The sequence below is a fragment of the Lepidochelys kempii genome, chromosome 10 (assembly GCF_965140265.1).
Source record: "Lepidochelys kempii isolate rLepKem1 chromosome 10, rLepKem1.hap2, whole genome shotgun sequence".
NCBI lineage: Eukaryota > Metazoa > Chordata > Testudines > Cheloniidae > Lepidochelys > Lepidochelys kempii.
In genome coordinates this window covers 81,817,020-82,105,377 of record NC_133265.1, presented here as the reverse complement: position 1 = coordinate 82,105,377, position 288,358 = coordinate 81,817,020, and the positions used below count along the sequence as shown (strand labels likewise).

The following is a 288,358-nucleotide window of genomic DNA, read 5'->3' as shown; positions in this document are numbered from 1 at the left end:
ATAAAAACAACTTGAGAAACATATCAAATGCCGAAAAATTAACAAGTGTCTAAATTTGAGGCCATCTTTGAGCTTGAGGCCCAGGCCAAATGGTCCTCCTGCCCCCCCCGATTGGCTCTGGATGTGGTTATACTGACCTAATGGGCCCAGTTAAATCCTACACGCAGATTAGCCTTAATTTTGAATTTCCTTGCTTTTGCAGGCCTTTAAGAAAGGCTTGTTATTTGCACAGTTATCAGTCATCTACTTTGAAAACGTATAGAATATAAATGTTTCAAAGAAACCCTGACTGTACCATTGGTGCATTTCCAGCAGTGTAGAACACACACCACGTCGGCACTCTGCATCCCCGTCACGGGAAGTCCTAGCGTAGTGGTTCTCCACCAGGGGTACGCGTCCCCTGAGGGTACACAGAGGTCTTGCAGGGCGTACATCAACTCATCTAGATATCTGGCTAAATAAAAAGCACTAGTGAAGTCAGTACAAACTAACATTTCATGCAGACAAAATGAGAAAGTCAGCAATTTTTCAGTAACAGTGTGGCTGTGACCCCTTTGTATTTTCATATCTGATTTTGTAAGCAAGTAGTTTTTAAGTGTGGTGAAACTTGGGGGTACATAAGACAAATGAGACTGCCAAGGGGTACAGTAGTCTGGAAAGGTTGAGAGCCACTGACCTAGTGCACAGCTGAGAGCTGCCAGTAAATTAAGCACAGAGCTGTGGCATGAGAGATCTATAGGGAATCGCACAGCAAATCTCAGTAGGCTCCATTTTGTGTGTTTGTGTTAGATGGGTAATTTTCTTAAAGAAAAAGGTGCAGAAAGGATCCATTTGTGCTTCCTTTTCCAAACGATCTCACAGAAAGATGGGCCAGAATGTCACTAGTTCCCAGTGCCTTTTATAATACAACCCTGGGCTTCCCCCAGCCCCCTAACAAACTTTAAGGACCCAGTCCTGCAGCTTACTGAGCAACTCCTGCAGATGCCATGTGCCCTCACCTCCCAGAAAATTGAGCCCCGGTTGAGGAGCAACTCTGCACGGAGAGCCTTTAGGTTTGCTTTAAGTCAGTGCTACGTCGCCATCTGCTGCACACACGTTTTATTGTTGCACAGAAAATTCTTTGCCGAAAACATGAGCTTTCCAACAGCCAGTTCACGGAGGGCTTGTCTACATGAAGGGCTTTGGCTCCAGTTTGAGCTAGCAGTCAAGTGCAAGTGCAGTCCACCTCCAGCAACCCTGGGGCAAAACCCCCATCATGCAGGCAAGCTCAAGAGTTCATGGGTGGTCATTTCTCGCTACTAAATCCTGAAGCCAGGCTGAGATGTTTATTTTCAAGGTAGGAAACATGGCTCTCATGACAGGATTCTGTCCAAAGAACTTTCTGCTACTATTCCGTCTGACCAGATGCAAGGGTGAGGACAGCTGTTGCAGAAAGTCCACCAGTCATTGTAAAGATGCAAGTCCTTCTGCACCACCTACCTCTGATTTAGAGCAAGGCAAAAGAGGAGACAAACCCACAGAAGTTAGCAAACATTTTCAAAACCTAAGGACTCCAGAAGGGCTAGTTAACCTAGAAACAGAATAGGATACAAGAGTAACTAACTAATCCTCTATTTGCTAACATTTTGTCTGATAAAGGTTGTAGCTGTTTGAGCCAACAAGGAACTGGTCAGAAGCTTCCCATGATCCACTGCTGTAAGGATTCATTTATTTCATTTCTCTGGTTTTACCTCCAGAACACTTTCCCCCTTTTCAACAATAAAGAACAAAAAATAGACTTCACATTTATGCACTGGATTCCACTGTTGATGGAATCCAGTGACAAATTTCATCTTTAATAATCCAGCCATATCATCATCCAGAAACTTGCAAAAATCGTAAGAGTAGGTCTTTATTCCTATATGAGAATTGTATTTTAGGTCTTTCTTCAATAAAAAAAAAAAAAAAAGACGGTAAGAGAACTTGATATTTTATAAATAAATCCAAGTGCCTAAAGATAGAGAATAATTAAATATGATTTGAACAGAAAAAGAGCGGGGGAGAGGGGCGTGCAACTAGACATCTAAAACTCAGCAAACTGAAAAAAATTATTGTTCGCTAATTAAAATGTTTGCATCTGAATTGCAGATTAAATATTTGTTCAACTCCAGCACTTTCAGCAAAGCAGACATGGGGAATTAAATGGAACTCCTCTGCGGGGAAATAACGGTATAAGTAACCGTCTTCTCCCGTGAACTAATTCACAGCAAATCAGCTATGAGGAAGCCATACCTGCTTTCTCCCTGGCTGGAGAGGAGATTCCAGAGCAACTGGCAAAATCAGGAGGGGAAAAGTAATTTTTCCAGGAAAAAAAAGTGTTTTTTATTTGTTTGTTATTTTTTTAAGCAGCATCTTCTCTGTCAAAGCGAATGTAGCCGCAGGCAGTGTAATTTTAGCATGTGATTGGATTATTTTTAACAGCATAGTAATTGAATATCAATCATGACAAAGACGAGATGAATTGTATTTACGGGAAATGCACAGTGTGACTTGGGGGGAAAGGATAAGCTACTTACCTGTAATTTGGCATCTGGGACTGGATCATCAGTACAGACTCGCACTCAGTACTTGGCTTTTGTGGTCTGTGCAGGCCCAGCCCAGGAGCGGAGTTCTGGGCTGACAGCACTTGGAGGAGGAAGGCAGGCTTCATGCTGTACGTTGGCACATAAAAATGTGACTCGCTTATAACAATGGGCAAAATCCTGCCCCTTGGCTGCTGAAGCAATGCAGCAATAGTAAGAGCTAGTCATTTTAGAAATTATTTTTCCCCATAAGAGGACTTCTGACATGAGTTATGCAGTCCTAGGTGGTGGTGAACATCTGGCGCTAGAGAAGAGGACCAGTGTTTGAAGATGAAGTGGTATCAACACACATCTATTAATCCAGGTGCTGACGTGTGTCAGGGGTCACCTATTTTTATAATTTAAAACAAGCTACAGTTTCTCTTGTGCCCCATTATTACTGCTAAGAATATTCATGCTGTGCAGGCAAACAAGCCAACGGGCTTCCCCCCAGGAGCTGATCATTTATATCCTGATCCTGCAAACTCTGTGAATCAGCAGGCAAGAGCTATGCTCCTGCAATGCCAGAACACGAGTACCAGAAGGGATGTAAGACTCCGCTCCAGCTCCCCAGAACAGGGCCGCAAGGGCTTCCTAGAGCAGTGAAGCAAGACTCCAGCACTAGTGAATGGTGTTCTTAGCACATGACAGAGACATCATGGACGAGGGGAAGGGGGGAAGGCACAGGTATAAAACAGATCCTGACAGAGAACTGTGCTGTAGCAGATTAGATGCAGTGCTCTAATCCCAGCATTGACACCATGGCGTCAGCAAGTTATTTCAGTCAACGTTTTCAGAAAGGGTCCCTTTCTGAGTTTGGGTGCCTCACTTTCGGGGTGCTCAGCTGACCTCTTTAAAGACCTCTTTAATCACAACAATCCTGAGCTGGGCTGTGGCACTTTTCATCCATAGATCTTGAAGTGCAGTACAAAGAAGAGTCGCATTGTCCCCATTTTACAGTTGGGGAGACTGAGGCAGAGAGAGGATGTTACTTGCCCAAGGTCTCACAGCAGGGCTGTGACAAAATGAGGAATGTGAAGCAGGTCTCCTTAGCCCCTGCCTAGTACTTGATCCACTTTGCCTCCCCATAACCTGGCTCAGGGCAAAGATGACATGATGGGTAAAAACACTGACCTCTGCTCCATGCTGTCATCCCCCCTGCTGCCAGCAGGTTGGAGCTACACTCACCACGAAGCAACAGTGGGAGATCTGCCAGTTCTCAGGGCAGAGAAAGCTAGAGAGCAGACATGTCACCCTGGCTGGGATGTTCCATGTCAAGGGGTAGGTGACAAGCTGACCTCCCCCCGCAGGAGACCTGGGTTAGCTCTGAAACAACAGTCAGTTTTCTGGCTACATCCTACACCCCATTTCTGCAGATCGCAAAATCCACTTGCAGTTTGGCAAGACGCAGCAAGACTGGGGGCCTGCACTTGGCAGAGGTCACGCTCAGAACAGCTGCAGTAGATCAGCAGAGCCAGGGGAAGCATGCCCAGAGCCAGCCTGGATCAAAGGCAGGTTCCACGTTAGCGCAGTCTTTCTCCTGCCCCAGTTCTCAGGAGCAGACAGCTCCAGTGCGCTAGGGCGGAGTGCAGCTGGAACGGCTTTACCAGAAGCAAAGCTTTTGGGAAATAGGATGTGCACAAGTCTAACTCTGCTCCCAACAAACTCAATGGTAAAACTCCCATCGACTTCCATCAGCGTCGTTAGGCCAATGCTGAACACTTCTGAATATCCCCGCTGTGTGTCGAGCTGGGGCACCCCCGTCGGCCCCCTGGCGGGGGCAGGCAGTATTACTTAGCAACAATCAGGCTGCAGCCCCTCGGCGGGGCAAGGCAAGCAACAGTCAAGAGCCCTGCAGCCTCCTGGCTAGGGCAAGCAGCAGTACTTGGGGAACGTTCCCCCTGGGCAGGGTGAAGGCCTTACTTCCCCCTGGGCTGGGACGTAGAGCAGGCAGCAGCCTCCTCAGCGGGCGGCAGTTTGGCTTCCCCGGCAGTCTCTGCAACCAGCCAGTCGTCTGACACATAGTCCGGGTCTTTGGACTCTACCGCCAGGAGGCTCGCAGGCACCTCCACAGGAACCAGCCATGCACGTCCTTCCTCCTCCATCGCCCACCCCAACTGAGCTGGGCGGCCTCCTTTTATCCGGCTTCTCCACCTACAGCATACGCAGCAGGGGAAAGGGGGCGTGGCCTCCTGGGCCCACACTGATTGGTCCACTCCCAGCAGCCCAGTGCGGGGTTGGTACACCCCAGTCACATCACCCTTGAGGTCTAACTTTTACCTCTCAGTTCAATAGGAGATCTCAACTTGACTGCAATGGAAGCAGGACCGGGCCAATAAACTCAACGTTCTATATCATGTTGGAAGGCAGAGGTGAGCAAACTATGGCCCTGTCCTGCTGGTAAGGGGGCAGGAAGCGGGGAGTCCCAGGGGGCAGGAAGCGTTTGGATGGGGAGGAGGTTCTGGGGCAGGTGATCAGGGAATGGGGGGGGCTGGATAGGCGTGGGAGTCCTGGGGGGGGCCTGTTAGCGGGCAGAGGGGGTGGATAGGGGTCGGGGCAGTCAGGAGACAGGGGGGGGGTTGGATGGGGGTGGTGTCCCTGGGGGCAGTCAGGGGAGGGGGCCCTGGGAGGGGGCAGTCAGGAGACAAGGAGCAGGAGGGGTTAGATGGGTCAGGAGTTCTGAGGGGGGCAGTCAGGCTGTTTGGGGAGACACAGCCTTCCCTACTCAGCACTCCATATAGTTTTGCAACCCCGATGTGGCCCTCAAGCCAAAAAGTTTGCCCACCCCTGTTGTAAGGATTGCAGGATTGAAAAAGCCTGTTTGATAACAGCTCCCCTCCCACTCATTGCCAATTGCTAGGTTTTAAAGACTAGTTATGAATCATCTGCTTTTTATTACCCAGGGCAGGCAACAGCCAGTCTAACAGTGCCAAGAACACCCAGCCAACATTGCATAAGCAGTTGCCCTATAACATCCGACTCAGAGGTTTTTTGGAGTTTAAAAAATTGAAGAGGAGAACAGACAGCAAAAACTTTGGAAGAACCCTCCCTGGGTCACAACTGAATACCAAATTCAGGACAAACTGCTGAGAAATAAGGCAGACACACCCCAAAACTGGTGGGTATTCTACCATAAGATATACCATACCGGCAACAAAAAGTAAACTTCTGTTTCACCACACTGGCTAACACGAAGTCAGAAAAGCAGTCTCCTTAGGCATTCCAGTCCTTGTATCAGCAGCAAAAACACTAAACTGAATGTTGAGTGGTTATTTAAAACCAATTTCATCAAACAAAAGGGTTCTTCTGATCCCAAAAGGGCCAGCCACACACCCAGGTCAATATATAACTCAGATCTTACCCAATAATCACACTGTTGCCAATCCTTTAGTATCTAAAAATTTAAAGGTTTATTTATAAAAAGAAAGGGGAGTTAAAATTGGTTAAAGCAATCAAATACATACAATAATTGAAAAGTTCTTAGATCAGGCTTAATAGCAGTGATGCAATAAACTGCTGGCTTAAGTCAAGTCTCTGGCTACTTCCAAATCATTGGAAGATCTTCAGTCCCTTGGTTAGAATGCTCCTATTAGCATAAGTTCATAGTCCAGAGGTTTGAGCAGGAAAGAGGCCAAATGGAGATGTTTCCAGGGCCTTTTATAGCTTCTGCCAAGTGAAGGGAATCCCATTGTTCTCACTGTGGAAAATTACAGAGAACAAGATGGTGTTTGGAGTCACATGGGCAAGTCACATGTCCACGCATGCTTTCGCTTAGTCATAGCAGAAGCCATGACCTAGACTCCAGATATAATGTTCACAGAAAGCCCATTAAGTGGAGATAGCCGTCTTCCATTGTGAGTTAAGTGCCCTTTGATGTGCCATTTAACTTGAATAGTTCCTTCACGACGTGCTGGCTAAACACCATCGTGGTGTTTTCACGGGAGCCAACATTTAAAATACAGGTACAGAGCCAATACTCATAACTTCAAATACAAAAATGATACATGCATACAAATAGCAGAATCATAACCATAACCTTTCCATAGACACCTTACTTGACATACTTTGTACAAGATTTGTTGCAATTATATAACAGTGGTAGCAACAATGATCGACATGGTTATATTTTAATCAGATAATGTCACACCAAGTATGTGTAGTAACTAACTTTGACCTTAGTTTACTAGGGTATAAATTATTTCAAAGGAAAAGACATGGACATGGTTTGCTTGAGAGTTTTCACATCTGCTGTCAGAGATAATCTAAGGAAACTGAAAATAAACTCCTTCTTGGTTACAAAATTTCTCCAGACATTAGGCCATATCTAGAGAGGTGTTGAGCACCTGCCACTCCCCTTTCAAGCAGTTCACTGATTGTTTTGCGGGTGGGGGGAGAGATGAGTGGAAAGTTGCACTTGAACATCCCAGTGCCCAAACTCTGCCAGCGCTTCTGCTTGCATTGGCTGGGAGCCACTCTGGGGCTAAGAGTACACAGAGGAAGTAAAAACTAATAGACAACATGGCCTTGCAGCAAAGCAGCATGAGGAACGGTCAGAGGCAGAGATGGAGTCTAAACAGCATCACCCCTCCCCCACAACTCTGTGGAAGCCTCTTCTGTATATTTTTACCCTACAGTGGGGGAGGGGAAGTTGGTGGATGCGGAGGGGATGGAATTGAAGGTGGAAGAGGTCCTTGTGCTCCACAGCATCCATCCACATGAAACCAGCAAGGACTTTCCTCCTTAGGATTATACTAATCTTGTTTTCCGTCATACAACTGAGCATTCCTCATCCAGAGTTTGAGACCCCTTCCATCCACATGTGTTCTACGCACAGATGTCTCTGGGAGTGGGGAGGAGGGCAAGCAACATGGAGGATGGGTGTCTCCACACAAGTATTCTTGTTGTCTACAGCTATGGTGACAACCTTGGGCTCGGAGAGCCATTTGCTCCTGTCCAGTCTCTGGGGGCAAATCATCAGCCATATGACTCCACTAAGACTTCATGAGACCTGGTGGAGATTCCTGACCTTCCCTCAAGTTTTTCTCCCCCACACTGGGGATGGCGTGGCCCTATAAAGTGTTACATTAAAGTGCTAATAGCAGTTTGTCCCTTGATTTCAGCAATAAGGGTAGGTGTATATACACAACCACATACAACTGAAGAGGAAAGAACCTTTAGGGGATCGGTCAAGAATGTTTAAAAATTTCCTTCAATGCGGATATTCTTTTCCACATATATTTACAACTCACTGATGGAATGTAACCCTGACTAAACCCAAGAAGAAGGCCTCCATTCAGATATCTTTCACTGGAGAGCATTGGTACATGCAGCTGTCCTACTGCGGACTGCTGTTTGTTTTAACATTTCCCACTGAGACTAAAGAATGATAAGTAAACAGAGATACCCACAATAAATGCCAAGTCTTGTTTGCAAAGTAAATTGTGTGCTTAGACTTAGAGGAATCTTTGCAGGGTAAACACTGCCAGTGATGTGCACTAGAGCAAGTGAAGAAAAAAGAGCAGACATGAATGGTGACTTCACTGGAATGGGATTTCACTGACAGGAGGGGGACAATGGGTGGTTAAAACGGTGGGAGGAAAAACAAGGGACACAGGATCCACACACTGGAGTCTGATTTTTTTCGGCATTTTTCACAAATGAAGAAATCCAACCTCTGCCCTCTCCCGTGAATTAGCTAATGACTTGACTAGTCGTTTCCGAAATAATTTGATTTCTCTTCCAAGTTTTTCCTTCAGTCTTTTTGTGTTTAGAAAGAAACATTCTAACAAAGAGCCATTTGTTCTCATCCGTCATCAGGTTTCATTCTTTAATTTTCCATTCCCTCCCTTCCCTCAACTTGAAGAGAATAGCAACAATTAAAGGGAGGGGCTCCCATGTTCTGGAGGTTTGGGTTTCAGTGGCTGCATAGAAGCAGAAATGCAAATGTCAAGTCCTCTGTCCTCACCCTGAGACAGTCATCTAGAATTACACAGCCAGGCCTAACATGGCCCTTCCCGGACAGTAATGTACAAAACCCCCTATCTTCCTTGAAGATTGCCAACACACTCTGCTCAGCAGAGACCCAATGCAGCACACAGGTAACACGGAGAAAGATTCCATCCCTACAAACTGCTTCTATGGGGCCGCACTGGGCCAACTAACAAGTTGCTCTTCACAGACCCATGTATCCAGGACCTGGTCATCTGATGACAGATTGTTGTTGCCACATCGCCCGTTCCCTGCCCCCCTCCCTTACAATCCAATGATGTACAGACACATCCTTCTCCTTAGTAGTAAGGTCTTAAGTCTGCCAGACATTTAAACACCACCCGACTATGTTTTTTCCATTGATGATGCAGTTCTCAGCGTCTCACACCATTCTCACTGGAATTTGTCAGGTCTTCAATTTCAAAAACAAAGAATTTTTTCCCCATAAGGAATGAGGCTGGAAGAAGTTTTGCAACATTTAAGGCTGAGTGTCCATGTGTTCAAGAGTTATGCATCCCTTCCCACCAATGGTTAAAGAGCATATAGAAAGCTTTACGGCCAGGCACTAGACAGGTTAACAGCAACCAGAATGAAGAATACTAAGAGTCACACTCACTCCACAGCTAAATAGTCTTTCCTACAAAGATACTTTGTATCTACAATAAGAAATGCCATACCAATCTGTCTCACCCAGTATCCTGTCTTTAGGCAGTGGCTGGTGCCAGGTGCCCCAGAGGAAACGAACAAAACAGATCCATCCCCTGCCCTCTAGTCTCAGCTTCTGGCAGTCAGAGGCTTAGGAACACCCAGACCATGGAGTTGCTCATACAGAAGTAGTTTCCCATCATATTTTTCTGCTGTTGCTGATGTGTTTAGGTGGCATATGGCCTGAATACTGCTTGTTAAACAGTGACACACTTAGCACAGTGATTAACACTGAAAGATTAATTGGGATTGGGGTAGAGACTTATTTCATCCTAATCTAAGGGGTTTTCTTCAAAACAAATAATCATTGGTGGCTGCAGCCCCATTTGACTGTTTTGTTGCTAATTCCACTAGCTCAGCTCCCCAGCCCCGTCAATCACTGTGAAGCATCCAAACTAATGCAATTAAACTCAAATTCCTCTGAGACAGCTCAGCACTTAAGTCTGTATTAGTAAGCTATTTTGTTCAATTGGTACTGGTCAAGATCTTAGCCTTTCAGCAGAGGTACCAAGCAACAGGTTTCAAATCACAGCCTGGGTTACACTACACAGAATCTGTGTCCCAGACCTGAACCCTCAGACACAAGGGTCTGCCTCTCCAATGTACACCTTGCACCAAAAAAAAAAAACACCTTGACTGGCTGTGACCAGAAAGTGCCAGATCCTGGCCCAGAGAAAAAGCCAAGTGTGCAATAGCAAAACGTATCCAGACACAATTCAACAAAATCCCCTAATTGCTCCAAGTACAGACCACATTTCCCCAGCTGCTCTCAGCCCTGGAAAGAAAGGAACCGTCAATAACCTGAGCAACGGTCACTTGGTACAAGGAGAGGGTGCTGGCCCGGGGGCTGGTTACAAGGTTTCTAAAGCCAGCGATGCCGGTGGGAGGAGGCACTTCCCACAAGTGGGAACAGACAGAGGCTACCTCGGAAGGGTTAAGTTGTGGGGTGGGAAGAACCTAAGGTCACATACTGTTTCCTAACACAAGCACCGCTGCTACTGTACCCCACCTAGTGGCACTAGTTCAAGATGCCCAATATAATGTATTGCCTTTTTAATATAAGTAGCGGTCATCTCGACGCTAGGCTATTGATACAACAGCTCATTCCCTTCCGTCTCTCCCTTCGTAGAGGTTTAAGTGACGGAAATGGATGTACTTCTTCCACAAGGCTTCCTGATTGGTTATTTGAAGCCCGGCTTTCCGTTTTCCTCTTCTAGTATTTAGCAGGAAGTTACAGAAAGGCATGGGGACCTGCAGCAAGGCCTGTGCCCCACTCCTGAATGGGTCATGGGAGAAGTAATGACACAAACAGTGGTGCTGCACATTTGCCCATGACCTCTGTAAGAGCCAAGTGTTTCAGCGTGCCTCAGCCCATTCTGAATGTGTCCAGTCCCACGCCAGGGCAGGCAGCCGCATCATATAATCCTGTCCATAAATGTCTCAACCCGGGGAAGAGCAGACACGCTAGATGCCCTGGACTGCCTGCTTTGTATGTGGGACAATCACTCACGCCCTTGTTGCCTGGGAAATCCTGCGACTGCTGGTTAACTTTTCCCATTGTGGAGCTGCAGACGCACGGGTGTGGGCGGTGGCAGCAAATCAGTGCAGCCCAGAGTGCAAGGACTGGGACTAAGTAGGGCAGTTTGCCCTCTGAAGCCTGCAAATGCTGTCTCACAAGCAGAGCAACTTTTGCTCTTCACCAGTCAGTGCTTTGGGGCTGCTCCACCATTGTGAGGTAGAAACTGGGTTAGCGGTGTTACACGGGCAGACCCAGAGATGTTGAAGGCCTCATTTTTGGTTTTCCCAGCCTAAGATGGAAGGGCTTTGAAATGTGACCTGCTCTGCTGTCTGCTCAAGGCTACAGGTAACAGCAACAAACATCTGATTGTTAACAGAAAGGGAGGACTTGTGGCACCTTAGAGACTAACCAATTTATTTGAGCATAAGCTTTCGTGAGCTACAGCTCACTTCATCCGATGCATAAAGTGGAAAATACAGTGAGGAGATTTATATACACACAGACCATGAAAAAAAATACACTTTGTAAGGAGAGTGATCACTTAAGGTAATAAGATAATGGTAATAGCTCATCTTAAGTGATCACTCTCCTTACAATGTGTATTTTTTTTCATGGTCTGTGTGTATATAAATCTCCTCACTGTATTTTCCACTTTATGCATCGGATGAAGTGAGCTGTAGCTCACGAAAGCTTATGCTCAAATAAATTGGTTAGTCTCTAAGGTGCCACAAGTACTCCTCTTCTTTTTGCAAATACAGACTAACACGGCTGCTACTCTGAAACCAGATTGTTAACGTCTATCATTTTGCTCAGGGAGATGTTTATTATTAGGAAGGCTCGCGAAGAATCGGAGTTGTAATATTAGCCTGGGAGGGGGGTGAGGGGTTACCAGAGTTGGGTATCTCACTATCTGTAGCCCATGAGTCCCCACTATCTGTAGCCCTGCTTTTTGGTTTTACGCACTACACTTTTGATTCAGACTCTAAGGCCTAGTGTAGACTAGGAAATGAGGTATGTTTAGCAAGTGTGTTAGCTAACACAAATATGCATATTTTTAAACACTATTTAGCAGCCAGTGTAAACAAATGCTGTTAAAACCATGCTTACTAGGTGTGGGCAAAACCCATTTTTAAAAGCCATATTTTTGACAGTTATTTAAACGTGTTAGCCAACATACTCTCTAAAGAGACCGGGTTCCTATTCCTAGTCCAAAGCAAGACAACCCTTTCATCAAAAGATAAGCCGAGAGACTGAAGAAGTGGAAAGGCAGCCTATATAAAATCCCAAAGGTCTTTTCTGACGCTTTTAACGTATTGGAATTCACTGTAATCCCTTAGTCAAAGTTTCAAAGTGTGCCAGACTCCCACTTCAAAGATCCATTACTGCAGGATATTTTTGGCATGGGAGTTATTAAAGACCAGACAGTGCAAGATGCTATTGAAATTCTGGCCTCACATCTCCACTGAGAGGAAGCCCAGATTACATACACTAAACGTAAAACACTATCCCAAGTTAACAAGTCTACACTGAGTAAGAGCCATTGAATAAAAGTATTTATTTTAACACATTTGCAGATCCATGCTTAATACAATTGTCACCTAACAAGTGAGCATATTACCTTCACCCTACATCTGCTGATGTAATCAGCATCATATAACAGTTACTCATTGCACAGAACTGAATAGGTATGACACCAATTCACTGTTATGCACTGTCTCAGGATTTCTGCTTTTTGTCATTATGCCGGCTCAAAGACTGAAATGACTTTCAGAAGACGATTTGTATATGTACAGAACACTGTCAGTCCAACAATTAAGTCCCATCTCTTATTGGATAGTTGTTCTGATGGGTAGTTCATATTAATAATTCTTGCTAAGTATAATAAAAACCTGAATGGGCATAGAAATATTTCTAAAGTGCATTACTGCAGCTAAATAAATAGCAGCAATTGTGTATTTAAAAAACAAACGAACAACCACCATACAAAGGATTGTGACCAAACTTGAAAAAGTTTTACACTACAGAAAGAAAACCTTGCAAAAACACAAGGCAAAGGCCTTGCATGATTCAGTCTACAGGAGATATAGACTATCAAGAGGTTCACACACACACAGAACAGAAGGCTCTCTTCAAAGTTATCCATAATACACAGCCGGGCAAAAAACAAATGCATTGGATACATACATTTCCTCAGAATTGTGAAAAAAAGGTTTCCCTTAGCTGCCTGCTGTCCAGCATAAGCAGTTATAAAATGCAAGTCTGCAGTTTAGCATAGCAGTAAATTTACCAAGACTTCACTGGCAGCAAATTCTGAAGAACTGATTAAAATCCCCATTTTGCGAACAGTATTCCAGTACAATAGTGAATTCCAGCTCATGGTTTTCTGCGCCTGAAATAAAAAGCACACAATACTCTCAGCTCAAAGTTTTGATTCTCACAGCACAACTTTCTATACTCATGGTCAAGAATGTTACTTAGATTTACATAAAACCTGTATTCATACAACAGACTAAGAGTATATAGTGATGAAAAGAATCAATTGGTTCAGTGATACAGCTATGCTATAGATTTTATTCAACGCATTAGATCAGGGAGCAACAACTGTTAAGTTCACAATCTGCTTTTGCATAGAGTTCAACCTACACACACAGGACAACAGCAAGACTGACCCAACAGGCAAAGCAAAGACTTGATCCTGCTCCTCTAAAAGGCAGTGACAAAGCTCCCACTCACTTTGATTAGGCCCCAAGATTACAGGGAAGGGGGCTTTGAAAAAAAGTTTATACCATAGCAGGATTACAAGGGAAAAGTTTGTAAACAGATCTAAAAATCACAAGTTCTCTGACCAGATGTTCCCAAAAGTGCCAGATTTCAAATGTATTCCACCACTGCTATTGGACTTGTACAGACAAGTTTTCCCACTTGGAGCAGTGTACACCATAGACTGAAGTCTAATGCATTAGCTTTTTACAGTTGTTTAGCCTCTCTATTTCGACCTGAAATTTTTGAAGGTTGTTTGGTCGTTATGGGGTCACCGTCTGTTTCTACCCACCCCGCAACCCCCTTTTTGCTTCATGAAAAGCCCTTTTACCTCTGAAGCCCTCTCTCCTGCCTGTAAACATCGTGTAAAACTGCAAGCTTTCTTCCCCTGAGCTGAATGGATCACTGCCACAGCGCTGCCAGCACCTATCTGCAAAAGGCCAAATCTGCAAGTGAACTCTGTTCTCCAGCAGCTAGGCTACCAGACTGCCTAATAAGCACGTATTCTGTCAGCAAGCGTTTGAGACCCAGTCTTGCCACTTACGAAGTTTCACGTTGAAACTCTAGCATTTGTTTGGACTCTGGTGTTAGAAATTGGGACTTCTACACGACATCAGGTGAGTTTTCTATTTGTATAGCAAGATGGGAGCTTTAGATTCACAAACTCTCCAGGGTGAGACTGAGCTTCCCCAAGAAGCCTTAGGCTGTCATCTGTGAATTCAGTATGTGGTACTCCAGACTCTGAACAGAAGCAGGGCTTCTCTGCCACAGCTAAGGCCTGTGCTTCTCTGTTAGAAGCTTTACGTACCCAATCTGGCAAGTGGTAGTTGGAATTTAATATGAACTACATCAACTTTGCCATCAGATTGTTGAACACCATCCCCCTCTCCAAGGTACCTTAAACAGTTTTTGTACACTAATAAAATGTACTTAAACTATCCTTCCTTCCAGGCATCAAGCAGAGATCGCAGATATGCTCATTTGCACTACAGCGTGTTACTAACATTGACAGGCACAGAGATTACTTTAATCCTTTGCAACCTTAGATGTATAATGGACAATGAAATCAGGGTAGAATATTATCATTTCTCTTCACTTCTGTCCCAGATACACTGCTCCACCTCTGAGCTGTTAGGGCAGCCAGTGTTCCAGCACAGGTTTGTGGGTCCACTCAAACTGCCGCTGAAGACATACGGTATCGATGTCAGATGTTACTATCACACCTCAGGCCACGTGTGACCAGTGATTTTGAGGGCCCAGCTTGAGATGTCTTACAAGGGACTGATGTTCAGAAAGTTGGCCCAACTCTGAACATCAGGCTCCTTTCAGGCTTATCAAGTTGGGCACCCAAAAAAGTCACTTGTCATGCTAAATTTGGCTTCAATTTTAGGTCACTTTGTCATTCCAATTGCCATGGCACTTAGCTGTCTCCAGTTGTCCCTTTGGTGACATATCACTGCTCCTTGATAGTCTGAGTCAGCAAGAGAACCCATTCACACCAGCAAAGGAGAAAGAGTAAATGGCTGGAACCACAAAGGCAAAGTGGCAACACCGCCAGGTTTGACATTTCAGGAATCAATCCTTACCTTAAAGCTGGTTAAGACTTGAGGGGAATAACATTTTCCCAGCCAAGGAGCATTTAGAGCAAGAAAGCCAGAAGCTCCAGTTATGATAAGTTAGTGTGACACCTACTTGGGCTGAGCATGATGCTGATATCCAGGTCCCAGACTGGATCCTGCCCTCATTTCCACAGCTACTGAACACTGGAAAGACACATGCATTAGTCACAGCTGCTGCATAAAGCCAGCGAAAAGACGAAAATTACTGGCGTTACTCCAGATTCACACCAATGTAAGAATCTGGCCGCCTACTTGTAACTTACTCTGGTTTCTACATCTGTCCATTCAGATTCTGCAGCATCTTCTGGTGGAGCAGGACTTGAAGTTGATGATCTTCGCTTTCGACTGAGGGAGGCAGAGAGAAGAGTTAGTCCTGAAAGACTGCTGTGTATAGTTCAATAGACTGTCCAATGAGTGACTGCACAAGCCATTATCTAGAGACGGTTCACTCATATGGAGATGATGAATAGCTTCTGGTACCCCAAAACTCCAGCAGTGCGCCAGCAATACCTGTAGCTGCAGGCTTTACAAGAAAACCTTACCTCAGTTTTACGTATATTAAGCCAGTCTTACCTTAAAGCTGGTAAGTTCAAAATCTCAGCAACTTCATTCTTCTGAAGTTTCTCACCAAACCATTGATAGAATTAGAGCTGTGTGCACATTCTGGGGATACTAGGTTCTTGACATTATTGCAATTATAAAATTATATGTGACTGACCCGGTTGGTGATTCTTGTTTTAGAGTCTCTATATCCGTGAACTGGACTGCCTGTCCACCACCTCTGGTTCTGTAAACATCACCCTGAGGAAAAGAAACAAGTTACTTACAAATTAATATAATTCCTTGGATATTATGTTTGCACAGAAACTTGAATTGTGGCCAACTAGTACGTGACCTCAGTGTTTGCAATAACTACCATTTCTTTCAAGGAAGCTCATCGATCAACCCAAAGAGCACAAACACTTGAGCATGCACTAGAGTGAACCATCAGCACATGATGTACCCAGAGGTTGTCAGCTGCCCCCCCCAAAATGGTGCAAGAAATTCCTAAGACAGCAGATTAAAAACACAACTGAGTAAGGCCCAGTTTCAATGCTTTCATTTGGCAGTCTAGACAGGACTGTAACTGTGTTGGCAGATGGGATAAACCCTGGGATAAGTGGGGTCAACAAGCCCTTGGGGTAGCATGGAGGAATTTTATTTTAAAAAGTGAACATGCCCTAGTAGTCAGAGCTAAAGGAAAACTGCAGCTGTTTTATCCAGTTTAAAGTTCACCACAAGAAGTACTTATCAACACTGTTTCTTTGGGAGGGGGTTTAAGTGACAACAAGTGGCATTTCCAAACAAACGTGCTGAAAGCGGCCATCTGGCGGAATTGACAACTTGTGTGAAACTAGCAGAGCCCCCTGGAACTCAAAGCCTACGCTGCATCCCAACTTGCTTTAAGTGTTTGCCAGACTAATACTTGGAAGCTACATTCTGAAAGTGTTAGATTTCATATTGCTTTGTTGTTGCAGCAAGATGGGAACTGGTTCACGCTGCTAGAGGAACGAAGCGACATCACTTCAACAAGATGGTCAAGCCTCCGTAAGTAGGCTTCAGAAAACCAGTGGCAGCCACAGGCTTGACACATCCACTGATTATGGATGGTGTCTTACATAATGGGACAAACTATCATTTTATTACGGTAGGTGCAATTTTTTTTTAAATCAAAACTGATGCAGATGAAACTTGGCATGCAAATAGCTAGAAGAACACATTCAAGTACTGTAAGCTTACTAGAAATGTTTTCTAGGAACTGAAGCGTCTCCTACCCCAACCTGCAACTTCCAAAACCACAATCAACAAAAGCACTTTAAGTCAAACACATCCTTATGCAAGCTAAAATCAGAAACTCTGAATCAGTTAAGTACGATTTGACAACACAAAGGTATTTGCTTTACCTTAATCAGTTTAGTTTCAATCTCCCCATCAGAAGCTAGTTCCTGGTGAGTCAGCATGTACTTGTCACACTTAGCTAGTGCCTTTTCGTTTGCAGCTGCTACTGTGATGGCATGGGGGACATGTGGTTGCATGACTGTTTCAGTTGGCACATTAGAAGGTGGCTTATGATCTACCCATCTCTCCCCCGCTGAGTGTGATCGTCTGTGTCTGAGACGAACTGGAGGCGCAGTCTGATCAGAGCAGAAAAGAACCAGAAGAAATAAGCATAATCAGTAGTTAAAGTGCAGCTTTTCAGGCCTGGTTAAAATGTATTTGGATGAAGACCAAAATTTCATCTCTAAACGTTTAATCAGAATTGATCTTGCAGGGAACCATTACTGACACACTTACACAACATTGCTATTAGAATTACACTTGGGCCAATTCATTCTTTGCAGTTTTAATTAAGTTCTACATAGTTGGATGGATTCCTTAACCAGAACTTCAGACTAAAGAATCTGAACTTTTTTGCAGCAGCTCTCAAATGTCCAGCCAAACTATGAATTCTACACACATTAAACAGGCCTGAAAAAGCAGTTACATAAGATAGTTTCCATGGACACATTCCTGGGTCAGATGGTCTGTTTCTCAGGTAATCAAGGGAACAAATTCATGGCACAGGTTTTAGGAGCTGTTACTTCAGCGGAGTCACTCAAAGATGGGAGGCCTCAAGTGTATTTCTGGGTAAATACTGTGGAGAAGGAAGAAGCTTGACATTAGCCCCTCTTTCCAGAGTGAGACTGGTTTGGCACTCAGTTGCTGGAATGCATCAGAAGTTACTGATGTGTTGATACCTCTACCCGTATACCACCCACCCTCTGCTGGGCAGAACTAGAAGTCTGTTTTAAACTGCAACAGGAGGTCTGTTAAATATGGACCCTCTTATGAGATCACAGGTGAAAATGTTACAAGAGGTAGTATTATTTATGCAAGAAAATAAGCTTTATGCAGAGGATCTTCTCTGAAAGTTAAGCAGAAGGATGGTTGAAGTCTCAGGAGGGGCAACGTAATCCTCCTCTTAAGAAAGAATTTGAGGGACCTCTGACACAAGGCCGTGATTTATGTTCATCAAACTGAAATCACTCTTGACCAAGACATGACTTTAACAAGGTGCATATTTTAAATGCTGCTCTTGATGTGGAGCTGAAGACCAACCATGGAGGGGCCAATCTGAACACCAGACTCAAGGGATGAAGTTATAATGGTACTTTCCACTACCTTCTTTTGAACTCCATAACTGGGTGACTATGTACCAACCCTTATTCTACAGACAGCGAGATTCAGGGTCAGAGTCTAGAAGTAAAATCCCAGCCACAAAGAACAATTGTATACAGTGTTGTCCCCCTGCCAAATAAACTCTACAGCAGAGGTCACTTCCAAAGAGGTGCAGGGAAGAAGAGGGAAAAAGGGCCTCTTTTTGACCCATCCAAAGTACACAAGATCTCCATTCAGTCACACAGTTCACTGTCCCCATCAAATTCAGCCTTTTCCGCCTATCATGCGAGAGTTTACATTGCTCAGTTTTAAGAGAAATAAGATGAAACTAGCAAGACCACGCATATGGGTAAGTGTTCCTCTATCAGGCTCTGGGAACTAACAGCTGTAAATAATAAGGGGAGATTTTACACTTCTGTCTCACATATACACCCAATGAAAATCCATTTCATTAGTGACATGTGGCAAGATCACCTAACTCAGATCCATGGATACTAACCCCATCCACTGCACTTCCAAGACTTGAGCATTGATTACATTGTATTTTAGCAACAGGTATAAGGCTTACAGTGCACCCTCTTGATAGGTCTCTTCTCAGAAGCCCCAAACACTGTTTACAAGCATCTATGATATCAAAAACTACATGCTGCCAGGATGTAGAACGCAACATTAAGATTTGGGCAAATAGAAGTTTTCAAGGCTCACCTACAGTAACCCTTTTCTTTTGGCTGGGTGAGTGAAGTATTCATTTTTCCATTGGTAATTTTTTGAGACAGTTCTGAAAAGCTGCCTTAGTAGTTTAGATCCTTAAAAAAGGGTGCACTGTATTTGACAGTGGACAATGTTCCTGAACTTGCTACCAACAGGGGTTAAGGTAAAGTTTAATTTGAATGGCATTAGTATGAAAGCATGACTTGCATCAAAAAGTCTGTTACAGGAACTTTGTTTGTAATACCATTAAGGGAGTCCAAGATATGGATTCACAATGTAACAGATTTTGCTCCTGTTTAGAACGTCTCTCAAAATAGTCTGGTATTTGTCTATTAGTTTTACCTGAACCCCTGTAGCAAGAATGTGATGATAAAGCGTGTAGTGTTAAGACAAGCATCTCCTTGATACGAACTGGTACACAGAAGAATCATTTAGACCAATTAAAACTGAATGAAAACTGCAAGTAAAACCACCAGTTTTATTACAAATATTCAAATTTAGTAAGAACATTTTAACGGTTGTATGAATCCCAGACTCAGCTCATTACAAGCGAGACTGCTTGTCCAAACATTTTCCAGCTGATAAATGAAATTTCCACAAACAGCTCATGAGCTCTTTAATCCGCCCAAAAATGATTCTGGCAATTGCAGACTGCCAAATAAGTTTAAGAGACAGACAAATGGAGACAAGGAGGTTTATAGTCAGAAAAATTAAATTGTTGTTCCTGGAGAGAACTATACACACGCTGACGAGACACAGACAGACATACTCCTTTAAGGGCTTTTATATACTGACTTTAGAAACCAAATTAGATTGTGTTTTGCAAGTGCCATGACACATAACTTGGAGGCAGCAGTCAAACATGGAGAAAATTTGTAAAATTGGGTCCAATTCCATTTCAGGGGTGAGCTCACATATGGCAGCACACACTAAGCTTAGCAATTGTTTGAGAATGGTAATCTTCTGAGCCACAGCAACCAAGCACTGCTTCATGTAACCATTGCTAGGAGTAGCACTAACCCTGCAGCATTGGTCCTCTTCTATTTCTATCTCATCTCTACGGCTGGGGACCTCAATGACTCCAGTCCAGTGCATCCCTCGCCTTCTGTCTGACACATTACAGTTTCTATTTTGCTCTGGTTCCTGTTGTCTACTCCTTGCCTTAGGTGGGCCAATGGTGTGCTTGTTGTATGGAGGAATTTTCTGCTCCCACTCCGAAATACAGGATGCCACACAAATGCTGCTACAAGAGTTAGAGCGTCTATGCAGCTGTGGCTGGCTCATGAGAGGTTGGCTGTTAGGGACTTGAGTAACATAGTTACTAGAAAACTGAAGAAAATGGGAGAGAAGTTAGTGAACACATACAATTTTGAACTGGTAAAGTATAACACTTCTCAGAAATCATCCTGTATGGCTGACTTGCGTATATGCAGAGAGTAATCAACGCAAGTACTTCACATAAGTAGGTGTTTCATTGTCAGCTTTAAAAAGCCAGGGCACTCTTTCAATTAGTCAAGTGTAAGGTAAAAGAGCATGCAGAGACAACACACTAGAGGGGGAAAAAAAAATAAAAAAAAAACACTTAAGGAATTTAGTAGAGCCCAAAACATACTCATTCTCGTGTCCCATTCCCAACAACTAGAGAGAAAAATAATCAGCTACATTTAGCTTTATAAAAACCTGTTTGTCTCTGCACTGACATACAAAGATTCACATATAACATACTGGTGCTGGCGGGGGAGACACAGATCTCTGAAAAGTTTTCTCCCGGTCCTTCTCCCGTGAAGGCCTCTCTGGTTTTTCATTCTTTGGTTCAGTAACAATAGCTTTCAGTTGCTTCAGTTTCTCATCTTTGACCCAGAGCTTGTTCTGCATCTCCAGCTGTTTTGCCGCCACACGGCGCTCCTGCAGGTGAGAACCGGGTGGAGGACATTGTTGTAAATAAAGACCAAATTAGACAAGCATATGTTATTGTGATGACAACTGAATTGAGGAGAGCTGTGTATTTCAAATGGAAGAAGATTTTCCAGCCAAGATGTAGACTTGTCAAAGTAGTCCCTATGTACGCTAGGCCTGGCCAACTTTGAAAGCTATCTAGCATCTTCAATATCCTAACTGAAGAACAAAGGGATTACATTCATTTAGTAGCACACATCGCTCATATTGTAGTGGCTAAGTCTCTAGCTCAGGTAATGGATCACTATAGCAGGTTGGTTCCTCAAAAGCTATTTCCCCACACACACACGCGCGCGCGCGCAATTGGCAGAAAATTTGCTGTTGCTAATATACCACGGGAAGAGCAGAACCCTTGTGGCTAGGTCAATGACGACAACTGACAAAGAAAATCTGATTTCAGAAGGCAAAAAAGTTATGAACCAGAAGGAAACAATGCTAAACTGTTTAAAAAAGCAAATTTTTGTAAAATAATTTTTAACAAAGTTTACCGAGTTTACATCAATACCCTTCTAGAAAAATTCTACTTCAGCATAAGATCACACTTGTCAAATTTCAAGATGAGAGTGGATAGTCTGGTCTGTCTCTCAAAACTGGATACACAAAGAAAAATTAATTTCAGCCTTAGCTTGGTACAACGAACATTGCTCCATTAAGCATTTCTAACAGATATGCTAGTGTACTTACACATTCTTTCTCCCACTTCATTGTTGTCTCTGTCACCATGCCTTGCAATCGTGCTTCCAATCTACGCTTATCAGAAGCCTGCCGCTGCAATTTCTGACTCTTGCTTTCTAGCTCTTGCTGCAAATTACGTTTGTCTTCTTCATAAATTGTAGTAGTTTTCTCTAAAATCTCAATCTGGAGGAAAGACCATAGCATTTTTTCTTTTAAGTTTCACATTTAATTGCTCACAAAGCATTTTCTTGAAGAGGTGCACAAGAGAGCAAAGGAGCTAATCATATTTTAACATGCTTTAGACCACAATCAGCCATTTTAGTACAGACATAAACCAACACTCCAGTAAGTTCCCTTGAAATTTCAAAGACAATTTCAGAAGTTTGTAGCACATACCGTATATACTCATTCATTAGCCAGTTTGTTTATAAGCCGAGACCCCCAAGATGGATAGGTAAAAATAGTAAAAACTGTATGACCCTTTCATAAGCCAACCCAATATTTCAAGGGTTGGCAAACTTTGGCTCCCAGCCGGTCAGGATAAGCTGCTGGTGGGTCGGGACATTTTGTTTACCTGGAGCGTTCTCAGGCACAGAGCCCCTCAGCTCCCTGTGGCCGCAGTTCGCCGTTCCCAGCCAATGGGAGCTGCAGACTGCGGCCACAGGGAACTGAGGGGCTCCGTGCCTGCAGATGCTCTGGGTAAACAAAACGACAATGTATTAGATATTCAATTCAATGATTTCACAGAGTTTAAAAATCATCAAATTTTGGTGTAGACCCATTTATAAGCCGACCCCCTGCTCTCTGACAGTCACTTTTTTACCAAAAATATTCAGCTTATGAACAAGTATATATGGTAGTTTAGCGATTTCTGGTTTTCTTGAAAGAAACTTAACCTTACTCATGCTAAAGCCAAAACAAGTAAGACATTTTGATTAATATCCCCACCAAATAAGAGAAAAAACAATTAACTAAAGTATTTTGAGAAAACCTTATGTGGAAAAAACTTCTGTTTTTGAATTAAAAATTTGACATTTGCCAAGTAAGGTATAAGTTTTGTGCCTAAGAACTGAGTAATTTCAGATTATGCAAGAACAAACCTTGTACTCTAATGTTTTAGTTTTCTTTTCCAGTCGTTCAATCTCCATTTTCTGTCCTGCTATCATTTTCTCCTTTTCAGTGAGTTTTCCTTGAGCGTAGTTTTCCTTGGATACAATGCTGCTATCAAATTCCTGCAGCATAGTTTTAAATGCGAGTACTGGAACAGATTCAGACATTGTAATCCATATAAATTCACTTAGGGAGAATCTTTGCACTCCCTCCCCAGAACATTAAACTAGATCAACTTTTGCCTCTTCCCTACTAGCTTAAAATATGAAGATTGCCTTATTTTGCTTGCTGATACAACCCTGCCAAATGTCTGAGTATTTATATCAAACCACAGTGAAGTTTTTGAAGCATCATTCACGAATTTAGGCAAACCAGATATGTTCCGCCATGTGCCCACTGGGATAGAAGATATAGCTATTTTACTCCAGCTGCTTTGCACAACTGCCTTTCATGTATTGATTAGCAGAGGAATGGTTTCATATGGAGAATCAATGCTCACCATTTTTGGTGAACTCTTCTGACAGCATCTGCCGCATTCTGTGGCGTTTCTCAAGGACTTCAATCAGCCTAGGAAGTGTTTGGTCATCATTCACGTCCAGTAGTTCACATGATGGTAACGGAGGGAAGTTCTGCAGAAGCATTTCAGTCACAGATTGTTCTGTTTCTGTAAGGATTTAAAGCAGACAATCCATGACAGCAAGCTAATCTAAACCTACTTCAGCATTGCAGCACACAGACTGAAGCCACGCATTCACTCGCTCTCACCCCAAAGCATTTTGGAAATATAAAAGCCTGGACATTTTAACAAGGAAGAGTTTCCATCACCTAGATGGTAGCTGATCAGGCACAACTGTACCAAAAGAAGGGTTTGAATGGGACATTGCTGCATATAATAAGTGTTTCGATTAGAGAAGTTATAAATAAAAGATAGGTGTAGAGGGAAGCTTGGAAATTTAAGAGAGATTAGAAGCCCTGTGAGCATATAATTTTTTAATCCAGTTTAAAAATTATTTCTTTGTCCAAATATTGCTGTATTTCTAGATCCACGACCTCCCTCAAGGGAGGGGGTAAGGGAAAGTTCACCTACGTCTGTTATCACCATATTTAAAATGTATCTTGGAACTAGTAACGTGTGTACTAACACTGACTGTGTTCATTATAATTTATAACCCTGCAGCATAAACCCAAGGTAACAAATACCCTTATGACTTTATTCTCTCGGTTAAATTATAGATTATGTAGGAGTTTTTGTTTTATTTTAATGTCTTTTCTATTAGTCAGAAGTGCTGGATTGACTAATAAGTCTGTGCTATGAAACCATGTAACATCATTCCAGTTTTTACCTCCGCCGATTGGGCCACCTCGAATCTCAAGTCTTCGTGAGAGTTCATCCTTAAAGGCCTGGTTTCTCAATCGGCGTCCCGGGGTTAAGCCACACAGTGGTTTATCAACAGGTCTTGCAACTTCAACTTCTTGGGTCATTTCTGCAAATCGCATGACTTGCTATGATAGAATAATATGCAGTTTTAGATACTCCATATTTAGTTACCACAATCTTTAGCCACAGTGTGAACTCGCAAGTATCTAGATACATACTAAAAAGGGACATTATCAAGTTGAGATGCCAAGTTTAAAAGCCAAGTTACAGGTAGTTTCAACTACTACAGCTCCTGCCCAGTTTCCCTGGTGGTTTTACAGGGGTGTGTGTCGCCCCCTCCCCACCCTCTCCCTGATGCTGCCAACAAAGGAAACAGTGAAAGTGACTGTACAGAGTGTTGGCAAACAGTTAAGGCCTAGGAGAAACGTGGCTTCTTTCTGTTATAGTATTCTTCAATGCCATTTCTAGGAATAAGGAGTGTGATTGTTAGGTTGTGGGTTTCCCTTTAAAGTTTCAGTTTTGTTCCTTGTGAGATGAAGTGAGAGATTCCCTCCCCTTTATATTTTCTATCTCTTCATATTCGTTTCATCAGTTTGGTGGGGATGGAATGGGGGGGTGGGAGGGGGCGGAAGAAGAGAAGAATCACATGCAAGTTACCAAGCTTTCCTCATAGTCCTCGGCCTTGGGGTTAACGCACACGACCATACGCACTTTTCCTTCTCCGTCAAAGTAGTTCTTGAACAGGTGGGTTAATTTAGAGTCTCGATAAGGGACCATCTAAAAAGAACGAAAAAAACCCAACAACAACAGTCTCAAGCAAAAGTCTTGACAGGTTAAAAGACAGTAAAAAGGTGGGTTGTCATATACCTTGTTGGTTCCATACATTTGGTTCTCCCGTAGAACTTCAATACATGTTCTTAATGTCATAAGTGACTGGTTAATATTACCTGAAAGAAACAGAGCTAGTGTTAAGCACTCAGATGGATATTGCCCCTCAGTTACAATATTCCAAAGTTAGTGGCCAATTTATGCCTAAAATTGCACTGTTTGGGGGGGATAAACTATTCTGATTAGCTTAGGAATACCTCAAGCCTTTTCTAGTTACATTAAGACAATGGGTAGTGTCCAGCTTTCCAGACAAGGGGATTTAAGAGTCATTTGACTTAATAGAACAAAAGGACACCCCACCAGGATATTTATCTTGAGCCAGGAGGCACTACCATATGACCAGCTTTCTAGTCCACAAACCAATAGTTGCATATGAGCATATAAGCAACAGACCATCCAAGCCAACTATGTACCTGCTTCACGTAGTCTGTTTCCTTCAGCTTTTGTCCTATTCGTTCTTTCGCTTCCAGCTAAATCAACCAAGGACAGCTGGCTTAAAGTTATTTGTTCTCTCTCCTGTTCAAGAAAAAAAATAAAATGTTTAATGCCATTTGCAACATGTCCCCAATATAGGGGAAGAAATAAAATTATATGAGACTTTTAAGCCTTACATAACTGTTGTAAGTTAACACTTAATAAAGGTTAGGGAGAGAATTGAAGCTCTCTCTTATAATTATGTGAGAGACTATGAGCTACTAATGGTTTAGTGCCCTAGCATTCCAGGTTCTGGAATCTAGGATTCATATTCTATTTCAGGCAGTCTCAAACTACAAATGCCTCTCCCAAAACCTCTCCCAATTTCTATATGCTTAGTTTTTGCGTAACAGTAGCCAAGACAAAGAGCAAGGGAACAACAAACTTCGCTTATTTCATTAATGCTCACCTTGACAGAGAGAGCTTTGACTTATGAGGCATTTAAAAAGTGCAACTAGTAATTAGAACATCCCAGAGAGGAGCCATTGTCTAGGTCATCACCTCCCTTCCCACACACGCATTGTGCTCTTTAAAATAATTAGCCTCTGAATTTCACCTGCAGGACATTATCTCCATCTGCATCCAGCGGCGCCTGAGCCAACTTAATCATAAACACGCTGTGAGAACGACTAGATTCGCGATTCAGCTGAGTGTTAGCAATGCGCCTTTTCTTTTGACCTGTTAAACGAGAGAGCCCTTTAATCTGAGTGGCAGATCGGTAGAGGCCATGCAGGTCTTCATCCCACAGGGATATACAGGACTAAAGTGACCACTACTCCTGAACATTTCTTACCTCTCCAAAAAACTTCAAAAGCTTCTTCAGTAGATTTTACCTCAACTTCGGTGCATCCTATAACATACATGTTGTGATTCTGGTCCTCACGGAGTACTTTGGATTGTGGAGGTCTGCAAAGAGCATGGTTTAGATCAAGCTGACAGGCAGCAAGGCTTTTAAAGCAAGCACCATGCATATCCTTATGTTTAAAGATCAGATTCAACCCGAACACAGATGTCAAACGTTATCCCACACTAACAGAACGGAGAGCCAATACAAATGCATGGGGAAATATTTAGGCAGGACTAGATACAGTTCAGTTATTGCTTTGCTTTTACACATTTAATTGCAATGCATAGTAGGCACTATGAGGCTGGAGGACTACTGCTACTCTCCTACATGCATAAGCTCATACAGAAGCATATAATAGACTTCAACAGCATTATTCTGAATTTGCTAGAGAAGCAGAGAAAGAGATGGGGTCTGAATTTATTTACAGCAACACCATATAATAAATTCAGCTTCTCCATTTTTAATGGAAGAGACAATATGCTGGGCACATACATAAAATCACCATTCCGCACAGGAGTGTTGCAACTGTTCCACCTATCAAGGGAATAGGGTAAAATATTACAGCACCCATAGCAACCACCTAACATTTTAATCATTGTAGTTTGCACAACAAGAAATAATGTAAAAGTTAAGACCAAGTTCTGGAAACATTTAACAAGATGGTGATCCTCTAGTGAGAGCTTAACAAGTGGTTAAACAAAATAATTGCAATTCTCCTCCTAAAGCCTCATGACATAGCCAATATGTTCTATTGGTTTGTGGACCCTATTCAGAGAAGGAATCCAAAAAGATTAGATCCAAAGACCTCAAGCCAGAGCCATGACAAATCTGTGTGCATTAATTGTTCTGCCATAAGTGTGTCAAGTTTCACAAAGATATTTGTACACCAGTAGCTATTTGTGAGAACCTTAATTTTAGATCCATTTAAACACAAGCACAAAGCAGAGAGTTAACGTGGAGACAAGACAAAAGTTTAGAGGTGCGCTTGTGTTGTCCCTAAAGGGCACTGTTTTCCCAAAAGTTCCCAAACACTGTAATGGTGGGAGGGAGCTCACCCAGAGGCTGCCTCCAAAAGCCAGAGTTTCAAACTGACACCCAAGATTTCTGTTCCTATTTCAATGAAGCGTGAAGCTGATTAACAGTGAGTCACGGTCACCAAGCCCAGGATCAGTTTCTTTGGAAACAGGAGTAGGAATGGCAGCTAAGAATTGTATAGATTGCAAGTTGTAGTCATCAGTTGAGAGTGCTGTTTGTAAGACAGCATGAACAGATTTGGGAGTCCCACAGGTTCCAAGAGCCTGCACCAATGTAACAAACTTAAGTTCCTCTGTAACACACTCTAAAGGGAATGTGAAAAATTTAGCACCAGCAATAAGACACCTGTTCTGCAGTTTTAGACCCTGCTGTAGAAACTTAAACAAGCCAACTCCACACTACATCACAGCAAGTCCCCATTTTTCAGATGAGCTTGAGGCAGACTTGTAAAGGCTATGGAGGGTGTCAGTGGCAAAGTCAGATTCAACTGTCTGGTTCACAGTCTTGTCTCCACACCACTGTACCCAATATTCCTTTCTTGAGTAATCTCGTTTGGACTCAAGACAAAGAGGTGGGGATTGTGAGCATGTCTCAAGGTAACCCAATATTAATTACAACCTGGACAAGTGATAATCACTCAAAGAGGCATATTAAAAAAAGACACTTACTTTGGTTTTATTGGATCGAAGGGAACTTCCTCCAACAGGTCATATATGTAGTTATTGTAGATTTCAATATACGAGACAAACACACTATAGACATTGTCTTCTTCAACCTCTTCCACTTTGTAATGATCTCGTACACTGATCATATCAGCAAATTCTGGATCTATTTGTCGTCTGTTAAAACCATGCATGACATTATTACAATACAGCATCCATGACAAGTGGATAATTCATCACATATACTCTAGAATTAGAAGCTATATTGAAAGCAGCACAGTCTAAGGGTATGTCTATACTGCAATTAAAACCTGTGGGTGGACTAGGCCAGCTGACTTTGGCTCAGGCTAAGGCACCATTTAAATGCAGAGTAGATGTTTTTAGGTTCAGGCTGGATCCCAGGCTCTAGTATCTTGTGGGGGGTCCCTGAGCTCAGAATGCAGCCTGAGCCCAAATGTCTACACTGCAATTAAACAGCCCCTTAGCCAGAGTCAGCTGGCATTGGCCAGCCACGGGTATATAACTGCAGTCCCAAAAATGCCCATGTTGAACATTGATGCCATGTATTCAGTTCTCCTCCAAAAAGAAAGAGCTAGAGCACTTGTGAAAGCAGTAAAAAGCTTAAATATAGTCATGTTTATTACTATATATTGTGATATAAAATTTTCAGATGTAGTTGTGTTACCTAGTCAATTACCAAGCAATTACAGTTAGTCAGCCCTATGCAGAGCTCATTAATACTTTGCACTTATAGCATCTTCCATTCATTGGACTCAAACACTTTTTAAATTTAACATACCTTTTACTAACAGGAAAGGCTAAATCACAGACAGTTTAAGTGACTTAACCAAGGTAATGCTACGAATCATATTGCAAAGAAAAGAACCTAGGTTGCCTGTCTCCAAGTACTCAGCTTTAAATGTTGATTAGACTACGCTTTATCTCACCAGAAGAAAAAGGTAGAGTGATATATTAACGCTTCCTGAAAGTGGCAAGAAGCATTCATGAAGGGCATCCAAGTCATCAAAACTCAAGTTTTGGAATGACATGTATCAGAGAAAAAGTAGGTGAGGTGATCTCTTTTATAGACAAATTTACAAGATTACACAGAGCTCTTCTTCAGGTCTGGGAAATGTACTTTGAGTGTCACAACTAAATAAACTCTCAGAAAATGAGAAGCCAAAAACACCATATCACCTGTGGGTGAACACTTTTCACCTCTCTATATCGGACCTTTCAGTCCTCATCCTCAAAGGAAACCTGTACAATACCATCAAAAGTAGCCTGGGAGCTTAAATGCATAGCTTTTCTAGATACTAAAAATCATGGACTGAACAGAGACACTGGATTTATGGGTTATTACAACAGTCTATAACCTGCCTCCCCCACCAGTTCTTGCCCCCCTATGCCTGGAGAGGTGTTAAAGGGCCACTTTACCTTGAATGGCTTGAGTATCTTTCCCAGACCTGAAGAGCAGAGCTGTACAGCTCGAAAGCTTGTCTCTCTCCCCAACAGAGGTTGGTTCAATAAAAGATACTGCCTTACCCACCTTGTCTCTCTCATATCCTGGGACTGACACAGCTACAACATTTCATATATATGTATTAATACACCATTTCATTCTACTTACTTGCCAGATGGAGTCTTTGGAATTGGCATGGCATCTCTTTTCTGACGCTCTAACAAAGCGTCAACTTCACACTGCACATCCACACCGTTCTTGTCATCAAGTTTAAAAACCTGAGGGCAGCAAATGGGGTTAGCAGTCATGTGACGAACTTAAACACTGGAAATGGTCGTTTGAGGCGAGGGTTAATTGTGATAAAAATGTCAGCACGATAAAAGTGAAAATATGACTAATGATCTCTGAAATAGTCAGACCGAACTACTTCATTGACGTGCCATCCTGCAGTCATTCTCCATTTTTGACCAGGCTCTGCTTCTGATGCAGATGTTTTGTTTGATTATTTTGATTAAAGGACTGTAAGGTTTTTCTTACAATTTAACAATTTAGAACAGAGAATAACTGACTGTGTTTTAGGCTGTTACTGGGAAAGTTTCTCTTAAGACTTAAAACAAAGCAACTCACAAATCGCTTGGCCTGAAATGGTCCTATGCTGTTGAAGATCATGTCTAAGCACCGGGGAAGAAGTCCTCCATCACCAGGAGAACCTGTCATTGTGTGTGTTTTCCCACTACCTGTCACACCATAGGTGAAAAGGAGACCTAGGAGTAAAACAGTTACAGTTAAATGTTCCTAATTGGACCTTATTAACTAGAAAACCTTCAACTTGAACTGTCACTTGATCCTATCCAATAAAGATGGGGGTGGGGGGAGAAGACTTCCTCATTTGGAACGGTCAGCACGAATACTCAAGACATGTTGGTACCATCCCAGGAGTGAGAAAGGAAAGAGTTAGTCCAAAGGAGGAAAGACCACAGCTGCATGTTGTCAGTGCAGCGACTGCCCAGAGAGCAGGACTGGGCCAGCTAGTGTAAAGCCATTCCCCCAGCATACTGTAATGCTGCTCAGGACAAGGCTAGCTGGCACTAGCAGGCAGACCTCAGGGAAGTACTAGAAGTGAACAGTTTTTAATAAACTCTAGCTGCTCAAAGTTCCCCTTTCTGGTTAAGTACATTTAGAAATGAGAGTGAAGGCAGCCATTTTGACCGTCGCTTAAAACCTGACTGCGGGAAGCTTGTTTGTTTTTATTCTGCTCTGAAGAGCTTCAGATACAGCAGCCAGATGGACCTGAAGAACCTGGCCTCATGGTATCAGACATTTTTTGATAGTTCACATGAGCCAATCACCAAATTACCACCACCATCTAGCTCTTCAATCATACTTTTCATCCAGAGATCTCAAAGCTCTTTTCAAAGAAAGTCGGCATCATTATCCCTATTTTACAGCCTACGAAACTGAGGCATGGAGTAGGAGAGTGACTTCCCAAGGTCACCCAGCGGGCCGTGGCTGAACCCAAAGTAGAACATAGAGCGAGCGCTGGACTGGGATTCAGGAGACCTACTAGGCCAAATTGCTTGCCAATCAAGACTCTAGTCTATTTACAAAATTATACAATGTCATGGTTTTGTAGACAAAAGCCTCTACAGTTGATTGGTATGCAAGAAAATTAAGCCTCAATATAAATATCTTGCATGCATCTGAAACAGGAGTAATTTAGAATGGGGGGCGGGGGGGTTTCTTTCCACTTTGTTACAAGGAAGTTGTTCCTATTTTCATGAAAGGATAGGACTATTTGAAAACTTGTTTTCAGAAGACAAATTGAGAAACCTTGACAATTTGTGGAAGTGCCAGAATAAGCAAAGTAAACCTGAAGAAAATAAGTATCCTTAAGTTTTGAACAGGCTTAACAGTGGTTAAAAAAAGATTCCAGGAGAAAGGCAACCAAACAAGAGTAAAAAATAAATGGTTTTAGCTATGCAGTGCCGCTACAGCATGTTAAATACAAAACAGGGGCATACCATTCTTTCCACGAACGAGATCTTCTACTAGAGGTCTAGCCACAACATCAAAGAGTGCTTTCTGAGTGACAAGAGTTCCAAATACTTCCTTAAACGTATACTGCGTCTGGAGAAAAGAAAAAACACTAGCACATTCCAGACAGAAGAAAAAGCCACCCTCCTTCCCGCAAGATAATAAGAGGTTAGAACTGTATTTGAGTAGGAGGATGAGGAACTGGATGTGTGCACAGTGTGTGGTCCCGTGATGGAACTGAAGGGGAGTGTGTTGTGGAGCTGCAGAGCTGAAGCCTGTTTCAACATGCGTTGAAGTCAGAGGGATTCTTTCCACTGACTTCAATGAGCATTAGATCAGGCCCTTGATAGTATGTTAACATATTATGCTTGGGAATTAAAGGCATGCGAGTTGAGGTTATTGTGGATGTTAAGTGGTTAGTTCCCTGATTTTCAGCGATTGAGTTTAAGCCATTTAACTCTTAAATTAAGAGCTTAGTGTGAGAATAAATACATAGTTTAATCAAACATTTTACAAAAAAGTGAATTTTAGAAGCCAGCCCTCTGTAGATTGATATATGAACTGTATGGCACGCCTATGATAAACAGATTAGGTCCAAAGTTTGCTGGACAAAGTCAGCATGAGCATTAGCTATCAACTTGCCCATTTTAAATTTGTTTCTACTGCTAGTCTTAAAAAGTACTATACCTCCCTGTATTCCCCATTCCGGAATATTCTGTATCCATCAGGAGGATGAATCTGAACTGTTGTTTCACTGATCACTTCTATGCAACACTCCTGATCCTGAACACTTAAGGGACGCACTCTGCAGTACACCTGATGGAACAGAAGTCGGTTTTTTTAGCATAAAAAGTAGTAATAATAAATAATAATAAAAAGGCAGTCTACTTTGGTTCCGTTTTTTTGACACAGCAAGGTGAAATTAACATTTTGATGTTTGCCACTACAGTTTACATGCACCTTCGAAAGTTAAAAATATTTATACATAAAGTTTATTTTAATACCCCAAGACATTTGGTCAATTGAATCTACATTAGCCAACCGTTCCCACCTAGTGATATTTGTGCAGTGTATTTCATGCTGCAGAATGCTTAATTTGTTCTACTTTAAAGTCACCAAAGAAATCGTTTTCATCTCAGCATCTTATAATTATGTACCAGATCATATGTACTTGAAAATACACATGATTTACAAAAACAAAAAAAACACAACGACCAACATGAAGAAATTCCCTGGCTGCTTCTCTTCAGAGAAATTCCTACTATGGCAGTGACAGGACAATTTTAAGACCTCCCCCGCAAAATTTGTCCAGTGCCAAAAGATTAACAAAGTCACTCTTTTAACAGATTTGTGTCTACTTCTGTCACTTGCCACTGCATACTGACAGTGCTGTCCTTGAAAATCTTTCTACTCAAAATTACCACACAAGAGTCCCAGATTTAGATTCTGGAGCACACACTGCCCTTGTGGGTAAAGGACTGTCTGTCAAGTGCCTCCCATCAACCCAGGAGTGCCACTGACAGATTCTTATGATCCCATACAATCCTTGTTGGCAAGAAGTAAAGTTATAACTCAGGACCTTGAGCCACAGAATCAGGGAAAGATGAGAGGGGAGTAAAACTCTGCTGGGGATGGGGAAGAAGAGAGAAATTGAGGGAATATTCTCTGCCACTACATGGCTTTCCTCCCCCTTCATTCCTCAGAACCACAGATGGGATTCACCAGAAAGCAAGCAGAAAAACATTGAAGAAATGGATTAGAAATGCATAAGCCTGATCACAACAAGTGGATTCCAAAAAGACTTAAGCACAGGTATAAATAAGCCTGTACAACAGAAGGAGAGGAGGGGCTGCTTTCAGCTCATCAGCATTATGTCAGGCACACACAAACCAAGGAGACCACAGTGCTAGTAGAAAGTTAATCATAGAAATTAGACTCACTGGGCTGCCAGTCAGCTGTTTTGTAGAAACATTCTCAGCCATTAACACTATGGCACCATTTCTGAAATGTTATTAAGATTTACCCCAAACAGCCTCTCAAAGCTACAGTAGGTTTGCTTTCCAGTTGACCTGGAAGAGCAAGACGGGAAAGCAAGACACCTTACCCCAACTGGATCTTTCAGATTTGTGTTGGATGACTTCTTTAGCACTGGTTTTCTAGGAGTTTTAGTTCTACTGAAAATAAAGAACTGAAAGTTAGACTCGTCATCTAGTCACACGATACATACATTGATTAGCATAGTTCTACCTAAAGAACATTAACTTGCCTCTCCCCAACAATCTTTTAGACTAACATTCCAACAGCAGTGATCTACCTACATCTCTTTAGGAAAACACGGGCCACTTATGGAAACAGGACACCATTGCTCCAAAGTGGCAAGTCATAGGCTCCTAAGACCTTGTATTCACTGCTGAAGGCTTTTGTTTTTGATTCTTGTCTCGGGGTAAAAAACATGAGAGCTATCCAGAGATACAGACTCAGTGAAGACAAAGCATTTTACTTTTACCTAAGGTAAAATAGGAGATGTCAGGATTGTACTGTAATACTTACTTAAACAGGGATTTATTGCAACTAAACTTGGACAGATTAGATTTTGTAATCGATAAGTGTCAATAAACATCAATTTAATCATAAACACACAAACTAAAAAAATACTTCCATCGATAATCATCAAAATGTATAGATAGTTTTCAGGCAACATTTTTTTCTTTGCCTGTTTGATTTAAGACTATTTACTATGTATATTTTGACATGTGATGTTGACAATGCGTTTTAACAGTATAAAGCTTTAATTTTTTGAATCAATAAATAATTATTGTCTGACCAGCTCCCAAAAATTGGGGATTGGTCCTGCTTTGAGCAGGGGGTTGGACTAGATGACCTGAGGTCCCTTCCAACCCTGATATTCTATGATTCTATATCAAATTCTGCCAAGCCTAATAACAGAGAAAGTAATAATTAATAAATAATAAAAATATTTTCAGAACCCTCTCTTCCGGTCTTCAAACCCCCAACCTCATCATCACAAGCAAGTTACCCACAGACCAAGACTCACCAACTCAAAGCGGTAACAGAACCTGTCGCAAAGACAGATGCAAAACCTGCAGACATATCCCCACTGTTACAAAGATCAATAACCCCACAACAGACCTTTCAAGATCCATGGGTCCTACAAATGCCCATCACATCATGTGATGTACCTGATCCAGTGCACTAAATGTCCCCAATAAAAATAATGTGGGTGAAAACAGACAATCACTAAGCTCTCAAATGACATACCAAAAAAAGACAAAAGACAAACACACCATATCACCCAAGGGCAAACATTTTTCACAATACAATTACTCCAGTTCTGATCTCTCAGTCGTCATCTGCAAAGGAAACCTGCACAACGCCTTCTAACACAAGTCTGGGAGTTTAAATTCATAACTTTGCTAGACACTAAAAATCACAGTCTAAAGAATACTGGATTTCTGGCTTATTACTGCAATCTGTAACCCACTAACCCCCCTTTTTTGTCTTATGACTCCAGTGGTGTTAACAGCCATTTCACCTTGAATGGTCCCTTACAATGTGCAACTGCTTATGATAAACAATCTGTTCCACCATGTATTTAGTTGTGACACTCTGAGTACTTTTCCCAGACCAGATGAAGAGCTCTGTGTAGCTGGAAAGCTTGTCTCTCTCACCAGTAGAAGCTGGTCCAGTAAAAGATAATATCTTGCCCACCTTGTTACTTTAAGGCTTGGTCTACACTAGAGTTAGGTCAACATAAGGGAGCTTATGTTGACCTAATTATGTCAGCGTACACACTCCAGCCTTGCTCCCACTGATGTAAGCGCCCTACTACACTGCCATTATAACTCCACCTCCACGAGAGGTGCAGGGCTTATGTCGGTGTAGCCAGGGCGACGCAGTGTGTGTGGGTAGACACTGTGTAACTTACATCCGCTGTTGGCTGTCATTCAAGCAGGAGCCATGAAACTGACAAGAGAGCTGGGCTCCTGGCAGGGAGGAGCTGTGTGTGGAGCTGACAGCCCAGGCTCTCAGCTCCCCACGCTGCCCCTGTTAAGTCAGTAGAAACACTCCTCATGGGGATGGCGCACCACAGACAAAAGGAGGGTAACGGGGACACGAGCCACTGCACTAATCACTGTGATGGTTGTAAGTCGACCTAACACAGGCCAACTTAGCCCTGGTCTACACTAGGACTTTAGGTCGACTTTAGCAGCATTAAATCGATGTAAACCTGCACCCGTCCACATGATGAAGCCTTTTATTTCAACTTAAAGGGCTCTTAAAATCGATTTCCTTACTCCAACCCTGACAAGTGGATTAGCGCTTAAATCGGCCTTGCCAGGTTGAATTTGGGGTACTGTGGACACAATTCGATGGAACTGACCTCCGGGAGCTATCCCAGAGTGCTCTGTTGTGACTGCTCTGGACAGCACTCTCAACTCACATGCACAATTGTTTGCCGTTGCTCTGACGCAGGGAGGGGTGACTGACAACACAGCTTACATAGGGTTGGCTTACAGGGAGTTAAAATCAACAAAGGGGGTGGCTTTACATCAAGGAGTATTTCAGGCAGGACTTCACAGAGGGTTCCAATAAGAAATGGTGCACCTATGTTATTGTTCTTATTGGAACAAGGAGGTTAGCCTGGCCTCTGATTGATACATGGCTAGATTTACCTCGCTGCACCTTCTCTGTGAGTGACTGCAGTGTGACCTAGAGGAATGAGTCCCCAAGACAGGGGGCAGGGGGGTGGTTTGCAAATGAGTACAAAACAAATCTGGTCTATTTCTTGTTTTGATACACTTCATCTATCTTTTACATCTTTGGCTGGCAGCAGACGGTGCAGAAGGACTGCATGCCATCCACATCTCATGGCTGCTCGGCAGAAGATGGTACAATAGGACTGATAGCCATGCTCATCTCTTGCCTGCCCGGCAGAAGATGATGCAATAGGACTTTATACACTTTATGCACTATAAGGTGGGTAGAAAGCTGGCTAGATTGTCGGGCTCAACGGGTGGTGATCAATGGCTCCATGTCTAGTTGGCAGCCGGTTTCAAGTGGAGTGCCCCAGGGGTCGGTCCTGGGGCCGGTTTTGTTCAATATCTTCATTAATGATCTGGAGGATGGTGTGGATTGCACTCTCAGCAAATTTGCAGATGATACTAAACTGGGAGGAGTGGTAGATACGCTGGAGGGGAGGGATAGGATACAGAGGGACCTAGACAAATTGGAGGATTGGGCCAAAAGAAATCTGATGAGGTTCAATAAGGATAAGTGCAGGGTCCTGCGCTTAGGACGGAAGAATCCAATGCACAGCTACAGACTAGGGGCCGAATGGCTAGGCAGCAGTTCTGCGGAAAAGGACCGAGGGGTGACAGTGGATGAGAAGCTGGATATGAGTCAGCAGTGTGCCCTTGTTGCCAAGAAGGCCAATGGCATTTTGGGATGTATAAGTAGGGGCATAGCGAGCAGATCGAGGGACGTGATCGTTCCCCTCTATTCGACATTGGTGAGGCCTCATCTGGAGTACTGTGTCCAGTTTTGGGCCCCACACTACAAGAAGGATGTGGATAAATTGGAGAGAGTCCAGCGAAGGGCAACAAAAATGATTAGGGGTCTAGAACACATGACTTATGAGGAGAGGCTGAGGGAGCTGGGATTGTTTAGTCTGCAGAAGAGAAGACTGAGGGGGGATTTGATAGCTGCTTTCAACTACCTGAAAGGGGGTTCCAAAGAGGATGGCTCTAGACTGTTCTCAATGGTAGCAGATGACAGAACGAGGAGTAATGGTCTCAAGTTGCAGTGGGGAAGGTTTAGATTGGATATTAGGAAAAACTTTTTCACTATGAGGGTGGTGAAACACTGGAATGTGTTACCTAGGGAGGTGGTAGAATCTCCTTCCTTAGAGGTTTTTACGGTCAGGCTTGACAAAGTCCTGGCTGGGATGATTTAACTGGGAATTGGTCCTGCTTTGAGCAGGGGGTTGGACTAGATGACCTTCAGGGGTCCCTTCCAACCCTGATATTCTATGATTCTTTGACTGCTAGCAATCCGTATCACCTGCCTCCTCACCATAAGATGGTTCAATAGGACTGACTGCAGGACTAAAGAGAATGACCTAATCAAGTCACTCCAAATTTAGTCCCTGTGCCCATGTCTGCCCAGGCGCTCCTGATCGACCTCACACAGGCGACCAGGAGCACCGCGGACATGACGATGACGGCTACCAGTCCTATTGCACCGTCTGCTGCCACAAGGCAATGGGTTGCTGCTGCTGTGTAGCAATGAAGTCACCCAGGAGACATAGGGTGACGGTTACCTGAGCGGGCTCCATGCTTGCCGTGGTATGGAGTCTGCACAGGTAACTCAGGAAAAAAGGCGCGAAACGATTGTCTGCCCTTCCTTTCACGGAGGGAGGGAGGGAGGGAACGGGGTCCTGACGATATGTACCCAGAACCACCCGCGACAATGTTTTAGCCCCGTCAGGCATTGGGATCTCAACCCAGAATTCCAATGGGCAGCGGAGACTGCGGGAACTGTGCGATAGCCACCCACAGTGCAACGCTCCGGAAGCCGACGCTTGCCTCGGTCCTGTGGAAGCGCTCCGCCGAGTGAATGCACTTCATGCACTTAGAGCATTTTCTGTGGGGACACGCGCACACTCGAATATATCAAACCGATTTCTAAAAAACCGACTTCTATAAATTCGACCTTATTCCGTAGGGAATATGTTTTACTGGACCAGCTTCTGTTGGTGAAGGAGAGGGGCTTTCCAGCCTACAGAGCGATGTGCCTCTCGCTACCAGCCCGGGACAAACAGGGCTACGCCGCCGCTGCAAAGCCTAAGAACACACCAGACGCGGGCCTGACACGAAGCTGAGGCGCCAACACCCTCCGCTGGCAGGGGGCTGACCGCCACAGTACCCACATGGGGCTGACCTCACCGCGCAACGGCACGGCCGGCTTTCCCGGGCCTGGCCGCTACTGGGTCAACTTCGCCGGGTCTTTAGCACAAGCGGGGGGTTTCTCAGGCCCGCCGCTCGGCCCGCTCCGCCCCGCCCCGCCCCGCTGGCGGCGGCCGGCCCCCGTCACGCCGCTTGTTGCGCACGCGGGATCCTTGCCGGGTGCGGGGGGGGGTGACTTTCGCCCGCCAAGGCCCCGGCCCCCACCACACACACACACACACACACACGCTTCCCCCTCACCGCGCTCGGCGGGGCGGCTCAGCCAGCCGGGGCCTTCCTACCCGCCGCCGGCCTCGAGTGGGGCAAGAGCTGGGCGGGCCGGGGGAGGGCGGCGACCTGAGGCCCCCGGCAGTAGAGCCGGGCCGGGGGGTTCCCGCGCGGGGGGGGGGGGGGGGTCTGCCCCATACTCACGCCGCCTTCATGGTGCCGGGGCCGCTCTCTCGGGTCCCGGGACGGTGGCCGGGCGGGCCGGGGACGGGGGCCGGGCGGGGCCGCTCTGCCGAGGCCTGCGCGGGGCCGGCAGGAGGGTCGGGGGGTCTCTCTCACTTAGGGATGATTCGATTTGAACTGTCCCTCCGCTCCCATCGGGCCGCGCGCTGCTGCGATTCAAATCCGGCCAATCAGAGGGCGCCGTGCGGCTGAGCGTCGCCACGCAACGCGTGTGGCGTGCCGGAGCGTCACGGACCGTCGTCGTCCCCATGGAGACGCCGACAGGGACGCCCAGGCTCGAGGTGCGGGGACGAGGCCTGGGGCAGCCGGGCAGGCCCGGGGCGGGGCCGGGGCGGGGCCGGGCCTCGCTGCGAGCCGGGGACCGCGGGCGGTGTAGGGCGGCGAGCCCCGGGTGGCGCTCGGGGCAGGCCCAGAGGGGAGAGAGCCCCCCCCCCCCCGCGCGTGCTCCGGGGACCCGCTGCCTAGGACGTTCCCCTGGGCGGGTTTCCCGTTTCTTTCCCTCCCCTGCTGGCTGCAGGGTAGCTGGGGCCGGTGTGGTGCAGGATACCCGGGGTAGTAACGAGACGGCGGCGGGGGGGGAGCTTTTGTTTACTGATAGCGGAGTACCAGAGAGCATGTAAAAGTGTTCCCTCCCCCAGCTTGTCTCGCGGCTTCCCTGCGAGCCCGGGCAGGAGAGAAGGTGCCCATCGCCCCCGCAGCCTGAGCCTCGGGGCATGAGCCTTCCCGGGGCTTAAATTTCTACGCCCTGAAGTTACTGAGGACAGCAGGAAACTGTTAATTTTCTGTCAGCAAGGGACTGCCCCCTAGGAAAGTATCCTGAGTGCTGAAACCGAAAGTGTGGTCATTGGGACATGTGACAACAGCCAGAACGCTAACAAACAAGCCCAATGAGGGACCCAAAGTGGGTAGATTAACGGGCCAAATGCCCTAGCTTCATGTTATTATTTACTATAGTAGTTATCCATCCTTTAGATTTATACAAACGACAAGAAGAATAATCCATCCACTGCTCTGGGCACCCTTGATATAAATATATCTATTTAACTACGCAAAAATAAGCAGATGTATCAGTTTCCCTAGATCAGCTTAATTACACAGCAGCAATATGACTATAGTGGAAATGAATCAATCCCCCGAGTCCCACCCTCTGCCCTACTTGTTTCCTCTGGACCTCAGGAGAAAAGGTGGTGCCTCTAATGGGCCCTGAAGGCTGAGGAAGTTGGGCTGTTTCAGACCTGGAGAGGAAGCAAGTTCCAAAGGCCCAGGGCCCTAACAGAGAATATCCTGCCTGCTAGCCAGTTTCCAAATAGATTTAATATGGAGAGCATACTACAGTGTCTAATCTCAAGGAGACAAAGGCATGGGTGATGGTTGCAAGGCCTGCATCCAAAAAAAAAAAGGGGGGGGGGGGACAGGGTGTATTACCTCCTAGCTCTCCATAGATGGGAAAAAGGCTAACTTGGCAATAGCAGCTACCTGATCTTCTAGCAACAGCCATGATCTGATTGCTCTGAAGATTGCAAATCCCAGCCACCAAAGGCAGGACCACATCTCAGTCAGTGGGCAGAAATAATCCACTCATCTCTTCTGGTTGCTTTTGTCAATCAACCAACATCACCTCAGTCTTATGTGAACTGAATCTCAGCCAGTTAGCCCTCATCCATGCCCCAGTTTTTCCGTGACATTAAGTAATACATTCAGCAGCTCCTGGTAATCAGTGGGGTGGAGATGAAGAACATTGGACCTAAGAGGTGGACTAATGTAATTCTCAGACTAAGGATGGGATATGGACTAGGCATAATATTATGGGAAGAGAGTTAGTGTGGGGAGCCTGGGGTAAAATAAAGACTAGGGTTAAAAAGGAAGAGGTTAAATTCAATCGGCATCATACTATGTAGCATCCTGGCTGATGTTCCCTTTAGTTTTTTTACATCCATGTGCAGAATGAATTTTGTTATATGCACCAATATGGAGGTGATGTGTGGCTGGGGTGGGGCCAAGGAGTTCAGAGTGTGGGAGGGGGCTCAGGGCTGGGGCAGAGGGTTGGGATGCAGGGTAGTGAGGGCTCTGGCTGGGGGTGTGGGCTCTGGGGTTGGGCTGGGAATGAGGCACTTAGGGTGCAGGGTGCCCCATGGCTGCAGCAGGGAGAGAGGATTCCCCCCAGCTCTCTCTTGCCTACAGCAGCCCAGGGGTGGGGAGAGCACCTCTCCCTGGTGGCAGCTTCAGGTGGGGGCAGGGCCAAGGCACCTCTCCCCCTGCGTGGCTGCACAGTTTAGAGGGAACTTAGAGCCTGGCACTGGATCAGGAATGGATAGAAATGACAGACATATCCAAAGGTGAAAGTAAGTTAGAGGACTTACCAGTACACAGGAGTCCTGAGTAGGGGGCGTGGCCTCAATCAGAAGAGGCAGGGCCTTAAAGCCCCGGGCCCTTTAAATCACTGAGGAGCCCTGGGGGCTCCCAGCTGCCACCGCTACCCCGGGGCTCTGGCAGAGCTTTAAAGGGCCTGGGGCTCTGCTAGGGTAGCAGCTGCTGGAGCCCCGAGCCCTTTAAATCCCCACCTGAGCCCTGCTGCCCAAGCCCTGGGGCAGGAGCGGCAGGGCTCTGGCGGGGATTTAAAGGGCTCCAGCAGCCGCTACCGCCCCAGCCCTTTAAATCCCTTCCAGCCCTGCCCTCGCTACCCCAGAGCTTCAGCAGCAGGGCTCCGGTGGGGATTTAAAGGCCCGGGTCGGTAGCGGCAGCTGGAGCTCTGGGGCCCTTTAAATACCCGCCAGAGCCCTGCCGCCGCTACCCCAGGGCTATGGCAACAGGGCTCAGGCGGAGATTTAAAGGGCCCCAGAGCTCCAGCAGTCGCTACTGCCCTTTAAATCCCCTCCAGAGCCTCACCGCCGCTACTCCAGGGCTTCGGCAGCAGGGCTCCAGTGGGGATTTAAAGGGCTGGGGCAGTAGCAGCGGCTGGAGCTCTGGGGCCCTTTAAATCTCCGCTGGAGCCCCGCTGCCACTACCCCAGGGCTTTAAATTGCTGTCTGGGAAAGCCAGTCCCGGTACGGCGCACCGGCTCTTACGGGTACACCATACCAGTGCATACCGGCTTACTTTCACCTCTGGACATATCTCAAACAGTGTAACTTTATCCTGGACAGATACCTGCCATCTCTGTCTCTTTTTTTACACTTTGGCCACACTTATATAGCTTGCCACACCAATAAAGTACCACTGAATTGAAATATATAACTGAAATAATGTTCTGGATTTATTTGGTCTTAAACTTGAAGGGCTTTGCCTATTTCTCGGTTGGGAGTCTGATGTACAGGATGGAAATTAAGGTCAGTGTTTGGGACAGGATAGGTCAAAGATTGGTCTTCAGTTTGCAGGACTCTGTGTTTGGAATACAGACATAGTAGAGAGGCTGAAGGAAACAAACAGTTATTCTGGCATTCTTCACATGTAATAATATGACAAGACCAATTCTTCATAAATAGACTTTATTTTTTTACATCTGTATAGCTTAATTTATTGTATAGTTTTGAATGTGTATCTCACACATTATAATGAATCTGGCTTCTCTTTCCATATGCTGTTCCAAGATCAGAAAATGTTGCAATGACACACATTTTAATAAAGCAAATTAGTTAAGTGTCAGACCAGATCCCCCTGTGACACTACTGTAGGGTCTAGAAGGATGAAGGAGCAGCTACCATGTCCAACAGAAACCTGTTGTTTTACAGGTAGTTCTCCTATGAACCGCTGCATCTTTGAAGTTATCTAATTGTGGCTGTGTAGTAGTCACAGAAAATAGGACTTATTGAATCTGAAAAGTTAGACTACCAACTGAGAAAGAAGTTGTACCGGTTAATTAATTAATTAATGCTGTTGAATCTTAAATCATTTCTTGCAAACAAAACCAGACTCTTTCCCAGTTATACTAAAAGACAAGATAGATAAACAGTACATATTAGCACTTTTCTTGTCATGGTTATGATTTTTTAATTAAATAAAATGTTGGATAAGATCGTTATGTTCCAGTGCCAATAAATGTTAATAGCAATCTTGATCAGCTCTCAGAAGAAAGTAAGATCATTTCCAAGTTGTGTTTTTCCCAGAATATATTTAAAGATTTTGTTGTACTGTCAACCCAAAGTGCATCTATTACACCTCGATGGAGGCTACTATTTACAAAACATATAATAAACCAACACAATTATCAGGAAGCTTGATAATCTCATTGTAATTTTCTGCATTACATGTTTATGTACCTAATAAAAATATTATATTCCAAGGTATTAGATAATCCAATATGCAATCAAGTCACAGATAACCTCAAAGCCTGAGACATAAGAGTACCACTCCTATGTATAAAAAACAGTTGTGAAAATACTCTAACAGACATTACAACCTAGCCTAGTACCTCTCTGGTCACCAGCTGAGTGCAAGTCGGTCCTATCGCAGGATGCCACCTGCTTCCAAGCCAAAATTTATGACCCCAGATTGCAATTTTGATGGCTTCTCAGTGATAGTTTTTCAATGAGGTGTCTGCTACAGCAGGTGCATACTTGGGGGAGGTTTAATTAGGAGCAGTGGAGGCTTGATTCTCCTCTCATTCACATTACTGTAAATCAGGAGTAACATGGAAGTCAGTGGAACTACCCCAATATAAGACTGATGTCAGGGCCTGAATTACACCTCATTGTACTCAATGGAAAACACCCACTGACTGACCAGGCCCTAAACAAGTGCAGAATCAGGCCAAGGAAATTTAGACTGAATATCAGAAAAACATACAGTGAACTCAGACTGGAATAATCTCCATAGGGAAGAACTGAAAGGCCCAATCCTAGGGACATTTCAACTAGGATTCTACAGTGAAATCCTTGCTCTTATTGAAGTCTGTTGCAAAAAAGTGCCATTTACTTCAGTAGGCTCAAGATGTTACCCTACTTATTAAATATATAAAATATAGACACTTATGCCTATGAACTGACATAAGCACAATGTACCATCATGTTATAATCAAAATAATCAAGTTTCCTGGTTCCTCCCTAAAGCAGTCGAAAGCAACACAGATAAATGGCCGTTGGACTTAGAAGATGGTATCACACTGAGTTTTATCATTTGGATTAAATCTGCCCTTCAAATACTGGCTTGCAAAATATGACACTTCTCCCTTTTACAGTGTTTTAATTTTTTTCTAAATAATTTCATGCTAAAATATCAACTTGTCCCAATTTAAAACCATTTCACAATCTGGTCTCCAACTTTAAAGTCATAGTACAAAAAGCAGTGCAATATAAAATGGTTCACTCTTGAAAACCCCTTGAGTGAGTGTCTTTCCCAAGAAAAACATTCATTAAAAAATCTCATCACCTTCACTGATCCAGTGCTAATGTTACTTGGTATTTCTCATTTGCAGCAATGTAACTAAAAATCAATCTCTACTTAAAGTTTAATGCTTATGTAGTTATTCTTTCCTAGAGGACATTGGTGTTGAATAGAGAGCCAGTGAGAAAACCCTAATGATAGTTAGACTAATGATAATGGAGATGCCAACTGAACCAACTATTTGAGAACGAGAGAGAAGTGGTGAGGAAGCTAAGAGCCAGTCACGGCGAGCGTTCATGTCTATAAAGATGGCCTCCATTTGGAAGTGTGTGCCAATGATCCCACATATATGGAAAAGCTGGTGGCTGTGCCCTGCAACAGAGTCAAAAATATTTAACAAGAAATTTCTCTGGGTTTCATTAAAATACACCTATGACAGTTTAGCAAGTCTTATGTGCAAAAATTCTATTTATTTATTTTACTAATTTATATAGCTCTTATTGTGATGCTACTAAACTAAGACAATTGTCCATTTGGAAACTCACTGAATCCCTGCCTACCATAAATCAAAGTTCTGGGTATATTGTTTTGTGCTGTGATTCTGCCAGAGACTACAAGCTAAGTAGGACTAGACTGGAGCTCTGCTTGGATGGGAGATCACCAAGAAACACCTGTGTGCTGCAAGAACTGGTACTAGTGAGTCAGTCTTTCTTCCAACTCAGTACTGTATAGCATGGCACTATGGTGTAGATTTTTGGATGGCAAAGGACCACTTTGTGGTCATTAAAGATTCTATGATACTTCCTGAAACAGCAGGTCATTGGAGATGGCTTCTTGCACAACTATGCATGGTTATTCTAATCATGAGCATGAAACAGTGAATGCATTTTCCTGATATGAACCATTTACTCTGCTCCAGATATATTACATCCCTCATGAGATGCCCAAGCTTCTGTACTCTTAAATGCTGGAAATAAAGAATAGTAAAGACAAGAATCACAGTGTTCTGCACTCACCAATATAGTCAAAGCATCCCGGTGCAAGTCTCTCGGGCAGATGCGCAGCAAAAATGAAACAAGTGAGGAAGGCAAACACACCGTGCCTGTAGTGGACTGGGATTACGCTTTCCATGCAGCTCTCCCCAGTACACAGATATAGCTGAGATATCAAAAGGAAAAATTACACATGGGGGTACCAAGAAAAGGAAAGTTTAGAGAACTACTGAAGAATACCTCTTGATTGGGGCCAGATTTGCTGCTCTGCTAAAGGTCACCTGGCCTCATAAAATGGCTGGAGGTGGCTGGTGGAGTAGTTACCCCACACACCAGAACTTTCCACTAGCAGAAAGCTTGCACAGGCAGTTCCCCTGCCTCCTGTGCTAGCCACTTCTTCACTTCCAGTGTAAGCAGAGAGTGGGGCTAGGGCAGGGGCATTCATACATTGGGGCATGAGTGGGATGGACAATGAAGTGGGTGAGGCTATATCTGAGTCTTATTCGCCACTGGTGTAAGGTCCCTAAGGGTCCTTATGCCAGTGTTGTAAATTAAAGCCTTTTTCCTGGAGCTTCAGTTTAGACTGTGGCCGGGAATCAGATCAGCTCCTCAGTCAGCTCCTGTGTCCTCCCTGCTAGGTCACAGTGGAGAATCAAGTCCAGGTTGTCTATATTTAATGGCTTTCTTGTCTGTTGCATGTTTCCAAAGAACTTACCACCTATCCCTGTAGCCCTGTATACCAAGATGATGAGGCTTTGCCATCTTAGTCTCAGGACTAAGAATGGCCACTTGGTCAGGCTGGATTATTGTATGCTGGGATCTGGAACACGGTGGGCAGAGCCCAGTAGTAGATATAAGAGCAGATGCAATCATCTCCATTTTATGCAAATTATGGTGCAAATACTGATGACCTGACTCAGATTTTGCTCAGGCAGAACTCCCACTAACATCCAAGAATTGGGCCTAGGGGCAGCTTTTGGGCTCATTGTAAATTGCCAGTATGTTTGAGTGCCCCTGTACTGAGCACAAAATAATCTGTACATCAACAGGTATTTGCTAAAAATAGCCAAACACCATTTTCTAACCCGTATAGTTTTCCTTTAAAAAAAATAGTCTGTATATTTTCCTGAATATGTGCAGTCTCATGTTAATAGGCGATAGTTACTTCACTGCAGGAAGCTAATGTATTTTATGGCATCTTAATAAAGGTTGAATGTTCAGCGCATACCCTGTAGAAGAGAGGGGTGCTGTCGAACAGGTACGGATATGCAAAAGCCAGTGTGCGAAGAGTTTTGCTGAGCGTGGGCAGCTGTATCTCAGGGAACCTACATAAAAAAGCATTTCAAATTACAAAATCAAGGCAAATAAAGATTGTGCAACTGCCAGGCATATTTTCGAAGGAACTGTGGCTTGCAGAACGTGCTTTTTGTGGAAGTTTTTTGCACAAGCCATATTTTCATAGCTGTTGTAATCTATACTAGCATACAAAAAGCTGTCTTTAAGTCCAGAAGTGGGGCTGGAGAAATGGAAGTCAAATTACAGCCATCCTCAATTTGTTTATGCAACTAATTGTTGTAAAACATGTGGTAGACAACCAAGCCACATAAATGTCCATGTTTGTTCGAACAATGGCCTTGTTTATAATGTATCAACCAATCTTTGCATAATTCAGCTGATTAAAATTGTGGGCCTGGCCCAACCCTTCTAAAGGCAATGGAAAGACTCCATTGCCTTTACCATGCATGGATCAGGCCTTTTGAGACAGGGCACCCACAGTCATTCCACACTGATCATTCCCCATCGATTCCCCACCTCCTCGGCTCTCATGTTGTAGATAAGACAATTAAATTGAAAATAGCTGAATCGTGCACTAATACAGGAGCATAGCAGGCCAGTCATCGTTAATAATAAGGAATGACGAATGGAGCAGAGGGATATCTTGATTCTACAGTTCAGCAAACTGTTCCATGTTGGGCCTCCAGCCTGATTGCTAGTATTGTGGTGTGATGCTGTGTCATTGAGGTGACAGAGTCAGCATAAACAGACACTAGGAGCAGTGTTGGAATTGCTGGTTCCTTGTGTGGTTTACTATAAAAATCTTCCCAATTGTTTTCTGCAGACCACAGTGGAATTAGCAGCATATTGAGGAGCCTGTAGCCATTTCCATGATGGCTGAATCACACAAATTTATTTCCCAGATTACAAGATTCTTACCATTGTGTAAAATCACACAACAGAAAACAAATCAGACAATTTTCTAAGCTCTGATTGGCTAAAATTATGTCTCTTCTAGATGTAGATTAGCATGCACCAGGCTCTTCAACACAGACTCTGAGCAGTTTTGAAAGCATGAAATCTTTTTACATCATCTTGGCACACATTTCAAAGCAGTATTAATGGCCTAAGGCAAAACACTGAGAAAGTGCTTCCTTTAAAAATTTAGCAACATATATCATATGGAAAAAACAGAGTTTACTTCTTTAAATAGTTGCCAAAGTTATAGTTATTTTGACCTGAGTTTTTGTACTGCTTAATCACAGGAGCTAGATATTGAACTCAGTGTTGTCATAAAGAGAGATCTATTTATATTGGATTACAAGGCCTTGGTCACTGCTGTTGATTCATTAAGTTGAATCACAGTTTGTTTATAATGTGTGACATATCTCAGAATACTTATATTTTACATCCAGCCAAGATTTTGTAAATGCAATGTTTCAGGGAATCCAAACATATCAGCTAAAATCCAAAATAAATCTGGCCCTTATTACCTTTCTAGGATATCACGGTTATAATGGAGGTATGGCGCACCAAGCCTGTTGGTTACAATCATATGGTAAATGGGAAGGAAAGGGTATGTTTGGGTGGAGAAATATATGCTGGAATTCGTTAGCACGACAAAGAAAATTGTGGAGATGCACTTTATACTTAATTGGTGCAAAGTCTAAACATAATTTAACAGTCCTCAGCAAATGTGCAAAGAGCTGAAAGAAGTGGTAATTGTGCCAAAAAGGAGAGTTAGAAAGAACACCTCGCCTTTATGCAGAAAGAAACATGTTCACAGGTGACTTTCATTTACTCCGATGAAGAGCCTGAGATTCCAAACCAAGACAGAACTAGGAAGACACACATTATTGCTCAGTGGTTCACATACTAAGTTCATAGTAAATGCAATGTATCACAATTCTATCCAGATCAGAAATCCAGTTGGAATATCAGTGATCGCAGACACTTCACTTATCCCTTAGAGTCAGATTCCTCTTTATGTCTGATATGGCAGCCACTCCACGCACAGGACTCCCAGAGCAATGAGCCCAATTCATCTGGTGTCATTTATAAAGTGGGTGTAAAATGACACCATACTAATTTGGTAACGTCAAGCACCCAGTTTGCATTGGTGAATGAAGATGCCAGTTGCAGGGCACCTCTCCATGTGATTTTTCTCATGGATTGAGCAGAAAAGGCCCAATGTTTACAAAGATATTCAACCTCACAGGCAAGGCCAGTGGGAAGTTATAGGCCCACATCTTCAGTAGTCTGTGTTTTCACTTGATTTGAATTATGAAAGATCTGCTCCCTCACCATTAAGAATTTTCCATACGAAAGAGCTCTACTACCGATGTAACCTCAAATGTACGCTGGAAGGAAGCGAAAAGAGTTCAGATAGGTTGTGAGTGGCCCTGCCCTAATGGGTCCAGTCCTGTTCCCCTGACCTCAGTAGGAATTTTGCCACCAAGTTCAGCGCAAGTAGCCACTCATTTGTAAACTTCATGTGCATTTGCATGACAATTAGTGCAGTGCACAGCCCATAGCCCTGATCTGATACTCACTAATCAAGGAATGAACACAGTGTCCATTGGTTTTGTATTTGCATTTTATTTATTTTAAAACTAAAACCAAAAAAACCAACCAAAGATGAGGAGTGGACGGTACAGATGGGGATGAAACCAGATAATTTCCAACCCCAAAATTCCTGGAAGAGAAAAATGGAAGCCTCAGTTAAAACTATTATTTGCAACTCTTGTGGTACTCTGGGATATTTAGTTGTGTGAAAGTGGTTTCTCATGGCAGACTCAACTGTGTTTTTCTACCTTTCATTTCTTTTAGCATCCTAAAAAGAGGAGAGACCGGCCTTGATCCTGTAAATCCTTGAGCGGTATAGCACAAGTGGAGGCTACATGTGAGGGCAAGGAAAGTTAAGCATGGGGTGTAGTATGGTGAAAGTAAGCATCAGATCTCCTTCATGCCTGCTCCCAGTGTGGTTACATACAGTGCATTGAATGGGTGTGTCTTGATGCTAATTTGGGTGGTCTTAACTCTGCACTTCTTTCTTACGTCTTATTCTTGCGATCAAGGAGAACTAACTTAGTAGCCACACAGCAGCTGTTCCATTGCTGCAAGGTCAAATTCCTCACTGCTCCTTGCACCTTCTCCATGCAGCACTCTGTGCTCAGGTCATCTAAAGTGCCAACTTCTCAGCTCGTTTAACGCCCCCTCCCTGCAAAACTATTCTTTGTAACTATCTGGACTTTCTGAGCAATGAACTAGAGCAGTGTCTATCAAACTTTTGTACTTGTAACCCCTTTCACACAGCAAACCTATGAGTGCGATCCCCCCCTTATAAATTAAACACACTTTTTTTTTTTTGTATTTAACACTATTATAAATCCTGGAGGCAAACTGGGCTTTGGGGGTGGAGGCTGACAGCTCACAGCCCCCCATGTAATAACCTGGTGACCCCCTGAGGGTCACAACCCCCAGTTTGAGAACCCCTGAACTAGATACTTACTAGTGCTCTTCAGATCAGATGTGTAGCTGGCAAGCTGGCCCCCAACAAAGCTCTGACACAATTGGACTTCTGTGAAAGCCTGTTGTAGCTCTGCAGACTTTGGGTATGAAAAACGATGATGGTGAAGAAGATCCTATTGACTTTCTTTTTACCCTCCTTGTAGGGTGCTGAGCTTCAGGTGCAACTGTAGCTTCCATACCGTCCTGCATGTCATCATGCCATCCATTCAAATACTGCTACTATTTGCCCCACATTTTGCTGCTACTTTTTAGCAATGTACAAATCTACATTTACTTCCATTTCTGAAACATAACACCAATTCTTCAGCCCAGGTGCACAATAATCCATGGGATTTTATGTTCTGCAAAAAAGTTTAAGTGAGATGCAACAAATCCCAGAAATACTTCTGTTTTCTTTCATATGTCCAGTCTTTATTCTAGATCCATGTGGGAATCTGAAGGGAGATTTCCAAGTATGCAAGAGATATTGAGATGTGACTGCTGCACAGATGTTGATTCAGTGGGTGAAAAGGATATGGGAAGAAGTAGGAAGTTCTCAGTGAGAGAGCAATGGAGACATCCTGCTTCCCCTAAAAGTCAAAAATGTGTTTGTTTTAAGCCATTTTTATACACTTTTACATTTGACAAGTCAGTATTCGTAAAGTACATAAAAGGAAAAAATGCTTTATTTCTGACTCACCAACCAACTATCCAGTATTGAAAGAAATTCCTGAGAAGCTGGTACGGTAGGTTTATAGAAACCCATTAACTTTTTTCTGATGACCATGATTAAGTTCCTGCCTTCATCAAGAAGTTCCATCTTCATGCTGATACACTGATTCATATTCCTGTTGATCTTCATGAGGAACAGTATGAAGTGGTTAAGATGGATGGATACATAGAATCATAGAAATGTAGGTCTGGAAGGGATCTTGAGAGGTCATCTAGTCTAATCCCCTGTGCTGAGGCAGGACCAAGTAAACCTTATTCTGCTGCTCTCGCTTTCCTTTCCTTAGAATCATGAAATCTATCCTTTCATGGTCACTTTCACCCAAATTGCCTTCCACCTTCAGATTTGCTACGAATTCCTGCCGGTTGGTCAGAATCCAGTCTAAAATAGCTCTTGCCCTGGTTATTTCCTCCCCTTTCTGAAATAAAAAGTTGTCCAAAATACATTCCAAGATCTTATTGGACATTTTGTACTTTGCTGCATTATTTTTCTAACAGTTGTCTGGATAGTTAAAATGCCCCATTACTACCAGGTCTTGTTTTTTGGATATTTCTATTATTTGTTCTAGAAGTGTCTCATCCACTTCTTCTTCCTGATCTCATGATCTATAGTAGCCCCCTACCATGATATCACCCCTATTTTTTTTCCCTTTTATCTTTCCCCAGGGATTTTCAACTGATATGCTTCTCACCTCCTTCTAGACCTCAAAACAAGTGTATATATTCTTGATATATAATGCAACATCTCCTGCCTTTTTCCATGCTGGTCCTTCCTACACAATATTCCAGTCATGAGATTTATCCCACCAAGTCTCTGTGATGCCAATTAAGTCATAATTTAGCTTGTGTACTAATATTTGCAGTCCCTCCTGTTTATTCCCCATACTTCTTACATTTATGTATAGGCCTGCTTGTTGTTAAAGGCTCCAAGTACCCTGAGGAATCCTACCAGGACCCAAGAATCTTTCTCCATTTTTAGTTATTGTAGAGCAAGTGAAAATAGTTGCCAACTGCTTGATATCCCATCTGGACAGGTTAATATTGAGCTGGCTGTAATCTGGAGCTGCAGGTTGTTTGAAGGTAATGGCTACAGACTTTGTTTTGTTGGGATTAATAACCAGACCGATGCAAGCTACTTTGCTGTTTACAACCAGCTCAATATTAACCTGTCCGAATGGGACATGGAGCAGCTGCCAGCTGTCAAATACTTGAGTAGCGTCAAAGACAATGCTGAACGATGCTTGAAAAATGTGGATGCTTGTATAGCAGCATCCATGGTTCAGGCCCTTCAGCGGCCTCTGTGGGTACCTCATGACATCAAGCTTTCTACGAACCTGCAGGTCTATAGAATGACAGTTACGCCAACTTTGTTGCACGGAAATGAAACGTGGGCGCATTGGAGGGCTGAAGATCACTGGACTGATGGTTCTAATTTTCATTGTCTCAGTCAGCTGCTCCATATAAAGTGCCAAGGCAAGATCAGAAATGAAGATATTCAAAGCCAAATCCAACAATCATCTCCATCAGGACTGGAACGGTTCCAGCAGCTTTGTTGGTATGGATAGATTATAAAAATGGAAGACCAATTAGTTCCAATGCATGCATGCCAATGAATGCTGCTACCCCTCCGGTGACCAGGTGGGTGCTAAACGCTTCGGTGGCATGACAAGGTTGCCAGTGATGGACAGAAACCTCAATATACAACCAGACAACCTTAAGCACCTTGCCAAAGATCTGTCCGGATGGTGATTGCCTTACAAGAAGGCCACATCCCTTTGGGATTTGCCAAGATGATGATGAAGTGCAAATGGCCTCAGTATTAATCAACCTGAAATCATTATACCGTATTGTTGCAATGACATCTTTTATTCACTAAAATAATCTACATGCCTATGATAGTTAGTGCCCACTACTTTTGGAGGTGTAGAAATATACCTGCTTATTGGTAGATGTGGTTGTGACAGGATCCCACAGGGTACAGCTTGAGATTGTGGGATCACTGTGCTCCGTTAACTCTCTCCATCCTGGGCTGTCTCTCACAATGCCTTGATAGTGACCAGCAGCAAACCCCTCCAGGCGCTGTGATCACTCAGCACAACTGTATGTGGAGCCCCACGCCCAGCTAGATTGCATGAATGCTCCAATAGCCATTCACGAATCACACAGAGAAAGGCACCAGAACCAGATCCCCCCACCTCCCAGCACTGTACCCCAGGAATACACCGTCTTGCACTTCTCAAGACGAGCAAAACAGATTTATTAATTGGTTCACCACTTCATCAATTGGAAAGTGGACATACACCTGAGCAGATTTGCCACACACATCATACAAACTCACTGGTAAAGATAAACAGTAAAACAAATGTATTGATTATCACAGATAGATTTTAAATGATAGGCAAAAAGTCAGAATTAGTTACCAAAAGAAATAAAATATGACTATGCAGCCTAAACTCTCAATCCTATTAGACTGGGCAACAACTAGATTAAGCAGTTTTTCTCACCCCACTGGATATTGCAGTCCTTAGTATACAGATTTCCCCCTTGAAATCTGTGCCAATCTCCTCTGTTGGAGTCTTGTCGTCTTCTCAGTGTGTTAGTTGCTTGCAGCGTAGGTGGGGGAAGGAGAAAAGCCAAGCATATGGCCACTCTGTCGATTTTATACCCTCAGTCCATGTGCTTGGAAAACACAAGTCCTGGCATGTCTGGGTGGGCCTTGCTGAGTCTCTAGGCAAGGCTGAGCAATTCCCCTGGTGTGGCCTCATGCAGGTGAATCATTGCATCCTAGCTCCCTTGCTGGACAACGGTTGTTGATGGCGCCACCTGGGCATTGGTCACTTTCCTTGCTGTTGCCTCTGGGGAGCTAAAACCTGGTTGATTCCCCAACTTACAGCATGTTTTAGTGACCACCATACTACACAATTCTCAGAACTTCACATGCATTAATGATACACATGTGGACAGAGAAATGACTTTCAGGGGGTCATAGCCTTTCCCCTGATACCTTACAAGGCCTGCTTTATATAAATGAGGAATATGGGGGTTCCAGGACACTCCCCCAAGGTAGAGAATGTCAGTGTTTTTTCTGTGAAAGGTCATAAAAGCTATGATAGATGTGGACGGCCCAAGATTGCATTGGCCTACTACTAAGAGTGGTTTTTTTTAAAAGACAAGAGAGAGATTCATGGGTGGCTGCACTTCTAAACATGTTAGACTGCACTGCTTCCAACACTGTCCATTCTGCAGTTTGGACCAAATTTTGCTCTGTTATAACTCACATTGATTTTGAGGAAGAGTTGCACTGGCGTAACTCAGCAGAATCGGATCCTTTCGCTATAGCAATTAAGATTATGGAAGGATTCTGTGTTGTATGCAAGCAAATGAGATTTACTGTGGTCACTGAGCACTAAATTTCCTGCATGGTGCTAAATGTCTTAAACTCCCAGGGACTCAGTCAGGCCCTTAAATTCTCTCCCATTTTCTCTCCAATGTTTTCCTGTTGGAGCAGGCTCTCTGCCCCTCGCGTGGCTCATGCACCCTTTGGGGATGCAATCGTGAGTTAGCCACTTACATAAACAAGGAAGAGGACTTTGGTGAAGAGACATTCACAAAACTATGGATTTTACAGAACTGTGCACTCCTAGTGTATTTCACTGAACATCAAGCCCCTTGGGGAAAGTGATTCCATGCCACAGGGTGGCATTGCTCTTTCTCTGCAGCTGTGGGCCTGAGCCTGAAAGAGAAAAAGAAAGGAGAGAGACAGACAAAAAAAAAGAAGAGATGGAGAATCTGGTAGCTAACAAATTCATTGCTGGCACAGTATAAGCTGAAGCTCCATGCTACTGCAGTTCATTTGACAGGGAAGCTCTATTTTGCGTGAATGAAGTTCGGGAAATATATAAAAGTTTCCTGTAAGAGTTCAACATCAACTGCACAGAGAGATTCTGATTTTATTATATGTTTATTATGAATAATAGAGAAGTTACCTACTCACAGGGGACAACATTGCACTGCTGATTGTGAAGCAACGGGATGGTTTGGTAGGAAGAGGAAGATGTCTCTAGAATTCAAGAATGATAACTAGGGCAAGAACTATTATCCCATCAGAGATGGCCATTAGAAATCAGTGGGCCCGATTCTCCACTCAGAGTGGTATAAATCAGGAATATTATTTGAGTCAATGTAATCATCCTGGTGTAAAGTTAGAGCAGAATCAGGCCCAACAGCCACAATGTCTGCTTATTTGGGAACTTCTTTTTAATTTGTTAAAAAGGTGACATTTGATGGTGGCACCACAGATACAATTGACATTGCTGAGACAATAATGTTACACTGTCTTATCCGATCTAGTTAGTGCTGTACAAATTTGTACATGACCATCTCTACAATTCTGCAATTGGGTGATACTGGCATTTCAATTTGTAAATTAGAAAGAATTTAAAATAGGTTAAAAAGCTACACTTGGACTGGTCAAATTCATTGACATTTCATAACTGTGTTAGTATGGTAATATTTGAAATTGTAAAAGCTAGAGTTAACCCATTGTCACCTGTCTTCATTTGTCTAACCAGAGAACAGAAATCAAAAGTCAACCAACACAAAGGAGGAGGGAAAACAAAAGAAGAAGAAAAACAGAAAAAAAGGAAAAAGGAGTGGGGGGGGGGAGGCAAGACAAGTGGAGTGGTCTAAAATATCAGTTCCTAATTCTGCAGTTCACATAATACTTGGTACTAAAATTAAAATGATGGAGGCAAACCTGCAACCCTGACTTTAGTGAGTAGTCCTCTGCAAGTACCCTACTGAACTCAGTAGAGCTACTTCTGTGAGTAAGTGGCTGGATCAGGACGCATCTGGGACACCCAAGCTTTGCAGCATGATTTTTGGTAGACCCAGGTACTGCTACGCTATCAATTTGTTCCCCCCTGGAATTGCTTCTTTTCTCTGCTACAGCAGAATCACCTCTGCTACTGTTCCATTTTGTTTTGGTGCTTTACCTTCAGGAATTCAGCTCTCCCTGTTCTGTGGCAACAGCATTTCAAACATATTTACATGCCAGCAAAGACCCCAGGTTAGAAGTGTACTTAGAGCCACTAAAGCTGATAGGGAAGCACCCCTCAATCAGCAGAAGCTATTGTGGGTGCTTTGTGTGTTTCCTGTAATGGACACACATGCCAATAGGAAAAACTGGGATCACTACACTCCAATGAAAGGACAATTGACTAATTACGCTGAACTATTCATGCAGCTGCAAAACCAAAAAATCAATCATCAGTTGCAGAGGCGAACTGTGTCATCCTAATCGTAGATATTAACCTTCTACAAAGAAGACTTTAAAGAGGATTTCCATTATGAAGATTAAAAAGATTCTTTTTGAGATTTGGTAGGTAATTCATAACCAGAAGCTAGCTGAGTACTATGGAAATTTTTAGAAATGTTGCTCAAATCCCAATTCCATGCCAGGATACTTTCAGTTTAAAAGTCAGTCAGATTGTCAGGGAGGTTAGATTTTAATGATTTTCTCATGGTAAGCATACAGTACACGTCATGTTTATTACCCTTTACAAAGGAGACAATTGGATGTGAGGCCCCAATCCTGCAAACCCTTATGCATGTTCCTAACTTTATGCCCAGGTGCAGACTTCAACGGGACTATCTCTGTGCTTAAAATTAAACTCATGCTTAAGTGTTTGCAGCACAGGGGCCCAAATTTCTTTACCCCATATATCAGGCACATTGTAGTTAAAGAAAAAAAAGTTACTTTAGGCAGACATATTGAACATAGTAAGATATCAAGCTAGCTTTCAGCAACTCTAAAAATAAAGCTTCCCCGATAAGTTATTTCACATGCTTTCTTGTGAAGCTGCTCTAGCTTCAGTATATGACATGGTTCTAAAATTAAACGTCCTTTCCCCTTCCCTTTCCTCAGTTCACACAGGGTAACATATTCCAAAGCTACATTTGTAAATAAACCTGCTTTAGCAGTCACAGTGGGATAATCAGGAGGTAACTGTACCTGGAGTAGCAGGAAAGACCAGTGCTAATGACAGTATTAAGCACAGCAATGGGTACATAATAGTGATGGAAAGTGCTATTGATCCATTCTTCTGGGAAAACATAGGTTGAATAAGCAATCGCAGAACCTGAAAATAAAATCAGTGCCCAGGTTAGTTTTGAATGTTATTAGTGCCCTTCAGTAATCTCCCGGGTAATTTGGTGATCTTGCAGGTTTCAAACAAGCAAACCTGTGTTATCCTGTGTTTCTTGTAGGCAGATCCTAAATATATTTCAGAGGTGATGAGCACTTGTAGATCCCTCTGCAATTAAAGAAAGCTGCAAGGAAGGACAGGATTTCAGCACCTTGGAAAATGAAACCATTGATTTTTAAATAAGCCTCCAGATTCAGGGGCAAGACTATCAGAAAAAAGTCCATTGTTGTTTGAAGCTGACTGATACTGGATACGTAGTGTTGTTGCAGCTGTGCTGGTCTAGAGACAAGGTGGTTGAGGTGATATTTTATTGGACCAACTTCAGTTGCTGAGAGAGAGGCCTGTCTCTTTCACCAACAGAAGTTGGTCCAGTAAGAGACATTATCTCATCTATCTTTGTCTCTCTGATAGTGGATAGTCTGCCATTGACTTGATCAGAGGTGTCTGCGAGTGGACTAGGGACCTTAATTTAACACGTGAAAGACAAAATAAGGAAAAAAGTTTCATCATTTCAGATACTAGGTTAAACACTTCATTAATTAGAGCTTTGAAACTGGTCTGTATCACACAGGAGAGAAACAAATCGACTTAGGACAATAGCATTCCCTGATTTATTGGCAGCCCAGACAGAGAACATTCTATTCTAGCTATGTTTATACATCTTTTTCTGTTAGAAAAAATTAAGGCAAATTATGTGGCTCTGGGATGATTCTGTTCTCACTCACATTGGGTTTTATGCCTGTGCAATGCCATTGACTTCAGTGGAGTCCCTCTTGATTGACTCCAGTGTAAGCGAGAGAAGAATCTGGCCCAGAACCTGTTGTTTTTTCCTGTTGTAAAGTGATAGAATTCTAGTTTGCTTCAGCTGCTCCTTTCAGGTATTTTACAAAAAACAAAGAGCCCAACCCTGCAGCCAGTCCTAACTCAGGCATTCCTCCCCCCAGTGACTAGTAGGGCTAAGTCAGTACTGCAAGATCAGACCATTCAATGGATTTTTTAAAAATTGCAGTGGAGATGTTCTTATGTCTCCATTGTGCTTATGTGGTTGCCAGTTATATGCTTTCTTTAGTGTCATTCATATTTATGCTTGAATTATTTCATTAAGTGCTGAAGATAACTTTATTGTTCCAGTTGCTGTCACCAGGACTTCCTTGTAACAGAGATGATGCATCCCACAGGGCCCATTCCTTTACAAATATAATAAATAAACCCAAAGGCAGTAACTTCATGTCAGGATCTCTCTGATTTATAAGCAAGACAGCCAGGTCCTTCTGGATCCTTATGTAGATGCAGTTAGACACATCACAGAGGGGAAACTCTGACTCAGAGCAGGGTACTTTCAGCATCCCCTTGTATGACTGTGGACTGATAAGAATTACCAGCAACTTCAAAGGAGGCTGGACATGTCCCATGATAATAGATAAAGCATGCTATGTTGGCACTGCACAAATGCAGAACATCTGAACCAGCAGGTTAGGGCTAATTTACCTTACTTCATTTGGGGGGGGGGGGCAGCTATGGGGATGTGGAGCTATTTGGATCCTGCGATTTCATCCTTTTACTCCTGGCATTAGCAAAATAGCAAAATCTAAAAACACTGGTGACACACGTTTTACAAGCCACGGGCCACTCCAAACCGAAACAGCCAGTGAAACCCACTGTAAACAAAAGCATGGGATTAATTCACAAATGGTTAGATGGCCTGCATCTCCCTTGATGGTATCTCTAAAAAAAAAAAAAAAAAAAAAACAGAGCTATTCTCACACAGCTTGCATGTACTCAGCATTCTTTCTATAGAGCCATAACAGTGTCAAGCCACCGCTTTGGTCCCCTCTTCCTCCGAGATTAACCATTAACACACAGCACAGGTTCATGATAGAAAAAAGTCACAGTTTTACTTCAGTGCTCCCAGACAGAGTGACTTTACCAAATGTTAACATGCAGGACTATACTTCAACATTCTGTGGACGGTAATACAAGTATCTAGCAAGCCATCTCTTTGACTTCGGCAGGTATCAGAGTTGGATTAAGTGTGCGTGTGTCTCTCTGTCTGTCTCAAGCCCTGGGTGTGTCTTCAACACAGTCACGTTGCAATAGTTAAGGACAAGAGGTCCTTCAATCTCCCCTTGCTAATCGGTGGAGCAGGATTTCATGGTGGCATGTGAAGGAAGCACTAGTGAGCTGGACCCAACAGCTCCAGAGAGATGTCATCCGCCAGGCAGGCAGTGGGATAAGTCCTCTAGCTGGCTGGCGGCAGCATGCACCAGCCAGGGCAAATGTCATGTCTTTCCAAAAGAACGACTGTCCCACTGTGTCTCCCATAGTCACCCCAGAGAACCCAGCCCTGAGAGTCAGGATTCAAGCAGCAGAGCATGAACCATCAGAGCCCTCTCAGTTCCAGCCCAAGGAGCATTTCATCCCTAATCTTGCTGTGGTTGCATAAAGGGAAAGGACCCCAATTTTGGGGTTGATGCAGGACTTGACTGGGGGGACCAAAGGTAGCTTTAAGCCACTTTTCATATGTCAATCTCTTGGTTCCTGGCATAAATATCAGCAGCCTCAGGACTTCCTGGGTTACTTCAGACAAGGCATTTAAACTCTCTGTTCTTTAGTTTCTGTAACATAGGTATGACCATACTTCCATACCTCATGAAGGTGCTGTGAGCCTTACTTCATTAATGTTCATTGATTAGAGATCCTTGAATGGAAGGTGCAATTTAAGTGCAAAGCATGAATTATTATTAACTGAAAAACACCTACAGCAATCCCAAAATACTTAAGGCATTAAAGACGAATGAGAAAAAAAATTAGACATTGGGCAACTTTTTCAAAAGTGCCTAAATGACTTAAAAGCCTAAGTCCTATTTTCAAAAGTGAATTAGGAGCCATGTTCCATTGACTTTTAATTAGATTTAGGCTCCTAAATGCCAAAGTCACTTTTGAAAATGGGGCTTAGGCCCAGATCTTTAAAGGTATTTAGGTACATAATTCTTACTGATATCAATGGGAGCTAGAGGCCTAAATACCTTTGAGGATCTGGGCCCTAAGTCACTTAGATGCTTCTGAAGATGTTGCCAATTATTTGGTTACATATTTAACAAGACAATGTTTGGAGACTCTTACCTAAGCTGTACATACTAAGGGCACCATAATCAAAGAAATAACAAATGTGTCTTGCTTGGGTGGACATCGCACTGAACGTGTGGGCACAGCTGGATGTGAACGGATAAATACAGCACGTGAGCATGTAGGCAAGAAAGGGCCAGGCATACATGTCATTCCAGATATCCAGCGAATAGGCCAAGACAAACAACTTCCATAGGAAGTACCTGAAATACAGAGTACTGAGTTAGTACCTTGTGCGTTACTAGTGAAATCCCGCCCCATTGAAATCAGTGGCAACACTCCCACTCCTGAGGATTTCACCCTCACTGATTATTGTATTTTTGTCAGAATTACAATGAATGCATTGATTATTTAAGTTCTCAGTTATATTTTCCTTGTCCCTCCATTAGAATACAGTACATTTCCCACCCAGGTCCCAAAATCACCCCCCCTCCCCCCAATCACAAAGAGCCATCTACTTAGGGTGATTTTAAACATTTGAAAATACAGCAGTTAATAAAAACCAGCTCAAGTACCAGGCAGGCAAGAAATGTGTCCATATATTTAGTGTTTCATTTGTCATCTGGAAGACACTGAGGAGACAGTCTGCTGCGGAGCTTCTTGGATGGCGATACCCAAACAGGATGCCCTGCTCTCGAAACACCTGCCAGGGGATGATTAGAAGCGCATCGTTTAGATGGACTGTACAGTCTGTATATTTCACACTGTGTCACAGGAATTGGAGCATGAGCATAAAATGCCCAGTCCTGCAGCAAAACTCCCACTAAACATCTCCCTGCAAAAGGAGAACTTTATCAAGCTGCAGTGCAAAAATTGGTAACTGTATTTAATTCAGAAAGCATGCTACAAAGGAAGGAGAACACATGTTAATGGTGCAGAAAAATGGGTTCATGATCTCATCTAGGAGATGGGCTCGTGGGGCGAGGAACAATCGAGGTAATAGCTGCTAAACAGGGTCATAAGAACATAAGAGCAGCCATACTGGGTCAGACCAAAGGTCCATTTAGCCCAATGTCCTGTCTTCCGACAGTGGCCAATGCCAGGTGCCCCAGAGGGAATTAACAGAACAGGCAATCATCAAGTGATCCATCCCCTGTCACCCAGTCCCAGCTTCTGGCAGAAGACTGAGGATCCTGGGGAAATTCTCAATTAGGACCTTGAGCTCAAGTCACAGGACATCTACATATAGGAGCTGACGCTCTACCTGCAAGCCTGCCTCAGAATTGTTGGCAATGGCTGGTCCCCCAGCTGCTGACTGCTCCCAGCCTCTGTTCCCTCAGTGGCATATGGAAGCTAGGCTACCGCTCAGCTCCAGCCCAGCCCATTTCTGCAAAATTAGGTCATTCCAAAAACGGCCACTGATTTGCAGTGCCTCCATTTGGGAGCCACATTTGAGACACTTGGGGCCTGATTTTCAGAGTTGTTGAAGAAAATAGCAGCTGCTGGGTCCTCGGCAATTCTGAAAACGAGCCCACGTAGTTAGGTGCCCACATCTGGACGAAGGGATGTCTACACTGCGTCTGGGAGGGAGCCTCCCAGCCTGGGTCCACAAGCCAGCACATTGTAAATAGCAGTAGGGCTGTTGCGGCTCTGGCTGGCGCTGGCTCTCAAACCAAATAAAATACTTTTATTTGAACTAAAAATATTTTAATCCAATAAATGGCCTTCTTGTGAAAACGAAATTTTATGCAACAAAACTCAACGTTTTTCCTTTTTCACAATAAAGATCTTGTTTTTAGTGTGAGAGTGAACACGCTTACAGGTATTTAAGTGAATTAAAATTATTATTGAAAATGATCATCAAAATATTTGATCAAAAACCTGGTTTTTGGTGAATGTAAGTTTTATAACCATTTTATAATGTTTTCAATTAAAAAAATTAAAAATATGCTGAAAAATATTCTCTGGGCTGTTTTTTCAATGCCTCTCTTTCAAACTCTTCATAAACAAAAACTTTACACAAAACAAATTCACCATTTCAAAAATTTTCCACAGAAATAAGCTCTTTCCCCAGCTAGGTCGAGGGCCACTCATTTGGACATAGGGTTTGGCCAACATGCTTTAATCAAGAGGTTCATGTGTAGAGCATTAGAAGAAAGTTATCATTAAAAAGAGAAGGGGTCGCTGAGGTTTTATTAGGCTACTGAGCCCACAGATTAGCAGCCAAATCGGAGATACATTTAACCAAACCTTACTTACTTTAGGCACTTGGTTAATACTGAGTTGCCTGCGCAACTTCCAGCCCAGCATGGTGCTTTGGGCTCGGTGGTGATGATTTTGGCTCAGAATGCTTGTTAAATCTTCACCTCCTTCGAGACAGACTCCTGCGTAGTCTTCATCTATGGCCTCAGGCCAAACTCATCCTTATTTACACCTTCCTGTCTCCTCGCCCAGCTCTTGTTGCCAAGGCCCTCCAAGTGCTTTGGTGCTAGGGAGCACAAGAGAACAAAACAAGGCGGATTGCTATAGCAAGAGTAACAAACAGGGAAAGGGCCCCGGGCCAGGTAACTGGATTCAAACCGTCATTGGCAGCTCTAGCCTGTGTCACATCCCTACCAGCTGCTCTCTTTTTTGTTTCTATACCCAGTTAGGGTGCCAGTTTGGGATTCTTGGGTTTAGTGAAGGCAGGTGTGATGTAGAAGGCAAGACAGTGACATTCACCCCTGTGCGAGGTCTATGCACAGCTTACGTCACACGTAGGCCATCAAAATGGGCTGACATGAAACCTATGCTTTGAGATGACCTTTTGCATGAGGGAATGTCACCCTAAAGCAGTGGTTCTTAACCTTTACTTCAGCCTGCACCCCTTTGGTTCTCAAAATATGTTCTCGCACCCCTTATCAAAAATCGTTGAAGTAGGTCAGTTCTCCAAACCTGTTTGTATATTACAGTAATCGTTAAAAAATGTGTAATTTTAATAAATACATAGGTTTGATTAAACAAAGTAGTTGTACTTAACGTGCCTGTGCTTAATTTGTGTTTTCGATAATTTACCTTCTAAAAAAATCTGGCATGTCTCGCACCCCCAGGGGGTGCATGCACCCCAGCTTAAGAACGACTGCCCTAAAGGAATGAGTAGGTAGAGAGACTCGGAACTCGGCGCCAGACGCTGCAGGCCTTACTCAGAGCTTGATCGGTCCCACTGCTTTTGAGAGCAGAGGGTACCCAGAGCGTACCCAGAGCTGGAAGACACAGCTTCGAGGCACAGAAAGGAGAATGGTGTCTCCATGGCAATGCCCTTCCTCCTAATCCCAGGAAAGCCCCTTCATGGGATGAGGTACTTCAGGGCTACGCCCAGCATGGACTTTGTGAGACCCCAGCCCTCTGGAAACTAGCAGGGGCTCTCCAAGTAGGAAAGCAGGATGTTGTGTAACACAGATCCCCTGCAAGCGAGTGAAATCCCTGCAGTATGGGCCAGTCGGCAAGCCTCTACAGCACTGGCACTGGAAAACAGGGTAGAGGTATTGGATCTCTGCATGGGTGACCCTTGAATACTGCGTGCAGATGTGGTCATCCCAGATATATTGGAATTGGAAAAGGTACACAAGGGCAACACAAATGATTAGGGGTATGGAACAGCTTCCATATGAGGAGAGATTACTAAAACTGGGACTTTTCAGCTTGGGAAAAGGACGACTAAGGTGGCATATGATAAAATCATGGTCTATAAAATCATGACTGGTGTGGAGAAAGTAAACAAGGAAGTGTTATTTATTCCTTCTCACAACACATAACATAAGAACTAGGGGTCACCAAAAGAAATTAACAGGCAGCAGGTTTAAAACAAACAAAAGGAAGTATTTCTTCACACAACGCACAGTCAACCTGTGGAACCCATCGCCAGAGGATGTTGTGAAGGCCAAGACCATAACAGGGTTCAAAAAAGAACTAGATAAATTGATGGAGGATAGGTCCATCAATGGCTATTATCCAGGAAGGGCAGAGATGGTGTCCCCTAGCCTTTATTTGCCAGAAGCTGGGAATGAGCAACAGGGAACGGATCTGTTCTGCTCATTCCCTCTGGGGCACCTGGCATTGGCCACTGTTGGAAGACAGGACACTGGGCTAGATGGACCTTTGCTCTGTCCAAGTATGACTGTTCTTATACCTATGTGGACCTTGGGAGACCTGTAAGTTTGGGCTAGAGCTGAGCGAATAACCAGTATTTCAGTTTGGTGGCTGAGCTGAAAAAAAAAAAAAAACAGGGGAAAACGTGTTATGGATCACACCAAAATGAATACATTTCTGATTTCCTGGCAAAATTAAAAAATTGAAATAATTTCATTTTGTTTCATTCTGATGGGTTTTAAAACATAATTTAGGAAAATTCAAAACTGGAACATCTCGCCAAAACAAAAAATCAAAACGTTTCATTCTGGAACATTTCTGAAACTTTTTGCCCTTTTTTTTGGACTGAGACTATTTGCCAAAATCTAGCCAAATTCACGGATTGTTTTGGTCACCTCACAACTGCATTTTATTGTGGAAAAAAACTAGTCATGAAAAACTTTACCAAAGTCTAGTTTGGGCCCTGCCTATTCAGTCATTGGGTCCAAACTCCCCACCGTTGATGGAAGTATTGAGAGGAAGCTCAGACACCCACTTGTCTTGACATTCTGAGGCCTCATGCTGCCAATTAATCCACACTGAAAGCTCCCATTGGCATTGACATGTGCTCCATTCAAGGCAGGACTGGCCCCTTTGCAGAATGTCATTTATTTCCCATATTCTTCTGCAGGTGGTTCCCGTTACGAGTGAGTGTCATGGGGAATAAGCCACGTGAGTAGCATTTCCTTAACACTCCATCTAGCGGTGTCTGAGATTTCATTTATCATCAGACACCAAAAAAAAAATCACTCAGGAGAGAACTGTTGAAATGGCAAGAGGACCAGCCTTCCATGTGCAGTACCGTGCTACCATGCAGATGGTCTCTGCTGCTCAGTGATGTCCTTGGACATCAATAGACTGGGGAGGTGAGCTCTCCTTAAAGGAGTGGGGAGATGGGGGTGGAATCCAGGCAATGCTGCCAAACCTGCAGCTATTTGGAATAATCTCAGTCATGGGAGTCCCTCCTCGTTCCAGCTGGTATCAGCCAAAATGCTAGTTTAAGTGCTTATTGCTCCCGGTCCAATGCCACAAGGTGTGGAGTACAAACTCCTCCATGCCCAGTGACAGCTCAGTGTTGTTAATAACATGCAGCCCCTGGGAAATCAGTATGTCTCCCCCTTTATCTCAATCCCTATTGGCAACTTTCCCTAACAGTAAAACTCCATCTGTCTGGCCCTCTGGCCCCAGCTGGCATTGCTGAGGAAGTTGGGAGGTGGGTGTGGGAGACTGTCAGATGCTGAATCATGGGCATTGGCAACTAAGGGTTAGCTTGAATGCCCTGGCAGGGAGGCCCAGATGTGTTGGAATAGCACAGTCCTGGGGGAAGAGGTACAAGCTGCTGGCTTCTACAGCAACCGAAAGGGGCCACGCTGCACTCCTGATGTTGGAAAATGCAAACGGATAAAGGGTGGGCGTTGCAACAGTCTGCAGTTGTTGGAGGCGCAAACTCAGGACTCCTGGGTTCTGATCCCAAGTTTGCCACTGACTCAGTTTGTGAGCTTGGACAAGTCCCTTCGCCACGCTGAGCCTTAGCGCCTCAGCTGTAAAAAGAGGGTAACAAAACCTGCCTCACCAGGGTGCTGTGATGCTGGAAGAGCTAATGTATTTAAACCTGGAAGGACTCTGTCTGGGACAGAGGCAGGGGTGGGGAGGGGGATAGCCCTTTTCCATTGTTTCATCAAACTGCCAGCCTCTAACACGTGCAGTGATGGTCAGAAGTGCTCCGTAGCCTTTCAGAATTAAGCAGCACTGCTGTCAGCTTCACGTTAAACTACAACATAAGCAGAGCACTGACAGTGAACGCCTAGGGAAAGGTGTTTGTAGCGCCATCTACAGGAAACCACAGGGCACAGAAAAGGCTTCCCGTACTGTCCCGTAACTTGCTAACTCACAGATCCATGAAGTGAGTTCATTAAAACAAACGTTCTGCTGAAACCGTTTCTAACATCACTCGGTTTAGGTTTCAAACCTTCTCCTTTTTCAATTTGTTGGCTCACAGTTGGCATGTCGCTGTTACTCCTGGCATGGGAATGGTTTTCTGACAACATTTACAATCGCGTGCATTTATTCCCAAGCACCTATTTCAAGCCTACCTGCCCAGTGCTAGTTTGGCAGACTAATTCCTGAGGTTTCCTCTGAGGGGGTGTGTTAGGGGCTTGTTCCTTCACCCACTTCCTTCCCTGGTCCTTCTCGCATGAACAGAGAGCAACAATACCCCAAGTCCAAAGGTGCAAACAATTGGATGTTTATTGGGGGTGAACTTCCAGCAAGCAATGATTCCAGTTTCCTTCCTTAGTGTCCCCCTTCCTAGCTCTGACACCACAGAGCCTTACTCCTGTGTCCCTGTTCCCATTCCTGTCCTTAGCCAAACAGGATTCCAATTTCCCCCACCCACACACTTCCTGATTGACTGCAGACTATATAGTAAAACTTGAGTTCTGCTTAGCTATACCTTAACCTATCATTTTCCTGAAATTTAACTAACCAATCCTAACATATTGTAACACGATTATGTAACCAATTATATCCCACCACCTTAATTAGTTTACACCCAGCAAAATTAATTATACAGCAGACAGAAACAATCACAGAACCAGACAGAGATTTTACAGACAAACAACAGCAAAGTGGGAACTATAATGGCAAAACAACATAGAAATGAGGATTTCCCATCCCAGCTATGTATAAGTGAGTTCTTGCCAGACAGGATGCTATCAAACTAAGTTTCCTTTTACATTTTCTAGGCACTTCCCTTTCTCTGGAGGTGATAGGCATTATCAGGACAGGATTGTATTCTAACAGCCCCATAGCACCTTCTTTCAATGTGACTAGTTTGGAACATGAGGAGGTGACCGGTCGCTTCCCAGCTTATGGCTGTCTCTGCTGCTTAGCCAAAGGCCTCAGCCTAAGAACAGGGCCTCAGACTGTCTCAGTGAGAAAAGGCCTTAGACAGTCAGACAGTGATTTGGATTCTCTCTTTTATAGCCAAGTGATAAGAATACACCTAAATTCTTAGAGTATAGGCCTTTACAGACAGGCCTGAATATCTATATCCTAACAGAGGGTGGTCATGCCGGGAATGCATCCAGGGCCCGGGGATGCCCCTCTTTGGAGTGGCAGGTGAACGGTGAAATATCTGTGCACTGCTCACAGTCCCCCAGAGCTTTTTTTTGTCTCTGTTTCTGCAAAACCTTTTCAAACGTCTAACTCAGGCAAAAAGAAAATGAGTACTTGTGGCACCTTAGAGACTAACCAATTTATTTGAGCATAAGCTTTCGTGAGCTACAGCTCACTTCAGTATGCATCCGATGAAGTGAGCTGTAGCTCATGAAAGCTCATGCTCACATAAATCGGTTAGTCTCTAAGGTGCCACAAGTCCTCCTTTTCTTTTTTCTCATAGCATGCCACTGCAGAGCCCTATTTCCATGATCTGTGCTAACCTGTTGCAGGCTGCTGGAGTTTAATTGGCAGGCTCTCTAGCTCCAGGTCCCCAGACTTCTTACAGCCTGAACATCTGTCCGACTGCGTAGTCAAAGATTGTGGAGAAGGGTCATTTAAGGGTGAGTATCCAAACGCATATTTTATCAGCTTGCCTCGCCTTTCAGTAGGCCTGTAGCCAAGTGTTACGAACAGTCACATACCAATCGCAGTGCCTGGACAATATTTAAAACAGTGTTATCCAAGTGACAGACAAACTGGCATCACAAATTTAGATTTGAAAATGGCAGTTTCATTATTTTCTGTATCAGTACACACTTCTTGTGACGGACAGCCCAATTATTCCGTCTTCCCCTTTTCTCTTGTGCAGAACATGCCAGTCACAACTTCACTAAGAGCTGAGGGGCATTAGCCCAGTACAGGATCAGACTGTAAGCGCGGGACTGACTCCGCATAGACACGCAGCCCCAGCGGTAGAGAAACTCCATCTCAAGCAAAGCCTTTGATAGCCTTTTCCGCCCTACAATTATTCTCCATCCGGAGAATTAAACACATTCCCCTTTTATTTTCCTGCAAATGCCCCACACCTTGTAATTAGAGTTTGCCTCACTCTCTCAGATCCAACCTTCCAACACTATTAAACAAAGTTTGTGGCTGTGCAACTCCCGAGCTGCACTGCATAATGGGAGAAGTGTTGTAGTCCACCATGCAAAGCTACTTCCCAGGAAGAAAGGGTTCGACGTTCGCTCATCTGTTTTAAAAGAAGAAAACGAATACAGCCCAGCAATTTAATGCGTGACATAAAAACAATCAGAAATGCTTTCGAAGTTAACACTTCATGTCTGATTTTTTTCCATGATCTGTAATTACTTTACTTCTTTCAGATTTACAACAAGGGTCCTACAGGCTCAGAGTTTTGTCTGGTTTCATGCAGAGTATGGTCTGTTAAGGTCTCCTTTTTAGTTACTCATTTTCTCACTGCAGTACAAGCAATGGGCCGAATCCTGTGGGGGAATGCTCCAGATCCCCATTGAAAGCATTCCACACCGTGCAGAATTGGGCCCTCCAGTGCTCACCTGGATTCTCAAGATCTGGAACAAGCTCTCTCTGTTGCTATCCTTTGCCAGAACACCTTTGCTATGAACACAGCTGAAGGGAGCCATGGGACAGAAAAAATACAAACTCTTGTTATTTTAGTGAAACTGGAAAAGACGGGAGCTGCTCAACACATTTGTTACACAGTGCCGTGGTTTACATGTTGGATCATTGATCAGCACATGACCCGTATTTTTAGTCTCAGACAAAGCCGAGTACCTGATATGCTGGGTTACCAGATTGCAAACCAGCTAACTGGGCATACATCTGACTAGCCACTGACTCTCCGTCTATGTATTTAGGTTCTTGTACTGGCATCCATCAGTGTAGCATCTAAGAGCAGCTGATAGCACATTTCAGAAATGTGTCCTGGAGGAGCAATATGCCCTCGCTAGTGAGTTACTGTGTTGTGTATCAATATAAACAAATTTACATAGGATTAGAAGGGACCTCCCGGGTCACCATGTCCAGGCCTGTACTTTTCCAGGCAGCCCCATCATATAATCCCATTCTGAAATGTATCAAGCTCCATCTTCAAACTAGTTCGGTTGTTTGCCTGTATTAGGGCTAATGGGAGACTGTTCCAAAACGTCACTCCTCCGATAGTTGGGAACCTTCTCGTTTCCGGCTTTGATTTCGTCATGGCAAACCGTTTTCCCTCGTGAACAACTAGCTTGCCTGTTCGCCCTCCAAGCTGGCACTCACTGCTGACCGGAGAGAGTCAAAGTACCCAGAAAGCTATGTTGATATGAATACATCTAATTACATGCTACTGAAACAGTGAAAATGTCTTCTGGTCTCACTGTCCAAGTGTCAGAAATATAGTCCCCTCTCTAAAGCTCAGAGTAAACTATGCACAACTCTAGAACCGATGAAAAGACTAGCAGGGACAGACAACCAACCCTACGGTCCCATTTCCCTCTGCTCCCACAGCAAGACTCCTGTGGCCTCTGGGACGATACCAGTGGTGCTAGTAGAAGTCATTTTTTGCTGGTACTGCACTCATGGGAGGGACATAAGGAGAGGTAGGTGACTTCCCATATGACCCTCCATGTGACTGCTTCCCATCCCGCCTCCAGCTCAGGGCCCTCCCCTTTGTATATATAATCATCAACATACTTAACTACTCACTCCTTCCCCCCCCCCCCCGTATGCACTATTCAGTCTGTTTATATGGAATAGGGGAGTTGGGTGAGGAGCCATTTCAGCATATGTATGACTTATTAAAAGACATTTTAAATAGAACTGTATCCTAAACTGCTCTACAGTGTTGTACCCAAACACTGCATTTCAATGCGGGATTCAACGTCCTTTACAGGAACAGACTCCTGAAACACTTACCAGTCCTCAAAAGTGGCCCATAGTCATGCAAATAGTCCCATTGTCTTCCATGGGACCGATCAAATGATTAAGGGTTTACAGTGTTCGGTTCCAAGTTTGTAAATTGTTCTGGATGAAGCTGACAAGGCCTGAGCTGTCAGATCAGAAGGAGCGTCCTTCGACTAAAGGTGGGCAGACGTGTGATACGTCTTCGCTCCGTTGCTAAGGTGAGGAACATCTTTTCGGCAAAGTTCTTGGCAGATTCCTGAGGCAGCTGGTTTAAGGCCGTCAGTGTCCCGCATTATAATCTTCACTTATAGTTCTCTCACCCACAAAGCTGGAACACGAGGCATTTGTTTTGCTGCTCCAGTTCCCGTTCACAAAATGCATGGAAGGGTATGTCTACACAGCCGATGTTAAAGTGCTGCCAGGGCAGCGCTTTAATGTGGCTGGGGAGTCGCGGCCCAGCACTGGGGGAGAGCTCTCCCAGCGCTGTAAAACCACCACCTCCCTGAGGGGAGCAGCTCCCAGCGCTGGTGCACTGTCTACACGGGCGCTTGACAGCGCTGAAACTTGCATCGCTGGAGGGGGGGAGGTGTTTTTTCACCCCCCTGAGTGAGGAAAGTTTCAGAGCTGTAAGTGGCAGCGTAGACAAGCCGCTAGACTAGTTTGGCTGCGAAGAAGAATTCTAGGTACGCTGGGGACCACACCTGATTCCTGTCAGGCTGCAGAACTGGGCTGACATCAGAATCCAAACATCCTCTGGTCAGTGCAAGCAGAGGCATTCCTCTACTGATCTGGATTTGATGTGATGCAGTAGGAACGTGGATAATTCAGACCAATGGGGAGAAACAGAATCAAAACCACTGTTGAAACACCTTCCGTCCCGCCCACCCCTCCCCTTTTGAGGGCTCCTGACCAACACAACAGCACAATACATATGCTAACAAACTTAAAGCCTTCGTTTGTGTTTGTTAGCATATGTATTGTGCTGTTAAAGCCATATAAAGAATGAATGTCCTCCCCAGCTGTGTTCTGTTCCTTTAAGGAGCAGAGTGCAGCCCCTCCCCCCTTGGGGGGAGGGGGGCTAGCCCCAAGTCTTTCCCCGTACCCGCTAAAAATCTCTTGCCAGTACTGTGCACTGCAGGGTACCCCCTACCTGCACACCTGGAAGCTGCACAAATTTGAATAAGGGAAACATTAACAAGCAGCCAGAAAGTGGCGTATGAAGGGTGGTAAGGTGCACACACAAGTGAGCTCTGCATGCAGTTGCGAGGATAGAGAGAGTTCTTTGTAAAAGTTACAACCTCCCTCCCCAAAGACAGAGACACAAACTTTCTCACAGTTTGTCCAGTTCCCTTTAACACAACTTCCCCTTGTGCAAGCCTCATGTTACTCTCCATTGAGTTCCATGGGAGCAACATGCACCAAAAGGCTTCAAGGTCCTGGTCCAAATTTGGCTTTGAAGCTTGAATAGAGAGAAGCCTCTCCCTGCTTATCTTGCAAACTCAGCAAAGCATCTGTCCACACATGCCAAGTAGATATTTTTACAAAATATACTACACACAGTGCACGCCCATATCTCCAAGGGCAGGAGCCAGCCATTCTTCTGCTGTTAAGTTTACACAGGAATATTTCAGCCTGACTATTTAATTTCCAGTTTTTGCAGATGAGGAGCCCTGACAGTCCCCTACAGAATCACCTCTCTTCTACAAGGGCATGCTTCTATTCAGGAAGATATGGGCCTAGGGTGAACAGGTCTGACTGAAGCACAACCTTCCATTGTAGGGTTTCTAGAGTTACATTTATTAGCACTGGCTGCACGGCAGACACAATCAGAGTGAAAATACAACAGGGCACGCAGGAGGATTTAAATTCAAGAAAAATGGTTTAGCTGTTAATTATTAACTTTTATGATTTACTCTGTACAGCACCAGAGAGAATTATTAAACTATGAAACCAGTGACTGAGCCATCCTGCATAATCACCACTAAAGGTAACATAAGAAATGCCAAGCCCTTGTAGGCAGAACGGTGAGGAATTCATAACAGGTTTATTATTAATCATTTATTACTTGTTTAGGGCCCAACACAGCAAAGCATTTAAACACATAAAGAAAAAGTTTTAAGTGTTTGCTTAAGTCCCACTGAAGTCACTTTCAGGCAGACATAAGCATGGGCTAAGGTGCTTTGTTGAATCCAGGGTGATCAGATTTCTACTGCACCCCAGAAATGGCTGCATTTCAGTGGTGTATCTGTCTGCTTGTAAAGTGCTTTGGAATGACAGCGCAAATGCTATTATACACTTAAGATATTATTGTTACAGTATGAATGCAAGAAGAAAACTTCTTAAAATAAACGAATTGTTCTGATGACATAAAATACATATTAATTTTCCATAGTTTTGTGTCCCTTTCTCTCTCAATATATATACGAGTGGGCATGAGAAAGCTCAAACTTTTGCTTGCAGATTGCATATAGTTGGGCTTGGCAGAATTATTTTTAAAAAAGTCAAAATTTGACCCATAATATTGAGGTTTATTTTTAAAGTTATTTATTGGTTTAAATTTTCACAGTTGTGCAAAACTATGGGGTTTAAGCATTTTTTTTTATTTATTTACATTTTTCACAGTTGTGTGAAATTATGGGGTGGTCAGACAAGGGGGGGTTAGACAATAATTGTTTAATGATAAATGTGGAGATTCAAAAAGTTAAAGCTTTGTATTTTAACGATTATAAATTCCCAATATCACATGTCAAAATACACAAAGTAAATATCCTTACACTAAACTCAAATAAGTACTCATGTAGCATTTTTCTTACTTTGTCTAGCTGTTAATTTTGATTATTTTCAGTGGAAATATTTTTTCGTTGGTTTCTGTGTGTTCGGTGAAATCGACATTTACCAATAAAAATCTAATCCTTCCATGCCTAGTTACAGTCCAAGTGCTGTTTGCATTTCTTATATAAAGATTCAGTATATTTCACTACAAGCAACACAAAAAAGACCATCAAAAATGCTGCATAAAAACCAGACGCGCTGCTGGGAAGCAAATATGCACTGTACTTACATCTCTGCCTCGGGAGCCGGGAAGCACTCACTGGTGCCCTAATAACCAGAGGAGCTAGCAGCCCCCTCAGCACCAGGATGTCAGTACTATTCTTCTTTGTACAATGGAAAATGCACAGATCAGCCCTGTGCTAGAAATGTGGTAAGTAGCAGAATTGTTTGGGGCTGAGCTGGCATGTACACAGCAGCTCAGTGAGAGTAAGTGGGCTGACAGGTTTGCAAAAGAAACAAAACCAACCTGTTGACCTCCTAAGGGTAGGGCAACAGACGCAGAGAAGCTCTGCACAAGATATGCTTGCAGCAGCCACTTGGCCAGGCAGTACATACACATTAACGAGCTGTGGTGTGGCATGCAGCATGCTGGCTCAGGGTAAGGAAAGGCGGTTAAGCATGCATGCTGCTCTCTGGGATTAGGAGCAAATTAATTCTGACTCATGTTTTATTGGAAATTACTGAGTCCAAAATAATAGCAGATTATGTTCTGGATTAAGTTTACTAAGACCTACAGGAAGCAGAACACAGGTACACAGTGTATAAATCCACAGGCCTCTTTAGTGTCCCAAGTCCAACCTTTCTGTGCCTCAGTTTCCCCACCGCTGAAATGGAGATAAAAACACATGCCTGCTTACCTTCAGTGGTCTGGAAATCTTACATCATTCATATCAAAGAGCTTTAAGAGATCAAATACTATAGAAACCGATGGTTATATTGGGCCTGCCACATCTACACACGAATCATACCATACTTCTCACATAGTACCACAGACTTCTGCGGAGCTAGTTGTGGACTAAGGGACTATTCAGCGCGAGTAAGAGGGACAGAATCTGTCCCACTGTGATCATAACTCAAACAGAGAGAACAGGGGAAAGAGCCCGGCATACCTCAAAAACTGGTCAAACAAACGGAAATCGTCCATTTTGAATTAAACTGTGCTTACGACAAACTCAGCTGCTGGGATCAACCAGAGCCTAAATTGTCCCTTTGCACGGAGGACAACATTTCCCAAGAACAGCAGGGAGGGGAACACGCAGCAGCACACGGTCACAGTTCCCTTCTGTAACATCCAAAGAGGTTACAAAACTGGGATTGCTTAAAAGTGTAATTATGGGCATGAAAGTGACTATGTGAAAATGGCACCTTCTTGCTCCACAGACCGGCTCCCTGAGCTTTTGAGTCACAACAGCTTGCTCTATATCCCAGTCAGCCACGGAAGAGTGAGCTGGATCCTGTTCTAGGGCTGCCAACTCTGTATTCCAGTATCATCATCACCATGATTAATAATAATAAGCAGGAGTCACCTGCATTGGCCTGGGGTATTTCTTGCTGCTATTCGCACAGCTCAGCAACTCCCGATTTTGTTGTACAGAGAAGAAAAAAAAAGGGACATCCCTTGTAATAAGGGACTGTTGGCAGCCCTAATTCTGACTCACGCACCATCCACAGAATTGTTAACTATGCACCAGCCTCAACATCCTTATCTGACAAATAGCAACAGCACACGAGCCAGAGAACCCAGCTTGCGTCTCAGAGCCTACGTGGAGTCTGCAGAGCCAGCAGTTAGGGGACTAGGGGGGGAAATAATCCAAAACATCATTTTGGGTGGAAACTACGCCTACTTGTGCTTGAGCCTCTGAGCCACAATCGATAGGAGGTCTCCAATCACGGTTCCTCACAGTAAAACCACACATTCCAGCCTCGATTCTGCTCCCATGGAAGTAAATGGCAAAACTTCCTGTGACTTTAATGGGACAGGATCAGGCCCTTAAAAAAATAAACAAAATGCCAGAAAAGAGATGGATGGGGCAAAAAAAGGGTGGGCAGGGTCATAGCCTCCCTCCCCACTGACCGGGGGACGGAGATAGCACACCAGAGGGGAGGAGAGTAATCAGTGCCATCGGATCAGATCATATGCCCAACGTGCCCAGGGAAACTATGGAAGAGCGGTACCTGCTTGCAAAGCAAGGTCCCTGGTACTTCTGCAGGGACTGTGCAGTTCTGCCCCATCTAGCCCTCCATGCTCACAGCGTTGCTGGTTCCAGTTCTTTTGACTAGTCAAAGTCACTGTATGCAAAACCAAACATATTCTTCTTCTTCTCTTTGATAAGGCCCCTATATTTACTTTAGCCCTCGCAGCCATGAGTAACATATTTCACAATATTTGACTATAACAGACTAAGAGCCTTGAATCACTGAAGTGTGATACAAGGGCATTACTCTAGTATTATTAAGTAGTTAAAAAGCTATATCGAGGCACAATGCATTATTCACAGATCACGAAGAGCAGAAATAATGGTCATTTTAAATCAGGCCTCATGAATATGCAACAATGTCCCAGGTTTTAATCACGGGGGGGGAAAGAATCTTGACCTAAAATTTAAAATCTGGGCATGTTAACCCTCCCTTTTCCAGCTCCAGAATTTTAATCATGGCTTTTCCTTGGATGAGAATTACCTAGTGCTCTTATTGCTGCTTTTAAAACCTCTCTTTAACCTCAGACTGAAATATATAAGCCTGCATCGCATCTGTTCTGCGATCTCTTTTCAGTGTCATTTCCTTCAGTGGGACTATAAAATTATCCCCACAAGGCAGCAATTTCAAATACAATGCCAACAAAGTGCTAAGGACAGTGCAATAGACATTATTGGTATCAGCATGTACAATGCAAAAACAAAAAGCAATGTTCTTTATGGTCTTGCTGGCTCTGAATTTGTACAAGAAATCACACTGAAGATTAGCTAGCAAAGTATTCCAGACCTCTTGCTAAACACAACCTCTGTCCTATTTATAAAAAGAAAAGGAGTACTTGTGGCACCTTAGAGACTAACCAATTTATTTGAGCATAAGCTTTCATCCGGATGCATCCGATGAAGTGAGCTGTAGCTCACGAAAGCTTATGCTCAAATAAATTGGTTAGTCTCTAAGGTGCCACAAGTCCTCCTGTTCTTTTTGCAGATACAGACTAACACGGCTGCTACTCTGAAACCGGTCATATTTATGACCTAGATCTAGTAAAATAATGATAAAACAGATCTATGCATACAACAAACAGTTCACATTCGGTTTCGTACTGGTTGTGGGGTCATGCTGGTCAGTATTTCTGAACATTCAGGCGACCACTGGAGCTTTCAGAAAACTTTTCCCGAACCCTGGAGGTCTCGCACATTCATGCCAGAAGCACGTTTTTTGGCATTTGATGTTGTCCTGCTAAAAAGTTAGTCACCCACTCAGGGAGCAGAACCAAATGTCACGTGACCAGCTGCACACGACAAATAGTCCAGATGCACAATTCACAACCAACCAGCCATTGTTACAGGTATTCATAGAAACCATTTTGTGCTAATACTTACACCTCGGCCCGGACTAGCTCCAACAACTGCTGACTGTACGCACAGCTACCGGGACTGGCTCCCACATGACTCAACACTCATATCAGAAAAGGCAAAACCCTCTGATTTCCAGCTGCGTGTCTACAACACGGCCAGCTTTGGTATCACGGAGTTTAGCATTGGGGAAGTACATGCAGGGCGGCAGATCTGTACCCAGGAAAGGCAACTGGAGCGGGTGTGGGGAAAGAACGCAGAATCCGGCCCATTACGTGGTTAACGTTGCCCACGCACCCTGTGCCAAAGCCACAGAAAAGCCCGACTGCTAAGAAATCAGTGCAGGTAGTTCCACTACATGGAAAAAGCAAGCATGCAAAAGCAGATGCCAGGCTGTAAATATGGCCCTGCAAGCAACAGTGGGCCTCGTGACACAACCTGTCAGGATCCTTGCCAAGTTACACAGTCACGTAAAGCAGTTTTTTCAAAACCCTAGGAAATGAATTTTCCAACTGGAGGTGAGTCACTGGTCCCATTAGACAGACAGATGTCCCTGGATAAAGGTCAGGCGTGGGCCTCCTTTTGGTACAATCTGTAAACAGCTGATTTATTTGGATTAACAAACTCAATTAATCCCCCATGACACACACACCAACATTACACCACAACATCCTCTGGTTCTGGAACACGGTCCTGGAGAACAACAAAATGCCCTTCGGCTGCACAAAGTGGATGCATTTTTTTCCCCCATTGGCCAGCAAATTGGCATAAAATACTGATTTACTAGGAAGCAAACTGATGGGTAAACACGTCATTAGTGAACTGGACATTTGGCCCACGTCTACTCCCAGAAAAGCCAGTGGGAACGCTGCCATTAACTTCACTCAGTGGGAGCAGGATTGGGGCCCAGCTTCGTAAACACTTTATATTCTTGAGCCCCAAGTTATATCGCTGAACAATGCGGAGAGCAAAGGAAAGCTGCTGGCTTTCTGCCCACTCCTTGCGGTCAGTGGGGACTGTATATTGCAAACCCATTTCCTGTACTTCTGTCTATGTTCGGCCATGCTCTCTTCTGACCATTTCCTGACCATTCATCAGGCCTCCGGGTCTTGAAACTGGGGGCGCCCCATGCCTTACAAGGAAGGGCGCAATGTCCCGGAAGCCATCATCTGTGCAATCACATTTTAATATCAGCAGACTGGACTCTCCCAGACATGGCTAAGAGAGCCCCCTAGGTAAAACATGCTCCAAGTCCTCTTCCATCTCATGCAGGTACGGGATAAATTGCATTGCACAGTTACGCCGAATCTAGTCTGTGCCCTGGGATCTGATCAACATACGCACCATATTTCTGAACCGGATGATAACTACACTGAAAGGGACACGGAACAGCTGTTATCCATTCATTATTGTGGGGCAGTTCTCTGACCTGTGTCGTACAGGAGGTCAGACTAGATGATCACAACTGTCCCTTCTGGCCTTGAAATCTGTGGGTCCATCTGCACTGCAATAAAGAAACCCCGGCACCAAGTCTCAGAGTCAACTGACTCAGGCTTCCGGGGCTCAGACTGCAGGGCTGAAAACAGCAGGGCAGACGGTAACGCTCAGGCTGCGGCCCGGCCCCTAAGACCCTCTCTCCTTGGGGCGTCTCAGAGCCCTGGCTCCAAACCAAGCGCCTACACTATTGTTAGCCTTGCAGCCTGAGCCCAAGCGAATTGGCCCAAAGTGGTGCCGCGGGGTTTTGGGGTTTTTTTTTGCTGTGTAGACAGACCCTATGAATCGATTAATCTGCTCAAGTTGTAGGTAGCTTTCTGATGCTACTTTTCCCCTATCTGAAAATTTAGGTGTAGAGTTATGCAACCTACTTCCATCTACTCTACCACGGCCAATCAAACAAGCTGGAAAGAATAAAACCAGCTGCTGTATCATGATAAACTAACTAAACACTTGCAAATGACTCCTGGCTTTTTTATTTATTTATTTTAAACACAATAGTTGACACAAACCCACCCAATAATTCAGGGCAGCGATTCCCAGTTACTAAAGCTGGCTCACTAATGGAGCAGCAGCAGGTTTTCCTGCTGCACTGCCAAGAATTAATAGATTTATAACAGACTGCTCGATCCAGCTCAGCTGGTAACAGAAAGAGTCCCCACTGGCTTCAGTGGGAGTTCTAGATCTAGGTGCCTGTATAGCCCTTACCACTGTAGTAGCTGAGTAACTCAGTCATGAATGGATAGTTTTCTTTACACGTTCTTGTAAGGCAGGGAAGAATTATCCTCCTTTTCCAAAGGGGAAACTGAGGCACAAAGAAAATTAAGTGACATGCCCAACATCACACAAACTGTATGGGTAAGCTGAGAAGGGAACGCTGGTCTTCTGAGTCCCAGTCCAGTGCATTATCCACTAGACCCTCTTTTCTACCCTGGGATCTACTGAGCCCTTTTAAAGATCCCATACCTAGGGTCTAGTCATGTGCCTGACAGTTCATATTTCCAAATCAACTGTACACACACACACACGCATGCGCGTGTGGGGAGAGAGCGAGGTAGTATCTCGTGTAACCAGAAGAGGCTGTGAAGGGCATCAAAGGCATGCCTTGTGCACTAGAAACTGGTATAACAAGTTTCGATCCAGTGGAAATTTACCAGTTAAACATCGTTTTCAGATGTCGATAAAAAACTTTTGGCACAACCTTAGCGACAGTTTTTGCAAAAGCAATGCTGTAGTCAAGTTAAGACTCAAAAGAAAACCGTGTTAGCAGGAAGTTCTAGATACTTGTAAAATAGGAACAAAAGCAAAAGAAATGGGAGTTTAGGCTCTTTCCTCGGGTCATTAGCCGTTTCCTCTGGGGAAACTGCAAAACTGTCCCAGGATTGCCACAGTTTAAAAACCTCCCACTGCTATGACCTTCAGGTTACAGCCCTCTGCAGAGACAATACAAATTCAGTGGCTGTGGGGAAATATAGCTTTCAACCCATGTTCTGGGGCATCTGGGATGGCTTATTGATGCTGGAATGAAACGGTATCTGTACGTCATAATTACTCAGATAGCGTCACAGCATTATCTGGGCAATCTTTCATTATGCTTAGATCTACTATGTCAACTTGAGAGAGCGAGAGGGAGAGCGCACGAGCCCTTTTATTCCATGAATCCGTTCACATTAACTCTGCACCTTTAAGTTTAAAGGCTCTTTGATGTGGTGCAGCTTCTTTTGTGCCCCATTGCTGGCAAAATCTGCCCCTAAAAAGGCAACTGAACCTGCCCTGGAGGGATCGTCTCCGGTGCCGAGATGACCCTCCAGTACTGTAGATCTGGCCGAGGGTCCCTTATGCTATTCCTCCCCCCTCAGGCCTGCAGAACAGGGTCCGGGCAGAGGGGGCAGGGGCAGCAGCCACATGGCGAGGGCTGGGGCTGTGCAGCCCGGGAGCTGCCGACAGGGGTGCTCTGGGGTACCTGGCGCTGCGCAAGGGCGGGGGCAGCAGCCAGGTGTGTGTTGCAGTGGGGGTAGAGTTGCCAACCCTCCAGGATTGTCCTGGAGTCTCCAGGAATTAAAGATGAATCTTTAATTAAAGATTATGTCATGTGATGAAATCAACAGGAATTTGTCCAACCAAAGCTGGCAATCCTAGCTGGCAGAGCGGCAGGCACTGGCTGTCACAGGCACCGCTCACGCCCAGCTGCGGGCCGGGAGGGAAGGGGGCTGGGAGACAAAGGGGGAAGCGCAGACACAGGGGCAAACAGCCACAGACAGACAGACAACGGGGGAACCAGACAGGCAGACACAGGGAAAGAGACAGACGGAGACAGACGAGCTGGGCTGAGACAGGCAAGGACACAAACACGGCCCCCGCCCCCAGAGACTTGGGAAGAAGAAGAATTAATGATAAAAACATTCCAAAATCCCAGGGGCTGATTTCAGGGGTGCCTCCCCACCCAGAGCTGCCAGGGACTCGGCTGGGATGGTTTGCGGGGAGAAGGCAGTCTCCAGCATGAACAAGGGGGCCAGAACCTGGCCTGAAAGGCCTTTTTGGAGCATCTGCCCAGCTTCCAGAAAATAAAGCCTGGCTGGATGGTATCATTATAGTTTGGAGTTTTTTAATGGAAAAGGAGGGAAGGAAGGAGGGGTGTGGCTTTTTTGGGGTGGAGGCTCTGAAGAACATAGAAATTACCAGATTGTCAACTCAAGGGTCCTTTTCATCCAGAATCTAGCCGCTGCCAATGGCCAGCACCAGATGCTTCAGAGAAAGGTACAAGTTTTTGGGCAAGCTGCCCCCAAGGAAAGTTGCATCTAACCCACAACACAGTAGCATTTTTAAGTGCAAACATGCAGCCTCCCAACACCGAGTGGCACGTAGAACATTCGCTGTGATTTTTATAGACCCATCTGTGATCGCGTGACCTGTGCCTGACTGTTCCAACAGCATCGAAGCTCTTTCGGTCTGCTCATGCTGCTGTGGGAGCTGGGTCTCGCTTTACATTTGCGGGCATCAGGCTGTAAGTCGTATTTAAAAGAGCGCAGACAAATTATGCAGCAGCGCCGAATACACGTGCACTTGCATGAAGTGGCTGCAAACAAGAGGCGTCCGCTGGGGCACGTCGGACATAAGGGCATTGCCATAGCTGCTACTGCGTGAGCAGAGGAAAACACAGGCCAGAGCAACAGATCTCCAGCCACACTGGGGGATACGGGGCTGGACGGCGCTCAGATACCAGGGCCGTGAGTGCGGGGTCAGAGCCGACACAGAACAGGATAGAAGGCAGCAACCAGAGCGAAAACCAGAACTGTAGCTACGAGTCGTCAGTGCAAGAAATCCCAAGGCACAGAGCCGTAGGGAGGGAAGCCTCAATGGACGTCATTGACAAAAGGGGATTTATTTTTCTGAGATGGAGCCAAACAAAAAGCAGCGCAGCTTGTGCTCCCATCTCTCCGGGCGATGATGCACTTGAAAGTCGGAGACCTGGGATCCCCATGGTCTTAACAGACAGCTGAAGCACTTGGGAACACAGTGAGTTCTCCCCGTCCCCCACAGTTTATCCACCCAGGACTCACCTGTTAGGGATAGTCTGTGTTTAATACGTCTCCAGGCCGTGTTTTACTTACAGCCAGCTAGCAAGAGGCAGGGGCAGTTGGTCCTGTAGACAGTCTCCAAGAAAAGGGAAACTTTTACCATGGACAAACTTCTGCCCTCAGAATGACTCTACTGGGTGCTGCAAGGAAGTACGTTGAGGACACACGTGGGCCTGTGTATAAATTCATATCAGCAGACACTTGGGTTACAACCATTTGAGGTTGCTGAAGTACCAAACCCATCCACGCAGACTCGTAAAGCATGGAAATAGCAGGTGGAGACTGACTACTTACCAGCGCTTAGCACCCTCACATCCTGGTAACCACAGACATTGACAGATTCCAAACCTCCGCAAGGCTGTGCCTTCCATCTCCAACCTATAAACACACACAGCAAATTCCTACAGCTCCCACCGACACAAAGCCATCCTAAAGTATAGCAATATACATGTAACAGACAGATGTGCTTCAGGTGTTCGTTGCAGAGGTAAGGTTTCATATGCATTTTCGGTTGCTTAACTTCAGGCTGAAATTTTCCATGTTTGGTCTCTGCTTCTGGTTGGATCTTTGGGAAAAATTTGGGCCAAAACTCTTCAGCTGATTTTGAGAATGAGAGTAATGAAATATATAAAAAGAACAGGAGGACTTGTGGCACCTTAGAGATGAACCAATTTATTTGAGCATGAGCTTTTGTGAGCTACAGCTGCATCGGATGAAGTGAGCTGTAGCTCACGAAAGCTCATGCTCAAATAAATTGGTTCGTCTCTAAGGTGCCACAAGTACTCCTTTTCTTTTTGCGAATACAGACTAACACGGCTGCTAAGCTGAAACTTAACTATAGATGTCACTGTTGCTCCTTCTATGCGTGTGTGGACTACAGGTTTTATTTGCAAAAGCGCCTAACAGACTCAGGACCACAAGACCTAGTGAAAGTCAGTCGGACATGTGCTCCCAACCCCCTTTGGCACTTTTGACAATCTCCCTTTAGATACTCGATAAACACACAAAATCTTCATTTAGTGACAGCTAGGGACACACCACACCAACGCAGACTCTGAACAGGGAAAAGTCCCCAGAATTCCTTGCTGCTTTCACATTGCCTGTAACAACCCTGTGGATCAAACCCTTCAGGGTACTTTCATGTCCACCTCCGACATAGCAATGGGTACTCCAGCTTCAGCGAACTCTGTCTCGTGCAAAACCCTAACAGCAGCCGCAGACCCTCTTGTACCAGCAGATCAGCACAGCTGCCCCTCATTCCATGCAGCATCGTTCCATGCAGTAACACTGCTGAGGTCACCGTGGCGTGAGTTTGATGAAGGTGGTTGTGACCATCAGGGTCCAGAGGCCCCAAGGGGAGAACAGAAGGTTTAAACTTGGAAAAGCAAGCTGTTAAACTAACTGATTGCATCCGATGTTATTTGACTGTAAGGACATATTGAGTAAGATCTTTTATAAAAGCTTGTAATGCACCAAACTTAAAAATCATTACGGGGGCCATATACACCTGATAGTTATGAAGGGCAGGGGCTGTACACGAGGAAATTTGTAACTGCGATGCAACTTCAGCATCACCCCACAAGAGGACACAGAAGCAATCAGGCAGGGAGGGGCTACACCCCCAACCACAGGAGACTGGCTTCAAACACCATTGTCCAGCCAGAGGAACCATGGAAGGAAACGGAAACCAAGAAAGGAGGGAGTTTTCCCCACTTTGACTATCTGGAGTGAATGAAGAAAAAACAAACAAACTGCAAAACCCTTTTAAATGGGAGGGGTTTGAACTGAAGCCCAGACCGAATTTGCGGGCTAGTCCCAGGGCAGGAGGCTGTCCGTGGGCACTGGATCTCTCCTATCACTAGGGGTTACACGGGGAAGCTATTTTAAGGCAACAGGTAACTGATTGGAAAAGAGATTTTATCTAATATGGAAATGTAACGCCTGAGGTTGTGTCTTTACGTTCATTGTCTGTGTAACTTGTGTTTTGGTTGCTCTCCCCAGGCTATTCAGTCTTTAAATCTGTGGTTTTACCATATGTTTAGTTTTATTGCCAGCAGGTCCCTGGTGTGCAAACGGTGTGGAGTGGGTGTGCCAAAGTGAGCTGGTAACTGGAGGGGGGGGCTGGTTTCACACCTTCAGGAGTACTAAATCACAGGGGACTGGTCTGAGTGTCTGGTCATTAAGAATTTGGGGAGGACGGATTAGGGAAGACCCGGGCCTGGAAGGGATGTTGGTATCAGCCTGTTTAAGCTGGTGAGAGCCAGGGTGAGACTGGTGGTCTGGCTGCTGGTGTCGAGGACCTGAACCACAGCCGCACAGCACACAGGCCCCCCCAAGTTGCAGGGCAGGCAACAGGCCCCCTTACTGCTCTGGGTGAATCCCAAAATGTCACAGTGGTAAAAACCCTTGTCATCTAACCCTGCGTGGATCCGGTCTAGACAACATGGCGGTGCAAATACCACAGGCTGCTGGCACTTTGTCCATCAGGAAGCTTCCACTGACTTCAGTGGAAGATGGATCAGGCCAATTACTATTTCTTGTAACAGAGCTCAGAGCCCCATTGAGCAAGGCACAATACCAACACGTAATATGAAACAGATCCTGCCCTGCAGGCTCTCAGTATAAATAGACAAGGCAGACAAAGTAGGAGAAAGGGATTATGATCATCCTCCATTTTATAGCTGGATAACAGGGCACAGTAAAATTAAGTGAGATATAGAAGTATTTCATGTTTGTTTTAATTGAATCACCACACTCCATAAACCCTCCCTTGCATACACTACATGAGTACAGTAGATTTCTCCCGGGCTATTAATAGTAATTCAGTGTGTTGCTATGTATTTCTCTAATTCAACTAGTTTTTTTAAATATTGCAAATGGATTTTAATGTATTTGACTCGGCCTGTATCTAACTTCTGTCAATTTCTCCTTATTACCACTTACTTAACTGACCAGCTACTTCAAAAATGTTTTTTGCCACAGAGTATCCATTCAGGTTAACCAGTTTGCTAATTTAATCCAGTAAATAACATCTGAATGGAGCTTCCAATAGAATTCAATTAGGTATAACCTCAGTGCACATCAGTTTTGATCAATTTGCCTCAATTCATGGCAACCAATTACAGTAAAGAGAGGTGAAATAAAACAACAACAACTAACTTGTTCCCCTGTTTACCAATTGATCCCTTCTCGCTGAAAAGCCCAAGAGCCTTGCGTGACTACACCACGCATTAGCGGTTATCACTGCTGGTACTTTGACTTTGTAAGAGATTTCTTCTTCGTAGACCTCCCAGCACTTTACAAGGTGGGGAGTGTTATCTCCGGCATCCAGAGGGGGAACACGGCGGTGCAGAGGGGAAGAAACTTGCCTGCAGTTGCGCAGTGACTCAGCGACTGACTGCAGCCAGGCTGGAGATGTAATTCCAGCTCAGACACGTGTCCCCAGGCGGGCCTGGATCGACTCGGCACGCTGACATTAGCGATGCAGCCGCTAGCTGCCCCGAGCGCAATCCCACCCAGCGCGCCAACCGTGCACTGCGCTCAGCCAGCCGCCATGGCAAGTCTTCAGCGTCAGCAGGCTAGCTCGAAGCTGGAAGAGACACCTCCAGTGTAGACCTAGCCAGAGTCAGCAACAGAACCTCTGCCTCCTGACGCCCCGTCCCCCTCGAGGTCGCATGGCCACATTAAGTGGACGCCGTGGGCCTTCTGAAATGCAGAGCTACTCAGAGAACAACTCTCCTCTGGGAAGGGCCCGATTCCACCAGCCCTCCGGCTCCCTGCTGCATGCAGGACTCCAGCAAAGCCCCTGGGAGTTCAGGGCACTCAGGGTTTGCAGGAGCAGCCTCAAAGTGAGGAGAAACAATGAGGCGTCCTTGTGGCACCTTAGAGACTAACAAGTTACTGTCATGCCACCAGCACAGCTTCCTCCATCAGAGTTGTCTCCTGCTCCAGCTCAGCTCGCTGGACTGCCACGTGCTGGATCCAAAGCCCACTGAAGTTAGGAGTCTGTCCATTGACGTCAGTGGGTTTTGGATCAGAACCTCTGCCAGCTACGTTTTAACCCCCACCTAAATGAACACAATTACTGTATTGTTTCCCCATCCTTCGCTCTTCCTTCCTGTCCGTAAGTGCTAATTGCTTGGAGCCCTCACATGCCTGGCATGCTGGGTTCTGGCTTAGGGTTTATGCAGAGATGGGGTAATTTTCAATGGGAGTGACCATGCCTTCTTCCTCATTTTATTCCAGGAGATTCTAGGCATAAGGCATTAATGCAGAGAGTGGATTAAGCAGCCAACATCTATGCAAACACATGCATATGTAAGTAAATTTATGCACATCTGTATTGGGTTTTTTATTGGCAAGTATAGATGGGTATGGATTCTGCCCTCAACCAAGCACGGGCATGCACCATCGTAGTCTTCTTGATGAACGTAGAAAATATAAGCTCTTTGGAGCAGGGATTGTATTCATAGATTTTAGTACATCAACCAGCACAATGGGGCCCTGCCTCCTGATTGGAATCCTTTGAATGCTACCATAATACCAATCCGTTCAAAAATCCTGATAACATCATAACCGCTATGCTTCTTTCTCCTCCCCCAGGCTAAGTTCAGCTGTTTTGGAGAGTTAACTAGCTGGATCATTCAGCTGATAACGACAATCCATTCTCATGTTCACAGACCAGTAATAAGTGTTGCACAGCCTCGGTCCCTGTTTGAGTTCACCAGAAATGCCTGTTTTGTACAGACGAATATCACCACAGCATGGGCAACTTTTTGTAAACTATCCAGTTCTCGTTCAAAAACCATCCTCAAACCCACCCTGAATAAGACAAAACAAGGAGGGCAGGAAGAACATGCAATTGAGCGTGGACATGGGTTACTTGAAAAGGAGACGTTGTCAAGAAAATGGAGGTTTAGATTTCACTGCTCCCATTCGCTCCTCTGAGGACTTGTTGGTGGCAACTCAAACATCCTACCAGCCACAAATCAGACAAGCTCCCGAGTTATAAATTGTGTATGAAAATGCTCTTCAGAGCCTCTTCTAAATATTCTAGCGTCATAGGGGAGTCACTAAAGGAGAAGTGAAAGGATGACTAGGTTAATATTTAATTTAGCCATAAGCCAGTACCTTTAATAAGAACGGCCATACTGGGTCAGACAAAAGATCCATCCAGCCCAGTATCCAGTCTACCGACAGTGGCCAATGCCAGGTGCCCCAGAGGGAGGGAACTTAACAGGTAATGATCTAGTGATCTCTCTCCTGCCATCCATCTCCACCCTCTGACAAACAGAGACTAGTGACACCATTCCTTACCCATCCTGGCTAATAGCCATAAGTGGACTTAACCTCCATGAATTTATCCAGTTCTCTTTTAAACCCTGTTATAGTCCTAGCCTTCACAACCTCCTCAGGCAAGGAGTTCCACAGGTTGATTGTGCGCTGAGTGAAGAACTTCCTTTTATTTGTTTAAACCTGCTACCCGTTAATTTCATTTGGTGGCCCCTAGTTCTTATATTATGGGAACAAGTAAATAACTTTTCCTTGTTCACTTTCTCCACACCACTCATGATTTTATATACCTCTATCATTTCCGCCCCCCCACCCCCGGCCCTTAGACTCCTCTTTTCCAAGCTGAAAAGTCCTAGCCTCTTTAATCTCTCCTCATATGGGACCCGTTCCAAACCCCTAATCATTTTAGTTGCCCTTTTCTGAACCTTTTCTAATGCCAGTATATCTTTTTTGAGATGAGGGGACCACATCAATACGCAGTATTCAAGATGTGGGCATACCATGGATTTATATAAGGGCAATAAGATATTCTCAGTCTTATTCTCTATCCCTTTTTTAATGATTCCTAACATCCCATTTGCTTTTTTGACCGCCGTTGCACACTGCGTGGACATCTTTAGAGAACTATCCACGATGACTCCAACATCTTTCTCCTGATTAGTTTTAGCTAAATTAGCCCCCCATCATATTGAATGTATAGTTAGGGTTATTTTTTCCAATGTGCATTACTTTACATTTATCCACATTAAATTTCATTTGCCATTTTGTTGCCCAATCACTTAGTTTTGTGAGATCTTTTTGAAGTTCTTCACAGCCTGCTTTGGTCTTAACTATCTTGAGCAGTTTAGTATCGTCTGCAAACTTTGCTACCTGACTGTTTCCCCCTTTCTCCAGATCATTTATGAATAGGTTGAATAGGATTGGTCCTACGACTGACCCTGGGGGAACACCCCTAGTTACCCCCTCTCCATTCTGAAAATTTACTATTTATTCCTACCCTTTGTTCCCTGTCTTTTAACCAGTTCTCAATCCATGAAAGGATCTTCCCTCTTATCCCATGACAATTTAATTTACGTAAGAGCCTGTGGTGAGGGACCTTGTCAAAGGCTTTCTGGAAATCTAAGTACACTGTGTCCACTGGATCCCCCTTGTCCACATGTTTGTTGACCCCCGCAAAGAACTCTAATAGATTAGTAAGACCTGATCTCCCTTTACAGAAATCATGTTGACTTTTGCACAACAATTTATGTTCTTCTATGTGTCTGACAATTTTATTCTTTACTATCATTTCAACTAATTTGCCCGGTACAGACGTTAGACTTACTGGTCTGTAATTGCCAGGATCACCTCTAGAGCCCTTCTTAAATACTAGCGTTACATTAGCTATCTTCCAGTCATTGGGTACAGTAGCTGATTTAAAGGACAGGTTACAAACCATATTTAATAGTTCCGCAATCTCACATTTGAGTTCTTTCAGAACTCTTGGGTGAATGCCATTTGGTCCCGGTGACTTGTTCCTGTTCAGTTTCTCAATTAATTCCAAAACCTCCTCTAGTGACACTTCAATCTGTGACAATTCCTCAGATCTGTCACCTACAAAATAAATAATGTACATTTAATTCTTTACCTTATTATTCAGAGTCTAACCTGACCTACTGGGCTTCATAGAATCATGGAAATGTCAGGCTGGAAGGGACCTGGAAGAGTTAACAAGTCCAGCTGCCTGAGCTGAGGCAGGACCAAGTTAACCTTGACCATCCCTGGGGAGGTGTTTGTCCAGCCTGTTCTTAAAAACCTCCAATAATGGGGATTCCACAACCCCCCTTGTAAGCCTATTCCAGAGCTTAATTACTCTTATAGTTGGAAAGTTTTTCCTAATATCTAACAAATCGTTCTTGTTGCATATTAAGCCCACTACTTCTTGTCTTACCTTTGGTGCACATGGAGAACAATTTGTCACTGTCCTCTTTCTAACAGCCCTTAACGTACGTGCCGGCTGTTCTCAGGTCCCCCTCAGTCTTCTTTTCTGAAGACTAAACATGCAGAGGGTTTTTTTAAGCCTTTCCTCACATATCAGATTTTCTAAACCTTGATCATTTTGGTTGCTCTCCTCTGGACTCTCTCCAGTTTATCCACATCCTTCCCAAAGTGTGAGACCTAGAACCAGACACAGCGCTCCAGCTGAGGCCTCACCAGTGCTGAGTAGAGCAGGACAATCACCTCCCCTCTCTAACATACCACACTGCTGTTAATACCTCCCTAGAATAATATTAGCCTTTTCTGAAGCTGCATCAGAGGGTTCACTAATATTCAGTTTGTGATCCACCATAATATCATATGATCCTTTCCGGGAGTACCCACCACCTAGCCAGTTATTCCCCATTCTGCAGCTGTGCACCATAAGCTCAACTTAGGGTTTGATCCAGCACCCATTAAGGTCAATGGAAAGACTCTTATTGACTTCAGTGGTGCAGGATCAATCCCTTTCGCCCCAGTCCTGAAAAGACTCATGAATGTGCTTAACTTTAATCAGAACACTTAAAGGGCTTAAACTTAACGGGGGCTATTCTCAATGCATAAAATTAAGCACGTGCATAGGTCTTTGCAGGACTGGGGCCTTGCACTGCAAACTCTACGGAGACTATAAGCTCTTTTGGACAGGGACGGACTTCGTTATGAGCATGTGCAGCCCCTAGGCCCATGGAGACCTGACCCTTGAAATGAGACTTGTAGGTGCTATCACAATACAAGTATCCAATAGGAACAATGTAGAGGATTGAGACTGTGGAATATGAAAGCAACTTTTTATTGTAAGAAGTTGTTCCCGCCCCATAAAAGGGAGTCAGCTACTAGCCAGTTAGTTGTCGTGACCCAGAACTGTTGTAAACAAAGGTAGTCACTTGTACCATAACCTGTTTTCATGTAAAAGAACCACACAAAACATTAGCAAGTCTTCTAGTTCACTATGAATCGAACACGCAGAACTGGAAAATGTCAACAGGTAACAAAAGGCCAAGCGGTTTCTTGCTTTAGGTATTGAAATGCTGACCAGACCCCAGTAGAGCAAAACATGTGGGCAGGTACTTTACTTCAGTAGGACTTACAGTTATAAACTTAACAGCTTTCCTGCCCCTAGACCCATGTTCTGTTTATTCTGGACATGATGCCACTCTTGGGTTGGCATAGTCCAGGGAGCACGGATAGCGTCATTGGAGTGTAATATAGCTCCCTTGAAATCAGTGACGTACCCTCACCATTGTCCAATGCTTGAAGAAAGTCATTCTGTAAGGAGGCAGAATGGGCAAGTCAACAGGGCACAGGACCGAGAGCCAGGAGATTGGAGCTCTATTAGCAGCTCTTCCAATGACCGGCTTTGTGACCCTGAGCAAATCATTTCCAAACTTTCTGGACCGCAGCTCCTCCCGAGTGTAGAACGGAGAAAATGCTACTTAGCAGTGGTTTCCCCAGGAATTGAAATTGGGGAGGGGGGTGTTCGAATTTACAGGAGGGGGTGTCAGGGCCTTTGAGGGGTGAGACTGTGAGGGTGAAGGCGGGCTGTACGGCATCATAGTAAAAACTGAAAAATGTTTCATGACCATTTTATTAGATTTAACTCATGTTTTTAAAATCATCACACAAATTAAAGTTGGCTACTCAAGCCTTCTATGAAGTACTACGTCTACATCCTTCTTGGTTTCTTGTTATAATTTTGCACAACTCTGTTAATGAACTTCTTGAATGCAATGCATACATCTTTGGTGGCTTCTTGTGTGTCCAGTACTTCCATTCCTTCAACTGATATGCTCATTAGTTCATTCACATGATCAGGCAGAAGGCGACTTCTTTCAGAACACAAAATTTGATTCAATGATGAAAAAGAACGCTCAACTGTAGCTGTTGTGACTGGGAGTAGCGAGAGATGAATTCCTATTTCTTTCATCTCAGGAAACAGAACACAAAGATCGGGTCGAGCCACTAGTGAGGATAAAAAAAGTTGAAGTCAAATCTTCATTCATTCGTCGTGTGATATTCCACGCTGTGTTCAAATTCTCTATTCTGTCCTGAGCACACGGCAGCCCCATTGCTGGGAGTGCCTCACTCCACTGAAGTGTTGGTGTTTTATAGGACAGGCATCTGTAAAAGCTACGTAGAGGTTGAGTAGAATCTAGAAGTCACTGTTGTAGATTAAGAATCAAGTCTGTGTACTTTTTCAGTTGTCTTAAACACTTCTGGTCTTCTTCACTTAAGGATTCAATATAAATGCCTTCATTAGTCAGCTTCTGGACTGAAGTCTTTGCTTCTTCCAGTACTTTTTCAATGGATAGCTCTCTGATTGATCCAAATGTAGCCTCTCTTTCTGGACAAAGATCTACTACTGTTGTAGCAGATGCCTGGATGGCATTGTTTCATGACCCAAGTGGTGTCAACAGTAGACTTACGAGAGAGAGAGTGGCGATAGTCTTCTCTGAACATAGTAGCAAAAGTAATCCACCAGCCTTACTACTTAGATCCATCCCATCTTGGTAGATACTTTCCAAAGCCAGTAATAACGGCTGGAGTAATTTTAAGACAACAGCCAAGGATCGCTCATGAGAAAGCCAGCGGGTTTTCCCAGGTTGGACCAATTTGAACTTCAGTCCCAGTGTATCTTCTATATTTTCCAAGATATTCAGTCTTTTTGGACTCTTGCTGAAAAAAGAATAGAAGGAAGACATTCCATTTATAGCTTTTTTAATGGCTTTTGAAGAGTCTGCAGCTCGTGCTAGTTGGAGTAGATGGCCTCTGCAGTGTGTATAGGAGAGATTAGGGTTACACTTTTCTCTGAGCAAAGCTTGTGCTCCACCAGGTCTTCCAGAGAAGTTTGCAGCTCCATCAAATGCATAAGCAGCCATCTGTTTGGGGTCCAATTGACAAGCATTTAACTCTTCTAAGGTGTGGGTTGTCACAGATGCAGCCGATGTGTCTTCTATAACTTGAACATCTAGAAATGTATCTACTGGCCTACCCCTGACATCAAGATAACGTACACAATGACTTAATACTTGATGTCCATTTGCATCAGTGCATTCATCAGCCATGTGGTGAGAAAGTTCTTCATTTTTTTCAACTGTTGAGTCTTTCACTGTTGCACTGCATGCTTCTAGCCAGTCAGTTGAGTTTCTTGCAGAAAGATAGTGAGCATTTGCTGGTCTTGTTCAGAACCAGCGTTCAACTTCAGGATGAACAAGTGACACTGCACTTAACATTGGCCTCCAGTTTGCAGTGTGTGGTATCTCTTGCTTAAATAGAAAGTAGGATGCCACAGCCATATTTGTTTGCATGAATTGTGTTGTGTCTCTAGCATTCTTAACAGCCTCATTAAGTACTTCAACAACAACTGCCTGGAAAGTGATTCAAGATCCTCGGAGGAAAGGTGCTATCAAAGTTCCAAGTATTGCTATAAATCATTGTTATTAACTACTTCTAAATCAAGACTGGAGGTATCTCTGAAAGATCTGCTCTAGTTCAAACGGGAATTAATTCAGGGAAGTCCTATGACCGGTGTTATATGGGAGGTCAAATGAGATGATCCCCAGTGGTCTTGGACTCTAGGAAATCAAAATGTATATTTAAATGTGTTCATTTAAACAAAGTCTCCACTGCAGTGAATGGGTTCAAACACACAAAGAAGCAGAGTGGCCTAGTGCACATGACTGGAACTTAGGAGACAAAGGATCCATCTGCCACTGACCTGCTTTGGGGTCATGGTCAAGTCACACCTCTCCGCTGTCCTCCACACACCCCACTGTTTGCCTGTCTTGTCTCTTTAGCTTGTAAGCTCGTCAGGGCAAGGGGACAGGCTCTGACTGTGTTGGGGGGCTGCCATCTTGGTTTGGCTCTCCAGGAGCTCCATACTCTAATTAATCGCTAAGAGCTGCTGTATAGGATGCGGCTGTAGTTGGACGCCATCTACTGGCACTTTATGAACTATTTCCTTTTATACATAGAGCTCTGTGGTAACAGCAATAAGTGGCCCACACTCATGCCCATTGACACCAAAGAGTTTTCACCTGGATTTTAATGGGAGTAGGAGCAGACCTTTTATCCACATTGTTTTGTCTTTTCTTGGCTGTCAACAAAAGGCAGCTGAGTTCTTCTTGTTTACGAGTGTCTAAGCACCTTCTGATCCATCTGGTATGTCCCTAGCCCTGCTGTGTTGATACATGGATGCTGCTAAGCCAAGTCAGGTGCAAAGTAATTACTGTGTAGATGCTAGGTGAGTAACAAAATGTATTGTCAGGAACATAGCAATCCTGGCTCAAATTCTGTGTAACGAGCTACTGACAGCCCGCAAGCAGAGCTAGGCATGCGGACTAGATAAAGCCAGCACAGCCAGAATGAATGACGTGCATATGGGGCCACATTTTCCTAAGTCATCTTACATATTGCAAACTGTGCTTGCTCCCTTTGCAGAACGTGTGCAAAAGGTGCTTCCCAGTAAATGGTCAGGTACTTGCAGATGGCAGCGTTTTTGCTCAGTTACAGGGAGGGACTCAGTGAAAAAAATTTCCCAGACAAAAAACACTTTCAGTTAGTCGGACACAAAGATCACAGACTGATGGGAAAGTCAGATCAGCCAGCCCAACTCCCTGTCAATACAGCACTGTCCCTGCAGGACACGGGCCAATGTTTGGGTTCAGTCTATTTTAAAAGTCCCAAGTGATGGACTGAGAGTGCTGTCTTCCTCCCACCTGGGTCAACCACACTCTCTAGGTTTGGTGTTGCTGGAGTCTCCATTGAAACATCCTCTTACACCTGTCTTTCCTGTGGTGTAACATTGTCCTCTTCCCACAACTCGGGCTCGGGATTCTCCTGCTGTAGAACCCTAAGTGGTGTGTTGTCCATAATGTCCTTGGAGGTTTCTTGAAAACTTTCCTGAGCTCCTACGATTTCACCTCACTATCTGTCCATTGGCACTTGAGATGATCTTAATTGGTTTCCTGGTTGCACCAGTGTAGCTATGTGCCAGAACTTACCCTGTTGGTTAATGGTTGTAGCTGCACTTTGTCACCCAGCTCCAGATCTGGCAGATCTCTCACAGATCTGTTGTAGTAAAATACTTGTCATTTTGGTTGGTTTCTCCATAGTTCGCCAAGTGAAGCACCTTATTATTCAGGCTCTGACAATCTTCCGCTTGTCATCAAGAGTGTCCACATCCTCTGGGCCGGACTAGAATTTAGGCCTTATGAGGGAATATTCCTGTGATCTAATAGTGCTACGTATGGGTCAGCCTCTGCAGTTTTCCCTTTTTTCAACATCCCAGTCCTTGCGGAACTTCCAGAACTCTCCTGAAAATAAACAGTGGTCTGTTATCGGACCACGCACTGCAAAAAATGTGCTTTATCTTCCGTATGACCATTCTCAATGCTGTGTCTGGTCAACAGTCTATGGCCCAGAAATTGGAAAAATAGTCTACCATGATCATGTATCCTTTGTCTCCAAAGGTAAAGAAATCCACTCCCACCTTTGCCCATGGGCTTTCTGGACCTTCATGTTGTCACAGGGTCTTTCGGTTGACCGTCTTCCCAGGATCTGTATACATCACACACTTCCATAAAAGTCCATAATTAATTGCTCATTCATTCCTGGCCACTATATAGTCTCTCTGGCTTGCCTTAAGCAACCTTCCATTCCCAGATATGACGAATGAACTTTGTGCATATTCTCATTCCTAAGAGCTGCAGGAATAACTCTTGTTTCTCTCCAAAATAGAATACCATTCTACACACACAAATAATCTCTTATCTGAAAGAACGTTGTTCTCTTTTTAGGTCTTTTGTCACTGGCCAGCCTTGTAGGATCATTAGTTTTGTCATGCTCTGTACCTTTCAGCATCTCTCGCCTTCTGAAACAGATATGTACTGTACCATATTTATTGTCTCCACCTCAGCCTCTATGGATCCCTCCTTGCTGGATTCTGTCAGGTACGCACAGCTCAAGATGTGCATCAACACCAACTCTCCGCCTGGGCAATCCTTGATCTGTATGTTGACTGTATCTCTGCAGTCTTATCTTCTGTAAGCGCTTTGGTGCACTGAGTAATGGCTTTCTCCAGACGCTTTTGAGAGGTTTATGGTCAGATGGTCTGTCCATGGTGCAACTCTAAGTGCATTAATGAAATTTTTGCTAGTATCGCTAGCAACTCTTTTTCAATTTGAGCATAGTCCTTTTCTGTCACGGACAATGCTCTGCTTGCAAACACAACAGGTTGTCCCCCTTGCAGCATAGTAGCTGTCAAGCTGTCTGGACTGGCTCACAACCATGAGTTCCAGCCTCAGGGCAGACTGTTAGGAAGCATGGCAGAAACCCCAAACTGGTTCTGAGATCTACACTTAGATTTCACCAGCCAAGTGTCAAGTCTGAGCTCCTCAGACACTACAACAGCTTTAACATGGAGTCGCAGACAATCCCCTTGAGTTCTGCTGTCTTTTACGCCCAGACAAGTTTGCCTTTGTGATAGATGGTCCCTTACACCAAAAATCACAGCCATATTCAAGTTACTCCCAGTCCCAAAGGGCGAGTCACTTACCCCAGGTCAGTTGTACCTGAGATTTCTCACCAAAGACAAACGCTTGTAGCCAATCCTGTAATAAACTAACTAAAGATTTATTAATTAAGGAAAAGAAAAGAGCTGTTTACAAGGTTAAAGCAGGTAAAAATACACACAAATGAGTTATAGTCTTAAGTTCCAAAAGACGATAGAAGCTGTTGTAAGACCCAAGCTCCGTGTCCTTTAGGGCTAACCCAAACTGAACAGCCAGGGATCCCTTACTTATGCCTAGAAGTCTTGCTTTCTCCCTGAAGTCCAGGCAGCACAGGGATAACAATTGCTCCTTGACAGGGATTTTACTCCCTTCCCCTAGAGCCAAACTGATGGGATGAGTGTTCTTCATGGGAGTGTGGGGGAAGCAATCAGCAAGGTCTTTTGTCCACTGATGTTCCACAAAGGCCTATGGGTCTTCTTTTGTTGGGCAAGAGAGGACAGCTTTTGTGGTAAACTAGCATTTCACACTTCCTCTCACACTTCCTTTCACACTTGGTAAAGCTTCTCACCTGACCGGGGTGGGGGTGTGTGAAGGGGGGCGTGTTACAATTTCAGAGCAAACATTTTTATGGTTAGGGACCAAACACTTAAATATTACCTTATAACATGGGATACAGATATTGTAAGTGTGATTACTGAATGCAGCAACTCTCAAGTGTTTCATAAAGTCTAAACACTAAACACATTTTTTATAGTCTAATGCCTATTTTAACAATGCTAACCCACAGGCGAGTCAGACTAGTTTCTAGCTATGCATTTGTCAGTGTTCAACAGAGTCCGAGAGGCCTTGGCATGAGCTAGCACCTAGTCTGCCACCATCAGAGTAGCCCTTAGATCTGACTTGGATGCATCACATTGCAGCATTGTAATATTTCACAATGGGAGCCTCCCCAATCATCTCTTTTCCTTTTTGGGAAAAGCTTGCTCGTTGGTCCATCCACTCCCATAAGGTGTCGTGATGTGTCAGCTGTTTCAGGATTTCACAGCTCTCAGACGGGTGTAAAACTTTGCTAAATAATTGATCATTCCCAGGAATCTACAGACTCCTTTAATATTGTGGGGTCTTGGCATTTTTCTAATTGCCCTCACTGTCTCTGGGTCTACTTTCAGGCCTTTGGAGATCAACAAATGTCCAAAGTATGGCACCTCTGTTACTTGTCTAAGTTCAATTTACTATTCTCTGTGGATTTCTGTAAAAACTCTCTTTGTGCTTGTTCTAGATCACCATTCTTTCCCTCTAGCAGCACATTGTCCAGATTCCTGTCAAGCCCTCCAATGCTTGGGACAATCTGCTCTGGAATACCTCCAGTATCGTACTGATTCCCATTGGCATCCTTAATCCAAATAAAGTTGCAAAGGTTGTCAAGTAACAATTTTTCATCCAGTTCGATGAGCCAGAATCTATTATTTACATCACCTATTGAAAATAGTCTGGGTTTAGGCAGATCTGGTCATTTGTCCTCAATTGTAGGCAGAGGGAAATGGTTCCATTTCAAAACATTATTTAAAGGCTTTGGGTTTGTGCATATTCTTAGGTTTCCGGATGGCTTTCTTACCACCACAAGACTGCTTATCCAGTCTGCTCTACTCTACAGGCTGTAGAAATCAACAATTCTGTGGGCTTTGTGGTTTGTCTCGCAGGGGCTGTAATAATGCAATGGGTACTTTTCTTTTGGGGCATTTAACTGGCTTCACACTCTCTAAAGAGAGTGTCAATCTCTATTTTATAAACACCGTCTAGTTGTCTGTCTCCTTGAAATATCATCTCCTGGTCCCAGGTAAATCATCCACGGTATCTTCAATCACTTCGCCATTCCCTTTCGTTATGTTCTGGAACTGTACTTTTCTCAGGTTCATTGCTTGGACAGCCTTGCTGCTGACTCATCTATGACCAAAAACTCCAGGCTCTATTTCTTTTTGTTCCTTTGATGTCTTAATTTAATTTTATATTTCCCAGTGGGCTTTAATGTGGTATGGTTGTACACTGTTAACAGCCAGTTAACCTCTTCCAGCTGTATGTCTGGGTTCACTAGACTGGTCGGCATAACGTTACCACTTGTGCCACAATCTAATTGAAATCATATCACTTTCTTCCCAAGTAACACGGCTGCATACATCTGTTTCTGGTGCTTACTAGGGTCTTCTTGCACTATGTTTACCAGCTGTTTGGTCACTCACATTATGGCCTCATACTCACTGCTGCTCTCTTCAGTTACTGTGCATACCTTGAATTTGTTTCTCTTCTCCTGGGACAAACTCTTGGCTGAAAATGATTAAATTTGTCACAGATATGGCACTTTCCCCAAAAAGCTGGACACTTTTCTTTCTGATCTATGTTTTCTTCCACAGTATTTGCATGTGTCTGTACTGTTGTCCTCTACTGATTATGTATCTGGTTTCCATTTCTCTTTCTTATGTATTGTATGGACAGGTTCTGCCAACTGCCCTACCAGGTTCTAATCCTCTCTTTGGACAGCCCTGTATAGTGCCAAGCTTTTCCCACAGTTAAGTCAGGTTCTCTCAGCAACCGCTCTTGTATTTGCATATCTCATGCCCCACACACTATCCAGGCTCTTATTAATGAATCTTTAACAGTTCCAAAATTGCAACTTTCTGCCAGCACTTTTCCACTAGCACTGTACTCAGCAATAGCCTCCCCAGCTGCTTGATCCCAGGAAAAGAAATTCTATCTTTCCACACTTTCATTCTTCCTGGGGTTACAGCAAGCATCAGAACAGCCCATTATTGCTTCCAAGGTGCATTGAGCTTGGGGAATTTCTGCACAGAGAGTCTGACTTAGCTCTCTCCCCTTTTCTCCAGTCTGGTAACAAACCAAGTTTATTTTCATAGCATCCTCTTTATGGGCCATAGCAATGCCTACACAGAGGTTAAATTCCTCTTTCCAGCTCTTCCATACTTGAGCTAAATTCTTAGTTGGAGATTTAATGACCCCAGAGAATTCCGCCCCTCCATATCCTGTTATCAGCCTGGTCTTGTCAAACAAACTGCGCACTCAGACGTATTCTGCTCTCTGCAGTGCAGCTCTGAAAGGTCTTGGGCTCGATTATCACTGCCACCATGTTATATGCTTCATTGTTTCTGGATCATCAGCCTTATAAGAGCTCACTCTGGCACATGGTTAATTAACCCACTCCACCCGCATGGCTTCACAGACCCTTCCAAACAGTCCCCTCCAGGAAACAGTCTGCTGCCTGAATGCGTCTGCTAGCGCTTCCATATTCTTACATGCAAGAGGGCATGCAGCCCCCCCACATAGCAACAAGCACCACGGATGTCCAAAACACAAGTGCGAATTCCCTTACTTTCTCTAGGCAGCAAGGAGACAGTGACCCCAAATATTGGCTTTTGCTGCACAGTGCAAGAGCAAGGCCAGCACCACCCACTGTTCTCAGACGAGGCTCCTGCCCTCACTCATATCACTGGGATGGGGCGGGTTGATGAAGCTGGCTTAGGGTGTTCCCCCCTTGCCCCCACCCTGGGAGTGGTTCCCCTAGACCGGGAGTGGTTCAGGGTGCGTGTGTGTGTGGGTCCATCCATCCTGCAATGAGTCATCAGTGCTAAAGAAGCCCTGTGCCAAAAATGGACTTGTTCGAATGCACCCACCCGGAATTTGAATCTGGAGTGTGGTGCTGGGTGTTCGTGCTTACTCATGCCAGCAGGTAACTGCTCAGAGGAGTGTGTGTGCAGCCCCGCTTTGTCTGCCCTCTTTCATTGGGGCAGGTTTTTAGTCCATTTGATTATATTGTTCATTCCTTTTAGCAGCTGGTGTCTGTATTTCCCATTCAGGACTTAGCTTTACATTGGTTTCCTTTGGTGCCTAACTCGAGGTGGCACTGTTGTTCAGATCATGCTATTCCACAGGCTACACGGGGCTAACACTCAATCAAGTTGTTTTGTTCGCTGGCCATTGCACCCGTTTCAGCATCACACTGCTGCTCCTGGGGGCTGGAAGGGTAGGCAAGAGAATATCGTTTTATTGTCCCCGGGCAACTTTCCTTATGGTGACAGGCAGGGACTTTTCTTCCCCATCAACCCTTCTGTTCACATGCTGCACTAGTAGATCTCATCACGTGCACCAGGGGGGCCAGGGACTGGTGTTAGCACAGTGGCTGTGCTACCCTGGGGGGAGTACGGACCGGGGAGAACAGCTTGGTAAATGACTGTTGAGTGGATCACACTGGAAACTACTGACCTCGGCTAGTCACTTTCCTTCGGGTGGGGAAGCATTTGATTAGCACCTGTATTGTGCGTGCCAGTGAAGTGGGAACACCGTAACTCAAATGACTTTCTTCAGGCACATACCTGAGAGCTTCCTGGCTCACCGTTTGCTGTACAAATAACTCCATTCTACTGGCACCATTCCCGCGTCCTGTTTCAACGTGCACCGAGCTCACCGACTCTTCTGCTTTGGAGCTGGGCACAGTCTCCTCTTTGCTCAGGAACACCAGGGGTTGGCCCCAGGACCTGACAGAGAGCACTGGAAGATTTTCCTGAAAATAACTCTGGTGAAGGGGGCAAAATGGTGTGGGGAAAGGGAAAGTCTCTGGCTGCAAGAAAAGAGACAGTAACAGAAGACGGTTGATTATTGTATTAACTGGGGCTTGGGCTGGGATCCTAGGAGAGAGGAGAATCACTATTTGACATTTACCAGTTAATCAGGGATTGAGATGAGATTCTGCACCTTCTCTCTCTAGCATACATCTCTCTGGTTGGTGTAATGTTTGAGAAATCACATGGATTTTACAATGAATAACACTTCATCCTGATCCATGAGTGGCAGCCGTCCAATGGCATGAGTGGCAGTGAGGTGGGCTGATAAACCTGCAGCTTGGCAGATAGAAATGAAAAGGGGCCAGCAGCACGGGCCCAATGGCTCTTCCCAGGCCATAGACAGAGATTTCTCCAGCCTCGCCACATCCCGTAAGTTTACCTGACTTTGCTCCTTGCAGAGGAAGTTAAGCCAACTGCCAGCTCCAGCCTACGGTCTAGATCTGTCTTAATTAGCATTTTTAATTACAAAACTACTGTGCTGACAAGATTGGCGTAGGGGCCTGTCAGCCTGCCAAACCTGTCAGTGCAGCCGCTTGAATTCAAGGCCTGCGTGTACTACAAACAAGAACCCCTCCTAACGATGGGTGGCGGGTTACACTCACCACTGCTTGTTCCTGGCGTTCTTTTTAGCTGTTTGCTTGGGTAGAGGAGGCTGTTGGGACAGATGGACAGTGAGGTGGGGGAGGGAGGGGGACAAAAAATAGGGGTAGGAGTGAGGAATCCGCACTGTGTGACACTAGGATGCAGCGGTGCTGACTGATATTAGGGTCCCCCGTCCCAGGTGCATCAGAACAGTCCTGACCCCAGCTAGCTAAGACAAGACAAGGCAAAAGCATGAAAGGGGACCCAGAGGCTCATGCTGCTGCCCAGGGGAAAGGGGAACATTGGGCCGGGGAGGAGGAGGGGGAAGAGAAGAGGGCGACAACACTAGGACAATGTAAAGGAATGTAAAGGCCGGGGGCTCAGTGAGCACGTGAAGGGGGAAGGGAGGGACAGGGGCTCTGGCAGAGGAGGATGAAGGGAGAATAATAACCAGGCTGCGAGAGGAGAGGGAACACAGGACCGGCCGGCTTCTGAGTCAGAGTTTAAGGGTGAAGGGTCATCTCGTCTGACCTCCTGCACCTTTCAGCGTCATGGGATCTGCATTTTTGCCAAAAATTGGAGGAAGCCACGCCGGTGTTTTCTAAACTCCGTTACATCGGTTGTATTTAAAGCGGCCCTGCGTGCGTTACATCCTCCCACGTAGTATAGGGCGCTGACTCAGCCAGCTGGGCTCACTAAGAGGGTGCCTCTTTCCCCCTTTTAGGTTTTTTTTTAAAAAAGCCCTTTGTATTTGGGATTCAAAAGCCCATGCAAAGCGTTTGCAGATGTAGAAGAGAGCTAGAATGCTGCAGCAGCTCCTGCCACGGGAGGAGACAGCTCATTGACACCAAACATCTCCGTTTTTTTCCCCGGGAAGGTGGCCGGGGCTGCTGGCGTTTCTCTGGCAGCGTCCTCGTTGAAATGCACTCGCAGCGGGATTCACAGCTTCCTTTCAGCGCCCCTTTTCCCTCTGATTTTCTTCCAGTCCCTCGGTTGCTTGCTCAGGGCTGCTACGCAGCTCCCTGTCCCCCAGCCAGGAGGGCAGCCTGCTCCAGCCACTAAGACACAGGTGTCCCAGAGCTGATTGAATCCCAGACACTCAAAAAATTCGAGCCCCGACTTGCTCTCCCAGCCCTAGGGTCCATGCCTGCCTCCATTTTCCTTAGCCTCCTGGGCCTGCCATACAATCAGTGCTTTCCTGTGCCAATAACCCCGTGCCAAACCAGACCCTTTCGTAAACCCTCCTGGTGCTTCTCTCTCAAACTCCTGTCAGTGCCCAGACGGGCTGCAGGCAAGCGAGGAGGAAACTCATCCCGCTAAAGCGGTCTCCAGGCCTGCTCTGGACAGAGTCCAGAAGACGACATTGCCAAACCCTTGACATCAGTGCCAGCTGGGCCAGCTGAGAGGCCTCGAGCAAGGGACACAAACTAGCGGCGCTGAGGACCAGACCCCGGGGAGATTCCTGGGACCTTGCTGCCGGAGGAAGCCTCTGTAATGAGACGGTTTTCCTCCCTGCGTGGCACGGCTGTTGGGGTGGGGAGGAATGTGACAGAGGCGGCAGGAGACCTGGGAGCCCCAGGTAGGAAGGCTGGCGCTCGCCAAGGGAAATGGCAGCCGAGTAGACAGGGTGGCTCACGGCTACGCGCAGGAAATGCTGCCCCTGTACTGCTCCTCTTGTGCTTTTAGGGCTCGTCTACACTAGACACGCTACAGCGGCCTGACCGCAGCTTCACCATTGGCTACAAGACACAAGGGGTTTCCGTGTCCGCCCCTGGAGAGGCGGCCGTGGGAGCTATAGCAGGGCTGCGGGCGGCGTAACGCTGTCTCTCCAGGCTGGCTGACGTAGCCAGGACAGCCCAGGCTTTGGGTGTAGACGTCTCAGGCAGCCGGGGGTTGGCAGCAGCACGCGGCCCCTGCCTCGTGGATTCCTGCATTCTTGTCTGTGGCACTTCTGCCCTGGGGCGTTCGACAGACGGGAACCGGGCCCCCAGGAGCTTCCCCTCCAAGTTAGTCTGGTAGCAAATACTGACCCTAGAGCCCCGTGGGCAGGAGAGGAACGAAGGCAGCACCGTAAAGAACAAGTCCAGAGGAGCTCCTTGCACAAGCCGGCCTGGTTTCCAGGCACTTCTGGCTCATTACAGCGCCCTTCTTAAGGGGCTTTTAAAATGTGAATTTAGTGTCCCACGGGTTTAACAGGGCCTGGGTTTTAAAACGCGCTGGAGACTAGTGGAAGGACTGCAAGGAAAGGGGGAGGGATAGCTCAGTGGTTCGAGCATTGGCCTGCTAAACCCAGGGTTGAGAGTTCGATCCTTGAGGGAGCCATTTAGGGATCTGGGGCTAAAATTGGGGATTGGTCCTGCTTTGAGCAGGGGGTTGGACTAGATGACCTCCTGAGGTCCCTTCCAACCGGATATTCTATGAAGGCAGAGCTGCTGGGGCCCTAGGGCACAGGGAGAAGGGAAACCAGACTGCTATGCTGTGAGGACCACCACAGGGCAGGCTCCCAAGAGCAGGAGAGAGGTTTCCCATCAATTACCGAGGACAAGAAGCTGAGATTGCAATGGCACCAGCCTTGGCAAAGTTAGACACCAAACCCGGGGAGCAGGTAATGTCATGCCGGTGTTCAGCGTGCACGTCGATGGGGCACAGGGCAGGAACCTGAGTGGAACAGCAGCTGTCCTGCTCGGAGGAGTTTCCTCAGTGGAACAGGGGCCGTTCTCAGACAGGGAGAGGAGAGAAGTCCTAGGAAAAGGACGATTCCCCTTTGGCTCAGGAAGGCTGCTCTTTCCATGCAGCCCATACAATGGGTTCAGTTACATAGGCAGATGGCTCAGGCCCAGGGAGGGCAACCATCATTTCTGGCAGCTGTGCGCAGGCCCAGGGCGACTGTGCGTGTTTTTAAACTTGCCTCCTTTTACAGGTTTATTTTTTCCCCCCTTAAACAATCCCCAAACTGCGGCCCCACTGAGATTCAGTGTCACTTTCCCCGGAGATCCAGGAGTCACACAGAGGAGCCTGCTTCTGGGGCAGTAGCTTTAGCCTGAGCCTCCAAGCAGGGGCATGTTCAGCAGGCAGGAGGGCGGGCACAGTTTGAGATGATCCCCGATCCTCTCTGCCTCTCGTTGGCTTTGAAATCCAGCTGCCCATGCAGCGAGCTCGTGCAGCCAGACACACTGGTTTCAGAACACGGACTCCCTGGAAGGCTAAGGTGGGATTGCTGACTGCATGGGACTTGGGCCTTCGCTGCTTTCCTGCCCCATTCCCAGCACGCCTGCACCGCGAGCTGGACACGCAGTTCTCATCTGCAGGAGACATTCCTGCACCAGCTTGCTCAGAGCGGCCATGCTAACCGCAGCACGTAGCAGCAGGAGGGCTAGGTGCCTGAGCCCGCTAAGCACACGCTCGGGGCGGCTGGCCCCTCCTGCTGCCGCGGCCATGCGTGTTTGAGCGTGCTAACTCGACGACTGCCACGGCGGGGCTGGCTCCTGGGGCCGGGAAGCACACGCCAAGCTCAAAGTCCGGACATACCTTTGGGTGGAGTGGAGGCCTTTGAGACATGACTTGGCTGGTCTAAGGAAGCAGTTTCCGGGGCTTAGACAGTTGAGCTGGCAAACGTTAGCACTTGAAGCGACAGTCATAAGGAAGCCCTGGACACATCGGTTGCTATGTGATCGTGCGTGGCCTTTGGGCTCACTGGAGACAGCTAACTAGGGTGCCAGCCAGCATCCAATGGGATATTTTCCTCCTCGTGGGACTCTGACTGGTACTAACGCACGTCTCTCCTACAGCACTGAGCAGCAAAGAAAGCCTTTGGCCCAGGGGCTGGTCTGGCACTCCTGGGCTGTCGGGGCACGCATGCCAGTGACAAGCTGTGCCGTTGGGGTGCATTCACAGCTGGGCGTGGAAGCCGGCCCTTTGCACTGGCTGGCCCAGCTGCCTGAGGGTGGATGCCAGGCCCATGAATTACAACCTTTGCTCTTTTAAGGAACTTCCATTTTAAACTCTGACATCAACGCCACCGGCGGATTCACCACGGCATGCGACAGCTGCCCACATTAACTGGGGGCACCTTGGCTGACTCAGCTAATCCAGCACTAAAAGGAGCAGCCACAGCCAGCAAATAGGGTGAAAACCCACCGACGCCAGGAGGCTACGTTGCTTTTCCAAGGTTTCCCAACAGCCTCCATCCAGAGCTCTCAGCCACAAGGAAACCAGGGCAAGGCAAGGAGAGCCTAATGGTTCTCACCCTCTCCGCTGTACCACGGGGGGCTCTGCAGAGACACTGCACAGAATGAGCCACAGATGAAGGGGTGGAGATCGGCTGCCTAGTGGGTTTTTTCTTTTCTTTTACGATGTCATCTGCAGATGGAAAAAGCTGGAGCAGCCGGGCCAGAGCCATTAACAACACAGAGCGTCTCCTAATTCCTGCACCTCGCACATCTTACAACCCCTGAGGATCTCGTCCCTGTCCGTCCCCACCAACCCGACATCACAGCCAATGCCCCGTCATTATGTTACATTGCTGAGGCCCCGCCTTGAGGAACTGACATTTGGAAAGTCCTGATTACACTGTTGCTCTCTTCATAGCACAGGCCTATGAAAGTCATCTGTTCACACACACACAGAGCCCCAGCTTCAGTGTGTGTGAGGCGTACAAAGGCTGGGAATACACTAATCCCAGAAAGGAGTCGAATCGCAGCTGGTTAGTGTTCTGAACTACATAAATAAGGTTTAGTGCATTAAAAGGCCAGTACACAGTATTAATATTTAATTCACTCTAAGCAGCTCATCTCCCGATTAAGCACACAGCAGCCGAAGCTGCACTCCCTAAACGCCGACGGAAAAGGCAGTTTACCACCAGCTGCTTCCGCTGACATTTGATTGTTCAAACAAGCCACAGTAAAAACAACACTGCAACAGTGGAATATGAGTATTTAATAAGATTCGACCTACCCAGGCTAGTACTTGGGATAAAGAAGGGATTTTAATAAGGCCTCTTTATGACCCAATTAACGGAGTCACATTCCCCACCTAAGCGGTGCCATTTGAACATTGGCAGTAATGAGCTTTGCGGAAGCAAATCCTTTTAGATGCTTCATGCACATTGGGCCCAAATGGCTGAAAATGCCTCCCTTAATGCCCCGAAGGTCCTGACTAATTTTGTACATTACAGGGCACCATGTAAATGTCATTTTAATTTCTGAGGCAGGAGGCAGCGAAAGGCATTTCAGCAGTCAGAGACGATGCTGCCGAGTGTGAACATCTCGCTGACAGCATTCCCTTCAGCACAGTGGGGAACTTTTGGACACAGAATCCTACAGTCTCAAAATTAGACACCACAAACTATTCATCACTGATCCTTAGTAGGCAAGAGGGGGCACCGTTGAGCTGCCCCTGGTGGTATGTTCCTGCAGAAGGGCTCAGTGCACGGCCTTTGCACTAGCCCCAGGGACTCGGAAGCAGCAGGTGAATGTCCATACAAGCGTGGGCCGGATCCACAGTGAGTGGCTATCAGCACATTCCTACTGACTTCAATGGAGATACTCCAGGGGACAGCAACTGAGGATCCTGTCTGCACAAGTCCAAGTTCAGGGGAGTGGATGGCTCAAGGAGCCAGCCATGGGATTAGGAGACTACCCTCTCTAGATCACTGGTTCCATCCCAGAGCTCCCCAGTACCTGCCCAAGGCCTTCAACACCATCCTGCCTCCTTTTACAGCAGGCGACAGCATCATTTTGGCGTTGCAGTGACCAGCCTGTCATGGGTTCAGGTCAAGCCTCCAGCTCAGGCCTGGACTATGTGACGTAGAGGGGGAGCATGCATTGTCACCGCCCATTCGGGGTTTATCGCATCACCGCAGGGCAGTCCACAACCTCTGAGACTGACTAGGTTAGAGCATGTCCCGTTCCCACAAGGCCTGCAAAGTCAAGTGGTGTTTGGAGAAAGAGCAGCAGTTCTGTTTTAAATTTACTGGAAACAAAAGCACTTACTGCTCTGGCTGGTTTCCATCCACGCTAATCCTCTACAGTTGGGTGGCTCTGTCGCTTGGAAACAATGGCCCCAGGCTTACCGTGGTACCAACTCCTGATGTTCCGGCTGCTTCTCTGGGACAGCTTGGCGCTCGCTCTCGGGCCCCCTACGGCGCACAAAATGTTCATTTTTTACATTATTTTTTCCAAGTGCCTGTAATTGCCTTTGATGTTTAGAACCATGAATTCCAGACCAGATGGAAGAACACAATAGGAACGAGCCACCCCTGGACAGAGCACAGTCCTGGGCTATCACACACAGTAGCCCTCTCCCATCCACTCTGCCGTGCTTCCCGTTAGAGCAGAGAAATTCTTCCGCCTTGTTATTTAATTTTGTAAGATTACAGAAGTTGCCTCAAAAGGAGCAAAGCCCAGATACCAGCCAAAGGTGGGTTTTCTCCCTCCGTGTGTTGATTACTGTGCTGTGTAGGCAAGGTTAACAGTCAGGCGACCACCACGGCAGCTGTACATCTCCAGGAAGTTCCTACAGTTCTTTCATCCTACTCCCTGGTACCTGGCTGTTCTCACAGTCGGGGTGTGTGTGTGGGGGTAACTCCAGAACTACGACGGGAGTCCTTAGTGGATGAAAGAGATGAAAGACGTTACTCACCAATGGTATATGTTAATGAATATCTTTCGGCTGTTCTGGCTGCAGAACAATATGGGCTGGTAAGCATCATGAGTACATCGCTCACTGCAATGGAAACAAACTCCTATAACTGTCCCATAATCTCTGACTGCTAGAAGCCGGGACTGGATGACGGTGCATCACTCAGTAAAATTGCCCTGTTCTGTTCACTCCCTCTGAAATGTCTGATACTGGTCACTATCAGAAGACAGGATACTGGGCGCTGAATGGATCCTGTGAGGTCATTGTTATGTTCTTGTTAACTGACCAGACACAGCTCCTGAGACCCCAGTGAGTGAAAGCAAGCAGGAAAACATCCTGTTGACATTCTCTTTTGTCCAGTAATTAGTTGGTCTACAACCTATTCCAAAACACTTTTTACAGGCTAGACTATGGAAGCCTGAGCTAAGTCATAGGTATGCCCCATACCTGCTTTGCCAGGAAAACCCAAGCAACTGCTGATCCTGTCATGGTTTCATAATGTCACCTAACACACTGCTCTCCAGATACAGCCCCCTTTTCAGGAACTGTTTCAGGGAGAGTCATGGGAATTTTAAGGCCAGAAAGAGCCGTTAGATCATTTAGTCTGACCTCCTGTATAGCCCAGGTTATTACATTTTACCCACTTACCCCTGTACTGAGCTCAGTACCTTCCCTTATCAATCTTCTACACTTCTTAACTTGTAATTTATACTGATTACTACATCCCCTTTGCCACACACACACACAGTTTTTTTTATTTCACTTTGCCACTGCACCAGAATAGGCTTTTAGAGGAAGTTGTTCTTTGATTGTGGAATCGTGGCTTTTTGACCAACAAACTTATTTTTTAAAAAATATTTCCTTCCAGTCAATTTCACTCAGTTTTCCCTGGCTTTGACAAATTGGCTCTTTTGTGGATAAGAATGAGGGTGAAGGTAGGAGCTTCAACCCTAGAGGGCCTTACTATCTTCTCCCAGGGATCAGAAATCCCCCACCACTCTTGATTGAGCAGATCCTTTGTCCCATTTAGCTGGCAATGCTCTGTAGCTCCTGTGTCTGGTGGGAAGCCCTGGCTGTCTACCCTACAACGCCTATGTCAGCATAGCTCCCTAGCATAGATGCAACCTACAGGGACAGGAGTTTTTCTGCTGGTGTAAAAACAGCACCTCCCCGAACAATGTTAGTTATGCCAGCAAAAGTCCTCTTGTGTTGGCACAGCTGCATCTTCACAGCATAGCGTGTCAGTCAAGAGTGGGGTTTTTCCACACCCCTGACTGACAAAACTTACACTGGCATAGCTGTAAGTGTAGACCAAGCCTGTATCTTATATGGTCTTCTAAGTTTCCCAGCCGCCTCTTGTCTATAACTAGTCCGTTTGGTTGGGGGTGATGGTTGTTGGTTTGAGAGGCTGCCAGGTTTGCTTTGTGCACACATCTTTGTTTTGTTAGGCTCTGGGCTGTTTGTTGTTTTATACTTCCTTTTTTATACTTACGTGACTCATGAGAAGCGCCTTATAACTGGGTTAGCTACAGCTCTTTCCTCCAGAAGCTGCCCAGACTTGTCCGATTTGTTGGGCATACCTAGGCCCAAGAATTTCTTGGGTTTCCTTAGAAGGGGGGGAGAGAGAGCAAAAAAAAATCATCAAGCTCAAAGTGAGTCTTGTCTAGGACTCCTCAGATTTCTGTTTTCCCAGCTGTCCAAGGGAAGGGACTAGACGGTATAGAACAAGATGCAGGCACTCAGGGAACAAAAGGCTTTGAGGCTGGTTTGAGCACCAGTGCCAAGGTCCCCAGGTGTTGCTTTCCAGTAGATGGTGCTTGGCTACAAGCCCTGATTGAACCCATCTCCACCAGGCTCCTACCTTTTTCTCCAGAAGTGGTGATTTCCTGAATTACTGGAAGGGGATAAACAAAGAAACCACTTAGAAGACAGACGACTGAGCAGACACCAGCTTCCATTGTCTTCTTGTTCAGGGGAATAGAAATAGTCCACATTGGTGGGAGGTTTCTCTCTAGCTTTCTGAAGAGATGTTGTTTACTCGTTAAATGTCACTTGAGTTCATTGGGTTACGTACATGATCCCTGAAAGAACAGAAACCCCAACTTCATGTCAGATGGAGCTGCACGGGTTGCCATTTACAGATACTAGAGAAGGTACATCCATGATAATTTTCGTTAAAGGATCATTCCTATCAAAGGCCCAGTGGTGAGGAGCAGAAGATCTGGGTTCTACTGCCAACTCCAACAGTGATTTGCTATAAGAGTGTAGGCAAGTCACAGCTATGTGCCTGGATTTAACCATCTAATGGGAGAATATTTCTGCACAAGCATGAAGCACTGAAAAAATCCTTGGGCAAAAGGTGCTATACACGGGCAAAATACTAGTTCGAAGAGAAGCAGTTTCACCACATGATTAACAAAAACAAAGCTTATTGTGACAATCAATAAGGCAAAGCATGGAGAAGGAATTAGCTCAACAGTAACAAAAAACTCTAGGTCAGGAGTGGGCAAACTACAGCTCGTGGGCTGCATTCAGCCCATCAGACCTTTTAATCTGGCCCTGGAGCTCCAGCTGGGGAGCAGGTTCGGGGCTTGCCTGGCTCCACGCGGTTCCCGGAAGCAGCGCCATGTCCCTCCTCCGGCTCCTACACACAAGAGCAGCCAGGGGGCTCCACACACTGCCCCTGCCCCAAGCACCAGCTCTGCAGCTCCCATTGGCCAGGAACCGTGGCCACTGGGAGCTGCAGGGACAGCGCCTGCAGATAGGGTAGCATGCAAAGACACCTGGCTGGTGCCACGCCTCCGCATAGGAGCCGGAGGGAGGACATGCCGCTGCTTCCAGGAGCTGCTTGAAGTAAGCGCCGCTCAGAGCCTGAACCCCTGACCACTTCCTGTGCCCCAACCTCTTGCCTCAGCCCTGATCCCCCTCCTGCCCTCTGAACCCCTCGGTCCCAACCCGCAGCACAGTCCCACACCCCAAACCCCTCATCCCTGGCCCCACCCTAGAGCTAGCACCTCCAGCCAGAGCCCTCACCCTCTCCCGCATCCCAACCCTCTGCCCCAGCCCAGAGCCCCCTCCCACACCCTGAACTCATTTCTTGTCCCACCCCAGAACCCGCACCCCCTCCCCCAATTTCATGAGCATTCATGGCCCGCCATACAATTTTCATACCCAGATGTGGCCCTCAGGCCAAAAAGTTTGCCCACCCCTGCTCTAGATCAACCTGTGTCACCACCATCCTGCCTTCCTGCTAGTACACATTTTTAAAGCAAGACTGTAGCATGACAAAAGAAAGACTGTGGTCTTCACATTGCTAAACCTCTGGTGACGGTTATGTGAGTTACTTACTGACAACTCCTCTATAGGGTTATAGAATCCTAGAAAACGCAGGGCTGGAAGGCACCTTGAGAAGTCAAGTCCAGCCCCCCGAGCTGAGGCAGGACCAAGTTAACCTAGACCAGCCCTGACAGATGTTTGTTCAGCCTGTTCTTAAACTCCAATGATGGGAATTCCATAACCTCCCTTAGTAGTATATTCCAGAGCTTAACTATCCTTATAGATAGAAAGGGTTTCTTAATATCAAACCTAAATCTCCCTGGCTGCAGATTAAATATTAAAGAATGCTATATTTAAAGAGCACTGTACTGTCCTAAAGACTCATTTGTAGCACCATTCGCACTTCACCATAGCAAAAACAAACCTTGTTTAACACACTAAAATGCTGAGCACTTGTGTCATTTAAATAGCTCCTTCCATTTTTGGAAGAGGATTAGTAAGTTATAGAAGAGAACTATTTAACATTCAGGAAATGTAATGCACACGTGCAAGTTATCAATCATTGTAGGCAGATGGTAAATGTATCTCCTTTCACCACAAATTGAGCAGCAAACATTCAAATTCATCACCAAGACAACATATTTAAATTCACTTCTATTTTCAGTTCAGACATTCTCAACAAATTGCTAAGTAATGAAAATCAATACTTTTGTCCAAATAGTTGAGCAAAGATGCTGGAAAATCTGCATCATTGTAGCAGAGGCATGTTCTAGCTATTTGAATTGTATAAAGTTGTTAAAAACACACATTAACTCGCGGTTTACATACTTATGTAGGTCAGAATGTTCTTTGAAGCTAAAAATCTGACTTTTCACCTCCAAGCTAATAGTGACCGAGGCCACAGCAGCGACTAGCAAGGTATTTCTAAATTTGCTGTCCCTGTGTGTTAAAGCAGGAGGTTTCACTTCAGTCATGGAACAGTAAAAGCTTTGCAGAATAAAATTCAAGGGGCCCCCAATTCCTTTTTTGTTGCAATTTCAATTGAAGTTAAACTTTAGTAGCCTTAACAAAAAAAACAGGTTTAACTTTTATACCTACAGGTAAGGCAGACATTTACGTAAGACGTATTTAGCTAAAGCTATAGGTAAAGATGAGACTGGTAACACTCTTGTATAGATTACGGTAAATGCAGACCATCCATTTGCTTCATTAGTTTATTGTTCAATGATCAAACAGTATGAGAATATATTTAGGTTCTGGGGCCCTTTAGTGGAAATAACTGACAGTATCAAGCTTATTTGGGAGGCTGGGGATCAGAGGTATGAGTGGAAGTCACCTCAAAGATGAAAAGAAGCCACAACAAGCAAGCTAGGAAGAGGCAGAAAGAGCCTGCTCCACCTTCACTGTAGAGCAGGGGTGGGCAAACTAAGGCTCATGGGCCGCATTCGGCCCTTCAGACCTTTTAATCCGGCTCTCGAGCTCCAGCCGGGGAGCGGCGTCAGGGGCTTGCCTGGCTCCACAAGGCTCCCAGAAGCAGTGGCATGTCCCCCCTCCGGCTCCTACATGTAGGGGCAGCCAGGGGGCTCCACACACTGCCCCTACCCCAAGCACCGGCTCTGCAGCTCCCACTGGCCAGGAACCGTGGCCAATGGGAGCTGCAGGGGCAGCACCTGCAGACAGGGCAGCACGCAGAGCTGGTGCCATGCCTCTGCATAGGAGCCGGAGAAGGGACAAGCTACTGCTTCTGGGAGCTGCTTGAGGTAAGCGCTCCCCGGAGCCTGAACCCCTGACCTTGTCCTGTGCCCCAATCCCCTGCCCCGATCCCCCTCCCACACCCTGAACTCCTTATTTCTTGCCCCATCCTAGAGCCCGCACCCATAGCCGGAGCCTGCACCCCAACCCCCAATTTCATGTCAGACAATTTTCATACCCAGATGTGGCCCTTAGGCCAAAAAGTTTGCCCAGTCCTGCCATAGAGGGTCATTGCTTCGAGGATACGGTATCCCGAAAGGGGACATTTATCAAACCATTAGGAAGACTGTTAACCACATAATGGGTTTGTTTTTACTTATGTGCAATCAAGCAATTACATTTTCTCATGCAGGTGATTGATTGATATATATATATGCCAATTAAAATGTAACACCCAAAACCATGTCTTAAGATAAAAATTTTTATTTTACAATTTTATAAAGCAGCTTTACATTAAGCACAAATGTTGATCCATTTACTTGGTATATAAACATAATAGGACCTCTTTCCCTCTGCAAAAAATCCTGTCCTGCTGTATATAAAACTAACATGTGCACATTGTGCTTAACCTGCAAAGTCTATACAGCTTTACAAAGGACTACCCTTTAGAAGGGCACCCTGTAAACAATTTATTGCATATTTAACACATGGTGTGTACCCCCCATGTAAAATGTAGAAAAGAATAAAGTACAATTACAAAGTGAGTGACAAGAGCAGCTTTCAGTGAGTGTCTCACACAATGGCCGAGAAAAACGCTTGTACAGTTGTGCTTGTGTCTCTGGTTTGCACATACCCACATGCACTGTGTTTCTCTAATGAAACCGACACGTACAGTAATCCTAGCGAATGGGTTAAACAGATCTTAGCATCGGAGACCTTCTGTCAGTTTAAAAACAGAGGTACAAAAGGGATTATTATACAGTGAAGTCAAATAAATGAAATTACCGGCACTGGTGTCTATTAATGCTCTCCCACAGCGCACTTCTTTTTTAAAAACGAAGAGGAATCCATGCGTTAGGTTCCATAAGCACTCCTGGTTGATTGCTTAATTTACATGCATATGCACTCAAACAACAAAAATGCAATGGAGACTGCGTTAAAAATAGAATGGTACAACATCAGTTTCTCAGCTGAAATGACTAACCTATGTTTCTTAACAAATCTATTTGTCTGCTGCCGGATGGACTCCAATGTGAGGTATGAAACATGGAAAGACCAATGCCACTATTTGTTTTTAACACTCTTTTCCTAATTCAGTTGGAAAAGGTGTTCACATTGTTAAGGCACTGATATTTGTCACAGAAGCAGTACCCAAACCTTCTCATTTGATTCTCCAAACCTAAAATGGGTATAATGTTGAGGAAACACACCAGAAAGATCTCTCTTTCACTCTCAGATAGTGATCAGCCATCGCAGAAGTAGTTTTTTTCCCCCTTTTTTGTAATCTGAGGAAAATCTCCTCTCTGAACACTTTGGTATTGATAAAGATTTTAGGGTTCAAAATAGTTCTGCTGTGACATCTACTTTTTGTAGGAATCAATACGATCATGTGTGTTTGCAAAGATCAAAAGAGCTACAAACCTGTTTCATACATTGGTGAGCAAAACAGAAAAGGCTTTAAAGTCTTACTGTGATCTGCCACATCTCTCCTTTCAGTGGTTTGAATTTATTTTGTCCCCGATACAAACATCTCTCCCCACTCAAACTCTCCTTGGTATTTTTTTTTTTTAAAATCACACAAGAAATAAGTAACATACAACAGGACCAAGCGGAAAAAAAAATAAAAATCTGTTACTAGTGCGTATAACTTTACCATACTGGAATGTGTCTACAACTTAAAGATCTGGGATTCATAATCTGTACTGACCAAAATATTAGCAGATATTAGTGATGCACACTACCCTAAAAACAGTATTGGTCCAATGACATGAGTTGGTTTGTTTACTCTCTCCGAACTACAAAGAGGCAAAACACATGTTTAGAGGCCTACCAAATGCATGGATCATTTTAGTCAATTCCACTTTCATAGGATTTTAAAAATAGTAAATTTCACACTTTCATATGATTCCATCTGAAATTTTACAGTTTGTTGTAACTGTGGGGGACCTGACCCAAAACGGGGCAGCGGGATTACCACCCTCACTTCCGCGCTGCTGCTGGCAGAACTGGGCAGCTGGAGAGCAGCGGCTGCTGACTGGATGCCAAGCTCTAAAGCCAGCACCGCGGCCACCAGCAGCGCAGAAGCAAATGTTGCAAGGTATGGGGAGGTGGGTTACCATGTGTCCAGGCTTTCCTGCAGCCTCTCCACCAGGATCGGGGGCTGACAGCTAGGGCTGCAGCCTCTCTGCCTAAGTCGGGGGGCTATCGCAGCAAGCAGCTGCAGTGCTTCCTGCAGCCGCGAGAGGTTCCCGGAGGTGGGTCTGACCCAGCTCTAGGAGCAGCCTCTGCTGTGGAAGAAGTAGTCCCATCCCTCTCCAGCCTGGGCTGGGACTAGCAGCTGGAGCCCGGCCCATGGTAGGAGGCCCTGTGGCTGGGACACCCCCAGCCCTGCCCCTCCCTTACAATAGCCAGATTTCATGGGGGAGATCAGATTTCATGGTCCACGATGGGTTTTTCACGGCCGTGAATCTGATCGGGCACTACACATGTTGACATGAAAGACTGTAATGGCTACTGAAAAGACTTTATAAATATAAAAGGAAATTTCAGGTTAATTCTGAACAATAATGTATGTCACTGAATGCATGGATTCGACACATTCAGTTATTGCACAAGTACTCAGTTGTCAGAGCAACTGAGAATCAATATAAAAAATTAAGCCAATATTGTGGGTATAACTAAGTGTAGAGACCTAGATTGTAATTAACATTTAAAATGCTTGATCCACTTTTTAAAAACAGTTTAAAAATTAAATTGCTAGAAAAAATATTGATACAGAAACCTCTCAAGTGTGGGTGAAAATACAGTACAAAACATCAGATTCCACAACAAGAGATTCCAACTACATGGGGGGGAAATGTTGATTAGCAAGCCTCAAATACGACTGTAAATTCAAATTTAAATGGCATGCTTGCAGTTTTTGTGCAGTCAACTAATCCCACTTTGAGTTGTGCTTACATAATTTAAGAAGCCTGAATGCTGGCTGTGTGTGTTTTCCATTTACACATCTTTAAAGAAACCGTATGTTCAACATATTCCTCAATATATAGAATTTAAAACAAATTTTGTGTATTTTTCTCCCCCCAAGAAAAGAATTTGTATTAAAGAAACACTTTTAAAAAGACACACTGTCGACTACCCAGGTTACAAGTAAATACACATTTACTGCATTACATCACACGATCTGTAATTCTGTTTCCAACATATATACAGATAATTCCATTTTAAAAGAGGCCACATACTAACTTTTCAGGCAAGTGCTGGACTTTAGAGACCTGTATGGCTTCTGTAAATCATCTTTTTCCTACAAAAAGGAAAAATAAAAAACTTCCCCCACAAACCCAGGAGTACAAATGGATTTTGTCCAGTGCGAATAATTTCGCTATGGAACACTATATGGGCAGGTAAACACGTTAAAGTACCAGCTTTTATTCCATCCTTTGACTGGACCCCTGCCTCAGATTCTACCACCCAGATAGAAGTATTCTCACGCTGGAATGCAATTACTTTCTGAAGATCAGTTTTGAGGACCACTTTGAAATAGTCCACAAAAAACTTAGTATGCAACCTTTTAAAATGTACCTTTGTTTAGCTTTAATGAGTCCAATAATTCCCGTCAACAGCAGATAGCTGAAACGGGGTTTTGGTTGTGAGCTCTAGTTGTGCTTTGCCCTGCCACCTTTAAGGTAGCTCTTCCATCTCTTGACGAATTCTTTGAAAATTGGGGACTCGTCGATCGTGCTTAATAGCTGGAGTTGGTTTATGTGGGTGGTGTGATAGTCCCACCGGGCCAAGTTGGGAGCAGAGCTGAGCATGAAATGACGGAGGTCATAGATCGTTCCTGAGCCTGTATCATAGAGTGGAAGCATGGCTTTCAGGGACTCCATGCCTCGATCATAGAGAGACTTTGCCTCTTTCCCTAGCTTCTCACCTGCAGTTTCTTTTAAGTCATACAGTCCAATCAGAGAGTACATGAAACCGTTTAAAACAAATGAGCTAGGAGAGGTTGGGTACTCTTCATACCAGTCATGTTTGTTCATAAAGACAGCTCTCACTCCATGCTGCTCTGACGGGAGCTTGTAAGGTGCTGTTGCCTGTAAAGCTGAGTTGAGGAATGTGTGGTCTTTTGTTAACAGATAAGCCCTGACTAACGTTGAAATGGCCTGCCCTTGTGCCATAGCAGAGTACCAGCCAGGGTCTAAAGATTTAAACCCTTCCCCTAACTTCCGTGTCACCATAATTGGCCAGCCACCTTTTTCATCCTGGTTCCTCACTAGCCAATCGCTCGCAGCAAAAAAAGCTGCCATGTGGGCAGTTGTCGATATAGTGACGTTATCAATAAAGCCTTTTCCCTTCGTGATCAACCTAATCACTTTTTTAGGCATTATTTTTGTCTGCTTCACAGCTTTTGTGTTGGAGAGACCCACTCCTTTCCTTAAGTCAGTTACCAGATCTCTTGTGACTGTGCTCCAAATGGTCCTAGGTCCAATGCCATAGTAAATATCTCGGTCTTTAAAAGCAATCAGCTGAGTGTTCGAGACATAGTGTATGGTGAAGAGCTGGTTCTTCTCAGTTGTTTCTAGAACCACAGATATGCTCCCATTTGTGATGAATTTGAGGTCAAAAGAAATAATAAAATCTCTTGAGTTCCCAAGCTGCAGAGACGCCCCTTCGGTATTTTCTGGAAAAAACACAAAACACAAATGAAAGTGGTTAGGGGTAAAAAATGATCCGCCAGGATGTATATTAATAGAACATTTAGAAGGAAGTTACACCATGCAATTAGGTTTGCCAGATAAAAATCTGAAATAATTCAAGGGCACTTAACCTAAAATCTGTGTTTCCATTGTGTGTGTCAGTTCATTATTGCTTATTACTAAATTAAGAACACAGCATCAATTAATGGGTCAAGGATGACTTCCCGTACCATAAGGGAAAATTTCCCTCCTCTATTCTACATTAGTGCATTGCTGCATTCGGTCTAGGAGCAGTGCCAAGGTATTGGCCAAATGGCTTCTTCAGGATCCTATGCTAGCTGGTCAATACCCCGGATGTAACGCAGATGCCAAAATAGACTCTTCAGGCAAAGGACAGCTGGCATAAGAGGAGACAGAGAGAGGGTGAGATGAAAAGAGGTAGATGGACTGCATCACTGAGAACCTGAAATATGTTTGGTAGTATTAAGCTATCCATAGTAGACCGCAATATGAACTAACCAACCAACACAATTCAAAAAACATAAACCCCTCTAGCTACAATAAATCTTACCCTAATCAGGTCTGGCATTCTAGTAACACAGTGTGGGCAATTTGTTCCAGCCGGTTATGATTCAAAGAAAGAAAAGCAGAAGAAAGAGTCACTTTACATTGTAAGTCATCTTTCAATAAAAATCCGATTTTGTGTGTGCAGATTGGGTGTCTGACACTAATTTGGCATTACATATTCTGGAACTTGTCACATAAAGCAGTTGACATGATTTGTGCCAACAGATTATTATTAACTGCCCACTTCTCTTCAGTTCCCCAGTCAGAAAACTGTATACATAGTTGCTGAAACTAGGGGTACTGTCACACCCCCTGGCTTGAAGTGGTTTCCATCCTATACAGGGTTTACAGTTTGATTCAATGCTTCTCAGCACCCCCACTATCCAAACTGTTCCAGTACCCCTGCTTGTATAGCTAAAATAAAAGGTAAAACTCCCCACGGCAGATTCTACTGTCATCAGCTTAGATGTTTACCAAGTTCCACCGCAGGGCCCACCAGCTAACTGTGCAAATCTACTGAAGGCAATGGGTGTTGCACAAGCATAATTGAGGACCTAATTGGGCCTGCAGTACATCTGTTACTGGTGATGCACCAGAAGGAAAGAACCCAACTTGATTTACACAGATTTTACTGAGCTTATTAGAAAAGAACTCTTTCTAGTTGCAAACTGAAAATATTTGAAACGGAAATTGAGGGGGAAAAAACATGGAGCCCCAGCTTTGCCATTTTTAGTCACACTTCAGACTAGAGCCACATTAAGCAAAACAGCTTGGAGAAAACTGAGAAAGAAACAGGTAGTTAGAGATCCATTGGGACCAAAATTAAAATCCATTAGCTGAGGTTTTGCCTGCTTGACAGTTGCAAGAGCAGGGAACTGATTAATTAAGTGGAAAAATGAACACAAAGCAAGTTTACATTTTAATTTATTAACCTCTACAAGGGCAAAACTCAACTGTCTGGTTTTACTTTTTTTTTTTTTAAAACGTATGTCAACAATTAAATAAGGTTCCAAAGCAACACACCATAAAGAAAGCCTGTTTCCTCACACATTAGCTTTTAAGTATAAAACCAAATCCCCCCAAAACTGTAGTAGATGATCAATCAGCTAATTAGTTTGTAAGACTGTACAGATCTTGTAGTTTTGAAAGCACAGAGGTATGATAAACATTTAAAGACAGTCATTTAAATTAACGTTTTTAATGGAATAAAATTCTCATGTGTGAAAGGTGATTGTTTCTGTGCTTGTGCTCCTTGATGTGTGAAATACCCCATAAATAATTCTAGGAACAACAACTGAGTTATGACCCACATTCCCTCAAGAATACAAGGCTTTCCCCATCTACCAAACTAATCCATTATGCTTTGCATCAAGACTGTAGTTTCATATGCTGCACTGTACAATGTCAGTTCTATCGTATCGCCTTTATGACGGAATTTTATGTTTTTTAAAATAAAGCTTTATTTCCTTTAAGCTCTGAAGTTCAGCGTCTGCCTTTGGAGTAGAGAAATAGCAGTGCTTTGTTACACTAGTGTTCTTTTCTGTGAATGACTAACACACACCACCAACAAAATTATGTAAAATTAATTCTTTATAAAAAATGTTAAAAAGTTGACTGTCCCCATCTATCATTTCTACTTATTCCTTTTGCTTTCTACCATACAAAACACTATGGGAAGAGGGGCAAAAAGTTCAGAACCAAATAAAAAAACAAAAAACCCCTAAAGGTTGCCCATTACTTGTACTGCATTAAGCACCTATAAATCCATTACTTAAGGCCATCTAAGATGAGTGGATTCGTACTGTGGCCTTCAAGGTCTGAAGATTACTCTGCCATCAATAAAGGATGAGGGGAGAATACATAAGAGATCTTATAACCTTTCCTCTTCCTTATATTTATGTACTACAAAGACACAAGAGTGTTCTAACAACTTTTTCCTTAGAGACCCAGGCCTAAGGTGCTGACTAAAATTACTTCATTGTCTTTTTAAGTAATGGACTCATTAATTCTAATGGGTATTGATTAGGGAGAAAAATACATTCAGTCCTTACTAATGAGGCTTAGTACAAGGGGAAAATGTTGCATAAAATAATGCACTCTGTTGTATTGATGATTTGTTTTGTTATGTATGAAACAGTATATGACAACTCAGAGGAAGTAAAAGTATATTTTAGAACACTGAGTGGAGAAAGGAGCCATAGGCACATAGTGTCTTAACAGGTATATACATACAGACTGGGAAAACTCAGAGGGGCTCAGTAAGAACAAAGGCTCAAACATTGACTACAACTGCCAAGCAGACAGTGCAGCTGGGAAGGTAACCTTTCGCTCCCCACCTAGGCTAGTTGTAGCTGGGTGTCACTTAGAGCAGCCTGAAGGCTATTTGACATTACCTCAGACACCCCCAAGGGACTTACATGGTAGCTGGGACTCAGCAGGGCACAGGGAAGCCCTCGTTATAGCTTTTTCCCAGCCATACTCCCTTACACTGGCAGCAGGAAGCCACTACACCACTGGAAGATCCTCCTATGCTGAGATGACCCTCCAATCATCAGCTACTTTGGAGTTTTAGGGTCAGATTCTACCAGCAAAGGTGCATAAAGCAATTGTGCTAGATCCCTTAAGAATACCTGAACACCTTGGGCCCGATTCCAGAGCCATCCTGTGCATGAAAGCTCATGCATAATGAAACAGATGGCAGGTTACAGAATTAGACATTCTTGATTTCCTCCATTAAACAGTAGTACATCTTTCAGTTCAGGACGGTTTTGAACACGTTGGTTATTTTAATACATGTACAAGACATGCTAAACCCACCTTATGGATTAACCCTTGCTGCATGAATCTGCAGTACTGTTACAGAGAAATAGAACATTTAAAAAAGCCGGAAGCCACATGTAGTCCAGCTTCTCCTCTTTCCTTAGACTTAGGAAGGCCTGAATTGACAAACTAAATATCGTAAAACTTGTATGCTGAGTTTCAGCGCAACATTTACATTCTAATGAAAAATCTTAGAACACAGGGATTGATAATGGAAACACTGATGGAGTCCATGCAGTTTAGCCTGTAAAGAGGATATTGCAGGTTCACCCTATCAGTAATTCGTTAGCACTAAGACTGTGGAATTTATTTTACTCCCATTTCTTATTCTACAGACTGGTTCCCAGGTTATTTGCTTCCTCCTAGTTCTGTGATAGGCATGGCAACTAAAGGCTGCAGAATTTCATCTGGAGCTTTTCTGTTCTTTATCTGTGTGGTAAAATCTCTTCTATAATACAGCTTCTGTTCACTTTATAGTTACAAAGTTGAGAGATAAGACAGAAGGAAAATAAGAGACAGACAAAGGAGAAGACAGGTTTTCAGGTGAGATTTCAAAGATGAAAAGTCAACAAGGTTATATACATATGTATTTAATAAAAGACTCCTGTGGTAACATCTGCACAAAATTGACACAAATGGCTTATCTGCGATGTAGTTACAACAACACACCTGGAACGACAAACTGTTTAACATTAGTGAACCTGAACTTATCAGGTACGGTTGAAACAGAACAGCCTTTTGGTACAGTCCAATCAACGGCTCTGCTGCTTTTGTCTTTGTCTTCTGCTGTTTCATACACCTCTATGTGAGGTGGTCTCTCAGTCAGATTTTTACTATAATGACTTAGCCCATATTGTGCAATCTGGATTGGGTAGAAATAGCCTTGAGGTCCCCACTGTGTGGATAATGGCACACCTGTAATATAGGAAAAACACAAATAATTGTTAGAACATTTAAAATAGAGTTTAGAATTCTGTCTCCCCTTCTCTCCCCCCACAGTTTTACATAAATAAATGCCATTTACCAGAAGTAGCTTTCACCATTAGTTCTCAGGCACAGACAAATTACTCTCCTTTTTACCAAGGTCTGCAAATACTAAAAACTGATATCAAAACCGACCAGATGCAGAAGGCAAAGTGAAGTTCTCACCATGTTCTACCACACCCGGGCGTTTACTTGCTTATTGGAATACAAGACTTTAATACACAAACATTTTTATGGATTTTTTCCTTCCATTCTGGAGACCATGAAATCCCTCTAATACCACATAAATCTTTGCAAATTAAATGTAAAACAACATTAGTAGAATTTTACTAGCATTTTTTCATGTTGAACCTGCAATTTTACTCAATATTTGCAAATCTAAACTGTTACAGCTCCCAAACTATAAAGCTATTACAAATACATCCTGAAATAATGTCTGTGTAATCAGAGATTTCCCCCACCCTGCTCTTTGCAGAATTTACACATACTCTCTGATCTAAACTTCTCTTCTTCAGGTTTAGCTCAACATATAAATAAAAAACATGGCAACCTAAACCTTTGTCCCCTGAGTTAGGGTTTCTCTGCAAGGGCATCCTTGTCCCAGACCCTAGTTGCCTCTGAGGAGAAAGCCACTTCCCCCTTTATATTCGAAGTGGAATTAAAAAGTCACATCTACCAAAATCAGTCAATAAGAATTAACCGGCACATCTGTGCAGAGCTCCAACATCTGCTAACAGTTGGGCCCCCAGAGACCTGCTACAACCTGGTAATTTGTATAACTGAAGCTCACTGCGTAATGTAGTGCTCTTGAAACCTCATTCATCAATACACATTTTCTAACATTCTCTGTCATGACCAACCGCCATGATGTGCTTAAAAAGAGCTCCCCCCACCTTGTAATCAGTTTCCTTCTGCCCAAAGCACTCACTAATGTCCATTCAGTGAGGACACCCTCATTATCACAGCCATAACTGATAAACATGTCACATCACTGACTGAATGGGGAAGGCAAGAGGAGCCTTAGTATATGGAAAGAGGTTCTAATTTATATGCCAATATCTGGATAAATGGTAACATGAAAGGAAATGCGCACACAGCATGAAGCATGGATAAAATACTTTTTCCAAAACTTGCTGGAGTTTAACAAACATGATTTACTGGTCTTCCACCTAAGTCTCAAAGCTGAACCTTAAAATGGAAAGTGTTTTGAACCCCCGGTAGGAAACAGGATTCCAGCCCTTCAAACCTTTGAATGGCACAAAGTGAAGAAAGTTAAAAGTGAAAAATACAGTGGCATTTGCACCATTTTTGTCCCTTGCAAATGTCCAACTTGGAAGCTAGCTATCCCTGGAACCTGGTGTAATGAAAAGATTAAACTAAATTAAAGAAGATACACTTTCATAGATTATCAGTGCTTCATGTTACTAATAGTAAGTGTTCCTGAAAGTAACTTGATGGACTACTTCTGCCTGAAGAGTAAAAGCATCAAGGGAAATATTTAAGTACTCTGTATTATCTCAACTGCTGGAAGCTAGCTCACTTAGTATTAATAAGTGTTCTCAGTTAAGGGTGCATGTATTGGGATCAGAAGATGAAATCTGCTGTAAAAGCTTTACTTGTAGCTGTTAATTTAAGATGACATGATTAATTGTCCAGGTCACAGGACACAAGGCAACATATTACCTTGTAAAAAAGAGACAAGGTAAAAATATAACATGAGCTCTTCTTCATTCCATCTAGGTGATAAGAACTACTTATCGTCTTGCATCATTCTATTAGTTTGCATTTGAAACCTAAAACCTTTTCAAACGGTTTTACTTTGATATCCATCCTCTCCCCCACACACAGTTATTTCTCCCCTGAAACCTGTCTGCCAGATGCTAGCAAGTCTATTTCCCCAACCACATTAGGGCTCTTGGCACCACATTGCACGGCGACAGCTCTAAATGGCATAATGCAGAAAGCCAAGATTGTAGGTAAATGACACTTGACACTTTGATTAAATTCATCATTTGTGGCTGAAATATACAGCAGCTAGACATATTCCAGATCTGCATGGAGCCTACATATTTTGCAGTTGAGATGCTCCAGAACTTGTCTTGCTTGGTTTTGTACTGCAGTTTCACTTAGCTTTTCAGCCTAAAAGTCAGCAGTACTGCAAAGTGACTAACTGCAGTGATCTTCTAAATACATTCTACATTTAACATCCAAGACTGACAGCACACTGAGCACCACGTATGCGCAAAGAGGGGAATTTTTAATGAAACAGACCATCAATTAGAAAGTCTGATGTAGATAACCAGACTTTCTAAATGATATTCTACATAGGACTTTCTAATCTATTGTCTGTTTCATTAAAAATTCCCCTCTTTGCGCATATGTGCTGCTTATTGGGTCTTTAATTTATTTGTAATTTTGGGAGAGTCAGAAGACTCAGCATGCACCTGCGTTCCCTCTAATTTTTCCCAGGTATGTGCGGAATGAATTTTGTTATGTGCACCAATATGGAGGTGATGCGTGACGCCTCCTCGGGCCACAGCAGGTCTGGGGCTGCTTTGGGGCCAGGGGAGAGGCATCTCTCCCCACCACAGCCCTAAGCGCTTGTGTGGCGCTTAATAGGCTGCTGCACAGCCGCGCAGCTTAGAGGGAACTTAGGCATGTACTCTCCTTTTTCCCTCCAAACAGAGACAAATTATGGTCAGGCATCTTAGGGTTGGTCTATGCTCAGAACTTACATCGGCATAGCTACGTCTCTCAGGAGTGTGCAAAATCCACACCCCGACACATGGAGCTATGCCAACCTAACCCCAATGTAGACAGTGTGTGGTGGACAAGAATTCTTCCATTGATCTAGCCACCACCTCTTGAGGAGGTGGATTACCTATGCCAATGGGAGAACCTCTCCTGTCAGCATAGATGGTGTCTACACTGAAGCACTGCAGCTGTGCCGTGGTAGTGTTTGAAATATAGACAAGCCCGGGGCGGGGGGTGTGGGAGTCGAGTCTACATTCAGAACTAGACCACCTTGCAACCCAATTGAATTGGAATGTGTAGAATTAGTAAACACCTTTCTTGTAGGGCACAAGAACAGCTCCAGATGTCCTTCCTCTCTTTCCATCTCATTCCAAAGGAAGGTGGCCGTTTAAAAACAGGAGGAGGATACCACTACATTTTGAGATATTAGGGCTAAGATGTCATCTAGCGAATGCCCAATGATATGGTGAATTTTTAAAAGCAGCTACAATGAACCCAAAATGGCAGTTACAGAACAGGAAAAGAACATGAATTTAAAGAATTGAATTCAGTAGTTTTGGAGAGATATTTTAACACCATGTCCATTAAAAATAGTAGTTTTTAGAAATGTGTTTGATAGGGCATCTTATATTTTTTCAAAATATATTCCAGAGACTAAAATAATTTAATACATTGACTGAAAAGATAGAATAGTATTTGCTTGGTTGATACCTAAATTAGTGGGAATGTGATAATATAACCTGAAAGGATCATAGCACATCGTATCATGATTAATTCAGACATGGTTCACTCACTCCTGTGCATCTTTTAAAACAAAACTAATCTACTGATGTTCAGGGGTTTAGAAGTGACCCTACTCTGGAAGTAAGAACTGATACTAGCATACAATGAAACATCACAAATTAATGAATTTTTCAAACTAGTAAGTTAATTGTTAGGAAAAACTCAGGAATACACCACCACATTAATGCACTTTGTTCATTTATTTCACAAGTGCAGTTTAGTTTTAGTTATTTATAATATATGACAGTATGCCAGTAAGTTTTCCGTAGTACGTTTTGTAAAAGTAATTAATTGTTAGTTATGAGATCTTGTTAGAGTTTTCTGCTATTAAATCTTTCCTATGGAGTGGAATGAGAGCTGTTTGTGTACGAATTATCGATTGAGTGGTTCAGCAAATTAGAAAAGTTCTACTGTCCTGTAATTTTATTCAGAGTCTTATGAGATAAAGCTTTAATGGCTTAAATGCCTTCCCATTCAGCTCACACCATTCTTCGAAATCTCTCCTGTAATTACACAGAAAAGCATGAACTCTCCAATTTGAAGAAATACTCTTATCCGGTCTTCAGAAATCGCAGTGATTCTGTTACCTTGTTGCATAAAACCTGTGCTAGGCTAACCTAGACCTGGAAGAATCTAACCTTGTACTCTTTTCTACTTGTACACATTTATTGTTTTGCTCTAAAAATGTTCCAAAGCAGAAGCTTACACTGTTGTGCTAAATCAGACATTTATAAACCTAAACAAATAAAATTCATAATCTTGTTAAATACAACAGAAAGACAAAACACAAAAGACGGTTTAGCCACAGGCTATTGTATGGCAGAGCTCTGCCGTACGGTTTGTCATCTCTCTCCGTGGGTGCTAGTAAAGCATCAGAGCATGTTCTAGTGCTGCAGGTGTCCGCTGTAAACTAAAATTAGAGCTGTCAGGATGACTCTGGAGGAACAGTAAGGGACAGACTAGAAAAAACTCGATGTCACTCATGACTCACATCCCCATTCTCTCTTAGGGAGGCTGAGAAAATGAAAACAAACATCTTGAATACCAAATTATGAGAGCCAATTTTCAGATGCATTTCATTCAGTTGTAAAATACATACACCACCTACCTTCAACACCACTTATGCACTTCACTCTATCTCGAACTTCTACATTGTAGCCCTCAAAGGACATGAATACTCCATCAGGGTGGTAAGGTGCTCTCTGTGCATATACTTTGGAGTAGCTATGAGAGAACTCAAATCTGTCATAGCCATCATACTGAGCAATTTTCCCATAAACCTCAAAGTATTTCTCCACCCAACTAAAGGGCAGAAAGACCTCATTGCCCTCTCTCCTCCCTTTAACTGTATGCTCATCATTGATCAGACAGTCAATTTCTTCATATTTAAGTCCCAAAATTTTGTTTCCATTGCTATTGAACCCTCCAACAACAGGGGGTGCTCTCTGTTGCTCTTGGGGTGATGCCTCCTCGCTCTGCTGCTTGGCTAGGTTATTTACATAGCTGTTACTTTCAGACGCAGCTGTTCGTTTTTCCAGTCCATCTACTCGGAAGCCACTGTTCAGGTTTCGGGGAACCTGCGTAGTTTTATCACTGGAGCATCTGTTCCACAGCAGGACCGTGACCAGAGTGAAGAGAGCGCAGATGACGATCAAAGTCTTATAGTTGACCCGAGCTGCCAAGCAACGCATATTCACACCATGCCTACAAAATAAAAGGAGGAGATGTTCTCAAGTATAAATGTGGAGTAGATTAAAACAGGGGAACGGACGGCTTTTGCTTTAGTCAACAGCGATAGAGCCATGTGGGGGCGCGGGTGTCAGTTTGGATTCAACCTCACCCCTGTGATTCTCTGTCCGACATACGAACTCTTTAACAATAGGTTTCAGAGTAGCAGTCGTGTTAGTCTGTATCCGCAAAAAGAAAAGGAGGACTTGTGGCACCTTAGAGACTAAAATTTATTTGAGCATAAGCTTTCGTGAGCTACAACTCACTTCATCGGATGCATTCAGTGGAAAATACAGTGGGGAGATTTATATACATAGAGAACAGATTTATATACACAAAGAACATGAAACAATGGGTGTTACCATATACACGGTAACGAGGTGGGACATTTCCAGCAGTTGACAAGAACCTCTGAGGAACAGCGGGGGTGGCGGGGAATAGTTTTACTTTGTGTGGAAATGGCCCACCTTGATTATCACTACAAAAGGTTCCCCTCCCCCCCCAGGTCATAGCTCACCTTACCTGATCACTCTCCTTACAGTGTGTATGGTAACATCCATTGTTTCATGTTCTCTATGTATATAAATCTCCCCACTGTATTTTTCACTGAATGCATCCAATGAAGTGAGCTGTAGCTCACAAAAGCTTACGCTCAAATAAATTTGTTAGTCTCTAAGGTGCCACAAGTCCTCCTTTTCTTTAACAATAGTATCTGGAGGAATAGGTGTGAGGCTCTCAGACAGAGGTAAGCGTGACCGAGGCCTTTCATGGAGCGAGGTTGAGCACAGGCATGACTGAATTAGGAGCACCGTACAGTGGGGTATTCCTCAGGATCCCTCTAGGTCGCCTCCATCCCAACAAAGTGAATTTACGGATTAGTAGCTCACATCACCAACTTTGGACTATAGCAACAGAAAGGCATTTATCAACACAATTTTGTTGTGCAGCATGAGCAGGACATACCAGAACTGGCAGTAAGCTTTAGAGCCACAGTATATTTTCAAGTAAAGAGTCATAAATCTAGCAATGAAATGCTCAGCAGCAGGCGACTAGAGCTGCAAAAGCACTAATCACAGTAATCCACTCCGCAGCGCACACAGAGAAGTCAAACAAAGTACAGCCACTACCAAGTGTGACATGATGAATCATTTCTACTACTCCAACTCCAGAAAGAAGGGGGAGTAGGGGAGGAAAGCTCAGACAGGTAATACAGACAGTAATTGGTTAAACTAACAATACACAAAACTATCTAAAAAACCATAAATTTCTGACAAATGAAAAGACTAAGCTCTAAACTTGGATTTGTTTTGCTTTGTTGAACTGAGATGCCACCAAAAGATTTTTTTTAAAATTGGTGTTTTTAAAAAACTCTGTGGTTTGGAGTTCTGTGACAGGCTGGCACATCTGTTGGCTTATGTGTATTTGGAGAAGAGTGAATTAAATATTTATCTAAAGTCATTGCTGATCATTTTAAACTGCCTCATTTCAAAGATTAAATCTCAATCATTGCTTTCTTCAAACAGACGCTTTCGAGAAGTTAGTGGCTAATGATTAAAAAAAGTACTTTAAGTTTTTAGACACCGATAAAAATGTGAGCCGATTTAAAAGAACTGGAAATATACAAATTTGTTCGGGTGTGGATCTTGACATTCAAACCTAGATCAATTCTTTAAGTTTCAACTCTTCAAATACTCTTTTTAAAATTACTAAAGAAAAGGAGGACTTGTGGCACCTTAGAGACTAACCAATTTATTTGAGCATAAGCTTTCGTGAGCTATAGCTCACTTCATTGGATGCATTCAGTGAAAAATACTATACTCAGTGAAAATAGTCACGAAACCTTATGCTCAAATAAATTGGTTAGTCTCTAAGGTGCCACAAGTCCTCCTTTTCTTTTTGCGGATACAGACTAAGACGGCTGCTACTCTGAAACCTTTAAAATTACAGTTTATTACTGGAGCAGGCAGGCAACTGGACTATGTAGCGCTAACTACTGCCCTGTTCAACGCAGACCTCAGGCTGGGAAGGACGCCAGGGAGTTAGAGGCCTCTATTAAGTAGGAACAGAACTGGGAAAATGCGAGAACATCCGAGGGGACTACAGACTCTCAGCGGAAGTGTTTTTGGGCCAGATTTCTTGTACAAAGTTTCCATAGCGTTAATAAGAACATAAAACATGAGTTGGAAAGGCTTCTCTCATAGCAAAGGTCCCACTCCCCATTACCAGTTTTCTTGCCAAAAATTCCCCCTGCCTCCCCTTCCGCACCCTACATTACAGTAGGTGAAAGATTACGTTGAAAGAACACGTCAAAAGACGTGAGACTGGGAAATATAGGAATAATGAGAATAAATTTAAATTATAAAAGCATACTGTCATAAAAAGCTGGTTTTACTCAAGAATGAAGCAAAAAACCTGACACCACAAGGAAAAAACAAGAGCATTTTTTTAAAAAACCCACTGAATTACACAATGTGTTGCAGACTACTAGGTTTTTAATTTTTAATACTTGGATTTCTCTTCACCGAGGAGCTTAATCAAAAGCTTAATTCACATATATCCTCCATGCCAACATCTTTTCCCTTTGAAACTTCTCCTGAGTGGATGGCAAAGAGTGCCCAAAGGTTAAACATGTAACTACCTGATCTGATTTGTGAAGCACAGAGCTGAGCTTTTGTTTAGCACTGTGCTTCGGGAGCTGCCCTTGTCTTGCCAAGGCGATTGGAAGAAATACTTTTATAAAAGTCTTAGGGCTCCTCTCACACACAGAATTCAATACGGAGGTGAGACATCACTATGTAACTGAGAAACAGCCAGACGTCATGGGGTAGAGGTGGGGACGGAGAAAGAAACAGAGCAGATCTGATCTGTGCCATTACACAAACCACCCATGATAATAAATAATTAATATTATACAGGCTGAAGTACTACAGATTAAGATCAGGAAGTCAGGCCAGGAACAGTTACCACTGCAAGCATCTCACTGTATGCAACCATCCATAACAGACTTTTCCCTCTTAGCTGACTGGTGTTCTAAAGAAGCATCCACTCCCTGCCAGAGATCAGCATTAAGAAGGTGTCAGGATGAAACCAGGATAAGATTTCTTGTATCTAGTGGCACAAACAAATTAATGGTTTAATTGCAATTAAGGACTATGAAAAATGGCTTGTTTATTTCTGAATTCAGAAAACGTTTGGTCCACAACATTTTAACAAATGCCGTTAACAGTACAAAGTTGTAGCACTAGGCACAGCCTTTGGGCAACTACGGGAGGAACCTAAAGGAATACCCAGTGAAACAAGTATGTTAGCTCTTAATATTCTTTGAAGCACAACTGAATAGGCAGAGCTGGTGGTTAAATTTCACATTTAAAATAATGGTCACACACACCCCCCCACTAGGGACTATCCACACAACTCTCTGAATCGACCTCAGATGACTAAATGAAATGTTTCGGCAACGGCTGTAGTTTCTGCTGACAGACAAATATGCAGGAATGATACCGAACAACAAGAAAGGTTCCTACCTCAGGTTGCCTTTAAAAAAAAAAGAGAGACAATGAATCACCTCACTAATTTTATACTTCCATATTGTAAGCACCATCTGGCCATTTGAAACTGGACTTTAAAAGATAAGTGTCCTATTTTCCTGAAAGCCTAGTTTACTACAAGCTTTTAGAGAATATAAATTTGTATATAATTGTATTTTTATGGAAATGCTAATATAAGAATAAATCTAATTTTCTGCATCAGCAGATAATTTTTAGTGATGATGCTTTCAGGATGACCTCAACAAGTATGCTTTGCTTCTTTTATACAGAGAGATAATTCACTTTTAAATGGAGAACAGTACTTCCTACACTTCACCCCTATCCATAAAGCACACTTAACTAAATGTAAAGCCATCTGTATTATGGGGAGGGGGGGGGAGAAGAGGGGGAAGAGAGAAACAGCTCAATACATTTTTACATGCTTATTACTGCATATTTTAAACAGACTATTAGATGTCATTTAATGGCAGTGAATAGGGCCCAGCTATTCCCCAGTTACAAAATATATTTGTTTTAATCTGTGCATGTCCAGTGCATTGGAAGGCAGCACGTCTGCTGGTTAGAGCAGAGGACTTGAACTAAGCACAGCAAATTTCTGCTCATCTTTTTCCACCAACTTGAGGAGCGATCCTGGGCAAGCTCTGAGACCTTCCAACCCGCACTCTGCTTAATAGAGAAGATTCTTAGTGTTTTGACAGCACTGAGATTCTCAGATGAAAAACAGAAGCGTGAAGTATTAAATTAAATCCAACACTTCTGGAAGATGACCAACAGCAAACTGCAAGTAAACTCTGGGGTGGGAGCAGACAAAAGCCAACCACCAAACTTCAAAATATCTATCATTAAGAAAGAGAGTCTTTGGCCTGCCTTCTGATTAGAATTCTCTGTGTATGCCAGAGTTAGTGTCATGAGCAAGACCTGTCATCCTATACCACCAATACTCTGAGTTGCTGCCTATGAAATATGGCCTCCCTGGTGTGTTTCCTTCACTTGGGTCACACAGATTGATGCATACCATTCTTCTAAAATGACAGTTCAGACTGGCAGCAATGGCATGGCTAACCATCTTCTAGGTACCACTTGGAGATGAGTCCCAAGTTGCATTTGGCTCACAAGTGGAAGAGAATGGTGTTCGCAGTCCAGGATTGTGAGCATATTTGATCACAGCGGCAACCGTTCACCTCCATTCAGAAGCCTGTAAATGGAGGATTAGGCACTGCTGCAGTTTGGGGTTAAAGAGCACATGAAGCTTTGTGGGAAAGGTTGCCTGGTGCCTGTATATTTTACTTTCATGATAAGCAATGTATTTTAACTAGAACGATTCAGAAAGAAAAAAGTGAAACATTTTGGAAGAACCATCATATGAGATTTTATTGTGCAATGAAGAGGGCCTGATCCAAAGCCCATTGAAATAAATGGAAGTCTTTCCATTAACTTCAGTGAGCTTTGCATCACATTCTAAGGAGAAAAGCATTCCTGATGCACTCAAGAAAGATGGGAAAGTGTTGGAACATTAATGTTGGAATTAAGCATTTTCTGTTTTGCTCTAGCCTAAGTTCATTACTACAAAAATATTTGTAATTGGCCCCCTAAACACCACGTTAACTAGGACCCCAAAATAGTATTTAAAAAACACATGCAATCTTTATGAACATTAGCTGAAGACACCACAAAACAAGAGGTATCCAGCACTCAAGTTAAAAAACGGATCAAATATCTGCAACCAACAAGTCCCTTTCCTCCCTTACTTTTCGCATTTCTGAATGCTCAATCCTGACACACATTGCAGATCTCACTTGGTGCAATCTATCCAGCAGCCTGTGCAGCAGTTTAAGGTCTGCTCACTGAGTGAAGTTTAAAGTGGCAAGGTTTTTAAAAGAGCTACCAGAAAATTTTTATGGATATGTCTACACATTTTTCTAGCAGTCAGTATATTTTCTGTATGTTACCCTTTTTCTCTATTATGAAAAATATTTAACATGTAAAGATAATTGTTTTTGAACTACTCATCAGCTCCTCCCCTAAAGTCACAATTCAGGTTTACGACAACTTCACAGCAACCAACTGTGAAACCAGAGAGAGGATTTTGGGTACTGAACAAGCAAAAGGTGGAGAAATGTAGTTGTTAGACAAATTCCCATAGTTACCAAGAAAAAGAACACAAACATTCTCTGAACTTGCATACACATCTACACTTTGAGACATTCCTTAATCTTTAAAGCAAGTGTACACACTAGAGGTAAATGGATGGACCAATAACTGTACAAGTCTCAATAATGTAAAGCAGGCCTACAAAGGATTGTTTTAAATTGACACTGTGCCTTTTGTTCTTCATTATGATATATAAAAGGAATATTTTTTTTTAAAATCCTGAAATAAAATGTAAGGTAGCATATATGGGAGGGTCTGCTCTCTCTGTATATCAAGGAAATATCAGGGATATTATGTCTGGTCTTCCTGGATTTTGCTGGAGTATTCTAGGAGAATCTCTGGAGGTGTGCTGAGAGTTCTCACACCATAACTGAAGGTATAGATTAGATTATCTTTCATAAAGATTCAGCATCTTTCGCTGAAGTTTCCATTAGTGTTATAGATATTAGCAAAATGCAAGTATTTCTAAACAGCCTGACACTCAACTGCTCAGCTTTTAAAAGCCGTTACTACCTGTGACTATTGAGACCTACAACTAATCCATGCACACATTTGTTTGATGTTATTGTGACCAATTCCCCCTCTCATGTCTCTTTGTATTAACCAGTATAATGGGGACTCTGTTCCTGTTGTGATAACACCTAAGGATCTCAAGTTGGAGATCAAAGTTACCTTTAAAGAATACTTTTCTAAAAATATAGTGAATCCAAGTTACCTCTGAAAGTTCAGTATATACTTGTTGAAGCAAAAATTACTTCACAGAATCATAATTAATATGCAAGGAAATACACAATATTTTACAGAGAAAATAACCAGTCAATTTTAAACACGTTAATGGATATAACTTAGAACAACTTATTTTGACGCACAAATGAAGTGTCAACATTCTTTGTTTTGAGTACAAAGAATAAAAAACTAGGCTAAACAAAAACTAAAACTTCAACTATTCCTGCTACTACTGTTATATTAAGTCTGCAAGCAAAGAAGTCTTGGTATTCAGTGCTAAGAATTATAAATGAGGCGTCACTTTATACCTTGGGCTGAGAATGCCAGAATTTAATGCAATGTTATTGTAACCGTATTGGTCCCTGGAACTAGAGAGACAAGGTGGGGGAGGTAATATCTTTTATTCTTAAAGAGCTCTGTGTAAGCTTGTCTTTAACCAACAGAAGTTGGTCCAATAAGAGACATTACTTCACCCAACTTATCTCGAATATCCTGGGATGAGCATGGCTACAACACCGCAAACAACTAATATGCAAGGACACCTTGCACTAGAATCCCCTAAAGGTAAGCAGCTCATGGGTCCAGGCTGTTGTCAGGTCTCCTTGCCCACTGGACACAAAAGACCTATTTATAAAGAGGTCATGGCAAAGGAGGATGTAAACTGTTTCACAGCCTCTAACCATCAACTCCTATCTACAGCAGTAACCAAATCCAAAGCAAGCTTGGTGGATGAGAAGGGCTCCAGCAGGAATCCAATACATATTTATAACAGCTTGTTTTGCAGATGCTCCTTTGTTCAAGACTCACCTCATCACCTACAGATTAACATACAGGAACTAACAGACCTGTTTACTTGCTAAATTTTTTCTTGACTAGGTTACTCCGGGCCAAACTGGTGCACACCCCAGAACAGCAAACAGGCAACAATCAGAAGCAGCTAAACACGTGCACCGCTACAGGCTGGGGACTGATTGGCTATGCAGCAGTTCTGCAGCAAAGGACCTGGGGATTACAGTGGATGAGAAGCTGGATATGAGTCAACAGTGTGCCCTTGTTGCCAAGAAGGCCAACGGCACATTGGGCTGCATTAGTAGGAGCATTGCCAGCAGATCAAGGGAAGTGATCATTTGATAGCAGCCTTCAACTACCTGAAGGGGGGTTCCAAAGAGGATGGAGCTAGGCTGTTCCCAGTGGTAGCAGATGACAGAACGAGGAGTAATGGTCTCAAGTTGCAGTGGGGGAGGTCTACGCTGAATATTAGGAAATTTCCTATTTCACTAGGAGGGTGGTGCAGCACTGGAATGGGTTCCCTAGGGAGGTGGTGGAATCTCCATCCTTAGAGGTTTTTTGTCAAAGCCCTGGCTGGGATGATTTAGTTGGTTTCCTGCTTTGAGCAAGGGATTGGACTAGACGACCTCTTGAGGTCTCTTCCAACCCTAATATTCTATGATTCTATGTGATCTTCCAGTGAGTTTAGCTATCTGCTCTTCAAATCAGTTGAGAAACTGCAGGACTAAACATATTTCTAGATAAACCTTCCCAGAGCAATTTACTGACTAGAGATAAATCAAACGGACAGGTTAGTATTTTAACGAGGGAACAGTAGCAGAAGAAAGTAGGCAAGAAGATCTTTTCTGAACTGGCCAACACTAGTACAGATGGATGGGACTGAAGTAGCAATAACTAAACGTTACCCAAAGGAAGGGAAAGCAAACTGAGAGCAGAGTAAGCAGGAACAGATGTTTTCCTGAAGAAAGGATTCACACAAAGAAAGGGAAAGCTCAAAACCAACTCCACAAGCTGTGGACAATGGTCTTCTGGGTTAGCGAGGCACCTAGGACAGGGCCCCAAAAGAGAACATTTTACTGCAGAATGTGTGTAGGGAAGGGCAGGTACCTGCCTTATACAGCTCCGCTTGTGAAGGCGTGTGCAGCTGTGACTCAGCCAAACAAGGAAGATCTGTATTCCAAATGTATTGATCCTAGCAAGCTAAAAAGCACAGGATGTTTTGCTGACCATCCATGGGAATATGGAAATGTGTCCAGCAATAATTGGACATCCGTGAGGAAGTCCCTTTGTATGTAGCTACAAGCACAGAATAAAAAGTTAACCTCCCAGGGCGTTTTGGTACTTGGCAATTTTTTTCTGAACAATTTAAAGACCTGCCTTAGCTGCTCTCCCCGGGGAATGACATTAGGGAAGAACAAAGGCCAACAGTTCTAGTTTACAGTGACAATGGCCAAAGGAAAATGGAAGTCTGTGTATGGCTATCACAAACCTTCCCATTTGGAGGGCCACAGAGGATAAGCCGCCACTGTGGTTTGTTTGTGCAGCATGGCTTCTCAGGTGACCCATATTTGAATGCTGGAGTGAAATCCTGGCTCTCCTGAAGTCAGCATCAAAATGCCCATCAATTTCCACAGGGCCAGCATTTCACCCCAGTCTCTTGCTCTGAAGGTCAGTACAGTCTGGGAGTGAGGGAATGTGCACAGCTGCAAAGAAAGGGAGGGGTAGCTTGTATAGCTAAATGGTAAGACCTGCATATGATTAAGCAGGAGCAGCAGACAGGCTCAGAAAGGAGTCCTTAACTTGGATGGACATATACTGTATCCAAGCAAAGGTCTTGAAGACAGGTGGAAAATAACTGTGGATCTGTGCGTATTTCTTAGGGCTTCAAGGGCACAGAAATCCTGTGCTCTGGGAGCAGGAAACAGATCTTTCACAAACAGACTACTGGTGAAAGAATTAAAGACAGGATTCTGGGAGGAAACACTGGCACTCAGAAGAGAGTGACCCAAGTGAATCAATATTGGGGATTTATGATGGATCACTAAGATAGAAGTAATGAGGAAAAACAATCAGACTTCAAGTGGTTACTGCAGCTTGTACATTTCAGAAGTCTGGAATGACCTGAGGGTAGGTATCATCACAGCTTTGGCAAGCTGAGTTCTGATTTGGCACACAACTCACAATCCCATGAAAGAATGAGCAGTACACTGACCCAGTTTTGCAACAGGCTGACCCAATTTGTTAGCATTTCAAAACTGAAAGTGTGGATGGACTTTTTAGGGAACCATTGTTGCCCTAAATTAAAACAAAATCTTTTAAACTCCAGTTTACAAAGGCAATTTCAACACTATTGAAGCATTAGAATGGGGATGGGGGGATGGAGGGGAAGGTGTCAAGATAACTAATTAAGGTGTAAACTTCATCAGAATGATGGGTTTAGTTGAAAACTGCAAACTAACCTTTGGTTCCATTTTCAGGTAGGCAGGCTCAAGCCAATTATTGGCAAGGATTTTTTCCGACGTCCTGGCAAGGATTTTTAAACACATCATGTAAACCCCTCTCCTCCTATTAGACTGTCTACTCATCATTCTGTCTCCCGGACTAAAGACAGGCTCCTGACAGCATAAGTCTATGTCAAAGGGTGTCTTTGTTCCAAGGCCTGACAGGATGTAACTGGGGAAAAGCTTGATATGGAGGAATTAGGCCTTGTCTACATGACAGACTTCTGATAGCACACCTACGTCTGTCAGGATGTGAACAGGAGTGAGCCCTAACCCACATGATGTGCTGGCAAAGTCCCTAATATAGACACAGTTATACCTGAAAAACTGTGCTTTTTATGGGTAGAGCTTTTTTCAGTTGAGTGACGGGGAGAAGAGAGAGGAAAAAAATAAGTTCTACCAGTAAAAGCATTATTTTGCTGCTATAAATTGGCATCCACACTTGGACCAGGTTGATACTACAAAATTGTATTGTCATATCCATCAGGCATGTGAAAAAATAAAGTCTCACCCTTAAGCAACACAGCTACGCCTGAAAAAAATCCAAGGGAGACACAGCTTATGCTGGCAAGAGTTCGTTTGCTAGTATAGGCAGCTTAAGTATATAGGCCAAAGACCTCTTTTTGGCAGAACAAGCGGTGTCTCCACAAGGGGGGTTTGCCAGCAGAGCAATACTGGCAAAACTTTTATAGTGTAGGCTAGCCCAAGGAGCTCTGAGGTATACTATAACAGTGAAGTGCCCCCTAGTGTGGACAGGGCCTTAAACTGGAGCCTTCAGATGGAGGAGAGATGTTAGTACCAAGGAATTCCATAGAAGTGCCTAACCGTGCTCACCTTACACAAGCAAATAGCTCAGCTGATTCCAAATCAGGCTACTTGCATGAGCAGTGTCAGCAGGATGTGCCTGAGGGTCAGGAAATCACAACAGACTAACCCAAAGTGCAGATTGGTGAAGAAGAAAAGAACTTTTCAGGTAAGACAGTCTATTTATGATAAAAGGTTCAGGGCTAAAGGTTCAAGGTTATTGCCTGTTCACTAAAAATAAATCATAATGCAACCATAACAAGCTCTCTTGTAAAGTAATGTTAGATGGCAAGAAAAACGTCCCAAGAAAGGGCTTTGTTACCATGTTAGACCTAGACTATTTATTGCCATGACTTTTCCTCCAGAAGGTGTTTTAAACGCATGCTTTTTAGTGCTGGATAGAACAAAAAGGCTGCTTGGTCCCTTTTCAGACGTTCGCGGGGGGGGGGAGGGAGAAGTAAGATGATGAATCCAGGTCCTGGGAACTAAAAAAAAGTTACAATGAAGCTGTTAACCTTAACTATGCTACATACAGTTCACAAGAAACTGATATGTTTCAGCGTAGCAGCCGTGTTAGTCTGTATTCGCAAAAAGAAAAGGAGGACTTGTGGCACCTTAGAGACTAACCAATTTATTTGAGCATAAGCTTTCGTGAGCTACAGCTCACTTCATCAGATGGAAGTTTAGCTCACGAAAGCTTATGCTCAAATAAATTGGCTAGTCTCTAAGGTGCCACAAGTACTCCTTTTCTTTTTAAGAAACTGATAATTAGTCATAGAAAAAGACAAATAGAAGAACACCACTTACAAATTGATTTGGTAAACAAACAGACAGGACCAAACACAGTTCAGGTCTACAGAAAAATCTTCCATATGCTACTTAAAAGAGAATTTTGTTCTACCTTCCTTACAAAATTTCGGTATCAGGTAAATGCAGCAAAATAGGTCCTGCAATTTGCTGGCCAAAACCCTTAGCTTGCCGTTCTGGCATGCCTTCAAAACACAGAACCAGGTTATCATTTTGTAAATTCAGTGTGCCTTGATATATGCTAAGAAGGGCAAGTTGGTTTTTCCCCCCTCAAGCTACTGTACTCGCTAGTTTGAAATGCTAATGTAATTCTGACAACTTCACCTTACAAGCTGTTCCCAGTCATATTTGCCATTAAAGATGCAGGGTTCATCTTTATTCAATCTGAAGAATTCTCACTTGTGAGGAGGATGCAGAGATGTAGAATTGAGGGGGAAGGCTTCACTAGAGGATAAAGAGCAGTGTCAGAACTTGCACTAATCTCCTTTCCAGATTATAGCGATAGTGAACAGTCTGCAGTTAACAGAGTAGCAGCCGTGTTAGTCTGTATTCGCAAAAAGAAAAGGAGGACTAGTGGCACCTTAGAGACTAACCAATTTGAGTATAAGCTTTCTTGAGCTACAGCTCACTTCATTGGAACGCATCCGATGAAGTGAGCTGTAGCTCACAAAAGCTTATGCTCAAATAAATTGGTTAGTCTCTAAGGTGCCACTAGTACTCCTTTTCAGTCTGCAGTTAAGAAAGAAAGGTATACTGTACAAGAAAAGGGAAATTGGAGAGACCAAGCTTATTAAACTCTACAAGAAAATGAACCAGCCAAAGGAGCTATATCTATTTTTTATTTAGCAAATATCCTTTTCACATTCTAGAGAGCTGCTTTGCAAGACTTCGTACTGGGGGATTCTCTCTTCATCCAAAAATGTGCCACTCCTACACTGAGCTACTGTAGCGGGTTTGTGTATAGTTACCCTGAGGAAGCCATCGCCATAATGTTTACATAGCTACTTAACTGGTCATTGACCTTCTGTAGGTCACTCCTTGGCAAACATGGTCTAATTTAGGCAGCGGGGTGGGGGGGTATGTGTCTGGATTTCACAGCATTCCAGTGTGGTATACTAGAGATTCTAGGGCAGCTTTTAGATAAAATACCTCCGTTAAAAAAACCTAATATGAAAATGAATACAGTCAGTACATAGTTCCCTGTACTACTGAACACAGTATTTAATTAATTGTATACTAGCCTTGCATTTTTATGGGATGCAGACCTGTCTGCTGAAAATGCACAATGGCACTAGAGAAAGCAGGGGTAAACTGGAGGTTTGGGGAGCTGGGGAGAAGACAGTTGTGGCTTTGGATGCCTGGGAAATGGTGGGAGGCAGTGTGTGATTGTGGGGTAAAGCACATTAACTGAATGTTTCTCCTAAAACACTCAGCAATGAACAATGTTAATCCTTAAATCATCACTGGTGGTTTCCCACTCAGCACCCCACTGAGATGAACATGGCAGTTCACACCTCCCTTATAGCTATCATTGCTACAGACAATAGGCCTGCCATTCCTTGGCATGTAGTGAGTGTTTTTAAAGGTTTGCCTCACAGTGATATAGGCTAGATTTTTTTTTTAAAATTAAAACTCTGGAGCACCCAACTCCCCAGCCACAGAAAAGCAAAGCATACCTGATCCCAGCTATAAATTGCCTATTTTCCAAGAGCTGTATGCCACAAGCATCCAAATACAGGCTCATTTGTGCTTGTTCAGTCACAGCCAGCAGGCTCAGAATTTGTGGAAGAAACAACAACTCATAGCAAGTTGAGCAGGAGACCTGATTTCCAGTAATTCCTTCATGTGGCTTTTTGATCCCAATTCCCCACCATCTCGTTTCAGATACTAGGATTCTCTCCTAATGTTCTAAATAAATGGAAATATAAGTACTGTTGCCCCTTCTTCCAAAACTAGTGTCCCATTCTGAACCCAATGTCTCTCATCCTTTGCCAAGAGGCAACAGATGTCTGCGGCTACGGAAGTCAGCTTTCCAGTGGAGGAAACAGTGACAGGGAGTCTGGATATACCATAAATAAAGCATGCATACTCTTACAAGTACACAATAGTCTGGGAATGGAGACGGTCACAACAGTGTGCAGACAAACCCTTCTTCCAGAAATCTCTGCCCACGCACCAAAGCCTGCTTTCTCAGGAAGCGACTCTGCACTAAGGTTTAATTCTAGTCAGACTGAGCCCTGGTCTACACTAGGACTTTAGGTCGAATTTAGCAGCATTAAATCGATTTAAACCTGCACCCGTCCACACAGTGAGGCCCTTTATTTCGACTTAAAGGGCTCTTAAAATCGATTTCCTTACTCCACCCCTGACAAGTGGATTAGCGCTTAAATCGACGTTCCCAGCTCGAATTTGGGGTACTGTGGACACAATTCGATGTTATTGGCCTCCGGGAGCTATCCCAGAGTGCTCCATTCTGACCGCTCTGGACAGCACTCTCAACTCAGATGCACTGGCCAGGTAGACAGGAAAAGAACCGCGAACTTTTGAATCTCATTTCCTGTTTGGCCAGCGTGGCAAGCTGCAGGTGACCATGCAGAGCTCATCAGCACAGGTGACCATGATGGAGTCCCAGAATCGCAAAAGAGCTCCAGCATGGACCGAACGGGAGGTACGGGATCTGATCGCTGTTTGGGGAGAGGAATCCGTGCTATCAGAACTCCGTTCCAGTTTTCGAAATGCCAAAACCTTTGTGAAAATCTCCCAGGGCATGAAGGACAGAGGCCATAACAGGGACCCGAAGCAGTGCCGTGTGAAACTGAAGGAGCTGAGGCAAGCCTACCAGAAAACCAGAGAGGCGAACAGCCGCTCTGGGTCAGAGTCCCAAACATGCCGCTTCTATGATGAGCTGCATGCCATTTTAGGGGGTTCAGCCACCACTACCCCAGCCGTGTTGTTTGACTCCTTCAATGGAGATGGAGGCAATACGGAAGCAGGTTTTGGGGACGAAGAAGATGAGGAGGAGGAGGAGGTTGTAGATAGCTCACAGCAAGCAAGCGGAGAAACCGGTTTTCCCGACAGCCAGGAACTGTTTCTCACCCTAGACCTGGAGCCAGTACCCCCCGAACCCACCCAAGGCTGCCTCCTGGACCCAGCAGGCGGAGAAGGGACCTCTGGTGAGTGTACCTTTTAAAATGCTATACATGGTTTAAAAGCAAGCATGTGAAAGGATTACTTTGCCCTGGCATTTGCGGTTCTCCTAGATGTAGTCCTAAAGCCTTTGCAAAAGGTTTCTGGGAAGGGCAGCCTTATTTCGTCCTTCATGGTAGGACACTTTTATCACTCCAGGCCAGTAACACATACTCGGGAATCACTGTAGAACAAAGCATTGCAGTGTATGTTTGCTGGCATTCAACCAAAATCCGTTCTTTCTCTCTCTGTGTTATCCTCAGGAGAGTGAGATATAATTCATGGTCACCTGGTTGAAATAGGGTGCTTTTCTTCAGGGACACTCAGTATAGCCCATTCCTGCTGTGCTGTTTGCCTGTGGCTGAACAGAAATGTTCCCCGCTGTTAGCCACGGGGAGGGGGGAGGGTTGAGGGGGTAGTCACGTGGTGGGAGGAGGCAAAATGCGACCTTGTAACGAAAGCACATGTACTATGTATGTAATGTTAACAGCAAGGTTTACCCTGAAAGAGTGTAGCGACTGTTTTATAAAATGTGTCTTTTTAAATACCGCTGTCCCTTTTTTTTTCCTCCACCAGCTGCATGTGTTTCAATGATCACAGGATCTTCTCCTTCCCAGAGGCTAGTGAAGCTTTGAAAGAAAAAAAAACGCACTCGAGATGAAATGTTCTCCGAGCTAATGCTGTCCTCCCACACTGACAGAGCACAGACGAATGCGTGGAGGCAAATAATGTCAGAGTGCAGGAAAGCACAAAATGACCGGGAGGAGAGGTGGAGGGCTGAAGAGAGTAAGTGGCGGGCTGAAGACAGGGCTGAAGCTCAAATGTGGCGGCAGCGTGATGAGAGGAGGCAGGATTCAATGCTGAGGCTGCTGCAGGACCAAACCAGAATGCTCCAGTGTATGGCTGAGCTGCAGCAAAGGCAGCTGGAGCACAGACTGCCACTGCTGCCCCTCTGTAACCAACCGCCCTCCTCCCCAAGTTCCATAGCCTCCACACCCAGACGCCCAAGAACGCGGTGGGGGGGCCTCCGGCCAACCAGCGACTCCACAACAGAGGATTGCCCAAAAAAAAGAAGGCTGTCATTCAATACATTTTAAAGTTGTAAACTTTTAAAGTGCTGTGCTTAAAGTGCTGTGTGGCATTTTCCTTCCCTCCTCCACCACCCCTCCTGGGATACCTTGGTAGTCATCCCCCTATTTGTGTGATGAATGAATAACGAATGCATGACTGTGAAGCAGCAATGACTTTATTGCCTCTGCAAGCGGTGATTAAAGGGAGGAGGGGAGGGTGGTTAGCTTACAGGGAAGTAGAGTGAACCAAGGGGCGGGGGGTTTCATCAAGGAGAAACAAACAGAACTTTCACACTGTAGCCTGGCCAGTCATGAAACTGGTTTTCAAAGCTTCTCTGATGCGTACCGCGCCCTCCTGAGCTCTTCTAACCGCCCTGGTGTCTGGCTGCGCGTAACCAGCAGCCAGGCGATTTGCCTCAATCTCCCACCCCGCCATAAACATCTCCCCCTTACTCTCACAGATATTGTGGAGCACACAGCAAGCAGTAATAACAGTGGGAATATTGGTTTCGCTGAGGTCTAAGCGAGTCAGTAAACTGCGCCAGCGCGCCTTTAAACGTCCAAATGCACATTCTACCACCATTCTGCACTTGCTCAGCCTGTAGTTGAACAGCTCCTGACCACTGTCCAGGCTGCCTGTGTACGGCTTCATGAGCCATGGTATTAAGGGGTAGGCTGGGTCCCCAAGGATACATATAGGCATTTCAACATCCCCAACAGTTATTTTCTGGTCTGGGAAGAAAGTCCCTTCCTGCAGCTTTTGAAACAGACCAGAGTTCCTGAAGATGCGAGCGTCATGCACCTTTCCCGGCCATCCCACGTTGATGTTGGTGAAACGTCCCTTGTGATCCACCAGAGCTTGCAGCACTATCGAAAAGTACCCCTTGCGGTTTATGTACTAGCCGGCTTGGTGCTCCGGTGCCAAGATAGGGATATGGGTTCCGTCTATAGCCCCACCACAGTTAGGGAATCCCATTGCAGCAAAGCCATCCACTATGACCTGCACATTTCCCAGGGTCACTACCCTTGATATCAGCAGATCTTTGATTGTGTGAGCTACTTGCATCACAGCAGCCCCCACAGTAGATTTGCCCACTCCAAATTGATTCCCAACTGACCGGTAGCTGTCTGGCGTTGCAAGCTTCCACAGGGCTATCGCCACTCGCTTCTCAACTGTGAGGGCTGCTCTCATCCTGGTATTCATGCGCTTCAGGGAAGGGGAAAGCAAGTCACAAAGTTCCATGAAAGTGCCCTTACGCATGCGAAAGTTTCGCAGCCACTGGGAATCGTCCCAGACCTGCAACACTATGCGGTCCCACCAGTCTGTGCTTGTTTCCCGAGCCCAGAATCGGTGTTCCACAGCATGAACCTGCCCCATTAGCACCATGATGCATGCATTGGCAGGGCCCATGCTTTCAGAGAAATCTGTGTCCATGTCCTGATCACTCACGGGACCGCGCTGACGTCGCCTCCTCGCCCGGTATCGCGTTGCCATGTTCTGGTGCTGCATATACTGCTGGATAATGTGTGTGGTGGTTGATGTGCTCCTAATTGCCAAAATGAGCTCAGCGGCCTCCATGCTTGCCTTGGTATGGCGTCCGCACAGAAAGAAGGCGCGGAACGATTGTCTGCCGTTGCTCTGACGGAGGGAGGGGCGACTGACGACACGGCTTACAGGGTTGGCTTCAGGGAGCTAAAATCAACAAAGGGTGTGCCTGTACATCAAGGAGTATTTCAGCCAGGACTGCACGGAGGGTTCCAATAAGAAATGGTGCACCAAAGTTATCGTTGTTATTGGAACAAGGAGGTTAGCCTGGCCTCTGATTGATACATGGCTAGATTAACCTCGCTGCGCCTTCTCTGTGACTGACTGCAGTGTGATCTAGACAGGGGAGGAGGAAAATGAGTCCAAAACAAATCTGGTCTATTTCTTGTTCTGACCCACTCCATCGATCCTTTACATCTTTGGCTGGCAGCAGACAAAAAAGGCGCGAAATGATTGTCTGCCCTTGCTTTCACGGGGGGAGGGAGGGTGGGAACGGGGTCCTGACGATATGTACCCAGAATCACCCGTGACAATGTTTTAGCCCCATCAGGCATTGGGATATCAACCCAGAATTCCAATGGGCAGCGGAGACTGCGGGAACTGTGGGATAGCTACCCACAGTGCAACGCTCCAGAAGTCGACGCTTGCCTCGGTACTGTGGAAGCGCTCCGCCGAGTTAATGCACTTAATGCACTTAGAGCATTTTCTGTGGGGACACACACACTCGAATATATAAAACCGATTTCAAAAAAACCGACTTCTATAAATTCGACCTAATTTCGTAGTGTAGACATACCCTGAGGCAGAGAGCAAGTTCCCCTGCTCACCCTATCTTCTCTCAAAGGATCCGTGCATAACCAAACTAATGGATTACATAAGCACTTCTACCAAGAGTACAACTTGTCTGTATGCCACAAAATAGCTCTTAGATGACGTGTAGCATTGTTATGGCAGATGTCACCAAGAGGCACTACTTTGTACTACTATAGTCTGAACACTTTGCAAACATATATTAAACCTTCTCCCAGATAGGACATCCATCACGTCTGCAATGATTGTAGTGCCCACTTGATCTTAAAATCACCTCCTGCCTCACCCTCAAGGTTTTTTTTGGCTGTATCCAGGTTAGGAAGTTTATGGGGAAAAATCCCACCAGCGGTGCCACAAATTCACCTGCAAGAGTGAGAGCCATAGTGTAGATAAGGTGATGGTAGCTTCCAGCATTTTACAATCACTTCAGTTGCCCCTGTTTAGCATGGACATGTATTGCACACCCAGGCAATCTGCTAACCACAGTCAATGGGCTCTTTTAGCGCTACTGGTTTTTTTCCTAACATTGTATGGCTCAGTCTTGAATGGACTAAATTCAATGATTACATAAAGCTTCTTCAAATTATTAAATTCTAGCTGTCTTTCTGTATAGAAAGCAGAGAAACATTAGCAAGCACGAAGCACAAACATTTTCCAAACAGGCTGCATCAGTTGGTAATACATTAGAGTATTCAGTTTAAAAAGTAATGTGTTTAAATAGTCAAAAATAAGTTGCTCACCGAGATTTTAAACTTCTCAGAACTGACATTCTGTTTACTATGTATGAAGAAAGCCTACATTTTAACTGAAGACCATGGATTTCCGCTGAGTAGTGATAAGCTACCTATTTACTTTGAAGCTAAACTATTTAGTCAAGGGGGAAAAAAACCACGGAATAGTGACTGCCAATCTGAGATATGTTAAATATGATAAAGAAAAACAAAAACCACATTCCAACAACAATTTAGCAACCAAATAAATCTGAGACTAGAATTCCAACCGATATCCTGATCACAATCATGGGAAAAATAAATCTTGCTATAGGTACGTAAGACTGAAGAAAAAAGTTAGAAGCAGAAAGTGTATATTTAAGCAGTCATGCTCAATACTACAGAAACCATTCAGTTGGTCTCAATTGTCGTCATTTTCCTTCATAGGAAAATAATGTAATAAAAACTCCATTGTACTTCTGTACCACTGATGTTTACTTAAGACTTGAAAGCCAGATTTTTTTCAGCATTTATAAAGCCTCGCTGACAGGAATTCTGCAATGCTCCCAAACACTAAGGCTGCCCTTCGAAAGCTAATTAAAGATAATTTGTTACTAGAATTGGCTTCATGAATGTTTGCCAAATTCTGCTTCACAACATATTTATTCCCACAGCAGCAGATGATGCAACAAAACTAGAACGACAATTTTGAAATAGGCAGAACTGAGAAGTAGGTGAGAATATGGCTGCATTTATTTTAATAAATATACACGTTGGCAGAGGCATTAAAATATCTTAGTAAGTAGGTTTTAGTTGACTGTTAACCTGTGAAAACTGGTTAGAATACAAGTGCCTAATTTAATACATTAATTATAATTAATCTGCATTTAATCTATATACAGTTAGCATTTTAATAGATTTTGATTAAATAAAATCAGACGAGAATTTGAACAATATATATGGTTTCATTTTGTGCTGAGAAATTATAATAATGTACAAATACAAATGAATAGACCTAACCTAATTGAATCTAGATCACTATGCTACACTGGCTGACTCCAAGACAGATTTACTATTTAATTATGGCAGTTAGTAATATTCCATCTGTATACCACATGAAAGGAAGATCTAAATTGTAAAGTAAAATGACAAAGTGTCCAGTAATATACCCTACAATTCTCTAATGTGACTACAGCCTAATGTAATTTCCTTTATTGTTCAACAAATTCCATCTACTGCTTAGATTTAGAACAGAAGTCTATTTACATTACATTGTTGTGATGAGGTAAGAGTGGTTTTAAAAAGCATACTATAATTTTATATCAGTGTATTTGTAATCATTACCTCACTTAAAACACAGCGGATTCCTTATTTAGTTTCAATGACAGCCACGCTCAGTATATTCATATTTTTTACAAGATTTTTGTGTAAAACTGCACAACTGATACCATTTTCATTTGCACTTAGCTCGTCGCTAGACACAGATTTGGTGAGAACTGAAGGTTAGATCACCTTAGAAAAAGCATATTCACTTATTCCCTTGTGACCCACCTTAGAAAAAGCATATTCACTTATTCCCTTGTGACCTGTCCCTCTTCAGGGCCAAGTTCCCTCATGTTTTTCAGTTCTGACAAAAAGCACATCTGTGCGCACATAAGCACAGACAGCTAACACAGGCTGGACTATCAAAAAGGCAATATATGCAAACTACCTTCCACGTCAAATTGCAACATTTTTGCACTATGGATATACATATATATACACACTAAAAATAAACAGCAGCACACAGTACCGATATAGGTCTATCCTTAGTCTGTAAAGTTAATCAGGAATGGTTTATCAATAAGAAAGTTGATTCTGCCTTGATGCCGGGGAATGGACAAAGTAAACCAATTTTGTTAAATGAGGGTGGCGGTTTCATTTTGTTTGAGTTTTTTGCATTTTTCCTTTCACATAAGATTATTATTCAAATCACTGAAGTTACATAGTAGATAACCTGTCTTTATAATTGCAAGAAAGCATTAGTTTTACATTATAGAATTTCATAAAACCTATCCAGATTTAATATATCACAAGTAATTCTGTACATTATTTTAAACTCTTTTGTAATAGAATTGAAGGACATCTAAACCACAGTCTTTGCTAGACTGTTAATCTTTCTACGCTTGACAAATAATATTATTACTGGGTTTCTCATGCAGCAGAAGCCAACTTATCTGTGCAGCAGTAATGTCATCAGGAAGGGTTGTTAAACAATAGAGAGCTAACATAGCAAACATAAGACCTTTTTAAGTGTAAGTTGTAGGGGTGCTTGCCTCCTTCCCTCCTTTCTCAACCCCACTCATGCTGTACAGACTATTGAAAGCATTCCCCACCAGATTATATTAATTTTGAAAAACTGCTCTAGGTCAAAGTTCAGTGGTGTCCTCCTAAATCTACATTGACACAAACATTTTAGGTTAGATGACAGAGCCTGAGACATTTACAGGAGTTACACGGCCAACAGCCAGAATTCAGCTTATGTGCACAATTACCCAACTTGTGGGTGCACTTGTGCTAAATGGATGTGCAAATCAGACATCCAGTTACATGCTATTTTTAAAAGTCAGGCCTTCAGTTATCAAAGTAAGAATGCAAAAGATGTCTTTGTTGTGTGCAGCTATGTAGCTGTGATGGTCCCAGGATATTAGACAGACAAGATGGCTACGGTAATATTTTTTATTGGACCAGCTCATGTTGGTGACAGACAAGCTTTTGAGCTACACAGAGCTCTTCATGTCTAGGAAGCTCACTCACCTTGTTGTTGTTAACTATTCATGCTAAACAACCAGTTCCAATTTGTATATAGCAGTGACACTGTTAGTTTCCCAGATCTGAAAAAGAGCTCTAGGTAAGCTCTAAAGTTTGTCTCACCAACAGTATTTGGTCCAATAACAGATATTACCTCAACCACCTTGTCTCTACGATGCCTCTGTCATTCTACTGAATTAGAATTTAACAAAGCTTTGTTACAATTCATTTAAATTTTGTACCATATTTATGTGCCATACTGGGAAAAACAGAGTTAGTGGAAATTTCTGTCATGATTAGGAGCTCATTTAGCATACAGGAATAAATCTACTTGATCTCCAGATGGATGAAGCTATTAAAACACTTGTTAACGGCACAAACTCCAAAATCTAGCTACTTCTTACAAAAATATTACTATGCTTTTTAAGCTACTAAGCATTATATTGTTACCACACAAATAGATGAAGCAGAAGCCTAAGCAAAGATGAAACAGTTTCTTCACCCTCTCATTTTTATGCTTTAAAACTGTAATACACTAAATGCCACAAGTCTCAAGACAGCGACGTCTAACCACTGTAACTAGCCTCTCAGGGAAACAAAATCTTTCACTATATCTTGTAATATACTATTTCAGGAGTCAGGGTCCTTTCATTAAACAGGTAAAATTGCAAACAAATTCACATGCTTGTTTTTAAGAAGTGTCTTAATTTCTTTTGGTGTTTGTTGGCACATCATCTTTCACTGTACTGTAGTTACCTACTCTGGACTGCACTGGCTACTACAGAGCTCTACTACACTCATCTGCTTGCGCATTCAGCTCAGAAGCCACTTTTTAAATAGCTCAAGCAGATACTTCTACCTTCTTAGCAGTACCCCTCTGGACACTTATCCTAGCCCCATGAGGAAATGCCAGTCCATGGGGACCCAGAAGCCAGTTCTCAAAACAGAGACTGACCAGATGTATAGTGCCAAAACTTCCAGATGCAAACTTGGAAAAAGCAGGTTTTACAGTACTATGTTCAGCCATCCCTACAATACGTTAAGGAATTCAAATGTACCATTTGAACATTTTCTCTTTGCTAGCAACTGAATTACTGACTTTAGTTTTCAGGATCTAGGAAGGAATTAAAATTATTTTCTAGTTTACTGCTTCATCAATTATTTGTTTAATTTAAAAATCTGCTTTGTAGCAGAACTGGTGCAGTACGCTTAAACAAGAAAGCAGGATTTGATGTGGGGGTCCATGCAGAGTATGGACCCCAGCATGGCACAGAGACTTGCTTTAAATGAGCCTCTTGCAGGACAGCACAGAGAAGAGGGAAGTATGGGTGGCCACGGGATCTCTCACACTGTGGCTCATCCTGTCCTGTTCCAGGAGAATGAGAACAGGCCTGAGTCTACAGGAGGCATGAGAATGGAGTAGCCTCTCCAGAGCAAATTCTTCCAACATACATCATTCCCCAGCACGCAGCCCACTTACTCACGGCAGAGGAGTGGGTTTGCCGCTTTCTGCATTCAACAGCATAGCCTATTAGCTTTTTAATGGCAAGTTTGAGATTTATATATTTTCCATTTCAACAAACGTTAAGACAGGAGCCCGATATTTGCACCGTCTCCTCTGTGCTACTGTTTCATAAGAACATATGGCTTCCTAGCTTCCCCAGGGGTGAGACAAGCGTGGATAGGAACAAAATAAAATAAATCTAATTTTTAAATTAAATTTTTTTTAAAAAAAGTTGAATGTTAAATTTGTTGTTGTGACTCAGGGATCACATATTGAAATCAACAGGCAGCAGATTTCAAACAAACATAACAAAGTACTTTGTACAACATACAGCCAACCTGTGGGAACTCAATGCCAGGGGATGCCATGAAAGCCAAAATGATAACTAGGATAAAAAAAGAATTAGATAAGTTCCGGGAGGAAAGGTCCATCAATGGCTATTAGACAAGATGTTCCTGGATGCAAGCCCAAGTTCTGGGTGTCCCTAAACCTCTGTTGGCCACAAGCTGGGACTAGATGACTGGTGATGGATCACTGAGTAATTGCCTGTTCTATTCATTCCCTTTGAAGCATCTAGCACCAGCCCCTGTCAGAGATAGGATACTGGGCTAGATGGACCATTAGGTCTTCTTATAGTTTTTCTTTCTACAAATAAATGTTTAAAATGAAATCTGAACATAAATGTTTTAAGGCTTAGTTTTTTAAAACATTCAAATAAAATATATACCAAACCCTCAAATGGACCTCTATCAAATTTTTTTTTTTGAGTTAAAGGCTGCTTTTTGTTATAAAGAATCAGAGGAAAAACATCTAACTTTGGAGGTCGAGCTTTATAAATATGGGACAATAGGTCATGTGCTGTGTTAAGGGCTTGATCCTGTGTACCACTGGGCACAAAAGACTGGCAGAGTCATCACAGGCACTGGGACTCAGCCTCTGACTTCAGGAGACACCATCACATATCTCATTTGAGGATCATCCACTGAGCTTCTTGTACCTCTATTGTATAGCTTCTCCCTACAGGAGCTCTGATTGGGTCAGTTCTCAAGTTATGAATATTTAGGACTCCATCCACAAGGGAGACTTACTCTCCAGCTCATGGAAAAAAACACTGATCTGCCCAGTAACTACCAGTCTTGCTTCTGCATGGTTCTGGTCACCAAGGAAATGACCTTGCTCTGTCTCTTGGCATGTCTACACAGACACAAACGAACAAAAATCCATTAGTTTCCCAAGTGCCTCCCTCTGTCTCTAAACAAATAAAATCAAGCGGTGCAAAAGGCACATGGGGCCCCATGAGCAGAAATCTTGGACTCTTAGTTCTTATTGTTTTTCTGGGAGTAGGGGTAGAATGGAGGTTACAGAACAAGGGAGAAGGAGCAGAGTATTCAACTAGAAAGAAGCAACATTGGTGTCAAAGCAGGACCCTGCTGGAAGAAAAGACAACACACTCTTCAGAGTGCAGCCTCTCGTGTGGGTTTCCACACTAGGGAACTAGAGGAAAAAACTGCCACAGCTGCATGTCATAAAAAAGGAACACATGCCAAATGTAAAAAGCGCACCAAAGAGATGCAATGCCTGGTTGTCAGAATGAAATATGATAATAAAATGCTCTTCAGAAGGCAATGACTTTGAAGATGATGATGTGGACATCTCTGAACAAATTAGTAAGAAATGGTAGGCAATCCATAAGAATGTGTTGCAAAAATAAGTTTACTAGTTTAGTAAATGCTAATTTAGATTACTGTCTAAATGATTAGGAAGTATCGGGATTAGGATTAGGGAGTATCAGGAATAGAATCCCTTGCCCCTGGGGAACCTCCTCCACCGCTCCTATGGCAAAAGAGAGTCCACACCTTGTGGATAAGATGTTGCTCGTGAGAAGAGTCCCTGAAGAGGGATAGGGAAGAGGAGTGGGAGGGAGGGGAGGAGCAGAATTGGAGAGAATATCCCACTTCTACTGTGTGAAGGACCCAGCGGTCCAATGTTATTTGGGACCAAGCATGGCAGAAGTGGGACAGACTAGTCAAGAAGCAAGGGGAAGGATCCAGAGTCGTGGCTGGTGCGCTGTCCTCAGGCACACCTTCAAAAGGCCTGCTTTGAAATAGACGATGGTTTGGTCAGGCCTTGGCCCTGCCTGGGCAGGGGGTGGCAAGGTTTGGACCTGCTATTCCTGCCCCTTCTCCTGTAGAAGTCCTGCCTCGGCTGTGGAGGATAGGAGCGGTGCGGCTGTTGCATTGGGATGTTGGGGTGTGCATGCCCAACTATTTCAGTCACCTGGGAGTCTTTTAGGCTGTGCGGCCTGCAGTCCATCTGCTCTGCAAACAGGCCCGCCCCATCAAAAGGCAAGTCCTGCATTGTCTGTTGGACCTCAGGCAGAAGCTCCGAGGCTTGCAGCCATGAGCTATGCTGCTTGGCGATACCGGAGGATAAGTTGTGCATCGCTGAGCCTGCAGCGTCCAATGAGGCCTGTAAAGAGGTCCGTGTCACTGCTCTGTTTACCTCTGTAAAGAGGTCCTCAACAATAGCTCCAAACTCCTCCCTTGACTCTGCTGGTATCAGCCCCTTAAATTTCAGCAGAGAGTTCCAGGAATTGAAGCTTCCAGCTGGTTGGCAATCCTGACTTGCAAACCCCCAGTGGAGTACTCCTTGCACCCGAACAGATCAAGGTGCTTAGCGTCCTTCGACTTAGGTGCTGGGGCTTGCTGTCCCTACCTCCCACTCTCGTTCACTGTGGTCACCACCAAAGAGCAGGGTTGCGGATGTATGAAAAGGTATTCAATACCCCTTAGAGGGGATGAAGCATTTCCTCTCCATACCCTTCACGGAGGCTGGGGTCTGCCAAATGGTCTTTGCGTTGGCTTTGATAGTTTGATAAGGGGTAGAACCACCCTCAATGGGACTTCTGGGACCAAGATGTCAACCATAGGGGCCTTAGACTCTACCACCTCCTCGGCCTGCAGACCCATGTTCCACTCCATCCTGTAGAAGGTCCTGGTGGGCACGGCTATCTATGGAGAGTGGTGCCACAAGCCTGGGGAGCAGTGCCACGATCTGGAGCAGTACGGTAAGTAGGGTCTGCGCGGAGATGCCAACTGGTGCCAGGAACGGGCCCTGCTGTGCGACAGGGATCGGTGCCACAGTCGGACACGCTGATGCGACCTGGAGCGGCACCACGAGTCCGAGCAGTATCTTGCCTCCACTGGCGGTGCTGAAGGATGAAGCATCGCCCGTTTGCCTCAAGACAGCGCCGCATGTTGTTGCGCCGGAGGCTTGGCACGGAGGACCGGGGACCGTGGCACCGTCATGGCAACGAGGTCCCTCGTGGCCCCAAAGGTGTCCGGGTAGACGGCAGTTCCACCTCCTCCATCACCTGGCTTGGGGAGTCCAACGGTACTGGACTGGACAGTCCCCCTCGTGGGGCCAAAGTCGATGGTGCCGGCTAGAAAGTTCTCGGCACTCGGTGCTCCTCCCTGTGACTGGCTCCAAAGGGGTGGGTCTCAGAGCTGGAGATCCACTCCTCCGCTGCTACCAGTGCTGCTTCTGTGGCGCCGGGCCATTCCCACCGGTTTTGGTGCTGGGGAGCAGCGGGGGCACGGGCCTCTGTGTCTAGAGACCTTCTGCAGTACCGCTTCTGCTACTGCCATTGGGGCGCTGCACACCGATTAACTCTGTGCCGGGTCATGCCATGCCAAGGTGCACTGTGGTCTCAGCGCTGTCTCTATAAGGAACTGCTTTAGGAGGAAGTCCTGCTTCTTTTTTGTTCTGTGGCCAAATCCTTTACAAATCCTGCATTTATCCACTTGGTGCACTTCTCCCAGACACTTTAAACAAGCATCATGGGGGTTGCCCATTGGCATGGGCTCATTGCAGGGTTTGAACCCCTGGGACTTAGGCATGCCCCGAGTCCCCAAAGGGAGAACACTGTCGGGGTGGAGCGGAAATCCCCACTCCCAACAGCTATTGTCATAACTACAGTAAACTAAAACTAAACTAGGCTAGAAATAACTCTAAACTACACTAAACTGAAAGGCTTGGAAAAACGAGGAAAGCTTGCTAAGCAAATCACCACAGTTCCAACGACTGTCACTGGTGGTAAGAAGGAACCAAGGAGGCTCCGGGTCAGCAGGGTCATATATTGAGCACCATGGAGGCGCCCCTCCAGGGAGCTCCACAGCCGACTTGATGGGAGCTGCTAGGGGGAAAACTTTGTATTCCTCAAAACACTGGGAGCTGACTGGAAACAGTGTGTAGTTTCACAATCTTCTCTCGTCATGTAAGGAAGTTACTAAAGATAGATGAGCACATGAGTCCATGGATCAGAAGGAAGTGCAGGAGAGTTAGGGGTCTTGCCTCAGGTCAAATCCAGCAAGCATATCCTCCTCCAGTGACATGTACGCTGGCCCAAGCCCTGTATTTATTCATTCTTGCTCCTTTCAGATGAAAATCCATGGAAATCAGATGAACTGGCACATGTATTCTTTATATTAACACAACAGCTGCGGACAGGTGGTCAAATTGGTTGTCAATTCACATCCCAAGTAATTCTACAGGAAATTAACAACAGCATCTGAAGATGATCACTGAATAAGCTTGAAAGCTTGTCTCAACACCAACAGAAGTTGGTTCAATAGCAGGTATTACCTCACCCATCTTGTCTCTCTAATATCCTGGAACAAACATGATTACAATCACACTGAAAACAGCAAAGTCTTTCAAGGCTAGTTACCGGGAGACTTCTGAAGTTTGAATCATCATTAGATATGAAGGTCAAGTGTCTAAACAACCTCCTTCAGCCATTCCAAAGGATTTTAATTGTCCACTGCAGATTACTGCTCATTAGTTTGAAATTAAATTTCAGAAAGAATAAAATCACTTGCTGCTATGAATGGTTGGTTACTTTAGGAAGCAAAAAGCTTTTACTTCAGTGAAAATGGCTTGCAATACTGGTTAGCATGAGTGGTCTCACCTTTTATCCTTGCAAATGTTGGGTCTTCATTGTGTCTACGCTGTGCCCTATGATTCTGCCACTTATACTTATGCAGTCTTTGCACAGGTCACATTTAATCATGCATGGCAACTGTTACAGATTATTATGTCAAGCCCTATTTGTGAACTCCCTTTAACAGTGTGGGTAGAGACTAAAGAAATTTGAAATTGGCATAACTCCCCATCTTCCACCTCGTGGAGGAAGGATGGAGTTATTCTTGAATTAACTCCTGCACTTATACTATCGTAGACTCATAGATGGAGTGCTAGCAGCTGACAGTTCAGCAGGGCACTATGGTTTCCATTCTACCTCCATTTCTGGTTGCCCATAATGTCCCCTAATTTTAGCTTTTTGAGCTAAATTTTTCAAGAGTGATCTACGTCCACAGATTTTTTTTGTTTTTAAAGTTTGAGCAACCATCCATTTGGGAGCATTATGATACAGTAATAACCAAGTCACCTGCCATTTCTCATAAAACGCAACTTATTCTACAACCATAGATATGTAACATCTTCTAGTGTTGACCAGAGCTCTGCACATTCTAGGGTCCACTGAGCTCAAATATTTATGTAACAAGTATACCATAAAACATCCTTACACAACATACTGTGTATTAAACATAATACAGTAATGGTGACAGTGTGTTGGCATATATAGGCCACCAACATTTTCAGCTATGTTACCTTTGTAGCTGAATGACTTATCCACGGATTTGGATCTAAAAGACTGAAAAGGTGGCTGAAAAGCTAGTGTATGTGGCTGCTGCTTAAATTATTAAAACATACACACCATTAGGACAAGGAAAATAGTGCAGGTATATAAAAATGGAAAAACATTATAAAATATTATGCTATCAGATTATGGGCAAGATTGTACATATTCTATTATATTGTAGAAATAGTATATGGTCATGTAGTTAAACAACACATTGATGTCATAATGCATATGCACATGGGGTCAGAACAGATTGGAGCATTCAACTTTGTCTCTGCAACCTCCATGTTCTCTTAGCAAAGCTATTGAGAGAATGGAAACTCATTACCTTAGCCTGAACCTTTTGCTAGAGATCAAAAGTTTTGCAATGTGGGTACTCTCCAAGTACTGATACAACAAGTCCTGCTGCCACTTCACAAGCATCAGGGGGCTAAATTCATCTGATGCAAGAAGTGTGTCCAATACAGGGATACATTTAAATTTTGACTGGAGAAGGCATAAACGGGACAGGGCTGGTATAAAATGGAAATTGCTTGGGCCAATGCCCATTAGACATAAGGGTCTCACACTAAAAATATGATACATGATACTTTTGAAACACAGGGGCAGTGTTTCAATATACTGCTTCAATATATTGTTAGTTTAGTCTATTCGTTGGAGATCCCCCTTTGTTTTACTTTCACCATTTCTGGATTATTAATTTACCTTGTATTTCTTGCAGTAAACCCAGGATACAGAGATACCATGGGCTACAATATCACAAAAAACAGATTTTCATAGAATATCAGGGTTGGAAGGGACCTCAGGAGGTCATCTAGTCCAACCCCCTGCTCAAAGCAGGGCCAATCCCCAACTAAATCATCCCAGCCGGGGCTTTGTCAAGCCTGACCTTAATAACTTCTAAGGAAGGAGATTTTTATCAATCAATATTCATGGTGGAAAAGGAGTTTCTATTTTCCTTATTCTGCATCTATCTGTGGGCTTGGGCTTCTCATTTCCCCAAGATAATAAAAAGAGTGCTAAGATATGTGTTGATGAATACAGACCTTGTAGTATACACCTAGAGTGCAACATTGCACATGGCTGTGTTACACTTCCACTGAAAGTTACCTTATTTGCAGCCTAAGTAATTTGAGACCATATACTTGTATAATTTGAAAATATAGTTTTCCTTCTTTTATTCTCTCATACAATACATAAAATAAGCCAAAGAAATAAGACTGCCTATTGGAAAATTTGTCTTAAGTCAACTTAAAATATCTAAAATAACTGGTTGACTATGCCTTTTTATTGCTTAGCAAATTCTGGAGTTCTGTACAGATGGTACTGCTTGAAAGAGCTATGGCTGACACTTAATCAGCAGCAGAATTATTAAGTATTTCAGTGAATTTTTGCTGCTTCCAATTACATATCTTCAAAGAGAATGGTCTGCAGAACACTGAAGAATGTAAAATAGGAAAAGTTCACAAGAACTATTTTCCACTGAAGGTTTCTCTGCTGCTACTTACCCTGATGTATGTATTTTTCCCCATAGCTCTCAATTATGAGATAAATCAACAATTGTAAATATTCCCTCTCTTCTCAGAGTACATAATACAAGATATTGGCAGTGACTGTGAACCTTATCACTGATAAATGTGAATTAAGCATGAACCTATGATTTCCCAGATGGACTATTTTTAAAACCAAACAGTAAGGTTACAAAACCAAATTAACTTGAGCTCAGCAGCAGACTTCATTCACCTCCCACTTATGTATGACCTCATGGCATGCTCAGCAAAGAGTAAAGATTCCTCTTTGTAGGTTTTAAAATTCACACTGAACACATGTAACTGCAATATTCCAGCGCACTACAGCAACACCACAAGTATTTTACTGAGCTAACAGTCAGCTCAAACAAAGTGAAAAGTATGCATCACTTTGTGAAATCTTGCTTGCTAAGGCCTGGACTGGTATGCAAAAAAAGCGTACACACTAGTAAACAGTGGCCAAGGTCTAGATAGTTGAACAGAGACAAAGTCCAAGAACTAGAATGATAAGCATTTAACAATGGAATCTCCCACCTATATTACAATTTTGGGAGGGATGCTGCATTTTCTCCCTTTAATTCCTGAAAAATTAATTTAATTTCTGTTTAGAATCCAGCATTAACTTCACAGACAAATGTGTTTAGGACACATTCTCTTTCCAGTTTTTCATATCCTGCAAGCCAGAGGAGCACCAAGCATTGGGTAGGAAACAGACTAAGATAACATACAAATCCTCTTTTCTACTGAAAACTCACCACAAAGGCAGATCTATCTTTTACACAAAAACAGAACAGTTTATATACCATATTTCATAATATGCCCCATGAAAGTGCATATGTAATAAGGCATAAGATTGCACAGTATCCTTAGAGTTACTGCTTTTGTTCTTCAGAAAAACTAATGCAAAGCTAGAAGACAGAATAAATGATAGGTTATATAAAAATCTGCTCAAAATCCGTTGATAGCAAAACAGTTTCAGATGCAGAGGAATGAAACTAGCTTCCTTACAATGAATTGGTTATAAAGGAAGCAGCTACTTAATGTCTAATAGACAGAGAACAGAATTAGGACTTTAAGAAGAGGTCCAAAGAAAGGTCAAAAAGATTTTAACCTCTGTTCTTTATGAGAATAGGAGCTGTGGAATAAAGACAATTCTCCCAATAAATGCTTTGAGCTCATTGTATCCCAAGTCTTAAGACTTTTGCAGTAAAGCTTTTTGACTTCGGGAGGAGAAGCAAAATTAACAATGAAAGGAATTTTGTAGGGGAAATATTCTGACCACTGTTAATGCTACATTCTTGTTATTTCCAAGATTACTTTCAGCCAGTTGATCTGAGTTTAGAATTGCTGGGTTGGGATGCAACACGCATTTTGTATAAATAAAATCCTCCAAAAAAATCTCACACACATGTCTTTTGAATGTGGAACATATTACAGGGACACTAGTTTTTAAATTCATTTTGGCTGCTAGGAATTTGAATTGGTTGGCTAACATAAAACTTTTATATTATGCCAAACCATTCTGAGAAGGCTGTCTTCCTGAGGGTCAAGGATGTAAGCTCCAAATAAGAGGCAGGTCCTATGTAGGATATACATTGGGGTTACACGTCTCCCATGAGCTCTCTGTCTGGAAAGACATTTTCTTCAGTGTCCAGATTCAGGCTTTAATAATTTTCTAATTAGATCAACCAGTAGTCTTCCCTGATCTTTGCGATTTTCTGCTCTGCTGGTTTTGCTATTAAACTCTTTGTATAGTAGTTTTACATTTTTCTAATTTGAGTCTTTGCCATATCCATTTGCAGCTCTGTCAGGCACAGCCAAATGTTTCATATTTTACAAACCTTACATTATGAATCTATGAGAGGACTAAAATTGTCTTAGTTATGCAAATATTTGTGGGCTGCACTGTTTTCACCTATGCTTTACTGCAGTGGTTCTCAACCTTTCCAGACTACTGTACCTGCTTCCAGGAGTCAGCTTTGTCTTGTGTACCCCAGGTTTCACCTCACTTAAAAATTAACTGGTTACAAAAATCAGACAAAAATACAAAAAAGTGTCACAGCACACTATTACTGAAAAATTGCTTACATTCTCATTTTGTCTGTATGGCATTTTAGTTTGTATTGACTTCACTAGTGCTTTTTATGTAGCCTGTTGTAAAACTAGGCAAATATCTAGATGAGTTGATGTACCCATGGAAGACCTCTGTGTACCCCAAGGGGTGAGTACATGTACCCCTGGCAGAGAACCACTGCTTTACTATATACACTTTCTACAGAACACAACTCATAACTTATGGAAAAAAGGACAACCTCCCACCAAATCTAGATCTAAGGAAGTACTTGCATTAGTTGTATACAAGTCATTTACTCAGGAAGAGCGGTCTTGAATTGTACCAGCAATGAACATGCCAAGGAATTTGGAATATGAGAGCACAGGCGAGTGGAAGAACAAAAAAACCTGTACAGCCTCACGCCCATCCACTCCTTCCCCACAAAACATTGGGCTCAATAAACACCAGCTATGTTGATTCTCCAGTACACATATTCAAAGGTAATATTCTAAAGGGAACTACGGGGAAGTAAGTGCCTATTCTATTTTGTCAGGTTGCTAATTATTAATATTTGCATTGTGGTAATGCCTAGCGGCCCCAGACAGGATTAGGGTCTCTTCCAGCAAGGGTCTGTACGGACAGACAGGCAGGCAGACAATCCCAGCCATGCAGAGCTTAATATCCAAGATTAACTGCTATCACCAAATACTCCCTCAGACAAAGTTTTATTAGTCTCATATCCCTGCAGCCTTAGCAATTACTTAATGCCCAGTGTCACTCCTTGGTCAACTATTAGGCGATTAGCAAGTTTAAGTGGTTTGTCCCGAGGCAACCTAAAATAATGGCATTACAGACTGCACGGTCAGGCACACCTACTTCAGGACTGATATTCTAGTCTAATAGGTCACCCATCAGAAAGACAGAAGGATACTTTATTGGATACTACTCCATTATCTCTGCCGTATGGGTCCTTCTACAGATGTAATTATGGTGTGTGTGGGAGGAGAGACTTATAGCTATTAAGCCAACACCTTATAATGCAGTAGCCTGGAAAGCTCTGCTCTTACTACTCACAAGCAGAAGGTAGTTTACACACAGACATATAGCGATGTCTTTTAGTAACCTGTACTGTTAAGGTTTAGGATAGCCTATTTCTTGACTCAGGAAAAAGGTCTGAGTGACGGATTATATTGATGCGCTTCATTATGATGCACGAAAAGAAAGAATAAAGACTTAAAAGTGAGCTGCCTCACTGGAGGAGCTACGATTATCTGCTTTAGATTTTTCAAATCATTACAAAGTGTTCCTATAACTAGGAAATAGTGATTACACCATAGTTAAAGGGGAGATATTTTCTAGGTGGAATCTAATGTGATTCTACTATTACTCAGTAGCAAAGATGGTTTGAGGAAATAGTCTAATAGAGTGAGATTTTCACAGTCAGTGCTGTTCCACAGCTGAATTATTTGCATCCTTTACAGAAGGGAAGTGCACTAGAGGGATCTGACACAGCTGTAATGTCATATGAGAAAACCTAGCTGCAATCACTGGTTATTTAGGACTGGCAGTGCAGTAAAAAGCCATCCTGTACCCTGCATTACCTTCTATTAAATTATAACCAATAGCCAGACTCTCTCTAGTAATGGTTGGAATGCTCCCATCCACGAATGGCCCAGTTCAAAGTATAAACACTGTAGAGACTGGTTTCAGAGTAGCAGCCGTGTTAGTCTGTATTCGCAAAAAGAAAAGGAGTACTTGTGGCACCTTAGAGAGACTAACAAATTTATTTGAGCATAAGCTTTCGTGAGCTACAGCTCACTTCATTGGATTCATTGGATGCTGTAGCTCACGAAAGCTTATGCTCAAATAAATTTGTTAGTCTCTAAGGTGCCACAAGTACTCCTTTTCTTTTTACTGTAGAAACTGTTATAACTCACAGAAGTTACTAGATCGCAGGCCCTGGTTCTCATGGGAGACTTCAATCACCCTGATATCTGCTGGGAGAGCAATACAGCGGTGCACAGCCAATTCAGGAAGTTTTTGGAAAATGTAGGGGACAATTTCCTGGTGCAAGTGCTGGAGGAACCAACTAGGGGCAGAGCTCTTCTTGACCTGCTGCTCACAAACCGGGCAGAATTAGTAGGGGAAGCTAAAGTGGATGGGAACCTGGGAGGCAGTGACCATGAAATGGTCAAGTTCAGGATCCTAACACGAGGAAGAAAGGAGAGCAGCAGAATACAGACCCTGGACTTCAGAAAAGCAGACTTTGACTCCCTCAGGGAACTGATGGGCAAGATCCCCTGGGAGAATAACATGAGGGGGAAAGGAGTCCAGGAGAGCTGGCTGTATTTTAAAGAATCCTTATTGAGGTTACAGGGACAAACCATCCCAATGTGTAGAAAGAACAGTAAATATGGCAGGCGACCAGCTTGGCTTAACCGTGAAATCCTTGCTGCTCTTAAATACAAAAAAGAAGCTTATAAGAAGTAGAAGACTGGACAAATGACCAGGGATGAGGATAAAAATATTGCTCGGGCTTGCAGGAGTGAAATCAGGAAGGCCAAATCACACCTGGAGTTGCAGCTAGCAAGAGATGTTAAGAGTAACAAGAAGGGTTTCTTCAGGTATGTTAGCAACAAGAAGAAAGTCAAGGAAAGCGTGGGCCCCTTACTGAATGAGAAAGGCAACCTCGTGACAGAGGATGTGGAAAAAGCTAACGTACTCAATGCTTTTTTTGCCCCTGTGTTCATGAACAAGGTCAGCTCCCAGACTACGGCATTGGGCAGCACAGCATGAGGAGGAGGTGACCAGCCCTCTGTGGAGAAAGAACTGGTTCGGGACTATTTAGAAAAGCTGGACGAGCACAAGTCCATGGGGCCAGATGCGTTGAATCCAAGAGTGCTAAAGAAGTTGGCGGATGTGATTGCAGAGCCATTGGCCATTATCTTTGAAAACTCATGGCGATTGGGGGAGGTCCCAGATGACTGGAAAAAGGCTAATGTAGTGTCCATCTTTAAAAAAGGGAAGGAGGAGGATCCTGGGAACTACAGGCCAGTCAGCCTCACCTCAGTCCCTGGAAAAATCATGGAGCAGGTCCTCAAGGAATCAATTCTGAAGCACTTAGAGGAGAGGAGAGTGATCAGGAACAGTCAGCATGGATTCACCAAGGGCAAGTCATGCCTGACTAATCTAATTGCCTTCTATGACGAGATAACTGGCTCTGTGGATGAAGGGAAAGCAGTGGACGTGTTGTTCCTTGACTTTAGCAAAGCTAAAGACACGGTCTCCCACAGTATTCTTGCCAGCAAGTTAAAGAAGTATGGGCTGGATGGACTATAAGGTGGATAGAAAGCTGGCTAGATTGTCGGGCTCAACGGCTAGTGATCAATGGCTCCATGTCTAGTTGGCAGCCGGTATCAAGTGGAGTGCCCCAGGGGTCGGTCCTGGGGCTGGTTTTGTTCAATATCTTCATAAATGATCTGGAGGATGGTGTGGATTGCACCCTCAGCAGATGACACTAAACTGGGAAGAGTGGTAGATACGCTGGAGGGTAGGGATAGGATACAGAGGGACCTAGACAAATTGGAGGATTGGGCCAAAACAAATCTGATGACGTTCAACAAGGACAAGTGCAGAGTCCTGCACTTAGGACGGAAGAATCCAATGCACCGCTACAGGCTAGGGACCGAATGCTCAGCAGCAGTTCTGCAGAGAAGGACCTAGGAGTTACAGTGGACGAGAAGTTGGATATGAATCAGCAGTGTGCCCTTGTTGCCAAGAAGGCCAATGCCATTTTGGAATGTAGAAGTAGGGGCATTGCCAGCAGATCGAGGGACGTGATCATTCCCCTCTATTCGACATTGGTGAGGCCTCATCTGGAGTACTGTGTCCAGTTTTGGGCCCCACACTACAAGGAGGATGTGGAAAAATTGGAGAGTCCAGCGGAGGGCAACAAAAATGATTAGGGGACTGGAACACATGACTTATGAGGAGAGGCTGAGGGAACTGGGATTGTTTAGTCTGCGGAAGAGAAGAATGAGGGGGGATTTGATAGCTGCTTTCAACTACCTGAAAGGGAGTTCCAAAGAGGATGGCTCTAGACTGTTCTCAGTGGTAGCAGATGACAGAATGAGGAGTAATGGTCTCAAGTTGCAGTGGGGGAGATTTAGGTTGGATATTAGGAAAAACTTTTTCACTAGGAGGGTGGTGAAACACTGAAATGCGTTACCTAGGGAGGTGGTGGAATCTTCTTCCCTAGAAGTTTTTAAGGACAGGCTTGACAAAGCCCTGGCTGGGATGATTTAGTCTGGGATCGGTCCTGCTTTGAGCAGGGGGTTGGACTAGATGATCTCCTGAGGTCCCTTCCAACTCTGATATTCTATTCTATTAACCAGAAAAGGTAAGGAGGACAGATCAGGGAGTAAATTCCTAAAGCTATTATGTTGCACTGAATTCTTAATGCAACTGTTTCTCTGTATCTTACACAGACCTCATCCTACTGCAGTCAACTCCAGATTGTAAAACTTTACAGGGGCAAGTGTTAATTACTCAATGGTCTCAAATATTGTTGCCACACAGAGCAGACAATAAAATAAAGCATGGCTGTAAAGTAGTCACTTCCATGAAAATGCAAAGTTCTCTTCTCCAGATCACCTTTAACAGGAGTAGTTCTGTCTTTAAAATGGGGATAGGTTCTTGATCCCTTATATATGCGACATCCCAACTCACTCAAAAAAAAGGGGGGGGGGGAGAGTAACTGACTTTCCTTTTCAGTATACTCAGACTAAACAGCTTCCTTTGCCAAAAAAACTCAAGAGAAGGATAGCCTTAGTTTGTTTCCCAAACCCTTTTGAGGTCCCTCTCTCATTTCTCCCACCACTCTTTGTTTTTGCTCATCTCTTCCCCCGATTTTTCCTGCAGCTCCTGTATTCCCTTCCTTTGTTTCAATCCTCCATTAGACACAAGGTCCTTATTTTCCACTTCAGTGGGGTCATATTAGTAAAGTGCTTTAATATGGCAGACATGATCTTCTGCTAATGTGGAAGAAAATAAGTAAAATAGGGCTTTTGCTGACCCTGCACATAACTGCCTTGATCAGGGTCACATCTGTTTTACTCGGTTGATAGGGAAGCACTAAAGAGAAGCAGGAACACCAATACAATCCTCCTACAGGGGAATTTCCTAAGTGCAGAGAGTAGGAACCACACCCTCCATGCCCACACCAGATTTAGATCCCTCTGTGGGGAGTGTGGCAGACAGCTCTAGTAACCTGAGTCTCTCACAATCAAAATAAAATGCGAGGCAAAACTGCCTCAATCTCTTTGGATCCTCAAAGACAACACGCAAAGCCTAAACCATGGCTCTGTTCAAAACACTCTTTGCTACTCTCCCACTGCAAACAGGTCCTAAAATCTAGTTTACTCAGCTCCTGGAGAATCATCCCTGTGTAGGGGAATCGTTGGGCAGTGTAGCCATATGCCTCTCCACTCCTGGTCAGCAATGTAGGGGGCACTGCTTGTGCCTCACCATTTGCCCGGATGACACAATAGCACCCTGGGGCCGTTAGCCTGCTCCAGTTTAACCTCAGGAGATCTGACTAGCTCACAGCCAATCTCCAACTAGGGGAGCACAGAGCAGGCTCAATGCACGCGTTAGTATGTGTGTGCACACCTCTAATCCTCACATGAAGCTCAGGATCTGGGCCATAGAGTTACCTGCAACTCCAGGATCCTGAAGCCATTTGGTGTTTTGAGAAAACCATGACAATATTTACAAATCTGGAGACCAAAGATAGACCAACCACAGCAGAGTGGAGAGAAATCTGTTGTGATGATGTATCTTCTTCACAGGGGAAGACAAAAACAGCCATTTTAAGCATGTTGCAAATTATTTTCCACTGTGCTCCAAGAAAAAGGAATGAGCTAAAGTTATACAACAGCAGAAGTAATGGAAGGAACAAAGTGTGAAGGAAGGAAATCTTTCACTTTATTAGTCCAGTACTCGTGATTAGTAAAAATATTTTTATTTTCTGGGATTAAAGGGGTTACATGGACAGCTGCTGGCATCTCTCTCTCTCTCTCATATCTCTCTATCTAAATATATACATAGAAGGTCTTTAGGATGCTCCTGTTATTTTCTCTTTCTATCCAGTAGCCTCTATGACTAAAGGCTCCAAATACTTAGGGGACTCAGGAAGATACAGATCTCATGTATACAAAACAGGGATAAGAATTATCAGACAAGGTTCACAATCTACCTTAATTCAGAGGCTCCCTCTAAAAATCTTTGGCTCAGCTTCTCAAAATAGATTTTAGAGTGTTTATTGCTGAATTATACAAGGAAATATTTTAAAGCCCACTATAAAGAATTATATGCAGCATCCCCCCAAAAAGTGATACTAATTAAGCTTCAACCCGTATATGTCATATAGCCCACAAGGACGACCTGAGTCAGAGAGTTTTCTTTTTACTATCATTCAGGGAATATCTCCCCCTCTGCTTTTCTGCATGGCATCCATCTTTGGTAAAAAGGCGGACAGAGAAACCTTGTTTGTCCATCAATATAAATTAACTAGAGTAAAGGAATAGCAGCAACCTTTTACTCAGTTTCATGAGAAAGAAATTGCAACAGAACAATCTTTGTACTGGCATGAGCACTCTGATTTGTCTGGGTTTGCAACACTATTTTTATTTCCTGCATGAGGGCTCTTTGACTGGATGAGCTCCAGCTCCAGTCCTTTAAAGGTGCAAATTCCAACAAGAGACTCACAATGGGATTTTTGTCTGAGGGACTGCAGGACTGGGCTTTGTGAGCTCGTGTTCAGTTGGGATCTGGGGTTTTAGTAGCTTTCTACAGTCCTAGTAACAGTCTAGATAAACATTCCTCAGCTACACAATCAACAAATACAGGTCTGCACAGCTCAGAGGATGCTGTAGTCTGAGTACAACAATGGAAACTTTAGACTATTTTGCCACTCAAGCAGCTGCTGTCAATAAAGTCTCTTAATTTACTCCCCTACCAAAAGGTTTCTGAATAGACTAGATCAGCTAAACTCATGAATATTTTGACAGAAACCTGCACCTAAAGCCCACCAGGATTTTGCTTGGGCTCATCACAACCTTAACATATGGTGCTCAAAGAACTGCAGAACTCAGCTTTACCCAATTTTGAAGCTTCCAGTGCTTTTTAATAGACTCTCTCATTCCACTACGTCATACTAAAAAAATAAGTAAAGAGAGAAATAATTACCGTTTCTCTCTTTGTGCCTTTCCAAACAGCTGAAAACCCTATAAACCGGAGACTGAACAGGAGTGAAGTGCAGCAGGCTTCAGACAGACACTAAGCCTGATCCCATTCTCAGTGAAGTTAAAGAGAGTTCTGACTTCACTGAAAACAGGATTAGGCCCGTCTGGGAGTTCTGTCCCCTTCCCAGAAGCTTCGTCCCCTTACCCATCAGACATATTGGTTGCCTCCTTCACACAGCTACATATAACATAACTATCATCCAAGTTCCCAACTGATTCCAGGTCCTCAACATGGAAACTGTGGAAAATACCTCCTTGGATCCCACTGGTCCAAGGGAATGGAGAGATGTATGGGACACACCCGTGGAAGCTAAGCACAACCTACAAGAAAATAAAGCTTGCCCAAAGAGTTCTCCAGTTGTCTAAGGAAGATAAACAATCCTTACTGGGGATTCATTACTCAGAAGAATCAAAAGAACATTCTGCAAGGAACAGGTGGACAAGAGGACTGTGTTGCCTTCCTGGAGTCAAGACATCACTAAGACTGGAAAAGCTTCTGAAGTCAGTAGGCAAGGAACAACTGGTGAAGGTTAACATCAGCACTAATGCCACTGCATAAAAGAGGACTTCAAGAAACTTGGAAGCATGCTGAAGAAGAGTTTTCAAACGAAAACGTCAGATCCTTCTCGTCCCACAAGTGATGGAAGTAGACTCTGGAAGTGGCGAGGTAAGTGGAGGAGGGTTTTGGTTTTGTGGAACATTGGTTCACCTTCTATGGCTAGAGGAGGCTGTATAGTTGGGATGGCCTTCCACTTTGTTTACTGAAAAAACAAAATAGTCACTTGATCAAGTTAGCAGATGACAGAGGGAGCAATCTCCACAGGGACACGCTGTCTAGCATAGTCAGTATGTAGGGTATTCAACTAATAACAAAAGGGGAGAATAAGAACAGGGAAGGTATGCGCACTCCTTTAGCACAAAATCAAGATATTGATAACTTATGCTGAAAGTCTCATGCTGCCAGTACTAAAACATCCTTGGAATTTCTAAACATTATACATGACAGTTCCTTAAATCAAAAAGTTTTGCGTCTGACGCAGAGGAATTCTATATTAGACTTCAGTTTGATGGATAAACAGGAGCTGCTCACAGAACAAATGGTACTTAGGTACAAGTGGTCATGACTAGATCACATTTATAATGCACAAACAGCATAAAAGTCAAAACCATTTATTTTTATATGTATAATTTATATACGTGTGCAATTAATGTCAATCAAAATGGGTTTATGGAAAATAGATCCTGTCAAATTAAACTTGATTTTTTTTTTTTTTTGAGATTACAAGTTTGGTTGATGAAGTTAATAGTGCTGATGTAATATACCTAGATTTCTACTAGCTGTTTGACTTGGTACCATGTGACATTTTGACTAAAAACTAGACAGAAAATTAACATGGCATATATTAAATGGATTAAAAACTGGCTAATTGATAGGTCTCAAAATGTAATCGTAAATGAGGAATCATCGAATGGGAGCGTTTCTGGGGGGGGGGGGTCCCCACAGGGAACGGTTCTTGGCCCTACACTATAACATTTTTACTGAAAAAACAAAATAGTCACTTGATCAAGTTAGCAGATGACAGACTGGAGGAGTGGTGAATAATGAAAATGACAGGTCACTGATACAAAGCAATCTGGATTGCTTGGGTGCAAGCAAATGATATGCATCTTAAATGGCTAAATATAAATGTATTCATCTGGGAACAAAGAACGTAGGCCATACTTACAGGATACTAAACAGGAACCAGTCTGTCTACACAGTGTGGACTTTGGTGGAACTAAGGTTAATGGAGAAGAGCATGTTTGCTGCTGAAGATTGAAATGACAAGTGAACTTTTACCTAAGCATCTTTGTTTCCTGGTCCTCTCCATTCTATTCATCCCCAATTTATTACATTTGTTCTAAATCAAGAGTGAAATCCTGGCCACACTGAAGTCAATGGGAGTTTTGCAATTGACTTCAGTGGGGCCATGATTTCACCTCCAAGCGTGCAAGCTCTTTTACTTCATGTCTGTATAGCTCCTAGTATAATTGGCACTAATCCCTGAATGGGACCTGTAGGTGCTGCTGCAATAAAATTCATAAATTATCAATGTTGTGAGGAAAAAAGGTACATTTTTTCACAGGAGGTATTGGCATCAAAACTGAATACAAAATAACCAGAGTCATGCAGCTCTCTATAAATGAATTGTTTATGAAAAGCCCATTAGCCACAAGTAAGAAGCCATTGAAAGGCATTTTCTCATCTTCGGTGATCTTCCAACAAGAGACTATAATTTCAATCTTACATATCGTTTCCTTCTGGTCACAGGAATGATCTGCCACATACAAATGTTCTTCTATCTTAAAATGTGTGATTGATTCTAAACTGATGAGTTCCCCTAGTTAGCACTAAGGTAATTCAAAACTTAGAAGAACATTTAAGGGCCTATTCATTCAGCATATGCACTCGTTACAATATCCTAAAACACCTGGTCAGGTACTGTTTTCTACCAACCCCAGGTTATTTCTCCTGCAAAGTTAGCTTTACCATCACTGTTTTATGCTTTAGTTCTTGCAGCTATTCTGAATACACTGATGGTATCAATTATTTGTTTTTATGGGTTACTTATTTCCCCAGTATGTGCGCAGTCAGGCTCCATTTTGTGGAAGAAGGAATTCTCATCATCCTAACAAACAGTATCATCTTTACTTGCTTTCTGTTTTTGCGAACGGCTATGAAAGGTCAATAGCAGCCTAGATCTTTTAATCAAATGCTCATAAGCTCATTAAAAAGTAGCTTCCTATAGCTGTTGTAATTACAAGAAAATTTTTATGAAGATACAATCTTATCCTTATGGCACACTCAAAATGGTGAGAAAAAACTATTTTTCCCCTCCACTTTTAAAAGAAATTAATCTAGCTTTATTGGGATATAGGGAAAATAGCTTTAGTAAACTTTATGTAATTTTTTTAGCCTTGTGAATTTGTCCAACTGTGATATGAACGTTACTTTTATTAAACATTTCTCCTGAGCTACAAATGAAATTTTCATTTTCGCCAGAGAAAAGGGCAAGCTGTCACAGGCATGAAAAGTGTGAGGTTAAATATAAACTCTAAATGCTTATGAAATTTAACACATTGAAAATCAAATGCGTAACTATTGTATCAATGTGAACATTTTCTAAAAAGAGACTGGTTTGCACCAGAATGGACGACACTCATCCTCCAAAAATAGAAGCAGCCTTTTGCCGCTTCAGATACCGCTACAAAAACTAACCCAAAGCTCAAGAGGTTCTGTGTAACCTCTTAGGGATCTAAGCATACCTTTCCCAATAGCACAAAACCCCATAAATATTTAACTGAACTGAAATAATTACTGAAGATCACTAACCAAATTGACTTTACAGTAAAAATTCAATTAAAAAAAAGTTTAAAGAGGCATTATTTACAACTGTTTCAGTATCATTTCTCCTCTACACAATTTGCATTTTAAGTAGAGTCATCCTGGCAATAGTCTCTTGGGAAAAATGAATCAATTAAAATTACATTTTTTTAGTCTGAAGTCTTTGATTTGGATTTATTAGAAACCCTGTTGCTGGTAAATCAAGAAAGAACACTTTTTGCATTAACAATTCCTAAAGCACTTGACTAGATACAAATTGCATTATTTTTATTGATTTTACATTAGGATAAAGATTTGCTTTTGCAGTAATTGTGTAGGTTTCGGGAATAATTAAAAGCACTCCCAATTTTAAACCGACAACAGAATGCTTACTTTTTCATGACTGGAAGCTTTGTTTTAATAAAAGGGTTACAGTATTCACAGTACAGTGATTAAACATGCCTAGACTAGCAGGGTAGAGATTCCAGATCTCTCTACCAGGAGATATTCTGCAGAACTTTAAAAATAGTACATTAGTTTAAATGCCTTAGAGTTTGATTTTCTTCCTCCAAAGAGACACTTATCACAACAGATGAGTTTTTACCAAGAAACTACTGCAAGAGAAAATGCATTAACCTCAGCTAAAATATATTCAGCATCAAGATTTTCACTGAGCTGAGGTAAAGACAAACCTTGCACTATACCATGTCAAAAAATTAAAAGAACAGCCCATTTTTTAAGGCAGCAAACATACTCTGAAGACCAGATAGAGTTTGGAATCATAGAATATCAGGATTGGAAGGGACCTCAGGAGGTCATCTAGTCCAGCTTCCTGCTCAAAGCAGGACCAATCCCCAATTTTTGCCCCAGATCCCTAAATGGCCCTCTCAAGGACTGAACTCACAACCCTGGGTTTAGGAGGCCAATGCTCAAACTACTGAGCTATCCCTCCCCCCCAGAATATCAGAGTTGGAAGGGACCACAGGAGGTCATCTAGTCCAGCCCCCTGCGTTATATATCTGTAAACTGTATTTACTCTGTCTCCCATTGGGATTGTTTAAGTTCTGAAAACATACAGCACACATTCCAACCAAAGTTTAGTATTGGATACATATGTTGTGGTGAGGTTTTGTTTTCATTAAGTTATTCGCCAGGAAAATCAATTTTGCCTGGACCAGTTAGGTTAGGGTTGAATACACATATTTGTCAACAGCTTTATTTGTGCCTATAGTCAAGTTCAGAAGTTAAGAAGAAGTTTAGATTTAAATTTCTTGAAATGAGATCAACTCACACACACACCCCTCCCCAAATGTATAAAAGGGCATATAAGACATCACGGACAACATGAAAATAATTGCATTCTAGCTACCTGCCTAAGGTGTTTATCAGCAACTGTGGTCACTACTATCTGAGATATATTTTAATGGCCTGGGAAATGGACAGTCCAAAAGGTACTTATGATACCTGTTTCTGAAGAAGTCTTTTAGCCACATGGGGAAGATAGATTACATAGCTACAATGTGCATCTTCTAGCCAATATGTGACAGAGTGGATGAAGTACATGGGTTTCTCTGGAGATGGTAGAATATCCTCAGTTCTGTGCAATTTCTGTACTGCCTATAGAGAATATATTAGATGTTTACTGTGAACCAGAGGATGGCGTAAACAGGGTGGTTCTCATATCTGTAAGCACAATACAGGGAGGTATACTGGGTTGTCACTACAGGTAAATTAGGTGAGGTACAGTCATTAGGGTTGTTGATAGAGTTGCTTTAAAAACAAAAAGTGCTTTAGAAGATTCTAGAGCTGTGTAGCAGTGTCCTTATTGTAGCAGAAATCCAAATTTCAACTCCAAAACAAAACAGGTAGGGGGCCAATAACAGGTGGATCAGAGTTAACGTTATTTGCAAAAAGTTAACTACAAAGGTCAAGATTTTTGTTTTTAGTATTATGAATATCATAACTGCCTTTTTTGAGAAATCTTATGAAATCACAGCCCAAGAGCTGCAGGCTGCAGCTGGATCACCCACAGGGGGAGGGGGGAGGCTGAGCACCCACCGGCAGCTGCCCTATCAGTGCCTCTTCCTCCCCTCAGCGCTTCCCATCCGCTAGCAACCCCACCAATCAGCGCCTCCCCCTCCCTCTCAGCACCTCCCGCCCACCACGGATTAGTTTCTCCATGGCATGCAGAAAGCACTGGGAGGAGGGGGGAGGAGTGAGGGCAGGGCATGCTCAGGGGAGGGGGTGAAATTGGGCATGAAGGGGCAGGATGGGGGCTAGGCCTTGGGGGAAGGTGTGGAGTGGGGGTGAGGCCTGGGACAGAGCCGGGGAAGAGCAACCCTCAGCACATTTGAAAGTTAGCACCTATGGCTGCAGGCCATTACAATGACTGTCTCTATGTCTATGCATATTTTGCTTCCAAACATACATGGCAAAGAGTAGGCCCTCTGTCAGGCTAATGAGATTTCATTCAGGCAAAGGCTGAAATTCGGGTATCTTTTACAGTTTAACTGAATTAAAAAAAACTGATCACTTGAATCTCAGTTTTGTGGTAAGTGAAGTGTACTTTTTGTATCAATATTTACTGATTTGCAAGCTTCTAACAGATCATCAATACACTGGAAACAAATTCATAATGATTGCTTTATAGACAAATTTACATCCATCCTACAATAGCATCATTAATCTAATGAGTATATAAAGAAAAATGTGTTGAAACTGACAAGGATACTATACCTACACATTAATCTTGACCATATAACATTACTTCAGGCAAAAGAACTATAAAGCTAAAGACTGTTAAACCACTCTACAAATGGAACCTATTGATCTACTATAACATTAGTTTATTGGCAAAACAGTTTACAGCATTCTGTGAAATTTTATAACAGTTTATTTAGCATGTTCTATGCCCACTACCATTTTCAGGAACTTCAGATTCAAGCTTAAGAGAGTTACTTTAAAAAAATTGCAAGTGTCTCTCTTTGCTGGATCTACAAAGACTGCTCCTTTGTCCTGCTTCATGCTCAAGACCCTTCATGCAGTTCCCTCGTAGTGCAGCGTAAAAGGCGATGCCATTGTTTCTCCACTGTTCTTTATGTGGCAGGACTGGGCATAACAGTCTTCTGCTGGGTTGTGAGAAGCACTACAGAAACTGGAGAATAGTTGTCTCTGCCACCCAACTTTATATGGTAAAACTCATCTCATTCTGAAGTTTGACTTTATTGACAAAACAGGACAACAGAAGTCCAATATAAACCTTCTCCTCAGGTTTGGTTGCTCTTAGGGTTCCTAGTTCAATAATATTATCCCACCCTTCTATTCTGTATAGGTTCTGACACCACACCCACACCGGCACTGTATCGGAGCACCTTTCATTAGCGCATTAAGTAACAGGACTAATATTGTCACATGTTCGTGTTCTCATCCTCTCACCAAGGGGAGAGCTGTGTGCAGAGGAGTGTTTTTTCTGGATTTTGTGTATTGAAACATTGGTTTAAATGAAATTCAGACACCACCTTGGCGATGAACTTCAGGTGCAGCCTCAGAACCACCCTATCTTGAAGGAAGGAGATATTCTGGGGTGGGCTGCCATGAGAACTTGTAGCTTGCCTACTCTCCTAGCCAAAATGATAGCCAACAGGAAGACTGTCTTAAACACAAAATGGTAAATTGAGCACTCCCTGAATAGTGACTCCGTAAGTTTCAGGACAATGACGTTCAGATCCCAGGCCAGGGTTGGTTGTGTGACCAGTGACTAGACATGTATCAGGCCCTTGAAGAACCTGATACTGTTGGATGAGAAAAAAAAGAGAGTGACTGCATCAAAGGGGCAGTATGCTGAATTCACTGCGAGATGGACTTTGATTGAAAAGTCCAGAGTGCTTTGACTGCAGTAGGTATTCCTGGACCTTAGGTACAGTGGCCTGTTCAAGCATGTGGCCCTGTTGGGTCACCAATATGGAAAACTTCTATCACTTAATGGAGAAGGTTCTTCTTTTGGATGGTTTCCTGGTGTATATCCTGCATACCCTGGACAAGTGACGAGCAGTCCTCTTTCAGGGTACTCAAACCAGCATCCAGGCCATCAACTGTAATGACAGTGGGTCTGGGTTAAGTACTTTGTATTTGGGGACAGTCCAGGTGGAAATAGTCCAGTCCTGGATGGCAATGGGGTTTCTAACAGTTCTCCTTTATGGATATTGTCAAGACGCAGCCACCTGGTGAGTGCTCTGCAGACTCAAGATGGTATTACCACTGATTTGCTCACTGGTGTTTCCTGGCAAATATACTGATTGGAGCTAGAATTGTAGGGGCCTCAGGTGAAGTTTGGCAAGCAGCGTCACATACATACATGCAGTCACATGGCCCAATACTGTAAGAGTCTGTACAGTGAAGGTTGGGTAAGCGATCATCCCATTTATCAGGGAATAGATTACAAGGAAAGTGTCCTGAGGTAGATATGCCTAAAACTACTTCCAAATCTATTCTAGCTGCTATGATTTCTAACATTTGCACTGGATGTTCAGGGATGATTTCTCTTGGTTGATCAAGAGAGATCACTGCGACTGGGTGAAAAGGGCTAATGCAGCATCTCGATCTGTCATGGTTTCTTTCCAAGTTCTTTGCCTGGTCAGCCAATTCTCTAGGTAATAGTAGACATCAAAACCCACCCTTTCTCCTTAGGTGCACTAATGTCCAAATAAAAACAAATAGGTAAACTAAACAGACCAAAGAGTGAATAATTGCTTCACAAAATAGTTAAGGACAAACGCCGAAGTGGGCTGGGCAGTGAGGGTTCCATCCTGATGCCATGAATGCTAAAAGGAAACTAAGCGAGAGTCAGGACCGCTCCACCCTTTATGCCTCACACGGGAGCACAGGGTACATGTGTGGCCCCACTGGACACAGCTATTCAAAACATTCCAATTTCATGTGCACAAGGCATATATGCACCCACAGTGGGGAAGTCACACTGATGCATATTCAAAGAAGAAATACACCTTGCACTTGGAGCAGAAGGTGGGGAGGTTTGTGATGGTCCTTAGTTCCCTGGGAGTTTACTCACTAGTGGAACCCAATGCCAATATTTTGTACATCCCATCTCAGCACACTCTAGCACTTGGCTCTGGGACCAGCAGGCAAACCCTCCCAAGTCAGTGGCAGGGCTGGCATCAGGGGCTGAAAGGATCCCCTAGCTTGCTAGGAGTGGAGACTTTGAGAGTGCAGCAGTAGAGACCGTCAAGCACTTGGGCTGGGTGTAAATCATTTATAAGACTACAAAAGTGTGGAGCAGGCCAGACTTTGCTGCTGCCACTGCTGCAAACTCATTTATTCAGAATGGTTTAAAAAGCACCTATCCCACCACCTCCCCAACAAGATCTAGGTATTTCCTGAAACCTCGGAATAGAAGCTGGCTTCTCCTTGTGTCAGTGCGAGTATAAGAGCAGCGGCGATCACTTGAATGAGCAGTATCATATTGGTAAGTGAGGTGAGGGGCTTAATTTCTGGTAACAGCCTCCATTTCTGTGGGCATGACTACTGCAAGCATAGTAGTGCCCACAAATATAGGTGCTAGGTAAAGGTCCAGCTGATAACCAGGACCAGTAACCACTACTATGAGGATGGGTAGGCCAAGTGTCTTCGTTAGCATAAAAATTTATATATAAAAACCAAACAGCAGAGCTGCGGACAGATTAATTTGATCTGAAAGAATTTCAATTTTAGCTGAAGTTAGCAAATTATAAGAAATGTGTTTTAAAGGTTCAGCATCCATTTAACATTGTTAGACAAGTCAAGTATTTGTCTATACAAAAAAAAATGCAATTAGCAAATCTGCCAGACAGGATGCTGATACCATATTCATCTTCTAAGGAAGATGTCAGGAGCTGCATCTTCCTATTTACACTAACATTTAACTTTACAGATTTTCATTTATAGAAGGGGAAAACCAATTATAAAGAAGCGCAACATCTTCAGACACCTCTAAGCAATTAAGTCTCCTCTGCATGTGACATATTGTACTAGTCTTGGTACATTTTATCTGTCAAAATAATTGCATCCCAAACCAAAAGCTATCCATATGATTAGGCAGTGTGAAGATATTTAAAGTGCAACAAATAAATTGCATCAAATACTTTCTCGCAATACTTGTGTACAGTTATTCTCTTGACTAATTGAAGGATGCATTTGGCCAAAAAATATGGATCAACTTTGTTTTCCTAACAAGAACATAAGGTTTCAAATACATGTATGACTTAATTTAGGTATTTTTCATCTTTAAGTAACCAGACTAGCCTTCCTGTGCAAGAAATACATACAATGCTGTATGTGACTTCATGGGGCTCTTTGGCAGGAAAGAAAAACCAAATAAAAAAAGAAATTCAAGCAGTAAGATCTAAGCAGTTATTACTGACTCGACTATTAGTTACTAAGCTTATCCAAAAATTCAGTTTAGTCTAAATTATGTTTTTCAGCACTAACTTGATCTGCAAGAGCAAGTGATAAGGATTTCACATTTTAATTAAAGCAACTCATAAAGAAATATATTCAACAAGAAAAATACATCAGAATCTAAATGCTTGTTTAATAAGAAATGCTAGATTTTGTTTTGAATTGAATCAATTTTTAAAAAAATCTCTAGCCTTCCATCTCATGAAGACTTCTCCTCCCTGATAACAGATCAGGGAAGGGAATACATTCTGGATGTATTCACACAAGACTGCTTCCAAGATAACGTACTCCAGATGATTGTTACGTATCTTCAGATAAGACAGACTTAAACCCATTGTGCTCCAAAGACCTAGATGTAGATGTAAACAAAATCCACTCAGACATTAGTTCATTAAAACTAAGCACTAATTTTATGTGAAAGACTGAAAGGATAAGACACAATGCAGATTACAAAAAAAAAATCTCTTAAAATATTTATGTACTGCTGGGCACAACATTAGTTTTAAAATCTCAGACAAACCTCTAGAAGCAGTGAAGGGACATATCTAATACGTCACTCTGAACTTAACAAATAGGCAAAAAAAGGAGGAAAAATTATTGCTCTAGGGCTGAGCTGCAGCTTGAAAGGAATCATCCACAGGCTGCTTCAGAGGCAGACCCTGATCCCATAATGTCACATGAAAGCATGCAGCGGGAACCAGATTGCTCCACTATAAATTTCCACTGAATCTTGCCTCCTTCCTCAGCTGGAGTATATTTAGAAACTGTACACCCTTCCAGACAAAAGTTTTCTTACAAGGTGTAACAGAATATTAACTCATGGGATAAATGGTGACAGAATCAGTAGCAATAAACTGTAGCTGCTGCAGCAATGTTAATTCTGACTTTGTGCTGTATCTCAAGCTGACCATTGCAACTGTATTTTGAGTTGAATATAGATCTAATGCTTTTAAAGCAGCAGGATAATTTTTTGAGTTTTTGTTTGGTTCTTTATAAAAAGAAACTAGAGGATTTTTCCCATGCCTCTTTTTATATTAAAAATATCAGGTCTTGTCAACAGTGTCTTCCAGAAACAACAGGGTATATAAAATTACAGCAGGTTACAAGCACCACAAGAAATTTTTGGATGCTATTAAAAACCAACACGCTAGGTACTTCATGTAAGATACAGAAGAGACTGCCCTTGCCTGAAAGAATCTAAGCTATAAGATAAGTGCACAGGAGGAAAGACTTTTAGTCAGTGTTTAAAATTGTCCACTTTTATTGATACCTGAGTCACAATCTCCTGATGAACACTTAGGAGAAAGGTTTCAGAGTAGCAGCCGTGTTAGTCTGTATTCGCAAAAAGAACAGGAGTACTTGTGGCACCTTAGAGACTAACCAATTTATTTCAGCATAAGCTTTTGTGAGCTACAGCTCACTTCATCGGGTGCATATAGTGGAAAGTACAGTGACTCTTTGTTAAAGATTCATATATGCCATTCCATCAACGGATATCAGAGAAAGCTCCCATTCCAGTTCCTGAGTTAAAACTGAGAAAATAAGTCTCGATACAGCCAAGAACTCCTTTACATATACACATCATCATTAACCAAAAATAGGAAGTAATTTTTCCTTCTTCAGATCTCCACTACATTATTTTATCTCAGGTGTTCTTTTGTTTTGTTTCATAAGATATTCATAAGACTTGCCATTGAAAAAGCTGTTAGTAGAGCCTACAGCTGAAGGCAAGAGAGGACAGAAACCGCTTTGTTATTCTGCCTTCATTTGACTTGTGTTTTTACTCATTGATTTGGACAGCTCTAATACTTCCCCAGAAACTCTGCAGAACTGAGGACAGTAGAAAGATTTATTGAAAGATTTGCAATTGGTAGCAAGTATTGTCTTATTGTAGCTCCAGCTTTAACAATACATATAACATGCCTCCGTTTGTTCTTAACATTAGAAGAGCAAAAGTGCTTGAAATAAACAAGGCAATGTCTGTGCTTTAGCCATTTTCAGAAACTTGAACTGCTGTGCAGACTGACCTTTATTTGGTATATATTTCCATGTAATTATCAGCTGGGAAGCTGAAATAGCAGTTACTGCTTGTACCCCCTTCTCAGACTATGTTCTACACTTATGGCGGCATGTACAGTACATACACTGCACATCACCCAGCACAAGTATAAAATAGTGTGGACAGCGAGGCACGACTCAGATGAGTAAAGACAGGATAGAACCTTAGGGTAAGTACCCTACATGCTCAAGCAATGTCTCCCACATTTACTCCCACATGGTATTTTTAGCAGTGTCGTGTCGTACCAGAGCCTTGCCCCACTGCCTCTGCCTGGCATAGGCTTTCACTGCCACATTGCAGGGTGGGTGCAGCGTGCTTTTCACTGTGGCATGTACATACACATACCCTATACCCTGCTGCCAGTGTACACAAGGCCAAACAGACAGGTGCACTTCTTTACACAAAAGAGTGGAAAGAATTTGAAGACCAAATTTTCTAACTTGTGCATAAAAAAAGTGGGTGGAGGGTGCCGAGAACCCCACACATCTGATAGCAGGCATACAAATTCTGTAAGGCACACATCAGGGCATGTGCATTCACACCTGCAATGTGTTCAAACACCCCAACCTGAGCATGCACCTTAGGTAACACACCAGAAAGACACTAAAAATTCATTGACCTTTTGCACATGTGGCCCCACTGTCTTATCAGGGGATTTTAAAGAAGAAATGTTAATGTTTACTACATAATTCTATTGCCCCACAAACCAACTTTATTACAAAAGTAGTATTGATCTCTTTCTTGCATCTAAATGTTTATTTTATTTTTTACCTTCTATCTTTAACATTCAAAAACCTGCAAATATCCTTTGACTGCTGTAAAAGCCCAAAGAAAGTTTACACATTACTCCTTTTTGTTTGAATTCCAGATATCCTACTAGTGCCTGCGTTGTTGTAGGTTTAAATCCGAACAATACTGTCCTCCTGTCACAAATATTTGAATTTATTAGGCCCAGATTTTTTTTACATATATGTGCGAGTATAAAACATTTTAGTTACTTGAAGTAAAGTAGGTACCCATTAGCCATACCACAATCTTTAAAATTGCTTTTGTGCTGCCTACTTTGAGAACATCTCACTACCACACTAAAGGAGTGAAACAGGGTGATGTGCACTTTCACCGTAACTGCAAGAATGCATACTTGGACACTGCCCCTGGAATTCAGCCAGGCCCATCTCCACAAGTAAACAGTTGAACAATATACAAAATAAAATGTATTTGTTTTTGTGGATGTTGGCTCCTGCTGTAGTCCCCCTCAGTTAAAGCAACTTTGATTGGTTTATTCAAGACTGCTCATGGACACAACTATAACATAATGGGGGGAAAGGGGGAAGAAAAGGCTACTTGGGATGTCCCAGCAAAATCCCAACTTACAAGGTGAAGGAGGCCAGTGAGATTCCATGAAGGATAAGAAAGGAAGATAGTAGCAGTCACCAGTGGTTTGTGAGAGGACGTCTCAGCTCAAAAATGTGGTAGTTTGGAGTCAAGTGAGTTTGAACCTCAGTATCTGAGACAGTCTGTCTCAAATGAGAACCAGGCCACATGGGAACCAAATACTGGATTTCCTGAACTGTTCTCATCCTGACCAGCTGAGCTATAGTGGACTTCACATAATCAAGGGTTGGCAACTGGGCTGCACAAAGGGCCCAACATCATGTCATTCACAAGAGTGGTGATGCGCCTTTCCCTATCTAAAGTGGGCAAGACTTTCCTGAAAACTTGTTTCACAGATTGCTGGTTAAAGCGAGACTTGGGAGCTGTAACAAAGTGGGTGTTTTCCCTTGTTATGTTGCATGTGAGCCTACGTGAGTCTTACTGTTTTGCATGAATACGGTGTGTGCCTCAGTTTCCCCATGTATTGCACCAATGCCTAGGTGGTGGGAATAAGGGTGTGTGACTTTTGCCGAGACCCTTGGGGCCAGGTGAGGAGGCTTCAGCTGCCTGCATGTAAGTGATAGCTAATGCCCTTCATAACCTGAGACCCAGGAGGGGGATGTGACCAGGTGACACTTTGCCCAGGAAGCGAGACAAAGACCAGGAGGAGGAGCAACAGGCGTGTCGGGGTCAGGCTGCTAGAAGCTGGGCAGTCTCCAGTTTGGGACTCAGAGGGGGGAGTCCAGGGCATCAGTTCGAGGTCGCCCACAAAATGAACTTTGCTGAAAGTCACTGATTTCTGTGCTAACAAGCTCTGTTCTACGCTGTGTTCCTGTTGACTAATAATCCCTTCTGTTTTACAACACTGGCTGAGAGTCATGGGTGACTGTGGAGTTGGGGAGCAGGGCCCTCTGGCTTCCCCAGGGGTCCCATCCAGGTGGACCAGCCAAGGGGAAGTGTACGGTGTGAACAGGGATGCTGAATGCTCCGAAGTCAGACCAGGAAGGTCACAGCTGAAGAGGCTTTTTGCCCTGGACAGCGTGCCCTTAGGGGAGTCACACCATCCCAGATTCCTGGTTGGCTTCATACAGAGCAGTTTCAGAGCATCGGACCTGTGACTCCATCACAGGAACTAAAGGGGCAAAAGCAGAAAGAAACCCACAATTCTAAAGACTATTGGATGTTGTCTAATGGCTACGCATTTGCAACACGAATGTCCAACACACACTTCAGGCACCTAGTTTGATTTTGTGTGATACATACAAGTTCAGATATGTACAATTTGGGGGGGCTGGGTAAAACTGCTTAGATTTTGGCCTGGTTAACACCGACTGCTATCAGGCATCATTAAGTAGAACAGGAGAAGAGCCCAAAATGTTTATGGAAGTGATTTTAAATTCACAGCTAGCTCTGAAAGTTCCCATAGAGGCTATCAAAGGGGCAGAGGGCTCATTGTTTATACATATTGAGGAACATGAATTGCTCTCAAGCACATTTGGGTAGGAGGTGATAAAGGCATTCCACTAGAAGCGGACTCGAGACCTCCGAAAACAACAGAAGGACCAACCCACAGAACCTGAGATGTGATCTGGTCCAACTAAGAACCTCTGCTCCAGCCTGCTGGAAGCGACACAGTTGAATGAGGGTTCACACTACAGTCAGCTTTCCCAAGCTGTGTGCTATTCTGTAGGTATTACTGCCACACTCCAATTTCTAGCCACGTTAGCAATATAAAGAGAATAAGGCTTTCAGAAAAAAATAAAGCTACTTTAAAGCATTTGCTTGTACACACACAAATTACATTTTAAGACATCTCTATGCTGCATGCACTGATCTATTAGAGCACACCATATAGCCGTGCTTTAAAACTATTACACAGGACCAGATGGAATGACATGGGTCCACCATGTCATGGAGTGGAAGGGCCCCAATTTCATCATGTATATTTGTAAACTTTTTTTAAAAATGTTGTACAAGACAAGGGCAGACTTACACCTCTGCAAAGGACAGCATCCCCTTTTTAACCCCTTTGACTGACTCTTCTGGGCAGTTGTTCAAATAATTTTACCACCACTTTAATGCCAGATAGCAATCTAATTTCTTACTAATGCTACTGGGCTCCTCAACTGGAAGTCCATTACACTCACTCCCTATTTATGTCCAGTCTCCTTAGAGTCCGATATATATTGTAATGAATCCAAAACCTCCCACTGGGGTTAGGGCTCTGTACTAAAAGCATTGTGGTCCCTTATCCCGAAGGGCTTAAGTTTGGTCTCCTAGTTCTGAGCTGCTCAACAGTCTTAAATATGGGATAACACCAAGTGCAAACTGTATTGGTATGTTTTGGTCATAAAATATACTTTTCAGTTCAAGTCAGCAAGCCATTCTTCACTGTTGCTGCACAACTGACAAGAGAATTTATCAATAAACCTAGATCTTTTCTCTTTACCATATTAACTGACTCAGTGTCATTTAAAGTATATTAAATACTGCAATATAGCAGACTCAAAAAACTGAATAATTCATGAAGAGAAAAAGGTCTCTACACAAAACTCAGACATTTTACAAACCACTCATCCCCCTTCCCCCCGCCCCCAGTTTTATTTTTTTTTACTCAACTTGGGGGAATTAGCGTCTCTGACTTAGTTATAGCAACAGCAAAATAATCGTTAGGAGCTCCTTCATACTACTGTTCTACACCATCCATCACTTCAGAAACATGCTTAAGACAGGAGTTTGAATTTCTCCAGGATTCAATCTAAAATGCTTCTAAATATGGATAACGCCTAGACTACATTAACACATTAAAGCTTTGTAGATTGCCATCAGTGCTTCCACAGCTTAATTTCATCTATCCCTCACAATTCAGATCTGCAAGCACTTTCATCCTAAAAAAAATCATTCCAATTTAAATATAAAACTCATGATGCCTGCATAAGCAGATTGCAAAGCATGTTTAAGAGGATATATATTTAAAACCCGACAGCAAAATTTTATTTCTTCCCTAAATAGTCAAATTCTATTGCCTGCAAGTTAATAAAAAAAAGCATATTCTACAATCAGTTAAGTATGGTACGGTTTGGGGAGTATGATTACATTGACAAATCAAACTAATTTTTCTGAAACTCAGAGGCTGTCTTAGTAGAGAATACACTAAAGTGATGGGATGTTGTACGTTTGAAGTGATTGATACAAAACTCAAATGGATCTGCTGCATTCTTTTACATTTAGAAACTGCACAGAAGGAACAATTCACAATACTCATAACACAAAATGGATGCTTTGTACGCATAGCACTAGTGTAACTCTGGAAGAAATTTGTCTCTCTGGTTATGTAACATGCTGCTACCACCTGAACGGAGGATCCATTTTAGCAGTTCAACTCCTATTTCCCGCTACCATTTACAAATTTAAAAAATAAGACATTTTAAACTCCCTCTTATCTGACAGTCCTGCAGCTCATAATGACAGATCACATACACCAATGTAGGTTACGAACATGGGACATTATGGTCAGATTAGTTTGAGATTCACAAGAAGTACCTTACATAAGCCAAATACACTCATCACATGGAGTTAAATTTTAAAGAAAAAACCATAATTTTCTATTTTCTTAGACATAAAAAGGGTTCTGTATATTAGTTTTTAGACATACGATTGAAGTATTCCTTTAATATAAAAGGCTTTGAATTTTTTTTTGGTATAGTAGTTCAAACTCTGCTTTTATCTGTAAGCCAGAGCATGTCAGAGGAACACCAGAAGGCTTGCTGGTCTCTAATTTTGGTTTTCCTCCTTTGTAATTTGGTTTTCTAAAATTGTGTGCGGCTAACTATACCACACACGAGTAAGGAAACAGTTTAAATACTCCTCCATCAAAAGGAATATCAGGAGGGTTCTTATACATATTTAAAAAAAAAGCCAGGTTTAGTTTGTCCAATATGTATTTATGCTAAAAAGAGCATTTTTTCAAACACTAAGTTATGTTAGTACAAATATGCAATGTTCCATTCTTATTCTTAAGGAAAAAAGGCAGTATATCACTACTCATTTTTATCTAACATGACAATAATAATTAATATATACCTTAAAAAAGGAAAAAAAGCTGTTTGGCAAAAAAAAACCTTAAATGGTTAGAGATAAATATGCACTTAGCACTTGAGTAATTTTCTGTTGCCATGATAACCATAACAGCTGCTTACCTGATCTCCTGTTTCATTGGTTTATTGTACAGAACTAAAAAATTTTACCTTCGAGATATTGTAAACACTTCCTCTGCCCTGTAACCACCTTGTAGTTACTGAGCTTGCTTACAAGCCAAATGAAAAAAATTACATGAAACCTAATTTACTATAAAATGAAAACAACCAACCAGCTCCTCCTCTGAGTAAATGCACTATAATCACACTGTTTATTCCTCCTGCCTGCTTTAATTCCTCTGGTCAAACAGAACCCAGTTATCAACACAACACCTTCTGTAGACAGACCCATGTGCCCTTTGCAGCTGAAAGTTATTACATTGAATGAACATTAACCATTTAAATGCCAGGGGTGCAATGTACATTTAAAATGCATTACTATATGGAATCTCAGATTAGATAGAGTTAAATTTAAAAAAAACAACACATATTAAGCAGAAAGACGAAAGGGGAAGGTACACTTTTCTTAAGATATTCTTACCTTAATCAAACGAAGGTCTCTGAACTCTAGTGCATCTCAGATTTCAAAATTCTAAAATACATTAGTTTCAAATAATCACCTACAATTTTCCTTTCCAATCTCCTAGGGAAAAAAAAGAAAATAATGTATTTAAGCATTTGTACTTAAATTTTCTGTCTGTAAAAATCCTCTTACTCAGCTCTGTCTGCTCTTAAGACAGCACTGCTGACGAATTTCAAGGCTCAGTTCTTGACATGCAGAATCACTGAAGGATCAAGAGCATAAATGTCACTTCCTCTAGACAGCGCATCAGCTGCAAAGGAGTCTAATCTGCTATTCCCACCACAATCCTACCTAATTGAAGAGTAAATCCTGACATCTGCCTCCTGGTGTCATAAAATGCATGGCTTTCATTAAACATTTTTGAAGAATTCAGATTTAAATCCCATATTTAAAGGATTCCATTTTTAAATAAACCATCATGGTGTTCCACTTGAGAAACTACAGTAAAGGAACAGATAAAAAATTAAAACGCTAACAAAAAATTGGAGCCCAGTTTTCAACCGCAAACAAAATTATGCTGTCTCCACTTGGACTGCAGAGGTAACCAAAACCTTGAAATTACAAAATAAGTTTTAGAAAAAAAAGATCCTAAATTAAACATTCTTAGGAAGTGCTTTGTTTATAATGTCTGTGCTGGTCCCACAATAATTTGTGAAGATTTTCCGTCTACTTTGTGAGTTTTGCATATTTCTTACACAGTCCAACTGAGAAGAGGAATAAGAAAAAGTATTTCGCAATGCAATGGTCCCACTTTCCTGAAAACAGAAGATAAATTGCTACGTGCATAAAAAATTGCAGATATATGCTATACTTGAATCAATAGGGGTAAAAACATTTTTTCCACATTAAAATGTTTAAAATGATCTCATTTTTTAATTCACTTTAAGCCCCATGTAGTTAATTTTTCCAAAAAGTAGCATTTTAAGCATCCCATCTCCACACACGCGCGCGCACACACCCCCACCCACACCCACCCCACGCACGCCCCTTGGCTCTCATCTCTTTCCCCTGCATTCCTGATTTAAAATTAACAAAGACTCCCCTGTTGAACTGCTTTGCCATCAAATCTCTTCGTTTAAAAAGGATTATCCTTCACTAACAAACTGGTCTCCTTAAACAGAGGTGTGTTTATCTGCTGCAGGAAGAGACTTAAAATACACAATCTACTGTACACCTGAAACCAGAATTTTCATTTTCTAAAGCACTTGAATGTACTCACTGTTCTAGTCCAACAAGGTAAGTTTACTTTTAATACCCATTACAAATTATGCCCAATTCAGCTCAAGTCTGCATGACATTTCTTCATACAATCTTCTCACTGGAGGCCCAATTTAATAAACAAAGACAGCTTTAATAATTCAAATCTTACTTTCAAAGATGCGATGCGCCTGTCAGAAGCTTTCTGCAATATAGTCAGTAAATTTCTTCAGTCTCTCCAAGGCTTTGCATATATTTAAGCTTGCGTCGTGCCTTTTGAATGCTGATAACTACAGTGTTTCTTTTCTCTCCTTTAAAGGATTAAACATAACCACACAGGCATTTTTATTACTGCATCATGCACCATTAAATTGTCAGTTTTTCTTCTAGGAGTCTTTAAAAAAAAAGTGGCCTTCAAAACATCTTTACAACAAAATGTTCATTTTCCAGCATTTCTTATTTATAAATTGAAGCAACAAAACCAAAAACCAGCTTACAAAGCACTTCATGTTTTCTTACAACCATCAAAAGTTAAAGGCTGGGAAGAACAGTTTAAAAAAAATAAAATCAAACTAGTTACTGTATATAGTGGAATGTGGACTTTTAAAGATTATAGCACACTAGGGTAACATCTCCTCAAAAGCCCCACCGATTTTAAAAAGCATACGTATTTAGTTTTTAATAACAGCCTTGCTTTACTTTCCAGGAATAATTTTTACTGGCTTCCTCTTCCACCTTCAAGTTTTAATGGACATAGTTCCCAAGTTCAGCAAAGCTTTTGAGCGACCACTCAGGAGACTGACGACTAAAACTAAAAATCAGTTTTACAGCAGAAATGGTCTGGTCCTTAACGTTTGTCTAAAAGGTATGTGAAACTGGAGATCCTTTATAGCGATAGCTTATCCCGGGCAGTTGTCTGCTAGATTGGGATTCAGGAGACCTAGGTTCAATTCTCAGCTCTACCACTGCTTTGCTGGATGACTGTGGAAGAGTCACTCCCCTGGCCCTGTGCTTGAGTTTTCCCATCAGTAAAATGGGGCTAATGAACCCTTTGTAAAGCATTTTGAGATCTATGGATGAAGAATTCTAGATAAGAGCCAGGCATTATTATTATTATTACTGGAGGTGGCACTCTAGTTTTTATTGTGTTTAAATATAGAGAGTCTACCCTAGTATACCCAGAGAGAGCCAGGTGTTGCCCACAGTAAGTCTAAATGAGCCTTTTGGTTTTTATTCACATCTCCATCCCAAGCTACCTTTTAATCCCAAATTATAGTCCCAGCATTCCTCTACATTCCAGCTGCACATTGTATTAGGTCTCACAACCGAACAATATAAAATTGTTTCAGAACACTAACTGACACCTCCCCGGAGGCACATAAAACACTCAAATCCAACAAGCAAGCATCCAAACTAGAATAGAGTCTTGTGGAGCATTATGCTTACATGGATCTTTAGGATCTTGAAGAGTTTAGTGAATATGGAGAACGGGTTCTTTGGGAACATACTCAGAAGGTATACAACACAGTATCAAGAGGCTGAACTGGGTACCACCACATCTCACGCGGTGAACGGAAACAAAAGCAACTGATCACTGTTCATTTTGAAAGAGACTAACAAGTAATCATGAATAGCAGTCAGTTATTTTGACAGCCACACTATCACAATTCCATTCACCTAATTCTGTCACTGTCTTCAGAAGTTTCTCAGAGATACGCAATCTGAAATGCACAAGTGTGTTACTCGCCACCTTCTTCGCATTCCTGACAACTAGTTGCTACTGCAGTTTGCACTCTTTCCACACTGAATTCCAGTGACAAAGTACAAGCCAAGAGAGAACTGCCAATGATGCCACACCAATTCCCTATCAGGATGGAGGAATTACTATTAGTACTGTTCAGCTTCAAGATGGGAACAGCAACCACTTTAATAAGTGAGTTTTATACAGTAGTTCCTTATAGCAACAGTCAGTGGGCTTGTCTACACTTAACAGGGGATCGACGAGCTGTGATCGATGCTTCGGCGGTCGATTTAGCAGGTCTAGTGAAGACCCGCTACATCAACCGCAGATTGCTCTCCCATCAACTCCTGTACTCCACCAGATCAAGAAGAGTAGGGGGAGTTGACGGGAGAGCATCTCCAGTCAACATCGCAGAGTGTGGACCCTGCAGTAAGTCGATCTAAGCTACGTCAATTTGAGTTACGCTTTTCACATAACTCAAACTGCGTAGATCAGATTGAATTTCCCCTGTAGACTAGACAAGGCCAGTGAATCCCAGGTATCCCCGTAACTTTCTGCAGGGACAGGAAACTAGAGGAATTATTTGTCCAGCAGTAGGAAGTTGCCACCAAGTCCACTTCTTGCTGACTCAACTGAAAAAACAACCTTTTTGCCTGTCAAGGTGTGCCCCGATGAAGCCTAACATTTGGGGCACCAGACCCTTCCCTAGCGATACCAATAGGTCAGGCACTTAAACGTGATGATTTTAGATCTCCTCTTTATTCTTGATATAACATCCATGGAAGTATATCGAATTTTACAACACTGTTAAAATAGCAGTAAGTCCCTGCATTACAGACCTTGCACTTCAGAAGTGTACAAATGAGGAATGAACTAACAAATAAACTACCTTTATGATTCTGCTATCTAGTGTGAACTATTTTTATTTGTGTTAGTCCTTGCCCCCTTTCTCCTCCCCCTTCATTTTTCTAATTTAGATTGTGAACTCTTCAGGCCACGAACCATGGCTAATCGCTAAACAATACGCAGAGGTATGACACTAGATAAAATGTTTTATAATTGGGACTGACCTTGCTACTCAGAAATAACTGACATAAGTGCATATACAAGGACTTCTAACGTCCTTGATCAGATAATCCTGTTCACTGACTGCCTTTTGTGTCACTGACAGCTGTGAGGGGGAGAAAAGTGCAGCTAATGTTAGCATTACTTCATTCAACACAACTATAGTTGAAATGATACAACAGCCAACTGAACTCATGTGTCAAGATGGACAAGAGCACCACAAGTATTGAAAGACAAATTTGGACAAGGTAAGGGAGCTAATATTGGAGGCAGCCTTCTGCATTTCTCATTTCAAAGCATTCTACAGAAAAATGCAATGCACAGCTGTGAAATTAAATTTTGGCGTTTGTCTACAGTTCTGAAGCTAGCGTATGCAGTTATTGCAATATAGTAATAGGATACTACAGGACGTGTATTAGTAAGCCATTACTATATGCCTTGCATGGTTAAAGGACTCGCCGCCTTAAATTTCAGTATTTCCAAATCAGTATTAACAGATTACAGAGTTATACCCTATTGTATCTTATATAGTTGTTGCAACAACAGAACATTATGCTAGTTTCCAAATTATAACTGAATATCCAAATATGGAAGTTTTAGACAGTCAGCCTCAATGTCTTTTTACTGAAGTCTGTTAAACAGGAAAGAACAGAATTTTATCACAGAATAAGCCTTGGTAGAATACTATCGAAATATAATACCTGATATGATTTTTAACCCCCAACACTGTCAACATTTATGCTCACTGCAACTAAATGCCCAATTCTGGCACATCCCTAATTCCAGACAATCTGCCCCATGACATGCAGCTTTACCCAGAGTAAGAGTGTGTATCTCATCCAATCAGCTCCACATTCTTCCAGAAAGAAGCTGAAGATGCTCACTCGAGACAATTTTTTCTCAAAGACTCATACCAGGATAAAAACAATTTTGGACACTAGGAAGAGTTGAGTAGGGGAAAGACAAGCTGTTTGATTACTTATGAAGCTTCTCTTTTTAAGAACACAACACTGAAGACAGCATACAGATTCACAGATTCCAAGGGCAGAAGGGACCACTGTGATCATCTCGTCTGACCTCCTACATAACACAGACCATAGAACTTCCCCCAAAATAATTCCCAGAGCGGATTCCCTACTCACTTAAAAATGTATGTCTTACTTCAGTCTGAATTTGTCTAGCTTCAACTTCCAGCCACTGGATCATGTTCTACCTCTCTCTCCTAGACTGAAGAACTCTATTAGAGTCAGAGCAGGTCAATGTAGCCAGTAAGGTATCAGCAATTTGCCCAGCTCTAATACCTTATGCCAAAGGGTTAACTAGGTCAATGAAGAATTTTTATGCTGCTTCCTAGAACCGACATGACCTACAGACATCTGATTTTTAGATTAAATCTGGAATGGTCCATCAAACTCAATTTAAAAAAGGAGAAAAAAAGGTAGAAAGGTTCTGTTTAAAGGGACACCACTACATACTTAAAAAAAAAACAACAACCTGCAATTGTTTGCGGCACCCTCATGCAAGTCTGTAAACCAAGCTATTCCTTGGGTGTTTTCATCCTCTTATTCGGAACTTTATCACCTGTTAAATAGAGCGGAAGTCAACGTGGCTTCCTGTTGCACCTTCTTGTTGATTTTAGTGATATTCAAATAGCATTTGACTGATAGCACTGGGCCTTGTCTAGAATTAGGAAAAATCAGTATTCCCTTTTCTCTCTCCCAGCATCTCTACAGTGCTAGCATAAACAAGGTTCAGTGTTCTCATTGCTCCGTCATATGGATTTTATGGTCTATCCATTTTCAGTGATAAGGAATGGGCAGGTTTCAGAGTAGCAGCCGTGTTAGTCTGTATCCGCAAAAAGAAAAGGAGGACTTGTGACACCTTAGAGACGAACAAATTTATTTGAGCCTAAGCTTTCATGAGCTACAGCTCACTTCATCGGATGCATTCAGTGGAAAATACAGTGGGGAGATTTATATACACAGAGAACATGAAACAATGGGTGTTACCATACACACTATAACATCCGATGAAGTGAGCTGTAGCTCACGAAAGCTTATGCTCAAATGAATTTGTTCGTCTCTAAGGTGCCACAAGTCCTCCTTTTCTTTTTAAGGAATGGGCAATGTCTAGTGTTTTATTGAAATAGTGACTGTATATTTTAAATTAGATATTTGATATATAACTATCAAAAATACTTGAGTTTATTCCTCTCAATTTTCTCCTTCTTATCCCCCAATTTCTGCATTATTCTCTCCTCCTCCAGCTCCATTTTTGCCCAACCACTGAAATAGAGCACACAGATTACTTTTCAATAACTTCAAAACTCTACTGGTTCCCAGATGAACAGGATGGTATTTTGGTCCCCTGCGTTATCAATGTGAAGGCAGCAATGTTGTAATGGAAAAGATTTGATCTAAAAGGCTATCCAAATAGCACAAAAGACTTAAAGGTTAAAGAGTACTTATCAGGTAATGAATGGTGGGGGAGATGAAGCCGGAAGGCTGACGCCTTTAGAGTTACATTGAGAACACATGGAATTTTATATTGACATTTGTGTCATTTATTAAAAGCTCTTTTCAGTTTAAATATGGTATTTAAAGTAGGGATGACACCCAATTAACTGCTCAGTATCAAGATTACACTAATATTAATGAAAAATATCAAACGAGAAGGAGTTCTTAATTGTCTGAAGCCACATGTAGCTAAGCTGAAGTAAGCACATCCCATTCAAAAAAAATTAAGCATCAGTTTTAGCCGACTTAGTTTCCATTCTGATTTTCAGTCACTTTAAATGCTCAATGATTTGAGTTGAGTCCAACTCTCCCCTTCTGGGTGGGGGAGGTGGGGTGGGGAGGGCGGGGGGGTGCACAGAACCCAGCTACAAAGATGCTTTCAGTACTGCAGATCTCACTGCTGCATCTCCAGCAAAGGCCTGAGCTAGCAGGTAATGTCTAGCGAACGTGTGAATGGAGCTCCAGGAGGCAGTCCTGTGTATGTCTTGTATCAGGACTTCCTGCAGGGATGCTGTAGAGGTGGCCTGTACTCTCATGGAGCGAGCTGTGACACTGTCAGGATGCGGGATGTTTGCTAACCTGTAGCACTCAACAATGCACCCAGAAGCCCGCTTAAAGATTCTGTGAAAGGCTACAGCTTTACCTCACAATCTTTCTGCTACGGCTAGCTTCGTTCTTTGCAGGTAGAATGCCAGGGCATATCAGATGATGATGAAGTGAAGTCTCTTCACCGTAAGTGTGGGGTCTTGGAAAAAAGACAGGTAAGTGAATACTTTGGTTGATGTTGAATTCAGAAGAAACCTTGGGGGGAAATTTAAGATGGAGGCAAAGGGATTCCTTTTCCTTGTGAAAAACCATAAGAAGGGTCTGTCACGATAGCTCCCAATTCACTGACCGTTCCCGCCAAAATGATAGCCACTAAAAAAAAAGAAAAAAATCAATTTTTGGGTGGGGGCATGGCACATATCTTATTGACACAAGATCATCATCTGAACTCTTGTTGACAAGACTGAGGGACCACGGAGGTGTAGATCTGACCACTGGCTGGAAGATCCTGATCAGCCCCCCCCATGAATAGTACTGTATCTGAGCTGGTGAAAACAGAATGTCCATCTACTGGTGGGAGGAAGGAACTAATCACTGCGAGGTGGACTCATAACGAGCTACTAGAAAGTCTTGAGTTTGTTTTGGTTTTTTTTAGAGACAGGCGATAATCTAAAACGACTGGAGTATCTGCAGTGACTGGAGAAGGTTGACAGTGCTGCACCCAGGCAGAGAAATGCTTCCATTTAGCTAGGTCCTTGGTGAATCTTTCCTACTTAAATAAGGAGTAAGGATAGCCTGTAACGGGTGCTGAGCAGAAGCATTCTATTTCAGATGCCCATCTCAACACCAGACAACGAGGTGGAGTGAAATTGGATTGGGGTGTCTGATTCTGTCCCCCACCCGCATCTAGAGTTCAGAGGTCTGGGAAGGGGTGAATCTGGATTAGAGGCAGGCTGACATTGTCAGGAGCTCTGGGAATCAAACCTGCCTGGATCAACTGGATGAGAGAAGAATGATGTTGGCCCTGTTGTGATGTATGTTTCGTAGGACATGTGAAAGCTGGGGAATGGGAGAAAAGGCATATCTGAGATAGTTTTTCTTGATAACAGGAGTGCGTTGGCTTGGAAGTTCTGGCCCATGGTTCCTCTGGCGTACTACTAAGGAATTTCTGTTTGTTTTGGATGCAAAGAGGTCCCACTGAGGCATTCCCCACTGAGAGACTATTTCGCTCAGGACACAGTGGTGGATCTCCCCCTCGTAGTCTGCAGAGAAGTGCCTGCTCAGGAGTTCTGAATACCTAGGACGTATGCGGCCTGGACACTGATGCGGTTTCTGATGCACCAGTTTCAAAGCCTGACTACTTCCAGGCAAAGGGGAAGAGATCTTGCTCCACCTTGTTTATGTAAAAGACCATAGTGACATTGTCTGACATCACTTGGATATGGAATGACTACATAAACCTGAGGAAAGCCCTGCAAGTGAGGTGAAGTCAGTACTGATGACAAATCCAGACCCATGCTCATAGATGGACCCGGTGGATGGCTGTCCTTATGCTTCCGTGCTGGAGTCACCAACAGATCTTTCTTCCTGCACACTTTACCCTCCAGTCTGGGGATTTTCAGTGGTGTCGGTCCCTTAGGGTCCACGTGCAAAGGCTCATCACCCACCTTGACAGACTTGGGGATGGATTGCGTCTCTTGTTGACAGTCCTTGACAGAGATCTGTCTTTGCAACCATTAGAGTGCCCCCTATTCTCATGGGAAGCCCTGGAGGAAAAGTCCTTGGGTTTAGGAATTGAAGACTTCTATTTTAAGCACAAGCTTGGAGGGGCGCTGCTTGTCTGTTGAGGCCAATGCACTGGGAGGGTGGATAGGGCGAGTCTCCCTGGCCTGGATCAGAGGCGCCTCAGAGCCTTCTCCATCAGATATTTCCTTAGGTGAAGCTCATGAGTTTCACGAATTCTTGGTGGAAACGAAGGACATATTATGCTTTGCAGAAATATGCATTTCACCCAAGAAGTAGAGGCAGTGCTGCTGATTGCTGCTGATGAAGAAGGAGAAAGGGCAAGAGATGCAGTTCTTGAACCCCTGGACTCCGGGCATAGTCCCAGACCATGGGGACAGCACAGGTTCTGGAACTAGGGTTGCTACCACACACCCCTGGCTTGAAGCGGACTCAGTTATATACAGGGTTTACAATTTGGTTCAATGGCTCAGCACCCCCACTATAAAAATTGTTCCAGGACTCCTGGAGGAGGGAGTCCCCAGCAGGTGACAACAAGCTACATTAACTATGCTATAAAACTCTAGCTAAACTAACAGGCAAAAACTATTTATAGGTTTTATCAAAAAAGCTGGAGAAAACTGAACACAGGATTCCAACTCAGACCACGTGGCAGTAAGAAGGAATTGGAGACACACTAGTCCGCATTGCCTCTTATGCTCTGGAGCACGAGGAGATCCACTGCGCATATGCAGTCCAACGGACATTGCTTGTTAGAATTTCCAGACTTGGGCACATGACACATACACCCATGTGTAGAACACACCTAGCAACCAGCACTAGAGAGGAAATAAGGGTTATGGGACTCTCCCTGTGATACCCAAACATATTAGAGATATCTGGAAAGTATAACTCAGTCTTCCTTTCTTTTGAGGGTTTGTTAATTCACTGTGTGAAGCTCATCAATCCTTACATGTTTACTCTTAAACTGGAGTGAACTGCAAGGTTTTAAACATTAGATTAGAAAGTAGAAATGCCTGTCATATGCAATGCCTCCTCTCCTTCAAGCTGTATACTCATATCCTATGAGCAACAGAATCACGAGGAAGAATATTCCAGAGATTGTTTCAGTCAGTTTCCATACAAAACCAATCTGAAACCGGTTGACTCTAATCCCAGCATTCCATGGAACAGCATTAGTCAGGCTACTTCAGCTTTAGAGGTTGAGATGGGACTTTCTTCCAACAATGGCAGCACTGTATGGTTTTTAGACTTTGCAGCTGTGCTAGTTTTTAATTGGCATCTATTTTGTGAAAGGCAGAATGACCACCCATTTTGCCTCTATGGGCTGTCAGGAGATGCTATTTGGAGTGTGTTTTTAATTTGCATGCAAATAAAGACGTTAAAAATATTAGAACTGGAACGCACCGTATTAAAATAAAATTGAGAATACATGATTAAGAGGAGAGAGACAGATCAAACTGCACTCAAACATGCTTGGATGTTCCTTCATGATACACGAAGATAACATAAGAGCAATATCAATTGTTTCGCTGCAGTAGTTTATGTTTTATCTGCTGGCTGCAGTCTCTAGAAAGGGAAATGATCACACTTGAGCAGCTTTGACGTTCATTCCAGTAGAGGGCACTACTACACAATGAGAGGACAGACTGGATTATATAAATGTTGCTTTAACTGAAAAAAAAAAAAAAAAAAGCAAACCTTGTGTTGGAGAAAGACAAAAAATACACTAAGGTGTGTTAAAAGCCAACTTGATTAGTAAGTGGTCTAAAAGTCCGTTGTAAGAAGCTACATGCATGCTACTGAGGAAAAAAACTTATTTAAATGCATTCTTTTAATCTAGTGTTTAGCAATAAGTCAGCATCTTTACATGGTCTATACATAGCAGAAAGCTTTGTATATTATAGGGTCAACACTCGCATGAAGTGCTGTAGCATGAATGAGTAGCGTAGAGAATGTTTCAATACATTTAAACACTAGTGGTATCCTGGTATCCAACTTCACAGTTCCTCAACCAGGTGTTGCATTTGAACAGGACAGGAAAGTCATCTAAGAAATTACTGACCTCAGAGCAGGTTTCAGAGTAACAGCCATGTTAGTCTGTATTCGCAAAAAGAAAAGGAGTACTTGTGGCACCTTAGAGACTAACCAATTTGAGCATAAGCTTTCGTGAGCTAAGTGAGCTGTAGCTCACGAAAGCTTATGCTCAAATAAATTGGTTAGTCTCTAAGGTGCCACATGACCTCAAAGCAGTGTTTGTTAAATTGTTGAAAGTGAAGCCCCTTTTAGGAAAATAAAACCAATTGCACATACATATTGGAAGATGTATCCATTAATAGGTGTAGGCCTCTACCACGCTTCCTTTCCTCAAGCAAATCCTTCATACCCACTCAACACACCCCATGCCCAACCTTCCCTCTGCCCTTCAACCACACTCACTTCAGGAAAATCCTGGGTTGAACGTCAAAATATGCTCTTACATACTTTGTGAAATCTGTTGCTACTCATTTGAAGCATTACTGGCGTTCACAATATTACCCACTGAAATAAATAGGTTATTCACACCTTCAGGTGCTCTCCAAAAGGGCTTCCATTGATATAGCTAGCTTCATTTAGGGAGTTGGTGTTCCTATACCAACAGGAGACATCCTTCTGTCAGTGTAGACCACATCTACAGGGCTATGCCAGCATAGCTACACCAACACAGCTACACCAGTATAATCCCTGTAGCGCAGACGTGCCCTTATAGATATCAATTTAAGGTCCATGCTGGAGACACTCTTTTCGACAAGGCTGTGTGAAAGCAGCATTGAAAGCCTAAGCCTTAAAGAACAGACTGAAATTTGAAGCTTGGTTTAACAGACAATTTTAAATGTCAGATAAAGCTTCTATTAGCGAGTCAAGCATGTGGGAAACTAGTTAACAGTTGTTTAGTGGACACGTTCCTACTGAGAGTCAAATGACCTCACATCTGAGCAAGATGGCACTTAAATTAGCATTTCAGCACCTACAAATGCCTTTTGCAGTTTTTTGTGGTGAAAAAATCATCTTACCTTATGAACTCTGTCTATTCGTCCACACATTACAAATCCAGTTGTCTTTTAAAGAAAGGATGAGCTACTGCTGACTTGTTTTATTCATCAAGTAGACTAATATGCATTTAAAATGTTGTTAGTTTGTAGCTCAGTCAACTGAAGTGACCTACTAAAAAGTTACTCTTCGTTTCCACAGCAATACAATCACTGAATTTTTTAACATGTGGGGAAGTCAGCTGAGAAGTATAGTTAGTACATGTTACTATTAAACAGCCACATACTTCTTAAGCCTCAAGTCAACACCCATTAAATTTCAGACTTTAATTGAAGTTTGTTTGGGTATTGAACATTTACACTTTTCTGGGGAAAAGTGTATGTCCTTTAAGAAAGCATGTGAAGAGACAGTAAGTGCTAAGTTAGCCTGTTAGTATAATTGCCTTCCACTATCTTCCGAGAAATGGAAAAGGATAGTCCAATGGTGCAGTATATTCACACTGAATACATACTGCAGTTATGTATGAAAATCTACATGGCCAGAATGTAGGACATTAATTTCACCCTCTTGCTTTAAAAAAAACACCATAACTGATGCTTAAGACTACAGCTACCTGAAGTTTAAGAATTATTGATCTACAATTGCTCATATAACTTCATACTGTTATGTGTGCAGAGCATGGACTACTTGCACAGCAGACTGTTTCAAAACACATTTGAAGGTTGAAGATAAAACTAGGGAGGGAGACTGCTCACTATGACTCATGAACAAGCACAATTCATTCAGAATTCAAAAGGTACCTGCCTCACTTTCAGTGAATAGACAAACCACCCAATAAAAAGAAAAGGAGTACTTGTGGCACCTTAGAGACTAACCAATTTATTAGAGCATAAGCTTTCGTGAGCTACAGCTCACTTCATCAGATGCATATCGTGGAAACGGCAGCAGACTTTATATATACACAGAGAATATGAACCAATACCTCCTCCCACCCCACTGTCCTGCTGGTAATAGCTTATCTATTCCCTCACTCTTAGCTATATTTCACTCCTCTGTTGAATGAAATATGAATAGCTCATCTGTGTCAGAGGCCCTATAATGCTCATAGCACTCATATATGGGATAGGGTTTTGGAACAGAAAAGTCTTATTCTACTCCTGCAGCCACCATGAAGTCCCACATGAACACCTGTTAAATCCTGTGTTGTCAGATTTGTTAAGTATAGCACTTAAATGTCAATATTCCAGAACTAAAAGTAACCTTTAAAAAAAAAAAAAAGTGTACCAGTTACTGCAATTTGGATTTAAGAACTTGGAGAGTACAGTAAAAGGCAAATGATTGATAAAAAAAGCTGAAAGGTTTGTAAACACAAGTGTTTAAAAGTGATTTACAAATCCAAAGTTAATCCTACACTGAGACTATCAAATTTGTTCATCTCCGGATGAGGGCCATGCTAAAATGGCCCCATTCCAATAACAAGGGGAGCAATAACTGAAGTACTTCAGGAGTATTACATTATTGATCGGTGGAAATTTTTTTTTTTTTTTAAATCTAGCTCTGGAGCAGACATGCTATGAGTACACTGAAAATGCTGTAAATTCTTGAAAAATTCTATGCCATTAAACAGCTAAAGCATTCCATGTTCAGATATAAAATTCTGCAGCTGCTCAAGGTTTTGGAAGCATTACACAACAGGGAAGATTTTCCGCTCTAAAATACATTAAAGAAAAATATTTAGGTACTTAAATCTCTAAGCTTTTGGATAGCAAGTTTTTCTTCTAGATCTCCCTCACGAAAGTGGAATGCAGTTAGCACATCTACATTTTTTCATTTTGATGCACCAATTTTCTGTGTTAAGAGGTTTTTAGAACATTGCTATCCCTATAAAATGGCACTGATAAAATTAGGATTTAAAAATGTGACCTACTTTACATGACCACATAGGATTCATGTACGTGGAGGCATTAGACTGTGCATTAATCATTATGCCAACAGGAAGTACTCCATGTCAAGTTGGAATTTCACTGCTAGTTATAAAAGCAGCACCAAAAATCCAATGAAAGCTCGGAGCCATCCTGGCAACCCACTATGGACATGTATACTACTTAATCCATTAAGCACAGTATTCAGTTATGCAGTAACTGGAGCTCCACACTTCAAAAAACAGATGTTCAAATTCTCAAGAACTAGCACTACATTTAAATTAACCAAGAAACAAGAATTAAGTGTTTACACAATATATAAGTTCTCACACCTTTACATACAGAGTACTGAAATACAGAGTAACTTCCCAGACCTGTGAAGAGTTTTCTAAATTTAAATCTTAATAGGTTTTAAAGCTTTCCCACAAGTTAGAGACACTCTAAAAACATGACCACCTGAGATACAGCTCCATTTAACACAAAATCCATGTTTAAAAGTTTACCAGACACCTGCTAACCTGCAACCTACACCTAGCAGAGGCCAACCAAGAGGTGGGTCTGACCAGGAAGGTGAAGTGGTAATGAAAATACTCCAGGCTCTCACTGGGACCTCCAGTTGCTGTAGAAGATGACTGAATTCTTACCAGGGTGCTGTTCCCAGACCTAATCCTGAGAATCCAGAAGGAATCAGCTTGTGGCTAATAAGGAATCAGCTAAGGAATCAGCTAATGATCCAGAAGGAATCAGCTTGTGGCTAATAAGGAATCAGCTTGTGGCTAATAAGCATTTGATAAGCTGACAGTTCCTCCAGCAAGTTGCTGAAAAAAGAGACCCCCTTTTGACTAGTGGGCTGACCTCTGCTCGTGTAGTCTTCCCCACACCTCCATTTTTGGGGTCCAATTTCACCTCCTACAAATCTGAGATTTTCCAAACAGAGTAAAATTGGCATGATTTGCCATTTTGCCACTGCCCTCAGAGTTCTGAACTACAGCAATGAAACTCACCAGAGCCTTGACAGTTTTTGCTTTGATGCTAAATAAGGCTGTGAGCAGCAGCACTGGAGAGGGCTATGGAGCCAAAAGGAGCACTGAATCAGTTTACTTTCCACTCACATTCAGAGGGCCAGCAATTTTTCTTTTAAATTAAGGTTTCAATCCACAGAATCTTATATTAAGACTTGTACTCACCGGGGTGAGTGAATTTTTCAATCCTTTCATGCATACAATAAGATTCACATGAAAAAAATAGTAAATCTCTTTATGCAATTTAACATTTCAATAAGTAGAGTTACGACTCCTACAATAATCTAAGTTTGGTGTATACTGGGAGCTTACCCCAAAGCCATTTATCCATGAGGTAGCACCGCCAACACAAACAGGCAAAGCCACTAAGCTCCACAGATGGAAGTAAGTAGTACTCACTGTCATTAGCAGTTTGAGTGAGTGCAGCTACATCAGAGGTTGGAGTCAGGTTAAATCCCCCCATGTAGACAAGGCTTATTCCCTGCTCTTCCACTGACTTTCTGGTTCTCCATTTCCACCATTGTTAGAACAAATGTTACACTATTAACCTACCTCAAAAGGTTTAGAGGTTTGTAAGTCTTCATGACCCATGAAAGAAAGGAACAGAACTAGAAGAATTGCAAGGAACGGAAAAGTGCCAGACTGTATACCATGCAACTTTGGGTACTTGCTATCAGCCACTGGCACAATGGCAAATCCCAGCAGAAAAGTACATAGGGAGACTGTGAAGACCATATCTCCAAACTTACGGTCAGCACTGTATGCAAACAGAGAAATACACTATTTTTTTTTAAAAAACAGTAACCTTATTCTGCCCCTTACAGCAGAATAAGGGATCTCACAGAAACCATTACCTTCATTGCTGTAAATGTTGTGCAACCTAGTTTACTTTGTTGCTATACTGTAAAACAGAACCTACCAAAGACTGAAAACTACACTTTTCCCTTGCTGTTGTCAAAGATACCCTGATGTAATTTGTTGACATTTATCATTAAGGAGAGAGAGACTTCTGAAAGCCTTACAAAGGAATAAAGCTTCTTAGGATTTAAAAAAGCCTACATTAAACAGTAGGGATGGCAAGAAAGGATTAGTCCTACAGATTGAGACATTACAGTGAAACACAAAGTTCTGAAATAACTAAGCTAAGATGAGGTATTATTGAGTGATTTTCAGCACTGCTAACAAACTTTGTCCTCAAATATTTATTTACCAAGTACAGAATATGAAAGTTAGGTTGACCGCAATAAGCTAGTCACTCAAATGTTAGCTGCATTTTTCTTTTGACTACACTACGTTACACTTTTTTTTAAAACAAAAAATATATTCATTTGCTACACACACAACAGAAGAACCACCATTAAATTCTTTAGCTTTCTGGGAAGCTCTTTCAATAACATCTTTTCCATCTCTGCAGACAGTTACACAACTGTCTATATTTTCTAATAAATCTCATGATGCTTTGAGTAAGTACAGGATAGAATCTTATTTGCAGAAGTAGCAAGATGATGTGATAGAAGTTCCATTTAACATTTATAAACTCTGATCAATTCAGTTTTTTTCCTGGGTTTGCCGTCTTGCAATTTCAATGCATCTTGCGTACCCGAACCTCCACCTCAAAATGAATGCACTACTTGTGGCAAAGCAAGAACACACAAGGAAAACAAGGTATAAACACTAACATTTTGGAACAGGAGCATTTGGCGTTTGTGAGAAAAAAGTCTGAAAGCTACATTTAAATTATCTGCAGAATGGTTGCTTCAAGGCCATGTTGAATTGGCTTAATAATATATATGTGTAACAGGGGAATTCATTCCTATTTACACAAGCAATCAGAACACCTGTAAAACCATGACCAATGGTTTAATTCAAGAGCCACTGAAGTCAAAGGAAATCTTTCCATTAATGGTAGTTCAGTGCCTAAAGCCCAATTTTTCAAGAGAGCTCAGCTACCATTTTGGCTCTCAAAAGAAGTGACCGGCACCAAGCTGCTTCTCAACAGGAACTGCTTTGTGCTGAGCACTTTGACAATCTGATTGCTCCCATTTAGGCACCCAAATGAAACAGAGCTTTTTGAAAAGTCTGACCCTAAGTGTGGGGGACCTGCACAACAGGCTCAAACCATACTGTCTCCTAAAAAGACAAAAAACACACTTCTACCCACCCCTCTATCAGAAGCCTTCAAGCTTTGTCCTCTCCTCAAAGTAATGTTTCTATAAAGACACCCTTAATTTTCTTTTGCTATATCCATCCCTTGTATTCACAGACCATCTTGCTTAGTCTACACTTTTCTTAAGCCTGTGCTTCTGGCCATGAGTTGAGAGATCTCTTTAATACTCAGAGAAGCTATCTGAGAAAGTAGACAGGATCCCTGAATTGGTCCTGCTCAACTGCTGAAGCACTGGGGTAGGTGGAGGATCTACTGTTAAGCCAATCAAGGCTGGGGACTCCTTTGAAATGATCCTATAAAAACAGAGAGGAGAGGAAACAGACTTCTAGAGAGCTGCTGAGAAAGCACCTGGCTTTGATCCTAGAGACAGAAGCCTGGGAAGTGGGGTCTCTGCACGTTCACCAGGTGTGCCTGTAGAGGGTACCTATAGGATATCACAAGAAAGGTGAGAAAGTACCTTTTGCTTGCCTCCAAGCCTTTAAAAAGGTAGGTGAAACAGCAGCTCCATGCCTGATGCAGCCGTGGATTCTCATGTTAGGAACCTTGATATTTTCTGACAAGATGGTTCTGCATTTCAGCGTACGCAGCCTTTTAAGACGTGCAGAGAAACCTCTAACCCAGTAAAAAGCACATTCTCTAAATCAGCATAGTTCTGAACAGAAAATTAGATAAAGAAATAAGACTAATGGCTTTCCAACAAAATTCACTGAAAGAAACACTGTCCAAACTCAAATACCCAGCACATTCTACTATTTAAACCTAATAGCAGCTTACGAGCATATAAAATGGTGTCTTAGGTAAAGATTCAATTGCCTGTACTGTATGTTAATTTTATGAGCAAAAGGTAGGATAAATGTGACACCCAAGTTTTAAAGTCATATAGATATAAAATTAAGTTTTTAAAGCCAACTTAGAAATTAAACAGACCTTCAAACTGACTCTCCCCCCAGTTTTATAACATGTACATTAAGATGCTTACACACTCCCCAGTACAATACTTACTGTTCTTATACATGAGCAAATCAAGTTTAGTTGAGCTCCAGGGATCTGAACAGAGGCAGTGTGCCCAATTCATCAGCACTATATTTTGATTAATACCATTCTCCATATCTTTGCACTCACTTCACCTTGGGCAGTGCAGGGCAATGGGGACATTAGGCTTTACGTATTCAGAAATGTCAAAGAATATAAATGTACCACAGTTTAGTAAATGCCAGTGTGCACGTCTTCCCTACAAAGAATGCACCCTTATAATCCGCAGTCAATTCCAGTACTATCTCAAGCCCTCCCATTTCACCAGTTTTCAAACCACACAGACAAGATACAAGAAGGTGAAGCGGTAAATGACAAATCTTCTAGGAGAGGCCACTAGTGACACGGTCACAATGTTCGCCAAAGAAGAAAGTTCACCAAAGGCCTCGGGTATCTCTACACTGCAATCAGGAGGTCTGATTGCAGCACACGTAGCTTGCTTGAGCTAGCTTGCTAAAAATAGCAGCGGTGCCATGGCATCAAGGGCTAGGCAGGGTCCCACCTCCTGACTGCAGGGAATATACCCTTTCCCTACTATGGAGACAGGACACAATCTACCTACCTGCCTTTCGCAGTTTCCTCACTGCAAGCCAATCTGCACTGCCACTGAACTTAATGAGAGTTTCGGCATTGACTTCAATGAATGAGGATTTAGTTTAGAAAGTTTTGAATTGAATCAACTCAAAATAAGTGATAGGATTGGTATGTGAACTTTTCTATTGTGACAGTAAGGGTAGGATTGCTGGTACATATTGCTAGTTTATTTTTAAGTATTTTCTCATAAATAAAATAGTAGTCCACCCCCACTGGAAATAGTTTTTAGCCTTTGGGCAATCATACATTAACCTAAACACTTCTGGCTCAAACAAAAGAACTCTTAATTTTATGGAAGTAGCAGGGAAAAGGTAACATTTGATTCAGAAAAGCCAGAAGAAACACCTGACTGACAGTACAATAGAACCTCAAAGATACGACCACCAGAGTTATGGCCTAACCGGTCAACCAGACACCTAGTAAATCCAGAAGTAACCAATCGGGCAGCAGCAGAGACCAAAAAAAGCAAATACTGTACTGTGCCTGTATTGCATCTTAAAGGTAGGCACATCTGGACTGCTTGTCCCCACCCCTCACCCAGGGGGCAGCCACTTACAGCAAGACGCTGGGGCTGCCAGCCCAAGGCAGCCAGAGCCAGCCAGCAGAGCAGGAGCAGGGCTGGGTTCTGCACCACTTTCACTCCTCCTCCCCACACCCCCCCGTTGGGAGGGTGGACAAGCTGTTTTCTCAAAAATACACACACACCTCTCTGCCTGGAGGGGAACAAGCTTGCAAACTCATGCTGGGGCTGACTAGTGAGCTCAGCTGCTGCCGAAGCCCAGCCTGAAGCATCAGCTGCTGCATCTGGAGTCCAAACTGCGCTATGTTCAGAGTTACAAATAACCTCCATTCCTGAAACGTCCATAACGCGGAGATTCTATTATATACACTTTTCTTAGAACTTCAAAAGAAAAATCCATTGCACAGAAATAAACTACATTTCCCTGCGATTTCATTGTCCACTTGGTTCAAAGAGCATCCGTTGCAGTCAGCCTTACATTATGCCTAGTTATGGAATGCATGTTAGGAATACAAAAGAAAGATTCTCTTCAGGGTATGTGACTTGACATTTTAACAATTGTTGTGCTAATATTTTACTTCTAAGCCACATTTACCCATAACACAAGTGAATTTCAAGATGTCACAGAAACTGCCAGCTTTCATAATGCCGTGAAAATGATGTGACAAATTCTCTCCTCAATAGGTTCTTTCAGAAAAGTTATTTCCTTCTGAGGTTAAGGGTTTATTAGATTATGAAAAACTATCTTCAGACAAACCTGTAAGGTACAGACAAGTTTTAAACATTAAGCAACCAAGTCTACAGGATTCTTTGTAACGTCTCTCTGTTTCTAATACAAGTCATGTGTGTACGTCTGCACCAAGGTCTAATGAAACCAAACCTGTATACAATTTCAGATTGCATGGCTACCTGAAAAATTAAGTTTGAGAATTTTATGTAGTAGAAAATGGTTATGGAAGCTTCATTTGAATGCCAACTAACAAGAAGTGTCCTACCTTAATCCTAGTGAGGTACAGAACCAAGGTATTCAATTTATTTTATTAAATGTGTTGAGACAGAAGTTAGCTATCTACTATAGCACCCAACCTATTGGTATTTATGTTCAATTTTTATTTTAATACAGTATTTTATGGACTGCAGCTTTTTTTAATACAGCAAATATCCTGCTCTTAAAAGGTGCCAGATTTAGAGCCCTGAAGGCTTCATCCGCAGACAGGGTACACAGAAGTGTAGTGACAATTCAAGTACTCTCCATACGGCCTCTACTATAAATCTTAATTAGGACTAGACTGCCTGATTGTAGGTTACACTAAATTCTAAGCCCCCCAAAAATATAGCTGAGTAAATTAAATTTGTAACCAACAAATCATATTTAATCAGGCAGCCTATAAGTCAAATTTTAATCACCAGTGACACTAGCCAAGTTGCCAACTCTCAAATCAAGAAATACCAGCTTATTTTCAACTCTAATGGTGCTGGCAGCGCCGGCAAAATTCAGAAGATCTGGGCAGAAGGTGGCGTACTCAAGATAAAGACAGTAATTAAAACCTCATTTTCTCATTTCCTCTTAAACTAACAATGAGCATTCTTTTAGAGAATCTCGTTACCATGGCTTTCATGTTCCATGACGCTTCCAATATTTCAACTGGCATTCAACAGTTATTAAAAATCTAGCCTAAAAATTATGCAAAGTTTATTCTGAAGAAAAATATTTTATAGTGAATGAATGATTACGAAAGGTATATCACGCCATAACTTTGCACACCATTTTACACAGATTAACATATACCCTACCCCTGCCTCCACCCCCAAAAAAAATCACATTTAAATATAGGACATGAAGATAGAGAAGTCAAGGTGATTGGGAAAGAAAGGACAATGCTTAAAATAAAGAGTGAGCCATTATGTAAAGTGTCAGTTATATGTTTTAGTATTTTTACACAAAGACTGAGTGCAAGACGAGAGAAGTAAACAGCACAGGAGGGGAAGTCTGAGTGAAAATAAAGACTAAAGAAAGCAGATTTTGAAAGCAGGAGAAAGGAGGACACTTGGTGGATGAGAAAACAGACATCATTCCAGGTACAGAAAACAGTTTTCAAATAGGCAAAGACAAGAGGAGAAAAGTAAAGTAATGGAGCCACAAGGTAAGAGTGAATAGCATGCAAGAGAGAAATGGAGCAGGGAATGAGATTTGAAGCAAGCAGAAGTTATGCAACATCTAATATGAGCATAAGAAGTTTGAACTGTTGGTGGAAAGAGACCAGGGGCTAGTCAAGTGAGTTGAGAAAGAGGATGATCTGGTCCAAGAAGTAACTATAACAGGACCGCTTGGAAATAGTGACCATAATATAACAACATTTAACATTCCTGTGGTGGGAAGAAGATCTCAACAGGTCAACACTCTGGCATTTAATTTCAGAAAGGGGAACTATGCAAAAATGAGGAGGTTAGTAAACAGAAATTAAAAGGTACAGTGACTAGAGTGAAATCCCTGCAAGCTGCATGGATAATTTTCAAAGACACCATAACAGGGGCTCAACTGAAATATGTACCCCAAATTAAAAAAACACAGTAAAAGAACTAAAAAAAGAGCCACCGTAGCTAAACAACCATATAAAAGAAGCAGTGAGAGATAAAAAGACATCTTTTTAAAAGTGCAAGTCAAATCCTAGTGAGGTAAATAGAAAAGAGCATAAACACTGCCAAATTAAATGTAAAAATGTAGTAAGAAAATCCAAAAAAGAGTTGGAAGAACGGCTAGCCAAAAACTCAAAAGGTAATAAAATGTTTAAGTATATCAGAAGCAGGAAGCCTGCTAAACCACCAGTGGGGCCCCTAAACGATCAAGATACAAAAGGAACACTTAAAGATGATAAAGTCATTGCGGAGAAACTAAATGAATTCTTTGCTTCAGACGTCACGGCTGAGGATGTTAGGGAGATTCCCAAACCTGAGCCTTCTTTTGTAGGTGAAAAGAAAAGGAGTACTTGTGACACCTTAGAGGCTAACAAATTTGAGCATAAGCTTTCGTGAGCTACAGCTCACTTCATCGGTGAGCTGTAGCTCACGAAAGCTTATGCTCAAATAAATTTGTTAGCCTCTAAGGTGCCACAAGTACTCCTTTTCTTTTTGCAAATACAGACTAACACGGCTGCTACTCTGAAACCTGTCATTTTGTAGGTGATAAATCTGAGGAATTGTCACAGATTGAAGTGTCACTAGAGGAGGTTTTGGAATTAATTGAGAAACTTAACAGTAACAAGTCACCAAGACCAGATGGCATTCGCCCAAGAGTTCTGAAAGAACTCAAATGTGAAATTGCGGAACTATTAACTGAAGTTTGTAACCTGTCCTTTAAAATTAGCTACTATACCCAATGACTGGAAGATAGCTAATGTAGCGCCAATATTTAAGAAGGGCTCTAGAGGTGATCCTGGCAATTACAGACCAGTAAGTCTAACGTCTTTACCGGGCAAATTAGTTGAAATGTTAGTAAAGAATAAAATTGTCAGACACATAGAAGAACATAAATTGTAGTGCAAAAGTCAACATGGTTTCCGTAAAGGGAGATCAGGTCTTACTAATCTATTAGAGTTCTTTGCAGGGGTCAACAAACATGTGGACAAGGGGGATCCAGTGGACACAGTGTACTTAGATTTCCAGAAAGCCTTTGACAAGGTCCCTCACCACAGGCTCTTACGTAAATTAAGTTGTCATGGGATAAGAGGGAAGATCCTTTCATGGATTGAGAACTGGTTAAAAGACAGGGAACAAAGGGTAGGAATAAATGGTAAATTTTCAGAATGGACAGGGGGTAACTAGGGGTGTTCCCCCAGGGTCAGTCCTTGGACCAATCCTATTCAACCTATTCATAAATGATCTGGAGAAAGGGGGAACAGTGAGCTGGCAAAGTTTGCAGACAATACTAAACTGCTCAAGATAGTTAAGACCAAAGCAGACTGAAGAACTTCAAAAAGATCTCACAAAACTAAGTGATTGGGCAACAAAGTGGCAAATGAAATTTAATGTGGATAAATGTAAAGTAATGCACATTGGAAAAAATAACCCTAACTATACATTCAATATGATGGGGGCTAATTTAGCTACGAATAATCAGGAGAAAGATCTTGGAGTCATCGTGGATAGTTCTCTGAAGACGTCCACGCAGTGTGCAGCAGCGGTCAAAAAAGCAAACAGGATGTTAGGAATCATTAAAAAAGGGATAGAAAATATCTTATTGCCCTTATATAAATCCATGGTATGCCCACACCTTGAATACCGCGTACAGATGTGGTCCCCTCATCTCAAAAAAGATACACCGGCATTAGAAAAGGTTCAGAAAAGAGCAACTAAAATGATTAGGGGTTTGGAACAGGTCCCATATGAGGAGAGATTAAAGAGGCTAGGACTTTTCAGGATGGAAAAAGAGACAGAGGGGGGATATTATAGAGGTATATAAAATCATGAGTGGTGTGGAGAAAGTGAATGAGGAAAACGTTATTTACTTGTTCCCATAATATAAGAACTAGGGGCCACCAAATGAACTTAATGGGTAGCAGGTTTAAAACAAATAAAAGGAAGTTCTTCTTCACTCAGCACAGTCAGGCTGTGGAACTCCCTGCCTGAGGAGGTTGTGAAGGCTAGGACTATAACAGGGTTTAAAAGAGAACTGGATAAATTCACGGAGGTGAAGTCCATTAATGGCTATTAGCCAGGATGGGTAAGGAATGGTGTCCCTAGACTGTTTGTCAGAGGGTGGAGATGGATGGCAGGAGAGAGATCACTAGATCATTACCTGTGAGGTTCACTCCCTCTGGGGCACCTGGCATTAGTCACTGTTGGTGGACAGGATGCTGGGCTGGATGGACCTTTGGTCTGACACAGCATGGCCATTCTTATGTTCTTAGGACATTAAGATGAAGCCAAATTCTGCTCTTGATTCAGAAATTACATCCACTGTGTGACTTCACAGAAGTAAATGGAGTTACTCTAGACTTACAGCTGTGTAAACTGCGGTATCTCTCAAGTGCTCTCAATTTCCTGGAAAAAACCAGTTTCGGACAGGGCACTGGTAAATATTAGCTTAACCACAGGTCCCCAGAGTGTGGGGCATGCCCCCCTAGGGGGCCATGGAGGAACATTCTGGGGCAGGCGAGAGGGTCCAGGTCCAGCCCTCCCCAACCCCAGCTCTGCTCAGGTCCCAACCCCCAGCCACATCCCCAGCTCCTGGCCCCATGTATGGCCCTGTCCCCAGCCTCAGCACGGCCCCATGCCAGCCCCCAGCCTTGGCTGCTGGCCATGGCTCCATTCCTGGCCTGGGGCCATGGCTGGGGGAAAGGCCGGGAGTGGGGCCACACCTGGCCACAGGCTCAACTGCTGGCTCCCACCACAGCCCAGCTGTGGCTCCGCTCCTGCCCCAGCCTCAGCCCCCTTACCCCGTCTGCATCAGCCCCCACTCCAGGCCCCAGCTCCGGAGTGGGGGGAGAGAGGGGGAAGGAGGGGCAGGAGAAGCACGGACGGGGTAAAAGGGAGCGTGATCCTTAAAAGTTTGGGGACCCCACTGGCTTAAGCCCAGTTTAAACTAGGAAACTGGGAAAAATAATTGCATCATTGCCCAGCAAGTCCAACAAGCATAGAATGAATTTTTTTGGACTTTGGATACAGCCATTCAAAACGGAGGAATAGAGTTGGTCTATCCACTACATCAAAGTCAGTCTTCTGCTACAGAATGCTGCATGGCCAAATGGACACGGACTGGTATCTGCAACTCTGCATGCTTCTGGCTGCTTAATGCTGCAAGCCTACAATCCTGAATTACTAACGATTTTCATATAATTGAATGTTTTCATCTTGTTTATACAATATTGAAAACTGAAGTGTGTCATAACACTTATAACTTCCTTGAGAAAATACTGAACCAAAATGTATAGACATTCCAATATTCAGTATTATTACATACTAGTATTATGCCAACTGCAGTTTTACTTTATTTGTACAAACCTTAATCAATCTACAGAACCACCGTTTTATGTAACACTTTGAATATGCAACTAAAACTAAGTAATGTGATGTGAGCTAGTATTAATGGGGGATTTTAACTTGCCTGATATCTGCTGAAAGACTAATACAACAAAACATAATATGTCCTGCAAGTTCTTAGCATGTGTAGGGGACAACTTTCCGATTCAGAAAACTGAGGAAACAATTAGGGGGTCCATCTATTTTGGATCTGGTGTTGACCAACAGGAATGGAATTAGTTGCGAACGCAAAGGTGGTCAGGAACTTGGGAAGAAGGGATCATGAGATAGATGAATTCAACATCCTAGGAAAGGAAGACATGAGAACAGCAAAACAAGGACACTGGACTTCAGAAAGGCAGATTTCAACCAACTCAGAAATAGTAGGCAAGGTCCCATGGAAAGACCAATTAGTAAACAAAGGAGTGGAAGGGGGCTGGCAGTTCCTAAAATGATGCAATACTTGATGCTCAATATCAAGCTATTCCGGTGCAGAGGAAAGAGAAGAGTCATAGGAGGCTGATGTGGCCACACAAGGAGCTTTTTAGCTATCTAAAAACCAAAAAGGATACATATAGGAAATGGAAGGAGGGGCATGTCACCAAGGATGTATACATGGGAATAGCACGAGTGTGCAGGGACAAAAATCAGGAAAGTCAAAGCTTGAGTTACGCCTGGCAAGAAAAGTTAGACAACAAGAAGGGGTTCTACAAATACGTCAGACAAAAAAGAAAGATCAAGGATGATGGGCCCACTGTTCAGTGGAGGTGGTGAGCTAGATAACAGAAGATGCTAGGAAGGCAGCGCTGCTCAATGTCAACTTTGCTTCAGTCTTCACACAAAAAACATGTGACCAGAAGACTAGCAAAGTTATCATAGACAATAAAGGGGAAGTGATGCAGATCAGGATAAGTAAAAGATCTTCTGACTAATTTGAATGAATTCAAATCAGCAGGGCCTGATGCTATTCACCCAGGATGCTGAAGGAATTACCTGAAGAAATCTCAGAGACCCCAGCAATAATATTTACAAACTCATGGATGACAGCAGAAGGGCTGACATAGGGTCCATCTTTAAAAAGGGGGGGGAGGGGTGAAGGAGAAGCTGGGGAACTATAGACCAGTCAGCCTAACCTCGATACCTGGGAAGCTACAGAATAATGTATAAAACATTCAATGTGCGATTACCTGGAGGATGAAGGGGTGATCGCTAGCAGCCAGTATGGATTTACTAAGAACAAATCATACCAAACCAACTTGATTTCCTTCTTTGACATGAACAAGGAGTCCAGTGGCACCTTAAAGACTAACACCTTTATTTGGGCATAAGCTTTCATGGGTAAAAAAAACCCACTTCTTCAGATTTGCCCAAATAAATCTAAGAAGAAAAGGAGTACTTGTGGCACCTTAGAGACTAACAATTAGTCTCTAAGGTGCCACAAGTACTCCTTTTCTTTTTGCGAATACAGACTAACATGGCTGTTACTCTGAAACCTACCAAATAAATCTGTCAGTCTTTAAGGTGCTACTGGATTCCTCGTTACTTTTGTGGATACAGACTAACACAGCTACCCCTCTGATTCTTTGACAAGGTAACTGGTTTGGTAGATAGGGGGAATGCAGTGGACATAACATACCTGAACTTTAGCAAGGCTCTTGACACAGTCCCACACGACATTTTCATGAGTAAGCTGGAGAAATGCAGGCTTAGTGGAACTACCGTTAAGTGGCTACATAATTGGTTAAACAGCCATAAACAAAGAGTAACTATTAATGGAATGATGTCAGGTTGGAAGAAGGTCTCAGGTGAGGTTCCACAGGAATCTGAGTCCAGTGTTATTTAACATCTTTATTAATTACCTGGATGTAGGAATAGGGAGCAGCATACTGATCAAATGTGGAGATGACCTAAAGCTAGGGGGAGTCGTTAACACTTCGGAGGATAGAGCTAAAATTCAGAGGGATCTTGATAAATTGGAGAATCTGGCTATAGACAGCACAATGAAATTCAGCAAAGATGTAACGTGCTACACATAGGGAAGAAAAACCAAAATTTACAAATACAGAATGGGAGATAACTGGCTTGAAAACATCACTGCTGAGAAATATCTGGGAGTTGTGGTGGATCACAATCTCAACATGAGTCAACAACATGATGCTGTTGCAAAAAGCAAAGACAATTTTGGGTTGCATTAACAGAGGCAGAGCATGCAGGTCATGGGAGGTGATACTACTGCTTTACTCTATGCTGGTTAGTCATCAGCTGGAGTACTGTGTCCAGTTTTGGTCACTAGTTTATAGAAAGGATGTAGAGAAACTGGAAAGGATCCAGAGGCAAGCAGCAAAGATTATCAAAGGGATGGAATGCAAGCCCCATGAGCAAAGACTGAAAGAATGGGTATGTTTAGTTTGGAAAATAGGAGATTAAGGGAGGGACATGACAGCGATCTTCAAATACTTGAAAGGCTGCCATAAAAAGATGGAGAAAAGTGGTCAGTCTCTTGCCACAGCGGGCAGGACAAGAGGCCATGTGTTCAAACTACAGCACAGCAGATTTAGAGTAAATCTCAGGAAAAACTTCCTAACTGTAAGAACAGTAGGACAGTGGAACAAGCTGCCTAAGGAAGACATGGAAGCTCCTTCATTGGAGGTTTTCAAAAAGAGGCTGGATAGCCATCTAGCTTGGGTGGTTTAGACCCAACAAATCCTGCATTTTGGTGGGGATTAGATTAGATGACCCTTGCTGACCCCTCTAGCCCTATGGTTCTATAAAACAGTTTTTGAAATAGAAAATGCCTTTAACTGGGTCTAGCTAGCTTTTCCCATAGCAGTAAAAGCCATTATTTTACCTGGTAAAAACCACCGCCAGTTAACACCCTGCCATCCCTGTATCAATCCTCTGAACTTTGTATAGGTGCATAAAATCTTTAGTGCAATGGTTCCCAAACTTGTTTTGCCGCTTGTGCAGGGAAAGCCCCTGGCGGACCGGTTTGTTTACCTGCCGCGTCTGCAGGTTCAGCGGATCACGGCCAAACCTGCAGACATGGCAGGTAAACAAACCGGCCCGGCCTGCCAGGGGCTTTTCCTGCACAAGCAGCAGAACAAGTTTGGGAATCACTGCTTTAGTGTAATAATTCTGCTAATTTGTAGTATAGCGAAAGGTAAGTCAAAACAGTACACAACATCTCTGGACACATTCACTCTGCAGCCCACGCAAAATATCAGATTTCCCTCACTTGAGAGTCTGCTGAAATGGTCAATCTGTTCTGAAGGCCTTTGGAAGTCAAAATATTAAATGGTTTAGAATGCCAGTAAGACTTGAATCCCACATTACTTCATGTAGTTCTCATCAAACTTTTAAAAAAAAAAAATTTTTTAATGACCCAAATGGTAAAGTAACCATTTTGAGAAATCACATAGTAACTGCATAAGAAATCTACCTTTTAATCTTATGGCTCAATCAATTGTTTGGAGACCCACTTAAATTAATCTTATTGAAGCTCAGCTTCTCATTTCACTGTTACCAGTGAGGGAACAGAAAGTCTGCCAAAACAGCAAGATGCTATTAGGCAAAGAAAGCCACAAAATGATGATATGTATGCAGGATAAAGGCAGTGTTCTGATTATTACCACCACCTATTTATATTACAGCAGTACCCGACATGTCAGTCAAGATAAGTGCCCCATTGTATTCAGGGCTGTACAAATATAGAATAACGTCCCTTATTTTATTTTTCAAGTCTAAAATCAATACCCCAATCTAGTTAGTGTAATTCTATAATAAAGACAGGAAATGTCTCAACTAACTAGCGACTACATCATCCCCAAAATAGTTATTTTTTCCTGTTGAGGTAGCACTGTAAAAAACAGCATTATAAAGCATTCTATTGTCAAAGAATGTTGGACAGTAAAAAGAGCTCACGACACTTGCTTTGCAGAGAACTGCTGCCAAATGCTGCCAGGTCCAGCTTCTCTTCTGTCTGGGCCACCGGCCAGTCACTAATGTTTTAGGCACCTACTAATTTTTAGCAGTGTAACATACTGCATAATACCACCCAGACAGCCTTCCCACGACGACGTGAGGATGCTTTACTGAACTTTTATCTCATGCTTTAACATTTTACTATTGTTTCCATAATAAAGGTAATGTTGATCTTAGCCTACTACTACTAGGAGAAAGGGGATATGGCGGTTCACAAGACCATCACTTCAAAAGCGAATGCCCATATTTCCTTTCCCTATACAAATGCTTTCACTTTACTTTTAAGTTGCTTCTCATATTTGGGAACATGATGGCAGAAACCACCACATACTTGGTACAAAAACTACATTTAAAAAATGTTAGTGTCACTTTGGTTAAACTCACTGAACTAGTTTGGCATGTCAATAGAATCATTTCTTGTGCCAACAATTTATAACAGCCAATACAGGTCTTCAAATGCATCTTCAGAATCATATTACTGGATGCAAGTTTTCACAATATGCATATTGGAAATCTGTAAAACAGTTTAAGTTGCAACTTGTCAAGTTGCTCCCTCCCCCATCCCCACAACTGAACAGGATTCAGTTACCTACATAAGGAGGATTAGTTGTAGAATTACACTTAGACTTAATACAGACATTTATGTACTACCATCACTGTGGCATCCGATAACTTTACAAATTCACTGAAGTGAAAACGAAGACACTAGACAGACATCAACTGAAATATCTGACCCATAAAAAGTTTAATAGTGCCAAAGAATATATTTGCAGGGCAAAACACTTTTACAGAACGTGCTTTGATAGTGTCATTTCACTTGTTACAACTCGCCAAATTCAGAAGTGCATAACGTCCTTACAGTCTTTCCTGTTTAGCTAGTGCTGACTGAAGATTTATTAATAAAACTGGCAATCCCTACATCTACAGGCTGTATTGTTCAAGTTCATACTATCTTTAAAAAGGCTACACCCAAATCTGATTCTGCTGGCCTTGGTTTGCAAAACTCCCATCAAAAAGTCAGCAAATGTTGTTTAGGAGGACGGAAGGATTGGGTTCATATATACATAATTCTTCTTGCTATTTGCAGGGCATGGAGTATTTGCTTGAGCCAACATTAAGATTTTGCAATAATATTTATACTCATGAATGATAATACCAAGAAAAAAAAACATGATTTCATTTGTGTGTAGACAGACACAAAACTGTGCAACAGTTATTAACAGACCTTCCCCTTGCTAGATTCTTACTAGTAATTGTATACACAAATGTATTTTTCCATAAAAAAATTCATGCAAAATCTTCATGCAAAGGGTTATTTTCATATTGCATTTTTGAAAGTGTACATGCTATGCAGAAAAAAAATGCAGGTGTAACCCCCATGCCTGCTTGGTGTGGTGCTGTCCCCCTATCGTGGCACCGAGACCATTTAGAGCAGGGGTGGCCAACCTGAGCCTGAGAAGGAGCCAGAATTTATCAATGTACATTGACAAAGAGCCACAGTAACACGTCAAAAAGAAAAGGAGGATTTGTGGCATCTTAGAGACTAACAAATTTATTTAAGCATAAGCTTTTGTGAGCGACAGCTCACTTCATCGGATGCATACAGTGGAAAATACAGTGGGGAGATTTATATACACAGAACATGAAACAATGGGTGTTGCCACAAGTATTTTTCTTTTTGCGAATACAGACCAACACGGCTGTTTACTCTGAAAACTGTAACGAGAGCGATCAGGTAAGGTGAGCTATTACCAACAGGAGACGGGGCTTTTGTAGTGATAATCAAGCAGTTGACAAGAACGTCTGAGGACCCATGGATGGGTCATTACACAAAGTAAAACTACTTCCCCATGTTTATTCCACACACACACACACCCCCAAACTGTTCCTCAGACGTTCTTGTCAACTGCTGGAAAAGGCCCACCTTGATCACCACTACAAAAGGTGTCCCCTCTCTCCTGCTGATAATAGCTCACCTTACCTGATTACTCTCGTTACAGTTTTCAAAGTAACAGCCGTGTTAGTCTGTATTCGCAAAAAGAACAGGAGTACTTGTGGCACCTTAGAGACTAACCAATTTATTTGAGCATAAGCTTTCGTGAGCTACAGCTCACTTCATCGGATGTTACAGTGTGTATGGTAACACCCATTGTTTCATGTTCTCTGTGTATATAAATCTCCCCACTGTATTTTCCACTGCATGCATCTGATGAAGTGAGCTGTAGCTCATGAAAGCTTATGCTCAAATAAATTTGTGAGTCTCTAAGGTGCCACAAGTCCTCCTGTTCTTTTTGCGGATACAGATTAACACGGCTGTTACTCTGAAACCAGTAATACGTCAGCAGCCCCACTCATCAGCTCCCGCACCCTGCTCCCAGAGCCTCCCACACACCAGCAGCCCCGCCGATCAGCACCTCCACCTCCCTCCCCGCACCTCCCAATCAGCTGTTCTGTGGCATGCAAGAGGCTCTGGGGGAGAGGGGGAGGAGTGAGGGCATGGCAGGCTCAGGGGAAGGGGCAGGGCCTGGGGAAGAGCCAGGGGTTGAGCAGAGAGCACCCCCCGGCACATTGGAAAGTTGGCACCTATAGCTCCAGCCCCAGAGTTGGTGCCTATACAAGGTGCCGCATATTAACTTCTGAAGAGCCACACGTGGCTCCAGAGCGACAGGTTGGCCACTCTTGATCTAGAACTTGATGAGTCTACTACAGCCTTGGCTAAGAGCCAAACAGCTTTTAGCTCATGCAGTAGAGACTCATACATTTAGTTCCAGAAGGTCCCAGGTTCAGTCCTTCCCGCTGATGACTGGGGTCCATTCATATTACACTGGTAGGTATTGTAGTTCTGATTATCTAACCTTAAATTTGCCTACACCAGACCTTCCCATTGCTAAGGTGCTGAACCAATGGCTTGAATTATTTTAATTTGCCCTCCTACAGAAAAGTATGTTTTGATCATGTATTCAGTACTTTTTTTTTGCTATATCCTCTCCACACCGTTCAATGATCACTATCTGAATGCACAATAAGGTGCCAATGCAGACTTTGACCAACTGAATGAAATTCAAAATTAAAGAGGCTAGATATACTAGCATTAACATCTCTAGCATAAAAATGCTTAGCTACTGATTAATAATGTATCCATAATATACCAAAGCTTCAATTTATGAGATCTACTACATGCTAATAGGGTAATGACAATACTTTACATAAACATCAGACAGAAGTAGACCTGTTCAATAGGTTAACATACTTTCACACATGTAGACTATGTAGGCTTTTTTTAACATATGGCCTTAGGGGCTAATTCAGCAAGGTGCTGAGCACTCTTAATTCCCAATGAGTTCTTATATGATAAAGTACAGAGTAAATAAGTATCTACAGTACTGAAATTACATTACTGACATTAACCGGGGGGGGGGGGGTCGGGGGAATCAGTGATAACTGATGAACAAATACTTTCAAGAAACCGATTGTGAAATCAACATCTAGTCAGACACAACTTTAATTACACCCCTTTGTATTATGCAACATATTTCAGAGACTGTTTTCAGATGAATTACAATCAGAGTACAAAAGCAATCCTAGCTGCCTCTTTGCATGTGAAAATCAGATACAAAGCTGGTAATATCAGGCAGAAAATATTGAGGGAGATTATCAAACAAACTAAAGGATGATCTAAATACTGTACTGCTGAACAACAGTATCTAAAGAAAGACACACACAACTCAAAGATTGAGGCTTCCATTCTCAATCCTTGTTTCCAGATGCCCTAGGACTCTATTTTCCCCACTGACAAATAGGGAATATCCAGAAATGCGCAATGTGAGAAGATACGAGAATTCTAAATGCAACTTAAATACTCCACAGCCCTTGCTATTGTCTCAACCCTCAAAACTGGGTGTAGATTAAAGCAAAGACAGTGATACAACTCCAGCATCCATTAGATGACAAGTTTACATTCTTAAGATATGGCAGCACAACAAAAAGGTATGTGCATTAATAGACTGCTGATGCACATCTTGGGTATATTGCTTTGGTCTTCAGCTGCACAAGACATACACCATCAGAAAGTCAGATCTGGCTAATTGCTAGCAGAATACAAATTAGTTTATTTTACATTTATTTTTTTAAATGACCTTTGAAAAAAGTTTGACTAAAAAAAAGTCACTCATCTTCTTGTAACTTGTTCTTCGAGATATGATGTTCATGTCCATTCCAATCAGGTGTGTGCACGTGCACAGCAGCGAGAAGATTTTTCCCCTAGCAGCATCCATTGGGTTGGCTTGGTCGACCCCTGGAGCCGCGCCTTCATGGCGCTCAATATAGAGCCCTGCTGACCCGCCACCCCTTCAGTTCCTTCTTGCCGGCTACTCCAACAGAGGGGTAGGTGGGTGTGTATTGGAATGGACATGAACACCATGTCTCAAAGAACAACAGTTATGAGAACGTGAGTAACCGTTTTTTATTCTCAGAGTCCTTGTTCATGTCGATTCCAATCAGGTGACTCCCAAACCTAAGTTTTGGAGGCGGGGTCGGAGTTCAGATGTCCACTGACTGGAGCTCTGCTCTGCCAAAGGCCACATCATCTCTGGCCCGCTGGGTAATTGTATAATGCGCAGTGAAAGTATGTATGGAGGACCAGGTCACCGCTCTGCATATTTCCTGGGTAGGAACTTGCGTGAGGAACGCTGCTGAAGAAGCCTGCGCCCTGGTGAAGTGCGCTCTGAGTGGAGGCGCAGGCACCTCTGCCAGGTTGTAGCACTCTCAGATGCAGGACGTGACCCACGATGAAATTCGTTGGGAGGAGACTGGAAGACCCTTCATCTTGTTGATGAATGCGTAGGATAGAACACTGGGAGGAAGATGTCCTGGTTGATGTGAAACTGGGAGACAACCTTCAGGAGGAAAGCTGGATGAGGCCTGAGCTGAACCTTTTCCTTATAGAACACAGTGTAAGGAGACTCTGATGTTAAGCCTTGAGCTGAGGTTATCACCACCAGAAACACCACCTTGTACGACAGGAAGAGCAAGGAACAAGTCGCCAGCGGTTTGAAGGGCAAATCTGTCAATTTGGAAAGGACCAGATTAAGGTCCCAGGTCGGGGCCGGTTGCCAGAGGCGCAGCTATAGACTGTCCACACCTTTTAGGAAACGGGTGACCATCGGATTGGCAAAGACTGACCGGCCTTCTGTGCCTGGACGGAAGGCAGAAATGGCTGCCAAGTGAACCCTTACTGATGACATGGACAGTCCCTACTGCTTGAGATGGAGAAGATAGTCTAGTATAAGTGGTATAGGGACGAGCGATGCTGCGCCGACCAAACTGAAAACCTCCTCCACTTGGCAAGGTAGGTAGCCCTGGTGAAGGGTTTCCTACTGCCAAGAAGGACTTGTCTAAGCGGGTCTGAGCAGGAGAGCTCCATCAGGTTTAGCCATGGAGCTTCCATGCCAGCAACTCGAGGTTCGGGTGCTGGAGACGGGCGAGATCCTGAGTTATTAAGTCTGGGAGGAGCAGCAAGGTAACTGGAGCTTCCACAGACATTTCCAGGATCAATGTGTACCAGAATTGACAGGGCCAGGCTGGAGCTATCAATATCACTGAAGCTTGATCCCTCCGTATCTTGAGGAGCATCTTGTAAAAAAAGAGGAATAGATGGAAACGCATCTAGGAGATGGCCTCGCCATGGGAGGGGGAACTTGTCCGCGATGGAGCCTGGGCTGCGATTCAGGAAGGAGCAAAACTGCTGGCACTTCCTGTTGTGTCACGCCCTTGCCCTTCAGCTCCTGAGGAACCTCTTCCACTCCCCCAAGCAATAGGAACGAGTGCACCTCCTGTATGAGTCGCCGCTTGTGAGAAGGGTCCCTGAAGAGGCATGGGGAAGGGGGGTGAAAGGGCGGGAGGGCCAAGATTTGCTAATACTAACTACACTAAGATGTAAACAACTATGTACAATGGACACTGCTAATGGCGCTTGCCATGGCAAGAGCTGTGAGAGGTTCCAGCTAACCGTCACAGACAGTAAGAAGGAACTGAAGGGGTGGAGGGTCGACAGGGCTCTATATTTTCTGCCATGAAGGTGCAACTCCAGCGGGGTCCCAAGCCGACCTGACGAATACTGCTAGGGGAAAAAGCTTCCAGCTGCCATGCACACACGCAAATACCTGATTGGAACCAACATGAACAAGCACTCGAAGAACTTAATCTATCCTTTCAAAATGAGAAGCAGTCCCGGGATTAAAGAAAATAGTGGAATGAGGACACCAGGCTTTTCTTTACTATGTAGTATATACACAATATAAATTTTAACCTTGACATAATTTACAGGTCCCACGAACTAACGCACACTTATTCTTATACAACACTTCTCAAGCATAGATCTGAAACAACTCAAAGGTGGGTAAGTAATATTATCCTCATTTTTAAGATAGAAAGTTGAGATGATTTGCCTAAGGAGCTGACACGAAAACCCAATTTTTTCCTACCTATCTGGATCCTTTTCCTCATCCCTCAGAAGCCCAGCTGCCCTTTCAGCAGATTGTGGCCCATCACTCACTTTGAACTAACTATCTATACTAAAAACCTACATTAGTAATGTTGAACCTGTATAGATTTTATGATAGAAAGTGCCTAGAGATCCACAAACTACTGTTATCAACAGCAACCTTTTCAAGGGAGAGAAGGAAGGGGAAGTGCATTGAATGGGGAGAAAGAAACAGAGGGAACAGTTTAAAACCATTGCATTCTTCTCTATCCCCATTTCTGTTCACCACATGCCCAGCTGCCTTTACTCTATAGTCTTCTCCCAGCAATTTAAGGTCCCACCTGCACAAACATGCACCAAAAGTTCAGCCAGCCACTTAGAATATGGCTTTAGACAAGCTATACGCCCAGCTACTAAACATTAAAGTGCTGTGTTTGGACAAAGTTTTAATATGCTTACCATAACCTCTTAATTGTTAAACATTTCCATATCTTTTTAAATAAATGCCCTAGTAACATTTGTCATGTCATACCTGCTACATATAAACTCAAACATACATTGCTTGGATGTTCCACAATATCCAAAAGATGCAGAAATCCACCCGCCCATATTTCAAAGAACAGTCAGGCACCACTTACTACATACTTGGGAGGAAAAAAGGTGTAAGAAATATTTATTTGTTTAAAGAACATTCCTGAGCAATGCATGCAGTTTCATAGATAGGGACATCTAAGTTTCTCCTACTATACGTACTGTACTTAAAAACAAAAATGCAACCTCCTGAATATTTGTAGGTTTTCCTTATATAGCTGCAAATTTAAGCCAGACCGCACCAATTAAGTAACAGACTCCATACGGACTTAGAACGATTTTACCTGTTTATCTAGATATCCGATATATTTTACTCTGCTACTCCACAAATCAGTTATGATCTTCCATACATTGAAAACTATCTGGAAGAAGCTATTTTTGCTTTATCCCTTAAGAACAATCAAGCTTCATTTTAGTCCAAAATAAAATAAGTGGGGGTTTTTAAATGTAAGTTTGATAAATGGACTAATACAATCTCTACTTCTACATCCTGCTAGGCCTTTTGAATTCACCCACTAAGCAAACTATTCACAAAATTGTCTCTTGACACAGACAGATATAAAGGGGCATACATATTTCCACAAAGAATATTTTGATCAATAGTTATATTTGAATGTTACATAAACAGTGCGAAATGGAAGCGGTTTCTCCTGTTGGGGGTGCTTACTAGACCCACTATAGCTTGGGCCCTTAATCAGCATTATGCCATGGTTAGGCATATTTAGAACAAAAAGTTACCTAAACTGGTCTGCCTATTTTATAAACGGAACATCAAGGGGGAAGGGGGGGGGAAAAAGAGAGAGAGACAGCCATCTTTGTGGTTTTGGATCATCTGACAAAAAAGCTAATCAACTGCACAACTATCTTTGAAGAGCATTAGCATTTTTATGAAGTTTCTACATCAAAATGGTGAGATCAAATTGGAGTGGTTCCATGGATGTAGCCAGAGGATATAGGTATATTTCACGAAAAGGCACTCCCCACTGAAATGGTTGTTAGAATCACAGAACTGTTGCAACTAATTGTAACAGCTATAGTAGCATCAAAGATTAAGTAATCCTAAATTTTTGTATTTCCTAAAATAAAAGTCTAACAAATCAAAATTCTTTCTGTCCCACATAAGCAGCTAATATTCTGTCCCACTTCTATGGAACCAACACCACCACCAAGAGGGAAATCCATGTCTTTTGGGAGGCCAGAATAACGAGTCAAGATCCACTGTTACAGATCAGAGGAAAACCCTTAAAAAAAGGGTTAGAAAATTCAACATTGTGTCCCTATGTTTAATTCATGTTGCCTTGTGACAGCACAAGTAGCTGGCAACAAGACACTAGCAATAGCCAGGTAATAGGGGATAAGTTAGGGTCAGAAGCATAACCTGAGCTTTAAATATTTCTGCTTTAGTCAGTCCACATTACACCTTTAAGGAGACAGTAAAACTACCTCAGTTCCACATGAACAGGTGCTGGCACAATACAAAGAGCTATTCACAAGCTCTCTTCTATGCCAGACTGCACCTGCAGTGATGAAGCACACAAAGAAAAGGCTGCTCTTGACCAAGAAAACAGCTCGCATAAAAATTCCCAAATAGTGTCTCCAGTCACCATAGAACATTTCAGATCCAGTTACGTTAGTCTCGTAAAACTCTACACACCCACTCAATTGGGATGAGTAAGTTTACTCACCCATCAAAATGATCTGTTTCTTTAGAGGATCATCCTAAGGGTGGCAAATTTTTATGGGTGTTTGTTCAAGATCGGGTTACTCATACAATGCTCTGGCAGCAAGACGCAGTACTTTACCCACTCTGATGAATGAAACAAATATCAACCTGTAATCAGTGCCTTTATCCTTTCTCCAGAAAGAGCTGCTATTGCTCTCCCTTCTCCTCCTGGACCTGGAATTTCAAAATCTCCATCCTGAAACGTGAAGCCCCTTCTACTAAGCAACTTGAGGAAGAGAATGGACGGAAGCACTTTTATTTACTTTGCACAGAAGCCAAAGTGAACATGAAAGCAAGAGTGTAAAACTCTGATACAGACACAGAAGAGCATGGAGCTGAAAAAGTGGTGGCCGGGTTTGACTGAAAACAGCTACAACCAAGGCTGTCGGGGTAAAGCAAATATGTCTCCTTTCTGCAACAGTCTCAGAGCGGTCTGACTTCCCAGTTGGTTGTTTCTTCTGTGGTCTCTCCAGGGAGTTTCCAGACAGTCTTGCCTATAACCCTTGCACACCGCTCCCAGGCACCATCCTCCTCAGCTTCTACTCTCTCTGCACCAGGGCAGGCGCTTGCTGTGGCCAGACCCGAACCCACCGGGCTCTGTACTCGTCGGGCAGCCTGACAACTGCTAGAGGGAGTCAGAGGCACAGGGTGGAGGAAAGAGACCAGGAGACTGCACAGACCGGGCGCTCCCCCCAGCCGAGATCCTCCAGGAACCCACATGGCCCCGAGGCGAGGCAGGGGTCAAACCGGTGGCGGGGGGGGGTTGGAACAGTGTGTACAGTGGGGGGGGGGGCTGAGAGCCGTGACCCAGACGGTCACCCCTGCGTACGATGGAAACCACCTCAAGCCGGGGGGGGGGGGGGCGGCGGCCGCTCCCCAGCCCCACCTGTCAGGGGAAGCCGGGCCCGCAGCCCCTGGGGGGGGGCAGCCGAGCCCCCGCAGCCGGCCCCGGCCCCCCAAGCCCCGGCCACTGCGCGGGACACGAGCCAGCCCACACGCCGGGGAGAGGAGACCGAGACGGCCCCGGAGCCGGCACAGCCCCTGGCCGGGTCCCGGCTGCCAGGCTGCCCCGCCCCGCGGGCCCCGGCGGCTCCCACCTGTGCAGGGCGGCTGGGCGCGGGCCTCCCTCGGCGCGGCAGCTCCCGCCTGTCCCCGGCCCGGGCGGAACCAGAGTGCGGGGGGCTCCGGGAGGCGGCGACGTGGGGCCGCGCCGAACCCCGCCCCCGCCCCCGCGGCGCCCCCCCCTCCCCGGCCAGCGGGGCGGGGACACGCGCGGCCCAATCCCAGCGCGCCGCCCCCAGACCGCCGGCCAATCACCGCGCGCCGCCCCCAGACCGCCGGCCAATCACCGCGCGCCGCCGGGCGCGGGGCTGGAAAGCTGCGCCCACAGGCAGCCGCGCTGAGGTAGGAGCGCTCCGCAGAGCTGCCGCCGGCCCCGGCAACGGGCGCCCCCAGACCCTCCCCGGCGCCCCAGGTCGCGGCGCCCGCAGCCCCTTCGCCTCGGGTCCGGGGCACCTGGCGACCGTACACCCGCGGGCGGGGGAGCCCCGGAGCCCCCCGGAAGTTCCTACCTGCGCGGGGCGGGCGCGGCGGAACCACAGCGCCGGGGGGCGGGGAGCGACTCCGCCCCCACTTCCCGCGAGAACCCGGCGGGGGGCGGGGACACATCGCCCAATCACAGCGCTCCGCCCGCAAGGAGGGCGGGCCAGCGTGGGACCCGCCGTCCAATCCCAGCGCGCCGGCGGGGCGGGGGCTGGGGCTGCTCGCGGAGCGGGGACACACGCGGCGCCCGCCCAGGAGCGGGGCTCATGGGAACCCCGCCAATCCCCCGCCCCCTCCTCATCTCCCCAGCCGCGCCGCCGCCGGCGGGAGCCGGGCGCCGGGCACGTGGCGCTCCCCCGCCCCGCTCCTCCCCTCGGGGGCTCCGGGCGCTGGCCGCTGTCGGCAGCCGGGACCTGGGCTAGGTGGGCCCTTGCTCTGACCCCGCCTGGCCGCTCCGCTCGCGGTGGCCGCTGGCCCTGGGCTGGGCGCGGGGGCGGACGGCTGGAACCCTCGGCCGGGCTTTGTCCGCCCTCGCACGCCGCTCAGGAAAGCGTTTGCCCGTCAGGGCTGTGGAAAAAAACCCCGCCCCCGCCCGAAATAAGTTTCACAGGCAAAAGAGCCGGCGTGGACAGAGCTGTGGGGGCGAGAGAGGCTCGCCCTGGCCTAGCTTCCCCCTGCTCCACCAGGGCGGTTTAATTGTACGTAGAGCAGCTGCCTGGGAGACCGTCCAGGGGCGCAGCTGCAGTGTAGACATAGCCTTGGGGTGCCACAGGGAGTGAGAAGGGGAAAAAGAAGCTTCAGAGGAGAGCGCTTTAGACTCCTGTCTTTAAGGAAGTCCCCTTTGAGCTGCCATCGACCTGGTGTCCTCCATGGCCTTTGTGCTCTCTGTTTCTCACCAGCAGCCCTTAAACACCTGCTCTACCCACAAGTCTTTTAGCTGGGGGCTCAGACACTGGTATCCACCTCCTATTTCCGAGAGCCTGGGTTGCTGCTCCCAGCCAGGCTCTGCACCCACATCACAAGAGGTGGGGAAAGTCCAACCACGTTACAGAGTCCCCAGCCAAACCTTCTCCCAAAAGCGTGAAGCTTGAGCTTCAGCCTCTTTGTTCTCTTTTCATCAGTGAGGACCTCGAAGTGGTTACAGAACCCCCCCAGCCTCAGTCGCAGCCTCACCATACACCAATCTAACTGCCCCATAGAACCTAGTCATGATGTGATGACCACGTCCTGGTGCAGCTTCATGAAAATTGTTAGGGTAAGGACCCTTAGGGTGGGGCTAATACACAAGATATGAAAACTATCCTAAGACTATCTACTCCTGCATTCATAATGCAGCCTTAGGGAGTCACTGATCCCCTTTCTAAACCATAGTATGTGGGCACATTCTCCTTAGATCATTCAGAATGTGTCTCTTTTAAATTTCAGATATCTTGGAAGGGAAAATCTGAACCTGTGTCCCATTAACACAAACAGGTTGAGTGTGATCTCCATTTAAATCAGCATAAAAACTAATATTGTGGATGCACCTGTGTAAACACTTGAGTGACTGCTTGGGGACCACGTGCTCCTACGGTGACTCCACCTTCACCGGTTTCCTTGAACGCTTCTTTTAGGAGCAGCATGAGGTGTGGGAGTTAAAAACATGTAGCCTGACATTTCTCCCCATTGCATCCACAAATCAGTTTGGAACCCTGGTAGCTAGTCTTTGGTGGGTAACCACTACAGCCAACAACAGATTAATGTAGTTTCCTATCTTCATGTCTTGAGTCATGCATCTTGCCTACATACTGCTGCCAACAGGACTCTCAGAGAGCCACCTTCAGCGAAGTGAGTAGGCACTGTGCTCAACTTGTCTCATCTAACAGTTACTGAATGAATATTTCACACTGAATCTCAAATTTTGTAAGTGCAAAAATTAAACCAATTTATCTTTTTAAAGCAATCTTTTTATAGCTATGCTCTTGGTGTTCCAGATTTCTCTGCCCTGTGGTTTTAGGAAGAATACAGTACTATCAGATTTTTGTTTTTTGGAAAACCTACTCAGTCTACTCTGCACATTTAAAATCCTAAAAGTTAAAGATACTATATGATTCTTCTACAATGTAGTGCTTTGAAAACACTGTGGGCCACTCCTTAATTGATGTAGTCTGTGTAGCTCTATTGAAGTTAGCCACACAGTCCACACCCTGTAAGGATCTGGCCCCATGTAATCTTCAGAAGTATTGCTGTTTTAACACCCCTTTCAGAGAGCAGGTATCTTTTCAGTTCATTAGAGCTGTAGCAGGGCTTCAGCTCACAGCCATAGGAGCCTTCTGAGTCTCCTCAAACATCAGTGCTCTATGCTTCCATTCACTTTGTACATGTGCTAATTATTTTGTCAAGAGGAATTATAGGAAAAATAAAGAGATTCATAACTACATATGCTGGGATTTAACAGCCACATTTTTCTTCCCTCGCTTAATAGCCTTAAAAAAAGAGAAGAAAAATAAATTGAAACAAAATCTGAGATACTTTCAATATGTTTAATTCATGTTCATCTCGATTAGTATAGAGATATTCTTGGCTAGTGCTGTGTGAAAATTGCAAAAAAAATCTTCACAAGGTTTCTCAGCACAAATCTCAGTTTAGTTCTGGGCTGCTTCATGGCTCAGAACTTTAGGTTTTCACACAATTATTGCATTGAAACATGCACAATTCCACCACTTCTACAGCTCCCCTTCTGCAAACCTTTACTACCTGACTAACAGTGCTCACTACTGAGAAAGGTCCTACATAAAGTAATAGGGTTATTTGTAGCAGCAAGCACTTCATCATCTAGATAGTAAGGCATTTGCAGGATTGGTTTTTTTGTCCCAATCCATGGATAAATTCTTAGGGTCAGATCACTGGGTCCTATTAGGGGCCAGTCCACTGCCCAAGATAGAGTGCAGCAGTCTCCAGCCATGCCCTGGTATGTTCTTCCATGCTACTGGGTGCTGGGAGAAGGTAGAGGAGAGCCAGCTTTACACTATCTGGGGATTTCCCTATGGCAGGGATCTGACCACATGGCCTTTACATTCTCACTGGCTTATTGTTTGGTCAGGCTTCCTCTGCCAGTCAGTTCCAAAACCAGACCCTGGGCTTGATTTTCTTCTCATACCATTTTTCTGCTGGTATTACACCAGTGGTAACTCAGGATTTACACTGATGGGGTAAGGAGAAAATTATGCCCTCGACCTTTAATCCAGCCTTACTTAGATATTTCAGGTCCAGGATTCTTTCAGTTTTAGTATAAACTTCCATTGCTAAATTACAACTGTTGCCTGAGTCACTTAGGGCTAGATCCACAACGGGGACTTAGGTTCAGCACTGCAATGCCTAACTTTAGGCACCCTGCCACCTACTGGAATCCACAGCACCAAGGTACATGCCCAGGCTCCCTACACCAAGGGAAGAGTTCGGCACCTAAGAAGGGGAACTGCAAAAGCCAGTAAGCTGAGGCCTGGTCTACACTACACAGTTAGGTTGATGTAAGGCTGCTTACATTTAATTATGTCAGTAGCTACATTAAAGCCTTGTCCCACCAATGTAAATGCCCTAGTACACCGAAGTCAGAACTCCATGAGAGGTGTAGGGCTTATGTCGGTGTAGTTAGGGTGACGGAGTGTCTCTGTAGACACTGCGTTGCTTTCATCAGCTATTGGCTGTCTTGTCATACTGCTCCATACTGGAGCTGTTAAATTGACAAGAAAGGTGGGCAGCTAGAGTCCAGCTGCCCTTGGCTGTCCACTTCCAGCCGGGCTCCTGCCCGGAGGCTCCCCATTCCCCACTTCGGGAGCCATGAAACCCGAGCGGCTGCCCCCCACTCCTGCCCTGGCTCACACTTTGCCTCTCTTCAGTTGGTGGAAGCGCTCCTGGTGAGGATGCACACCATCGACAGGAGGAGGGTCGTGTGGACATCAGTCACCACAGTAATTAGCGTGGTGGTTGTAAGTCAACCTAACATAGATTGACTTAGGGCTGTAGTGTAGACATCCCCTGAGGCGGAGCAGGGATTTGACCCCAGCTAGCCTATGTGAGTGCTCTAACCACTGGGTGAAGGGGATTCTGGCATGGGTCTCTCACTGTCTCCTGTTGAAGCTGTTCCATTTTATATAAATAATTAAATAGCAATTGGAACAGGGACTTGACTCTTCCTAATTCCCAGTGAGTGCCCTAACCACTGCCTAGAAAGCCATTCTTGTACTCTCACTGGCTACATAAGTTTTTCAGACACAGTGGAACAGCTTCAACAGAGGAGACTGAGGGAGATTTACCCCCACAATACCCCCATCTAAATACATGGGAGAAGAGAGAGCTGGGTTCAGATTCCTACTCCATAGCTGGTAGAGGGAGGATTTGAACATAGCTTGCCCACATTTTGGACAAGTGCTCTAACCCCCTGGTTACAAAGGTGATGCAGTGCTTTCTACTCTCAGTGTCTGGGATCTGAGCACACCTGTTGGATCCAGTCCCATAGGCAAGACAGGTGGGAAAGAGCTAGTGTAAGGATTCCAGTAGGGATTAGGCACCTGGGACATAGGGTATGTCTACATTGCAGCTGGAAGATACAATTCCCAGCTCAAGTAGACATACCCACGCTTGCACTGATCACGCTAGTGCACTAAAGACAGACGCATACCAACTTCCATCTATATACACTGAGGATCTTGGACAGGATTGTACTCAGGGCCCCTAGCCCAGGGGCGGGCAAACTACGGCCCAGGGGCAGGCAAACTATGGCCCGGGGGCACATCCGGACATTTTAATCCGGCCGTCAAGCTCCTGCCGGGAAGTGAGGTCCAGGGCTTACCCCACTCTGGCACTCCAGCCAGGGAGCAGGGTCAGAGTCTTGCCCCACTCCACACAGCTCCCAGAAACAGCAGCATATCCCCCCATACAGCTCCTATGCATAGGGGGCTCCACATGCTGCCCCCACCCAAGTGCTGCCCCCACCGCTACCATTGGCCGGGAACCACTGCCAGTGGGAGCTGCAGGGATGGTGCCTGTGGACAGGGCAGCACGCTGAGCCGCCTGGCTGCATCTCCAGGTAGGAGCTGGAGTGGGGACATGCTGCTGTTTCTGCGAGCTGCTTGAGGTAAGTGCCACCCAGAGCCTGTCCCCCTGAACCCTTCCTGCAACCCAAACCCCTGCCCCAGCCCTGATCCCTCTCCCACCCTCCCAACCCCTCAGCCCCAGCCCAGAGCACCCTCCTGAACCCCCAACCCCCAATTTCGTGAGCATTCATGGCCCGCCATACAATTTCCATACCCATATGTGGCCCTTGGGCCAAAATGTTTGCCCACCCCTGTCCTAGCCCATCGTGCTGTCTGTTCAGCAAACAACTGTACTGTTATTTTTAACAGTCTAGCACAATCAAAGCTAGTGTATGTCTACCCAAGCTGGAAGTTATGTTGCAGACATACCCGTAGATGGCTGTATGCATACCCAGCAGAAGAAATGAAAGCACCTAGGAGACTTTAGCAGCAGAAACAAAGGTGCCCTCAGGGTTAGACAGCAGCTCAGGAGGGGGATTTGAGGATCTAAATTTTGGATTAAGGCACCTAAATCCCTTTGTGTGTCTAGCGCTTCATGAACTCAGGAGGATAATGGTAGATTGACCTTTCACTGATTTCAAATTAACCAAGTGAAAAAGCACTCAGTAAGGGCCTTAATTAAAGCATTATCTTAATTAATCACTTTTGGACAAATTGTAGAAGAGGGAAAAGTATCTTATGGTGCTTCATTGTTATGTTACTTAAAATGATGCTAAAGGTCACATGCAATTGAAGGGTCTTAAAATTAAATTGTGATTCTGATGACTTTTCAAAATGTGAACAGAATTATTTTTCAAGTTTCTCCCAAAGATTGCTTCCATAGTCACATGCACACAACACTCCCTCTTCTAAAGTATTCATTTTTTAAAAGTTACATAGGGAAGGCAGAATCGTAAAGTAAAGTGCAAAGAAATGTGAGGATTCTGAAAGGTTATTGCTTTTTCTTTTTTTTTAAAAAACACAATAGGTACTTATAACCGTAGTCATCGCAGGAAGTCACTTTCAGAAATTCACAGTTGCAAATGAATTCAAAACCCATAGTGATGCGTTTACATTCCTGTGCCAGATGTAATAGGTCATATACAATACATTTCTTATATTTACCACCTTTTGAATTAGAAAATCTCAAAGTGCTGTACAGGGAATATAGTTCAATATAAATTGTCAGTTTCCCCACATTAAAATAAAACAATAAAAAAGAAAACTTTAAATTTGAAGGCCCAGTTCTTTTATCGTTGGGCACACTGGTGTACTTAATGCCACAATTACTTCTTAAAGTAAGGGTAGCAGAATAGGCCAAATGGAGCTAATGGAATATTACTCCCAAGCAGAGTGTTTCAAAAACTCAGCACATAGAAGGCAAATGTCCTTGCTTTAAAGAACTTCAGCCTATTTGGTTAGACAATCAAAAGCCAGTATCAGTTCAGTACAACATGTAGAAGGGGAATGAAGTATAGAACTGTGCAAAATGCAACATTTAGCTTGACCAACTAATCTTAAATAGATTATCATAAAGGTTTGAAAAGTTTACAAGAACCAAGGCAATTTCACAATCTGTTTCAACCCTTTCCTTAAGTAGAAAAACCACTACCTTTACACCTAAATACAAAGGAGAAATAAATTTCTTAGAGATGCCTCAGCTCCTCTTAAGTCAGCATTCTTCCACTGTAGTCCAGCCATGCCTGTTCAGCACACAATCCACAGCGCAGTCATGCCTTGTGCCCCGTGGTATCCTCCAACAGACAGTCTGCCTGGGTCAGATCTCTAGCATACACATTTCGCGGTTCTTTATCCAGTTGTTTCTTTTGTGGGCAGTTGTTAGCACTACAGCATCTACTGTGACAAAATGTTGAGGTTATCCTTGGCGCTTGCTACGGAAGTCCTCAAGGAAATAGATACTGTAAAGCCTTGATTTTACAAACATTTAAATCTTATAAATGACCAGTTATACAAACTAGTTTTCCCACCTGAAAAAACCCCACATCACAAAAGTGATGTTGATGAAAAACAAGTCAACAGCTCTTCCCATCCTCATGCCTTCAGTGGTTTGGAAATCACTGCAGTGGGGTTTGAAGGGCAAGAAGGAGGCAATACAGTGCACCAAACTACAGCCTATGCACTGTACCTACTCTAGTTTCGAGATGTTCAATTTTATGAATCTCTCAATCCTCAATTAGATTAATAAAATAGGGGTTCTACTGTTAAACTCTTGTTTAAATGACCGCACAACTTTTCGAGGTCCTCTACCATCATTGTTGGATCCTTCCATGCTCTTATCTTTGGAAGCAGCACCCCAAATCCAAATAACTCTGAGGTTGAGGCAGGTTCAAAAACCTGGATTCAGGTTATGTGGCTTGGGCCACCCTCAAGTTTAAAGGCACATATCACCAAGACTGTAGGCAACACCAAGGACTGCTGTTGATTGCAGTGCTTTGTCACCAACTTCATCACTGGAAAACTACTGGATTCCTCAGCAGGAACAGGATAAATGAATCCCCAGTCTCACACCCTGCTATGTGAATTGGGGCTTTGGTATTCAGTCACAATTGTGCCTTTGGGGATATACTTTTTTTATTCAGGCAATATCAAAAATACCATGAAGAATAAGCAGAACCGGAGAAAAGTCAGATTTTTTACCTTCCATAAAAAGAAGAGTCTTAATTTAGAATGGAAATATTTTATTTAGATTTCTTGGATTTATTTGGACTATCCTCCATTGTGGCTATTTCACTTTAAAATACTGAATGAGAATTCTATGTCAGAAGGTGATTAGGTATGCTTAAAAGTGAGAGTTTTAACAGATTTTCTCTGCTCGGGTTTCAGCAAAGCACAGAGGGGTTTTCAAGTAGAGCCCTAAGTATTATAATGCATTTAAACAGCATTTAAAGGATGTGTGTGATCCCAAAGCTAAAATGAAAATTTATTCTGCATTTATTATCTTGTTTTTACAGATTTTCTGCTGTGCGTTATTTGGAAAATCCTTTACTTCAGACAGCCAAAATATCAAGTTCAGTTATTTTCCTTTCAGTCTTTTACTGAGTTGGGTTCTAAGGTGATGATTCATGTATTAATATGTGGTTATTAGATGACTCCTCTACCTCTACTGCTGTTATCTGTCTTTGGCAATGGAAAAAAGAAAATTCATTCTTAAAATCTCGGCAACAAATGGAACATGCATAGAAATCAATCCTGCTCTCATTGACGTCAAAGGAAAAAATTCCATAGACTTCAATAGAAATAGAATTAGGCCCATATATCACCTATTAGTTTGATTTGTAGTGCTGAGAAAATCCATACATCTGAAAGGGAAAAAAATGTATCTGTTAAAAATAAGTCATAGGAATTAGGTGACTGTTGATGATATTTATCTCAAATAGGGAAAAACAAACATTACAGCTGTCAATTATAAATATTGGGTAGGGTACCTATTACCTAGAGCAGAGGTTCTCAATCTTTTTCTTTCTGAGGCCCCCCCAACATGCTATAAAAACTCCACAGCCACAGGGGGCCTTGCAAAGCTAAGTTGCTCAGGTTTCAGCTTCAGCCCCAGGTGGTGGGACTTGGAGCCCTGGGTGTCAGCCCCAGGTGATGGGGCTTTGACTTTCTACCCTGGGCCCCTGCAGGTCTAATGCCAGCCCTGCTTGGTGCCCCCCCCCAAAAAAAACCTGCTTGCGGCCCCCCAGTGGGCCCCAGCCCTCTGGTTGCAAACCACAGACCTAGAGGTCCATCCGAAATTAGGGCCCATGCTACTATGAATTGTGCATATATGTACACATACTAAGAGACAGTCCCCAGTCCAGAGAGATTACAATCAAAGGCCCCAATTCAAGATAACACTTAAGCACGTGCTTAAGGTTAGGTGCATACTTAAGTGCTATCCTGAATAGGGATGCTTTACTGAATTAGGGCCTAAATAAACAAGACAGACAAAGGCAGTACTATTATCACCACTCTCTAAAGAGGGAACTGAAGCAGAGAGTGAGATAAAGGGCCTGATTTTCCAAGCACCCACAGGGCTCGTTGACTTCATTGGAGTTGTGGGCATTTCTCACCTGTAAATAACCAGCCCACAAGTGACTTGACCCAGGTCACACAGGAAGTCTGGGAAGGGAACCCAAATCTCCTGAGTCCTAGTCTAGTATCTTTAGCACATATCTGTCCTTCTCTTACTCACTGGAAGCTTAGTATTTGCATGTCTCAATCTTGTAAACTTCCTTAAACACAAAAGGATAAACCACTGAAAAAAAAATCGAAGAAGGCACAAAACTCTCCTTTGCCATGATACTGCCAAAAACTTGACAATGGATAGGCTGCTGGTATGTGGTGATCTCTGCCTGTCATGCCAACCAATATTGTCTCATTGTGCCCTCATACTCCCCTTTTTAGGTGTCTGTAGCCATCTGTTGTCTCTTGTCTCATACTTAGATTGTAAGCTCTGGGGGCAGGAACGGTCTTTTTGTTCTGTGTTTGTACAGTGCCAAGCACAATGGGCCCTGGTTCATTACTAGTAATGGACCAGGGCCCATTGTGCTTGGCACTGTACAAATACATAATAATAAATACTACACTTTGCTTTGCAAGTTAGGTTCCCATATTACACCTGAAAGGTTACAGAGCACTTAGTGAGGTTACATGTTGACATTGACTTATACGTTCAGTCAAGGGTTTTGTTAACATTACAGACCACAAAGTCAAAGCTCAAGTAGTCCAACAAATAGGAGACTGAATTATAATGGTAGTTTTAAGCCTTTGACAATCTATGTGTACACTCATACAGGAGTTTTTACAGGCAGTGAGATTTACATCCTGCTGCAGATATGGGGGCGGCCTGCAAAGCATGAATGATAATATGATGGAAGCTGCTGATTGTGGGGCATCGTACACTGTCTGTAGACAGAAGGAGAGGTGCATCACAACACAAGGAATAATTAAGAACACAGATAGCTAGAAACATCAAATTACTAAGAATAATAACTCTTTATAGTCATCCTAATTAAATAAATGTTGAGTGCCTAATGGCTTGCCATTCATTTGTTTCGGAAGTAGCTAGTACTCAAAATGCGACTTAAAGAGTTATTACTCTTTAATTAACTTATCTGCCACATACGTTTCATGGTGAGCTTCCGTCTGTTTTCCACTCCCGTTGCTTTCGGTGCAGCCTACAGCATGTAACTGTGGACACACACATACCCTGGTCGGCAGGATCTAGAGTCCAGTACATTCTGCCAAGAAAGCGGGGCCCACTGGAAGCCAAGAGCAGCATTATGATTTCTGTTAGCAGAGAGAGAAAAGTGAAAGTCACTGTCAGTCCACGCTGTTCACAGAAGACAGTCATCTTATGTAGTTCAATGAGGTTACGGATACCAATTTTAAAAAATCCCCTCAATCATAATACCAGTTCCTTATAAACAGATTTCAAGTTGCGGGGGGGGGGGGCGCTCCCAAGCCCCCTCCAGACTACAATTTAAGTTATTTACAATGACCTGCCCCCCGTTTGTAGCACTTGAGGATTTCTCCAAGCAAACCAAACAACCATCAAAAGGTCCTTTTTTCTCTCTTTCCTTTGAGAGAGAGGGGAATCAGAGGAAAAGGAAAGCAAAGGTGGTCTGTCTCTTATGCAGTCTTTTGGGGTCACCCCTTTGGGGCTTGGCTTATCAGCTGATACCTTTAATTAGAGTCTGCCTCCAGCCCCTCCTCTTAGATCACCATGCTTTATACCTGGTCCATGCAGTCTCAGGGACAGTCAGGCCTGAGACAGGCACTATCATGGCTGATCTGTTTCTGTGCTCAGCTGTCTTCTTTATATTCGCTCCCCTTCCAGTGGCAGGCTGTCTCTTTTTAAACTCCCCCTCCCCACCCCTCCAGACAGAGCAACCTTCCAGGTGTGCCTGGTTAGTGCTGGCTGAGCCCTGAAGAACTCAGTAGTCTCCTCTTTGCTAGAGCGAGGGGGGGGGGCGAGGGGGAGGGGTTGTCGCAAAGTTGTTGACGAAGCTCATTGAAGTAAAGCCGATTTCATTCTCCCTCCCACCCCACCTTGCCCTCATCTTATATGGTAGATCATTTGTGTGACAAAACAGAAAGAGCAACCCCCAACGCTCAATATAATCTTTGTACCCTGTCAGATAAATGATGAATGAAGAACAGGGATAATGTGATATCTACTGGTTTTGCTGAAGTCTGTTTGATCACCGGCCATTGGTATTCCGCAGGAGTTTCTAATTGTCACTTTGTGATATGTAGCAGTGCTGTGGTTAAATGCACGGGGTCCTGTATCTGTTATTAACCTTTATGTTGTGCCTCCAGCAACTAGGGCAAAGTAAGATCAGAATTCTGATCAAGTTATATTTAATGCACTGTTTCTCTCGCTTGACTAACAACCTAGTATTTTAGTTAAAAATTGAAAAACAAGAAACGGGAAAATATTGATGACTTAGCTATGGTAATGTCTTCTCTTTACATATCTCATGCTCGTTTTCCATAGGATGGGCCCCAGGTCATTGAATAAACACTGCGATTTTGCAGGTAACATATCAGTAAATCACTGTCTTTCAAAGCATTTTTACTACACCATTGCTTGAAAATAAGGATTTCATTTCATTCTGAATTTATTACTATGACTATGCTACTATTTATCTCAATGGCTCTGGTGTACATTATTAATGGGTTATTTTATTGTTCTTCTATCCACGGGGAATCATATAGCCAAGGAATTTTTGTATTAATCACAGAATCTCTTCTAAATTAGAGTCTAAAAGTTCCACTATCAGAAGGTTTGGGGATGTTTTTGTTAATACGGTACCGAGAAAACAGCTACTGTTGAAAGAGTAGCAGAAATATAGATTGTCTTGTTCAGAGACAAGTGTTGTTTATCCCAATACTCAGGTGAGTTTTCCAGCAATGGGTCAGATCCTGAGCCGACGTAAATCTGCATCACTCCATGTGAATCACAGATTCACACCAGCTGAGGATCTGGCCCAACCCAATGTTTTCACTTATCAGGTTTCAGAGTAACAGCCGTGTTAGTCTGTATTCGCAAAAAGAAAAGGAGTACTTGTGGCACCTTAAAGACTAACCAATTTATTTGAGCATAAGCTTTCGTGAGCTACAGTTCACTTCATCGATGAAGTGAGCTGTAGCTCACGAAAGCTTATGCTCAAATAAATTGGTTAGTCTCTAAGGTGCCACAAGTCCTCCTTTTCTTTTCACTTATCAGGGTCATTTAATGCCTAGGTGTAGGCAGGCATATGTGTTTTCTGCTGCTGTTCTCCTCCATTGAACCTTTCATTAAACAAGTTAGCATCTGAAGCTGCAGTGATGGATTATGACAGGTTTCAGAGGAACAGCCGTGTTAGTCTGTATTCGCAAAAAGAAAAGGAGGACTTGTGGCACCTTAGAGACTAACCAATTTATTTGAGCATGAGCTTTCGTGAGCTACAGCTCATGATTAGTGATCATACAGGTGCAGCGGCAGGTCTACCATAGGAGATTAAGGGTTTACTGCAGGCAGGGGAGCAATAGATTGACCAGCATGTGTACATGTTACAAACTGCTAGACATTTTTCAGGCATAGGTATCTACTTCTCCATCCCATTACGCCAGACTTGTGCTGGCATGTCTCCACTGAAGTCAGCAGAGGCATGCTGGTGCGGAATGGAGATTCAAGCCCCGCGTAAGAACCTGTGGGTTAAATTCCCCTTCTGCTGACCTTCTGACCAGGGAGGATTTCACCTGTGGGAGAGAAAGTGCTTCTGTCTAGAGTGGCAGTCATGTGACCGAGGCCTTCCTTTGGTTTGAGCACATCTCTCTGGCGCTGCACGCCAAAGCCACAAGCAAGTTATTTTTGCATCAAACCATAAAAAAGCACAAATCCTCTGTTCTGTAATTACCATAGCACTTAAGGAGACCACCCCCCATAGATTCTCTGCTCTACCTTTTTCTGCTGATAGTAGTTGCTGGAAATAGCAGCGAGGAAAAACACAGAGGGCGACATATGATGTCACAGGCCTTTTAAACCCAACAGTAAGAGAAATGCCAGTACTAGATTGTAATGAGCAATTTGTATCCTATATAAATAATTCAGATTTATTGTTATTTAGCACTGTGTGGTTATTCCTGGCTGCCAGCCAGGGAAAGACTGAGTCAATGTGGCTCTAGAGATTTTTCTGTTCATCAGCTAATCCAGCTGTCTTCAGTTTCCATTACTTCATGGGGACGTTGAAAATAGATGTTCCGTAGAAGTTCCTGATTGTTCTGCACCAGGACTCAGAGGGAAGGATGATGGGGTTATATTAATTATTAACAACTAATTAATAATGGCAATTGGCTATATTTTTATTAATTTGCTCAAGGATTTTTTAAAATGTATATTTTACAGTTTAAAAATGATCCCCCAGCATGTTCTCCCCTTATGTGTTTGAACCAGATTCAACTGAGGGCTCAATCTGACGGCTCTTACAAAGGTGAAATTCCCCTGAAATCAGAAGACATTCCCCCAAGCAAGGATTGCAGAATCCAGGCCTGTAAGGCTAGACTGTGTCCACCCCTTGGTAGGTACCCAAGAATGGGAGGGGATGCAAGGCACCTGCTCCCCATTCTTGGCACAGGCCTAGGCTTTGCACTTAGGGCCTAGACTGGGGCAGTCTTTGCACTTGTCTCTCCATCTGGGAAAAGAAGAACCTGGCTCCACCAAGGCCAGAAGAGCAGGGGCCAGGGGAACAAAATGCATGTTGGATCTGTTCAGAGGGATGCTACAGAAGCCAGAGGCCTCATGTATTCCCAGGGTGGTGCACCAGCCTAACTCTCAATAGCTCCAGGAGCTCTTGCGGGGGAAGAGCCATAAGGTAACCGTTCGTTTGGAGAAAAAGTCCCTTCCTGAGAAGCAGCTCTGCAGAGTTCAGGGTTGCAGGGGTAGAAGCAGATATTATGATGCATCTGGTTAGCAGAAGTGGGTAAAATTCACTAAGCTGAGTAGTGAAGAACAACACACAGCGGGTGTGTTGTGGAGGAGGTTTTCACTATATTTTAGGATGGGTTTTAATTTACCATTCAAATTAGCCTTCCTGTGCAAAGGATTGAGTGTTCGATCTAACAGAGACCATCCTTTCAACTCCCGGGCATACCTCTGTTACAGGACTCGGCTTCTCTACCCTACCTGCACAGCCGTACACACTGGAGAGGGCTGCACATTCCTGCAGCAGGACCTATCCTGGCTCACCCAATCTACAGTGCTGTACAACAGCTGCAGTTTGGCCAACATGCCAGAGATTGAACTGGAGACCTCCAGAGTTGAAAGTACGAGTCTCCACAGCTTGAGCTAAAGCCCCAGGCTCTGGAGTTGGGGCCGTCACAGACTCATAGTCTCTATGAATCAGACACAACACACGCTGGCCAGTGGGTTACAGTGGCACATCGGCTTTTGCACATTAGGGCTAACATGGTAAACTGCCCAAGCGCCGCATAAGGGCTCCCAGTCCCACATGCGTTGGGCAGGCTCTGAGGAAGAACAGGAAGCACAGTATCCAGAATGCAAGAAGGAACTGCACGGCAGAACTGTCCCGTGGGCGTCTTTACTCTGAGCAGGCAGGGGCCGGGTGGATAACTGAGCTTTGCTGAGCTGTAAAAAAAATTTTTAAAAAGGCAAAACATCTAACTCACTCATGAGGCAGGAGTGGAGGAGTTGGAGCAAGGTGACAGCCAAGGAGTAGGGTTGGAATGAGACAGGTGGCAAGTGGGCATATGTTTCTGCCAACTTTGGCTGCAAATATGACAGTTGGGAGACAGAGTCAAGGGCTTGGCGGAGGAAGGGGGGGTGCCTTTCCACCCCTCAGTGCACGTGTGAGTCTTGTCAACGTTAATGGGAGTTATGCACACCCAGCAAGGGGAGAATAGACAGACTATAGAAACCAGACTCCTTTCCTGGGAGTCTGTGCTGCCTTGAATAGGGCTGCGCAGGGTGGAAATCACCAAGGGATTAGGCCTGTAGAGAGGAGTCTCATCTGCAAGGGGTTTAGTGTCTTCTCAGGGTGTAACTGAAGATTGGCTTTGGCCTGAGATAACAAGAGAGGAGTTTGCGGCCAGTGCTGTGAACACACTGAAGACAAGGGGTTGGCCCTGAGGCATGTGACTGCCACTCAGTCCCGCAGAGGGAAGAGCTGCACTGGCCTGGCTGATTCTGGGGACAGGCTGCTGGCTGTTAGAGGGAGCACAGAGCCATTTGCTGCCTGGTCCTGCAGAGAGTTAGACCGGAGCAAGGAAGCCCTGCAAACTAACTCCCTGCCTCCTGCACTGGCTTGTTGAGATTCCCAACCCTTCTGCCTCACTCTCTGAAGTCCTGCAAAGGCTAACACAGCCCTGGGGCCCTAGGAGACCCCCTGGAGCAGCCTACAGGGGTAAGTGAAGGCAGCCAGGGCTAACCAAGGGCTCCTAAGAAACAGGTGCTTCTGGGTGGGATGGTTTTAGTAGGACACCCTGGTGGCCTGTGGGGACTGAGGGTGTGTCTGTGGGCTAGTGAATCTCAGTGCTGGGCATGCAGCTCAGAGACAGACAAGGGTCCCTTGGGACTCTCACTGTCCATCCCGATGAGAGAGGTCTCCCTTGTCATGCCCCAGTTGCCCCACTACCATCTATGGCCGCAGGGGTGGGAGCTACTGGATACCCGCTCTGGGGAGCAGACTGTCTCAATGCAGACAGTGAAGTAGACACAGTCTTCCCGGTTCTAACATCACAGGATGAGTCAATTCTAGGAAATCAGAGAAAGCTTTGAGCTTGACACCATGGGGGTAAAGTACCCACCACAGGCCGAATCCTGTCCCCTCTTCATGCTCAAGTAGCAGGTGTAATGCATGGGGCCAGGGAGATTGGTGCATCATAGTGTCTGCTGGGGCACCAGGGGTAGAAATCCTTCCCATACCAGAAGGCTAGTGGGATGGATCAGCAGCGAACCCTAGAGTCCTGGTGGAAATGGAGCCGCCCCTGGATGAAATTCACTGCTCCCTGCATGGAACCAGCCTGGCTCTGCTGAGGGGCAGATCCACCAGGCTCGTCAGCAAATCCAGCTGTGCAGGAGCATGCAGGAGCCAGGCCGGGCTTCTGATCTCCAGGGCTCACCCGGGATGGCCAGAAGCTGCCTGCCTGGGCTCTCCAAATCCTGCCCCCAGTACGCCACACAGCAAAGCCAGCCCAGCTCCGGTGAGCCCAAGGCTCCAGCCACTCAGAGGAGTGGGGCAGGACTCACCCCTCTCAGGGTTGGATCCTCACTTATGGCTGTCACCGACAGGGAGCCAGCAAAGCTAGATTCTGGAATGGCAACCCATCGTCAGCTGAGTCACTCCACCACATTGTTAGGGGCTTATTCCTTCACCCGCTTACTTCATTGGTCCTTCTCACATGAACAGAGAGCAACAATACCCGAAGTCCAAAGGTGCAAACAATTGGATGTTTTTTGGGGTGACCAGCAAGCAATGATTCCAGTTTCCTTCCTTAGTATCCCCCTTCCCAGCTCTGACACCACAGAGCCTTACACTTGCATCCCTGTTCCCATTCCTGCCCTTAGCCAAACAGGATTCCAATTTCCCCACCCCCATTCCCTGTTCCCATTCCCCCCCTTACTTCCTGATTGACTGCAGACTATATAGTAAAACTTGAGTTCTGCTTAGCTATACCTTGACCTATCATTTTCCTGAAATTTAACTAACCAATCCTAACATATTGTAACATGATTATTTAACCAATTATATCCCACCACCTTAATTAGTTTACACCCAGCAAAATTAATTATACAGGAGACAGAAACAATCACAGAACCAGACAGAGATTATACAGACAAACAATAGGGAAATGGGGACTACAATGATAGAACAACACAGAAATGAGGATTTCCCATCCCAGCTATGGATAAGTGAGTTCTTGCCAGACAGGATGCTATCAAACTAAGTTTCCTTTTACATTTTCTAGGCACTTCCCTTTCTCTGGAGGTGATAGGCATTATCAGGACAGGATTGTATCCTAACAGCCCAATAGCTCAATGTGACTAGTTTGGAATGTGAGGAGGTGACCAGTCGCTTCCCAGCTTATGGCAGCCTCTGCTGCTTAGCCAAAGGCCTTAGCCTAAGAACAGGGCCTCAGACTGTCTCAGTGAGAAAAGGCCTTAGACAGTCAGACAGTGATTTGGATTCTCTTTTTTATACCTCTAGAACTAGCTAAGTGATAAGAATACACCTAAATTCTTAAGAGTATAGGCCTTTACAGATAGGCCTGAAATATATCCTAACACACATCACAGCTGCCATCTGGGCTGGAAGTCATCTCCTCCTTCCTGCTTTAACTCCTCGTATCATCCTTAGCATGGTCACATCCAGGGTCACAGCACCGCCCTCTACTTTCTTCATGCCCACTCATCTCGTTCCATAGCTCCGATGTTTAATATTAGACAGTGTATTGGCGAGGCAAAAGCCACCGCTGCAGACCCACGTTCTAGCCAGAGCAGGGTCAGCACCAGCATGTCGATCCCCCAGCTAGAGTAGTTGCAGCTACCTGTTTAGAGAGTGATGCCTCAGCCACTAGTCTGTACCACCTAAACTCAAGAAATACAGGACCAAGGCCTGGATTCCTCACTCCAATTACCTCTCCCTGAACCCAGTGGAACTTTGCAGAATAACAGATTGTCGAGCAACAAGGGTTTGGCCTGTAGTTTGCAAGGCCACGTGGGGACCCAATCCTGCCCCCCTCATGTCAGTAGTCAAGCTCCTGTTTATTTCAGTGGAAGCAGGATTGGGCCTTAGCACTGAGATGCGGGGACGGGGGAAGAAGTTTGGTCTCTGAATAGGCCACAGTGACTTTTGGCTGCGCTGGACGCTTTGTCTTAGCGGGCAAAGGAATCATACATCAACGCAGAGCTTGGAGAAGGATCTCGTTAAAATGGTGACGTTGCTGGAGGGTCAGAGGGCTCCTTCCACAGCCAAAGTTCTCAGCACCTTGGACGGTGCCAGACCACTCCTGCTCCAGCAGCCAGGTCTCCTTCCCACCCCAGCCCAAACCTGGGAGTGCAAAACAAAAGGTGATCAGCTGTTACACTGGTATTTGAACCCAGCCCGTGGTATGAAGATCAGCATCCTGTAGCTAAAACCAAGAATTAGGAACAGGAAGTCCAGCTTTTCTGGATGCTAACTCTAGACAATCAGCCACGGAAAGATTGATAAAGCTATTACAACCCGCTTACGGCATCCAGTCATGAATCTCATTCAGTTGGATTCCCAGCTATAATTCTGCGAGAGAACACAAATGAGTGCCAAGATAAAATTCACCCAGAGCCTCATTATTCAGCACAGGAACAATGCCTGCATTTGCACAAATGCAGGTCGCTGGACTGATTTGGCTTCTGCAGCACAAGGGATGAAGCTTAACACAGAAAACAAGGACTTGGACTGGTAACGCTGGGTACAGCTGAAATGAGACATATTATTATTATGTATTGCAAGTTTCTGCAAAGGGACAGCTGGGTGCCAACATCTTGCTCAGATTTCAGAGTAACAGCCGTGTTAGTCTGTATTCGCAAAAAGAAAAGGAGGACTTGTGGCACCTTAGAGACTAACCAATTTATTTGAGCATAAGCTTTCGTGAGCTACAGCTCCCTTCATCGGATGCATAGTGAGCAGTTAATCACCCATTGACTTTCAATGGGTGATTAACTGCCTTTTGTGTTCTGAAAGTACTCTCCCTTAGGGCAGTTCTGCTCTTAAAACACTGGTCAGTTTGGTCAGTTTGGATGAGCTATTACCAGCAGGAGAGTGAGTTTGTGTGTGTATGGGGGTGGGGGGGATGTGAGAAAACCTGGATTTGTGCAGGAAATAGCCCAACTTGATTGTCATGCACATTGTGTAAAGAGTTGTCACTTTGGATGGGCTATCACCAGCAGGAGAGTGAATTTGTGTGGGGGCGTGGAGGGTGAGAAAACCTGGATTTGTGCTGGAAATGGCCTACCTGATGATCACTTTAGATAAGCTATTACCAGCAGGACAGTGGGGTGGGAGGAGGTATTGGTTCATATTCTCTGTGTATATATAAAGCCTGCTGCAGTTTCCACGATATGCATCTGATGAAGTGAGCTGTAGCTCATGAAAGCTTATGCTCTAATAAATTGGTTAGTCTCTAAGGTGCCACAAGTACTCCTTTTCTTCTTAAAACACTGCAGCTTTGCCACTGTAGGACTTCAGTGAAGATGCTCCTACGTGGATGGGAGAGCTGCCGTTGGCATAGTGAGTCCACCTCCGCGAGAGGCAGTAGCTGTGTTGGCAGGAGAAGTCCTCCCATCACCACACTGCTGTCTACACCAGGGGTGAGGTCAGTATAACTGTCATAGAATCATAGAATATCAGGGTTGGAAGGGACCTCAGGAGGTCATCTAGTCCAACCCCCTGCTCAAAGCAGAACTGATCCCCAATTAAATCATCCCAGCCAGGGCTTTGTCAAGCCTGACCTTAAAAACTTCTAAGGAAGGCGATTCTACCACCTCCCTAGGTAACGCATTCCAGTGTTTCACCACCCTCCTAGTGAAAAAGTTTTTCCTAATATCCAACCTAAATCTCCCCCACTGCAACTTGAGACCATTACTCCTTGTCCTGTCGTCCGCTACCACTGAGAATAGTCTAGATCCATCATCTTTGGAACCACCTTTCAGGTAGTTGAAAGCAGCTATCAAATCTCCCATCATTCTTCTCTTCTGGAGACTAAACAATCCCAGTTCCCTCAGCCTCTCCTCATAAGTCATGTGTTCCAGTCCCCTAATCATTTTTGTTGCCCTCCGCTGGACTCTCCAATTTTTCCACATCCTTCTTGTAGTGTGGGGCCCAAAACTGGACACAGTACTCCAGATGAGGCCTCACCAATGTCGAATAGAAGGGAACGATCACGTCCCTCAGTCTGCTGGCAATGCCCCTGCTTATACATCCCAAAATGCCAGTGGCCTTCTTGGCTACAAGGGCACACTGACAGGTTTCAGAGTAAGGGCACACTGTTGACTCATATCCAGCTTCTCGGCCACTGTAACCCCTAGGTCCTTTTCTGCAGAACTGCTGCCTAGCCATTCGGTCCCTAGTCTGTAGTGGTGCATTGGATTCTTCCGTCCTAAGTGCAGGACTCTGCACTTGTCCTTGTTGAACCTCATCAGATTTCTTTTGGCCCAATCCTCTAATTTGTCTAGGTCCCTCTGTATCCTATCCCTACCCTCCAGCGTATCTACCACTCCTCCCAGTTTAGTGTCGTCTGCAAACTTGCTGAGGGTGCAATCCACACCATCCTCCAGATCATTAATGAAGATATTGAACAAAACCGGCCCCAGGACCGACCCTTGGGGCACTCCGCTTGATACCGGCTGCCAACTAGACATGGAGCCATTGATCACTACACGTTGAGCCCGACAATCTAGCCAATTTTCTACCCACCTTACAGTGCATTCATCCAGCCCATACTTCTTTAACTTGCTGACAAGAATATTGTGGGAAACAGTGTCAAAAGCTTTGCTAAAGTCAGGGAACAACACATCCACTGCTTTCCCTTCATCCACAGAACCAGTTGTCTCATCATAGGAGGCAACTGTCACTGAGGGGTGTGGATTTTTCCGGTAAAACCATCGTTGGAGCTAGTGGGATTTTGCCTGAGTGCAGACAGATGTTACCAGGATCTGGCCTGAGGTGGAACATTTTCAATCCTCTACCCTGCAACACAGAAAGGAGGGGTGACGGCCTCAAGTGACGGCGGCTGCACGACCAGGCTTTCCGCCCACAGAAAGAGCACCAGTTAATGAACTATGATCTAGATTAATCCCAACCTCTGAGATGCCTCGCTCAGCGTAGACCCTGCTGCAGACCTCCACCAGGTCTAGGAGTGGAGATTGAAAAGCCCCTCTACCAGCAGCCTAAAAAGTGGGTAGGGAGCTGATTGGGCACATCCCCCTGGCTGCCTTCACCATATGGGGTTGTAAAGAGCCCTAATCACAACCCTGATGGGAGGCAACCTTACCTGGTTTCTCTTGCCATGAATCCACCTTGGGCATCTGGAGATGCAAGTCACAGGGAGTCTGGCCCAAATCTGTCTCTGGAACTATTCTGGGATATGAAAGAATCAATGTGAAAACAGCAAACGTATGTGCCTGAGGTCGTTACGCCCCTTTAGTGAGTCCCTATGAAATATATATTGTTTTTTCCCCAGAGCCCCCTGGTATTTCTGTTATTGGCAACGATGTCAAAGTCTGTATAGACCAAAAAAAAGATGGAGGCAAATTTCACAAGGGAAAACGAAGGAATCTGCGTCACCTCGTTTCAGTCAGAGAGGCTCAGGGTCCTGGGCCAGAACTAGGTGTTGCTATTAGGCTGTGGGTGGCCGTAGAAGACTTCCCAGCATTCAATGCTTTGGTGAAGACAGCTGTGAATTCTCTCTTTGCGAAGTTGCAATGAATTAAAATGAAAGGTGTCTCAGCAGAAAAAGGTAGAGCAGCAAAAAGAGATAATGGTAGAAAATGCAACAAGAGAAGTAAACACCCTGATAATGTGCCGAGACAAGTTGGTTGAGTGGCAGGTGTTCAGGCCACTGTGCTGCCAATGGAAAAAGGCGGCCATGCAAGTCAAGGCTGAGAGCAGAATCAGCTTTCCGGGCCCTGCAATGGCAGAAGCAGGACGTGCCATCTGGACCACAGCTTTGCTTCCTGTCAACTAAGCCATGAAGAGGCATTTTGTGTCAAGTCTCAGAGGGAGCCAATTCCCTCTTCTCCCAGCCAAAGGTGAGATGCAGCGACAACAGCTGCTAAATGAGGAGTGGTACATTGGCTCCAAATTTGTGAATAACCTAGAGACTTGTTCTTGCTTCGGGGCCCTGACGTGAGCAGTCGAGTCTGTACATTTGCCAGCCTGCACTCTAATACACAATGGCAGACATAATGGCTCCTTGGAGAAAAATAACACATGTGTACTGCAAACAGAGGCATCTTTTCCTGCCCCTAACACTATACTATAAAGTTATTGCAGGGAGAGGATCACGCAACAAATCCCCTACCTGTCAAACATCACACTGATAAGCTACAAAGCCGCAGTTTGGCAGTCACAAAAACTGACTATAGCTGCACGGCTGGGCTGATCTTTCATGGTGGAAAGTCACTAATTGATTACGTTGCCATAAAGAACTCCTGCCTTCCATCTGATTGTATTGACAGGAACCCCTGCCATCAGCGCCAGACAATAAAGAAATAATTCTTCTCTTAATGTTATATTCCTGCAATGAATACCAAAACAGCCCACAACAATCTTCCTATTCACCTGCCCATCCCCTTGCCCTGAGCAATTCCCCTGTCCTATCTGACTCTAATGAGAATACATTAGACAGGGCTAATGCGGCTTCCAGATCTCTAGGTGTTTATTGTATTTCTAGGGGAATGACAGCATCCTGAACGGGGCATTTTCCCAATATACCAGCATCAAACTGTATGTGAATGTAACCAGGTCGTGCTCCAAGGCCCTACCCAGAGCTCTCTAGCCATCCCGACAGGGCATAGAAATGTTAATCTCTCACTACTACCTTTAGATGATGGGCACAGACCAGGAACCTTTGCATAATACAATGCCGGGCTTTCTTTTCCTTTTTCTTTTCCTGTTCTAGAAGCAGGCCTAGAGCTCTCACGTGGGTTTGTATGTTAGACAAGGCCAGATCTTCAGCTAGTGTAAATAGGGTCACTCCACAGAAGTACCAGAGTAGATTCCCACGAGCTGAGGATCCAGGAAATACACTTTCACACGAATGAAAGCTTCCAATAGTTCCATGTCTATGTTGCTAAAGTGGGATCATGTTTTGTTTTACATATGTAATCTAGTGTGTTGGCGCCAGGGCCGGGAGTCAGGACTCCTGGGTTCTGTTCCTGGCCATGCCGCCATCTTGCTCTGTGACCTTGGACAAGTCGTTTAGACCAAAAAAGTCAAACCTGGGTGCCCAAAGCAGCATATATATATGCACTAAAAATAAACACAACCTCATTTTTGAGTGCCTCTGAAAGGCCACATTTATTAAGGTGCCAGTTTATGACTTTAAGCGCTTAGCTTTGAGCGCCCAATTTGGACTATGTTGGGTTTAATTCTCTCGGTGCCTCAATTTACCCATCTGTGAAATGCATATAATAATACTTAGCTGCATCACAGGATTTAATCCTGCTTAATTAATATGTGCAGAGTGCTTTGAGATTCTCAGATGAAAGACATAGACCTGCAGAGAAATCTTATCCTGCTCTCTTGAAACAGCACACCTAAGAACTAGAGACAGTATTTACTCCCAGCTCATTGAATTCGGGCAGACTTGGAGCCTTTAAACGGCCTGCGTTACGTTTGATGCTCTCTGTCACAATCTGATCGAGATCTTTGGCAGAAAAGTGACATATAAGCAGGGCAGACAGGCTCTGAATTATTGATATTCCAGGAAGCTGTAGCCGGGCTGCCATGTATTATCAGGACAGGAAAGTTAATGACTATTTTAATCAAAAACTTGAAGAGAATGTAATTACGATGCTCAAATCTGTTCAAAATACTCCAGCACTGCTGTTGGTGACCACATACAAAAGAGCCGGTAGCAAAGTTGGTTTCAGAACAACATAGTAATGTACCATGTAAGACCACTGATCTCTTGGACATACTTCCAAAGAGGCATGAAACTCCAGGAAATGATTATAAGAGACACTGTGCCATAACAACACAGACTGCTCTTTCTGCAAAGTCAAATACACCTTCACGAATTCATTGTTCATTCTTAAAGACTTCTTAGGCAGCCAGCCCAAACGATCTGGGCATAAAAAATTAAGTTACTTCCTTGCAAATAATTCCTATGAATAAATGTTTCAAATGAACCTTTGGATATAGCATTATGCACATACTGTGCTAGTTATTGCTGACAGGAGTGGAGGTTTACAGTGGAAAATTACTGCCCCATGCTGGGAAGCACCAAGTGACAGCGCAGTAACACATCTGAAGCCAAGCTGGAGAAACACAGCAGAAAAGTTTACCTCATTATTCCTGCCAGCTGGTTCCGCTCATCTGCACAGCCGCTGATAGTCGCTCATTTGAGCAAGCCCGGTTTGGTCTGCAAGCGTACCCGCAGAAGGCTGAAATGTCACAAATACTCATGCAAACAACTCTCAGGGAAGCATCCCTGCAGACAACCCAAAAGCTGCTTGTGACCGGGGAACGCAGAGGGAGAGGGGGGTCACAGCAATCAAATAAGCGGCAGGAGCAAGGAGATGATACTAGCATGGGTTCTCTCATCAGCACCACTATGCCAGATGGAAGAGAGGTCCTCCGCCTGGTGTTTCTTCAGGGGCATGGGTATGTAGAGCCCTGCATGGATACAAAATTTGTATCTGTATCCGATCCGCAAACGTGGCCCGCGGATAGAAAGCGGATAGCCTCAGCTTTGCAGGGCTCTCTAGACATGCCTCAGCATCCAGCTGTGTCGCTGGAGTCTGGCCAGGTTGTGAGGAGGGGTTTCTGCTGTGCCTGGGACCACCAGGCTGCATGAAGAGGTTTAGGCTGTGTGGCTGTGAAAGGTCACCCCCATTCAAGCCACCCAGTTTCACTTGAGTCCCCGAGCAACAGTGCCCAGGGTGTTGGGTGGAGAGCAGCGGCAACGCATCAGTGCGGGGGCAAGCAAGCACTAGCAGGCCTAGCATTAGTGGTGGAAGAGACCTGCATGCTGCCTGCAACGCAGGCATGGACCATGCGACAGCACCGGCCGGTCAGGGGCCGAGGATCAGCTGGGGAAGGAATGAGCCCTGCAGTCCCGAGACAAGGCGCTCCATGACAGCACGTTGCTGCTTCCTGCCTGCAAGCAGAAACCACAGAAGGCAGTGGCTGGAGGGAGGCTGGGAGGGTTTTGCCCTATATCTCTGGCATATACCCTGCTCTTGCAGTGGACACAGTGCAGGATTCTGCTGCACTAGCCGCCAGCTCCTGCTAGTGTTGCATCAATTAAGGCACACCGGTTTGAGGGGTAGTCGGCCTCCTGGCCCTGCCCCTATGGAAATGGGAGAGGCAACGACTTGGTTAGGTTGGTTTCGCCATTTTGTTACATTCAATATAAATAATTCTACACCAACAACTCGGAATGGTTCAAACCATCCTCCTGCTCGGCCAGTGTCCTCCGCTGTACCTTAATGCTTGCAAGTGACTGTGATTTATGTTGCCACAGCAAGAGGCAGGTGCTCCTGGTTGAAAATGGGTCAGTGTCGGTCTGTCAAATCCCAGTTTGCTTCTGTGGCAGGTTCACAAATGACAGTTGCGTGAGAAGTCGCTCTCCAGCCTAGGCACTTGAGGCCAGACCCTCCACTGGCACAGAGTGGCGTAGTCTCATGATACCAGTGGATCTCCATTGATTTTCATCATCTCCGTGTGGAGAGGTGTCTCTCGTTGGGGGCTTTCGCCTGCACTTAAGCACGAGTAACTTTACTTACGTGAGCCGTCCCGTTCTTTTCTGTAGCAGAGTCCACGAGCCACATCCTCAGCTGGTGCCAATTAGCTCCAATGGACCGAGCACGTCCCCACCAGCCAAGGGTCAGGCCCAACGTACTGATGGGTTGGAACAGCTCTCTCGTCTTTTCTTTTTTAATCTGACGCTGAGACACAAACCCCTGAAGGGGATTTAATCGATTGATGCAGACGAATTTTCACCTGGGAAAGCCTGAATCTTGCTGGGGTGACAGAAAATCTGTCATCGGCAATGAGCAAAGTTACTCGCATGCTTAAGTCTTTGGAGGGTCGGGGCCTTCGTACCAATGACAGAAGCAAGAAATACGACGAAAGACACAGCAGCGGGCAGTGGAAAGGCAAGTGCTGAATGGCCAAAAGCACCAAGGTCTAGCCGCACAGCACTGTACCTTCCTCTGCACGCCTCATCTGGAGCTGTCTTGTGCCCTAGTATTCTCCCAGCACTGCAATATGTATCCGGGATATAATGCCACCCACTCACTCACCACTTGTTGTTTGTCTGTTTTATTCCCATCCTCTTACCACGTTGTGAGACAGATGGCATCGGCCTCAATATTTCAGAAACACGTTAAGGATTGTTATTTCCTCCATCCCCTCCTTCAGCCTCCTGTCTGCCAGGGGAGGGAGAGAGAGAAAAGCCTGTTTCCTGAAAGGGTCTAATCGTTATTGGCCTGCAGCACCCAGGAACAAAGAACAGGAGGTGGAGGAGAAAGCAGAGGGCAACAGAGATGACATTTCTCTCTGGCTGATAAGGAAGCCTGTCTCCAGCAAGCAGCGGAAGAATGGCTGTTTTCTTTTTAAAATGGATCAAACAGTGCTGCATCTGCTCAGCATCTCCACTCTCAACACCTCTCTAATTTATACAGCATGCAGATCAGTCCATGCACAGACAGTCTGCCGCTGTCTAGGGCTGCGCTCTCGGCCAGATTCCTGTAGGAAAGCAAGGTTTGTTTTCGTTGGCTGCTGCGGAGAAAGGACGGCCTTGTGTCTGAGGTACCGGGGTAGGACCTGGATTCAAATTCCTGGCTCTGACCTTGGGCAAGTCACTCTGGGCCTCTGTACCGCATGAGGAAATTGGGGCTAACCCTGTGAGGACAAATTCCTTTGTTTGAGAGGCGCTCAGATCCCACAGGGATGGTGGCCAAATAAAGTGTGTTCGAAAACAGACAGTGGAGAATTCAACCTGCCTTTCTTCTTGCATGGCGTGATGCAGTCGTGGGGAAAGCAGTCTGAATTGCTCAGCTCAGCCTATGCTTTGCCCAGCGATTTCTGGTGAAATGGAACAACTACAAGAGTTTTAATTTATCCACCTGCTGTGGAAAAAGAGAGGCATCATATCTACTCAAAGGAGGCGATAAAATGGAAACAACACTCCAGTGCTGGCTGAGATTAGAAATCGGTGCTTCAGACCTATTCTCCCCCCTCTGCCAGCGGGCGCTATCTATGGCCCAGGGAAGAGACCTCTGCATCACACAGGGGATTGTGCAGTTCCCCCTGCCCCAGGTTCTCTGCAGTTTGGCTGCCCCCTGGTCCTTCGTAACAAAGACACTGCATTCCCCCATGCGCTCCTGGTCTTTGCCTGCTGCCTCCCTTTATGATGGGTGGTGGTTTTTAAATCCTTCCTGCTTCCACAAGCGTCAGGCAGACCGAAGATTCTCAGCACACGTTGGAACCAGGTTAATTTATCACCCACTGGGCTCGCAACGTACCTCCATCCTCTGCCGGTATGCCCGTCTCTCCCAATGCCGTCATGCTCTGCACAGATGGGAAGAAGTGAGCGGACATAGGGCTCCACAGCTCAAACACCCAGGCAGGTTGACTGGAAAGGAAAGAATGCTCCTCTCCAAGGAGGAACTATGCCACGGCAATGCTAGGTGAGCCCGTTAAGGACGAGAGCAACGCAGAGCAGGGAAGATTTGTCGACTCTCCTGATGTAGCACTTCGCCTCACCACTTTTCAACACGTCGCTTTTCTCAGTAGCTCTCTCTGAATACGAATTCCTCCCCCTCTGCTGCAGCACACCTGCAAATTCGGGCATCTGCACATTGGACACTGTCCGTGACAAACAGTTGCACATACACCAAAGAGAATCCCATTACCCCAAAACCTCCCTTAGCCCCCAGTGAACCCTGTCCCCGCTGGCAGGGGAGGGCGGCCTTGTGGCTAAAGCAAAGGTTTGGGAGATAGCAGCTCGGGATTCCCACAGACTCTGTGTGTAACCCTGAGCCAAGGCACTTAGGCCCTGGTTCACAAAGGTGTTTAGGTGCCTGGCACCCACTGATTTTAGTGATAGGCAGGTACCCAAGTGCCTTTGTAATCTGGGCCTTGCCGTTACGGGGGCTCAGTTATTTCATCTGCAGGGTGGGTTGAATGATTCTGAACTGCCATTCTGCATGCACCCCTGATCCCAAACACAAAGCAACAGGCATCGGGCTCATTAGAAGTGGCACAGAGAGAGCCTCAGCTCTGTAATTATTTAGCCTGGGACTGAAGAGAATTGACCAAATGCTCATTCCTTCTAGTATATGTTTAAAGTGTCTGACCCTGGCACAAATACACATACCACATACACACTAGGCAGAATAAAATACCCTGTGACTCAGCAGCAATGTGATTTTTCAGTTAAGTGTTACCCCAACGTTTTATCTATTAAAACAACCCCCACCCCCAAGGCCGTGCTGGAGACCCCATCTGCCCCACATGCTCTGTGCTCTTCCTTCTCTTTGGGTGACATTTACAAGAGTCGAACGCCAGGCTTTGGCGAGAGCGTGCCTGCTGGCATCCTCAACGGCATCTGGCCCGTCGGCAGGCTCCTCAAGCTGATGTGCTGCCAGGATAAACCCGTCTGCGGCGTCTTTGTGGAGTTAGGCTGTTGGCGGTGCTTTCGCTTCTTGGGTAGCATCTGCCTCTTCTGCCATCTCTAATGAGTAAGTTCCTGTATGCTGGGGTGGGGGGGGGGGATTAATTCTAGGACCAGACTTGGAATTCTTGCCTGCAGCCTCTTTCTATGATGAGATAACTGGCTCTGTGGAGGAGGGGAAAGCAGTGGACGTGTTGTTCCTTGACTTTAGCAAAGCTTTTGACACAGTCTCCCACAGTATTCTTGCCAGCAAGTTAAAGAAGTATGGGCTGGATGAATGGACTATAAGGTAGATAGAAAGTTGGCTAGATTGTCAGGCTCAACAGGTAGTGATCAATGGCTCCATGTCTAGTTGGCAGCCGGTATCAAGCGGAGTGCCCCAAGGGTCGGTCCTGGGGCCGGTTTTGTTCAATATCTTCATAAATGATCTGGAGGATGGTGTGGATTGCACCCTCAGCAAGTTTGCAGATGACACTAGGTCCCTCTGTATCCTCTCCCTACCCTCCAGCATATTTAGCTCTCCTCCCAGTTTAGTGTCATCTGCAAACTTGCTGAGGATGATAGGATACAGAGGGCCCTAGACAAATTAGGGGATTGAGCCAAAAGAAATCTGATGAGGTTCAACAAGGACAAGTGCAGAGTCCTGCTCTTAGGACGGAAGAATCCCATGCACCACTACAGACTAGGGACCGAATGGCTCAGCAGCAGTTCTGCAGAAAAGGACCTAGGGGTTACAGTGGATGAGAAGCTGGATATGAGTCAGCAGTGTGCCCTTGTTGCCAAGAAGGCCACTGGCATTTTGGGATGTATACGTAGGGCATTGCCAGCAGATCGAGGGACATGATCATTCCCCTCTATTCGACATTGGTGAAGCCTCATCTGGAGTACTGTGTCCAGTTTGGGGCTCCACACTACAAGGAGGATGTGGAAAAATTGGAAAGAGTCCAGCGGAGGGCAACAAAAATGATTAGGGGACTGGAACACATGACTTATGAGGAGAGGCTGAGGGAACTGGGATTGTTTAGTTTGTGGAAGAGAAGAATGAGGGGGGATTTGATAGCTGCTTTCAACTACCTGAAAGGGGGTTCCAAAGAGGATGGATCTAGACTGTTCTCAGTGGTAGCTGATGACAGAACAAGGAGTAATGGTCTCAAGTTGCAGTGGGGGAGGTTTAGGTTGGATATTAGGAAAAACTTTTTCACTACGAGGATGGTGAAACACTGGAATGCGTTACCTAGGGAGGTGGTAGAATCTCCTTCCTTAGATATTTTTAAGGTCAGGCTTGACAAAGCCCTGGCTGGGATGATTTAGTTGGGGATTGGTCCTGCTTTGAGCAGGGGGTTGGACTAGATGACCTCCTGAGGTCCCTTCCAACCCTGATATTCTATGACTCTATGATTCTTTGATTCTCTACCCAGAGCCAATGTGAATTTAGTGCTGGTGAAAGGTGACATGCCTGGAAATTAAAGTTCCTTGTTTAATCTGGAAACTAGCTCAGGTGAGTGACCAGTAAGACTGCCAAGTTTGGTGGGATAATGGCTTCAGGACACATGGTCGCTGGGAACTAGACTGGAGCCATTGACTGACAGGGTGCTGAGCCGCTGTCATATGGGAATGGTTTTCCAGCCACAGCCATCCTGTGTCCACTGTGAGCCGCTGACATAGAGGGGACAGAATCTGCAGCCCAGTATCAATTGCTGAGATCGTAAGGGACTGATCCAAAGCCCACTGAAGTCAGTAGAGAGGCTCCCATTAACTTCAGGCTTTGGATATGGTTTCAGGTCACCAGTGTTATATTACCAAGAACAAAATCCTTGGCTCAGTAGCCCATAACCGTTTCACCACCTGAGCACGTACAGAAATGCACCTGCAGCTCTGGTAGCTGAGACCTGGGAACATTAGTAATGGTTTTCCCGAAACAACCATCCTTCAAAGGAAGCTTCTAAAAATTCATGAGACTTTCCACCATGACTTAGTGTGATTACAGTATTATGCACTTAAATCAGCTATCACCCAATGTGCCAAATTTCAACCTTTCCAACCTGTGTTCCACATCCCTGGGTCATATACCTGAAAATCTTACAGCACAGCATCCTGCACTTTTACTAGAGGCCAAGTGGTACTTAGCCCATTTCTACAGCAACGCTCTCCTGGCAGAGCCATTCCTACTGATCAAGTTTGTGTGTAGCAGTATACTCACTCCTAAGACGTGTCTTGGGTGCCCTTAAGCCCCACAGAGGGTGGGTCTTTAAGATGTGCGATGACAAGGTCTTGAAACAAACAATCCCACCGGTGCACATCCAGTTCCTAATGGACTAGACTCAGGCAAGCTGTCACAGCATCCCATCTTCCACTAAGACCTCCCAGTTGAAAGTAAATTTTTTGTTGCAGAGGGTGAAATCAGCTCACAGGTTACAAATTAATTCAAGGCAACATCTGGTGCATCCCAGACACAAGGCAGCTTTTAGAGATTAAAAGTGTCTGGTACGTGACTTTAGACTGCGAACTTTTTGAGGCAAAGATGAGTCTCTTCTGTTGGGAATCGCCTGTCTCGTGGGCACAACCATAAATGAACCATAAATAAGAGCAACCACCACCATGAGTAAAACTGATTGACAGTCATGAGTTAGTGATAGTCACCTGAGTATATCCATGCCCCAAAGGGAAAATTACCCAGAACACCCTTGGGTTTGTGCAGAAAAAGGCATGGGCCCCCAGAGGGATGCTCACAGAGAGTAGGCCTTTGTTGCAAAAAAGGCATGTTCTTAACTCGGGTAAGCTAGTTAGTTCTTTAACTCAGGCTAAACTATCAGTGAAGACACAGCAACTCAACTTTTAACTCAGGTTAACAACTTGAGCTCAACCCTATGCTCTCCTATAGGCCTTAGCCAGAGCTGCTAACCCAACTTAAAAGCAGGGTTGCCTGGTCTTCACTACTAGGTTAGCCTGAGTTAACGAAAAAACCCAAATTAAGAACACACTTACTTTTGCAGTAAAGACAGACCCACATTTAGTGACAATAACAGTCTAGTCTTTTTCCTGGTCTAAAGAAAAGCACATTGTGGGTCAAGAAGATCAAATATGGTCTCTATATTCAAGGCCAAAGAGCATGATGCTCTCTTGCGCAGGAGGACAGCAAGTGTTGTTATAAATTTTATATGAACATGTCTTAGCTCAAGTTTCTTTTGGTTTACACTGGAGGAAGGAAATTACAATCTGGATAATTTACACAGACATCTTGGGTGAGATTTAATGCCTTTGAAAATCTTCCCCCTAAACTAATGGGCCTTCCCATTTTGGATAATGAGAACTTTTATTAACGTGGAATGTAAATAGAAAACCTTTACTTTATGTTACTCCTCTCTGAAGAATGGGTACATGGCCACCTACCTTGAAAGTGACTCTTGCAGCGCTAAAATAATACTGTATTTGACTTATTCCTGGTGCAGTGATTAGGTCAGGAATGATATAACCAAAATGAATGTCTCTGCCAATCTGGGAGGAAGTAGATAAGTATTACCAGGAGATCTATTGGCGCGTCAGAGTAAGGGTGACTTTAATACTCAAGATGGAATAAATTCTGAGAACAATGTCATTTGCTCTTGGCAACTCTTGGCAACATGGTTTTCTTTATGTAACAGGTTTCTACCAAGCTGAGTGAGAATCACAGAGTTTGTAATATCAAGGTAAGATTCTCCTTTGCGTGGCTGGTTAAAGCGCCTCGCCTGCAGCTGGTTCTGGGCAAACAGACCCCAAGCCAATTGCAGGATCATTGACTCATAGACTTGAAGGTCAGAAGGGATTATCATGATCATCTAGTCTGGTCTCCTGCACATTGCAGGCCACAGATCCTCATCCACCCACTCCTGTTCATAGAATCATAGAATATCAGGGTTGGAAGGGACCTCAGGAGGTCATCTAGTCCAACCCCCTGCTCAAAGCAGGACCAATCCCCGACTAAATCATCCCAGCCAGGGCTTTGTCAAGCCTGACCTAAAAAACTTCTAAGGAAGGAGATTCCAGCACCTCCCTAATTAACGCATTCCAGTGTTTCACCACCCTCTTAGTGAAAATGTTTTTCCTAACATCCAACCTAAACCTCCCCCACTGCAACTTGAGACCATCACTCCTTGTTCTGTCATCTGCTACCACTGAGAACATTCTAGATCCATCCTCTTTGGAACCCCCTTTCAGGTAGTTGAAAGCAGCTATCAAATCCCCCCTCATTCTTCTCTTCCGCAAACTAAACAATCCCAGTTCCCTCAGCCTCTCCTCATAAGTCATGTGCTCCAGCCCCCTAATCATTTTTGTTGCCCTCCGCTGGACGTTTTCCAATTTTTCCACATCCTTCTTGTAGTGTGGGGCCCAAAACTGGACACAGTTCTCCAGATGAGGCCTCACCAATGCCAAATAGAGGGGAATGATTACGTCCTTCAATCTGCTGGCAATGCCCCTACTTATACAGCCCAAAATGCCGTTAGCCTTCTTGGCAACTAGGGCACGCTGTTGACTCATATCCAGCTTCTCATCCACTGTCACCCCTAGGTCCTTTTCTGCAGAACTGCTGCCTAGCCATTCGGCCCCTAGTCTGTAGCGGTGCATGGGATTCTTCCGTCCTAAGAGCAGCACTCTGCACTTGTCCTTGTTGAACCTCTTCAGATTTCTTTTGGCCCAATCCCCTAATTTGTCTAGGGCCCTCTGTATCCTATCCCTACCCTCCAGTGTATCTACCACTCCTCCCAGTTTAGTGTCATCTGCAGACTTGCTGAGGGTGCAATCCACACCATCCTCCAGATCATTAATGAAGATATTGAACAAAACCAGCCCCAGGACCGACCCTTGGGGCACTCCGCTAGATACCGACTGCCAACTAGACATGGAGCCATTGATCACTACTCGTTGAGCCCGACAATCTAGCCAGCTTTCTATCCACCTTATAGTCCATTCATCCAGCCTATACTTCTTTAACTTGCTGACAAGAATACTGTGGGAGACTGTATCAAAAGCTTTGTTAAAGTCAAGGAATAACACATCCACTACTTTCCCCTCATCCACAGAACCAGTTATCTCATCATAGAAGGCAATTAGGTTAGTGAGGCCTGACTTGCTCTTGGTGAATCCATGCTGACTGTTCCTGATCACTTTCTTTTCCTCTAAGTGCTTCAGAATTGATTCCTTGAGGACCCTGCTCCATGATTTTTCCAGGGACTGCAGTGAGGCTGACTGGCCTGTAGTTCTCCAAATTCTCCTCTTTCCCGTTTTTAAAGATGGGCACTTCATAAAGATGGGCACTTTAAAGATGGGCACAATCATAATTATGAGAAGAGAAACGAGTAGTGGCAGGATGGACTGTTGATATAACCTATAACTTCTCTTGTCAAGCTAAGGCTGTGATCCAAACCAAAAGCCCAAAAGATAAGTTTGCAGAGTGGCCAGACAGAAGTAAAAGCTCTCCCAAGCATGGTGACTACCATGGGCAATATGTCTTGAATTATCTAGCTAGAGGCCACATACTTGTCTTCTGTCAGTTGTAAGAAAACCAACTAACCTGACACATGCAGTGCCCTCCATGGCAGAGTGACACCTCGCAAGTCCACATAACCCAGTGGTTGGTTAGCAGAGCCAACTCATACCTTTAAACTCTAGTCAGGACAAGACAAGCTGTAGTTTAGCACATGTTCAGCTGATCAAGTAAAAGGCTGGGGCCAGACTAGGAAGCATTCATTAGATCAAACTAGCTAACACAATCTCATATCACACCTTTACATCACAGTCTAGACAAAGCTCAAGGTAATATCCAGAATGTGGTGCTGTAATAGATCCAGGTTGTGAAGGAGAGCGGGTGAAATAGATATCGTGGGTTTTCTTACAGATGTAAGGCAACACCATCTGACAGGGACACCTTCAATTCGTTCAGTTGCTGAGTTTAGTGGACTTGCAAGGTATCACTTTCCCCATGTATGGAGGGCAGAGAGCCTTCATGTGTCAAAATAGCTGGCTCGCCTACAATGGTCAGAAGAGACATTTACCCGCACAAGAAACTGGACCACACAACTGTGCCTTCCACAAGCAGATGGACGCAGAAGGACAGGTCTGTATGTGATGCTGGCACCTGTGCTCTTTGCATCAGAGTACGTGTTGGTAATAGAGGTGGCCTCTAATGCCATTCAAGGTTAATCTCACTGAGCTGGTTCCATTTCCTGGACATTTCTGCCACCTCCAACAAGTTGGGAGAAGTAGCCTCCAGCATACAGTAGGCCTGATGAATTCATTAATTTGTTACTTGCTCTGGAACAATTTAATCTTGCAGATGCTGAATCAAGTGCCCAAATGTAAGCCTCAACTAGTTCACGCGGCTCAGGTCCCCAGCTGCTGGCTGCGGTTGCTAGTGGCCCGTGCAAATCACCAGTGCTAGAGCCAGAGTTTTAAAGTCTTGGGTGCAACCCTTCCAGAGCAGCCAGTTTCCACAGTGCTATCTCTGCGAAGATTAGTTCCCCTTGTCATTGTGTTGGATGACCTGACGGACAGTATTTAAAATCTCTTTGTGGCCTGCAAGGACATGATGGCCACAAACATTTAAGTAAATGTGTCATGTCATCGCTAGCGGTAAAAACCTAGAGTGAAAATGAAGGGTAAAAATATCAGTGGCAAATATATCTTTATTTCAATCTAAGTAACGAGCAGGAAACAAGGGCTTTTAAAAATGCTTAAGAGCATATCCTCAGATGGTCCAGATCAGCAAGACACCGTTGTCTTCCAGGGAGCTACGCTGGCTTACACCAGCTGAGGATCTGAGCAACGGGAGTCTGAGTTTGACCTCACTTATCCCAGGGATAATTAGGAGTGACCTCACTTCTGAAGTCAGTGGCTGGTTTGCCATCAGTAGAAAAGAGCTAAAACTCAGCACTGCGATTTTTTAGCTTGATGGTGACCCTCCACGTGTGACATGATGTGGGACTAGATCAGAGAGAATAAATACAGAATGTTCAAAGTGAGGAAAGCCCCCCTCTGAACGCAACCCAATCACAGACAGAAACCTAGTCAATGCAGTGCACAGAGGAGCACTGCTGGGAGACAAAGTGAGAAAGACAGACTGTCAATGCCCTCTTTGCTGGTGCGAGAACTGAGGATGCAGGGTGAGGCCTTAAGGGCAGGAATGAAGGAAGCTGCAGCCCCTCACAGCAGATGTAACTGACGTGGTGATTAGAGCGGAGTTGAATGCTAACACCCTGTCTGTGCTGGGAACTCCTGGTGGAGATGAACAGATCTTAGCAACAGTGGGAAAGCTTTGCAAAACTTCCCTAATGCAGGCGAGGTGCTAGAGCAGGGGTGGGCAAACACACTGCTCCTAGGTGAATGGCTATATACCTGCACCCCTGTGGAGCCTCACTGATTTCAATGGCTATGGCTTTCAATGGGTCCTCACGCCGGTGCAGGGATACAACCCTGTAGAGTAATTTATGGGATCAGGGGCCAAAGACTGGAAAAATTTATTCTTCATAATCCTGATTTAGATTACCTAACTCCTGAGGCCTACAAAAGGCAACACAGTGCCTGTATCTGATCAGATCAATCCAGCAAGCCTGGAGGAGAATGAACTCTGGTGGGGAAGGGTAGGAACAAGAGCTGGGTGACATGTTTACCCGAAACTTTTTTTTGGCAAAAAATGCAGATTCAGTAACATCAAATCATTTAATAAATTTGTGAACGTTTCACCAAGTTCTTTTTGGGGAAAATAATTCTAAAAAACTCAAAATATTTAATTTCAATATCTTCTAAACAAAATATTTTGGTTTTGTAGGTCAAAAACCACTTTTCACTTAAAAATTTCATTGTTTTATTTTTTAAAAATGCAAAAATAACCCAAATGCTCAAAATCAAAACTAAACAAACTGTTTTGTTTGACCTGAAATTAATTTTTTCATTATTACTTTTCGGCACTGTCAGCAAACTGAAAAATCTCTAGCAGGAGCTCTAGTAGGAGTTACTGTATTATCTTGTTTCCAGAGGAAGGCTTGGAAGCAAAATCGTATATTAATTTCTAGCTTCACATTTTCATCTGCACTAAATCTGCGTTAGCGAGTTTGATTTTCCACTTTCCATCCCCCTCCCACACAGACTGAGCATGAGAATATGGTAGAGGTCACCAGCAGTCTTTGTTCCTCTAATTTGAAGCCACCATCTAATTAGATGTCAGCCAAGCAAAATATTAGAAGTCACATAATAATTATATCAACAAAATCAACAATTTAACAGCAAAGGTTAATTACATTTATATAAAAATCCAATAGAAAAAATGATGTTCAAACAGTTGGGCAGACTAATTGAAAGCTAATGTTGCTTCTAAATTGAATTTCAAATGAATTTTACATCCATAGTTCATTTTGCTAATTCCATACTCCGTATCCTGTAATTTGTTGACAGTGACTGATTACTTAAGTGAATAATATCTATGTACCAGGGCCACTTAGTAATAGAATAGGCCTTTTGCGACCACCGTACTAATGAATATAGTTTATTTAAAACACCAGTCTGTATTTGGATTTCTGAAGAACCGTGGCATGGCTTTGGCAATACCAACGGTTCGTAACAGCAACAAATTCCTACTTTATTTCTTTTTTTAATAATAGGCTGGAAAGACGTTTTTGTCTGGATGGCAGCGACATACTCCAGCATCCAGAGCAGCCGTTTGATAGATCACATCATTTCAGCAGCTTTCACTCCTCATTTCCATTTGTCAAAGGGCAAGAATGACTATTGACAGTTTGCCATGAAATAGTCTGCACAAATTCACCTAATTACTGCGCGTGACTTCAAACCTGACCCAAAGCCCTTTAAAGTCAACGGGCATCTTTCCACTGACTTCAATGGGCTTTGGATTGGGCCCGTATAGAACAGTGCAATCAATATTGGTTACATTTCCCTTTCTAATTGGTAGAGGTTGAGGCAGAATCAAAAAGCCACAGATCTTTGCCTCCCCTTAACAGAGCGGCTGGTGAAATCCAGAGCTGCAGATCAGTTTTGAGGTTTCAAACCATTGCAGTAAGGAAATTATAGATAACCCTGCGTGGCTGTCACAGAGGTCACGGATTCCGTGACTTTCTGTGACCTTTGTGACTTCTGCGGCTGGCTCCGGGTCTGCCTGAGCAGCTTAGGAAGCCCCGGGGCCAGCCACACCAGCCACTGCTGGGGCAGTCCGGGCCACCGCACTCCCCCTCACCCCAGCAGCAGCAACAGTAGTTTGGGGGTGGAAAGGGGCTCAGAGCTGGGACAAGAGGTTGGGGTGCAGGGCAGCGCTTACCTTGGGCGGGCTCCCCGGAAGTGGCCGTCATGTCCCTGCAGTTCCTAGGTGGAGCCGCCAGGGGGCTCTGCACACTGCTCCTACCTGCAGGTACCGCCCCCACAGCTCCCATTGGTTGCGCCTGGAGCCCCTCTGGCCTTCCCTCCCCATAAGAGCTGCAGGGACATGACGGCCACTTCCGGGGAGCCACGTGGAGCTGCGTAGGGAGCCTGCCATCCCTGCCACTCTCCCCTCAGCACCGGCAGGGGTCCAGGGCCGCATGCCCCCCCAAACGCCCCTCTCAGCACCAGCTGGAGTCCCAGGTCACCCCACCCACAGCACCCCATCTGTACCACCCCCGCCCAGTACCCGCAGTGCCCCGGCCCAAGTTTTAGTTAGGGGTATATAGTACAAGTCACAGACAGGTCATGAGCTGTGAATTTTTGTTTACTGCCTGTGACTTATCCATGACTTTTATTAAAAATACCCATGACTAAAACATAACCTTAATTACAGACAACTTGGGATGCAACGTTTGGATCCAGATCCAAACCACAGCAGAGTTTGTCGGGTCCATAACCAGGCTTTTGGTTCAGGTCCCATCTGTAAAGGAAGGGTAGGTCCGGATTTTCCAGAGAGCATGATGGGTACAGAGCTTTTTTGAAAATTTGACCATAAAATGTCACCCTGGCAGCTTCCGTCCCTTCTGAAAGTCTGCCATTTCCTTGTGCTGCCTAAATGGAAACTGAGCAATCTGAGGAGGAAAAAAAAATCTCTCTCCACTTACGGGTGCCGAGCACTGGAAAAATCTGCCCAATCAAATGCTTTGTGCCTGCATTCCAACGCCCATTCAGAGATGCCAAGGCTAGAAGAGTTCTTTGTGAGCATCTAGTCTGAGCTCCTGCACAGCACAGGCCAGAGACCTGCCCCACACTAATTCCAAAAGCAGCGCTTTTAGAAAAACATCCAACCCTGATTTTAAAAATCAGTGATGGAGAATCCACCACATCCCTTGGTAACTTTACTCTCACACAGTTAAAAAGTTACACCTCATTCCCTGTCTGAATTTATCTAGCTACAACTTCGAGCCTCTGGATCATGTTAGACCTTTCTTTGCGAGACTGAAGAGCCCTTTATTAAATATTTATTCCTGCCGTAGGTACTTAAAGACGGTAACCATGTCCCCCCTTAACCTTCTCTTTGTTAAGCTAAATCGATTGAGCTCCTTCAATCTATCGCTATGAGGCAGGTTTTCTAATCCTTTAATCATTCTCGTGGCTCTTCTCTGAACCTTCTCCAATTTATCAACATCCTTCTTGAACTGTGGGCACCAGAACTGGACACAGGATTCCAGCCGCAATCACACCAGGCCCAAATACAGAAGTAAAATAACCTCTCTACTCCTACTTGAGAGTCCCCTGTTTTTGCATCCCAGGATTGTAGTAGCTCTTTTGGCCACAGCATCACACCAGGAGCTTACGTGCAGCTGATTATCCACTATGACTAAACAATCTTTTTCAGAGTCACTGCTTCTGAGGGTAGAATTCCCATCGTGTTAGTACGGCCTCTTTTCTTTGTTCCTAGATGTACACATTTACATTTAGCCATCTTAAAGTGTATATTGTTTGCTTGCGCCCAGTTTGCCAAGTGATCCAGATTGCTCTGGATCAATGTCCTGTCCTTTTCATTATTTACCACTCCCTCAATTTATGTGTCATCTGCAAACTTGATCTGAGATGATTTTATGTTTTCTTCCAGGTCATTAATTAAAATATAGAGGCCAAGATCAGAACCCTGCAGGTCCCTACTAGCAACACTCTTGTTCGATGATGATTCCCCATTTACAATTACATTTTGAGACCTATCAGTTAGCCCATTTTAATCCATTTAATGTCTGGCGTGGTAATTTTATATCTTTCTAGCTTGTTAATCAAAATGTCCCATGGCACCAAGTCAAATGCCTTACAAAAGTCTAAATCTATTACATCCACACTATTACCTTTATCAACTAAACTTGTAATCTCCTCAAAACGAGATATCAAGTTAGTTTGACAAGATCAACCATCCTTCAGACAAACAGACGCTTCCAGCTGAATGCAGGGTTGCTAAGGGTTGTGATTTTATCGCAAATCCTATAGTATTTGATGCTTTTCTGAAAGCCACAGACATTGGAATTAAGAAATTACATGAGACTCTAGGCTTTCATTTAAAAAATTAGACAAGTTTCTAGTCCTTGCAGAGCAAACATGAAGCAAGTGCACCCTGAAGGCTCAGAAACCTGAACGCAAAGGAAAAAACCTCAACATTTATATTTAAAAAAGAAAAAAAAAATCTCATGGCTTCGAAACCAATTTCATGATTTTCTGGGACCCGGTTCATGATGCTGGAACACTTGGGGTTGGCGATTCGGCGAGTGTCATTTTTAGATAGGGAGAACATCCGAGGGGGAGAGCAAAACCAACGGACAGCCAAGAAAAGCCTCATGTGTGGGTAAGATGTGTTCAGCGTAGCCAGGGCTGCCAGAGACAGGGCTTCCCCTCGCAGCATGAATTAGGGTGGCCCAAGGCTGTTGATTTCAACGGGGCTAACTCACAGCCGGCTCTACCGTTTTTGCCACCCCAAGCAGTGAAAAAAATGGTCGCCACCGAATTGCCTCCACGGACGGCAGGAGACAGAGAAGCTGCCGCTGAATTGCCGTCCCTAGCACCTGCTTGGAACGCTGGTGCCTGGAGCCGGCCCTGCTCACAGCCTAACCAGGAGTGAGGGCGGCAGTCAGGCCCGCAGAGAACAGGTGGGCTGGGGGAGAGCTGCTCAGCGGACGAGCAGTACGGGCCACGGTCTGTGCCCAGTGGCAATGCCCAGCGAGGCTGGAGGGTATGACGTCCCAGTGAGCTCCGCATAACGTGCAGCTTCCCAGAGGGAACGTGTCTGGGCACTGGAGGGGCGGCCACAGCTCCATCCCCTCATTATCAGCCGTAGGGAGGAACACAGACCACTCCCAAAGGTGCAGCAAGCTCGCCTGGGAGTACGTGTCTCCCCATTGCCCTGGATCCATGCCTGTTTCCTGGCTTCAGCGGGCATAACACTGCCGACCACAGCGATTCAGCTGGCCCATCTTTTCCCCAGCACTGCGTGGGCTCTCGCTCTAAGAGGCAGTATTGTGCCCTGGTGAGCTATTACGGTGCCAGTGGAAATCATCAGCGAGAGGGGCCCTGGCCATTGATGGGGAGTGAAGAGCTGTCCCTGCCCCGAGGCGCCTGCAGTCTAAAGGCACGGTGGAAAGTCCCGCCTCCTGTGCAGCATTCTGCCCTCAGCTGCACGCAGGTGCCATGCCGTCCCTCCCCTCCTCCACAGCCGCCGGGGGCCCTCAGATGTAAAGGGGCTGCTGCCATTCTTCTGGGGGGGGAGGAGGGAACTGGGGTGCCCCTGTGCATGCCAGAGCCCAGCTCTAGAGGGACTCCCTGTGTGTCCCAGTGCAGCTGAGTGTGGGTGGTAGGACCAGGAGCTCAGGCATTATGCTGAGCTGTTGCCCCTCATGGAGAAGCAGGGGTGCACTAATAGCTACAGAGGGGCTTCGTCACACTCTGCCGCCTAGGTAAGATGGGTTCCTTCCCTCCCCACCCCATGCTGAGCCCATCTACTCCTGGGAATTAGCTCCGAGCATTTGTACCTGGTCTTCGTTAATGGGCATTCCAGGCAGCGGCCGTGCAGCGCGCCAGACAACTGGCACTGCATTTACAGCATTTGCTTTGGCCAGGTTTGCACCCCCGGTGCGTTTGCTCTCTGCAGCCATTAGTGCAATTGAGGCTTAATAGCACAAAAGCTCAGAGACTGAGTTATAAGCCTGCGTGCTCAAGGACTTGCAGAGAGCAACCCTGGAATTTGCTTTCCACGAGCAGTCGCAACAGGAAGCCAATTCCAGGAGTTACTCATTTACACAGGGGACAGAAACAATGCCATGGGACTGGTGCCCTACCCACTCTCTAGTGCCCCTGCAATTTTGGATTTTGCATACAAAGACAGAGACAGTAAATGGAATTCCCAAAGCAGTTGGTCAGACGGTTGTGAAGAATATATCTGAGAAAATTACAGTCTGTTTCTGGATGTTCCACAAGAGAAGAGGAGATTAAATCCATTGACTAATTTATCAGTTATGACTTAATTGTTTCACTCGATTTGCATTATGGAGAAACACAGCACGAATAAACTGGCAAAAATATTGGGGGGGAAAAGAGTATTTGCATTAGAAAGTCTGTCTGTCTAGTCTGTACTAAACGCTACATTTCCCATAATCCATTTGCACCAATGCTGAAGCTTCCGGAAGCAGCTAACCTAAGATGGGGGTTTCTAAGGTTTGCAATTTTTTAAAAAAAAATCCTATTTTTCCAGAGGTGGCCAACGTTACAAACATCACAAAAGCTAAACTAACCACATTATCCTCCGTCTCTCTGAAGCACCCCCTGCTGCAAGAGGAACACAATTATATCTCAATAAAATTTTAATACAGGGAATTTGCAACCATCAAGCAATTAGCTGTTGCTATGCTACAGTCAGAATGTAATCACAGTAATGAAGCAAACAAAGGGAAGACATTGCTCAGGGGTTACATTATCAGATATAACCTTGGGTTGTTTTCCATCGAAATCCTAGTTGAAAGAAGAAAAGGGTTAGTCGCTAAGGTGCCACGAGTACTCCTTTTCTTTTTGCGAATACAGACTAACACGGCTGCTACTCTGAAACCTGATTGAAAGACTCTTGTTGCTTTAACATTGAAAAATAAAAAAAACCTGGGCCAACTCATCAGCTGGTGTAAATCAGCATAGATGCAGGTACTTCAAAGGAGCATACACCAGCTGAGAATCTGTCCCCTGGTGTTTATTTGACAAAATGAGCAGAAGCAAAGTCAGCATATGCCATGGAACTTGCCTCACGCATCATCATGGAGAGCCAGATTCTGCCTGGTCCTTTTGGGGCATGGGACAATTGAAAAGAGGGGTGGAAAAAGCATCCCCCTCCTCTAGGTGCCCCAGGTAAGGGGCAGGCAGAACCAGAGCCCCTGTGGGCAGGAGAGTGAAGCTCTGTTCCAGGGGTGCCCAGCCCGTCCTAGGGTTGGGAGCGAGGTGGGTCCCTGTTCCTGCTCCACACCCACCCATGGCCAGCAGAGGGCAGCAGGCTGGCTCCATGCAGCAGGGTGCTCCGGGATGCTCACTTAGGGCTGCCTTTGGAAGGACCGTCATCGCCCAAAGGGGGAGCAATAAAGGCTCCATTGGGAATCACCCATAGCTAGGCTCCATTTGAGCCTCTTGTCACAGGCAGAGGCAGCTGAACGTAGGGAGAGAGACGGCAGAGTGGGACGATCCCATTTCTTTAATGCAGGGCTGTATTCTGCCCTGTAAGCTGCCCAGGGCCTGCAGCAGACCTAGGGGTCAGGGAGCCTGACTGGATTTTCAGTGTGTAAATGGATGGGTTCCGCCCCAAGTCCAGCACCAAATGCAGGTCCGCTGGCTTCGGAGGGCAGGCCCTATGGATCAGGCTGCATGGCCCGGCCCAGAGCAGAGCTGGCTGGGAATCCAAATGTCCCGTCTGGGAAATTCCGACATTTGAAATTTTGCTTTTGTCCCAAACGGGAGGGAAGAGATGAACTTTACCAAGAAACAAAACTTCTGAAATACTTTGTTTTGGAACCATCGAAGTGACTGTCTTGAAACGTTTGGCTTTGTCCTCCCAACTTTCCTGTTCGTTAGATTATAATTTATAGTACAGACGTCAAAATATGGATGGTAGCTACGTGAAACCTTGTGACCTTATCAAAATCATTCATTTTGATAACTCTCCATCAGAAGTTTAGAGGAAATCGATACATCCCACAAAACCTTTCAAATGTGTCAAAGCAACATTTTCCAGTGGAAAACTGTTTCATCTGGAAATTTTCAAGGAGCTCTCGTCCATCTGTTTTAGGATGGAGGTGTCTTGCCAGACTGGGTGCCTTATACCCCTTGGCCGGCCCCATTCTGCCTTCCCCCAACCATGCCATCCCATGCCAGGTGCACAAGTTATCTGCACAGGAGGACTGTGCTTAGGGCCAGCACCATTGGCTGGGGATCCAGTGCACCCACTTTCTGGCCAAGCACATACAGTCACCAGCCAAATACAACAAGTGTGACAGAATTGGGTCCCAAGAGACGTTTTGTCCATTTTTAAAAAGGCCAGACTTCTATCACACCTTTGAAAAACCTGCCCCCAATTGTTTAAACACTGTCCCACAATCGGAACAGCTTTGCTCATTAAATCTCCCACCTTGGCATTTAGTTCTAGTTAGCATGAGAACCTGGGATGATTTCCCAAGCTTGATTATTAATAAAACAGCTTCAGTGCTGCATTAGAAAGACATACGGCAGGTCCAGAGATGAGTAATCTTAACCCTCCCAGAGTCACGACAGCTCGGAGCTTTATTAAACCGAATGGTCTGGCAGTTAGAATCCTTTGCCTCTGCTCCATCTTTGTTCTCACTCCTGGTACCCTGGTTGTTTGTTTAAATAAAAGCAAACAACCCCCCCCACCACCACCCAGCCAACCATGCAATGATATTCTAGTATTTAGAGCAGCACTGATTTCATGCAACAACTTTAATCTCTTTTAATCATTTATTCCCTAATCCAACGGGAACGCCCGATGAGCTGGAGAGGTGAAGAAAATGGCAGCTGATTGAGCGTGTGGAGATGGAGAGGAAGAAATTCATTAATTTTTCATTGCCAGGGCTGAGATGTGCGCCACTTAGTATTCATCATGTCAGCAGTGACCTTGAGGCTGCTTCTGTTCCCCCTTGCAGAGCTCTCTCCAACCATCTGGTTCATATTAGTCTGGTTGTGATGCTCACCTTCCTGTCAGGATGAAAGAGAAGAGTGCCGTATTGGAAAGGCAAAAGGCAGCCCAAGCCACTCACTCTTTGAATTCAAGTACAGGCAAAATGAAGTGAAAAGCACGTCATTTGCCATCAGGCACATTTACAGAACAACTGCCCAAAATGGCACCAATTAAAATATCACCAAGCCCAGCACTGTCCTTTTTAGGAGAGGGAGGTTATCAGAGCTTGCAGGGCTGATGCTCGCCCAGGTCTCCAACCACCACGAGACTCTCAGCACTAAGCCCAGTTTAGATGGGGACCGCAGCTGCCCCGACCACTAGCCTGCCATCTAACGGGAGCATGCCAGGTTGCATTCTGCAGCTTTCACTCCCGGCTCTGGCAACTCCCCGCCAAAGAGGAGTGTGTTTGTTCAGCAATCAGGTTCGTTCTGACAAGACATATGTAACGCTGCAAAAGGCATGCATGTTTGTTTGCAGGAACCCTGCCAGTTCCATAGCGTGTGCACTATAGTGCTTTGTGTCCGCAAACACTGTCGACATTAAAGCTAATACAAATCTCAGAAGAGCGAAAAAAGCCATTTGGTTCATACGTGGCAGATTTGAAGCAGTGCATCAGCCCACAGTGAGAGACATGAGTAAGCACTTGGCATTTCCATAGGGCTGTGAGTCCCACAATGCTTTGTGCAACACACAAATGTACAGCACCACTGAACTGCAGCCACCTCTGGGTGGGAGCCAGCCAGACAACCCGCCCATAGTGGCGAAGAGAGAATTTTGGCCAAGAACATTTGGGTGAACCCTGCTTAGATACAAATGGCCATGAGATCTTCAGTGTCCCATCAGGACGAGCTGGGGCTCAGAGTCCAAGGTCTCCTCTAAAGGTCTTCACCCAGGGAACCGTCTGGCGCTCAGCAAGGTGAAGCCCCGAGAAGCATTGGAACCTGTGATTCTGGGCAGGGAGTGCACAGAGCGCCGTACTGACATGTGGGAGCCCTGGGTTCAGCTCCTAGCTTCCCTGTGTGACTTTGAGCCAGTGCCCCAACTGCCTACCTGGAACACCAGGCTAATGCGGCCTAGCTCACAGAGACATTCATTAGTGATTGTGGGGTGCTCGGTTGCTATGGTGAGGAAACTATCCAAGCAATTTGCGTAGTGACAAAGACGGTACCCCTGGGGTCCTTCCAAGATTGGGCCACAATTACTTCGCAAAGATTAAAACATGTTGGCATGGCAATACTGCAAGCGGACAGCACACAGATCGAGCCCTGCACATCTGCGGAGAGTCGCTTTATGGCCGGGGACCATGTTCATGGTTTGGATGTGGAGACAAATTTTGTATCCGTTTAGGGCTCTGCATACAGACCCTTCCACCAAAGCACTTTACTCACACCTAGCTGAATGTCGCCATACACCCGTGCGGGAGGTAACTGAGATATTATAGCTAATTCGGTTGGTCCTACATAATTACTCATATTGATGTCATTAGCCAGCTTACCCCTGAAACGCAATTTCCAATCCACTTACTGCAAGGTAAAAGCTGCTAGTCAATCTGGCCCTGTGAACTCATAGCAAATCTTAAAGTGTTTTCAAGTGTTTTGTTTGGGAATCTGATGAGGTGTCCGGTTGGCCTCTCCCCTTACACTGCCGTTACTCAGGAGTAGCTCCAGGGCAGTGGAGAGGCTATGCCAGTGGAATATAGGTGTGACAGGAGAATGGAGCGTCCACACTATGTATTCGCAGCTCTTTCTAATTGTGCTTACTGCCCAGGACCTTCCAACTCTAATCTCCAACTCCGTCTGGGACCTCAGGGGAGTGTTTTTAACCCTGCAGCATTTTTTCCCCAGCCACCAGGAACAGGAGCTGCTGGGAGTTAGAGGAGCTAGGCCTCTGAGAGATGTCTATGAAAAATAGAAACTAATATCTGAATGGTGTTAAAAACACAATTATTTCTGTGTATTTCAATGTATCTGATAACACAGTAAAGGCTGATCCCTGGTTTGGCCAATGAGGGGGGTTCTTTGTAATTCAGAGGCGATCTTCCTCTCATTGGTATGTCCATACATAGCACTTGAAAAGAAAAGGTCTTGTTATTACTCAGGAATCACAGAATATCAGGGTTGGAAGGGACCTCAGGAGATCATCTAGTCCAACCCCCTGCTCAAAGCAGGACCAATCCCCAATTTTTGCGCCAGATCCCTAAATGGCCCCCTCAAGGATTGAACTCACAACCCTGGGTTTAGCAGGCCAATGCTCAAACCACTGTGCTATCCCTCCCCCCCATATAAGGACTGATTTCATTAGCCAGCTGAAATTCTGCACAGCATATAGTGCCATTACAGTCATTTACTCCTCCAGTGCTGTTTTACCCTATGCCACGAACCCTCTTCATTGTCTTCCTGTTGGCTCACATTTCTCAGTCGTCGTGCGTAGATCAGAGCCGTCTTGCGACATCCTGGGACCTGTGTGGCTTCAGCTGCTGCAGCTATAATTCCCACTCTGTTTATACTGCCCTCTCCCTGGAGTATCAGAGAGCCTTACAGTGACCAGGTGTCATCACAAAGATCTCTCTTTGCCTGCGTAAGTTCGTCAGCGCTGTCTCAGCTCGGGACGGGCAAGCTGAGCTTTCTGCATGTAAATGAGACACAAACAATTGCAGGATGAGTCATTTCCAGCGTGCGTGTATGCACCTCTGTCTTAGGATGGTGATGAAGAGATGCCATGTTTTAACAGATATTTGCAAACAAGGTTAAACATTTAAGCACCTAGGAATTGCCAGGCAGGATCAGACCGGTGGTCCACGTAGTCCATTATCCAGTCTCAGACAGTGGCCAGTGCCAGATGCTTAGGAGGAAGGCGCAATTAATCCCATAGTAGCCAATTATGAAATAACCTGGCTGTAGCGGTGTGAAAGGAGAGGAGTCTTCTGCAGATCCACCTGGTTAGCAGACCCCTGCTGAAGTTCTGCTGACTCAGTGTCGAGCTGTGGTCCATTCACTCTCTCCTGGATATAAGTGAGGAGGAAGAAGGAACGAGATGTGAGAACATAGGAGCTCCTGCAAGGAAACCCTAGGGACAGCTCTGCAGGTGTGGTGTTACTACTGAATTATCAGTAAACTCAAATCCCCAGATGAGGGTGAGTTTGGCCCCTAATTCAGGGTCTGGGCTCCCTGTCCTTAACAGAACAGGGACTTTGGCTGTTCTCACTGGGCATAAGGACAGTTATTTCTAATCCCAGTGATTATGGTAGTTGGTTTATGCCCCAAGGCATGAGGATGTATATCCATTTCACATTTTATCAGTTAGTTTAGCTGTGCATACATCATTATTGCTGATATTCCTATGCTCTAACAAGCCAGTTTTGAATCCTGCCACAGTCTTAGCCTCAGATCTTATAGCAGTGAGTTCCAGCGGTTAAATTTGCATTATATGAGAAATGACTTCCTTTAATTCCATGGGGTGACCCCTTATTCCAATACTGTGAGAAAGGGTGACTAGGAGCGGCAGACTGACCTCCCCCATAACATGCCCTATTGTACCTCTAATGTGTCCCTTCTCTGAGCGATACAGCTCTATAGCTAGGCCTGAGGGTCAGAGTTTTGGTTCACAGGGATTTGTGCCAATCTTTGTCTGGCTTCAGTTCCCATGAATTCTCACCCCAGAAGTTTGCTTTGAATTTTGAGTTCCTGTGAACTCCCACAACGAAGTGCAGCTCAACTGAAACTGCCGAGTTTTGCCTCCTTTTGGTTGGAGATAACTGGCCCCAAACTGGCCTCGGCTTCACTGACTTCTCAAAAGTTCAGAAACTGGAGCATGTTTTCAGTGAACCTGAGCTGAGTTTTGGGTTGTTAATGAAGCCGCAAAGCAGGTGACCCATGTCTGGTTTATTACACCTCTGAACTGTGCATGCAGCTAGACTATGCATGCAGCTAGACTGAAATAATAAGGCATTTATTATTGTCACCCCTGCTTGTCATTCTGGTTCCATCTCATGCTGTCTCCTCCATCTGTCATACTGTGTCTTGTAGACTTAGACACTGCTGCAGTATAATACTAATATAATCGACTGTGCCAGACAGCTGCAGGTGTAGCCCTATACAACTCTTTGTCGGGCAATCAAGTGAACCACAAGTGGCCACATTCTGTGTCCTTTACCGAGGTGAATGTGGCCACTGATTTTGATGAGAATTAAGTAGGGCCTGCTGGATTTGGCCCAAGAGCGAAATCCTGAGCAAAACTCCCAAAGGACAGGAGAGAAAATCCATAAAAACAAGGGTCTAATTACAACTGTCTGGCACCAGTGTTGTTCCCTGGGGTTTCTGAACCCAAAGTTCTTGGTAACTTGGTAACTTTCTTGGCGAGACGGTGGCAGGAAATAAATCAGTGGGGACCTGGCCGCCTGACTGACAGATGGTTGGCACAAGCAGCACACTACAAGAGTGCTTTTCCTTAAAGCTTTACTTTATTTAGTCTCCAGCACTTGCACACATCCGCAACAGGTTGGTAAAACTCCCCCCAAAATCCCAGATTCATATTTACCCAGGGTATTGGGGAGCTCTCAAGTGGGTAACTGCAGACATCCAGTGGCTGGCCTTCCCTCTGCCCGGGAACTTGAGAGGTGTACAAGCGTCCATCAAGCTGAGATTTCTGCCTATTTTAATCCCCAATTTAGTATTACAGAGCTTGTCCATTGAAACAACTGCTGAGCAGAAGCTAAGGGTGGAGATTTCCAGCCTGTAGTTTTCCATCAGGTAACCAGCTGTATTTCACATGGCAATAGTTAACTATTGCCAGACTTCCCAGCCTGTCAAAACGGCATCAAGTCAGGAGGGCAGAGGGTCATGTTTACTCCTCGAGACCACATAACTTTCCCCTTTCCCATCCTGGCCTGTTAGTCATGCAAAGGTTTCAGAAAGGCCTCCTTTTAGCTGCTTTCACCAGTAAGCATAACAATTGGCATTCCCGCTGCTGGCAGTGGTTTAAGCATGTTACTGGGCTCTGGGCTATCAAAAATCTGCTACTTCAATGTGACTCCCCCAATCTCATAGGGTTAGTGCTGTTTTACCCAGGAGAATCAGGGTCAAGGGCTCCAAGCGGAATTAATCCAGAGTATGACAATCTCAGACATCCACAAGTCCAGACTGCCCCCGCCCCCCCGCGCAGACACCTTGGTTCCCTGCTTTTCAAAGAAATCTAAAATCTCTCTTTAGATGCTTAAAGGAACAGAGTGTTTGAATGATGCACTCCAGTACCCTGCAATTCAGCGGGGATACTGAATGAAAATGATGATCAGCATACTCATAATGATTCATTCTGGTTATAATTGCTTCGACACAGAACAAGAATAGGGAGATGGAATTAACTTTTTTTTTTTTTTTTAATGATTGAGATGAGTGTGTTTTTCTTAAGCCACATGATACATTAGCCTGCCATGTACAGTAACATCTTTCTGGTGTCTTTTCAAATGTTTGTGCAAATTCTCTTTCGCTCTCTCGCTTACACACACACAAACACACACAAACACACATACAAATAGAGTCAAATCAGTCAGCTTAACAGAATGTGACGGGATTCCACTCACCACACTAGCACCTCCTGCTGGCCATCTTGGGGATCAGCTCTTCAGGTCGATATGCCCTCTCCCAATGGCATCTCACCCGCCGTCACTTCTACTCCCGGACTCATGTCACTCCAAGGACCTCCGGCCATGTCATGATCTGTGCTCCTCCCTTCCAGGGCCCCTGCAGTGAACTGTACCCTAGTGGTGACTACAGCCAGTTGTCCGGCCACTTCCCCAGTGGCAAGTGGGGGACGGGGGCGGGGGGCTGAGCCCACCTACTACTCCGGATCCTGGCCAGGGACCCTGCAGATGGAGGGGATGCAGCACATGGCTGCCAACTCCTCAGTACGTTTCCACAGGCCACTTCCCTGTGGCCCCAGTACCCTTTTTGCCCTTGCCTCAGGGTCTCAGCCTGCCAGTCCTAGCAGCCAGCCAGGAACTCCCTCTCACTCCCCTGTTCCTGCCCAGCACTATTCTGTCCAGGGTGCAAGCTTCCTTCTGCCTGCCAGGCACCCAGTCCTCCCTCCTTGAGCTGCAAGGAGTACCTGACCCTGCTCTGCAGTTCATCTTATATGGGCCTTCCAGCCCCTGATTGGCTGTTCCTCACTGTCCGTCTCTTATTAGCTGTTTCTTGTGCAGCCTCCCTAGGGCTCTGTTAACACAGTGTGGGGCCAACGCCCCATCACACAGAAACACATCCCTATTAGACCATAACGCCAAGCGTAAGGTTTTTTTCACACTTCTCTAAGCCCTGGAGGCAGCAGCAGTCCTAATTTGCACTAGGACGTGGTGAGCCAATGCCCCTGTTCAATCAGCCCCCTCTAATTATGGAACAAGGACAGTGACCATCAAGATGGATCTGAAAAACATCCAGTTTGGATCCAGCTCTGAACTTCACAGCTGAGGTTGGTCTCTAGGAGATGTAACCACAACTCAGACAATTTGATATTTGCAGAACTTTGGGTTGAAATCTAGATCTGAATTTCATGTCTTGGACCCACCTTTAAGAAACCAATTCAGGAAAGCCTCCTTATTCAGGAAGAGCATTTAAGCCTAACTTTAAGTGTGTGCTTAAAATTAAGTATGCGCTTTCCCAAATCAGGTCCTAAGTGAATTAGGATGTTCTATTTCCCCAAATATTGCCAATAGCTGTAGAAACACATGTCTGAGAAAACACAGGGACTGATTCGCTACTGCATGGATTGTTAAACATGCATAACACTATTTAAACCAGTGGAATCACACTGCCATAAACTGGAGTAATGGAAGGGTGAACCAGGCCCATAGGTTTGCAGTGGACCTAAACATGCTCACTGCTATTCACTCACTGGTAAATGGTCCAAATGATCTGCCAGCTAGAAATCCAATCTTGATTAGATTTTCCAAACATATTTATAACCAGGCTGGCAAATGCAGAATGATAGGAAAGAGCCATCTAATCTCTTCACAGAGATGCTCGTGGCAACACATTCTGGACACATCACAGGAACCCTCACACCAGACTCATAAATCAAAGTGTTCTTTCACTGATGGAGTCACTGACATCTTTGACTTTCTCACATCCATACTTTGGAGGTTGGGGGAAGAACTCAAGCAATAGCAAATAAAGATTTGTAAAGCAAATGTAGCTCAATAATATATAGTCTCAGGAATGTGGTGAAATGAAGAGAAGACGGGAACGACTTTAACATGCTAACACTATTGGAAGGGCTCAGTTGAATGGACTGTATTAGATTTCTGTTAATGGAGCAGACTGGAAAACTACATTAGCCAAGGTTATGAAAAATTGATATTTGACTTTGGGATCTTCACCATACACTGTGTGTTCACGTGGTACTCAGAGCTCCCCCACATCAATCACATATCACTCATGGACATACCCCAGCCAGATCGTTATCTGATCCATTTCTTACTGGGTCTGAATCAAATTCAGACATAGAATATGTCACAGTCCCACACCCAGTGATTTTGCTCATTGGCTTCTAATTTCACTAAGTACCAGGAGCCAATTGTCCAACTCTTGGGGAGGGAGGGAGGGAAGGAGGGAGGGGCTGTGTGTGTGTGGAGGGGGGCGTGGAAAGTTCTTTCTTGCTTTAGGAGACGAGGTAAGGAGCACGGGCCCAGTTCCAATGTCACAACTGAGTCTGGGGTAATTCCCCTGAAGCAAATGGAGTTACACTAGTACAAATGAGGTTACAGACAGAGTGCCAATTCTCATTTACACTAAGGTCCCTTTATCCCAGTGTAAAGGAGCTTTAGTGTAAACAAGAATCAGGCCCAGAGGGTTCATTGTTATTTCTGAAAACCATTCACCATAATGCAAGTGTGAGCTAGTACTGGTGGCCCTAGGCCAGTTGACACCAGCCTGGGATCTAGCCCCATGTCATTATTAATACAAAATAATAAACATTAATGAAAAAGCGATGTCAGCAAAATCTTGAGGCATAATCTGCATGGCTGCATCGCTAGTGTTTCCAGCACAGAGACTGGGAGGACACAGACAAGAATAATCTTTAGACCTTACGTCATTATTTCTTCCTGCTGGAGAAAGCCTGGTTTTTTTTGACATGCCTCAGGACGGAGTCAGACATAGGGAGAGCTGAAAAAAATAGTCTTTTCCGGGTATATCACAAAATTATCCCCATGCATCAGAAGGCTGGGCATTTTGGCTTGATTGTACTTTGAGCAGCTCCAATGAAGGACACTTAGGGAATGTCTACACAGCAGTGTAAGCCCAGGGTTCAAACTCAGGCTCAAGCCTAACCCCTCTTTCATCTACACACAAATTGCACTAACTCAGGGCTTGGACTCCAGGTCCCTGGAACACCCAGGAGTGGAGGATCTGAGCCTGAGTCAAGCTGGGACCCTGGGTTCAAGTTCTGTTGCTTTGCAATAGGGACAACGCCCGAACAGACTCGTGCTCTGGGAGTCCACCAAAAGTATCCCACACTCCCATAGGCTGACTTTCTTGGTCCTCGGGACAGTCAAGTTTGGTGGACAGTCAAGTTTTCCCACATACCATGAACAAAGGGCTAGAGCGGCCATATTTCGGGATGGCACTAGGAAGTCTGGGATATGGGTGGTTGAACTCGGGCCCGCATAATGCAGCGTAGAACCTGAAGCCCCAGGTCAGGACCGAGGGTTCAACAACTCCAAACCCAGGGCTATAAACAAGTGTGGACACTCAAGCCCTAGGTTAACAAACCCTGGGTCTGCTAACTTGAGGTCTACTAACCTGGGCTTACATTGCAGTGTAGACATACCCTGAGAGTTGCGGTGGGAAGTTCCAGACCCTGGGCTCCAGCCCGAGGCTGGCCGTCTACACTGCAATTTTATAGCCCCACAGCTCAAACCCAGTGATCCCAAGTCAGCTGACACAGGCCAGTGGCACGTGTTTTATTGCAGTGTAGACATGCCCTTAGGGTCCTGGCTTCTGTGCTGCTTTACAGTCTGGTGCACGTATTTTGGTTAAAACCAATACTGATGCTGAATTAAAGCCCCCACTGAAATGCTTTGGAGGAGACTTGCCAAGGTACAAGAGTAGCAGTTCGGCTCCTCCTGACTGTCAATAGGTGTCAGGTGCCGACCTGCCATCTGTGCTTTTGATAGTCTCCCCTTTGTCTCTGTCAATTAAGTTATAGGCCAGGCTGCCAGAACAGGATGAAGCTGCCCAGCCATTCTATTATTAGCAGGATTCTTTGGAGTTATCAATAAAATATGACATGGCAAGTGGCAATGCATTTGTAGAGGGTATCGTAGTGCACCACATGCATTACTTATGGGGCCCTGGTTGCAACCCTTGGATAATTGAAGGTACTCTGGGTTTGGCTGTGTGCCACACAACACACCCTAATCATGCAGAAGTGGTAGGCTAATGCGTGTCCTGTTCTTGCTTAAAGGTGAACTGAAAAGCTTTCTGCAGCACTCCAAGGCCTGAATGCAGAGTTCTCTGTTTCTCCCGCAAGAGCTGCCAACACATTCATTGCTGCAGCAGAGACGGGGGACCTGGAATTTGGTTCCTGACAAGGAACGAGAACCTACAAAAGGGACAACCCTGCAGCTGCAATGGTGTCAGCTTTGTGGCCCTCAGTGGTGCCTTTTTCTTTGGAGAGGTTGAGCTCATTTGGTTTCCTTGCTCTTGTAGTTCAGAGAGAAAGGGGAACATGGGCAGCTACTGGCCCTTCAGGTCCTGAGGGTCCGAGCTGAGGACATAGGAACAAAGGAACAACTTTCTTATTGTCATCAAATGGGCACTTGACTTTTGCCAGCAGGATTAAAAAACCTAACTGTTTTTTAATCATTGCTGATGGATACAAATTGCTTAATATACCATAAACAGCTCCTCCCTTATTGATATACAAGGTGCTGCAGTGTTCACCGGTAACAAATGAAGCATGCCTGTGTACAGCAATGAGACTGCACAAAAAGTACAAGGGATAAGGCCATGCATGTAAAGTGGTACAAGTCAGCCAAGATGAAGGCATTAGAGGAAGACTGTTACAGCCTACAATTCCCGTTTGTGCAAGGTCTCAGGCAACCCTTTTCAGACTGTGCATTGAACTCAGAGTTGGTAATTTCCTTGAGCACTTGGAAGTTGGACAGCAAAAGCTAGTAGAGACTGAGGGACCAAAAATATCTTGGGAAACCCCCAAACCATACCTAGTTTACTTAGACACAATCAACACTGTACAGGTGGAGGCCAACACAGTTAACACCCTGGGAAAGTCACCCCCTCAGAACAGACATCCCAGTGTTAGCCGATCAGCTCATCCTGACTTTGCAATGTTAGTCCAGATGCAGCATTTTCAGGGCCAGTTCTGGTACTTACACGAAGTGTAGTAGAACAGCATGGTAGCAGCGGTCCTGGGGCTCAGAGCCTGTAGAAGCTCCAAAACAGCTGAATCCCCTGTGCTGCACGAAGGCTTTGAAGGAATGGTTACGAGTGCTTACCACGTATAGCCTGAAGACAAGCTGACCTAGGGGGGAATTTGGAATTGATTTGTTTAGCAGTTTACCAACAGCTAAGAGGAATACGCCAGAAGTCAGCCAGAGGCTCACCCGTCAGGGCAAGGTACTGTCAGTGCAAGCCAAGGGGCAAAGTCTTCAAGGCTTTGACAGATTACAAGACTATTGGTCAGATTTGAAATGATTCCTCTCAAAGCCTCCTTCAATGGAGCTTCCATGACAAATCCTTCAGCTTTACTCTACTCATAATTCTCTCCCTCCGATGCTGGCCTGTACCTCATGAAGGGGTAGTTTTTGCAAGCATGGGGCATGAGAGGTGATGGAGCTGTGATGAGCAAAGTCAGCAAAGACATACGTGGGCACAATTACCGCTGCTGTTGCGATAGCAGTAAGGAACCCAGATGGAGAATGGAAAATAAACACATGGGGCTTGGGGGTTTTAAAAATCCCTTGAAACCTGTTACTTGTCACCCCTGGTTAAATCCAACTGGCTTTATCTGTAGTGCAAATAAGCCACACACAGAGTCATATCCAGCCTTCTGACATCTAAAGAGTGGACTGACACAGCTCGGTGAATAGCATGTTCTGGGAAATACAGTTTAAAATGACCCCAGTTAAAACACCTACTTAGAGTAACCAAAACTTCATTGATTCTCGGGGCCTGGTCTTGGGCAGGGAAAGCTCCCAGTGAAGCTGGGAGCTGAGGGGTCCCAGTTAGCAGCAGGGGATGCAGACCACAAAGAATGTACTTTCATCTTTAAACCTTTGGCTGTGTTGACAAGATGATCAGAAGACTTTTACTACTCCAGGGTGATTAAAAAACCCATGTATTTTCACGAAGTCTTCCTCGACGGTGATTTCTTCTTCATAATAGTTGCAAGTGCACCGTGATGGTAATTTAATGTACAGTATAATGTATCTGAATGCATGTCTCCCAGTTAACCTGGGAAAAGGCTGTACAATAAAACCGTGTGGAAATTACTGGAAATTAAGCTAATTAAAAGTCAAGGTAAAGTTCACAGCTGGCAATGTGTCCACTTTTAATGTTACATCAAATAGCTTAGCTTTAAAGCATCTGGCTCCTTCACATCTTCATTTCTCTCTCTGCATTTACTGAGGCTTTGATGTCCTCTGATTAGGGGGTTTCTTCTCAGCTGCTGTCATACACACACACACACAGAGCAGAGAGCCCCATGGGGAGAGAGAGAAATGCTAATTGGGCAAGTGCAGACCGTCCTCCTTTCCCCATCCCACCTGACTTGTAGCTTAGCACATTTTGGTCAGAGCAGAAACACCCTGCCATCACCAGCGCTTGCTCTTTGCTCAGCGAAGGCTCCACCCTCAGAGCTTCGTGGCTTTTCACGCCTGTTCGAACGCTAGACAGCTGGAGTCAGGGTCCCAGCACTAGTGCAGTGGGTCTCAAATCCGACGGCCGTGAGATACATGGCGTTTCTTGCCAGCATAACCCAACCTGAGCAGACACGCACTCTGTAGCCACTGAAAATGACCGACAGCAACCATTTCTTCCCTGCTCCTATATCAACGCTGACACCAGAATGGGGATTCCCATCAGCCCCCCGCTTCTCGTGAGACGGTGGGAGTGGAGGAGGGCAGGGGGAAGCCTGTATTTGAAAAGGTTATTGTGCTGCTCAGGAAGAAAACAAGCATTGCGAGCGTTTGCTGAACATGCTAGAGATCTAAAAATGCTGAAGCCTCAAATTACAGAATAATCCAGGGGCCGTGTCCCCCAGAGTCCCTCTCAGTTAGGAACAGAAATCTCGCCGGGGTCATTCTACTCCTTCCAGGTGAGATGACAAATTCAACACATCCCCTCCCTCTCTGAGGCAGACGATATTTTTTGCAAGCCAACCCTTGTGCCCTGTGAGATTCACACCTGAGCCCCGCACTATGGATTCCCCTGGGCCCCAGCACTTCATGCTGGGCATGGCTCTGTGGAGAACACCCATTGTGTTTGAGACGCTGTGGCCGCGAAGGTGAGACAGCTGAGAGAGAAACCCCGCTCCGCACTGGGATGGGAGCATGGAACCAAGTGGGTGGAGTCACTGGCAGCCATTCGAAGTACAATAGCAGAAGAATCCCATGTGACAAATGCTCGTCATGTGACTGAGTGCATTTCTGGAAGGTGCTCTGCTCAGATCCTAGGGCGGGGAAGGTGGTCCAAGAACCTAAGCAGGACAGAATACTCTAGTGGTTGAAGGATTTTTTTTTTTTTTGGTCATCCTCTCACAAAAGCCAAGACAATCAAATCATTCGCCACGTCCATTAGTAGAGAACGGTTAGAAAACCCTTAGAGCCCTCAGCAGCATTTGGTGTCCCCCAGTCCATCCATGGAGCCAGCAGTGCAGGAAGTCTCCTTGTGGCCGAGGCACTTAAATGATTTTCTGCTGTATGGGTTTCCCCCGGTTACATTATTTATTAGATGATCGGCAGGTCCTTATGTTGTTAAGCTGTCACTATATTGAGTTATTTTCTTTTCTTTCTCAGAACCATCAAGACAATCAGTTAAGACTAAATAGATGCTTGTGAAATAGATGAGATGCAACAGCAGCGATGAGCAAGGCACAGCCGAGCGCTGCTGCAGATACCTTCATCCCGGTACGTCTTCGATTTGTTTTTTTGCTTGGCGGGGCACTACCTTGGCCACACATGCTGGGTGGATGCAGAAACTTTTACTCCCCAGTATATCTGGGCGCCTCCTCGTGGAAATGGTAACGGGTCTACGACTACGGCAAACCATATGTAGCAGGAAAGAAAGGGCACCCCACTATGTACGACTAATGTCAGGGCACAGATCTGGCAAGGGCTTAGAGCCAGCTATTCTCACTGAGTTTCCTGTTCCACTGGGAGCTCAAGGTGCTCAGCACCTTGCAAGATTAGAGGGCTGGAGCTAAAATCTTGTCATGAGGAATTGAGCTGGAAGATGGGAGTCGATGGTCTATCTGTGTGTGTCCAAAACCAAAACGTGTATGGGGAACATATCAAAAAGCCCATTCTGCTGGCTGGGCACCCTGTTAGCAGGGAGAGTCTCATCTGTTGACTTCAGAACACACCAACCATTTCCTACAGAGAACAACATTTTAAACTAAATTTAAAAAGACAGCGTGTTCTATTTTCTCTGTGACATGAAGAGGAAGGCTCTTTAAAAATTCAGTTAAAGTCACCAGAAATCAGATTCCAGCTCTGTCTCTGGAGTGGGTGGACTTCACACCAGCCATTAGCTGTGAGAAATGCCATCAGAGACTTCCTCTGTGTCATAAGAACAAGCAGTTGCTTGGAGAGCTCAGTGGATTAACAGAGCTGTGAGAAGGCAGAGAATTTCAGTGGGAAACTGTCTGTTTCCGTTTGGGTGATTTTCTGACCCTGACATTTCACTGGTCCATGAAGTTTCAGCGCAATGGTTTTCTCTTCTCCTGATACACATGAAAACAGAGAAACCCTCCCACCTCTCACTGGGAACTTGGTGGACATGAAACGTTGCCCATTGTAAGCCAAGAGTCAGGGTGGGGATGTGTTCAGTAGCTGGCGTGCTGCGAGAGCTGCCTGCCATGCTGTTCGTAGTCATCTCGTTGTTACCTTGGGCTCCCCCCCCGTCTGCTGCATGCACCGGTTGTGTTTCGTGTGACACTCACATTGTCGACTCTTTGGGAAAGGGACTGTCTTCTGTGTGTGTGCACAGTGCCCGTGGCCTCTGATCCCAAACTGGGCTGCTCAGTTTGGCTGTCACACAAGACAATCATTCTGCTGCTGCTATTCCTTCGCCAAGTTTCCTCCCTCCCACTTGAGACAGCCCTGGCTCTCGCACACGCGGTCTGTAACCTTACTAGAGCCACACTGCTCTACCCGCACAGCTCCCCGCGCCAACAAGCGAGAGCCGCCGTGAATTAGCTCCAGCACTTTGCCAGCTTTGCATTATACAAGAGAGAGACATGGGATGGGCGTGATGGAACTGAGGTCAGGAGGCAGGACAGAGAGCTAAGCCTCACTCAGCAGCAAACGCCAGCAGCACTGAGACAGAACAGAGAGGCTGAGCTGAGAAAGTGCCTATGTGGAGTGCACAGTATCTGCCTGCCTCCAAACGCAAGAATGGGAGGTGTTCAATGAAATTAAAAAGATGGGAAATTCAAAACCAATACAAGGAAGTGTGGTGATTAATCTGTGGAACTCACTGCCACAGGAAGTTGTTAAGACCAAGAATTTAGCAAGATTCAAAAAGGGATTGGGTATTTATATGGAGACCAAGAAAATCCAGAGTTCTAATAGTTAATGGCAAAAGATTTTGGAAGGGATATTAAACCTCCTGCTTCAGGGCTTAAGCCAACTTCTAAATAATCGAAACCAGGACAAGACATACACAGGGGTTAGATTATCCCACCTCTGGTACGGCAGGGTCCTTACAACTCCTCCAACACACCTGACAGGATAAGGGACTAGATGGATCTGGGAGCCGATGCAGCTTAGCAATTCCCATGTTCAGAACAGCAGCAGACAGCAAACCAACCTCACCTGTAGGAGCCCAGCATGCCCACAGCTCTTCTGATTCATGTAGGATGTACAGGCAGCCGCAGGCGTGGCAGCAGCTCCCAGTGCAGTGATCCTACGCTCAGCCAGGAGCAGCCGCAGCTGAGTTAAATGGACCTTTGTGCCCATCCCCAAGCTAGAATCCTCTCTCACTCCTGCCCAGGTGTAGCCAAGGCATCTGTGTGCTTCCAGCTAGCGCGGCACTGGACAGGGGCTTAGAGGCCAGATGGTGGGGCAGGAGGTTTAGGTGCTCCAATGACCTCCAGCATTTGTGCTGGCCGCAGTTCTCCCCTAGTAAGCCAACCTCACTCAGCAAAGGCGCCTTAGGGCAGCAAATCCACACCTGTGTCTTAAAATGATCCTAGGACCCATAAGTGCTACCTCTTATGCAGCACTTTTCATTGCTAGAGTTCAGAGTGCTTTACCAAAGGATTGCAGCACCATTACCCCCATTCTACAGAGGGGGAAACTGAGGCGTGGGGTGACTTGTGCAAGGCCACCCAGCAGGCCAGTGGCAGAGCCCAGAATAGAAGTCAGCTCTCCTGAGTCCCGTCACCACTAGGCCACACATGGGGGGACCACAAAGGTGTCCAGTTTAGATCAGCAAACCGATGACTGGACACACAACCATATTGTCTGCCCCTCTGCTGGGCCCCGAGACCTCCGCCAACAATCCCATCTCTTACCTATTGTCCTCTTTGGAGAAAATCCCAGTGAGCTGCTACCCCTCCAACAATTGCTGGAGGCAGGGCCTCTGCTCCACCCTCTCTCAGCTCTAACTCCTTGCTACTCTCACCAGCTCGCTGGGGGGAAACATGCCTCGAAGCTCTTTGGAGGGGGTGCTAAGGAAACCTCCCTTCTGAGGCCCCTCGAAACAGCAGAGCTCAAAGTTCTGTTCGTGGCTGGCTCGGGCAAAGCCCAGAAAGCACAGCCACTTCTCTGGGAAAGTCAGATCAGCTTCCCCTGACTCCTGAGCACACGGGGCAGGCTAAGCCAACCAGCCACCCACCTCAACGATCACGTGACCAACTGTACGAAATTCAGAGCTGCAAAGTCACAGACCCAGGGCGCTGGGATGAAAAGGTCCCTCTGGCTTTGAGTGAGAGGCGATCTCTCACAGGAGAGAGGCGCTGAAGGTCCCTTATTCGTTCAGTGGGCCAATCATTAAAGCCCAGGAACAACCTGTGCTCACAGGCATACAAAGCCTCCCCACTACAACACTGAAATGCACCAGCACTTGGCCTCAGATACAGACATCCTGATATTAGGGGCTTTGTCTTCTCTAGACTCTATTCCAGCCTACCTTCTGTCCTGATTTTTCACACTTTCTATCTGGTCACCCTAGCAGGGCAATATGTTTCAAACACATTTGCGGGGGTGGGGGGGAGGGTGTGACGGACGGACAGACATGGCCTGCTTTAGATCAATGAAGATTTTTGCAAATGTTCCATTTCTTTATTGTCAAAACCAAGAATTTTTTCAGGGGCGGGGGAGGGAGGGAGGGAGAGGGAGATGCTTTGTTCCCCCCCTTTTGGCCACTTTCTTTACAGTGGAAAATAAAGAGAAAGCAGGGAAGAGCAAAATCAAAGCAAAAAGGGGAAGATACACCCCAAACTTCCAAAAGGGAATATTTTCCAAAAAAATGTTCAAGGAAACTTTTAAATAAACCAACCCCCTTCCTTCCAGAGCCCAGACTGAAGAATGAAAATGATTTCACCCCAAATCATTGCCATTCGCAACCAGCTGCAGCCTCGGAATTCTCACAGACAGCCGGAAAAGGGGGCACAAAGGCTTTTGCACGTTGACAAAACTTACATTCCTGCCAAAACTAAAGCACTATTAAATCTTCTTCTTCTTAGAAGCCTCCAGCTCCAAACCAGGGAAATGCTGAATGCCCCAAGTTTTGCTGTGTGAATTTTGCACAACTCTTTCCACCAGAGCGTAGGGGATAGTGCTTGTTGCGATGGGAGGAAGAATCTATGTAACCAAGTCTGAAAGCCTGACTATTTCACTCTCATTTTAAATCTCTGCAGGGGTGTTTTAACTTTTCCTTGCTGAGATGCCTAGCAGAGGCAAGTAGGACCAGGCAGTGCTGAGAGGTATGATAAACACCCAGGAGATGAAAGCATCTGGAAAGGGGGGAGAGAACATACGTGTCCTGTATTCATGGTGCTGCGGCTAATGAGACAGCAGAGTTAAGATTCGAACTCCTGCAGCTGACATCAAAGGGTCAGTGATGTATTTAAAAAGGAGAATGAGGCCTGAAAGTTGCCCGCTGCTCTCGCCACAAAACAGAGGCTTCTGTGAGTAAACAAAGCATTCAGCAAATGTAAATAGCACTGGCAAAACGAGGAACTAATGGACCCAGAGTCAGATTTGCAAGAGGAGGTCACTGTAGACAATCTATGATTAGGCTGGGCTAGAACTGATGTGGCCTTACACCCGAGATCTGGATCTCCTTGTGGTCAGGGCTGTGCAATAGAGGCAGCTCCTGCCCCAGTCTGCCATCTAAATAGACAAGAAAGGGGGCCGAGGCAGAAGCTCAAAGAGGTGAAGTGACCTGCCCCAAGGCTGCAGCAGAGCAAGGACTGGAGCCCAGGTCTGTGGAATCCCGTGCCAGCCCCTCTTCCACCAAGCCATGTACAGCGAAGTCGCTACTCGGTAAGGTACGTTTTTAGAGTAACCTGTATAGCTCCCCACTGGTTTCATCCCTGCTATACTCCACGGGAGATTTCACTCAGCTCTTCCCCTGCCCGGTGTGTGCAGAGTGACAACCCAGTGCCGAGCCCCGTTTCATTGCTCCGGCTTCCTCCGCTGATGAGCTGTTTTCCACATTGTTTTCTGGCAATCGAAAAAGAGGCTCCTGTGTCATGGCACCTGCTCTGGGTGAGATTTATCGTTCCCTCCCCCAGGACGGGCATCCGAAACCAGCCAGCTCTTGAGCTCCGGTGACACTGTCCATTAGTCACGGCGCTAATCCAGTGGCCAGGAAGCGTACATGGGGTCTGAGTTCAGTATTTCCAGGCTGTGAAGGCTGGGCTCCGGGCTGCACGCATTTACGAGTGTCTGACTTGTAGTTACCCGTTACACAGGAGGGACTATGCACCCCGTAAGTGACCCGTGAGTTACTATGCAGCTGCATAAGACCTGCCTAGAGGGATGAAACTAATAGAGTTCTCTAGTGGCGACACTGAAAGCATAATGCACCCAATAGAGACTTTCTGGATAATATTTTAACCATCCTGTAGCATTTAATAGGGAATTATGGCCCTGATCCTGCAAACACACCTGTGAGTGACTTTAAGGCACATGAGCAGGGTTACTTGCCTGTATAAGCATTGGCAAGGCTGGGGGCCAAAGGGACTGATTTTCAATGGTATTTAGGTGCTTGAAGAAGCAGGTAGGTGCCTAGCGGGATTCTCAATGCCTAGCGCTTCTGAAATCTCCACCTATTTGCTTTTTGAGGCACCTTCACCCCATTAACACTCTGGCCCTAAATGCCTACTAGAGAACATAAGTACGGCCATACTGCGTCAGACCAATGGGCCATCTAGCCCAGTGTCCTGTCTTCCGACAGTGGCCGACATGGGCGGTGCGTGAACTGCCCATTCAGGGAACCTAGACCCTGGTCCTGCCCCTTCTGCCCAAAGCCCCATCTCTCTCCTCCCCCCTCTGCCGAAGCCCCGAGCCCCCCACTGTGGCCTTTGGGTCACCTGAGGGCCCCCAGTCTCGGAGCGCTAGTCAGATGGCGCAGCCCCTGGGCCCCCAGTCCCGGAGCGCCAGCAAGGTGGTGCAGCCCCAGAGCCCCCAAAGCGCCGGCCAGGTGGTGTGGCCCCCAGCCCCGGAGCGGCAGGCAGCATGACCACCGGCCCTAGCCACCCAAGTCCCAGCTACAGGCCAGTATGCCCTAGCCCCACCCCAGCCTGGGGGAAGAGCGGGAAGCAGGAGGGGGACCTCGGGGCAGAGCATGGGCAGGACCACGTTTGGCTGTTTGGGGAGGCTCAGTCTCCCCTGGCCTGTGATACCTGCCACCCATGGTGGCCAGTGCCAGATACTTCAGAGGGAAAGAACAGAACCGGGCAATTATCAAGTGATCCATCTCCCGTCGTCCAGTCCCAACCTCTGGCAGTTAGACGCTTAGGGACACCCAGAGCATGGGGCTGCATCCCTGACCATCTTGGACGAGAATTCAATAGGTGGCTTCAAGAATTCTCTAGGAATGGTATCCTTCTCGATACAGAACTTTCCATGAGGGCTCCATTGTGCACACCTGGGCTCTTAGGTTCCTACCAGCTGACATAATGTGCTGGTCTTTCCTGAACCAAGGAAAGATCCCATTTCCCAATGTATCCTCTTCAGCCAGCACCTTCATATTTCTTGGGGTCAGCCTGCATGCCCTTTATAAAGCATAGAGCGTTTCTTGTTTCACTAGTTTATAAACAAGTAGACAAAAAAGCCCATTTCCCAGGACTCCAGCGGTGCTCCTGAGAATGAGGCCTGAGGTAGATGCTAACACACCCTGTTTTACAAGGTTTTCATTGCCTCTTCCAGCATTCGAGTGCAAGCACTTGAAGTGCAAAATACAGCAGACTCAAACGAAGGCTTTTTCTCTGGTCCCTTATTCATGCTATGTAGCCGCTGGTTGAGATAGTGTATTATATTTGTGTACCCTTTAGGCAGTCAGATCAATTATAATCAATTATGCATTACCCCTTAGCTCACTGCAGAACCGCAGCCTCCAGCTGCTTCCAGCTGTGTCTGTTGGAGCAACAATTCTAGTCCCTTGGAACAGCCTTTCAAGACGCCCCTCCCCATCTTTAGGAGGAAGTAATAGTCTGGCGCTGGCTGATTGATGGCTCTGAGTTAGGTCCTCCCAAGGTCTCATTAAAACAGGCCCCATTTAAAAACGGGAGGTGAGAATGGCCTATGTCCCCTCCTCTTTCCCATTCTTTGTG

At 44.3% G+C, this 288,358-nt stretch overlaps 4 protein-coding genes and 3 long non-coding RNA genes across 24 annotated transcripts; 2 read left to right on the top strand and 5 right to left on the bottom strand.

The window, feature by feature from the left end:
- Positions 1-11,535: 11,535 nt before the first annotated feature.
- On the bottom strand, positions 11,536-39,346 carry KIF23 (kinesin family member 23). Of its 5 annotated transcripts, none has more exons than XM_073304487.1 (24): positions 39,019-39,345; positions 33,726-33,795; positions 32,309-32,437; positions 31,609-31,714; positions 30,215-30,351; positions 29,756-29,865; positions 28,132-28,302; positions 26,921-26,962; positions 26,375-26,487; positions 26,138-26,259; positions 25,521-25,623; positions 25,087-25,166; positions 24,877-24,996; positions 24,185-24,344; positions 23,341-23,505; positions 22,832-22,989; positions 21,741-21,914; positions 20,826-21,005; positions 20,121-20,429; positions 17,135-17,365; positions 15,910-15,992; positions 15,455-15,536; positions 15,265-15,335; positions 11,536-13,201 (listed from the first exon to the last, which is right to left on the bottom strand). In XM_073304487.1, exons 1-24 carry the CDS (start codon positions 39,027-39,029, stop codon positions 13,186-13,188), a joined length of 2,943 nt encoding a protein of 980 aa, XP_073160588.1. In that variant the 5' UTR covers positions 39,030-39,345; the 3' UTR covers positions 11,536-13,185. The 5 variants fall into 5 exon arrangements, with proteins under 5 accessions (XP_073160588.1, XP_073160590.1, XP_073160592.1 ...); XM_073304489.1 differs by having other exon boundaries at positions 33,726-33,792; XM_073304491.1 differs by lacking the exon at positions 20,121-20,429 and having other exon boundaries at positions 39,019-39,346.
- Positions 39,279-49,591, top strand: LOC140895142 (uncharacterized). The gene is made up of 3 exons (XR_012154118.1): positions 39,279-39,338; positions 44,985-45,072; positions 49,473-49,591. It is a non-coding gene; the product is annotated as an uncharacterized lncRNA (long non-coding RNA).
- PAQR5 (progestin and adipoQ receptor family member 5) lies at positions 42,300-75,283 on the bottom strand. 7 transcript variants are annotated; one of them, XM_073304494.1, is made up of 10 exons: positions 73,245-73,579; positions 67,762-67,974; positions 62,414-62,642; positions 60,730-60,857; positions 60,212-60,417; positions 56,896-57,022; positions 48,137-48,181; positions 46,597-46,693; positions 45,393-45,534; positions 42,308-44,748 (listed from the first exon to the last, which is right to left on the bottom strand). In XM_073304494.1, the coding sequence occupies exons 3-10, from the start codon at positions 62,462-62,464 to the stop codon at positions 44,516-44,518; spliced, it is 1,029 nt and encodes a 342-aa protein (XP_073160595.1). In that variant the 5' UTR covers positions 62,465-62,642; positions 67,762-67,974; positions 73,245-73,579; the 3' UTR covers positions 42,308-44,515. The 7 variants fall into 7 exon arrangements, with proteins under 7 accessions (XP_073160600.1, XP_073160595.1, XP_073160597.1 ...); XM_073304496.1 differs by lacking the exons at positions 67,762-67,974; positions 73,245-73,579 and adding an exon at positions 75,191-75,283; XM_073304493.1 differs by lacking the exon at positions 67,762-67,974.
- A 37,456-nt stretch (positions 75,284-112,739) lies between these two features.
- Positions 112,740-223,401, bottom strand: GLCE (glucuronic acid epimerase). 5 transcript variants are annotated; one of them, XM_073304483.1, is made up of 7 exons: positions 223,312-223,401; positions 185,695-185,833; positions 184,617-184,763; positions 184,284-184,385; positions 126,205-126,800; positions 121,245-121,490; positions 112,740-117,172 (listed from the first exon to the last, which is right to left on the bottom strand). In XM_073304483.1, the coding sequence occupies exons 5-7, from the start codon at positions 126,785-126,787 to the stop codon at positions 116,148-116,150; spliced, it is 1,854 nt and encodes a 617-aa protein (XP_073160584.1). In that variant the 5' UTR covers positions 126,788-126,800; positions 184,284-184,385; positions 184,617-184,763; positions 185,695-185,833; positions 223,312-223,401; the 3' UTR covers positions 112,740-116,147. The 5 variants fall into 5 exon arrangements, with proteins under 5 accessions (XP_073160584.1, XP_073160583.1, XP_073160585.1 ...); XM_073304482.1 differs by lacking the exon at positions 184,617-184,763; XM_073304484.1 differs by lacking the exons at positions 184,617-184,763; positions 223,312-223,401 and adding an exon at positions 191,488-191,841.
- Positions 140,489-142,357, top strand: LOC140917970 (myb/SANT-like DNA-binding domain-containing protein 7). The gene is made up of 2 exons (XM_073361501.1): positions 140,489-141,323; positions 141,913-142,357. The coding sequence occupies exons 1-2, from the start codon at positions 140,741-140,743 to the stop codon at positions 141,969-141,971; spliced, it is 642 nt and encodes a 213-aa protein (XP_073217602.1). The 5' UTR covers positions 140,489-140,740; the 3' UTR covers positions 141,972-142,357.
- A 6,431-nt stretch (positions 223,402-229,832) lies between the features above and the next one.
- On the bottom strand, positions 229,833-234,644 carry LOC140895137 (uncharacterized). Of its 2 annotated transcripts, XR_012154117.1 has the most exons (4): positions 234,550-234,644; positions 233,939-234,102; positions 232,092-232,130; positions 229,833-230,664 (listed from the first exon to the last, which is right to left on the bottom strand). It is a non-coding gene; the product is annotated as an uncharacterized lncRNA (long non-coding RNA). The 2 variants fall into 2 exon arrangements; XR_012154116.1 differs by lacking the exon at positions 229,833-230,664 and having other exon boundaries at positions 231,549-232,130.
- A 31,278-nt stretch (positions 234,645-265,922) lies between these two features.
- LOC140895131 (uncharacterized) lies at positions 265,923-273,051 on the bottom strand. Of its 3 annotated transcripts, none has more exons than XR_012154115.1 (3): positions 272,879-273,051; positions 270,709-271,343; positions 265,923-268,359 (listed from the first exon to the last, which is right to left on the bottom strand). It is a non-coding gene; the product is annotated as an uncharacterized lncRNA (long non-coding RNA). The 3 variants fall into 3 exon arrangements; XR_012154114.1 differs by lacking the exon at positions 265,923-268,359 and having other exon boundaries at positions 270,269-270,967; positions 271,105-271,343; XR_012154113.1 differs by lacking the exon at positions 265,923-268,359 and having other exon boundaries at positions 270,269-271,343.
- Between the last annotated feature and the right edge of the window lie 15,307 nt (positions 273,052-288,358).

What these genes read in the sequence shown, in the direction of transcription:
- KIF23 (XM_073304487.1), bottom strand. An exon ending in AGGACTATGAGGAAAGCTTG is followed by an intron (nt 24,345 to 24,876) that starts GTAACTTGCATG and finishes ATTCTATCATAG; the next exon opens with CAAGTCATGCGATTTGCAGA. An exon ending in AAGAGGACCAATGCTGCAGG is followed by an intron (nt 17,366 to 20,120) that starts GTTAGTGCTACT and finishes TGCTCTGATCAG; the next exon opens with ACTGCGCCTCCAGTTCGTCT.
- PAQR5 (XM_073304496.1), bottom strand. Translation starts at nt 62,464, where the DNA reads ATGCTGGGCTGGAAGTTGCGCAGGCAACTCAGTATTAACCAAGTGCCT. An exon ending in GGTCTTTCCTGCTACTCCAG is followed by an intron (nt 48,182 to 56,895) that starts GTACAGTTACCT and finishes TGTAACCAACAG; the next exon opens with GCTTGGTGCGCCATACCTCC. An exon ending in AACCGTGATATCCTAGAAAG is followed by an intron (nt 46,694 to 48,136) that starts GTAATAAGGGCC and finishes TTTTTTATGTAG; the next exon opens with GTTCCCTGAGATACAGCTGC.
- GLCE (XM_073304483.1), bottom strand. Translation starts at nt 126,787, where the DNA reads ATGCGTTGCTTGGCAGCTCGGGTCAACTATAAGACTTTGATCGTCATC. An exon ending in GTGCATAAGTGGTGTTGAAG is followed by an intron (nt 121,491 to 126,204) that starts GTAGGTGGTGTA and finishes CCTATATTACAG; the next exon opens with GTGTGCCATTATCCACACAG. An exon ending in TAAACAGTTTGTCGTTCCAG is followed by an intron (nt 117,173 to 121,244) that starts GTGTGTTGTTGT and finishes TGTTTTTTCCAG; the next exon opens with AAAATACCGAAGGGGCGTCT.
- LOC140917970 (XM_073361501.1), top strand. Translation starts at nt 140,741, where the DNA reads ATGCAGAGCTCATCAGCACAGGTGACCATGATGGAGTCCCAGAATCGC. An exon ending in AGGCGGAGAAGGGACCTCTG is followed by an intron (nt 141,324 to 141,912) that starts GTGAGTGTACCT and finishes TTCCTCCACCAG; the next exon opens with CTGCATGTGTTTCAATGATC.